The 209988-nt window shown below is 37.4% G+C and overlaps 12 protein-coding genes and 2 long non-coding RNA genes across 40 annotated transcripts; 8 read left to right on the forward strand and 6 right to left on the reverse strand.

Moving 5' to 3' along the window:
* The first annotated feature begins 920 nt into the window (after positions 1-920).
* On the forward strand, positions 921-1781 carry LOC108011846 (S-phase kinase-associated protein 1). The gene is made up of 2 exons (XM_036815977.3): positions 921-1569; positions 1623-1781. The coding sequence occupies exon 1, from the start codon at positions 1032-1034 to the stop codon at positions 1476-1478; it is 447 nt and encodes a 148-aa protein (XP_036671872.3). The 5' UTR covers positions 921-1031; the 3' UTR covers positions 1479-1569; positions 1623-1781.
* Positions 1782-3561: 1780 nt separating this feature from the next.
* LOC108011801 (protein nutcracker) lies at positions 3562-111831 on the reverse strand. Of its 17 annotated transcripts, none has more exons than XM_065865046.2 (12): positions 111205-111810; positions 107996-108139; positions 64578-64742; positions 64414-64512; positions 62029-62475; positions 12562-12792; positions 11552-11797; positions 10497-10863; positions 9614-9643; positions 6230-6582; positions 5348-5624; positions 3562-4417 (listed from the first exon to the last, which is right to left on the reverse strand). In XM_065865046.2, exons 1-12 carry the CDS (start codon positions 111323-111325, stop codon positions 4402-4404), a joined length of 2496 nt encoding a protein of 831 aa, XP_065721118.2. In that variant the 5' UTR covers positions 111326-111810; the 3' UTR covers positions 3562-4401. The 17 variants fall into 17 exon arrangements, with proteins under 17 accessions (XP_065721118.2, XP_036671864.3, XP_070852646.1 ...); XM_036815969.3 differs by having other exon boundaries at positions 107996-108142; XM_070996545.1 differs by lacking the exons at positions 107996-108139; positions 111205-111810 and adding exons at positions 78262-79257; positions 87812-88120 and having other exon boundaries at positions 6230-6579.
* ppk27 (pickpocket 27) lies at positions 45933-48076 on the reverse strand. Its single transcript, XM_017077032.4, has 3 exons — positions 46804-48076; positions 46553-46735; positions 45933-46487 (listed from the first exon to the last, which is right to left on the reverse strand). Exons 1-3 carry the CDS (start codon positions 47771-47773, stop codon positions 46369-46371), a joined length of 1272 nt encoding a protein of 423 aa, XP_016932521.4. The 5' UTR covers positions 47774-48076; the 3' UTR covers positions 45933-46368.
* LOC108011851 (uncharacterized) lies at positions 92193-93257 on the forward strand. Its single transcript, XM_017077090.4, has 2 exons — positions 92193-92338; positions 92950-93257. The coding sequence occupies exons 1-2, from the start codon at positions 92327-92329 to the stop codon at positions 93172-93174; spliced, it is 237 nt and encodes a 78-aa protein (XP_016932579.4). The 5' UTR covers positions 92193-92326; the 3' UTR covers positions 93175-93257.
* A 367-nt stretch (positions 111832-112198) lies between the features above and the next one.
* Positions 112199-114777, forward strand: IntS10 (integrator complex subunit 10). Its single transcript, XM_036815639.3, has 3 exons — positions 112199-112484; positions 112546-113590; positions 113650-114777. Exons 1-3 carry the CDS (start codon positions 112285-112287, stop codon positions 114298-114300), a joined length of 1896 nt encoding a protein of 631 aa, XP_036671534.2. The 5' UTR covers positions 112199-112284; the 3' UTR covers positions 114301-114777.
* On the reverse strand, positions 114603-115818 carry LOC108011837 (mpv17-like protein 2). The gene has a single exon (XM_017077075.4). The coding sequence runs from the start codon at positions 115718-115720 to the stop codon at positions 114869-114871; it is 852 nt and encodes a 283-aa protein (XP_016932564.4). The 5' UTR covers positions 115721-115818; the 3' UTR covers positions 114603-114868.
* A 337-nt stretch (positions 115819-116155) lies between these two features.
* LOC108011804 (mpv17-like protein 2) lies at positions 116156-117316 on the reverse strand. The gene is made up of 2 exons (XM_070996437.1): positions 117123-117316; positions 116156-117061 (listed from the first exon to the last, which is right to left on the reverse strand). The coding sequence occupies exon 2, from the start codon at positions 116773-116775 to the stop codon at positions 116158-116160; it is 618 nt and encodes a 205-aa protein (XP_070852538.1). The 5' UTR covers positions 116776-117061; positions 117123-117316; the 3' UTR covers positions 116156-116157.
* A 1201-nt stretch (positions 117317-118517) lies between these two features.
* On the forward strand, positions 118518-121457 carry PIG-B (phosphatidylinositol glycan anchor biosynthesis class B). 2 transcript variants are annotated; one of them, XM_017077071.4, is made up of 6 exons: positions 118519-118678; positions 118739-118939; positions 119429-119896; positions 119962-120543; positions 120602-120845; positions 120936-121457. In XM_017077071.4, exons 2-6 carry the CDS (start codon positions 118812-118814, stop codon positions 121101-121103), a joined length of 1590 nt encoding a protein of 529 aa, XP_016932560.4. In that variant the 5' UTR covers positions 118519-118678; positions 118739-118811; the 3' UTR covers positions 121104-121457. The 2 variants fall into 2 exon arrangements, with proteins under 2 accessions (XP_016932559.4, XP_016932560.4); XM_017077070.4 differs by having other exon boundaries at positions 118518-118678; positions 120602-121457.
* Positions 121458-121825: 368 nt separating this feature from the next.
* Scsalpha1 (Succinyl-coenzyme A synthetase alpha subunit 1) lies at positions 121826-126849 on the forward strand. Its single transcript, XM_017077067.4, has 4 exons — positions 121826-121994; positions 124660-125108; positions 125886-126170; positions 126234-126849. Exons 1-4 carry the CDS (start codon positions 121958-121960, stop codon positions 126447-126449), a joined length of 987 nt encoding a protein of 328 aa, XP_016932556.1. The 5' UTR covers positions 121826-121957; the 3' UTR covers positions 126450-126849.
* LOC139352924 (uncharacterized) lies at positions 122764-123383 on the reverse strand. The gene is made up of 2 exons (XR_011603970.1): positions 122917-123383; positions 122764-122861 (listed from the first exon to the last, which is right to left on the reverse strand). It is a non-coding gene; the product is annotated as an uncharacterized lncRNA (long non-coding RNA).
* Positions 126850-127416: 567 nt separating the features above from the next.
* On the forward strand, positions 127417-152936 carry enc (R3H domain containing protein encore). 7 transcript variants are annotated; one of them, XM_036816454.3, is made up of 14 exons: positions 127417-127667; positions 140316-140728; positions 143164-143806; positions 143864-143968; positions 144028-144184; positions 144331-144484; positions 144547-144870; positions 144928-145142; positions 145710-146063; positions 147631-148534; positions 148595-149204; positions 149271-150973; positions 151037-151136; positions 151328-152936. In XM_036816454.3, exons 2-14 carry the CDS (start codon positions 140339-140341, stop codon positions 151381-151383), a joined length of 5715 nt encoding a protein of 1904 aa, XP_036672349.3. In that variant the 5' UTR covers positions 127417-127667; positions 140316-140338; the 3' UTR covers positions 151384-152936. The 7 variants fall into 7 exon arrangements, with proteins under 7 accessions (XP_036672349.3, XP_065721182.2, XP_036672346.3 ...); XM_065865110.2 differs by having other exon boundaries at positions 144043-144184; XM_036816451.3 differs by having other exon boundaries at positions 143164-143968.
* Positions 135219-139251, forward strand: Rdh (Red herring). Its single transcript, XM_065865111.2, has 2 exons — positions 135219-135831; positions 139113-139251. Exon 1 carries the CDS (start codon positions 135593-135595, stop codon positions 135716-135718), a length of 126 nt encoding a protein of 41 aa, XP_065721183.2. The 5' UTR covers positions 135219-135592; the 3' UTR covers positions 135719-135831; positions 139113-139251.
* A 5894-nt stretch (positions 152937-158830) lies between the features above and the next one.
* Awh (LIM/homeobox protein arrowhead) lies at positions 158831-176999 on the forward strand. Of its 3 annotated transcripts, none has more exons than XM_036816111.3 (6): positions 158834-159441; positions 172167-172348; positions 174026-174243; positions 175215-175448; positions 175630-175755; positions 176176-176999. In XM_036816111.3, exons 1-6 carry the CDS (start codon positions 159436-159438, stop codon positions 176235-176237), a joined length of 828 nt encoding a protein of 275 aa, XP_036672006.1. In that variant the 5' UTR covers positions 158834-159435; the 3' UTR covers positions 176238-176999. The 3 variants fall into 3 exon arrangements, with proteins under 3 accessions (XP_036672008.1, XP_036672006.1, XP_016932567.1); XM_017077078.4 differs by having other exon boundaries at positions 175215-175436; XM_036816113.3 differs by lacking the exon at positions 176176-176999 and having other exon boundaries at positions 158831-159441; positions 175215-175436; positions 175695-175755.
* A 27077-nt stretch (positions 177000-204076) lies between these two features.
* On the reverse strand, positions 204077-205096 carry LOC136116973 (uncharacterized). Of its 2 annotated transcripts, none has more exons than XR_011604493.1 (3): positions 205006-205096; positions 204398-204952; positions 204077-204342 (listed from the first exon to the last, which is right to left on the reverse strand). It is a non-coding gene; the product is annotated as an uncharacterized lncRNA (long non-coding RNA). The 2 variants fall into 2 exon arrangements; XR_011604494.1 differs by having other exon boundaries at positions 204398-204947; positions 205006-205093.
* Between the last annotated feature and the right edge of the window lie 4892 nt (positions 205097-209988).

The raw sequence follows: 209988 nt of genomic DNA on the forward strand, positions 1-209988 counted from the left end.
AACCAACTATATTTTTTCTTTCGTACAAAAAACAAAGTAAAACTAAACATAACCCATTCTAAGCCTAGACTATTTCTCCCAGTGTAGCCATATTCCATCGCAGCAGTCGTCCGGGACCAGTTGACGGTGTCCAATTTGCTTTTTTGGCCATCTCAGTTATCAGAGTGCGCGTTTTAATGAGTTCGAGTACGTTTTATGAGCGAAAAACTCTTGAGAAATCGGAGGAACCACAAACGCACCAAAGTGGAATGCACACAAAAATGTTAGAATCTCGCCGCGGCGATAAAACTTTCGCGAGTAAAGAGGCCCAGTCGAAAAAGGCACAGGCACTCGACTCGACTCGAAAGATCTCCAGAGCTCATCATAATCAACTGGGATGGCGATGGTATGATGGTCTTATGATGATTGTGATTGGTGTCGCCTCACCTGGGGCCCTTCACCTCCTCGCTTTGTCTCTCACCTGGCTATTTCATGGGTTTTTTCTGGTCTGGCACGTACGCAGATGCCGCGAGATGCAAAGATACAAAAATACACAAAACCACCGGAGGTACGTGGCATGTGAAATATGTGCAGAATGGCTAAGGAAAACGCCGTGGAATTCATGAATGAATGTCGTGTGTTCTGGCTTAAACGGAATATGAATGAAAGGGGGAAAAATGCGCACAAAAGCTTAAGCGGATTTGCCGGAAAATCTGTGGGAAATGGAAAAAGCAACCGCTTCACAAAAGTAGACAAGAGGTTTTCGTACGGCTATGAAAACTTGGCAAAGCATATTTTTAGGCGGCCATTTGGCAAACAGTTCTTTTAATAACTTTTAGATTTGATCAATTCACTGAAAAAGAAGAACGTATTATTATTTATATTTAAAAGTTATTTTTTTGTAAAACTAAGTTGGCACTTGGTGGTTCAGTCAAAAAATGTATAGCTTGTACTTTTCAAAATCTCCACAGACGGCAAACATAGAACACCCAACATAAAATACAATTTATTTTGAATACGCAGAAAAATATACAAAATTCTCGAAACATAAGATGTCGACCACTTCTTCAGAATTAGAACACCCAAAATATGTTGAGCTGCAGACTAACGACGGCGTAATCTTTACAGTGGACACTCGTTTGGCTCTACAGATGGGACCCATTCGCAAGTTAATATTTCTTGAGATAGAGAATAATATTACCACGACCGAAGTTTTTCCTCTGGCTAGAGTAGATGCTAAGAACTTAAGATTTATAATCAAGTGGTCAGCATCGGTTGCAGATCTGAAAGATAATGAAATGGATGGACAATCGATTCTCAAGAAACTCCTTGATGAAGACGATGCCGACTACGAGTTCCTTTTGCAACTCATCCTGGCCGCAAACTATCTGCAGATGGAGAACTTACTGCAGGCCACAACCCAACTTTTGGCCAATGCCATAGAGGCGTGCGAAAGTGTCGAGGAGATTTGTGACTATTTCAACGTAAAAGCCGATTAAAAATCATTTGTTTCATCAGTTCCGAGAGATCGTAATTCTTCCGATCCTTCAAAATTATTATAGTGTGAAAATTCGTAATAACTATGCTCTCGTGAGTAATTCTGTTATTACTCATAATCATTTTTTATTTCCATTTTTTTTCAGGAGATTCTTATTTAACCGTAGAAGACCATTTTTCACCAGTTGAGAAACCACATTGATAAAAATTTTATTTTGTATTAATTTCGTTTTTTATAAAATCTTTAACATTTCTGAGATGAACAATTTTGCTGCTGTAATAAAGAAAAATGTATTTCAACCAACCGAAGTTGTGTACTGAAATAAAATACGAATGCTTTTTGTAAGTAATTAAATCTTTATTAAATCTCAATTTGTCGGTGATTATTATTCAATATTTTTCTGGTTTTTCTGTTGTTTGTGATCTCTGTTTTTATTTGCCAAAACTCTCGCTACACTTATTCCGCTACTTTACTTAACTTCTTTACTCGTACTTAACCCTTTTCGCATTTGCAAATTTTCACAACTTTTTCTGTGGTTTTCCTTTTTTTTCATACTTTGGCCTTGGCCCAAAAACTCTTTTCTCCAATCGCTTCAGATGGTGTTCTTAGTTATTGCTATAGATCTTTTATTTTTACTCGTTTTTATTTTGGTTTCTGCAACTGCAGAAATTGGCAAAGATGTGTCGAAAAATAGGGAGTAGGAAGAACCAATGGCAGAAGAACGAAAACTGGTGGGGATCGAGGAGGAAAGGCCCTGCTGTAATACGAAAGTCGGTTCTAGATAGCTCGCAATCGCATTTAACGCATGCATATTACTCGGGGGAGTTCGAAGGGGTCGAAACCGACGACGCCTCTGGCTCTTCTGCTCTAATTCTTGTGTATCGTACACTATAAATCGCTCCATAGAAAAAGTGTAAACTATGCTATCCCATATTGATAGAGTTGTATAGCTTCGGCTGCCTCATCTCATATAAATAGGTGTATACATAAATGAATATATACATATATATTCTGCCTTTGTATAGTCATTAAATATGTATAATTTATTTATTCCGTTTTTTATATATATTTGTTTATATGTATATATGCAATATATATTGCTTAACTTTGACAATGCAACGCTTTGAAGCAAGAGGCAGACATAGAGAGAGATTCAGATTCAGATTCGGATTCGGATTGAAACGAAGGACTGCTAAATGTAGTTTCGATTCCGTGGATTATCCAAAACCAAAACCGAAAACATTACCAGCCCCCTGTGTTCGGTCTAGAAGAATGAAACTTGCAAAGGAAGCGCCACTGTATCGTTAAACTAATGTCCTTGGGTTTTTCCCTTAATCGGGGGTTTTCGAAATAAGTTGCTTCGTTTAATTTATATGCTGTGTCTGTATCTGTATCTGTATCTTACTAAGTGTCCTTTGAAACGGAGTTCATTACGTTACGTTTTAGTTGTAGTTTAACTTTAGTTTTAGTTTTACATTTACTTTACGTCTTTTAAGTTTATATATTCACGAGCACGCGCGAGCATTTCAATTTGCATTTGCCTCAAAATGTACAATTTTGTGTTTTTGTTTTTTTTTGTTTTGGAATTTTCTCCATATTTTCTTCTTGGTTAAGTTTACTATGTGGAATGCTTGAGTAAAAGTTTCAGTTTCGCTTTTCCCTGCTTTTACAAAATAAATATTCATCATGATGTTGTTCCATCTGGTTCCGATCTCTGTACTCTGTCTCTAAAAAGTTTTAGGTTACGTGACTTACGTCTTAAGTTGTAATTTTTTTTCTTTTACTGGTTCTCCTCTCTAAAAAACATCATTCTGGGTCCAACTTGCTTCAGTTTATTTTTCCTGATATTTTGTTGCCATTTATTATTAGAGTTTTTATATACTTTTGGGGTTACTTTCTACCCGTACCTTTCTCCATCAGCTTGAGCATTGTTTTGTCTGCTTTTTGGGTTTCCTTCCTATCTCTCCACGATAAGTTTTAGATTTGCAAATTTTCTTTGGCGATATGTATGTACATGTTAGAAGACAATCGAGAATCAAAAATAACGAACTCAGGCTGGAAAAAATAAAACGAAAACAAGAAAATTATCTTTCGTAAACATGTCTTTCGAAAAATTAGAATTTATTTTTCCGTATTATCGTATATATGTGGTAGTTCTAAGTTTAATGTGTTGTTTTGTTTACTTTTAAGCTTTTTACAATAATGTAATTATAAATGTAAAACATAATTTTTCGTTTAGAATTGTAATTTGTTTGTATTTTTTTTTTTGTGTTTTAGCTGGCTTAATTCAAAATTAAAAATGTATGGAAAGCAACGGTAAGTTTAAATTAATGTCTAAGCTTTAATGAATTGTTCTCAGCCATTTTTTGCTTTAATATAATTATTTAATTGAATATCATTTAGTGTTTCTCCTTGTTGTTGTTTAATTGTTTAATTTTATATAATATAATACATAATTGCCTTGACTCAAAAAGCGACTTAACATTTCTACAAAAGACGAATTGATATTTTGATTTGCGTTGTGAAATTGGCTTGAATATCGAAAGAATTTTATTTACACACAATTAACAAATAAAGAAGGTGAAACAAAGAACTTAAAATTAGAAAACCGAGCGGCACTCTCGCTATGATCAACAGAAACCTAAAATTATTAATTATGTTCTTGAATGTGGCCTTTCTTTCTTAATTTTCCTCGCTCCTCACGCTTCCTTCCTCCTTTTTTTTTGTTTTTTTTTCGTTTTTATTTTATTTGCATTTTTTTATGCCTGGCTGTTTTTTGCGTTGAAATTTTTCTTCATTTTCCCCAGTTTGCTGGCTTAATTTTTTGCTTTTAAACATTTGTTGACAATTTGATGCTGCATAAAATACAATTGTTGCTTGGGTTGCTGTTGTATTTTGCTGGAAAGTTGCTGCCATTGCAATCGTCATGGCCTATGGAATCTGCAAGAGAAAGTTTTGATTAGTTTTTGTTTTAGCATCGTCCTGGAAAATAGAATTAAATGCGGCTGAAGTTTAAATGGCGTGTGGCAGGTCGCTTAGCTCTTTAAGGATAAAGTGCAACTGGCCATTGCCAGCACACAAAATCCAAAAGCCATTACACTCTCACAAAAAAAAAGAAATAAAAAAAAACCCTAGCAAAAACGGCAATGGAAATAGAAATGGAAAAACGTTGCCGCCACCGAATCCTTTGTGACTGCATATCGCCAAAATACATTTGTAAGGGACTCGGTGACTGGTGGCCAAAACTGCACGTGACACTTCACTGGCCATTGGCATTGGCAATTTTTTGCTTGGCTCACTTTTTGGCCATTCGATTTGGCCGCAAGGACACGCCCGCTACATAATTCAGGGGCCTGTACACTGGGATGTCTCAATTGCGAGATTGCTTTGGCCCCAGAACCCAGAGCCACCACTCACCAACCACCACCCATCGCCACCCACCCGTGGGAGCAATTTGCAAAACCAGTTACACACAGAGGTTGTCCTTGCCCATCGAAGCGCGAAATACCCTGGCTCGTCAATTACTCCAGTAGAATTTAATTATTCCAAAAGCCAAATGAGTAATTAACACCATGAGTCCCTATATTTTCTACAGGATAATCGAGTCAAATGCTCTCTTATAAATAAAAAACGGAAATTAAATTGTCAAATGGACTTAAGAACTTTGCAATGGAATTTCATTTAAACCTATTGAAAATATTTCAATGAAATCGAATTCCAGCTGCCATTCGATTCAATTTAGTTTTAGCCAAATAAATTTACATTTGACAGTTGGTAGAACTATTCCAAACTATTTTCCCTGACAGCCATTGATTCTCCCTATAGTTCTGCTTGAAAAGGGATAAATTAGAGGGTGAAATAGCCCCATACCTCGTCAAATGCCGACTGCCCTCGTGGACGGCCATTTCGGAGGACTTAAACTCGTTCAGCTCCTTCCGAATGGCGGCCTTGTCCTTTGGCGTCAGTCTTGTCCACGGCTTGTCCGCCCGTCGATCGTAGTCGTGGGCCTGCGTGACCTCGATGTAGTCGTTGAACCGGATGATCTTCTTCTCCTTGAGCTCCTCGACAGTGGGCCGAAAGCTGAGTTTGCGCAACAGATACGACTTCTTCTCCTCCTTCTGCTTCTTCTCCTCGGCGGGTGATTGAGCTGCACAAAAAAAGGAAAGTAAGGTTTAATAAAATCAAATTTTATAGTAATTGAAGCGGGAATGTTAACTAAAATCAAGAATTATCATAGACACCTGAGAAAAAACTCTAGGGAATATTTCAGATCAAAGATTATGTATATTTATGAATGTCTAACCTATAATTCTAATTTTATAAAATATTCGTTTTCAAAATAGTTTTATGAGAGTTTAGTAGAGAAACCTACATTTTTATAAGTAGGGGGGTTACTTAAGTTACATAGAGGATTTGGAAATACTAATAGTTAATGAATAAATTAAAAAGTACTTTATTATGTCAACCATCTTAAATTTCAAAACCTAAAAAACCTTTTCAGCTTTTTGAAAACAGGTATATTTAAAAAAAATGTTTGGGAGTTTAGAACAGAAACCTACTTTATGAAAGAAAAGGATGTTGATCATGTTCTAATAGTCCATTAATAAATGTAAAAAATACCGTATTTGTTTAACTAATAGCTTTAATATTAAAAAAATTAAACTAGCTATTTTAGCCATTATAATTCCTCTAAATTCCATGGAAAATTCTTGATTGAAGAAAGCCTTTACCCTCTATTTCATATCTACTTACTTTTTAAGATGTTGCGCTCGACTAGCTCCTCGGCCGTGGGTCGCATCGACAGCCGGCGGATGAGACGTGCCCCGATCGCCTCCTTGGACTCCTTGAGCTCGTTGTCGTTGACCTGGTGCAGGATGTTGCGGTTGATCAGGTCCTGCATGTCCGGCCGGAGTTTCAGCTTCAGGGAGAGCGACTCCTTGCGGGCCAGCTTGGCCAGCCGGGTGTTGTCGTTGTCCTCGTCCCTGTAGACGATATGGCCATCGCTCTCGTCACTATCGCTGCTGCTTTCGCGTATCACAAAGGGCCGGGCATTCTCCTTGTTCTCCACAGTGCACGGCAATTGGATGTTGAACATTTGCTGCCTGCTGTGGGTTAAGCATCAAAGGAGGCGTCACATTAAAGCATATTAGGCATTATGTCATTATGTCATTAGCAGTCGCATTAAACACTACAAACAGACATCGCACATTGCACAAAGCAAAACCACAAACAGTAACTACTGGCAACTACAGGCTACAGACTACATACTACAGACAGCCCATGCATTACAGTCCTTTCTCCTCTGAGTCCTCCTACTCCTCAAAGCCCTCCCCTTTCCTTTACTTTGCCTTCCGCAATCTTGGCCAGGCAATCTGCCAGATTTAGGCAGCTTCTGGCACTCACATGTGCATAAATATCCCTGCATGTGTTAAATTTATTCATCCACGTGCACACAATTCTAGGTCTTTCTGTATCTCTAAGTACAGTTGCAGGTGAAATGGTAGCGTGGAATATCCATAAATATTTTAAATACCTGCTTTGCATATTTAATCGTTTATAATTGCAACGGTTTTACAGGCTAATAACGAGCTTATAGCGCAACGAATTATTGTTTTGGTTGTAAAACCCAATTTTCATATTTTCTTTAGGACTACAAAAATGTTGCAAAGTACTTTGATCATATATCCTCATTAAATTTTTACGTTCACAGTTTGTTATAATTCATTTTTTCTAGTAAAATTAAAAATTAGATTGTCTTTAATTTCGGAAATAAAATTCAATTTAATTTTATCAATATCCCTAAAATTTAAACTCACTCAGGAAATAAAATCCCCTCGCCTATTATCATAAACACCACTGTATCTTGTCTATCTTTTTCCATTTTTGTTCTTAAAGTTTTGTCGCCAAGCCGAAAAAAGAAATGAGAATGCTTTTTCCACCTCTTTATTTTGCTCTGCTGCTGCGGCAGTTTGGTTTTTCCCCATTTCCACATTTTCCTCTATAGTCTTTCTACTTTTTTTTGTGAAAACGGCACGTGGAGTGCACAGCTGGCAGCTCACACCCGTGCAAATAATATGCAAAACACATGCATATATGGTACGTATGTAGGAGCGCTCATGTGTTTGACTTTGTACTTAAAGCTGTCCGGGGGTTTGGGCGAAGGTTTGAAAAGCCCGCCTCGAATGCCATATCCTGTTGGCTGCTTCCGCCGCACTTTTGGGGCGTTAATGCAAAACACGATTGGATAAAAACCGAACAAAGCTGGGTATACTTTTTTTTACAGTGAGTGTGGGTGTGTGTGACGCAGAACGCGTTTCCCTGGAGGGAAGAAGCACTACATAGTTTCCTCATTGCCAACTGTCTCCGAGGAAGTCGAGTGGAAATGCCATACAGGAAGTTGCTATCTCCCTAGAAGATTATAACTTGTAACCAGAATGTAAAAAAAAACGTATGCTTTTACATGGCAGATATTTTTTTAATTTCCTAATGCTTAGAAAATTTAAAAGTACTCTCCATCTTATAAGCTTTTTGTAATCATCCCATCAGTCTTTTGCTTTAAAAATATAATTTTTATTATTTTTTTTTTTCAAAACGGTTTAAAATGTTTAAAAGTTGCAAGCTTAATTAGTTTTTACTTTTGAAAATTCTATCAGCATGGCATATATTTTTTTTTAATTCCCTAATGCACAGAAAATTTAAAAACCTCTCTTCTTTTTAAGCTTTATGTAATTATTACATTTTTTAGTAATTTCAAAAAGGATTTAACAATTTTATTAGTATTATTAGTCTTGTTTCTCATCAGTTTTTTCTTCAAGAATGTATTTCTAACATTGTTCAATGTTATGTAAAATAATATACAATTATTTTAACATTGTAAACTTGATTCATATCCCTTTTTAAAAATTCCATCTCAAACATAACCTTTATGTTCTCCCACATTTCTTTCCTGACACATCTCCGTCACATTTCAAGCGATTTAGCCCCCATCAAAATGGATTCATAGTGCGACATATCCATAAATTCAGCCCACTCTCACATTTTTCCCGATAGAAAGATAGATGTACAGATGGTTAGATATTGGAGGGCGCACAACAAGAAATCGCTTTTTACCAGGCACGTTTTTCGTTCACGCTGCGCGGCGCTGCAGCTATTTTACATATTTTCCCCCTTTTATTTGATATCTGTGCTTTATAAAGTGCATAAATTGTTGGCCATATCGGTCATGTGAAACCAGAGGAGCGAAATACTCAGGCCTGCCTTTGTCCTCCACTCAATTTGAATTTCAATTTCAATTTCGATGCACTGGCGGCACACTTGAAGATTTCATTTGGCCTCTGGACAACTTAAAGGCAAACTTTGCCTAATGAAAAAACTTGACCGGGAAACTCATTTCCTTTTTAGCTTTCCCCCCTCTTCTCTTATTTTTATTTTTTGCATATTTCGAATGTGGGAAATATCAAATTAAAACTGGGAAGGCAAATTGTAATTTGAAACAAATTCCTACTTGAAATGAAACATGCAGGACTCAGAGGGAAATACAACACAGACAACAGTAGCAAAAGGAAGAGACAAAGAAAGTTTTTACGAAAAAAGAATTCTACACACACAGATACACACAGTCACACAGATACACACACACACATATACTGGGGTAATGGAAAGGACTCGAGTGTTGTTGTGTTGGAAAAATAAAAGAAAAACTCATAAGAGGCAAACAACGAAAATCGCAGCAAAAAAGTTTGTAATTTAATAAGTGTAAGAGTACGGCTGTGTGTGTGTGGGCTCGTGAGAGAACTACCAGTGTTGTAAAGTTTTGCGTTTTTATTTACCCAAAAATAAAACAAAAACTTGTACAATAATACAGAGAGCTGAGTGTTAGAGTGCAGCAAAGTGCAAGTATACAATGAGAGCAGTTTTTGTTTTTGTTTTGTTTGTGAGGGGATTATTTTTGAAAAGGACTGCGGGGAGTGTTATACAACAGAGTAGGAGTGTAGTGTTATATAACAACATTGAAAACATTTAGAAAGAGAGAAGTATAGAGTGAATGGGAGCCATATGAGAGGGTGCACTAAAAGCATTTATTGTTTGGGTTTCATGGTTTTCACATTACAAATAAATTAGCTAAAAATTGTTTACCATAGTCTAATCCGTGGTCGTAGTATTGGCCTGATATTTCGTTACATATTTTGTTGTTTTAGTTGAGATAGTAGTAGTAGTAGTAGATATAGAAGTGGATGGATTTGTTGTTCGACACGCACACACAAACGAATCGAATCGAAATTGTATATGAAATAGAACAAACACAGGTTTTCGGGGGCAGTCGGGGGGAGGAAAAGAGAACAAATTGTTTTTGTTATAGAAAAGATAGATTGAGTAACAATAAGAACATAACAAGTATAGAAAGGGTTCGGGGGAACTATTCTTTGGTGAGCTTTTTTCATCGGTTTAAAGTAGATAAAAAGTTGTGATTATACTAGAGAGAGACTAACGAAACTCTCTCTCTCTGGGCAAATTAACAAACTTTAGTTGGGTGTAATGAATAAAAAACTACCAAAAAACGTGGGGAAGTTGAAGGTAGTAAGGGACGTGTTTAAACGGGTCAACAGGGAATTTAGTAAAACGGTACAAAATGATGCTACTTAAAGGGATAATTGTTCGGATTATGCTTAATCAAGGGAATTTTAATGGTAATTGGTTTTCTTTCTCTCCATCCATTTTAAATAGGCACAATTTGGAACTCACATATGTGAAAAAAGAGTTTAGGCACAGTTTAAAAATATTTAAATGCTGATTTGATGTGTTATGATATATTATTTGTATATATACCATATAAAAATCTACTTAAATCGTTCAGAAATAACAAATTATCTTTCATCGCATTTTTATAGAAAACTTAGGCATTTTGCTAAGGTTTTTCAATGTAGGAGTCCTTTAACAATGGTTTTTTTATATTTCCTTGATTAAGCATAATCCTCTTCCATTATCCTATTTCGATCTGGTAATCCCATCTGGTACTCACTTGAGCGAATAGTTGTTGCCCGCTGCATCCTGGCGAACGACCAGCGGACGCTGGTTGGTGGATTGCTGGGCCGCTGCTGCCGCGGCTGCCGCCATCGAACCAATACCGCCATTGCTGTTTGCCAAGGCCGCCGCCGTTGCCGCGCTGCCCGCCCCATGCTCCTGGGTGGGCGTGACCGGCGTGGAGGCGGAGGCGGGCTGGATGCCGCCCTTCTTCTTCAGCGCCGACTTGAGAGGAACTGCATTTGGTTTGGGCTCTTTGGCTGGAATTTCCTCGACGCGCTGCGTGTCCATCATGCGCACATGGTTGCCACCGTATGGGGCGTACTCGTCGTCCGAGTCAAGCTCATCCTGATCGGGATCGTGATCTGTTTTGGGGGAAAATGTTTAAAATTAGTACAGATTCAATAGGCAATTTAATGTATTTCGGGAAAGGTTGGGGGAGAGGAGGGGACTAGCTATTGTGGGTGCTGACATCAAGTTGATAGTATTTTATTTTATTTTTCATTATTAAGAATTATAATTATTATTATGTTCTATACTTATAGTTTGTGTGACAAATTGGTATCTATATTATTGACATATTTTTAAAGTTTCAATATTTCTATATGTCATATTATCATATCACATCATATCATATCACATTATATCATATCATATCATATCATAGCATATCATATCATATCATATCATATCATATCATATCAAATGTATATAAATTCCTTACCTATAGTTTTTGTGACAAATTGGTACCATTTATGATTGAAATACGATGTTAAGTATATTAATATTGAAAATTTTTACCATTTTGGTAGAAAACGATATTTAAAAATTGAAAGATAACCTAAAATTCTAGTTCGAATTGAAATATAGTTATATAAACTTAATATCAACATTTCCCAACTAGCATACATTATGAAGTGCGCGTTTTTGTTAATGAGCTGAGGTTTGGCTAATCTAGAAGGGGGGTTTTCTTGGGTATGGGGTCTTCAGGAGAGGTTCGGATCGGTTCGGTTGGGTTGGGGTCAGGTGGGGTCGGGTGGGTTCGGGAATTACCATCGTAGTCGTAGTCCTGCTGGTAATCCTGATCGTTGACGGCCCCCGGCCCGTGCGGTCGTCCTGCGATGAGCGTGGGACTCGGAGTGGAGAACATCGGGGGCGGTGGGATCGGTCCGATCTCCGACAGCGGAATCGGCGGCTCCGGCAGTTCGCTGAGCATCACGCCCGGCGGCAATTTGCCACCCGGATAGGGGGGCGGAGTGCTGCCCGGCGGACCACCCACCATTTTTCCATCTTCGCCATCTGATTAAGATCAATTAGAAAATTGGTTCGCAATCGTTTTCGTTTTTTTCAGTTTTTTGTTTTTCAGTGGTAAGAGGAGAGGAAGTAGAAGATACAGATAGAGATAGATAGATTTTTATAGAGAGAAAAGAAAATGAGAAGAGAAAGTAAGTGAGCAGCTCTTCCTCGTTGTCTAGCCAATGTGTGTGTGAGAGTGTGCATGTGTGCGTGGGTGAGTGACTGTATAGGTGTGTGCGCGGTGGCTTAATGTGGGTGAAGTTTGGCGATAGAGAAAAGGAATCTTATAGATCGGTTCCAATTAGGTTCCAAAATCTAAAAAGTCCATTTTGGAAATAAATAAGATTAACACTTATTTTGAAAAAAAAAACAACTTTATACTATTACATTTACAAGGCGTTTGATAAAATAATTACATTTTATACTTTCAAAAAAAAAAATGTTAAATTCAAATAATCAAAAATTACTTTCAAAATTGTTTAATTTACTTTAATTAAAAAAAACCAAATAAAATAAATGTATAATTTATGTTTTAAATTTTAAATAATTATGTTTTTTAAGCTCGTAAAATATTTCTTATTATAGAAAAACTCAAATATTTATTTCGATTCTAAAAAATTAAATTTTCTGAATTAAAGTTTTAAATTGGGAATACTTCTGGGAAAAGTAAATTCGTGTACTCTTTAGTTTCCTTTGCTCTGCCACCCAGCGCCTTATTATCTAATGACTTTAAGATTGCCATTTGCAAGGACATTTCCCGCACTTACACATGTGCTCGTTGTGGTAGCAGATGTTGACCCCTCGCCGGGTCAGCTTGTTGGCGCCGGCGAGCGTGTTGGGCCGCTCCATCTTGCCACTCCCGTCCACCTGGTGATGGCCACCGCCTCCGGGGGGCGGCAGCATCGAGCCCTGGCAGGTGGGCTGCTCGATGTTGGGCGTGGATATTGTGCCATTGCCTCCATGTTGTTGTTGTGCATCAGTCTTGTCTTTTCTTGGTTCTGCAACAATAGAGAGTGGGGGCGAAATGAGTCAGGAGCAAACTAATTTATGTTTAAAAAAAATACAAAAGAGTAGCCAGCACAATCCACTTGGCAGCTGCAGCAGAATGTGCACTTGACAAGCTTTTACTTTAATTGTCGTGTGTGTGCTGGTCAGAGGCTTTTGGTCCTTGGGTCTCCTCCGCTTGGCGGTGAGTCCTTTGGGCAGTGGGAAAATTGCCTGGCGGGCAGCTGCTCATGCAACCACTTCACTGGCCACAAAAGCTCTCTTATACACCAGGAGAAAATTTAGTAATAAAAAAGATTCCTTACTATTCTAAATTTTAAAAAATATTCCCACCTATCTACCTTAAATTCTAGGTTAAAGGTATTTTTTAAAGAATTTTTTATGTAACCCTATAGCTTCCTTTCTCCAAGTGCACACATGTCCCTGCTTTCTTTCGCTTCTGTTCATTTTCTCCGTGCTCGAGAGTAATATTTTTTAATTGTTGTTAAAGGCTTAAGCGCTGCCAACTCGACTGGGTCAAATTGCGGCAAGGACTCTTGTCCTCCTACGGGCTGACATGGCGGATGCGCATTATTTCCTTGTTAAATTTAAGTGAAGGGTATAAAAGAACCAGCGATGTGGGCAAAACAAGCCGCAAAACGACCGGAAATTGCCCAAGTCCCCAGTTTCTAGTACCACTTTATTTTTAGACATTATCCCACAAAAAAACGAACTGAAGAAAAACATCTTATTTTCGTACTATTAGCGCAAAATATCACGCAATTAAAATTCCAACCTTAATAGACCAGACCAGACCAAACCCAAGGCGAAAGATCGCTTACACAAAGCAATTAAAGTGAAATTCCAAATACATTTTCCACTTGCCGATCGTTTGACAGACAGCCCCAAAAAGAAGAACCGTCGAAAATCCTGCGCAATTCCCACACGAAAAAATATTTATGGCCTAAACAGAAAATGAAAATATCGCTCACACGGCCATCAGACGATTAATTGGCGGTTCGGACTAGCAAATTAATTTCGATTTTTCAACAAGTTGCGAGGCATAAACAAACCGTAACAGTGAATAATTCATTCAATATTAAATGCAAATGTGCAAAGCAAAAATTCGGCTTGCATACCAGTTGGGTTAATCGCACGTGAATAAATATCAAAGCGGCTCTAAATACGCAGACCAAATTGCCACCGGGGGCGGCAATATTATATAGTATAAACATATATGTGCTGGAGGGCGTGGCCAATCGTCAGCACCTCGGCAAACTATTCGAAACAGATACGAATTCCGCTGGCACTTTGCCAGCCACCAAAAGACTTGACGTGTTTGCCTAAATATGTTTTTAAACAAAGCGTATTTTTCTCGTTTCGTTTTTTGTTTGACGCGCTGAAGTAATGAAATTATTTTTCACATCAAGTTCAAAAACAGCCAAAGAAAAATAAGACAAATAAAAAATATGATGGCTGTCAAAAGAGAAACCGCAGAGGAAAATACCTTGACTTTGACATAGGGTTGAAAATTGCTAAATATTTAATCATTTAATTAGAAATATTATTATTTGGTTAGGCATTCAAAAGCATTATATACCTTCCCTTTTTTTTTGCTTATTTATCTGATTTGACGCCTGTCAAAGGAAAACCGCTGAAGGAAAGGCCTTGATTTTGATATAGGTGAAAATATTGTTTATAGCATACTAAACACCTCGGTAATATATACAAATTAGAAACTAATGTAAGCAAAATGAAAGCCAATTAAAATTCTGTATCAGTTATGCAAATTGAGATAGACGGTTGTGGCTCTTGGCCATTTATCAATTAGAGCTGTCAGCCCTAACTTAAAACACAAAGAAGGGCCTTAAATTAGCTGGATATCTCTAGTCCTTAAATCTGAGGAAAATACACCCACACTTCTCATATCTCAAATCTATACACAGGAAAAAATATCAAAGTTTAAAGCCATTAAGAAAAGAGTTAGATTCCTTAGTATTTTTTCATCTCTAAAAATAGTATATAAAGAAGAGGCTAAAGAAATAATATTATTTCAATGCTTAATACATTTAGCACTACATAAATTTATTTTCCCAGTGCTGAGACCTTTGAATTCCCATCTGTCCTTTGTAATCATTCGGGGAAAGTCATCAAGTAAAGTTTTCCCGCCCGCCTTTCTCTCTTTCACTAGTTCCCATTTCCACCCGAATATTTTCCCTTATCAGAGAACATCTCTCATTCCCTCTGTCTCTGGAACAATGTGCACACTAATGACATTAATTAGGCAGAAAGTTTGGCCTCTAATTAGCAAACAAACACACGCACACACAGAGGAACACAATGTGGCCAAGTACAAACATGGCCAAAATCATTATCGCCAAAACCCCGCCTCCCGCTTCCGAACACTTAAAACAAAACTCTAATCAATTATCCCCAAGTCTGGCCTGCAATTACAAATGGGGGAATGGGAACAGAACATCCAGACAGTCTCCTTTTTAGGTAATTAATGCATAAAGTGTTGGCTTAATCTCAGACAAGCGAACATTTCGCTTGGCTTATTCACTTTCAGAATTAATTATTCAAAAATCATGTCCAATGTGATTCTTGAAAACATTTCAAAGAGCAACTTCAACCCAAGTTAATAAAAGTTTGCCTGCCACAATATGATTTTCTCGCACGCAACAACAAATTGTATTTAATTTTTGTGTGGGCAACACCACGGTGACGTCACACGGGATTTGGATTCATGTTAAACGTAATGCGGAGATTTATTTATAATTCAGCCCTCGGTCCGGGAAAATCGAACGGGGGGGAAAAACACAAACAATCCGTTATGCAGCCGCCAACTAATTGCGCGGCCACCCACACAATCGCATAAGAGCAGGTACACAGAGAGAAATTAATAACTATTTTTGAAATGCTTTTATTAACTAAATTGTTTCATTATATACAAAAATATATTTATAATATTATTAGATATATTGTTATTATATAATATTTTGTTTTTAATTTAATGGATATCTTATAACCTTTAAATATCTTTTCGTATATATTTTAAACATCAACTTTTCCTATAAACCACATTAAAAAAAATTTTAAAATATTACCCCAACGTTCTATTTTTATTTTAAGCTCAGAATCTAAAATAAATAAAATACTAAATATTATCTAACATCTCTTAAATAAAATGTACAAAATCTCTGTTATTACTTAAAGTAATTAATAATTTTGTAAAGGCGGGGGATTAAGCAAAGTATTATAATAAATCATTCAAATGAGCCAATATAATCTTATTTGTTTTTCAATTTATCCCTTTTGGTTTCGGTGCATGACCTCTGCAAAAAGAGCTTGTTTTATTGGCTGCCTCTCAACAAATCAGCGAGTAAAGGGCCCAAAAGTCGGGGAATGGGAGTCGAGGGCCCACTGTAACTGCAGGCAATGTGTGGATATTTGATAAATAAGCAATGAGCATTGTGTATTTGCGGTGCCAAAGGGCGAAAGGGGGAAAAAGTGTGGAAGTAGCCCTGGGAATGCTGCACAAAAAGGCCGCAGGCAACAAATTTTCATAGCTCATTTTCAGTTTTTGCATGGCAGCAGCAGCATCAGCAGTCGAGAGTCTGAGGACATTTGGGGAATAAACGAGAACATGTGTGGCAAAGATATGTGTGTGGGCTCCCATTAGAGATTGACAGGCCCAGGGAAGGCTTGACGTCACAACGAAATTACATTACTCATACGCCATGTGCCCATGAGCAGCAGCAGCAGCAGTTGAGGGGTTAAGAATGGGCGAATATCAGGCAACAACACGTGCATTCGACTTAACCCTGGCTGAAATTTATATGCCACACCCAGAGAAAAACTGCATCTTGGCCTCCAAAAAACTGCTAAAATTACAAAACTACATCACGTATACGCCATGCTGCACGGCAAACAACTTGGCAATTACAAAAATCTCACATATCTCGCACCCCCACCCAATTTGCAGCGGCTGTGCAGGCATTAAATCAACACTCTGTCACAATTCATTAAATTTAATTAATGCACCCACCTTGCTCTCATTGGTTCAATAAAAAAATAAAATAAAAGAAGTGATTAATATACATATGGGCACATTCATACTTTGTAGACTCTCTCTACACTAAAATAGCCATTTAAATATATATTTTTAAATGGATTATAGTCCTCAGTAATACACTTTGAAGTCTTCACTTTGAGTCATTTAATTTAATTTGAAATTTTTTTACAAACATCTGTCCAAACCTCTTCACCTTAAAGGCAACTGGTGAAGATGGTTATATATTCATCCTTAAAATCACTTGACACTTGCTGCACTACTTTGTCATACCAAATTATCTTTGAAATAACTTAAAGAACTTGTCTACTACAATTTTGTTTGATGGTGTTACAAAATCTAAACCAATTCGTGGGTGCAATTTTATAATTTAACACATTTTAAAACGTGTCCCATGCGAATTCCCCTATCCATTTGCGTTTTTGACATGTAAAGTTCTCTTGCAAGTACTCTTGTGTCTGTTAACTCGTCGCAAAAATTCACAATTTTCTATTTGCCATTCGTCTTTTCACAGTTTTTTGTGTTTATCGAAGTGAAAAACATTTTCCACTCGAACAAGTGCACTTGACAATGGCAAATTTTATTGAATGTAAAGCAGCAGATGGCAAAAAAGGGTTTGCTACGTATGTTCCTGTGACCAAAAAAAAATTGTCAAGTTGAGCAAATAAACTAAACGAAATTGGGGTTTCACACACGGTTTGATATCATATGATAACCTTTCACCTTTTGCTAAGCTGTTGCTTCGCCACAATTTTTACACAGAATTCCATTAGCAGCCGTATAAATCCAAAGGCACTTAGGCCGCATTTTATCTGTGAGCTTTGGCCTTTTCTCTGGGCTGTTTACTTTCAATATTCTACTCACGGCGCGAGTGGAGCGGAATAAAAAATAAAGAATTACCAAGGCATTTTAACACCCTGCGGCCAAAGACGACACATTGGCCCACAATTCGCTGGCCGAGATTGAAATGCGTTTGGCATTTAATAGGTTAATGCAAAAATAAACACATCAAACAGCGGGCTGCAAAATACCTGGGCGAACAATTAAAAGTTTTACGATCCAAAGTAAACAAAACAATGCAGGCAGGCAGCGCCAAATTAAAAGGCGATTAAAAATAAATTAGGTTTTTCCCCCGGCAATTGTTATAAGCCAAATGGCAAACGCAGCGGGACGAGATGTAACATTTAAGTTAAATAATGTTTGAGTTTTTCACTTCGCAACAAAATCACCCAACCGCCCACCCATCAGAAAAGCGAATTCCTCTCATTGAATTGTATACAAAGGTGAAGGTCGAATGCCGCAAAAACATAAGCATCACTCGAAATTTTTCGACCAAGCAATGTATTTTTTCTTCGTTTTTTTATTTGCTTCCCCATTAACGAAATTTCTTAGCCAAAGATTTGTCATCGCAATGAGAAATTTCTTTAGGTGGCGAGGGAAATAAATTTCGGAGGTGACGATTGATGGTCAATTCAAGTGGGTGGAATACGGCAAAATGCCTTCGGTTTTAGAGGATGCCTTAAAACAGCACAATCTGTTTGTTTTCATTAAATAAATTTTGTTTAGAAATACTATAGCTTTTAATTAAGTACCAGTTTTAGTATGTTTTTAACAACTAGTACTTTTAACTACTACTGATATTCAATAGTTATATTATGTATTTTATTTTAAACTAAGGCCAACTCTAATCTAATCAACTTTTGAGCATTTATTTTTGTATACAAGAATGAAATTACTGATATTTGATACTTATAATTCCTTCTTTTATTTTAAACTATTGCCAACTCTCAAATTTCCAATTAAAAGTCAAGTTTTGTGCAAATACAAACCAAAGTCAGTGGGTATATATCCCAATTAAATGGAATGTGCCCAGTCCAATCTCTAATTGGAATTCTGTGTTTTCTCACCCACAATTTCTCCGCTTTCTCCGCCGCTTTTTGCCATTTGGCGTTGCCTACTTTTCTGGGCGCATCTATAAAATTTACACCGCAGTGTGCGTGTGTGTGTGAGTGGGCTGGAAAAGTGGGCGTGGCCATACAGTGGGGTGAAAAAAAAGAGGAAAGGGGGCATTCGACGTCCATGTGTCGAGTGTGCGGCTCGTAAAGTTTCCGGTTTTTCCCCGCACTTGTTGTAGTCTTTGATTATGTTGGAAAACCGCAGTTCAAGTTGAACCGCCGACCTTTCCCCATTTGCAGTTTTGAACTTGGTTCACCAACTTTGGCATAACTTTTCCTTCGGCATTTTTTTTTTTGTTTAGCCGACTCTGACTCGCACGTTGTTGATTTTTATTTTTATGGCATTATTTCGTTCGTTCTCGACCAATTCTTTATGCGGGCCGTGCTGTCGAAACGGTTTTTCATCAACTTTTGGGTGGCTTTTCCTTGCTTTTCCTTGTTTTTCCCCCCGCCCCTCCCTCGGGGTCGTTTCCGAGTTCAAGAAAAATTAAATGTTATTTATGCTTTTCTCGTTTTGTTACCAGTCTCATTTTTTACGATATGCAACAATTCCTTGTGCGGCCCACCATAAATCAGTTAAATAAAGGAAAAAGAGAGATTTATACGCACCTACCAATGTCCGACCTTTTAAATGAATTTATTCTGATAATGTCTAGGCTCTATGGGCTCTTCAACGCTCATTTGTTCTCATTTTAATACCCGATATTTATATTTATTTTCTACCCCTGCATAACTGAGTGCTGATTTCATCTATCGAATTAAGAAAGTAGCAGCTAAATTTTCTTGCTGCCGCCTCATAAATCTGTTGCGTTATATAGCCCACATATATTCTTATATTTTGTATATTGAAAAATACAGAATTCGGGCCACAAAATATATAGCAATTTAAGAGAGACAATGTGACATTAATTTCGATGGGCCATAAAACAAAATACCAGAGAAAAGTTCTATGGGGCAAATCAAAAGAAAATAGGATATGGGATAGAGAAATGAACTGCAGCGAGTGTCAACTGTCATTAAGTCTTAATGTATAACGAACATCATCATTTGCGTCTTAGCCGAAGAACTTTTGACACTTGGTTGTCAGAAGTGGGGAAAACTCAATTAAGCGGTTTTATTTTTGATAAATAATACAGTTTTTTTAAGACCGCAAAATAGGAATTTTAATAGTTGTTACCAGGGGAAATAAAATTTATTTTGGTTTTATATTTAAATATATTTTGGCTATGTGTATATGATATATTTTTTGTGGATATTAATAAAATAAATCTCTTTTTGAGACCGTAACAAAATGGTTTGTTGACAAGTTAAAATAGAAACTTTATGTTAAATCACAGTGATTTATCAAATATCGGAAACGACATGTTTCTGAGCACACAAATAGTAAATCAACTTGTCGCTCGTCAAAGTGACACCATTTAAATTGAACTCATTAATCAGACGCAGCTGTTAACCAAAAGAACCCTAAGAGGTTTTCGCAGATTTATCTAGCAAATAACCGGGCTTACACACTCAACTCGACACAATCACCTGTGATAGGTCGACCACCTCCACTTCAGAATACTTCCATCAAAGAAAACTTCTAGACACGGTCGTCCCATCAAATCGTCTTAACAAGCCCGCAAAAGAAAGTGGATAGAAATGTGGCAGAGAGTCAGGTGGCAAGAAAAGGGAAACTCATCAAATTGGATTTGTTGTCTGGGGCAACCGATCCGCATCCACGGGTGGTGTCTGCCACTCGTTTTAGCCGATTTCTGGGACTCTCAGACTTAAGTTTAAATTTAATGAAAGCCCCGGTAAACGGCTGAGTCGACGGGGTAAGTCAAGACAACAGGAAAATCGGCTGAAGTAGAGTACAGTACACTAGGCACATTAACGAGCTGGCAAAGGGAAAATAGCCCAAGGGCCTAAAGTCTTTCACCATTTTTTGGCAAGAGGTTTGTCGGCTTTTTCCGAGGGGTTTTAAGGGTAAGAAGTTGAGTTACATTAAACGTCACTTTAACACTGCCAAACGAGTTTCCCTGGCCCAGGGCCATATTTGTGGGCTAAGACTCGGGCCCACATTGCTCGTAGGCAAACAGGGCCCAAAAGCTTTTCACACCCAATTGCTGGAACAACAAAATAACACACAGCCTCAGCTGCTGCAGGAAAAACGCTTAGCCCGGTTAGGAAAAGCCAGATCCCAACACAATGGCATCTCTCTCTGTTTTTCCCTTTTCAGGGGGGGGAAAGGAAACCTTGCCAATATGAGTTTTCCCAGTGTGTTTGTGTTACGTACGTGCTTTGAGCTATTTTTTGTTATGGTTAACGCATACTCCGAATTATGATTACATTCTACGCTCGGAAAGACAAACTCGTGTGTGCTAGAAACTGTCTTGTACAGTGGGGCTTCCTTTATTAAAATTAATGAAATTGTGAAAGGTATCTGTTAGACTTAGAAATATTAGTGCTTCATTTGGATATGCTATTATATTTAAGTGTTAATTTATTCACTGTCATTTACAGAGGTGATTCCCTAAATAAATGAAATGTATCTGTTAGATTAAGGAGTTTTAATACTTCATTTTGACACGCAGTTATATTTCACTGCTAATTTATTCAGTGTAGAGCATTTTAAAAGTTTATTTAGTAATTTATTTAGTTGTGAGATATAAATACCCCTTTTTAAATAAACTAAGATCTTTCTAAATAACGTTTTTTGACTGTACTTGTTGTAGCCTAATCTTGATCGACATTGAGCACACAATTTGCTTGGCTAAAAGTGTATTTTAGACAAGCTTTCCTACTCAACAAGCTTTGTTTCCACGAATTTCAGCGATTTCTGTACGTTTTATCATTAGATTTCGCAGTTTTCCGTTCCTCGGTAATAAGTTTTTCGAGGAATTCCTCTTATGGCAAGATTTCCTTCGTCCCGGGTTCATTCCCCATCCCAAAAACCTAAAAACATGGTTATGGGCGTTGGCTTCAATCAATAGCTGAAGGTCACACGGGAAGCTCTCGCTCACTGTTTCCATTTATTTATTCTATGTAGAATAAGGGCAGGAAAAAAATTATAAGCGTCCTGTTGGGCACATTAATCATACGCCATGTGTTGCTCCTGTCGCAGAGCAATTAGTTTCAGCATTTATGGCTTGAATTATGCATAGGATGCCCTGCCCTGCTGACGATATTCGTGGCATCTTGGGCAGTAAATTGCTTTAATTGACAGCGGAAGTGCCCCGAAATAAAACATTTTAGAGGCAGGCGTTAGAGGCTTGCAATAAATTAGCCATCACTTTTGGCCAAAAACAGCAGCGGATGCCTGCAAGGTCATCATTATAATGATGATTTCTTGTTTGTTTTGCTTTTCTTTTATTTTGCCTTTTGGACGTGGCGAAAAAACAGAAATCTGTTGACAAGAAGTTGAGCGGTATTTTTGGCCAAAACGACATAATTAAAAAGAAATAATTTACTGCCATTTCTTCTGGCGGCGCTTCTGAAAAGTGAAAGTAATAAACATAAATTAAAGCCCCGGGCAACCCAAGGATTTCCAATTCTCTAGGGCAAGCTGCTGACTGCCATGATTGATGGCAGAAAGTGGAACGCAAAGGCTTTGTCTTATGTAACTCAAGGAGTATTTGGCATCCGAATTGTCATCAGCTGATGCCATCGAGATATAAATGAAGCCTTACGAAATATGATTGATTGTTATGGGTTTAGGGGGACAATTGTTGATCATCGGAGCTCATTAGGAATATTATTTCTCCTGTACGACATAAGGAAGTAATTTAGAAGGATGGAAGTAAAGAATTGTATGTATTTGTTTTCCTTTAATCCGCAAGCTTATGTAACATACAAATCTTTTTAAAGATCTGACCTAAATAAACGCAACATTCCCGACCTGATTTATAATTTTTTTATAATATTTCACACCCGTTATCTTATTTATTTTTAAATTTTAGTTTTCCCACAAAGTTTTCACTGAATATGCTGGATTCTTTTTATTACTATATTATTTTTGGAAGACAGTAATGGCCGTTAAAAAAGTTCAACCTTCTCGCCTCTAAAAATACACGATTTTATATTTTTCCCACTTTGCTTATTTATTTAAAGTCGTTAAGCGTAGGAAAATGGCAAGAAAAACATTTATTCTAGCTGCCCGGAATTTAAGCCAGCGAAATAAAACATATGAATTATGTCCGCACATTAAAGAGACAACATCGAAAAATATAAAAAGAAAGAAAAATAAATCGGCCCCAAAGAGAGACGACATTTTTCAATGGCGTCAAAGAATTTTCAGGCGAGAGTTTTCACCGAAATGAATCACTTTGCATTGAAGAACCCGCAAAAACCAAAAGAGCGGCAAATAAATTCCCATTCAATGAGTCAATGTGTCACATGCACATCCCCGCAATTATAATATTCAACAAAATTAACATGTTTACCTATAAATAAATAAGAGAATGCTGCTCTGGGCCAAAAATAAAATCAAAATGTATATCTATATATATATATGTGCAGATAGAGAAAGAAAATCGTATACAGTTCATTAACATGTAAAGACTGCAACAAATTGCCAACACATTTCGCCTTGGCGAAGGTGAAGTTCATTAAAATTCCGCGTCACTCAAAAAAGTATAAAACCAAAATTGCCGAAAAAACTTAGAGGCAGCGATTGGGTGAAGGTCGCGACTGGGAAATAGTTTTTCTTTGTTTCCCCGCATTTTTCTTTTGTAAATTTCTGTGGTGAGGCAGCATACTCATCAGTATCTTTATCTTCATCAGAAGCGCCATCATCATCACCATCACCATTAGCATTAGCTTTAGCATGTGCGGACAACGGCTGGAAATTTGTTTGTCCCGCCCGGTTTGTTTGTTTTTCTTGGCCAACTGATGGAGGGGCGTCATCTCGCTTGATGACGTCCACATCCACATTTTCCCGCTTTTCCCACCCACAATTTCCCCTCCACCACAGACTTTGACCTAATCTGTATTTTGTTAGCCTGACGCTGCAAATGTTCGGAAATGCGTCCCACAGACATCATTGGGAATTTGAGATTTATCTGCGCCGGGGCCAAAGTAAATTTTGATTGGCAAATAAATGGAGGAAAATTAATTTGATTGGAATTTCGACAGATAAATAAATCTTGTAAGAGTGGCAATTGGGCAACTATGTATAGGAAATTGCGACCACAATTTAGATGGTTTTAAGAAATGTTCACTATAAAATTGTTTAAAAATAATATGCATCAGAAATTATTTAAGATTATATACTATAGTATATGCCTTAAAACCATACATCATATTTTTTCCGAATAATTACTCATCGCAAATTAATTTCCTGGGCAACCAAATGTACTTCTGTCTATTGAATAATCCCAGCTAAGTCCCACACACACATTTCCCCACTCATTCGGGAAATAAAGCAATTTTCCTGACCATATTCAATCACCTTGAATCACGCAATCACAACATAATCTGCCTGGCTAATGTGCTCTTATCGCCACTCGGAGTAAATTACAATGATGTGATGGAGAGCAAAGTGTAATCAAGACACAATCAATCAAATGGAAAAAGAAATAATACCTGAGTAACTCAACTCGGCACTCTTTCTCCTTCCGCCTCAAGTGTGTCTAATTGAATTCCGAGAGTTTGCCAAAAAAATTTTCCCATGGACCGACTTTGATAACAGCTTAATTACTTGATAACCTGGGGACACCGACATGCTGGCTCTGTGGATTTATGTAATTAGTTTGTTCGAGATACTTTCCACTGATGGCACATGCATACATAAATTACCATAAATCAAAAAGATATATAGGGAGGGGATAAGGGGGGTTTAGGGAAATTCCGACAAGGATGATGAGTGGTTAGTTAACCACTCCGATGAAGAGGAGCAACTTTCTGGCCAAAAGTCAGCGCTTGACAGTCATTAGTCATATAAAGGCGAACAAGTGGGACAGATATGTGGCATGCTGCCTGATGTGGGTCCGGATGATAATGATGACAGCCAACAGCGGAAGCTGAGCAACAGAAAAAAAATGTGAATAGCCAGATAGTCAGGGTCACCGCTTTCCCATTTTGACCCCCCATCAAGATCAAGGACAGCCCAAAATCAAAGCCGCAAAAAGCGAAAAACCGAGGCAACTGCATTTTACTGTGGCTAACTTTGACCTTGACAACAGACAGGACTCGTCCTTGACAAAAGAATAAAAAAAAACTATGAAGACTAATCTCCTAAATTCAATATTTCCAAAAATGTTGTAAGTAATAGGTTAAAATGAGATTTCTTTAAATGCGTATTACTGAAAGCAACCATAAAAACAATTTTAGGGTATTTTCCTAGTAAAAAATACTTTAATATTTTGTTTACATTTATATTAAACTGTTTATATCTTTTTTTTCAGTGTAAAAAACGCACAAAGAAAGTGAATATTATGCAACAAGAGAGCGAAGCCGCAGAACCACGTCTAAAAACCCTCTGTAGAACCGAAAAATAAACGAAATCTGTAAAAGGTTTTCCGGCGCTATGCTTTTTATTACAGTTTTTTCTATTTAAAAGCATATCCCGAGGCTTCCTTTTGTATCTCTAGATTTTCAGGGTATGACCATCGCAAAAGGGTTAATTAAAGTTGAGCTGCGCCCACGTCCCAAGGTAAGCAATAAATTTTATGGTCTCCCCTGTCTACTTTTCCTCGTATTTTTGCTTGCTGAGATTTTCCCAGGATTTTCATCCTTTGTGAAAGTCCGAAGCTGAAAAGTGGCTTCAACTAGTTTTCTCTTGAACTCTTGCTTCTGCGAAATAAGTATATTTACCAACATATTCCCTTTGTATTTACCAATATTTATTTCACTTGTTGTTCTTCTTTAAGCGGCTTACACACAAAACCCTTTTGACAACTTTGAAGTGGTTCTAAACAAGCTGAGGGGAAAAAAAAGGACAATACTGAAGTGGGTCCAACTTGGAAAACCAACTAGAAAAGGAGAACCTAGAGTAAGTTCACCGGAAGTCGGAATTGAGTGGCAGGAAATTACAATTTTAAGTAGAGGTGGGAAAATGAGGGAATTCTTCAAGGCACTTTAAAATATTACCCATTTTTCTGGGTTTTTTTTGTCAGAAAATTAAAATTATACTTTATAAGTTAAAGTTTTCTCAAAATATATTGATAGAAACATTTTTTAATACCGATTTAAAGAAAAATCTGACTGAGAGTTTAACATTTTTAATAGAAATGGGTATTATTATAGTTGTTCTTACTTTGATAAATATTTTCTGATGATCACAGTCTTATTTATAATATAGGGAAATATAAATCCATCTATCGTGACACGATCCCATCTCTAATGCTAACCCAAACAGAGTCCAGTAGGGGCGTTTGCATTAAAATAAATTACGAAAAGCTGGACGAGAAAGAGGAAATTCTGTGTAGTGCCAAGTCATCAGGAGTGGAGGAAATTCTTCTGCAAGGAAGTCCTTAATTTGTTTGCTTCCACCCACTTCAACGGGGTTTTCTTGCCTTTCCGCTTCGCTTCGCTTTTCCTTTATCCCCTCCGCAGCACAGCACATTTTCATTTGAATTTTTAATTCCGCCACGCCCACATTCTGTGTGACACTTCGGGCATTAGTTTGACACGGGGGATCCTGCACATTATTCGCAGCCAGGATATGATTCTCTGGCATCTATTTAAGTGAGTGCAAACTTTACCCAACATTACATAACACACACACATACATACAGGGCAAACATTTTGCAAATTTTCAACGCAATTTGTTGAAGGCATGCTGAAAAATCAAGGAAAAACCGTGGTGGTGATGGTGGTGGTGTTTGGAAAACAGGGAAATGGGCCCCAACCAACCAACCACGCCTCATGAATTTCCCTCCCGCATTTTGTTTTTCGGCGAGGGCTGGTGAAAATTTTATGCAAAAGCGAAAAACACAGACACCAACAAAATTGCAGTGGAGCGTGGAAAACCTTCGTTCAACGTTAGTAAATAAAATTTTCACTGGCATGTGCAACAAAAGGAACAACACACACCCAGCTAATAGAAGAATTTTATTTCATTTTATTTATATAGTAGGTATTTTTTCCCTCCTTTTTTTTGGGGGGGTGGCAAGTGCAAACACATTTCAGCTCGTCTGTTCGTAATGGTCGGGAGTTGATTTTAATTTAAAGATTAGCATTGAATTATTTAACAAGCCTGGCAGCAACAGCAGGAGCAAAAAATTTGAATTATGTGGCATAGAAAATTATACGGAGGGCAAAAGTCGAAGAGGTCAGGCTTTCCAGCATTGATAAATGGGAGTGAAATTAGTGCGGTTCGTTTGCTTGATTGTTTGCACACTTGTTGCAGCCTTGGGATCTTTTGTTTTCACTTTTTTATGAAGTAGAAAAAAATACGTAAAGTTAAATTTGGAAAATGTGTAGGAAGACAAGGATAAACAGCAAATTGGTAAATGGTGCAGAAGTTGTTTGAGTTGAGGAAGAATGGTTATTACATTTATGAAGAGTAGAAAAATAACTTAAAAAGCATCATCAATAAAATTTTTTTTAATGTTCTACAAGTGTCTCATAATATTTAGTTACAGTTTAAAATTGTTTACAAATTGAAATCGGTTATTGGGTTCCCAAAAACTGAAAAAAAAACAAGAATCTCCTGTCTTTTCCATTTCTCCTCCAATGAGTCTTTCAATTTTTATTCTACCTATCAAGTATTTAAAATAATATTAATCTGTTATAGTTTTGTTATTATTTATTAATTCAGAAAAAATCCAAAATTGATAAAATTTTTTTATTACTGAGTTCCTCACAACTTATAGCCCAAAGGTCCCTGAATTGGTCCTATAAAAAGGAGGATTTATCTCCCCCTAAAAAGTCCTTCAATATTTTTTTCATTTACCAAAAATTGTAAATAAAAATCTCCTTGGATTGGCCAACAGCAATTAAGCGCAAAGTGTGCGCTAAAAAACCGCAAAACGTTAAACGAAACGAAATGAAACGTCACAGCCAAGAGAATAGTAAACACAACCACACTGACACATGCCAAGTACACACACTTTCTCCACACCCACACACACACTTTCTCCACACATACACACACACTCTCAACAACACACATGGAAAGGCAAACAACAATACAAACAGCGAATACGGCAAATTCACGAAACCAGAACGCGACAATTGCGCTTTGTGTTTGCGGAAAAAGGGGTCGGAAAATGGGGGGAGGGGCTGGGAAAAAGGGGGGCCTGGGAAAATGAGAAGGAGGGGGTGCTGAAAGGGGGGCGTGGCCTGCTGCTGCTGCTGCTGATGGCAGGCGGCTGTCCTTCAACAAAGTTGACCTTGCACTTGCCACTTGCTGCTGCTGGCTCAGTTTTCCTGCGCCGGATGTTGATTCTCGCATCTCGTTTTCCCCGCTCCCATTTCCTCTTGCCCCTTTCAACACCCCCCACCCGTTTATCTCTGCCCCTTCTCGGTTTTCCCTTCCTTCCTTCTTTTTTCGTAGTGTGCAAGGACGCGGCAGGACCTGATAAACGCACACACACACACTCACGCTTCAGTGCGCCCACGTGCCGCATTGGAAAGTGCGTGAAAGTTGTCCGCTTTCACCGGACCTCTAAAATGCTTTTTAATTACATATTTTGCGGAATGCAGCAAACCAACCAATTTTACATGCAATTTTTTGTTTGGAATTGTTCTTTGTTTGTTTGGCGTAAAGCCAAAAACCCAGAAATTGTTATCTAATTTTTTGAGAGCCACAATCAAAAAAATGCATACGGAAATATGATGAAACTTACAAGTTATATTTTAAAAAATACTACTTAAAATATTTAAAGGCCGTAAAAATTTTTAAACGGTTAAAAACAACATACCAAGCCATTTTCATTATTAAATTTAGTAAAATTCTATATTTTTTTTAATAGGATGACATTGAATTTTATATAGTTTTGTATTTTCATTATTGGAAACCATCTAGTTATTATTGTGAAAATAAAAATATATTCAAATTATATTAAATTATATCTTTAATATATTTAATTCTTCATTTAAAATAATGAAAAACTGTTTAGTGTAGAGCGGGGCCAAAAAAAAATAAACCAAAAAATGTGCAATTTAAATGCTGGCCCAAATAAGTATGCTATATTTTGCGTTTGTTTATTTGTTTGTTTTTCCTTCATTTCTGCCCTGGCCAGAAAGTAATTTTCATTGAAATTGTTTAGCAAATAGTTGCAGTGTTTGCAGCAGATATTCCACATGAAATGGCTGCTCGTACTGCAAAATCCAGCAAATCATAAATAAGCTTACTTCGCTGCGAACCCCAAACAATTTTATTAGATTACTTTCGCTTGACATTTTCTGCATTTTCTTGTTTATCTCAGTGAGATGGAGAAAGCGGGAAAGACAGAGAGAAACAGCGAATTGCTGGCAGTTTTTCATTTTCTCGTTAAGGGGAAAACTTCTTTCGATAGTTGTCCTCACTTTGTCGTGACAGATAATTGATTACGTTGCCGCATTTCGAATTGATAGCAGCAAGTTTCCGACACTTTTTGATTGATTATAAGAAGTGCATATACAAAAAAAAAGAATTGGAAAGATTTTTCAAGTTACCCACAGATTTTCAATGGATTGTTTTCCTTTCGCCGAAACTCACCTGCAAATAAAAAGAGTAAATTCAACAGTTAGTAAAGTGAGTTTAATTTAATAAAGCCTTAAAATTACCCTGACTCATGATTATGCAATTAAATGTTAATCGACACAATTTAAGCAATTAATTTAATCGCCGCAAGCTCCACAATAGCTGATTATTTTCATTAAAAGCTCTCCGCCAACTTGGCCACAAAGCACATTTGATGCCTCATTTAATCGGTTTAAGTGGAGAAAGCCGGCGAAAGAGGCGACATTCTAGTCAAATCAGGCCAAAAACCGTCAACCAAGCAGCTTACCACCACCCACAAATCGCCACCTCATTTGGGGCCAAATCACAAAAAGTTTCAACAAGTCACGCATTCAATTAAAAGCTTGCAGACTTTTCCTTGAATTTTCCCTCACATTTTCACCCACCCATGATGACTGTGTGTTAATGTTTGCGGATTATAACGCACCAAGGCCTGAGAAATGGAAGTGAAAATCATAAAAAGCATCTCGCATTTATGCATTTAATTATTAACTTGCTCCCTTTTTTCACGTAATACTCTCGCAGGATAATGCAAAAGTTTTCCCCACTTGGGCTGAAAAGTTGCATGCCACATTAGCAATTGCCTCGAGGACTTTTGCAGGCTGCAATTTCTTCTTGGGGAAGAAAACCTTGAGATGTTCTGGTTGCACTTCCCCCCCAGCAGCTCAACTCAACTATAGTATTACATGTGGCCTAATATTTCGGTATTGCAAGTTCCCCCAAAGTTGGAAAACTTTCAATTAATTGCCAATTAATTTCGACTTGCAAACTTGGCTGGTCACTCAGTTCTAAAGAGAAAGTTTCGTGCCATTAATGGTGTGAAAATTCATTAAATAGAATGTTTCGAGGGTCGATACTTGTAGTAAATTAAATTGAAAATGGCTTTTTTGTAAGCATACAAAGGGCAACAAAAAGTTTGAATAAAGCTTTGGGCACTTGAAATGATAGCAGAATAAAATTTAACAGATTTTAATTTAATTGAAAAAGAAAAGTATTTATGAAATATATTGTTTTAATTATTTTACTACTTTACATCATCTTTTATAATTTGAATATCAAAAAAAGGGAATTTCTTTGAGTCCGGATTAATAAATATTTTAATGATATCTGATTTCTAGGAAAAATAATTTCTTTGAAAGAGCTTAAACTGAATAAAAATTTTTTTTCAACTGAATTTACCTTGAAGTCCTTAATTTTCCTTGAAGTCCTGAGTTTGCCCCGTAACCTACTCTCTTTAGTTTCCACCCACCTCTTCCACCTTCCTTTCATTTAAATCGTGCTCCATCTTTTATATACTGGAAAATTGCAAAAGTTTTCGCCCATGCAACCAACTTGCCTTCACAGAATTTTCTGACCTCCTGTCATTGGAAAAGCAACTAGGCTTTAACTGGCCCTGGCGCAAATAGTTTGTAAGCTGAATGCAAAATCGAAATATTTTAATAATGTAATGAATGCCTCAGATAAGGGGCTAACTGCATCGAATGACTGACTGAATGGGAACACTAAATGGGGAAGCAAAAGTAGAAACCTTGATTGCAAGTCGGATTTATGGCTTGAAAATTGTTTATTTTGATTGAATATTTCATAACATGCAGGTTGGTTGGCTGTTGAGGAGAGCTGCTTTCACTCGCTGCCGCCTGAGGCATAGATTTTCCGTTTACCATTTTCCATTTTCCACCCCATCCCTTATGAAAGGCCCGCTCTGCGGAATTAGATTTTGAGGCAGCATCTTACGAGCAGAAGCACACAAGAGCACGAAAATTTGGCAAACTCATGCCAGAGTCTGGTAATTGCCAACACACACGTGTTGGCACAGGACTGCGGTGCACAATTTCCAAATGGCCTTATGCAATTCATTGGGCAAACAGAAATGATCCAACTCATGGCTGGAATTTGTACAGGAGAGATATGAGAGCACTGGGGGAAAATGGGTAGTTAATTAGGGAGGCCCACTTCAAACGTCCAATTTTAGTTTTCAAGTTTGAATTTAACCCATTAAGAATAAAAAAAAAAATATTTCAGTACAATGAAAAATTAATAGTCGTCTCCGAATGAAATCATTCAGCTTCGGAGTCTAAAATATATTGTTGCATACTTTTCGACATCCAAAAATTATATTTATAGTAATTACAACTATAGCAATTTTTTAAAAAATATTTCTAATCACAAAAAGATATTTTCCAGTGCACAGAAAATAATTTTAAGGAATATACACGAAGCATACAATTTTTATTATGAGCAAATTGTGCACACAAATCGATCAAACTCGAAGCGACAATTCTTGGCAAAAGTAGAAGGATGGCATTTCGCAAAACCCTCCGGCGCACCTACACAATATACATTTCTCGATTTTCATCTTCCCCCGGGCCAACTTTTGCTCGGCTCAATATGCAATTCTTGGCTGCCAGCAAATGCAATCAAAGGCGAGGGAGGACTAAGGACGAAGGACGAAGGACCATCCTGCTCGCAGGCGGCAATTGCATTGAAACTTATTTTTATTGACACTTTCTTGCCAGCCGCCTTTACCGCGCCGAAGTTCAACATTTGCATATCGGCCTCAATGGCCTTATTGAGTAGCAGTCGAAAAAGGGAGCCACAGATCCACAAACACACTTGAATAAATCAGTCTGGCAATAATGGGGTTCGTTACACACACGCAGAATCAGGCAAATATATATATATAGTTATATAGGCGATGGGGACAAGTGGCTGTTAATATTTGCCACGCAAAAACGTTGATTGGTAATAAAGTTAAGAGCATGAGATTTCTGCGTGACTGGAATTAATGAGGTGATTGTGAAAGGACTTTAATTGTAATTAGCATGAATTAATGTGGCCTGTTTATTATAGATTTTACATTATTAAGCACTCTAACAATTTAACTTAATAAAGGAATGTTTAAGTTCTTTTTCAATGGAATTAATACAATATTTTTACCTCACTGTTCAAGTATTTAAACTCGTTTTAAAATATTCTTCATATCATTTTTTACCCAACGAAAGTTTTAATGCCAGTATTAAAAACCTCCCATAAACCATCAAAAGCAGCTCTCCTGATCGACACTTTAAGCTTTTTGTCTCTTCGTTAAAATTGATACAAAAAGCGTCGGGCTTCTGTTGGCCATAAAACTTTTCAATAAAGTTGCAGGCTTAAGCCTAATCGCTCCACCACCCAGTTTTCGGACCCAGGAATTTATTCCGCCGGATGGACGCAGCTGCAATTCGGTGGCTCCTCTTTATGGCTGACCACGCCCATCACTCTCAAACCCACTCACCCACAACCACCACCCACTTTCACATATAGCACACTTTATTACCGCCGCCATAAAACGCTGCAATGTCCAAGGCAATGCTTCATCGCAGACGTTGAGTGGGTTTGGGAACTCAAGACGATCCTTACATTTGACCACCGCAATCAGAGAGAGAAATTGAAGAAAAATATAAAGGACTATGAGCCATAAAACTCGGAAGTGAACTTGTAAAATCAAAGGTATTTTCAACTTTTAAGCGAGCTAGTTGTAAAATCAAAGGTATTTTCAGCTTTTAAGCGAGCTAGTATGCTGCACAGTGAACTTTTACTATGTTATACCAAAAATCACTGCGTTTAGGCTTACAAAAAAGATTCTTAAAAATACTAAATAAATATATTTTTTTGATAAGGCGTTTAAGCAACCCAAAAGTATGCACAATTAATTTGTAAACTTGTAAGGTTAAAACCTTTTATTACAATACAAGTTTTTGGTATGCCTTTTTTGTTGCCAGAAATCTTTTTGAAAAAATACCAAATAACATTTAGTAAATTTTAGGGATAGAGGTGCTTAGCAGAATATTAAGGAAATCTGGATGCTTTTTGTTTTATATAGACAAACTTGTTTCAAAAAATTATATAATATGATAGTTATAACTAAAATTCCTTTTAAACAGTAGTTTTGGTATATTTTTCCATTGAAAATAATGTTAGTTTTCGTATTTTCTCCCAGTGTTTTGAAGGCTCACCTAAACTTCTCTTGACCGTGGCACGTGGCTTGTTGGAGCCGCTGTTCAACGTGACCGCAATGGTGGCCGTCGTCCTGGGCTTCTGCGGACCCAGTGGCTTGGCCACGACGGGAAATGGCTTCTGATGGCGTATCATGTTCGGTTTCAGGCTCTGCATATGGGTGTGGCTCTGGTTCTGGTTGTGGGTCTGACTCTGGCTGTGGGTCTGGGTCTCCTGGCTACTGGTGGCACTGGGCAAAGCCGAGGTGGAGACCGAGGTGCTGGACCGTTTGTAGCCCTCCGTGAGGAAGGCAGGCGGTGGTGTGATGGGCGGTGCTGGGATGAACATGTGCTCATCCACCGGCGAACTGGCCGCCGTACTGGGTGCTGTAATGCATTCCCGTATCCTGAGGCCTCCGGGCTTCAACTGATTACTGCTGCTGCTGCTGTTGGTGTTGTTATTGCTGCCACCACTACTAGTGGGAACATTTGTGGGTGGAGTGGTGGTCTCATTGCAATACAGCTCCAAATGGTGTTTATCACACCGCCGCCGACGGCGGATATTCGGTGCTATGGTCTTCATTTTGGCGCCATTCGGTGATCCATTGGGATGGCCATTGACCTGCTGGTTGAGGGACGGTACACCGTCCTTGGAATTCAACCGGATGTAGTGGACGCGGAATATCCGCAGGGGTTGCTGCTTGTTCTGCTGTTGCTGCTGCAGCTGTTGCTGTTGCTTCTGCTGCTGATGTTGCTGCAAGTACTCCTTGTACGTTTGCCGTCGCTGCTGCGGCAGCTGTTGCTGCAGTAGTTGCTGATGTTGCTGCTGTTGCTGTTGCAGTTGCTGGTGTTGCTCCTGCTGCAGTAGCTGTTGCTGCTGCTGTTGTTGCTGTTGCTGTTGCGGTTGCTGATATTGCAGCATTTGTGTGACGAATGTGGGGTGATTTTGTTTAAACTTTCTATGTTCCTCTGTTGAATATTTTTTTTAAATATTGTTTAAGTTTATTATTACAGCATTTGTTTGAATATTGTATTTGTCTTCAAGATGTATTTTTGCAGTAGGTTGGTTATATTCTCTTTTACCTCTCAATTGTTTTGATTTATTATTTAAAATATTGTTTCTGTCTTCAACACTTACATATAATATATATGCTTTATATATTTATAGAAAATAGTAACTTTTTTATTTATATATTTTTTATAGGTTCATATATATTTTGCGTAAATTCATATACTTAAATATTTATTACGTGTTGCATTTATATATATTTCTCTGTTTTAAAATGGAAGCTTTCAATTGCGGCGTTTTGTAACTTTGTTTGCTTTTATTTGTATAGTGTTGCTGTCTTTGTTGGTTTTTGGCTTTTGTAATTAACAAATATTTACTTAGTTGACTTGGTTGAGCAGTTGGCTAATTGTTTATTCGTTTTTGTCACATCTGATTTAACTTGAAGCCTTTATGTTGTATGTAGAAGTAGCTTATTGTTTTATGGTTTTAAAATAAGTTCACATTAAATGTTAGTTCTGAAAGCCTCTTTAACGCTTGTCTTTTTAATGTCTGTATATAGATATTTATATATATATATATATTTGTGTATAGACGAATATAGTTTAGTTTATGGTTTATTCCTTTGTAAACGACAACCGACCCGCGTAGTTGACTTTTGTTAACCGTTTAATTATAGGGATTTTTAAAATCGTAGTATGTTTTATTGTAGTTTGAGTTTTATTCAGGAAACACAATATTTTATCGGTTTTAGTAACTGCCGTTTCAGTTTCTTTACTTCCGTTTCTGCTATTCTGTAAAATATATTTTAAATGTAAATTATGGGAAATCTTTGCTTTCCTAATGAGCTTTTCTTTTTCCGTTTCCTCGACTTCTGAGTGTTTCTGTCACGCCCATTGAAATTGCTAATCAAACAAATGACTTTGGGGGTTTATTCAATCCACCCCCTCATTCACTTTGTGATATTATGTAAATGTGTGTTTGTGAAAAAAAAGGAAAACCAAAAATTAATGGCATTGGCAGCTGAAATGTTGAGGCAGGCTGGTGGCAAAAAGTTGCCATTGATGGCGAATATTGAGGCATTGACGTGGCATATTGATAGCACTCGAACGTGACTGAAATATCGGAAATGTTTCGCAATTAAGAGCCTGGAAACAAAAAATAAAAAAAAAGTAATACTGCGAGAGCAAATAATGTAATTTTGATGTTATTTGCGGTTTGATGGGAATTCAATTATGAGAAGCTCCCCATATGTTTGTTTCCCTATCGAAAAATGCGGAAGACAGCGGATAAATGGGGCATGCAAGCCAAAAGAAATGTCCTGTCATCGCAGCACTTATCCAAAAGAAGCACAAAAAATCGTTGTTGTCTGCGAAACGACAGGAAATGAATGAAAGTGAAAGTGAAATTCCAATTTCTATTTCTACTCAAGTTGCCAGCGTAATAAGCCAATCAATTCAGTGTCGGATGAACTGCTTCATTAATTTCACTTGCACCCTGAGATCCAGAGAAAATGGAAGAATTATGGTTGGACCACTGGCACATGGCACAAAAGTCACGTAAGCCCGAAGGATGGGGTGGTAAAATCGTAGGGGCCAGCACAGCAAATAAGCCTGCTTAGCCTTAGCTTTTCCATCCCCCCCCACTGGTTTTTCTCCCTCAAGGATACTTCAGCAAATGGCATCCATATCGATGGCCATTTGCTTCAGTTAACCCAGCTGGTCCGCCTTCGCTAACCCAGGGTATTATTATTTATGTATCTCGCAGATACACGGGTCAAATTTCGCTCTCAGGTGCGTACTATCTTGTTAGGGAAAATATACAAAAGTGTACACTGTTAAACTGGTTCATTAAAAAGTATCAAGTGATTTTTAAAGATTTTAATGCTTTGAAAAACTAAAACTTTTGTAAGATCCTTAAATTTTAAAGATATTGAATATATAAATATAAAAAAGTTTTCTAAGATGTTAATACTATAAATATTTTCTGTGTACACGAAAAAAACCCCAAAAACATCAACAAGCAAAAAGTCTGAAAAGTTCAGCTTAAGGCCAGTAAATTATAATTTGAGTGGCCGTCCCCTGGATAATGATAAAGTTGGCCAAAGTGTATAACCATTTTCCACTTCAATTTCCTCTACGCCTCCCATCATCTTATCTTCCATATCAGCGTATCCACCAACTTTATCCTACCCACTCTAATTGCCAAACTTTTTCCATCTATGGAAATCCTCATGTGAATTGAATTGCTTTCTGCCACCGCCGCCTTGTGTTTTGTTTATTTTGGCATCAATCGAATTGAAATTTTCGGTAATTTACTTTCTTAGTTGCAAATGAAACTTATAATAGCTATTCGAATGGGCGTGGCTGGTAGATTGTGTGTTTGTGTGAAGCTGATTCTCAAATATTTGCACAAGATTCCCTTCTAGTTATTTTGCCTAAACATTGGTTTTATTTATAGCAATTTGTTTGCATAGAATTGTTTGAGGTAATTTTGCTGATGTGATTAGAATGGATAGTAGAGAATAGCAATAGAAACAGCAATTTGTAGTAATTTAACCAATTAATTTAGATAGTGAGCTGTGTGAGGAGCCTAATTGCCTTTTGCCCAGAGGATTAATTTATTTTCTCCTTAAAGGGCTTGGAGAAAGAAAAATATAATCGGATTTTAGCTAGTACCATTATTTTTGGTTTGTTTTATTTATTAAATGTTTATAAGTTAAGACATCAAACTGAAAATAACCTTAATTTCAATTTATAATGTAATTCACTTTTCCAACCCATTGCTTATTTATTGTTTATTTACTCGTTAAGAATCGTAATAAATGATGATGATAAAATGCCATTACCAATAATTTGTATTTCAATTTTAATTGCCCACTTTGTTTGCATTGAATTAAAACAAATGCATTTAATGTTTGGCAAATAATAGGAGAATCAGCTTTTTCAATCGTTTCTGTGTTTTCCCTCAATTTATTCTTACAATATTAATTTATTTACGCAAGCACACACAAAAATTGCAATATTTAAATATGTTTCTGTTGATTATTTCGTTGCTGCTAGCGCCTTGGTATTGCCAATAAATTCGTTAAATAAAATGCATTTCGCACACGCACATTTAAATGCACATAAACATTTAGTGCCAATAATAACAAGAGTTAACAATATAACACCTTGACTTTGTATTTTGTCTGCCGCCGTGCCAAAGTCAATGCACTTCTGGTTTAATTTCAAAAAATTAATGGATCCACTTAGTTCTGAAATCTCTACATATGTGTGTATTTTTGCGTACGTCGTGAGCAATTTTCAATTTCATTCACGGCCAAAAATATTTATTTATGATTTTGTTGTTGATTTCTCTGAGCACATAAAAAGCAGCGCGCATAAATGGCCAAAAGCATAAAAATTTTAAATGAACTTCGCGCACAAACACACAGAGGAAAACACTCGATAATAAATACGTTTAACAGCTCATAAAAATTTTTCGAAAACGGCTGAACATAAAAAGATTACCCAAAAATAACCGAAAAGGTATCAAGGAAAATAGGGAAAAACTCAAAAGACGCGTTAATTATTCGCCTCGTATCACATCACAATTTGTTTGGCTTTTGGATTGATAAACTTTGGTTGTTGAGTGTGTCTTTTGTTTTGGCTTTTTTGACTGGGATATTTTTGATTCTTTCTAATTTTGGAATATGGTATTTTTTTCCAAATCTAATTTTCTTGTGTTCCGACGGGCTCGAGAATTGCCAACAAACTGATGGCCCACGGAAGCCGTTCAAATGTTTTTCATGACATCGCAGCGCCGCGCGAAAAGCGACGAGCGACGAGCAGCGACCAAAACCACACAAGTCGTCGTCCAACCACCCAAGAATTTCGAGAATCGAGAATCGAGCATCCAGATTCGAGCCACCAGAGCAGCAGCATCGCCCACTGATAAGCGGCGCAGAGAGAGCTTTTCTGGTGGTTGAACCCACTGGGGAAAAGTGGTGCCCATCATCCCAAAGTTCTCTTAGTTGGCCAAGAAAGAGTTGCCCCGTCAATTAGCCACGTTATGGCCACATAAAGCAATTATTAATGACACCTCGCAATCCCCTTTCCTTTCCTTGCATAATTTAACCGATGCGACAAAGTTTCGTAATTAAACCTGTCGTTTTAGTTGGCCGTTTGCATAATCTCATTGTTGCAGGCCTGAATTCAAATAAAAAAGTTATGGAAGAAAGAAGTTCGGTTTTTATTATGGGAGGCATATATCACTTTGGGGGCCACCTAACAATTCTGAAGAATTTTTAAAGCTCTTCAAAAGTGGATAAGACAAAGTGTTTCTTCAGAAGATCATGGTAAGAAATGTTTATAATTAGTGGTAGAATTTTAAGGTACATTGAAGCCTTACTCCTCATCGGATCTTTACATTTAAAAAGTTTAAAAATAGTGACTTATAACTTTTGTTCATAATTAAATGACAATAGATCTTCAAAACATAAAAAAGGATTTTCTTTATGATACTTATTTTACAGATTTTAAAAGAAAGGTACATTTTGTAAAATGGTTTAAAAATAGTTTCACGTTCGATTTTTATTTTAGCATATTATGATTAATAAAATATTTTGAACACATCAACACATTTTCTTTAAGTATAATACATTTTGGAATAGCTTACCTAATTCTAATATTAAAGCTCTAAAAATGCATATATTTTAAAATGCCTTACACAATAATAAGTTTTTTTTCTTTAATACTATACAATTTATTACAACTTAAACCTTTTTTATTAGTTTGCTAAGCAAAAAATGAGCATCACTGAGCACATTATGGTTTGTTAAAAGAGCAGCAAAAGCTATCGCATTTTCTCTTGGCCAGGAAAAGCTTTTCCCAACTCTCGCTGCATTTTCTCTTTCCCGCTCTCATTGGCTATAATTTTGGGTGGGTGTGTGCGTGTGTGAGTGTTTTGTTTATGCCATGTTTGTTGGCCCGGCTCGAAGCCTGTTGTCCTGTCCACTCCCCATTTTCGCCACGCTTTCCCTTGAATTTCCTCGCCCCCCCATTTTCCCATTTCCCCTTCATTAATGCACGCCCACAGTCTGATTGGAATCATCAGGAGTTTTGCGGCTAGCCGTCGAGGGAAAAACGGAAAATGCAGAAAGGGGGCTTTGCGTGTGCGTCAATGCAATTGCCATGGTCAGGGCCATAAATTTATGCTCGTGTTTGCCTGTTGCACATGCACCCGAAGGAGAGACCATAAACCAAACCAAATAATAAACCACACTTTTGATATTAAGTCCCCAGGATCTGAACATCTCAAAAGCAGAGGGAAAACAAAGGCAACATGAATTTAATCAACTTGGAGGAGCATGGTTGGATTTCTATAGAGCGAAAACAAGTTGATGAATTATTGTAATTAAGTGAGCCCAAAAGCAGAAGAAAACACAAATGAGCGGGAAAGTGCGGGAAAATTGGAGGCTGAAGCAAATTAATGCCGAATGGCATGTGGCAGACAAGCAGCAAATTAAAAGAGCCCAACTTCAAGTCATTAACAGGCAACGCAATGAACTAAACTACGGGGTATTTTCATAAAGTAAAGTAACACAAACTATGCCACGCTTAGTATTAAATAAGATTTGGAAGGATGTATAAGGATATGCATAGTACTGACCTACTTAACATAAAACATCTCTATCTATAGATAAATAGAATACTATTTGAAGGACCCAAAATCCTTTTTATTTCATCGATATAAAATAGTGATCTTTTATAGGGGTGAACACATCACTAGGGCTTTCATATATTTAAATGTATTTTTTGGTGTCCAAAAGTATGCAACAAAATATTTAAAACCCAAAAAGACGAGTATTCTTTAATCACTGCATACTTTTAGACACCTAAAATTATATTTTAGTGTTTCTAAAACAAAACAATGCCCTTAAATCTAACTTTCTTTTAATTTGTAAAGTTCCAAATATACGCAATTATCTATTCTTCCAAATAAATGCCCCTAAAGGTGCATTTCATTCGTAAGACTTCCAAATGCCGGGGGATTCAAAAGCAAACGATTGAAGTTGGGCAAAAGTGTCGCAGAGATAACTTTCGCGTTGATGAGCAAACACTTCAAAGTCATAACTCGATGCCACTGAGTGTCGCCCTTCTCATTTCCTGGCGCGTCCTTGGCCGTGTCCTTCCTTCTGGCCCCTCTATCCCCTCTGTCTCCGTCCCTTTGGTCCATTGGTCCTTACACCATCAATGCCAGGCTCCATCATTGTCATCTGGCTACGGGCAAAAACCCACAATAGTGACACGCCGAAAAGGAAGTGTGCCTGTGCCCACAAGGTTAAACATTGGGGCTAAATATAAACGAGTGGTAGAGTGATTTGAATTGAAATTCCCAGCAATCTCCAGGGCGAAACCGAGAGCTAATCAAGGCCAGGAATATGTTGAAGGTCCCCAGGGGGAAAATCAGACTTCATCTCGAATGCGCAACAAGGGAAAGACTTTCCTTCTATCCCTCTTTCCCAAAAAAAATATATATTATATATATATGGGGGAAAAACAAACCAATGCCAACTAGTTGGTATAGGAAACACAAGTTTACACCAGTTTATGGATGCTACCACGAAGCAATAGATGCTATAGAAGCTAAGATATGTGAGGCAGCCACGCAATGGATGCCAAAAAACACGGAAAGAGACGGGTAGAGGTGGTTCGAAAGAGACAGCCAGCTGGAACGAAGAAAGAGACGGTGAAAACTATGGCGGCGGGCGTCCTTCCGCTTTGTTGTGCCCATTGACAAGGGAAATAAAAGGGGGAAATGGGGGAAAAAGCGGCCAAAAGAAGGCCAAAAGAGAAAAACACAACAAACAACAGATAGCTGGTGAGGAATCACAAAAAGGATGGCTGCCAGCATCGAGCAAAATGCCAAGGAAAATTAAAAATAAATACCAGAAAATGCAATTGAAATTTTTGGGGCGCAAACAAAAATAAAAAAAGAAAAACAGCAAAGATAAACAACTGTTGGCGAAAAACTAGCAAGTTGAACTGGCTTTTTAAAAGAGTTTATACTCCTTTTTTAAAGTTTCGAATGGTTGATTAAATATTTTATAAAAATATAGAACATTGAATAATTTTTGCTTCCTCAAAAAATCAAATCAAAATTAAATCCTGGTAATAGAATTTACTGCCAACTTTTAAAATATTGCAATATGCACATTATTTTATGACCCACTATTGAAATTTAAAAATACATTCCAGAATTCTTGCAAAAAATATCAATATATTTATTTTTTCATAATAGTCTGTTACCATTATTGTAGCAAAAGAAAAACAAAGGACATTTAGCTGGAACAAAACAGAAACTGCTTACATAATCACAAAAATACATAGTCAGCGGCAGAGAAAGAGAGAGCATGACACGGATAGAAAGAGAGAGGGCGAGGGAGCCTTGGAGCCTGTGAACTTGGCTTTCAATGTTGTGCGACTTGAACTTGAATTCGCTTTTCGCCGACAAAACGGCACGTGCTGGGAAAATCGGAAAGCTTTTTCCTCTCTTAAAACTTTCTCCGGCTCTCTTAGGAAAATGAAAATTCTCCCTTTTGCATTAAAAATGCCAGTGACGCAAGTTATCAAAAATTTATCACCCAAAAGAGAAGAGCAACAGGAATAACAATGATGTGCCATTCTCCTCTAAAAAAAGAAATGGAAACTATTTCGGGTCATATTTTAGATTTTTTTTTGCTTTAAAGGATGCAAACAGGTTGTTTGCTTGGTAGACAAAAGAATCGAGAGGCTGTCCTCAATTTTAGAGTAGTTTCCACCTTGATTTTGGGGTTGCAAGTAAAAAAAGAAAGGACGAAGCAAGCCGGAGAATTGGCCAAATTAAATTTTAATAATTAAATGCAGACAAAGATGAAGGCACGTGCAAAATTTGCATGCGAAATTCAGTAAAGAACTCGGCTCAGCGAGCACATGCCGTTGCATAAGTAAAATCGCTTTAAAACACCCACACTCAGGCTCACAAAATGAAAATGAAAATGACAATGACAGGGATGAACATATCGAGTCCTGGATGTTCCCGCCAGGCAATGTCAACTTTGATTGAACGGACAGGACGACAGGAATCCCTCCGCGATTGAGAGGACTCTCGTCCCTGAAAGCATTTGCATAAGACCACGGGACTTACACAATGGTCAAGGGGAGCGGGGGAAAAGCGGATGAAAAGCGGATTGGAAAGTCGGCAAAGGAAAATCATGTAAATCGCAAAGGAGGGATTGATGCAAATAGTCGTTAGGGGGCGAATAAAAACGGGAGAGCTCTTCACCAAAATCGATATAAATTATTTTGAATTATTTTTTGTAATTGGACGGAACGTTTCAAGTGGTTTGCCAAAGGAGAATTTGAAATTCGCAAACCACTTTGGCATATTTAATTTTTCCAATTCATTGAACAACTTTAATAAAAGATTTTCATTTTAGGAAGAGAAGATTAATCAGCAAGGCAGCAATACTTCAAGTTAAATATTTAAAATAATTCTTTTGATTTTTATACTTTAACTAATATTATATTATATATAACATATGTTAGTAATAACTCCCTTGCATAAATTGATGCGAAAAATATGGTAATACCTTTCTTACAACTCACATCCTGTATGGCTCTTAAATCATGCGTATATTTTCCAAATTTGCTCATACATAAATTTACCCCAGCAAATTCAATTTGCATTCCTTTAAACCACAACAAAATAGTCCCATGTCACAGGGGACCGTGAATATGCTCTTCTCCCTATACCCAAAAGCACCGCCACAAACTTATCCCCCGGAAATCTAGGAAAAGTCCTAGGAAAAGGCAGATGGAAAAGCTTAGATAAACTACAGACAGAATCCTTGGGACCGTCGCACGTAATTCATTTTTATGAGCTGCCACAACTTGTTGGCTCTGGACAGTTTGGTTTTAGCCAACTTAACGAAAACAAATGATAATCATTTTCATTCTCATTTTCCGCCCGCAAAATGCAAATAGTACCAAAAAAAAAAAAAACAAGTCGGCAACTTGGCTTGGGTAAATAGATAAATTGAAAGTCATTCTCATGGCCAAGGTTGTCTACCTTGTACGGTTTTTTTTCTACTTTTTTTTTGGGACTACAGCCAAATTGCTGCGACTTGGTTGCAGGAAAATATCCGCGAACAATGAGGAAAATCACAGAGGAAGTCCTGCAGACAGAACACAGCGACAATAAATATAGTCGACTGCAGACAAGTCCAAGGATAAGCTCATAATTAACTTGGCCGACACACACACAGCGGACATGTCGAAGCTGAGTGAGAGCAGCTTAAATTGAAATTGCCCTGCCAGAAAAAATAGGTATATAAATCAGGAGGGGGTAATCTGGGGGGTGACGGGTGTGGAAAGCGCCGGAAAATTGTTGCACAAAAATGCGTTGTAATTGCCGAAATCAAATAGCCGTAATTTACGTTGACAAGGACGACATGGAGGCACAACTACGCTTTTATTTATGCAAATCTCCTGGCCAGGATGTGAGTATATACGCGTGTGTGTGTGTAGGTGGACAGTTCAGGGAGCTGGTGGCCAAAAATGTTCCATATTAGAATTATGCAAATGAGACAGTCAACATCGATGCAGGATTCTGTTGAGAAAGGGGGTTGCTTTGGGTTGGATTGGTTTGCTTTTTGGGTTGGGAATTCTGCCTAAATGTCCTTGGAGCCCACATCCGATCGGAGTTTGTCGGACGGCGAACAATGGCAGGCAATTTGAGACACAAGTTTAAGCTGTTCGAAATGTTTAATTTGAACCAATTTCATTTCAAGTTTGCAATGAAAACTTTCCTTCTGCCACCCACACAGAAATACATTCGCACATGTTGCTAATGGCAACAATGTCCAGTTTTAAAGAAATTAAACTAGTTTTTCACACCTTCAATTTGCAAACTAACTAAAATTTTGTTTCGAGATACTTTATCTAGCTGAATAAGAAGTCATCTACTATTTATTTGCTAGCACTTAAGTAAATCATTTATAAAAGCTTAATTTTAAGTAAGACTTTGTTGAGCAATCTTTAAGAAACAGCAACTTTATGAATTATGAATTGTAAAATGCATTTTTAAATAGATCTGTTCTTATTAAAGATGTGAAAAACTAACAGCTCCTTACAAGGTTTGTTTAAAAATTTTGTGCATTTAAAATTGTTAACCGAATGTTTAAGAAAATCTTAAATCACTAAATCACCGAACTTTTCCATTAAACACGTAGAGCTATTTTCACAGCATCCAAACCCAACCTTTGGAACCTCTCAAATATCCAAAATTAGTTACCGCCAAATCGAACAACTCGAAATGAGTGTAATATGACATTAAGCTGCACCAATTGAATTTTCCCCGAAAACTGTTGCCCGGAAAAGTCAGCCTGGAATGCCTTTGATCAGAGGCTCATCATCAGGCGGCGGGCAAAAAATATAAAATGAGGGGAATAAAAAATAATAATGTCAGGACAAGCCGCCGCCGCATACGGAATACTTTAAAAGGAATGCCGAAGGTTTCTCCGCTTGGAGATATTTATGTATAAATTTTTTTCGCTTCTTTTTTTTTTGCTTTTTTTGGAGGCGATAGAGGGAAGGTGAAGGACATGGCATCGCATGTCCTGGCGTTTAGTGGCTCTATGTGTGTAATATAGAGCAGATATCCGCTGCTACTTTTCCCCCGTAAATCAACGAAGCTGGGGAAATCACTTAGGACCATGACGCCGCTGCCCTGATAAGTTGGCGGTTTTAAAATTAATGGAGACGTTCGCCTTGCTCAATGTTTTCTTGCCCCCCGAAGGCTATTAAATGGGTGTGTTTCTAGCTTCTAGATATTTTACTTCAATGCTTAGATTGCTGTTTTTATCACCAGATATTTGGTAATTCATAGCTTGAGTTTTTTGACTTAAGGTCCTCTGTCTTACATTTCAATTGATTGAACATGATTTGTGATAACCGATGGAGGTTCATAAAAATTATACTTTTTTAACACGGGTTAGGACCTATAAGGAAAAGCTTTTTCCCAAAGCTTTTTCAAGAAAATGGTTCTTAGCTAATTTTCTTACTCAAAACAGCTTTTTAAAGCTTTCACCTGTTACTCGGCTGTCCAGTAACATTCTCTGTTAACTAGGTTTTTGAAAATTTAAATTTTAAACGTTATAAAACTTACGCTATGGAAAGTCGATGCACCATTTTCTTGGGAAAACTCACCTGCAATGAAAGAAATAAAAATTTTATTATTCAAAAGTTGACAAGTCGGTTCAGAAAAAATCAATACAGCAAAACGCACGCTGAAGTGCACTTAAGAAAAGTATTCACATTCATACAAATTCACTGAGAAAAAAAATATTCAAGAAGATACTGTAAGGGGAATTTGTTCTACAACGTGTTTTAAACTTCTGGTTAAAGAAACTTAGCTACTTTTTTAACTAAAAAAAAACATTGGTATATTTTTACGGTTTTAAAATGGTATTTTTTCAATAAGCTTTATATTCTAGGTATTTGTTTTATGATTTATTTATTTTATATTTATGTTATTTATTTGTTTTATATTTTTTTCAGTTCATATACAAGGAGATACATTTTTGCTGTATCTTTTTGTTGCCGCTCAGTAGTCATCAAGTGGCCCCCCAGGCGACGAACTGCGAACAAGCCGAGACGATGAAAAGCGGGCTCAGCAGACCACTTAACCTTGATGATCGGCACACTCCAGCTAAGGCCCACCCACAACAGCCAGAGAACCCACCTCCCAAACATCCCCCACATTTCCTTTCCCCTTTTTTCACTCATTTATTTCGCCTCAGTTACAATTCAAGTCATCAAGATTAATGCGACCCTGTCGCTCGCACGTTGTCACCGAGATAAATCACAACGAATTTGCCCCCATGGCGTATGTGCAACATTTAACTTAATTAAATATCGGGCTGCCGAAGATAGTTTGACCAGAAACGAAAGACCATGAAGTAGATCAACTCGAAGCCACTGATGAAAGAGCAGCCAATGCAAACGCCCAGAACGCCTCCAATGTTGGCTTGTTATTAAATATAAATAAATAAATATTTATGGGTATTTTTTTAAAGAGTTAAATAAACTCACACAACATCTGGTACCAATGGTAGAGTATATTTGTTGTGTACAGCTGTCGACGTGGAGTTTTAAATTTAAAATTCAATTCGCTTCTCCAAGGATGCAAATATCCCAGGATTTGTTTGTTTAATCTATAGCACAATTGATTGCAGAGCGGCAGACATTGGGGACACTGAGCTGGTGACCAGTTTCCTGGGATTTCGTATAAGAATTAAAGTATTTAAAAGACTTATTTAAGCTGGAAAATATTCCCAACTCACCCTCTACCGACTGCAAACAAGTTATATTCTCCAAAGTGCAATGCTTAAAGTTTTCCTTACTTAACTCAAATGGATATGGCACACACTGGCAATTAATTAGCGTGGCTTTTATTCTACACTCATCGAGGCACTTTTCCCTACTTTCACCCTCTTGAGGAAAATAACAACCTCGTTCTTCTATGGCGTACTCTTTTAATTGAGCATTTCCCTGAAGCTCCATAACTTCTATTTGTATAGCTGCTTTTTCACCAGGGTTAATGCTAATTCTACCCAGCCAACTTGGAACATGTAAACTAAAGCCTGGCAAATTTTCCATTAAAGGATATGCATCTTCTTGTGAGGAATCCAGAAAAAGTGTGAGTTCTCCTGTGAGATTTTTCTTATTTAAAACACAACAATTGCCTTGACTATAAGCTTTTAGTGTAAATAACTGTGAACAATTAACAGCCTTACGATTAGTTTTACATTTAAGTATTAAAGATTCACAGGCAGGAGTTAAGCCTAATAAAAGTGAACTAATATTCTCTTTTTGCAATAAGGAATTTATGTGGAATACCTCATCTGGTTTCACAGATAAAGGATCAAAATATCCCGTGAGCAATGACAATTCCTTCAGCCAAAAATCCTGAGATTTGATAGTATGAGAATAAACTAAATCATGTGCATAGCTGAGCATTTTCCTGCGACTAAATCTGTAGCCACTACATAGTTGTAGCTCGGGATAGTTCATTTCCTCTTCTAAAACCTTTACTTCCGAGAGATCTGCTATAGATGAAAAGCTGAGAAATTCCACAATCATTAAAAACACTATATAGCTAGCAAAAAAAATGCCAACGCTAATAAACAAAAACCAGAAGACTCTCTGAATTCGGCGTTTTCTTATAAAGTAAAGCAGGCCGAAACCATTGAGACTTGTTTCTCGAAAATATTCCACCACTGTTTTATTGAAAGCTGCCACAATTCGAGACATTTTGACGGTACTAGAGTGTTCTTCGCAGTCTTCAGGATATTTTATAGTCCTTTGGATGGGTAATTATGGTCTTGAGATACCCGATTATTCAATGCAGATAGCTTGTCGAATTTCTCCAGTCAAATAAATAATGTCAAATTATATTTAATTCAACAAGTAGGGGGCGTGGCTGAGTAGCCATTAATGGAAATGGCAACTGTCGAGTATCGTAAGTCGAACATGCAACGACTGTCAACTGTAATTTACCAGAAAGTGCTGCAAGATACACAAAACACGGATACACACCCACACAAGGAAATGGAAAATATCACGCTAATGCGAGGGGTTGAATATTAATGGGATTCAGTAGGGGAATCCCAATTCCGAATGTAAACGTTGAATGCTAAATTCTGTGTAAAGTTCTTTTAATGTTTACTTGATGACTTAACTGCTTAGCAGGTAATTCAATTAATTTTAAAAACAAAAAATATGTTTAAAAAATTACTCATTGTAAGTGATGGCTTGTCGATTTGATTTTTAGAATCTTATTTTAATCAATCAGTACAGACATTTGTAGATAAAATATTAATAAAATATTTGTAAAATTTAAAAGTATTTATTGTTTTATGGCGACTTGATTTTATTAATCTGCTTGATTTCGATTAAAGCCAATCTTTGGTTTTATTAAAACTTTATAGAGATGTATAAATTCTTCCGTGAAAATTTTATATAAGAAAATATATTTAGTATGAACGTTAAGAAATATTAATCATTGCATAAAAAATAACTAGTTATCTTCACATAATTACTAAATTTAATTAATATATTTCACCCGAAGACTAAGACAAAATATGAGCAATAAAAAAAGATTACTTCAATGCGCAATAAAGCTGAAAGTTGACCCATATTACTCGAACATAAACTTTTAGATAAGCTTCAATTGTAAGACAACCCCTTAAAGTGATACAATAAATATTCCAAAAACTTTTCTACATAATCCCATTTCAGCTTAAATCTCTGGCACTTGTTACCAAAACCGAGAATAAAACTAATCAGGGAACATGTATATATTTTTGTTGCCCCAATGCGGGAAATCTTCTCTAGCCCCCCCTCCCCGTCTCTTTCACTCCCTAGATACACCCCTCTCTTTCTAACCATGATAAACCAACTGGGCAAACAAGTTGAAGAGCTAAAACGCAATGCGAACAAACAACAACATCTGTGGGATAAAACTAAATAAAAGTGAACAACAAATTCCAATAAGAAACACACTCACACCCACACCAATGCACTGAATGAAGAAGAAGCAGCAGCCGCACATACACAACCCACACACAATAATTTCCGGTTCAATTAAACGCTTGTTTATTTATTTATTTATACGTAGCTTCTACGGGTGTTCCACTTAGAGGTGAGAGGGGTTTGAGATATTAAGGGGGGAAAACACGTTGTGTTTTCGATTTAATTGTGGGGGCATAGACTTGAATGAAGAAGCAAAACGAGACCAAAGAAATTCCACTAATTTGTTTATGAATGAACTTGGCCCACAGAGAAGGCAAACCAAAAAATATGGAACAAATGTCAAAGATGAAAACGATTATTTATTCCATTTCGTTTGGGGAACATTTTTGTTTTTGGATTTAGGCAAGTCAATCATTAGAAATCAATGTATTATAATGGAATATATTGATTGTAACTCACAATTATTTAAAATGGCATTTAGAAGCCTTAAAACAAGTAGTCAATAAAATACTGCAAGGGAAGTGGTTAATCCTGTCAAAAACCTCGCGAACTTCGATTTTTTTTACATTTCGTTTAGAGATAATTTTTTTTTCGGATGTTGGCAAGTCAATCATTAGAAATCAATGATTATAATATAATATATTGAATGTAACTCACAATTATTTAAAAGGGAATTTAAAAACATTATAACAGGTAGTCAATAAAATACTGCAGTTTGTGATAAGTTGGATGTAGGCAAGCCAATCATTAGAAATCAATGTATTATAATGGAATAGATTGATAGATAGACTTAAAACATTTAAGCCGGTAGCCAATTAAATACTACAGCTGATAAAACACCTTGGAAATGATTAATCCTGTCAAGAAACTCGCGACCTTAGGACGGATTAGCAAAGTGGTTAAAGGCGAATGCCAGAGGCGAATTTATGCAGCAGTAAACGCGGGGAAATTGCTAACGGGGGGAAAAGGGTTAAGGAAACTGGAGAAGATATGCGGTGGCTAAGGGGTGATTCAAGAGGCAGGAAGACAAGGGCAAGTAACCGCAAAATGATTGCATACTTTAATGGGTGAAGCACTTAGGCAGCCTCCCCTGCACCCCTTCCTTACCCCCTTCGAAACCCATTTCTCACGTTCTCCCAAACCCTTCTCCTCTTCTCTCACTTTCTCTACGGTTGTCTCGATTTCCTCGCTTCCGCTGTAAAATTGCATCAGTAAAAATAGCGTAAAAATTGAATAAAACTAACTAGAAGAGAAAAAAGTGGGCGGTAAATGGGCGTGTGCAACGCATAAATGTGAAAGGTTAGACTTGCAATGCGTGTCAGGAATGCAAGAGAGCCGGAGAGAGCGAGTGGAGAAAGGGGTTACAGAGAAAGCAGCGGGCAAAGAAAAGGGTTAAGTGCTTACTCATACTTTGTGGCTTATGGAATGCAAAAGCAAAGAACAGCTTACGGGGAGAAAGCAGAGTGATAAAGGTGGAGAAATGGGGTATAGAACGAGCCAAAGGAGGCTGCTAAGTGCCCAAAGGCATTCCCCGCCTTGGCAGGTCACAGGAAATGCCTCAAACGAGCTGGTTAGAGAATGCTAACCTTTCACAAAGAATTTCGAATTCCAGGTGTTAAAAATAAAATACAAATACTCCAAATATTTCAGCACAAATAAGTGGGAGAGTAGGGGGCAGTACCTAAAAACTAATATCCAAAATAATTGGAAGTCCCTTTAATATAAAAATTTAAAGGAATTTATTTTAAAACACTTTATAAGGAAGTTAAATTGTACTCAGCAGTAGAAATAACACATTTAAGCATTAAAGTATAATATTTCACCAATTCCTTATTAATTTATGTGCTTTTTCCAGTAACTACTTCATACACTTTCTTCTAAGTAATTACTTATTTTTCCCAGTCTACAAAGGTTAACAATCAATTAGGATTAACCCCAAACTAACAGCCGATCAACCGATGAAATAAAGTGCAATCAAGGCTCAACTTGACTGACAATCAGGTTAAACTAGCGAACCGCAAGGTAAACAAAGAGTGCACTTCACCCCTAAACAAATCAAGCCACCGCCTCGTATACGTTATATACCTTTCATATCCCAATCTAAGCAGATAAACAAACTCAAGGACTGAGGCTTTATACCCCCGAAAAATCCACAAACATTCGGCTAGAAGGGAGAACAGCAAGGAAAGTGCAAAAGGCAACATAACAATCACATTGCACTCAAAAGGCTATCGAGTAATTTACACACACAGGGTCACAAAAGAAAAAAAGTAGTAAAATCCATGGAAAACCATGAAAAGCAGCGGAAAACAAAAAAACACACGAGAAAATCGCCATGCGAAATGCACAAAAAACAAAAATATCAAAGGTGCTATAAAAAGTGCTATAAATGACTGTTAAGTGAGTGTTAAGAAGAGTCGACTTAACAGTGAGAGAGAGGAAAATAAGGATAAGAGAGCGCAGGATGCAGAGCGCAGGCTCTCATTTCCGCTTTTGTGACGTCGTCGGTGACGTTGCATAGAAAAATGCGAAAATGCGTGTGCAGCAGGATGCGAGAAAAACCGAAAAGCGTGACAAGAAAGCCTCAAGCTACGAATCTTTTTTTGTGCCAGAGATTTTTCTTTGAGAGCCGCCTAATGAGCGGAAGGAAAAACCGAACGAGTGAGGTGGGAAAATTGTGGGTGTTGACAGGTTGGCGATTGACAGTTGGAATGCATTTAGTGGAAAGGGGATCGACTGGAGAATACTTTAGAATTGCCAGCCAACACAAAACAACTTCTATAAACTTTTCTTAAATTAGTCTGGAACTTTTGTAAACAAACTTTTAAACTTTATAAGAAACACACAATATTTTGTAAAAACTTTTGAAGATGAAAAGGCAAAACTTTTCATTGAGGTAAAAAAACGTTTACTATAAGTTATCGTAAAACTTTCAGTATTTCAATTAATAAAAACTCCATTCGGTTTTCAAATATATTAAAAAATTTAATTTAAGTTTAAATTTATGAAACTAACTGATATAAGCCATCAATTAATTTCTGAGTACCAACACACTCATTATTTATCTCTCGGAAATATTTCACATTTTACCACTTTGCCATGCAATTCACATACTCATTTGCATACACTTCACATTACAAATTACACTGGTAAACAAAAATAGCCTTTTAAAAGGTGAAACAAGACTTATACTGAATACTATATTTTTACTACTGTGAATAATGCTCTGAATATGCTCTGGTTTAAAATTTTTTTTTTAATTTGTAGGTTTCAGAAATATAAAGCTATGTTAAATTGTTGGTGGATTCAAATCATTTAAAAAGGTGTCTGAAAGTATGCAACAATATATTTGATGGTAAAACCTTTTCAAGAGCAGATGTTTTAAAAATATATGTACTATATTTATACTGCTATGAGCATTTTGCTTTGGGTTTAAAAATTTTTTTAATAGGTTTAAGAAACATAAAGCCAAGTAAAATTGTTGTTAAAAAAAAAAATCATTTCAAAGTGTGTTTGAAAGTATGCAACAATATATTTGATGGCAACAACTTTTCAAAACCGTGTGTTTTTAGTTGGAAGTAAATTCGAATCATTTGTAATATATATTTACACATCAGGTGATTTATAATTTATAATATAAAAGTGACTAAAAAGATAAAAAATATTTTTACTTTACTTAAATATATTATATCAGTTTAAGATATTTCGTTTTTTTCTATGTATTCACATACTCGTACTCAACACGTGATTGGTTCCTACCTTTGAAACAAGCACAACCCATGATGTAGCCCATCATCAGCGAGGCTTTGATGTCGCCCTTCAAGCTGATTCGCTTGTCTCCCAATTAACTTCCTATCCTTTCGAATTTATTTTCGATTCCTTGAGGTTGTTGTTATTGATGATTTTGTTGGGGTTGTTGTATTTGTAGTTGTGGATTTTCGAGTCTTGGAAAAGTGAACGACATTGGGAAAAGTGAGTTGAAAATGGCAGTTATGGGAATAAAGTTAATCTTTTGCTGTTTCGCAGCTCACTGTCTTTTCGGCCATGTATTATTTAGTACGCAATCTGGGTTTATGGGGCCTTAGCGTCGGACCTTATCACTCTTAACGGTTAACGGGAATTTATGCAATAAGCCCCAAGAAACTTTTATTTATTATTGCACACCGTACATCAAGCATGATACACGCACAAACTTTGATTTACACTTGACTTTATCACATTGTTCTAGTTGTTGATTTTGGTGTTTGGTAGTTGATTGGTGTTGTTCTCTATAGCTAATAAAGCCTTTCCAATTTGATATCGCCTTGCTTTTTGCTCTCTTTTTGGTTTATAAGTTGTATTGATTATCACTTAAAATTGGTTTGGGTTTCTTATGTTGCGTTGCTTTTGGTCTTGCCTCTCTGATTGCCTTTCCTTATTTGGCTCTCCCCTCTCGGAATTATCTTTGTGCGATGATTGTGGAAAATTTACTCATTCTCGATGATTTCACTCGTTGATGTTTCATATCTCCCCGCCTTTTTGTTGCGCTTTTGTCAATTGTGCGTTTGTTATATTTTATATTATTTATAAAATATTTATTTTACTTGATTGTGCAGTTGATGTCGTTTTGTGTTTGTTGGATTTTAATTTATAATATCACAAAAGAGTATCTCTGACACACCAGCAGGAACCAATTAAAATTGTTATTAATAATTATGTGAAATTAATCATAAACATTTAAGGAAGCTGTAAAAGCTTTTTGTGCTTGCATTTCGGTTTGGGAAATTATATATTGGGGTTGATAAATTGTATGACTTTATGATGAAAGAGACGAATAGCAGGAGCATTTACTCGGAAATCGTATTTATTTTTAGCAGGGGGATCAAAATGCGTCAGAGCCTACAGTTTAAATTGGTTAATAAACTCACAATAAATAAATGTCATTGATTTCAAATCATTAAAATATTTAAGCATATTGCAGATGTATTTCATCGCCTTTCCTTAAACGCGAATTCTTCAAGATCCCGTAGGAATTTCTTTTAAAACGCTCTTTTTAAGAAAAAAACCCGACTATTTGGTTGAGATAAATTGTTTAATTTGCTTATTCCATCACACATTCTAATCTATTTTATAAACACAAAGAAAAAACAGTTTACGCAATCAACTAGGGGCCCTCGAAAACACTCTTGACCACTTTACATATGGTTTAAATTTCCGTAGAAACTTTAAAATGGCAATGCCACCCACTTGAAAGCCACTGGCCTGAATTGTGGCCATATTTGCTTAAACAAGCAGCCCATTGTCCATAAATAAGCGGCAGACACAAACAAAAACACTAGCTGAGAAACTGTCAGTGGCCCAAATTGATAAAGATTATCCGAAAGCCAATGCGACAGGCACGGGCCGATGCCAGAAATGAAAAGCATATATACGTATGTATGTATAAAAAAGTAAATAGCCACAGGGCGGAAAAACTCTGACTGCATTGATCGAAAAATCCACCCACAAAGATTTCAATTCAAACTGCGGGTAATTGGTAATGGCAATTCATTCAATGGGGTTCTGAGAACAAATAAGCTTGAAAAATGAGAAATGAAATACCGGAAGTTGCAGTGAGACAAATTTCTCGCCAGCCAATTGTTCATAATTAAACACACAGACAACTCAGCCTGCAGCAACAACGAAACAAACATGGGAAATCAACGGACGAACGACCAACCGACCACAACAAGTATACGCCACCATAAAAGTGAATTTTTTGCGCGCGAGAATTATAATTGATGGCGCCCACATTCTGGTACCCATATCTCTTCCATATCTCGCCTCTCGTCGCAGTGTGGATTTTATGGCCCCGGCTGGAGGTCAGTAGCACATGCCCGATGCTTTCAGAGGTGAAAAATTTCAGGGGGAACGGGGGGCAAGACATTGACATTGTCATCATTCGACTTTTATGGCGCCTTTAAAAATGTATCTCGAAATTGTTGCCATCTCTGGAGCGAAGATGGCGAAATGCGAGATGAGTAGCAAGTGGAGGAAGTGAAATTGGAAGTGGGAAAACGAATTCAAAACACCCTTAAAATCTAAAAAAGAAAATGAAAGATTAAACTTTGCCAACCTTTTCAGAGCTTTTAGGGAAGTTCAGTTGATAAGGGCAGGTTCTTTAAATATATGAAATGATTCGAGAAATAAAATACCATATTTTGAAATAATGGCTATCGAACACCGATAAAGGCAAGTTCTTAAAATATATAAAAATATTTAAGAACTCAAATACCATATTTTGAAATAATTGATATCAAAACACCCTTTTAAATTTAGTTGAAAATGTTATTATTACTCAAAATATTTAGGTGTATTCTCCTTCATCAAAATAAATCTTATATCAAAAACATCCAACATTATTTATACCTTACCAGTTATCCAGCATTTTCCAAATAAACACCCTATCCCCAAAAAACAAAAGTGTATAAATGTGAAATGAAAAATGAAAAACAGAAAGATTTTTGTGTGTTGTTCAGTTTGTTTTTCGCCCATTTGCTCTTTGGCTCTGCCTTTGGCAAAATGTTTACACTGGGGGAATGCGAAAACAATAAATCGGAAAAACGGCGAAAAGAATTTCCTAATTAATGAGCTCGAGGGTCGAGCCGGCCCAAATACTTGTATATATATCCTGAGAAATATAAATTTGAACAACAAATTAGCTACGGCCACCCACTCGCTGGAAAAGTGGAAATACAACAGAGGAAAAGCTCTAAAGTAATGGCTAGAAAAATGCGAAAGCGAACCCTGTTTAGTCATTTGCATGTGTTGTCTGGTAGACAGGAACCGGATATCCAAATGTCGGAATTACGAGCGTCGGACATGCAACCAAAAAAAAATATATAGATGTATATATGAAAATGGGAGTGGTCGAAACACGTCTCTATTTGGTCACCCCGATTAGACTATATTGACTTGGCCCCCTAGTCCAGAATTTTTTTCTGGATTTTAATTAGCCAAATTAAATTCGCATACAAACAAAACACAGCTGTGAATGAAAATCGATTTAGCGCTGGCGACTTTGCACATTAATTTTCATTATAATAGAGAGATATTGTTCGTCCGCTGGGAGGGTAAACAAATTGAAACGAATTCATTCATCAGGTGACCTCAACTAATGAGCCGGTCAGCCAAAGCAAATAATAAATAAAATAAACCACATACAGGTGGAATGTCTGGAAAATTTGAGTCAAACCGTTGGGGAAACTCTATAGTAAATATGTATTTAGGGTTTTTCTGGTTCGCCGATTTCAATTATCATGAGGTGGAATAAAAAAGTATAACACATTTCGACCTACATAAATGCTGATACGATTGGGTAAGCTTAAATTTTTTAAAATACCTATTTTATATGAACTGAAAATTTTTATTAGCTTTTGTATTTGCTAAAAATATTTTTAAAATATTATAATGGGTAAGGGAAATTTCCCAGCGACTTTTACAATTTTTAACGATTATTTCAAAGCCAATCATTTCCCCTGGAATTTTTTAACACCTTTGATAAGTTATCTCTACAACTTAAAAAAAAAAGAAACGAGACTAATATTAAATAACCGGCATAGATTACGGGCATTGTCAATTTCACTTTAATACAAGACAGTAGAAATCTTCACACACACTCCACCTTCTTTGGCCCTCTATAATTGCATTATCAGGCTGACTCAATTAGGTATTGTGTACACTATATATAGAAGATATATATGTAGCTTATCTGCGACTATGCGGTTCTAATGAGATTTCACTTTAGGAAAGAGCCAAAACAAGAAGAGAGTCTTTATTAGATTAAAATGCGGAGATTGGTGGCAGAGCGGTATGGGAATGGCAAAAGTAAATATTGTATAATAAATTATACATTTCTCTCTAAGCAAATATTTTATCACACATTATAAGACCAAAGCAAACATTGTATCATAAATTGTATGTATGCCTCCTTTAGCCTATGTGATTTCTTACTTTTTGTTTGCAGTTGCGTTGTGCAAATATTTAACTTGATAATATATCAGTTCTATAGGGGTTTTTCCTACTACTTGTAAAACAAAATTGTGGACTTTTCCATTTGTTATGTATTAAAATAAACGTTCTTAAAGACCCTCTCAAATTTCACAATGAAAGCCTCATTTAAATACAAACTTTATATGGTTATAATTTGAAATTTGATAACGCCGTGGCAAGACAAATGCTCTATAATAAATTATTTACCTATATATAAGCACATATCTCCATTTGTTAAGCCGATATCTCTGCGCTGGTAGTTCAATATACCCTTATCTATTTAAGCAAACTTTCATTTTTCTTTCAGTGGTCATTAACTCTAAGCACTGGGCCATAAAAATGAAACTAATGGCCATAACTCACTTAGGTAAGTCCCCAGCGGGGAAAATACAAAAAATAAGAGAGCAACAGGAATTAGACGCCCCGTGGACGCAGGATGAGTGTTCACTGTACGGCGCACTCTCGTTACAAAGTGCGTGACCTAGCCCAACAATGACTGAAAATTGTTTTTCTCAGCGAGGATGACTATCAGTTTGATGACTGACACTATAACACAAAGTCGAACAACTTAAGCTTAAGATGATTCATCAGTGGATAAGTAAAAAAAGACATTATAGAAAATCAAGAAAAAAATGGTATATAAATGGCAATTTGTTAGTCAAATGATTTTGATATTAAAACACACATACACTCGCATACAGACTCTTCACACGGACACACACTGATGCACAGCAGGGATGCAATGGGAAAACAAACAGGAAAAGGTGGTCGACCTCGCCATGGGGGAAAAATGGTTGCAAATATTTAAAGAGCAGGAAATCCTCATGATACTGGTTTAAGAAAAAATTTTTAAAAATATTAAAGTATATAAAAGCCATCCCATTTAATATTTATTAGAAATTTCTATGGTTTGACATTCAAAAACCAAACTGATAAGCCTTTTAAAACCAAGAATTTTAAAAACAATGCAAAACAATGAACAAGGAGAGAAAAATAAGGATATATCCAGAGAGCGGTGAGAAAGGAAAACAAAGGGAGAGAAATAAGGAAGGAGAAAGAGAGAAATGCAGAGAAACTGAGAGAGAGAGAACCGCCCAATGGCAGGCAACACTTTTCCCAACCGTCAACGCTGCGTATGCGTAATGTGAGCGAACAGTCAACCGAAAGTGGAATGGCGGAAAATTAAAGTTTACCGCACGCCCCTGTCTGCCCCCCTTTACATTTTTTTTTGTAGAATTTCCCAACCCCCCTTTTCGCCCCCCTTTTTCGACAGCTCCAACGACTTCCTGACGTGCAGGCGAGCGCAATTTATGGCGTGGCAATGCGTATTGCTGGGAAAAGGGGGCTAAAATGGAACAGGGGTGCCGCCCAAGGGGATTCCAAAAGGCAACACCCTGTAAAGGGACACTAGGGTGTCCTTCCTTAAGCCAGACCATAAAAACATTTATATTCATCACCTTAAGTGGACATTTTTCATGTGGAAGCCCCAAGTTCCGAAAATCTACCTATCTAACTCAGAATTTCCTCAAAAAATCTTACAGTTCTCAAAAAGACTTATGTTGGTAATTAATAATAAAAAATAAAATAAAATAATGATTAAAAAATATTACCATAATGTTATTATTAACTTATTTTTTATTGGAATATTATCAAAAAAAATTTTTTAATTTTGTTCTTTTTATTCTGAAATAGTTTTCCTTAATTTCCTTAAAATTTATAATCCCTTTTTAGAGCTTATAAAAATCAAAGAAAAATGGGGACTACACTACGTATGAGTAATAACCGCCAGAAACCTGATTTTTAATCCCATTTTCCTTTTGTATACCTTTAATTAAAAACCAGAAATACAAAGACATCACCCTGTTTTCACAGACATACATAAATTAAACTGCATGTTTGGTCAGGGAAAAGTGGGCGGCAGAAGTTCAACCGTGTTTAATTTGCCTTCTTACACTTTTCCTCTCTTTTTGGCCCTAATGCACTCGCATGTTGCATTTACACAAAAATTTCCTTTTGCAGCGTTTTTCCTTTACGGAACAAAAATATTTTTGTTTCGCTTTTGTGGGCTTTGTTCGTCGGCGAAACGTAGGAAAATATAAGAGGCAAATGTTTTCCTTTTTTTGTGAGTTTTTTTTGTGCTGGTTCATTTGGTTTGTTGTTTGTTTTATGATTTTGTGGGTGGCGCTGACGAAGCGTTCTCTCTTTTTCCCCGGTTTTCCCTTTATTTTTGTTGTTTTGCTCAGTCAATTTAAATTGCATTTATTCAAATTTCGTTGACAAGGCTTGCGGTTTGAAAAGAATGCAATGACTTAGCAGGGAACTTTTAAGCAGAGGAAAATCGGCAAGTTTTGCAGGTGGGTTTTACAAAAACAATCTTAGCAAGGTCTGCAAATTCCTATAGTAACTAAGAGACTAACACAACTGACTAAGTGCAAAATTAAATTCAGAAATATATTTTTATCAGCTGAACCTCATGTATTTGTCATTACATTTTTTATATAAATCATGTTTTTAAGTAATAGATAAGAATAATGTTGCAAAGACTATTGAAATGTGACTGATAGGGGTGATTAATATTTCCAGCGATTAAAAAACATATTTTAAGCAAGTCAAATAAAGTCAAGGTATTTCTATGTTGGGGTTTCTTAACCAGATCTCCTTCAATTTAACTGTGAAAATATGGAAATTCTTCTATGAACCGGTTTTAGTCTATCAAAATATTTCTAATGCTTTAACATACTTTATATGTTTTTAGTTTGAAAGGTAACCTGCTTTGGATATACAAAATATCATTTTAAGGTAAAACCTTTAATATTGCAAATCATACTTTTCATTTTAAGTACTTTTATATTATGCTTTGAAAATACAAAAAAGCTTTAGTATTGCATAATATTTTTGTCATCTTTAAAATTGTATTATTATTTATTTCTATGTTTTTTTGTTTATATATAACGATTTACCCCAAGACAACTATAAACAATATTATACATTTTATAGGTCTACATTTATCATCAGTTCCACCTTAAAAACTTTGTTGCCAATGCATTAGTAGACAAATTCCTTCACCCAGCTTTCAATGGACACTTGATTTTCATTTCTAGACATTCCCATTCGCGGCTGATTGATAGCTGCAGTATTTTATGAGAGGTAGTTTACGATTACTTCCTCGTCGGCGTTTGTTTACCCTCGAGTGGGGAATTTTGGACCTGAGAGAACCGGCGTATCACCCATGTGACTCCGAAAATACAAGCACAAAAAGGGAAAGGTAAACAGGGGGGTCAAAATATTTAACTGCAATTACTTTTGCGTATTGTTATAAGCCACTACACTATTATTATTTAATGCATAATGCTATGTACACGGGTAAATTACGTATTATTTATAAAGCACTTTACTCGCATAGTTCTGCGGTAATATCTACTATTTCCTATAACGATATTGGTTGATTTTTCGGGTGTTTTTAGTGTTATTATTCTCTATATATATTATTTTTATTCGACGGACGCGACGAGAACGCGTTATAATGTTAACTGAACTGGATGAGAACTGAATCAAATGGAATCGGGTTTCCTATAAAAATGCCCCGAAAACGAAGAGAGAGAGGAAGAGAGCGACGAAGAGAGGGAATGGAGGAACTGGCGATAAAAGAGTAAGCTCCCCCGCTCTTTCAGAAAACAAAATATAAAATAAACAAAAGCGCAAAACGTGCGCAGACTGTGCGAGAGAGAGGGCGCGAGAGATGTAACCATATGCCGGTTGCAGCTTCTCTGCGGGAGCGAAAGAAAGGGGTAGAGACGGCCAGAAAGAGAGGGCAACACCCAAATGCAAACGACAATAAAAAGCTTCAAAGTTAAGTCAACAAGGCAGCGACATCAAAATTTAATAGTCATCAAAAAATAAAAACAAACTTGACGATAAATGTACGTAGCTGTGCTAATTATCAGAAAAATATAGAGATGGAGATGAAAATGGAGGGCTAAAACTCGGAAGATTCTTCAGTAGCAGAGCTTTATGGCCGCTTAAGTGTTATGGGAAGTCAGCCAGGCATCCCCACATTTTTCAGTTACAGTCTGACCCTCCTAAAACCACTCAAAATGAGTTTACAAAATGTTATAAAATTTGCCAATATTATGTTTTATGAAAATATATGTATACTTCAATAATATATTTTTCTATATTAATTTGACTATACTATAATAAACAATATAACAATCCCATTTAGAAATCTGAACAAGTCGAAAATGATATACTAAAAAAGGTTAATTTCGGTTTCTTAAGTTGTCGCATAATTTCAAATAAATTATAGTCTTAGGTATGTGACAGTTATAAATTGAATCTCCCCTGTATTTGTCTGAGACACCCATTTAGTTACTTTAACATGCGATAAACTTTTAGTAAATTGCCGCAAGTGTTAAGAAGAGATTTGAAAATTGAAAAAGCAAACACGGATCCGAAAGAACAGAGTATTTGCATATCTACATGTTTACACTAACTTGTATGCGTGGGTGACCCTTAACTAGGCGTTAACTGAGCTTAAATGGGCCTTAAGTGTCTCTAATTTATGGCTTATGTTGATGATGACAACAAGAGAAACAGACGAGAGCGATGGTCACTTAAAAGTTATGGTTAATATACCCCATTGTGCACCCAAATAAATCTTTTATTATTATTTTTTATGGGCATTTCTCCTCTTTGAAAAGTTTTTTATATTTTAATATTTTTTTTTTGTATTTTAGGAATTACTTATATTTTATATTTTTATTTTAAAGAAAACCTCGATCTTTCCATATTTCCTTATATGTACTAACTGCTTACTTTAATCAAAAAAAACTGCTTTGATAAAGTAAACTGCTTTAAGAAAGTTATATGTAATATTGTGTTGCATACTTTCAGGCTGACATTTGTAAAATATATTTAAAAGAAATTTAAGGACTTGTAGCAAAATCCCTATTTAACAAACTCTCCAATCATCTATAATTCCATAACATCCCTTAAATATCTAATATTTCTTATTGATAACTCACCGTTATTGTTGCTGATGGCGAATCGCTGCTGCAGCTGCTGTGCCAGCGCCTGGTGGTGCTGTGCCAGTGGGGTCAAAGGTGGTGGCGGCTGACCCACGCCCAATTGCTGTGGCGCCGACTGCGAATGCGGAACACCGCCGCTCTGTGAGGACGTGTCCGAGGAGCCGTCGCCACCGCCACCGCCGCCCACACCGCCACCCACAAGGCCATTGGCCATGGCATTCTGCGGATTCTGACCGTTGAACTGCTGCACGGAGATCGAGTTGGGAAGCCCCTGGTTCAGCTGCTGCTGGGCGGCGGAGATGAGCGGATTGCCGGCGGTGCCGTAGGTGGTGGCATTTATGGAATTGTTGGCCTGGCTCATGGAATTATTGTGGACGGCTGAGTTCAGCAGGGAGCCGTTGGCGGTGGCTCCGCTGTTGCTGCTGTTGTAATACGACTCCTCGCCTGTAAATCGAAGGGGGAAACGGGTATAATCAATGACCAGTCGTAATTGAATCTTTAGAAATCGCTCGTAGACTATTCTTTACTTATATTGTAAGAGAAAGTTACAGGGAATTAATAGAAAGAAATGGTTAAACGTTCAGAATTGACTTTTCTTATATTTTTTTTTATTTCCTAACAGTGTGTACGACTTTGGTGCCAAGAAATCATTCCATTTTTACTGATTACTTTTCATTTCCTTTTAAATTCTTTCAGAAAACAAGATAGAATATTAAACTAAGATTATAAAACAATAGAATATATCTCAATTTTTTAATATAATTTAATTAAACAAAACAAAACATATCCTCAAAATATCAAAACAATGTTTATTTATAGTAGAGATGATATATTAAGAAATTTTATTGTTTTAATACTCTATAAAAAATACCTTTAGTAATATACTACCAAAAAATAGTTATTAAAAAAAATACCTCAAACCAAGGTGAAAAACCTCTCGTAAAAAGCATACAAATTCTTACAAATCGCCAGATGAAAAATTCCAAGAAATACTTCGCAGAACACCGGTTAAAATAGCAAACCATTCATAAAAGCTCTATATTTAGCTACAACTGGAAGCAGCTTTCTCCTGGCGAAAGCCTTTCGCGTGGCTGGCGCCCTCTGTGGTCGAGTGGCGGCAAAAACTGCTTGCTTTGCCTGCCGCAAGCAGTTTAAAATTGAGGTAGGTTCGAATTTCTCGCTATAAAAATCGGCCCCCTTCTCCATTAATGCCCCCTTTCGCACAGCCTCATTTGAATGCATTTCGCGTTTTATTGTGGAAAGGCTTCTTCTTGTCTTGTTTCCCCTTGGATGCCTACAACTGCCCATAGCATGGACAATTAGCCGCCACTGATTAATTGACATTTAGCGGAAAAGTCGCGACTTGGCGACGGGACAGCAACTCGTAAAGTCTGCTGACAAGGCGCCTTCTTGAGGTGCCACGCCTCCATTATCGTATCATTTACCTCCTTCGCCTTCTACACTACAAAAAAATATTACTTTTATGTGAAATAACCCTAGCTCTCCAAGGACAGATAAAATAATGGAAAAAAAACGCGAATTCTTGAGCATCTTTTTTCAAGCAGTCTATATTAAGCTTTACAATACTATTTATTTCATCAAATATCTACATATAAAATGCTATATATACAAAAGATATCATGCCTGTGTAGCCCCCATTACTTTTTCTCTTTCACCACAACCTGGCCAATTGACGAGCTGCCTGTCACAGCTCAACTACGCAACTGAAGCGGAAGGAAGACGCTTCTTCTTTGGCTGGCAAACAATTTAACAGAGTGCTAACCTGTCTAGTTACGCACATGGGGGGGATGAGGGGTATATCACACTATAAGCCATGGCTATATCGTGCGTGGCTTATGGCCAATTTCCGTTATGCTTGCGCTTGCTTTTGTTGCTCTTCTGGTTAAGCCGTAAGCAAAACTTGCCAACAATTGGCAGCCAACAAAAACTTTTGTTGCACATGGCAAAAAAAATACAGCAGAAATAAAAGCAAAGCAAAAATATAACAAAGAAGGAAAAGAGCTGGAGGGGTCTCCAAAAACTTGTGGGAATAATCAGCAAGCTAATTTGTGCGCTTGGCACGCATTAAGAGATTCAACAAATGTAAATGTTGATGTTTTCTTTTGGGGATTTCTTTGGAATTTATGGTTTTACTTTGATATATATTTTGAACTTCAGAAAGATTTAATTTTTTTCAGATTTTAAATTAAAAAAATACTTAGATTAAATTGTGTGTGGACCTGAAGAATTCGCGTAGCGGACCTGAAGAATTCGCGTTTTTGTTAAAATTAACTTTTAATCAAAATAAAGAAAAGTTTGAAGGTCTTCGTTTCTTTCTTATCTTCTCATCAAACTTAAAAGTTTGCTAAACTAAAAACTCACCTGGTTCTGGAATATTGCCCAGGGGACTTTCTGGCAGTAGAATCCCCTTTTGCACTAGCTCATCACGATTGGCACGCACAGAAATCTTACGCTCCAGAGCTGTTAAAAAATACAAATAAATATATATTTGAATTTCTTAAGTGAAATATATTTCAAGAACTTACATTTGGAGGCCGCCTCGAACTTCTCACTCTTCTTTTTCCGCCGCCATTTCCAGGGCTTGAAGAATCTGCCCAGGGCACTGAGTTTGCTCTTCCTTTCCAAGGGCGGTGTCCTGGTGCCCGATCCCAAGCTATTTGTGCGTATGGCAGCTCCATTCTGTTTCTTAGCTGCAATCGAAATTGAAAACGAAGAGGGGCACAATTAGCAATTAGCATACATGGCGAACATTTCAATGGAAACGCTCTTGCGGAAACGGAAGAAGGCGTTCCCCCATTTTGGGCCACCGGTTATTAAATGGACGCATTCCACGCCCACTTTTACCGCTATTGTGGCGGAATGTTGTTTTTCATTTTTGATTTTTTTTTGTAAGCTGCCGCGGAAAATATGTGGCAAACTGCTAGGTAAACTATTATGGCTTTTGTTGCACTTTTATACGATTGTGCAATCATTAATTTGTTGCTTTGGAAACTAGGAATTTTGTAATGGTTTTTATTTACAACAACAAGAGACAAAAATGCTATTATAAAGCTCATTAAAAATGAGAATTTAAAGCGGATTATAATACTATAAAAACGGAAACTGAAAAATTAATATTGATAAAATATCAATTACTTTTCGAAAATAAAATAAATAAATAAATGTAGGTGTACAAAATAATCTATTTAAATTCCTTTTTTCTCTTTGAACAGACCCGAAGAATACATTTTTGATTGAACGAAAAAGGTTTATAGATTTATTCTTAGCCATTTTCGTCACTCAAGCGAAAGAAGTTTCCCAGGGGAAACCTCTTTATTTTTCCAACTGGACAAATATTTAAATTCCGTTTCTGCCATTTGAGACTCCATGTCAGTTTGCTTTGGGAAATCTCTTGGCCAAACAATTGATGTGGGGAAATGGAGAAATACACAGAGAAACCCAAGCAAAAGGATGGAGATAAGGTAAAGAAAAGTCAATAAAAACAGCACTAGATATGTCGACTCATTCCGAAGTTGAACCCAACCAATCCCGCCCACTTTTTCCCTGCTATTGATGCTGCCTTTCAGATAAGCTTTGGCATACAATATGAAGCATAAAAAAAAAATACACCCACATGCGGAAAAACTTTGAAGTGCTGCCTGCATTGAAGCGTTGAAATTAGGCTACCTGAGAATAGGAAAAAAGAGGGACTTTGAGGTAGAAAGAAAATGTATAAGAAAACCAGGGGGAAGGGGGTGTGGCAACTGTAAAACTACTGCAAATGGGCTAACAACTATTTGGCTTCATGATCTTCTTACCATAACTGGGCTTCCCCCACTGCGACTGCTCCAATTGTGGTCAATTGTTGGTCAACAGCAGCCAGTTGCCGCTTACATAATGAAAAGCGAGGGGTGGGAAGAGGCAAAGAAGAAGTCCTGCATCTTTAAGATACTTCTGGTCTCGGTTTTGTGTATCTCGCAAATGTGTGTCACTTTGAGGGAATTACTTTTGCCAACAACAGACGCCCCACAAAGAATAACAGCTAGAAAAATCTTTGAATCATTTCGATTGGCGCCAACCAAAGAAATTTGTGGAGAGTAAAGAGGGAAATTGCGGAAAATACCCGGAAAATGGGGTGACAAATTTTCGGGTTGAACATATTTGTTTACAAAGAAATAGTAGCAGTTCTATTCAGTTTCTTGAAAATACATATAATGGTTTTTCTTTATGATATTTTTTTATTAGTTTGAAATTATTGCATTTAATTCTGATAAATATCTTAAGATTTCTTTAAATATAGAAAAACAAAATTATAAAAATGAAACCATAAATATTTTTTATTTTTTGAGATAGTTAATATATGCTTGAATATCTTTATTATTTCTAATTCGGCTTTATGAATATCTATCTTTTAATTGCTTTTATTCACATCTACAGCAAACAACTTAATTAATTCCAGTGCATTTCAATTTGTTTGTTATTTGTTTGTAACTCAATTATTCATATGGCTGAGAAAAAAACAGCCGTGTGCATATTCCCACACAGCACTTAATTAATTTCAAACTAATATGTTTCCCATCCAAAAGGCCATAAAACCAGCATACCCACTGTCTGGGGCAAACAAATTACACGTCATCAGAATCTCAGCACGAGACCAGAAATTGTTAAGGCGAAATGGCAATTTTGGACGCGTCTTTCCCAATTTCCTCGGCTGTTTCCCCTTATTTTTATGGCCCAAAGGGAAAACCAAATACAAAATCAGGCAAATAAAGTAACGTATAAAAAAAATAACACAAAAATAAACAACAACGCAGTTGACGTTGTCGTCATTATAATATTTTTATTTCCATTTTTTCTTTTCACGTTTTTTCTGTGGGGAGAAACCGGTTTTGGGAGCTTCGTCGACGTTTGAATGAATGCAGCTTCCAAGATTTTGGCTTCTAAAAAAGCGTCAACAAATCCAACAACAAGTACAACAAAAGCGAGTGAAGGGCGCGGCAAAAACAACAATAATAATAAGGCAACAAAAAAATCAAAAAAAGTAATGCTATGCGAACGCGTGGAAAACGGGTTTTCGCGAAAGTTGTTGTCATTGTTCGCCCGTTGTTGCTATTATTGTTTTTGCTGCTATTCTCGCTTGAGCGGCATTTTTTCACTGTTACAGTAAAACATTGATAAATTGAATAATTATTAAAATTTTAAAAAAAATTCGAGTATTTAAAAAAAAATAAAAACAAATGATATTTGCATTTCTATTTCAAAAAGAGAGTAACACTATTTTTTTGGTATATAAATTTATTCTATTATCTTAAAAAAAAAAATTTGTTAAAAAAATTTAATTAATTGAAAGTTATTTTTAAGGTATGGGTTTTAGAATTTTGAAATTGTTATTAAATGTTTTTATTTCTTTTTACATTTTTTGCGCGCTTTTTTCCCTCTATCTAAATTTAATGTCAATAAAATTTGGTAAATCTATAACAAATTTTCTCTTAAATATTTGTATATATTTTTTGCACACCACACTAGTACTTTTTAAAGAAGTCCCACTGTATTTGGTTTCGAATTTTTCGGGGCGCCCGCCAGATTCGCTTGAGGCCAAAACCGAGACAGTTAAAGAGGCAGAGAGAAAACCCAAGAAATATGGCTGACTCTTGCTGGAAAAATGTTTTCTTCTCATTGTTGTAGGTATGTAACAAGATGCTTGGAACCTCAAAGGGGGGACCAGGGCAAAAAACACAGCACACAAAGGCAAAAACAAGCCATAAACTGGCAGCCGAAAGTCAAGGAGTAAAAGTATGAAAACATCCATTCGATATGCACGGATAAACTATTACGAACACAAGAATTATGAATGTTCAAGCCGGATTTATGTAAAAGGGTTCGAAAGCGATGGCTTTCCACTTGAATTTGCATTTACAAGCAAAAGAAAATGTTTTTGTTTTTATACCATTACAAAAAATGTTAATTTCATGTTATTTTTAACTTTTCATTTGAATCCCTCACAAGACTTTCGTAAATTCCTTTCGACATATTTATTTAAATTGCCTCTTTTGTATAAACACTTTGGGGCTTCGTCTATAAAATAAACCTCTCGTGTTATTTACAAGACTAGCACGATCTATAGTAGATATACATTTGAATGCCGTTCTATGTGAAATGTCAATTGGCGTGTTCCACTTTAAAGCGCACTACTCGCTTATAAATAAACAAAAATCGTCGCTGATAACTACACCGCAAACACGAAGAATAACTATATAACAACAAAACCGGACAGCTAACAATAACATGGGGGAATTTATTTGCGCAACGTGATGTGCTCAACAATTTGTTAAAATAACAAAAAAAGAAGAGCTGAGAAAAAACTTAAGCCGGGGGATTTTGAGCACCTAACATAGTCAGAGATATATAAATTATTTCTACGATTTATCGCATGCAACAAAATTTGTATTTCCATTGGCGAATAAATTACGCCAAACGCAAAAGTCGAGTGAAAAATAGAAGACAGAGGTTGTCACAACATGTCAAAGCTGAAATCCCACAAAAACAAACCAAAAGTTAATTACAACCAAAAAGAGTAATGTTTTTGGAGTTGGGTGCGTGAGAAAAATGTTTTAAACAAATAGTAATACATTGTTTGTTTACGCTTTAAATATTATATCAACAAATATTTTCACAAAACTTTATTGTATTAAAATTATCATTTTTTCCATGTAGTAAATCTCTAAAATAAAAATACAACTTCATATTAATCATTTGCTCATCTCTAAGATTAAGCCATGTAGAGTGAGAAAAAGCATGGCCAAAATGTCAAACAGGTGAAAAGTGAAACACTCGCGAAGAAAAGAAAAAGTGTAACAAATTGTCTGAAAAATAAATTGGAATTTTCTCTAATTTGCACCTCATGCTAATATAAAATAGATGTCTTATGGCATTTTACTTTATTTTTTGAAGGTTATCCGGCGCTAATTGAAGCCAGGCAATGGCAATTACAAATGAATTGAACGCTGGCAATTTGTGGGCCCGGTCTAATGTCGATTTGATTGCAATATGAAGCCTTAAATTAAATGTAATCGTTTGCAATCGAATGGGCAAGTGAAAGGGGTTGAATTTTGGGGGGTACAGGTCACGCCTCGTGGCACGTAGTTGAGCAAGGTATCGAAAGAGCATCGAAATGCACATGTACAAAATTTTAAAATCGCATTACGTATACGCAACGTTGCGCAGCAAAGGGTAAACATGGGCGGGGGGTGTATTTGAATTTGAATTTGTTTATTTTTGTGTGCTTTTCGTGAATGAACCGAAGCATTGAAGCATAACCTAGTCGTCGCCAATGACAAAATCCGATTCACTTTACATTGCCCATCGATAGTTGTTGACATTGAGACCAGTGACAGCTATGACTATGGAAATTATATAGAGTTACTTGATTAATAGATCCTCAGAATAACAGTAAGTTTGGTATACAACAAAAGATGATAATAACATTTCTTATAGATAAATTATGCATCAGACCATTTAGTTTCTTTATATGGTATTTGGCATATCCAAATGTATCCCCTAATATTTTTAAAGGAATATCTTATCACCACTATATTTAATTATGAGCACTCAATTAAAAATGTTTAAATATTTATAAATATCTTCAGCTGTCACTATAATACAACAACAATACCTTTCACCTGTCACGTGTCATTCGAGATTTATTGCCATCAAATTCCAATGGAATATCTCCATAGATACCTATCATTTGAAACCATCCGATTCACCTGCACCCAGGCAATCAAAGTTCTACCCATATATTCCTCAGTTGCAACTAATTGTATCCCATAGCAGGCGCAATTCCCATTATTTCCCGGCAAATTGCCGGCGTCTGTGTCACAGTCAATTATGAAACCAATTTCTGAAATGATTCCCGGCTTCTCTGTTTCTCTGTTTCTCTGCTTCTCCATTTCTCCATGATTCTCCATTTCTCCCTATACGAATATATGAGAGCACGTAATTGCTCGAAATTCGTGTGGCTAACAATTGTTCAAATTAAACGGAGAAAGAGACTTTATGAATAATGGAATGGCAATGAATCATGCGACGATCGAACGAATGAACAATAACAAATTGCATATTAAATGCCTAGCCATAAATCGTTAAAGACTTTGCAGCTGCTTCTTTTTCCCCGCATTTATTTTTTTTTTAGCTTTTATAATATCCCTCATACGACCAGTTGGACATTTATAAAATGCACACGGCTAATTGCATTGACATTTGACATCTTTCGAAGGGCTCTATAAATAGAAATGAACATCGTCATCGGCTTAATTGACTTGTGTGGCGGAAAAATATGAGGGGAACTCTCAAGGGCGGAGTTTCGAATTTCCACATATTAAAATTTATTGAATATATTTTGTTATTTCTATTCAAACAGGGTTCAATGGCCTTATGTCTACCAAATTAAATTAGATGTAAAGAAAATATTTACTTAGAACTTGGAAGTCAAATTTAAAAGTATATAAAGCCCCAAGCAAGACAAATAAAAGTGGCTTTTCTGTATTACCATAAAACGTTGTATGTAATGGACCAAATGAATTTCTGTCGTGGGCCTATGCGAAATAAAACTGAACTTCAATTTGAACAGACAGCTATGTTTGATAAAAATCCTTGAACAATTTTTCGCTGTTATTTTGGCATTTGTTTAATCAGCTCGCGAAATAATTTGCACAAATGTGTGTCAGGGCTATTCAACTTGGAATTATATTCAAATTGCTGTTTGGTTTTTTGCTGGCTAACAAGAGAGAATTTTTGCATACCTGGAATAGCTTTTCAATGGGTTCTTAAAATAATTAAGAGCTCTTCAAAGCGAATTATTATGAGTACTTAAAAGACTATTGAGTTTTTTTATCACTAAATTATTGCTTAATTAGTTTATATCTGGATTTATAAAGGTATTTATTATTTTTATTTTATGAGAAGCTTAAATTGAAATATAAAAAATGTTGGTATATTTTTTTGCGTCACTAAATTTATTGCTTAAAAGTTGTCAAGTAATTTGCATACAAATTGTACGACAAGTATGACAAAATAACAAGTTAGCAATCAGAATAAATTACTTTAAGTGGTAAAACTTAAACTATTCGCTCGTTGAAAAATCGCAAAAAAGTCAACTAAATGCAGCTTATCTTCAATTGGCTGTAAAACTTCGGGCCAACTAAGTGAATCCTTAATATCAATATCTGTTGAATGAATATTGCTGAATGTAAATTCCTATCACGAAAGACAAACTTTAACTACACTTAATTGATATTTTCTGCAATTGCTGCAAACAGTTTTTCGCATTCGGAAAACTTTGTACGCTTTTGAGTGGCAAACTTTCCAACTGTCAAATTGGCCAACAGCCAGACAGATAAGGGAAACTCTGGAGAAAGGCGGGGAAATTTGGAAAAGTGGAGGGGAGGAAAATGGCAACTCAAACAGAATCTGACACCTGGACAATGTCTGGTCGGATGTCTGCACAGGATGATAATAACGACGTTGACGACGATGACAGTCGACGGAAATGAGCAACAAACTTTGACACATTTTGCCCAGACTGTACTCAAGACAAGATATTTGTCCAGCCAGACGGAGATGGAGATGATAGTCAGTGTAAATATTAAAAAGAGCCGGCAAATTGATAGCAATTTTGAAATGGTCTGGGCTCCAAAAACGCTTGACCCGCAATGCAGCTTCCTCTGTCTGGCCATCATTTGCAGTTCTTACTCATTAATTAAGTGCAGCAGCCAGATGAAAACTGACAGATACAAATCTGAATACATAAATGCACTGAGAAATGCCTTTTGAGATTTTAAAGCCCTTGAAAAAATTGTAAACCCTTAAAAACAATAAGGAAGTAAATTTGAAAGTTTTTATTTTAAAATATTTTCCGTTATAATATTCCTTTTTATATAGTTATATTGTATATTCATTATATTTGACTTCTGAATATGCTTTACAATTAGTTTTGGTAACTAATAAAATGGTCTATAAATAAAATCTCTTTGATTTCATTGTGATCTCATATATAATTTCTGAAATAATACACAAATATTCTCTTAAAAATAATATTTCATAAACATTAAAGTTAAACATTATTTATTTATTCATGTTGCTTTTTTTCCTATGCAACCCATATATATTCACACATTTTTATTCACCAATAAAATGCACTTTACATTGCCTCATACATATTCAGCCATTAACAACAAGTAAATTGCAATCTTTGTTGAATGAAGTTGAGTTCTTTTGACTGCAGAACTTTTTGTGTTGAACTCTGTCGATTGACCGATTAACATAAACATTTTTCTGATTAATGGCCATCGTGTTGGCTTTATGTTTTATTTGGTCTGGGTGCGGTCCATCCATTCTGATCGATCATTGTTCGATGGCACTATGGGACAAATATACAGCCATAGTGTTCAGCATACTCTGGGCCAAGTAAGTGGCACTAAGTGAGGTCATTACAGACGTTAGTCCATTAATCATATTCCTCGAATCATCATTGGGTCATGGCTTCGATTTGTTGCCGGGTTTCTAGCTTTATTGTCGAAGTTTTTTGTTCAAAAAGCTGTCAGGTAAATGTGTTAAAACGCTTTCAAAACTTTTTAAATGAAGTTAAAGCTGGGGGCTAACTTGAACTTTGGTTGCCAAATGAATAGGTTTTTCAGATAATGTCAGGTTGTGACAGCGGAAATTAGTTTTAAGAAGAATTAATAATAAAAACTTGCTTTTTATTGTTTAAGGTTTTTATATTTATGCCGGCACTTTTAGAAACTCCACCTTCAAATTCTTGGCAACTGACAAAGTACATAAAAAACCCATTCAGCAATCTTTATATTTCCCAATCGGCCGGCAAATAAATACTTATCAATCATGGGTAAACCTCACGTTTTATGCAAACAATTCTTATCTGGCCAAAGCAAAAAACACATTTCCAAAACAAAAGACAAAGGCAAATCAAAGAACCATGCTGGATGACTAAGAATGTCAAATGAATTAAAGAATACGATACTTTATCACACCTAGAAACCAAAAACGACAAAAAAAAATCTATTTAAAAGTGAAAAATATTTCTCACTTTGCTGATGAAGATGATAATCATCTATAGTAATCATCAGTAATCATTTCTAGCCGAGACCAATTAGCACCTTCGATTAAAAAACACCTCCACAGACCGCAAAAATAATTGTAAACACGCAAAGAGAGGCTTACGTAAGAACTTCAGATTCGAGATTGTATAATTTACGCCCACTTCCCTCCGGCAGACAGGCCAAAAATAGAAGAATTTTAATCAGCCAAACATTTTGACGCCAAAATATTGATTAATACCGTTCGATTGGGGTCCCATAAATTCATAAAAAAAACAAAAAGAAAGAGACAACAGCATGACCAAAATTTTGCCGCAATGGCTGTCAATCGAAGCGTCATCGGGTAAAAGATGAGTGTGAGAACAATAAAAACTAATTTTGGAAGCCAAATATGACAGGGTAAAAGAGTAAAAGATACGCAGGATACGCAGATTTCAGCAGGTCCATTGTATACCTGTCCTTTATGAAGTATAAATAGCGGGACAGAGGACTCAACCCCACTGACAAAAGCTTGAGAGTTCTCTTTGTACCACTGTAAGCCCACTTCATGTGTCAAGTTTCAAGTTCCCCATTAACCCTATGTTTTAAGTCGCCGGAAAAAGAAGGTTTCACGGAATGAAATGTTTAGAATTTCCTGGTAGGATTTTTTTCAACACTTTAAAAACAGTTTTTATATACTAATTATATTAATTGTACAACTTTTATTCCGAAATAACTTGATTTAATATTATATAAAACCTTCAAAAGGTAAAAGTTGGAACAAAATGTTTAGTCTTTCCGAGTAGGATTTTTTTTTAACACTTTACAAACAGTTTACAATATACTTATTATAATAAATATATACTCAAAAATTGCTTGTATAAAAAAAACACTTCTTTCGGACTGAAATATTTTTCAAAACCTGAAAAAAGTTCAAAGGTTTTTGAAATGAAAAGTTAAGACTTGAAGAAGATATTTAAACACATTAAAAACCGTTTATATAATATAATTAGTAAACTTCAATGCATTTTTTTAAATTTTTTTTTAAGCAGAGTTCGCCATGTTTAAATCAAAAACATAATCCAAGACCTTAAAATATCTTTCTACTGTCACCCAATGGGTTAAAAATAATTATTCTTTGCATATGTCTAGCCTGACTTTGTTATTGCTATTTCTGCTACCGTTTTGACTACTTTGTATGATTTTTTCAGCACTCCGTCGACTCTCGACTCCAAACAACCCGACTTGCCTCCTCATTTCAGCACTCCACTTTTATAGCTACTGTATTTTTTACGGCTAATGGGCAGTAACTGTAGATCTGACAGCGAAATTGGCGTGCAAATTGAAATAGAAAAACGAAAAAAAAAAAAACCAGAATTGAATCGACTTCAATGAAATTTTAGGTGAAGCCTCGACATTGTATAGAGTTTATGGCCTGATTATGGTATAGGCGTATACGAAAAAATAGAAAAAAAAAACATCTACTAGAACAACAGCTTATTGATTTGCACAGCTGGGCAGAACAAAAAAAATTTTATTAAAAAGGGGAACACGGAGGTGTAGAAATTTTCCAGAAGACTTCTTTTACGCCAGGGGAAATGAAATGGACATTTTGAGGAATTGAAACGAAATTGAAAAACGCTTTCAGGTGGCTGAAGTGCAAGGGGATAGGCAGTTAGTTCGATTTATGCTTTATTGAAGCCAATTTGTTGTTTGCCTTTTTTTCGAGTCAGTAATTGAACATCGTAAATTGCCAACGCCAATTTTTTTCTCCCGGTTTTTTGTTTGTTATTGATTTTACAATTTTAGCAAATAGTCATGGGAAAGAATACACAAGTCATTGTTGGGGGAAAACTTTTAATTCGCAGATCAGTTGATGGACAGGCTACATATATATATATATAGATGTAGGCTGCTGTTATATAAATGTTTGACAATTTAACACATCACATTGCCAGCAATGAAAGTAACAAGTAACAAATGAAACCGATTTAATCGACAGTCATTTTATATAAAAAATTGCAAAAATATTCAAGGAATGCGGCTAAGCCAAAAGCAGTCAAACAACAATAATAAAAAAAACAGAAACAAAGACGTTGACTTCGACACATGCACAGAAAACAATTTGATACACCTTTGTGGTTAACCACAATGTGGCTATAAATATCATTTCATTATTATTTATACTGTGTTTTAAAGGAATTTATTACTAGCCCAACTTTTTGTAAATGAAAGCGGTATATTATAAAAATTATAAATTATATCTTGTAATCATTTTGGTTTAAAAAATATTTTAAAAAATTTATTTAATAACTAAACCTGTTGTTAGGGAAATGCAGATATAATATATAAAGTGACATAAAAATCCATAACAATTTTCTTGACACTCCATACGAAACTGTCAATTTAATATCATATCAATCAAGATCAAAAATCATAAATGAGTCACAAAATTATACTCGAAAAACCTCAGCCTGTCAATTTGGGATTTATATTTAAATTTCTTGCTGTGCAGCGACTGACGAACACCTGTTTATACGAACAACCTCCTCACATAACTAAAGTGAATCATCGACTCTGGTTTGACACACTGAATTGGCCCACACTCCATCTCCTATCTGGTTTTTATATTATTTTTACCAGACACGTGCCCCCAAAGGCAGACGCATTAAAAACCCATTTCAATTCTCCACTTGAACTTGAAATCTTCAGAAGAAACTGAGGCAGAGACAAAGGCAAATGCAAAGCATTTTAATTGCATCTTTAAACGCCAATAATGTGAGAAGCTCCCCGAAACTTAGCTAACTTTGCTAAAAATAGACAACGAGCTCACTCTGTGGCTCTTTTTTATATTTTTATTATTGCTTTCCTCAGCATTTCACTCGGCTTAAATTAAGTTTGCTTTGATTGATGATGCCCGATTATGAGTCACTCAACTCGAAATATATTATAGAGAAATAAAGAAAAACTAAGCTGCGGCGGTGAGATTTGCCCAGTGGGTAAGTGGGTTAAGTTGGCAATTGATGTCCACAGTGATTTGTATTGACATGTCACGGTAATCGGATATAGGGCAGAAATTATTGCGACTATGACTTGTTGAATGCCACAAAATGCGACTAATAAAATGTGGCAAATAAAAGGAATAATATAAATACGCACAATAAATAAAAGACCATAATTCAAACTGTTCCCATTGATAAATAAATCGAAATACATATTTATTTTAACTCATTTGAAAGAGTGATAAATAAAATATGCATGGCAATTAAAGCAAGTGTTTGGGGAAACAGATTATTATTATATATGCTGAATTTATAGATTATAAAAGAAACATAATATTGATTTATTTTGGGTTCGGATAAGGGAACTTCTCTTTAAATGTTATTTATTTGAACAACTGCTTAATAAGTTTTAGATAAATATTTTAAATCTCAGATCTTACATAATAATCATAAAAATGATTTATTTTGGTTTCAGATAAAAGGACTTGTGTTTGGGTATTATTTATTTGAACATGTGTTTATACAAATTTAGAATACTGAAAAATTCAGAACTTACAATATAAACCTAAAATAGATTTATGTTGGGTTCAGATAAATGGACTTATCTTTGAGTATTCATTATTTTAACATCTGGTTAAAAAGTTTTTGGTTAGTAAGAGCTTTTTAAGCTTCAACGCCAGTGCAGTAAAACTCCCCCTCGTCTTTTTTTTCAAAATTTGTTTTTTACACTTCAATGCAGAACGGAAATGTGATTTTTTTCCATCGTTTTTCGCTTCCCATTTTCCATTTCTGTTTGCCCGACGACGACGGGCCCCAAAAATGGTTCACTGCACTTGACTCTGCGATTGTGGGCGGATGGTCGGGAAATCGGGGAGGGGCTGCGTTTGGCTGGGGACCGGGGATTGGGTTTGTCAACGCTTTTATCTGATGCCCAAAGCGAAACAATATGCTCAACGCGAGGGGCGAGATATGGCAGAGGGTACAGCTTTAATTCTTCTTTTGTGGGGACCGCACACACACACATCAGGTGTGACATATAGTATGGCAGGGGATGGGGAATTTCGAGGGTGCGGTTATAAGGGTGTAGCTCCAATGGAATGTCGCTCAACTTTAAAATTGCACAACTTCAAAAAGCAAGTAAGAGTTTAATGGGGGGAGTTTGTACACATTTTTTAAGAATAAAACTCATAGTTACATTTTATATTTCCGCATTTAAATGTTTACTTAGTTTTTAAGGGAGAGAAATGAATTAGAGACTTTGTAAATACAATGTTTAGAAACTGCATGTTAAATTTGTAATTTACCATGCAAGCAAATATATTTACATAAATTGTTACGCTCAAACGGTAAGACTTTTAAAATAAGGAAACTACGTGTTAACAATTTGTCTGGTACAAATATATTCACATACTCTTTTTACAGGTTTTACACCAAAATTCTACAGATTATGGAAATTTATCATGTTTTGGAAGATATCTTTAAAATAAACTTGGATTATATCTTTTCGATTTTTTTAAAATAAAATATGGTACACAGAGGAAATTCGGACTTTCTCAACTGAGTTGAAAATGTTCTTAAAAATAGAAAAACAATTCTGAAGTTGAAAAAAATTTTATTTTGCTCGAACCAAGTTGAATTGGCCGTACTTACATTGTATATCTCAACAAATGTACTATTAGTCCAGTCAGTAGGAAATACTTATGAAAAAGTTTTTAAATAAACTCAATTTAACATTTCTCTTTCACCATATCTTTCTAATATTGAGAACATTGACACGAAAATGTACTTAGACGGTTTTTAAGAACGAATGTTCTCAGTTCAAGAATAATGTACTTCAATAATTCAAAATGTTTATTCTCATTGGCAGAACCAGTTTGTTAAATCTTTAGATATTTTAAGTACATTTATATAGGTTTATATCAAAGAATGTATACCCCATATTACTGCTAAATATTTACTAAATCAGTTCATTTGACAAGTGATTTTCAAAATAAAGACCAATGTTTTAACCCATTTTGAATATGTATACAAGAATTTTAAAGATGATCCCAACAATTCAGATGTGATAAAGTAAACCATATTATATTTTAATTTTCCCATGATATCCCCCCGAAAACCTTGGATGTGGAACTTACCGCACTGCCCCCCGTTGAGGGCCAGACCATCCTTGACAGCCTGCTGTTGCTGCTGGGCGTTGCCGCTGTGCAGTATATCCGATAAGGATAACGACGAGGCAATCAGTTGGCGCTTCTCCTCAAAGTTGAGGAAATCCATCGAATTGCTGCGTTGCGGCGTGACAGTTATAGTCACCGATTTCTGCATTTTGGCAACCACACAGAGCTGTTGCTCCAGTTCCGATGGGCCAGTTGACTGGGCGTTTGGCGAATCCGGGGGCGTGGCACCCTGGGCGGAGGGATGATCGATGCCATCGGTGAGATCAGGCGGTGGAAGTTGCTGCTGCTGTTGCAACTGCAATTGTTGCTGCTGCTGCTGCTGCTGCTGTTGTTGCTGTTGCTGCTGGTAATTGTGGTTTAATTGCAACTGATGTTGCTGATGCTGTCCGTAGTAACTAAAGGCGGACTGGGCTGTGGCCGCCGAGTATGAGGGTGGACCCAAGGGCGAATGAGGTGGGGCATGGGCCACCCTAGAGGCGGCGGCCGGTGACAATTGATAGCCACCACTGACGGGGGAATTCTGGCCATCGTGACCATTGATGGCTGCCACCAAAGTGGCCAGATTATTTCGACTGGTATTGCCTCGCTGCTGCGCCTGGAATTTGTGTTGCTGCTGCAACTGTTGCAACAATTGTTGCTGCTGTTGCTGATACGCCATCGGCGGATGTTGCTGCTGTGCGTTGGTGTTGCTGTTGCCGTTGCTGCTGCTGTTACTGCTGCCGTTGCTGTTGCTGCTGGCCGTCGACTGTTGGCTCTGCAACTTGTTGCTCCGCAGCGACATGGTGTTCGTCGAGTGTTGTAGACACTTACTCCTCCATTGTCACGTGACTTTGGCTGTTCGGCTAATTGGCGGTTAACACGCCCGTGTGCGTGGCTTTTCCTGGATTTTCACCCTCACTTCACTTTTCTTGTGTCACTTTTTCAAGGGTTTCACTTTTGTTTTTGGCGCCTTAATTGCTGCAATTAAAATGTGGTTGGTTGGTTGTTGTTGGCGGCGGATATGGCCATGTTGCATGTTGCCCGCGTGTTCTGGGGCAGCAGGCAACAGAAACCACAGTTTAACTAGACACTTGTCACATCATATTTACAGACATTCTTGATATGATATTTTTAATTAGCACTTTTGGCAACAGGCAACAAAAATTACAGCTTCATCTCCTCACACTTTTGATTTTATTGAAGGATTTTCCAGATATTATTGTATTTATTATGATTAACTTGTAATATTTTCTAATATTTTTGAATAGACTTTTTCATTTATCCCATAGTTTTCAGATCATTTAAATGATAGTTGCCTAAATTTATTTGGATTCTTTTTATGTTATACGATTATTTCTATATTTCAATCCTCACATCAACTGTTATTAACGAAAAACCCAAACTTATTTTTGATTCACTAGTCCACATTCAGCATCACTTGGCCACAATTTGGGCAGTGATAAAATAACACAATCAACAACAATATTTCCCACATGGTTTTCCCCTTTTCGAGAAAATTAACTGAAAATGCAGCCAGCAGCATCTTCCACAAATGCCATAAAAGCCGCAGTAAAAACACACAGAAACCAACCACTTGTCGTTGTCATCATCAAAAACGCTGCAATTGCCGACAGCTGGTGAAGATTTTCTATGCCAAAAGGATGGGGGAAAATCCGGGGTGGAGAATATAAAGTGAGTAGCACACTGATGGAGTAGAGATGGAAATCCATCCAAGGAAATGGAGCATCGTCATGTGCACTGCACCACTGCACCACTTGAACTGAAACAAAAGGAGCCAAATGCGAGCTGAAGGGAAAAGGGTTTTAAAGGATTTCTGGAGAATGGCCAAAGGCAACAAAGGATGCGGCCAAGGACGAGGGATCTGGGGGGGGGAGGTCTCTTCAAATTGAAGTGTCCATGGGGAAATCGAGTGTAACCAAGCCAAGAGGGTTAAGGAAAAGGGGTTAAACACACGAGGGGCGGCTACGTTCCGAGCCAATTTCCAGCTCTTTAAGATAAGCGAAAGGGGTTAAATTGTTGCGATAATGTACAATTTTCCAGGAAAGTATTTCAAAACTTGTAAAGGGTCTTCAAAATATTATGTAGAAAACCTTAGAAATTATTTTAAAAAAAACTTTATGAGTTTAATATGAGAAGCCAATGTGAAGAAAATAAATATTGCTTTGAATATTATATACTGAATTTATTTTAACATTTTCCATTTTTTTAATTTGTTCAAAAGACTTACTAACTAATAAAATATTTAAATAAATAAAAAAAATACATTTTCAACTCAAATGAATCTGGATAAGTAATATAAATTATTGCCCAATCAAAAAAGACTTAAATAAAAATATTACCCCATAATTACCAAAGAATTCAGGTATTAACTTGAGTTAAATAGAGATAATCCCCTATTATATTTGACTCCCTTAAGAAAGACTTTATTTATCTACATGCTTTGTGAAAAAGTAGCAAAATAAATCCTATTTACCACGCCGCAAAACAAAGTGTGAAAATGCATTTAAGTCCCAATGGTGAAACAAATCCTTTTTCCAGACCAGACAAACTGAAACCCAAACTCAAATGGAAAGCCAAAAAGTTTTACCCACAGAATTTAAAATCTCGTCTCCCCGCATTTCCCCCACCCCCTCGAAAAACTCATGGGAAGGTCAAAGGGCAACGAGTTGAGTCAGCTCGAGTTGGAGAAAATCTTATTAGAATGCGTATTGGGAACGCAGGTAGAAAACTTCGTTCAGCAGAAAGGTTCAGACAAAAGATATAGCAGGAAAAAAGGGAGAAAAGGGAAAACAGGAGACACGCAAAGTGCACAGGTAAGCGGAATTACGGCGGGATGATGATGATGACAGGATACACAAAAAAAGGGAACCGTCGAGAAATCGAAGAAAAAATAATAAACCAACCTTGCACGACAGCTGGAACTTGTAGATATAAAGGGATTCCAGAGGAATACGCGTACGTAGGGAATATAAAAGGCAGCCCAGAGCAGAAGATTATAACTGCGGCAAATTAAAATTCAAGGTGCGTTCTTCCCTTAATTCGACTCGTTCTGATTTTTGTTGAACTTGTTTTCGCTTTTTCTTGATTTTTGAATGCCCACATACCTCATAAAATATTTAAGGATATTTTAGGAAAATGTTTGACACATTATCTATAAAAAATTATTTTCCATTTGAATTTTGAACACGTTTAACCTAATAGATACTTTTTCTAATCTAATTTTCTATTTAAATATTAAATATATAATCTTTTAGATTTATAATTACCACCGAACTTGAGGGGTCTTCTTTAAATAAATTTTTTTAGTTCAAAATGCTTTTAAGCCTACTTTTTCCGACCGCCCATTAAAAAGGTTTTTTCATCTATATTTTTTTTTTAATTTCTTGCTTGGTTTGCTGGCCCACAAAAGTCGATAAAAAAAAGTAGAGAATTGTTAACCAGAACAGCGCTGGGCGAAATCTTGGCTAAGAGTAACAGTAACTAGGCTTTTGTGGTCTGCTGTCCGATGTTATGTGGTTGTTTGAGTTGTCTGTTCCAGTGCACTGACTTTTGGCTCGTTAGCTTCGATTCTGTTTTCAGTCGGCAGTTAGTTAACTTTTTATTTTTTTATTCAGTTTTGTGGATTTGGCGCGCGACTCACATTAAAAAGGCGGCCAGGCGAGAACTGAAGAGAGCTCAGGAAGTGCAGAGGAATACGGGGGTAAGGGTTTTTGAATGTGGAACATTTGTTGCTAAAGGCGATAAAAAAAAATTACACAAAAAACCTGAGGCATTAAAAACAACTAGCTTTAGATTTCAGAACAAAATTATATTTAAATATTTTGACCATTTGGTTAGAATTACTTAATAGTCAATAAAATCGTAAAATATAAACTAAAGATTTTACAACACTATACGCAAAAATAAATGAATGTTACGAAATCCATAAAATCCCTTAGAAGTGTATTTATTATATCGCCCCAGTAACAATTACTATATAAAACATTTTTTTTATGTCGACAACATTTGTTTTAATGAACGTCCATTGAAACAGGGTGTGAAAGAGACGGCGCCAAAAGAAAGAGAGGCGATTAAATTAGCAAATGCGTCGAGTGCAGGGGCGGCGAAAAAGGGGGACTCAAGGGGATGTTGGGTAGGGTGCCACATATTGCATATTGCACATTGCACATGTGGAACGAAGCGGGCAACTTGCAACGTCAGCAGGCGCATATTAAAAAAATATATGAGGAAAAAAAGCTGCAACAAAGAGTGGCTACCCCCCTCTCGTTCGCTCACAGTCGCCATCTCTGTCTCACTCGCCTTGTGGCAAGTTCATTGAACCTCATTTACAGTTCAGTAGTTTAGCGATTTTATTCTCATGGGAAAGAGACGGCAGCAGTGGGCGTTAGACAGAGACGGACAGACTGAGAGGGAGGCCCGACTTTTATTTTTTGGGGCAACTCTGGCTTTGCAAAAAAGTAAACCCAATACAGTCCAAAGTCTACAAGAAACAACCATTTGAAAAGCACATATTTTGTTAAACTATTCAAAACACAAGACCCATTTAAAAATCATTTAATATTTATATGTTTAAAAAGAAATTCCTTTATAATGTAGTATCTTAAACAGACCAACAATGATTAATTTTTCGTTTTGATAAATGTAAAAAAAGTTATTCTTTACAAAAAAAAAAAAATGATGGTAAAACCTACAATAGTTTCTAGTACTAAATGTAGTTCAAGTGATGGGAATATCCGGTTTAGGGCATTTCGCCTGTAAAAACCAAACAATGGACAGCAAAAAAAAATCCAAATAAATGTGAGACAAGAAAGGAAAGCGTTGGGAACAAGATAGTAACAAAAACTAATGCGATTTGCGGCAGCTACATCAGCAAAACGAAAAAAAAACCTCCGAGATTCATGGATTTTTCGTTTTTCATTTGAGAGGCGCCGCCAGCCAAAAGCAATCAAATCCAATTAAGAGCAGGCAAAAAAGCCAGAAAAAATTCAGATAAAAACGATGGAAGCAGAACTTCTTTTTTCGACTGAAAATATTGTTTCTGTAAAAGCACCAAAGTTAAAAAAAAACACAAAAGTAAACTAATAACAACTTCCAGCACACGCGACTTTATACAACAAATTTACCAAACTCCATAAGGAAAATTATAGGAAAAGAGGAAAAGGGGCAGAGGTAGAGGAAAAACGGAGGCAGCAACAAACAGAAAAGGCAACAAAAATCGAAACAGCAGCAATGGCAAAACCAACAACAATCAACTCTTTTGACCAGCTGTCGCACAGTGGGCTGCACAGTGGGCAATTAGGGGTGGATCGGCCATTAGGCTTGCAATAACATGTGCTGCAATTACTCTGAATAAAGAAAGTGACTTTTTAATGCTAAGAAACTAATCTTATTATTAAGTATTCTGAATTACAATCGAAAGATATTGGAAGTATTTCGGTCAAATAATTTGAACAGCTGATTTCAGAAGCAGTGTGACCATCTACTTGACGAATAACCATCGAAAAAACAAATTTATCTAAGCTATAGCTAACAAATGTATTTTAAACAAGGAAGAACGCTATAGTCGAGTACCTCGACTATCAGATACCCGTTACTCAGCTATATGCAGATATGCAAGCAGCAAAGCGAGATTAAAATGCGCCACCTACCGGCGGCATACAGATTTAAGCGTTATGGGCGTTAGAGTGGGCGTGGCAAATTTTTTTTTGGATCAATCGATAGGTATCGACGAGACCAATACATTTTAGTTAAAATTTTTTATCTAGCATGAAAATTGTGGGCGTCACAGGTTTTCGCGGTTTGTGGGCGTTAAAGTGGGCGTGGCAAACTTTTTTTTGGGTCAATCGATAGGTATTGATGAGAACAATACATTTCAGTTAAAATTTTTATTCTAGCATCAAAACTGTAGGAGCCACAGTTTTGGGCGGTTTGTGGGCGTTAGAGTGGGCGTGGCACTGTGCCGAAACAAACTTGCGCTGCGTAAGAAGCTCAGGAATCTGCACGCCAAATCTCAATAGCCTAGCTCCCATAGTTTCCGAGATCTCAGCGTTCATCCGGACGGACAGACAGACGGACAGACGGACAGACGGACATGGCTAGATCGACTCGGCTAGTGATCCTGATCAAGAATATATATACTTTGTGGGGTCGGAAACGCTTCCTTCTGCCTGTTACATACTTTCCGACGAATCTAGTATACCCTTTTACTCTACGAGTAACGGGTATAAAAATGTGTAAATATGAAAAATCCCATTATGCTATAAAGTCATTTTATAAATTCTCATATCTTATTAAAACATTTTAACCAACTTTTTTTTTACTGAATTTAAACCCATCCCACTGTGCCCATGCAGCACAGTCCATAAGTACAAGTGTTCGGGGTTGCTGCTAATGGAACACAATTCACAATTCACTGGGAACTCGCTACCTCTTTCTGCGCCCCTCTCTTTCCCCCCTCAGCCCATCTCCATCTCTTTCTGTCGTTGCAACAACGACAATGGCAACAACAAAAGCAAAACACCGGCAGACAGCAAAAACCAATGGACAAATACAAAAACAAAACGGTGGGCAAGAGTCGTCATCCTCAGTTGTTTTTGCTGTTTTGGTAAAACTTCTACTCCCCGGAGATGGGAAAGAGATGGGTATATAGGAGTGAGAAAGAGAGGGGGAGAAGTTGCCGTTGCCGGCAGTTAGTGCGTTCGCATAAATTTAAATTTGCGCGCAAACGGCGCCCACAAAGCCGAACAAAAAATGTAAAGCAACTACAGTGTATATCCCATCAAAGAAACTTTTCTATAACTAGTAAATTTAAAAAAATGCAGATAAAATATCGAGTTTCGAAGTTTTAGTTGGTAAGCATGGTCACACTGCTCGTTTTTAAAAGAACAGCTGAGGAACAGCTGATGCAAAGCTCAAAACGAAGCTACGGCAAAATACAAGGGTGGTCAAAAGTATTTTCACAAAAAAAAAGTTAAATATATTCATAATTTGAACTGACATCTTGTTAACTTTGGTATCAATGGAAAGGTAATTTAAATGCCGTTTGAATGATACAATACATTTCTTAACACATTCAGTACTTATTGAAAAGGACGAATTTGTGTGAAAATGTCCTTTTTGAACATTTTTCCTCGACTTGAAAACTTAAATTTTTTGATGCAAAAAGTTTCTTCAAACAAAAGTAATAGTAACTGCAAAAAGAATTTTTCAAAAATCATTTTGCTTATATTTTTTATGATTTTTTGAAAATGCTTAGAAACATGCATTTTAGGCATATTTTTGTCTTTTGCATACAAATTTTTTCCGACAGTGTCACCTTTAAAAAACCATAAAAAATATAAGCAAAATGATTTTTGAAAAATTCTTTTTGCAGTTACTATTACTTTTGTTTGAAGAAACTTTTTGCATCAAAAAATTTAAGTTTTCAAGTCGAGGAAAAAAGTTCAAAAAGGACATTTTCACACAAATTCGTCTTTTTCAATAAGTACTGAATGTGTTAAGAAATGTATTGAATCATTCAAACGGCATTTAAATTACCTTTCCATTGATGCCAAAGTTAACAAGATGTAAGTTCAAATTATGAATATATTTAACTTTTTTTTTGTGAAAATACTTTTGACCACCCTTGTAATCTGTTATTAACTAAGTATTACGATTAAGTAAAACAAAGTTTACAGGAAAATAAAGCTATTTATGATATCTGCTGCTAATCTAACCAAATCTTCGTTTAATTCTTCAATCATTTCATGGGATCGAGTTTCGTAAGTTAAGCTAATAATAGTTTTTTACCCCACACATTTAAATTCAATTAGAGAAGCTCCACTGTTTGAAACAACAGGGAAAGGCAATAAAAGGGAAGCAAGAGAATGCGTTTTTTGGGGGTTGCTGGATGCTGCAAAGGGGGTGATCCAGAAAAAGCGGGTGGGACTATATATATGAGTGGGGGGGGGGGGTCGAAAGTCGGAGCAAAGTGGAGTAAACTGAAGTCTGGAGCACAACAAAAAGTAGTAAAGGCGGCAGAAGAAGAAAAGCCTAGGAGAGGGTGCCAAAATCCCGCAGTATACACACCACTACCAGACTTTTCCTATACACATAAAATTGGGTGGGAAAAAAAGAAGAAAAGCAAAGGAATCTGTCTAGACAACATTGTAAGTAGATGAAAATACTTGGTTGGAAAAAATCACCCAAGGAAATAATGAAATATGTAATTTCCTACCCACCAACTACCCGTCTCTTTCTGCTCTTCTATTACTATCTCTTTCCGGGCAGGTAATACCAATTTTTGATAAGGAAGCAATTGTAGCACATTTCTCTGTTATTTTTTCAATTGCACCATCATTATAATCGTGTTACGGATAAGATAACACACGATAGTGCTATATTTTTTCACATTTTTCCAGTTTTCATGTGTAAATTCCATTTAGCGAACAAGCGTGCTGCGGAAATTTAATTTATTTATGCATTTTTAACATATTTATGCATATAAACAAAAAGCAGCTGCCAGAAATTATTGTGAAGCTCGTTTTTGTTTACTCAAATGGTTGAAAGAAAAAAGAGAGTGTGAGATGGGTAACTGTTTATTTTTTGCCCGGTTTATTGTTATTTTCTGTTTATGCTATTTTTATGGACCCTCATTCAGATTTTTTTTACATTCTTTTGTGTTATTGATTTCACTTTTTTACGAGGCATTTCTGGATGGTTTTCGAATAATTAGAGATACAGTGAACAAGTGTTTAATTAAAACTTTAATTAATAAATATTAAATCGCATTATGGGTCCAAAATAACATTTTAAATGATCTGAACATCTGGGGGTGTTTTTATGGGAAAAGTTATTTAGTTCTCCAAATAACATGTAAAATGTTGTGAAAAAGTTATCATTTTTTTTATAGTAGTTTCAACATTTTTTTTTTAGTTTTAAGCACTTTTAGTTTCGATTATTTTTGGTATAGAAACCATTTTTTGAAAAACTCCAGATACATTTTTTTTTATGGAGCCTTCACTGTGATCAAATTTATATAAAAATATTTTTTCTTTGCATTTTGTGTTTTTTGTTTTGTAACACCTGTCGCAGCTGATTTTTCATTCACAATATTTATTTATCTGGCTTTATTTTTTTAGCTGCATATCGCGTGGTGAAATTCCTATAGAAAATCCATTTAAATAACCAAAGGAATTTTAGTTTAAGTTTCTCAGAGAGAATTCGATTGCTTGGTGGTGTGCGTGTGTTTTGTGTGTGAAGAGAGAAGTTGTAAAACCGGATTTTCCTTTTGGGCGCTTTCGTAGTTTTTGTTGCCTTTTGCACTTTGTCTCGATCTTCGATTTTTAATGCCCATTTGTATTTAATTTTGGGATCTTAAAATGTTAGATCAATTTTCATTTTCTTTTTTGCTTTTTATTTTCTTTTCGTTTTGTTTACTTTGCTTTTTTCTTTTTCTTTAGTTTGCACTCACACTTGTTGATTATTTAATATATATTATATTTTTATTGCCTTTACTTGCGTTTTTCCTTACTTTTCTTTTATTTTTAGCTATTTACTAATAATTTATTCAAATCAAACTGACACACGCACACTGAGGCACGTACTCACACGTACAAGCACGCACACATACAGAAACGACAAGCGACGCGCCGAAAAAAACAACAAAAACAACGAAAAAGGCGGCGAAAAAAGAAAAATTATCTTTTGCTTTTCACCGTGAAATTAAACTAAAGTCGAATTTAGTTAATGAATTTTAACAAAGCGACCGACGACGGTTAGCCCTCGGCGTTGAATTTTCGAACAACTAAGTTACAATTTATCCGCGATTTCGTCTGCGTTCGAAAAAAAATTTTTTGTTTATGTTGTGTGCCCAGTTTTGATTGTGCCGATTATCCTAAATTTATGTTTCCGCTCTTGGCAGTATTTTTCCTGGGCCTTGCTGCGGTCACACAGATATTTTTCGGCAACGTAAAACGTAATCAAACGTAAGTGAAAGAATTCGCAGCCCTCTCTTTTTTTATGGCGGCGAATTCAACAACCAAGTCTTTCAACTTGGCGAATTCGTAATTCGACGTAAGAGTCACGTAAGTGCTTTCACTTACTTCATTTTTGTTTATATGGTGCGGATTCTTATAATCGCTTTTTGATGTATTTTTCGTGGTGCCCTTCTGCGGTCACACCGCGCCGCTCTCTTTGTTTCTCTCTTGAACTGTTGTTGCTCTTTTAAATTTTCATTTTTTGTAACGGAAATGTTAATACTTTTTGTTTTATAAAGGAGATAAACAAAAACTATATATTTTTAGAGAAATTTGGTATAAATGAGAGTGAAAATTGGATTTTGCATACATAATTTACTTAAGCCTTATATTTAGAATTACGATTTGTTTCAATTTTGAATATAGTTAATTTTTTAACAGCATAAATTGAAAAATATGAACAAACCATATACAGAGTAAAAAACATATTCGTAGTAAGAGCATGAGAAAAAAGTGTGGTTAAAAATTCAAAAAATTTGGCGCCAAAAATTTTGGTACTAAGTCTTTGGTTATTTTTAAAACACTTATTCTATTAATAGTGAATAGTCTTTGTGAATAGTCGTGTAATACAATGAAATAAATAAATATTTATTCAGTGTTCTCGGGGGATGAACGATGGAAAATGTTAATGATTATTTATAATATTTAAATAATTTTATATCTTGTCCTTGGCAACAAATTTAAAAAATTTCTACTGCTTTAATTTAACTAATTTATGAAAAATGTTTTTATATAATATTACAAATATTTTTGTTTAATTTGTAATTTTTAAATTATTAATGACTTTCCCAAGATTATATTAAAAACTAAATTCAGTGCACCATGTGTAAATTACTAGTTAATACACACAAATGTGCATATAGAAACCAAGTAAATATTTACAATGAAATTAACTTGGTCTGCGGCCATTTCACATTCACCGCAGTTAATTATGGGAACTCGAATTGAATTAGTTTTGCCTATTGATTTGCAATTCACACCCACAGAACCCACCACCCCATGATAATTGCCAATTTGAATGGAAAACAAGAACGGACGAACAAAGGAGTCTGGGAAATGTCGGGAAAACTATTGAAAACCAATTTGCATTCCACACCAGAAATATCCAAATATACTAATTCCCCTTTTGAAAAACTTAAATATCTCCAAGACCAATGAAGCAATCGGCAAATTAAATACTTTTCTGGGGATGTGGATATGCTAAAGAAAAACAAGAACCGCACTTCAAAAGCAATTTCACCTTGTTTTCCCAAAAAACACACAAAACAACAAAAATAGTGGATAAACAATGGCGCGAGGCAAATCTCTTTTTGGCCATATATAACTTTTCGGTAAGGAATTTCCCAAACTGCTCTTCAAGAATTTTCACGAGTGGTGGCGTCTCCTATTTTTAGGCCCACTACAAAAAACAACATACAGTGGGCATTCGAAAAGTAAACATTCAGGATTTTTAATTTTAAATAAAATTGTTTTGGAAAACTAGAAGTTTAAAACTATTTCTTATGATTTTGTCTTAATATATTATTTTATTTTTTCAGAATGTTTTTTGGTGATAAAGATAAATTGTAAAATATATTACAACATAAAAATATAAACCAGTTTAAGAAAAGTGTTTAAAATATTTTGGAATTCAGTATTTATAAATCACTCATTAAAATCACTAATATTAATTTGTAAAATAATTCTTGTTAGTTTTATTTATTTAACACTGTACACAGCATAAAAAAACAACCACTGAAAAGAACTAATTTATTTATGTTTCAACTTGAAACTACACAAGTAAATATACATATCCATGTGTACATATTTACAAACAGATTTTATATATAGAAAATACTATAGAGTATATAAAACAGGAAACGGAAGCATCGTTCGCTCTAGTTTTAATGTTTTATATGAGAGATAAGGGAGAATAAGAGGAAAAATTAAACGGAAAGGGGGGAAATGAGAAAAAAAACAGAAGAAAACTCAGCGCAGGAATTTTGTTGTTGCTCCAAAAATGCCGGCAAATGAAAAGCGCAGGTCCAAATGAAAAACAGAAAGGAAAAACCAAGGAGAGACAGTTTTCAGAGAGAGAGCAAAACAAAAACAGTTTGAGAAGAACTAGAGGTTTGCGAAGCACTGTTTGGGATGTTTTATCGCATGCGAGAAATTTCTCATGGGTTTTTGGTGACTTTAAAACTATAAAAAGAAAATGTCAATTTAAATACAATAAAGAAAAAACACACAAAAAAATATAATAAAATTGTTATAATCAAATTCCCCTAAATACGTTTTACATAAATTTAATTAATATGCAATTAGGGGTATTTCTATAAAACTTTAAACTTTATGAAAAAAAACGTTGAAAATTATAACCTAATATATTTAAAATATTATTTGTTTAGAGGATAATATCCGGAAAGTTATTTTAAATATTATTCCAATTTAATTACAAAATTTGCATAAATCCTTTGTTTTTAGGGATGAAAGAAAAAGTGGATGGGAACCAATAATATTTTCTTTTTCTATACCAATTTATTCTTATTTGTTGATTCTAAATAAAGCATTAGCCAATACAAATGGCTAATGTTTTTTCTGAAAACTGAAGTTTAAAACCAAAACATCTAAAGATAGCTAGAGCTTAGTTTCAACTTAGTTGCGCAAAAAATAGTGATGCACTGATTAAATCAGCGAACAGTTCAGCGTTTTATTCAAACGTCAAGGAAAGTTTCGCATCCCCAGAAGATTCCACTTCGTTCCGAGCGAACAATTCGTCTTCAATGTCAGTTTCCCCAACTTCTTCACCCCACTTTCCTATATTTTCCCCAGCCCCTTCCGCATTTTCACACAACCGTCTTATCCTTCAGCAAAATTAACTTGAGAAGCTTGATAAAAGGGCTGCCATTCATTCATTCAGCAGCTTTGCCGAAAACTGTTCTCAATGCCAAAAGCTGCCAACTTAATTTATATTGTATTTAAAATGCAAAATGCACAACATTCAACAATAGGCGAAAGCAAAGAAAAGTGGGCGAGTGTGGGAAAGTGGGAGGGGCGCAGCTGAAAAGCTACTTTAATTTTACAACTTGACAAATTGAATGTTTGCAGAGTGGGAAAAGCGTAACGATAAAGGAGACATTTAAACTGGGAAAAATATCAGGTGAGGTTTGTATCATAAAATATATTTTTAAAATATACTATACAAATCTTTGTAATAGATTTTAAATTAATATAAGATTTTGAATATTACAAATATACTATTTAAAAAAGATTATATACCATATTTAATTTTCCTAAAATCAACCTAATAAAATTAGAAAAACAGGTTGGCAGAGCTCAGAATTCATCTTCTTATGAGGTACTTAGTTTTTCCCGGTGCACAATCAGCTGCATTTAAACAATAGGAATGCAAGGGGGCCAAGAAAAATGGGGCTTACAAAGGGTAGCCAAGGCAACCCGTTTGAGGGGCCTTCGCTTTGGAATTCTCTTGGAATTATTTCTATTTCGGACATGGCTAGGAATCTCTGGCAGTCATAACGATAATTGACAATCTGGCCAAGTCAAATTAACATTGCCAGAGGTCAAATTGCATTTGCTCAGGGAATTTCTGATTGCTTCCGTTTTTTTTTTCCGCCAGTTCGACCTATTGTTATTGTATATCTGTGAAAAAACCCTGCCTGAAAATAAAACATACATAGGTAAACAAAGCTCTATTAGGAATGCAATGCACGCAACGCAAAGCGGCCATAAAGACGTTTGGGCCAAAAGCAGCAGCCAAATTAAAACGGGCCAGAAGCAGTAGCCAAAATAAAAAAAAAATACAACTACAGAAAATGAGCAGACGTGCCACGGTCAAGAGTGACCTCTAACCCACAGCCCACCGCCCCTTTTCGTGGGCCACCACCCACTCGGATAGTAAAGCCAAAAGTCAACTAAAGTTTTACTATAAAAGCCAGGGCTTTTGCGACTGTTTAATCATATCAGTTTCTGTTCAATCAGCGGATATACAACCAAAAAACAATCAATCCAAGATGTTCAAGTTTGTGAGTATCTAAGGGATCCTAACTCAATGCATATAAAGGATAATAAAATATATAGTGCCTGCCAAAAAAAAAAATCATAAGGAAATATTGTTTAAAAATTAAAATCATTTCGGATAAAAAAACAATATTCAATACAGAATAACAATTTTAATTTGATAATAAAAGTGTTTTCCTAAAAAGTTTTCAAGAGAGATTATACTTTTTCCCTTAAAATTGATTTTTTTATATTTTATGATATAATATGAAGGATACTTATAATACATATAAAGGATAATAAGTTATATATTAACTTAAAAAAAAAAACTATAAGCAAATATTTTGTTAGCAATTAAAATAATTTGAGATTAAACCAATAAAAGCTACAGAATAACAATTTTCCTTTAACATACAAAATATTTTCCTTATAAGATACTTGAAAAGATTATAATTTTATCATTTAGAACTAACATCAACCTATTTATTAAGTGATATAGAACAGTTTGAGCTTTTTCATTGATGTTCTATGTGATCTTTAAGTCTTTTGTTGTTAATCCTGGTCCATTATTACTCCTTAGGCTTCAATTAGTATCCTTGACTAATCAAATCCCCCTTTTCCCCAACTATCCAACCAGTTCGCTATGTGCCTGTTCGCCCTGTTGGCCGTTGCCTGTGGCAAGCCGCAATTCCTGACCGCCTACAGTGCGGCCTCCCCCTTGGTGGCTGCCTCGCCCTACGCCTACTCCAGTGGACTCTACGCCTCTCCGTACAGTGCGGCCTACACCAGCGGCGTCTATGCCACGCCCTACGCCTACGGAGCCTACAGCCCCTACAGCAGCGCCTACTACCTGAGACGTTGAAGCGAGTGAACACTGTACTACGATAATTCCCGATGACGACGACCTAATGAACAAATAAACCTGATAAAACAGATAAAGATTCACAGACCAAAGGCCAGCTATTTGCTGTCATTTGCTTTGAGCAACTGCAGATTAAAAGGGGGCTAAAAAATGGGAGTGGCCAGGCCCCACACTCGAAAAAAAATCAATTGTTAAATAAAATTGCACTTTTAAGCACACTGAAAAATACACACAAAAAAATTGAAAATAAACTTCAACCACAATAAATGACCAAAAAAATTTTAAAAAGTAATAAATCTGTATTCATATTTCATTCATTTTGAATTAATTGAACTTTAGAATAGAGCGGAAAATAAGATAGAATCATACAATTTTTAAACTAAACCCTTGATGAAAAATGTTTATGTACAATTCTCTTTCCAAAAAATTTTTTTTCTAATTTAAAAAGATAAATATTTTTCAATAATTGGGACTTTGTAGAATAATTGAAACAATTTTTTTTTGCTTTTAAAATAAGCCAAATTTATCCAACAATTCTATGAACATTGCAAATTCTTTAAAAAAATTGAAAAAAAATAGTTTTCTTTATTTAATCTATAGTGACATATGTTTAGTAATTTTTTTCGCAGTGTATGGTGTTTGTGAAAGCAAAAGAGGCGTATTTTAAAATATTTACGAATTTGTTGCTTTCGTTGTTGCCGGTTTTGCTTGGCAATTTCCGTTAGCTATCAAAAACATTCGCTTTGCCTCGTATATCATGTTTCATGTGGCAAAACGGGGGTTTTCGGGTAGCTTTGCGGGCTTTCCAAAAGGGGGTGGCAAAGGGGGCAGGGCCCGGGGGTCGGGGGTCAACTGTCGCTGGCATGCGTCGGCGTGCATTTGCATCGCTGCTAAAATGTGCAAATTATGGCAACTAAGTTGCCTTATGTTGTCCCAAGCACGGAATGGGTTAAGTGGAATGCACTCAAAGAAAAACACAAAAATAATATTTTTTAGTATTTGGAAATAAATTCTAAGCGAGAAAAACAAATGAATATTGAAAACTTAGAGTATTAACATCATAAATGTTTTAAATGACAACAAAAAAATGTCTGTGTTTATCAAGACTTCCTCAGAAATCACCAAATTAAAAAAAATATTTATTACGGTGCTCAAAAGTATGCAACAATATATTTTACATGCAGCTTTTAATCCCATTGAAGGCGATCTTTATTTTCACAGCATACTTTTGGGCACCTTAAGAAGTAATATTATTCCAAGTCATTGTAATTTTCAGATTTATCAAGTTAGATCGTATTTATAAATATAATAAATGCCTAGGGTAATGAAACAAATTCAAAATATTTATGATGGGTTGAAAAATATAATGAAAAATTTTAAAACCAGTTTAAAAATTATGAAAAATTCAAAAAAATACGTTGGAGTGTAGGGAGTGGCTGGGACTTTCTTTGAGCTTCCGATTCACTTTCCCCGCTGCCACCTTAGCACACATCCCTGCATTTCCTGCTCACACTTTCCCTGCCTTTCTCTTTCCCTTTCTAGTCCTATTTCTCATTTTCAGACGTCAGCTTCAGTGTCGCCATTTGCATAATGCATGTGTGCTAGTGCGCTACTGTGCAAGTGTTTGCAGCATCCTTTCAGGCGCAATTGTGCACCGTGGTCCTGCGAAAAAAGAGCATCAAAATGCTTATGGAAATTGGCCCGAAATGAAAAATATGTGCAACATCCTGAATAAATGCATTTAGATAAGGCGAATGTGGTTAAATGTTGAATAATGTTCATGCTAATGTTGTTTTCCACTTGATTGGCCTAAAGGAGAAGGCATTCCACAGTGGAATAATGCGGTGAATCATAAATAATGTAAATAAAATGAGTAGCAAATAAATCAACTAAAACAGGGATATGGGGGAAAGCTAATGGCGAAGAAAAAATGAGCTTACATTATTTATAAGCATAAAATGTATTTGATCCTGTTAAAAAAATACAGATAATAAAATGAAATTGGTAAAATAATATTATACCAATTAAGTATGCACTTCATAACTTTTAACCACATTAACCTCAACATTTTCTTATGCCCCCTAAAGTTAACCACATAATTCCACGCCTTTAATGTCCACAATGTAGAAACAAAAATGGCAATCAACTTTTCACTTAACTTGCCATTAATTTGCCATTGTTTTCTTAGGACTTTGTCGCCCAAAGAACAAACAGAAACTGTTTTTCCAGGCCGCTACACCACTGTATATTTGCGGAGGGGAAAAGCGGCGGAAAAGCGGGAAAAATCTGTCATCAGCAGGGTGCCTACCTCAAAACTTCTATTTTTATTTTCTCTTTGAGCTTAGAACAAACTTTAAGATGTGCGTATATAAAAAAAAGAGTAGGAGGAAAATTTGGCAAAATCCAAATCTAATTTGCATCGTGGGGCGGATAATGGTAAGCCACAGGAGGCGGCGACTTGGAAACGAAACAACCCACGCACCAGGCTTTTCCGAATTTTCCGCCCCCATGCATATCTTTTTCCCATACGCACACGCAGGGGAATGTCAAAAGTCATTGCATATTTTTCGGGAGAATTATTCCGAGGTACCTTATCCACCCACGAACATACGTACATCCTTCGATTTTCCAGACTGGGTAGTCCATCAATGTCAAACTTACCTATAAGAAAAGAAAAGAGCAGAAAAGGTGATGAGATAAAAGAGAATTCGTGGTCGGAGGAATGGCAGGAATAATTCAGGTTAAATAAAGTTAAGTGTTTGCATGGGCCCCTCAGGTAAATAACAATATCAAATGAGCCATCAGACAAGCTCGGAGAAGATGCGACTAACAGGTGCTCTTAACCGGAAAGGGGGTATTTAACTGAAGGTTATCTCGAATAAATAAGAAATTTACTTATTAGACGAAAATAAAGATTTAATTTAACTTCTGACTGTGTTAATTCCATCATTAAATATAATGCTTAGCGTTATGTTTGTTATCCCATGTTAAACTAAAAGTGAATTTAAACTACCATTTTTAACTCTAACTTAAGTTTAACCTGCAGACGAAAAAATGGCACTAAACATAAAAAACCTTCATTTTGCTCTAAAAAAACCGATGATTTCTAAAAATCATTGGGGTGCCACATATATTACTGGGCGTTTTAAATCCCTTTTAAATGTAATTGTAAGTGTCTAAAGGCATGCAACATAATATTCCTGAAGTTATATTAAAGTGATTTCAAAACCACAGTGATTTATGTGGCACCAGCCTATAATTGGTTTTTATAGTCTTTACTAAGACATCTAAGAATATATATTTTCTTAACCCCAGTGATTTTTCTCTCAGTGATTTCCCACAAATTTAAGAGAAAGCGACATTCCCACTTCATTGGCCTTTTGAGCTGCCCACGCAATGTTTGTTCTTGAAATGTTTTGTTTTGTGGCCAACGAACTAAGTGAATGGCACGTCAAATCAAATTAAAATGAGCGTCAGCGTTTTCTTTGAAGAATGTAGATAATTAAATTTATCAACAGAGACAAAGAAGGATGATTAAACGTGTTTACAAAGAAACTTAATTTTAATTTACAGTACTTTTCATATAACTCAAGAATTCTTGAATAATTTAAAAATGGGATATTAAGTATTTAAACTGAAAACAATTAGTATTTTATTTTCAACGTCCTAAAAACATCCCTGTTTGATGGATTCCTGTACTTTCCAAGCCATAAGACATCTTAAATTTCAAGTAAAACGTTTCCCTGGTTATAATTTATTATTAAATCATTGCGCCTATCAATTTTCGCCACTGATTAATGATGGCCACAGGCGGGGATTCCAGGCAGACACGCAATTAATTGCCGGACTATTAGCAGGACGAACAAAAGGAGCCAACAAAGAACTCAACAAGTGATTACACCAAGCTATCCTTTCTTCGAGGCTTCTTTTTTTTTTGTTTGTTTTGTTGAGCTGGCAACATATTTAACCCCTCGAAACGGTAAGGATAAAGGATTCCGGGCGCCTTTTGTTCTCCTTCACGGGAATATTAAAAATTCATTGCTCAAGTGTGAGTGTGGAAATGAACAACAGTTTTCAGCCAACCTCTGTTAAAAATGCAGGACAACAATTTCCGTTTCCTGTCGCCGGGACGATGTTTCAATCTCAATTGCTGTTGCTTTCGCTTGCGGAACATCCTGGCCCCAAAACAAAAAAAAAAAAAACAAAGTAATACCAAAAATAATAAAAAGAAAAACGAAGGATAATGTCGGCCTATTAGCCAAGGACCAAATCAAAGTCCTGATGAGCTGGAAATCGTTTGGCGCTGACAGGACATCTCAATTGGCACTTCACTCTATCCACCCTTATATCTCCTTCCCTTCGAATATCTCCCTCCTTCGCTCTATATATAGAGATATCCTTTTTTGCTCCTATATTTCGCCGTTTTCTCTGATTACACACACACGCAAGATAGAGTCAAGTCTGGCGTTAAATTGAATCCGCGGCACAATTTTTTTCTTTACATTTCAGCGCGTTCAACGTGGCGTATAATCGATTTTCATTCAGTTTATCCACGAACAGTGTACACACATATGTATATGAATTCTTTTATTTTTTCAGACTTGTAAATTTCCTCAGCCGTCGTTGGTAAAGGTTCGCGCTCAACTAAAACTAAAATCAATCGCAAACGCGGTCAAAATAAAGGAAAACTGTCACAATGACCATTGGTTGTTAAAAAGTACACTGGGAAAATTTATAACAAACTTAGTAAACTAAAAAAAAATTAGAGAATAGATATGAAATTAAAGTAAGATATGAACCTTATTAAAAATATTATTAAAAACTGATTTGGGATTTTGAAATTGTATTAATCAGTTTAGTAGCTGATAAACAAAGCATAAAGTACAGAATTTCCTTGGAGTGATTGGTTGGCTAGTCATTAAGTCAACGCGAAACGAAGCTTAGAAGGTCGTAAAAAAGAATAGAGCACCAAAACATAAAACCCACATAAATCAATAGTGGAAAAGGCATGAAAAAAATGGCATGAGATGAGCACAAAATGGAAATGGTAACGAGAGCTAAATAAATTAAAATAGTAGCTAACTTTAAAGAACTAAGCAACTACCATAGTTTACCCTACAAAACTGTATATTTATTTAAATATATATTATTTATGTTATTAGTTTGCTCAAAGCTGTATGGCAATAATACTATTAATATATTAGTACCAAGTTAATCAAATTAAACTTTTCCTGACAGTACCTTCATCACAAAGTTATCCTGTCTTCTTTCTTCTGCAGGGAAAACTTTAAATTTCCTCCAAAACTTTACCCACAACTCTGCAGCTGGTTCAACTTGTCATTGGCCAGATCCATGTCCGAGTGGCATGACCTAAAAGTTTGCATAAAGAATTCTCTTTTCCCTGACCACCCGCAACAACAAACTGGGCCGTAATTACATGAGCAACTTTCCGCCTGGCCAACATGGCGTATGAGTAACCGCTTTTATTGTCATTTGCCGCGCTACTCAATAAACTCAATAAGGTGGGTTGGATGGAAAATCATGGGGCCTTTGGTTTGGGGTTGGTTTCGCAGAGCTTTGAATGCAATTATGTGTCACAGAAGTTGACGGGGGATGGAAAATGTAGGTGGACAACCACCGGAAGGACAAGAGGAAGGATGTCGGAAGGATGCGTCGGTAAGGGGTTGATGTCAGGTAAGTGGGGCAAGCAAATAAAATATAAATAAATAACAGCGAACGGGCCAAACGAGAAAAACAGTAAACAGCGACACAGGAAAAAATATAAAATATTATCAAGGTTTTTTCATGAATTTTTAATCAATTTTTATAAATAAAACAATAATATAAAATAAAATATATTAAAATACATATGATGTGTAATATATACTTTATATATATTTATAAAAATGTAAGCCTATTAAAAGTTGTATTTTTTTTTATTGACCAAAATTTAAATTTTAAGTAATAGATTTGCACAGGTGCACATTGGGAAAAATAAATAAATTATTATAAACTTTTTTAAACAGAAGATTATAACTTTATTTATTCAACCAGTTTAAAGATTACTAAAAAATAATTGACCATGTAAAAAATTGTTTTTGAATATATTAAAAAATACATTTTCCCCGTGCAGTCGAAAAATCAACACCGAAATTGGAACTTTGATTGTTTTCAAATAAGCGAGGAGTATTAAATTTTAAGCCAGGCAATTGGCCAGCAAGGTGGTCACAGTTTTCCCACCCCGCCCCCTTCACTGCCACCCATTTTGGCCCATCTTTTCCAAGTTTTCCTTTTTGACCAAAACCCAAATTGAGGCTTAAGTTGGTCATTTGCGGTCGACGTTGTCTCCATTGTTGTTGGTTACCTTTTGACTTGTTTTCTTTTTTTTTGTATTGTGTTGTGCTTTTCTTTTTTGGTTTTCCCCAGACCTTTTGTTTAGTTTGATGTGACTACGGGGAAAACTGAATTGGTTGGGGCGGGAAAGGTTCAAGGACTCACATTTGATTTGTCCGTCTGCGTCTCGTTCTGCAAATAAAGATAATCTTTCCCAGAGCTGCGCATTTTTATGGTAATTTCCCTGGGTTTTGCTTTGCGCCAAAAAGTGAAACCAAACAAAAAAACAGAAAATTGGCGGGGGGAAGACCCTAATTCAATGTCAAATTGTTCGGGCAAGTGCCAAGCCCAAAGCAGCAGTGCATTCAAACTCAAATTGAGTTGTTTCTTGGCCAACTCGAAGCGCCTAGAAGAAGCCACAAAAAAATAAAGAAACAGTCCAAAACGGAAAAATTTGAAACTCAAGTTTTGAGAGGTAAAGTTTGGCGTCGAAATTGATTTTGTAAGGATTTCTGTAAGTGAAATTAAATTGGGCGTTAAATTTAAACTTAATTTGGAAATGTGTATAAACCAGTTTGAAAACAAGTTAAATGTTTTATGACGGGAGCTACGTTTCTGTGAACTTGTATTTGGTTCGCAGGACTATATGTAACTCAAGAATGAGGAAACTATAAGATTTAGAAAATTAGAATTCAATCCATTTAAATATATAATATACAAAAATGTTTATATACCCAGTCCTAATTCAATCAATTAATGTGTCTTAAGAGTCGTTAGCAATCGTTTAGCAAGCATAAAGTATCTATCAATCATTTTATCGGTTTCATTAGTTAACCCCACACCAAACAGCTAATGACGTCAATAGGCTGCATCGAAATATTTCATTTAATTTTTCTTTTCCTACACGTTTTTGGCACAAGTTGCAAATTAAATTTAGATTTCATGCACGTAACTTGGGGAGCCATTGAGGCAGCAACGCTACAAGAACCTTAATTACTTGGCCAACTTGCTGCGGATGCTGTCCCCCGGCCCCGCCCCTTTTCAGCCCACCCCCCTGCCTTCCTTCTGCTGTGGGAGAAATGCCAGAAAGCATCTGAGTGAAAGGGGAGAAAGGAGAGAGTTAAGGATGCAGGCGAAGGGAGAGAAATCAATACGCGAAACATTAACTCGAGCACTAAAGACACGCCATGGAGTCATTAAGTTTCCACCATGCAAAACACTGAGAACAAAATTGGGCTATAAATAATTCAGAATAAATATTTAGAAAAATAATTTTGTAATTACACCAAAACATAAAGTAGTGTCATTTCAAAAAATAATATTTTTAGCTTGCTTTAAAAATATATTACATTTTTTCGAGACCTATTTTAGCAATAAATTTCTAAAAAGTTAGTTTGACAAAAAATCATCAAAAAATTTTTAATGGAAAATACTTTTGAATACTTTGAAAAATAAGTACAGGAACTTGGGTTAAAGATTCTTAGGTTGAATATTTTTAAATATTGAGTAAAAATTGCCTAACATTTTTTCAGTGCCAGCACGTACACATACTAAAAGGCAAAGGTTTTCTGTATTTCTTTTTAATTTTTTTGGAACTTCTTGGAAAAATTCGTACAAAATTTATTTATAAATGTTTTTTTCAGTGTCAGCACCCACACATAGAGGGTTTCTGATTAAAGCAGAGGAAGCTGTCGACGCCATCATCGAACAGTTTGTCATAAACGGCGCCATATTGACAGAAAAAAAGGGCAACGAAACTGGAAAAATGGTTGACAGCGATAAAGGCCGAAAGAGAAAAAGACGTAACTATAGAAGATGGTAATGAAATATTATCAACATTTGTCAATATTTACTCAACCAGAATGTCCAGAGGAAAATTAAGAACCATAGAGCAAAAAAGCGGATTACACATGGTAAATAAATAATACTCTAGTGAAATTTCTGTAAATATCATAAATTCTTACTTGGGAAAACGTATACATTTAATGCCGGAAAAATAATACATTCATTTTGCATCGAACAGAATTCAATACAGTATAAGGCTACATTTTTCTTGGCTGGTTGATTTTGTGTCAAATAATTGAACTGAAAACCTTTAAAAACTGCACAATAGAATTATTTGGCTACAAGTCGTGTTTTTTAGAAATTTAAGCATGTCAAATCTAAGCCCAAAAATGCTGCCTGAATAATTAAGCAACCATTCGTTTCAGAGGTTACCCAAAAATCAAGACCCAAATAAATTTCAAATCAATAACTTTTTGAACAATAAAAAAAAAACGAAAATAAAACTTTTTAAAGATGTCAAAGAAACTCATAAATTTTATATGGACAACATCAGGTTTGAATAGAATGTTCATGGATTTCCACTTGAGATATCAATTTTTTGTGGCACAACCTTTTTTTGGGGAAACATTGCTGGCAACATTTTACGACAAAGAAAAGTTTGTCTACCCCCTCGATCCCGTTTCATCATCAGTCTGCTAATTTCATTTCGTACAAACACCCACAACATTTGTACACTGAAGAAAATCATGGAGCAAAACAAATAAAAAATATTATATTTATTTTTAGTTATAAATATAATTTATAGGTATACACATATTCACATATGTTATCAAATAAACATATAAATTGGAACTTCAAACTAATGTTTTAAGATAATTTCAATGTTTTCTTTGTTCTTAATTTTTTTATAATTTATTTTCTTGTGTAAACATTTATGGTAAAGATTTCGCAGCTGTCGCCTTTGAGACAAGCTCATCAAATGTTTCCAAATCGATTCCATCATTTAAAGCATATTAGACCAGTCAACACATGTGTGCTTGGGGGAAAGGGAGGGCGATAAAAATAGAAGGAGATGGCGGGAAATCCTTGGCAGGATGTGCGACACATTGCGCTTTGAACTTGTTAGGAAAAGCCTGAAAAAAGCGCTGGCAAAGTGTCGTAATTTAATTAAGTTTCGCACCAAATGACAGACAAAACAAAAGTTGGAAATGGGAGAGGGAAATCAAAGGAAAAGTGTAAAAATTACCAGGAAAATTGCATACAAAATGGGAAGGATAAAGAGCAGACAAAAGGACATTGATTACTGCAGAGCAAAGTCAACCTTCGCGGGAAATTTTGTGAAATTTCAATGAAATTTACCCAATTTAGCAAATTGGCGTCATAAATATCAATATTAACTGCGATATTGCAGAGCTTGTTAAGGTTACGGATTAGGAAATTATGGCTTGTTATATCGAATCGAGTGATACGGTAATTGAGTAATTTAGTGGGAATAGCTTTTCTTATATGATTCTACATAATATTAAACATTACTAATTGAGCAATAACTGGAATTGGCTTAAATATTTTAGGATCCAATTATCAAAAACGGGTATAATGAGCTTAAAGTGGCAGCATTAAAGATAGATAATTTTATATTTATTGAAATTAGCAGCTTAATTACTCTGTATATTCAAGCATTAAACATTCTGAAATACCAAACACTCTTAAAATAAAATATTATTGCTTCATTTTTGTTTTATTCAAGGGGGTAATTTAATAAATATAGACAAAAAGGGGTTACAAACATATTTAATTAAAAAGTTAATTGCAAAAATGAAAGCGAACCCGCATGACTGTAAACCAATTAATAAATCATTGCAAAGTAATCAATCAAAACGAGGTGCAGCCCTAAAGGACCGCACACAACAATCGACCAGTTAGCATTACAGGACACAATGGAGTCCCGGAAAATACCCAAACGCACCGCAATTTCCGAAAGCCCGCCCATCAATTTCCCCACATTCAGCCCACTTTCATCTCATTTTCCGATGCCGTCAACTGTTGCACACTGCACATGCGAATGACACACAATGACAGCGGCTAATTAAGCTATCAAAATGTACGTCGGGGACTCACCTCAGTACAGTGGTAAATCTCTTGTCAAAATGGTGATAAAAGTGGTAGAGCCCTTCATTCTACTTAAACATACTTCAATAAGTTAATTTTTAAAAATCCTTGCCAGTTAGGTCTTTAGAACTCCTCTTTAATGTGCATAAGATACATAATTATTCTAATAAAAAATTAACAACAAACAAATTTTAAAAAAAATTGCTTATGTTAAAACGATTATAAAACATACTTAATCCTATTTACACAAATATTATATTGAAGTACAATTTTCTATTAATTATGTAAAATATATGCTTTCAGTGTTTAAATAGTTGGGTGATAAAATATTGAAAGACCTGAGTTCAAATCCACCGGCGGGTAATTAAAATGTTCTTTTAAAAAACAACATAATTTTATTAAAAACATGATTAATATAGTTAAAAAACTACATTTCCATTTTAAAACGAAAAATGAATTTGCCAAATGGAATATTCCCATGGGTTCATCCAAGGACTCACCTCTGTACAGTGGAAACTCGCCGTCGCTGTGGCTGTGGCACAGCATTATGGGACTTCGGCAACGCGAGGCGGCGACCATGATGCCTGTTTTGTGGATACTCAGTTGATTATTGCTACTAGCCGATGATGTTGCTGGCGTGGCTGCTGCACTTGCTGCTGCTGCATTTGCTGCTGCTGTAGCTGCTGCATTTGCTGCCGATGTGCCCAGGGAATAGGAGCGCGATACATGACTCAAGGTGCGGCGCCTAATGGTTGCTGCATTCGCAGATGTTGCTGCTGCAGCAGTGGTTGCATTGCGATAATGATGTTGCGGTGTGGAGTACTGATTCCTGGTGGCCTGCATCTGCAGTTGCAGTTGCTGGTAGCCACCTAGCGACAGGTGGTGCTGCAGCGGTGGGTGGTGCGAGTGGTGCAAGTGTTGCTGCTGGTGCTGTTGGTGCTGCTGTTGCTGTAGCTGCTGTTGCTGCTGCAACGACTGGTGTTGCTGCTGTGCGGGTTGGTGTTGCTGGGGGGCTTGGAAGGGCGGATGCGAGTGCTGGTGCTGCAGCAACTGTCGCTGATGCTGCTGCTGCACCGCCGCCATCTGGAATTGCTGCTGCAACTGTTGCAGCAAATCGTGCTGCAGTTGCTCATTGGTCCTGCCATTGTTGTCCTTCTCCGAATTGGGGTTCTGCGGATTTGGGTTCTGCTGCTGCTTCTCCCAGGGTCCGTTGTTATCGCTGCTGTAATCCAGCTTGAGGCTGATTTTGTGTAGTCTTAGGTAATCCAAATTTAAACTAGACCATGGCGTTTAGGTCGCTGGATGTTATCTCCAGTATTTATTTATATTATTACACAAAGATTTCTACAAATCAATTTCAATATTATAAAAAATGCAGCATTGTAGAGCCCTTAATATCTTTTTTTAAGGATTATCCTATTTTAGAAAACCTATTAGAAAACCTATTAGAAAACCTATTTAGAAAACCTTTCGACAATAAAATGATACAATTACAATAAAGTTGATATAGCTATTATGTTTTAAATGAATACAAATTTTAAAACAGATTTTCAGAAGATTTAACATAACAATTAACATTATTTGTAAAAACATTTTAGGGTTCATCTGTAGAATTTTAAAACTCATCACTTATATGTCTTGTATTTATTTTTAAAGTCCTACATTTTGCCTTTATATCCTTCTCATTTATCCTATAAATCCTCTTCAAATGTCTTACAAATAATCCATCTGATTCCAGGATGATTTGTGCAAGTCAAAGATAATACGCAATGCTAACTAGACCATTGACCGCGATGTGTCAAGGTCGCTGGCAGCTTCTTAAACCCACTTTTTATATAAAAATCAGTAGAACTGCTTCGAAAAAAACAGCTGTTGTTTGGTATTATATTCTGGACCAGCCAGGAGTTATTTATTTATATTTATAAAAACACAGGGCACACTCGGACGCGGAGGATGCGAGGCATATGTATGTCACTGGAGGACCTAGTTCGAACAGGTTCTAACGGTATCTGGGCGAGAGCGAGGACTCGCGACACTCTCTCCCGGGTGAAAAGTCCCGCTTTTCCGCTTTTCCGACCAGAGACGCTGGGCCAAATTACGACGACTGATTGCGCCGAGCTTTGTTATCCTGCGGAAAAGCTGGCTGGCCATGGAGCGAAAGGCCAAAAAGCGCAATCAACCGAGAGAGTGGAAGAAAACTAGAGAGTGTTACGGAGAAAGTCTGGAGTCTGCGAGAGCCAAAAAGCACAGATAACATACAATGGATCTATCTGAACACCCATACCAAATTTTACCAGAATGAGGCACTACTTAAAGCAAATATATAGATAGTCTCCCTTTAAGATATAGAAAAATCTTAAAACTAAAGTAGGTTTAACAGAACTAGATGAAAGGTAAGCATTTTTTTGGTAATAATATTTTAAGTGTAATATTTTATCATTTAGATCTCCAATAACCTCTTATTTGGAAAATACCTATAGTACAATCTAACCTATTGTAAACATTTCAACATCAATTAAAACTTAAAAGTTTGTAAATTTCTTAGAATTGGATTTGATTTTTTTTCAGTGTAAATGAGAGTAAGAGAGAGAGGGATGCATTTGCTGCTGTTTAGAAAAGTGGCCTTTGCTTTCGCTTGCATCCCAAAAAGGAAGAAAGGAGAAAGGGGAGCATCGTATGTTTTGCCAACTCTTTTGATTCCTCTTTGCTGTTTACCGTTACTAGCCCACCCACAAGGGAGAAGAAAGGGCATGGTAAGAAGAAGCAACAACAGCCACTAAAATAAGAAGCAGAACGAAAAGTTTGGCACAGTTTTGCATCGCAGATGAGCGCACAGTGTGACCAAAGTCACATTTACATCAGCTTAGTTCAAGGTTGTACTAAAATATAACAATTCTCACTAAAAAAAATTTTTGAGGTGAATTATACAATGAATTATGAATGATACAATTTAATTATACAATTTAATAGCTTATTTAGCTTAATTTTAGCCATGAACAAATTTATTATTTTTAGAGTACTTATTCAAATGACTCATTGCTAAGAAATTTCCACCCTTTATGAAATTCCCAGTTCCCAGTTCTAGAAACTTAAACCTTTTCATTCGCGATAAGAAATTCTCTGATTACCAAGAGCATTGGCAAGAAGTTATCAAAATCATTTTAGTTGTTTATTGCAGAAAAAGGCTTTTTACAGTCTTATCAGCTTATAAGTGATAAAATTACAATGCATTAAGTAAATTATGAATTATTTTTTACTTATATCATTTTTTAGAAAAGCTTGACCAATGTACGAAACCCACATCTGTGGGTTCATTCACCCAACCATTCGACCAGATTGTGGGCGGCCAGAAGAGTGGGCGGGGCTGGGGAAAACAGCTGCTCCTGGGAAATGCAGAGTAACACTTCAAGAGCAGCCCAAACTAAAGCTTTTCTCATTTTTCCGGAGCTTTTCAGGAGACACGACTCGATTTTAAAAATAATTGCGAGAGCGTCAGCCCAGCTGAATATATGTTTTGCTTTGTTTGCCTTTGCCATAATTTATTTATACATTTGTCACTGTTTTTCGTTATTTTGATAAAGTTGTAGCCAGATAATTTCGACAGGACCCACGGGAGCCCGAAAACATAAGGATTCCAAAGGGGAATGTCGGGAAGCTGGACTCCCTTGTTTCATTTTATTTTTGTGATAAGGCTTGGATAGAGAAAGTCGATATCGTAATATAAACACGAAATAGGAGCCCAGCAAAAAGCAGCAAGCATCCCGTTGTCGAGGGAGAAAAACCAAAATGTGGATGCCATCCGCCAGGAAAACCAAAAGCCGAAGAGACCAAGGGGTATACACTGAGCGAACTAATATAAATGTTATGAAAAATGTATAACATAATTCGAACTTTTTACTCTTACGATTGAAATAATAATAATATAAGGAACACCTGGATCTGTGTTTAAGGAAAATATAATTTTATAAGGACTATACTTCTTTAAAATCTAAGAAATTGAAATCCTATTAAAGTGTTAAAATTTTTTATAAAAATCAATACAAAGTTAAAATTTCTTAACATTTTTTGGTTTTTAACGAAGGGTTATATTCTATACAACCTTTAAACATCCGAACAAAAAACTAACTGACTACATATTTTTATTATATTACATATTTTGTGAATGTATTTTACATTGGACCCAAGCACACAGGCTTATTTTAAGTAATTATTAAATTATTCATGGGTTTCTCTCAGTGCATGAAGATGTGGCATGCATAGGGGTTATAGGGGTGCCGTTTTGCTCGCGTGGGTTTTGTTGATTTTGCGTGCGCATAAAAAATCGAAGTGGGCATGGAAGCTTGGAGATTCGGAGCCGACGAGGTGAGGAATTGGGAAATGGGGTTTGGGTTTTTTTGGGGGGCAATGGGGATTGTGGATGCGACAATCTCGGCGCGTGTTTTTGGCTGCTGGAGCCGCTTGTTTCGCATTCTGCACTTCTGTGGTTGAGGGCCGACTCGTTTAGGGGCGTGTACCCCTCTTTTCGCCGAGGGGAGGGTAAAAAGGTGGCAAACAGGTTGCCAGGACTAAGGGACACTTGGTAACACGGACTCACCTGTAATATCACGATCGTAGAAATAACTGCTGGCACTGCTCTTGATGCTGATGGAATCCAGAGGAGTGGATGGCGGCTCGAAGATATCGAAGGAGTTACAGGATTCTGCCGAGGGCGTCGGAGGATCGACAATTATCCTAGCTGCTGCTGCAGACCATTTAAGTACAAAAAGAAAACCAAAAATGCAGATAATCGTAAAAAATCATATTTGGTACTTAAAAATGGTGTCAAATTTGTTACAAACTGAGAGGAAATGAGTGCAATAACGTTACTTAAAAAAATATTTCCAATTTATAAAATTATTAAATTAAATAAAAAGTTCCTTCCTAAAGTAATTTATTTTAATTAATCATTTTAATCAATATAGCTAATTTGTTTACCTTGATAAAACCACCCAATAAAACAAGTAGTATTCCAAAACTCATTCAGATAATTTATTAAAACCACCAATTTAAATATTACAAAACATTTTATAGAGATTTTTGCACCGTCTACATTTCAAAAATAGTTATATTTTTTAGCTGGAAATATTTTCAGCCTAACCAAATTAGTATTTTTTCAAAAAATATCTTCTTATTTGTAATTACTAAGTAATAATTGTATGCAGCTATTCATTTTTTGGCCAGACTTGACATTTTGTAAGACCTAAAACCAATACCTACTAAATTTCATGGAAATTAAATGGATTTCGATCTCTACAAACTTAACTCCTGCTGCCCAGCTGTCTTTTTCGTTCCGTTTCCTTGGTGTAGAGTTGCAGCTGTCGATTGACTTTGGCCACCACACTAAGTTGGCTCTTGTTGAGATATCTAAAGATCTCATCATATAGTTCATATGGGAGACCCAATAGTGATGGTTGTAGCTTCTGTTCCATCTGCATAAGTTGCTGCGATCGCATGGGCTGGAAGAGATGTTGCTTCAGTTGAAAGGAAAGTTCGTCTAGCTTCCGAAAGCGATGATATATGGGCTTGTTCTTGGCCTGGACATTCAGGACATAACGACCGATGGGCAGGCTGATGCTATAGCCAGGCTGTTTGGAGGGCGGTGCTGGCGATAGGGTGACCATTAGCTGATCCCCCAGGGTGATGGCCATAAGGCGGGATTGCAGGGCAGACACCACAGAAGCCTCCTCGGGAGCATGATGGTCCAGCAGGGTCCTCAATCGCATGGAGTAGGCTGTGTCATTGAAGCACACCACATAATTTGCAGGCTGTTCGCTCAGGAGTCGCACATTCAAAGCATGGAAACTGCTAAAAGATGGAACCGGTTCGATGAGGTGTCTTTTCTGGGCATATGTCTCCTCCTCCACGAATCCGCACTCCAAAGCCAGCAAATAAATCAGCAAATTGAGCCATTCAGCAGCTGGCATTTTCCGATTTTCCTGGTACTGCTTCAGTAGCTTTTCCATATGTTGCGGCACCGATTCCAGATTAGCATGCTCTAGGATCAAAGGATTCGGCTCCGGGCTGCTCTTCTCCGATATCAATCGCTGTTTTTTCGGCACTGTAATGAGGTTTTTTAATTTAAATTTGTACCAAATCTCCAACAAAAAAAACGGTATTAGTCAAAATATGTGTGCTTTTGGTTAAGAAAATTAAATTATTAAATTTCAGCAACTAACCTGCTTCGTGCGGATTTGGGAAGCAACAACTTAAACTGGTGGTTATATACAATACATTTTTACACTACAAAATATAGAACACAGAAATCAACTCAAAACTCGCGCTTTAATTTAAATAGATATAATTTTAAATCAAATCGAGTAAATAAACACTTGCAGCTACATAAATACGAGTCACGAAAAAGGCGGGAAAAGATAAATACAATTAAATCCAAAGTTGTATTATTGGTAATTTAATTTAAATTACGATTACGTGTTGTTTACAATCTTAACTAAAAGATTACTTTACAACATTTTCGCAACACTGTCTGTATAACAAAAAATATTGCTACAAATTTAACAAATTCTAATAGTAGAGTCTAACTAATTAAGTGTAAACTAGTTAATTTACTAAATTAATTGGTGGATACTTTTGAGGAGTATTTTTTTTTGTTTTTTAAAAATGTTTGCCAAAAAGAAAGATGTGTGATAATATTAATTGATGCCCTTTTAAATCGACTTGTGATCCACTTCCATTATTACAAGGTGCTTGTGTGAAAAATGAAATAACGATACCACCATAGAATTACAGATTAAATATTAATAGCCAAACTTATTTAAGAAAAAAGTTTAAAAAAAATGGTCAACTAAACACTAATTTTAAAAATGCATGTATGAAGATGGTATATCAAAATCTTTAATATTAAAATTTATTTTTAAATTAAAAAAAAAAGTGTGTTTTAGTGGTTTGCGGTAAATTATATGTTTAAAGCAATTTGCGACAAGGCACATAATTTAGTTCACAATAAAACAGGTTTTTCAAAATTTATTATCAAGGAAAGGGGCAAATATCTTGGTGATTCACCGATAAGTCTCGACGACTTTGCGATAAAAGTATAAGTGTTTTAATGGGAATTTTAGGTAGTAGAAATGAACAAACTTTATCAAATAAGAAAGATAATAAAAATTAATAGTGTCAGAAAAATTTTTGCTCTACATTTGCAATAATAAAATCCAAATAAATTTTTTTTGTGTTGAGCTGGATAGATTTTGATTTGCATACTGATTAAGCTAACACTTGTTTTCTGTCTGCTATGGTTTTTTATGATTTATGAATGTCTATTGTCATTTAAATATAGATTTATATTGAAATTCTATTCAAAACTGCAATTTTTGGAAAAACCAGTAACGTTTTAAGTTTGTATACAATTTAAAGAAAATGTTATATAGTTAAATTCATAAATAAACCGTAACATATTTTGTTAAAAAGTATTTCAAGCTATCCATGTTTGACAGTAGATATTACAACATTTTTAAGATACATAAAATAAGATGTTTTGTGATACTTATTAACCAAATTATGCAGGGTGAACAAGTGTTATTTGCATATTGTTTAATTTATCTAGTTGATATTTACTTTTCTGTTTTTTTGTATGATTTATTGGGCAGTGTCCGATTTGTGATAAGTGCCAAGTCATTAATAAATAGTGTAGATAATGATTAAACAGAGTGGGAAATGGGAACAGCAAGCCATTTATCAATACTTTTAAGGTGGCCTTAACTTGAGGTGTTGATGTCTAGATTAATCCTTTATTTTTCCATAACATACCTTGATCCGGAGCTTTGGTGTCCTTGGTGGTAACCACTTGTGGCTCACTTTGTTGTCGTTGTTCGCCGGATGTCGAGGGACCGGCTAGGTCCCCCCCAATTTCGGATTTCGCCTCTGACATTTTTATTATTTACTCATAAATTTTGTGCAAAGTGCTTGGATTTTAAATACTCTATCGACTGTCATTGTCTTTTTTCCAAATGACAATACGAAAATGGGGCATACTGCGTTTATGCACCGGAACTTATAGTTTTCGCAGCCCGGGAAACTTTTGTGGAAATCACACTTTTATCTTTCTTAATAGCAAATCTGCAACAGATGTGGCACTCAATCACATATATTATATATCTTATTTACGCAAATTGGCGAATTTCTAAATATCCATTGATGCATTCATCACGCAACAAAAACAACATACGACGCGTTGGCAGATAATTTCTAGAAAACTGGGTTAGTCACACACGTTATATAAGCAGTTGCAACAGGTAAAACCACATATGGTTTGTTTATTATACTTTTCGCTTTTGCAGGCGCAAAAATCACAGAATATTGTAAAATTATATTATTTTTTTGCGAACAATCAGCTGGGAAGCAGCCGCTTTGCAACACTGCCACCGCTATACAACACTTGTCGATTGCAAAACTATCGATGCCACCGGCTGTTTTTCAAGCTAGCTATTTTCAAGCTAATTGCTAAATATTTTTTTAAAATGCAAAGATAATAACAAAGATCAAACATTTTAAAAATAAAGCTTGGACAACATAAAATATTGTAGTTATTGAAATTAGTATGCATTGTTTTTTAGACTTGTACTGGAAAATAATTTATTGCTAATGTTCAAACAACAACTTGTAACTAAACTTTTATTAAATATACCTTGTACATATTAGAAATGTATTAAACTAATAGTTTAGCTAATAGTAGCTTCTTTTAGCTAGTTTCTGTTCCCGCTAGTTTCCCGCACTAAAGGTAGCCAAACAGTGCTGATTAACACCCCTTTAATTGCCGGCCAAACAAATGTTTTGTTTACATTAAATTTCAGAGAAATATATAAAAAGTCTACAAATCAATAAGGAATCATGTCCAGCAACGAGGAAAATGAGTTGTACATGGTCAAGGAGGCGCAAAGGCTTCGAAAATCAGATCCCTGTGCGGCTATGGCCTGGATAATCACGGCCAAAACTCTGTACCCCAATGCTTTCAATCTGCAGTACGAGGCTTACCTATTAGAACGCGATGGTAAAAATTACGAGGAGGCGGCCAAATGTTTCAGCGTTATGTGAGTGAAAACTATACCTTATAGTTCTTATTATTAAACTTAGCATATTTCACCCTTTTAGAGCCACCAACTTTCCGAATCAACACACAGAACTGTGGCAGGAGATCAATGCCCTAACAAATGCCCTCAGAAATGAGAGTGAGAATACGCCGGAGCACGAGTTCTATGTGAAAATGTACAAACATCTAACTCCCGAGGTCCAGCACAATATATTCATGCACACCATCAACCACAGCGCCGATAATCTGGAGCGCGTCTATATCTACATACTGATGTTTAACAAGTTCCCCAAATCGGCCCTAACTCAAGCTCCCAGATTACTGGAAATGCTGGCTGAGGGCATGAAAACCGATCCGGATCTTTATCAGAGAATTCTTGTGGAAGAGGTACTGCCTATGATCCAAAATAAGCCCCCAGAACTGTCGCCAAATCTCGCCTGTCGTCTGTATACCAGTTCCCTAGAGTATTATCTGCGTCAAATCATGGATGAATCGGATACGGCGGATGCCTGGAAGAACATCTTCAAAGTCCTGATGATCTGTGGACAAATGATGGGCTGGGAACCCTTCTTGCCCTTCAGTAAACACGTCAACCAGAATGTCTACTGGGAAAAACTGGTGGATATACTGTCTGGAAGTCCTGCGGGCAGTTCCCAGGTTTTATTCTACGCCACCACCTTGTTTATTTACTCCCTACATGGTTACATACGGAATTGCAAGTTGAGGATCGAGGATGCCGAAGTTAGCCATGTTTTGGTAGAGGGATTCATGGAATGGTCACCGGAGAGCGATGGCTCTGAAGTGCCCAGCATGGAGCCCCCCAAATTCTCCCTGACAACCGCTATAAGTCCGGAACTATCCAAGGCCTTTTTACACGCTGCCCAGTGCTGGCAGTTGCTAAATACGGATCAGTTTCAAAGGGATTTCAGTCAACTAATGCTAGCTCTGCCACTGGCCCCCTGGATCTCCAGGTTCCTCTTCGATTTGGCCATATATTTCGGCCACCGGGATGAGGCCAACAAGCTAATGGCAGACATGACCACTCAGAGCAGCCTGGTGCAAAGTCTGCAGATCCTAAGTCTTAATCTGATGCAGGGGAGCATGACTGTGAGTTATACACGCCTCATATATACACATGAACCATATTTAATAATTTTCTTTTACAGCTCCAGGGCTTTCAGTGCATTCTAAAGATCCTCTCCGAGTTGCCTGCGACCCAGGGTCAACTTTTGGAAAACATGTCGCTCAAGGGTCACCGCCACATGGTTTTCCTGCCCCTCACTAGATCCGCTTTGGTTCAGTATTGCGTGGGAGCCATCATCAGTAGACTGAGTCGAAAGGTTTATGAACCCAACTGCCCGGATCGATTGCTTGGGGATCTCTTGGTGCTCCAGCAACTAAATCTACTTAACGATGTACTGCTCACCCAACAAATCTTTAACTTGATTAAGCAGCGCAAGTCGTTCAATCTGCGCATCCTATCCACCTATATAATTGCCATTGATTTGATTGAGGAGCTCTCGCACATTTGGAACTCGCAGCAAGAGGATAACTTCGAGTTGACCAGCTCACCCATTTCCAGTGGCACACCCACAGCGACAAGTGGAGCTGGTAGCTCCCAAACCCGAAGAATTGGAACCCGCGGAGCGGACAAAGGAGCCAGGGATGAATTTAAGGCCATAACTCGCCAGCAGATTGCCCGTTGCAACGAGAATGTGATCACTTTGCTGGCGAATTTCATCAGCCAGGAAAATCTGATGCTGGCGCAACACATCTTTGGGATCAGCCAGCCCGTGGAGACTATTGTGATTAAGTGAGGAGTCAAAACGAGGTATACAAATAGTAGTTAGTAAGGGGTTTTTATATAACATACTTATCAGCTTTAAGATTATTTTCTTTGAAAGATTGAAAATGACTTTCCATAACGTTAAATAAATAGTAGAGTAAATACCGACGTTTATTTCTTCATATATACTTTTCCTTTATTCGATCAAGAGATAAGTTCACACGTCTATGTTGACTTTAAATCTTTGCTTATCAATTAACTAAATATTTGGATTCGCAATTGATAAGTTAGTCTGATGTTACATTTTGATATGTTTTTGGTTGGTTCGATGTCTGTTGTATGTTCTTTTGAAGCGTATATTTTATCAAAATGTGAATGCAACGCCTTAAACTTAAAAACTTTAAAAATACACCATTGTTATGATAAGACTAGTTTCTTGCCTTAGTAATTACAACATAGACAGCGTTTAGGTTCACTTTTGTACTAAATACAAACATATATATTGTTATTAGGAGCCTCTTCATTTTACATAACACTCGTGTGCACAATGACTTGGTAATTTGGATTCTTATCACATATCCCGAGGTGGTTGTCGTGTTTTAAACGGACTTCTGGGCTTCCGGGTTTGTCGTGGAACTCGGTGGTAGATTGGTCTTCTCAGAAGTCTCCACAAGTTCCCCATCCAGCGGCAAATGAATCCCAAAGTCGTGCTTCATGTAGGACATGAGTACATTATAAACGGCCGTGCACACATTGACGAACGTCACCCGGTATTTGGTGTCCAAATAGCGAAAGTTCAGGTACTGTGCCGCCGGCCAGGTCATCCAATCCATCAGGTAGACATATGGGAACTTGGTGATTAGCTCTTGATTTGTGGCCTCCAGGGTTTGACGCTCCAAATAGCAAATGGAATAGAAGAAAATGAGGATGCAGGCGGGCGACATAAACAACTGGTCTATCAAGATCTTCTTGAGGATATTCTGGAAAGTGCGGGCTGGCATTATCCTATCCATCCAGTTGTAGACGTAGTGATGTAGAGGTCCTTGCAGTGCACCCGCCACAAACATCCTGTACATGCGATCCGTATCGAAGCGATCCTGGTGCCGCAGTCCCCTTCTGTACTCATATTCCTGGGCAATCACATCGCCCACGACCATCAGAAGACCGGAACCCACCACGTTCGTTATGAGTAGATACTTCCCGAACATATTGCTCCACGCCGTTTTCGTCCATCGCAGAAGGATAAAACTCAGGGCTCCACCCTCCGCCTCACCCTTGCCATGGGTTAAACGAAAACCGAATTTTTGTGGACCTATTGGGTGGGTTTTCATCCGAGCCAGGGCCGTGAAATCTCTCCGGGAGTTGAGGGATCCATGGATCTTCTGGGCGAAGGGACCTGCCGGGTTCCGGAGACCGTAGCACTGGCGCAGGCAGCGAATGCTGAACATCATTCGCAGCCACTGCAATTTGGGACTACTGTAGTCCCGTGTGTTTTGATTTGACGTTACGAAAGACCCGATTGTTTTGACGTTAGACTAGCAGCTGATTGGGGGTGGCACCTTTTCGACTGACCACTTTTCTATAGAATATCTGCATTTGGGAAAATCGATAGCTGAATGTGGTTACTATTTGAAAATGTTTTTTTAAACTATATTCCTTATCTTTTTAAAAATGTGTTTTCCTAAATATGTTGCTTATCCATTCTTACATTCCACTTGTAAAAATAGTTGTTTCTTTAGTTTTTAAATTACATCTCAGAAAAAAATACCTATGATAAATAATTTTTGAATAAGAATAAAGATAAAAATTGTACAAATATTTTTAGTATCTGTATATATTTATAGAAACTTTCAGGAACAAAACCATTTGCTTGAGTAAAAACTATTTTTTATGTTTTGGAATAGCTATGCTTTATATATGAAAGTAGTACGATATACATGCAACTGGCCAGATTGATAAAGACCACGCGATAGAGGAACTTGAAATAGCGAAAGTTCAGGAACTGCAGACCCGGCCAAATGCAACAGTCCAACATCCATGTGAAAAGGAACTTTTCGGAGAGCTCAGCATTGCATTCCATGATGGTTTTTCCCTCCAGGAGACTGCTGAGGTAAAAGACCAAGAAGATGTAGGCGGGCGACATGATCAGCTGATCGGCGAGGATCTTATGAAGGATACCCCATCGATTGGTGCCTGGTAAAACCCTATCCAACAGCAGATAGAAACTGTGCTGGACAGGTCCTATCACCAAACCCGTAACCATCATGCTTCCTGAGCGGGAATAGTCAAAGGCCTTTTTTTCGCCCAAACTTTCGTATTGCTGAGCCCCCGCATCTCCGATGGCGAGAAGTATTCCCGATCCCACTGTATTTGTTACTATTAAGTATTTCCCGAACACTTTCGACCGGAATCTTGTGCTCGAGGGAATTTGGGAATTAGTAGAGTAAAAGCTCACGGCCTGATATCCCATCCTTAGCGGATTGGACAAGCGAGTCCGGTAAAACATCGTTGTCCCATCTGATCTGATTCGATCCCAAACATCAATGGAAACCGGACTGGTTCACTTTTAAATGTGCGATTCGAGTTCAAAACATATATTTCCTATCATTTTGACATAAGAGGACCAGGTATATCGATCGACTTTACGATTTTGGATAATAGGTTCATTTATAAAAGATATGAATTAAACATTTTATTTAGTGTTTTACAGATATCCTTAATGCAGTTTCATTTTCCAACGCAATTCGATGGCGGGTTGCAGTCTGGAGGCTTGTTTGCTACCATTGCGATTACTTAGAATTGGCCAAGAATTATTTTAATTTTGTTTGCGCTAACTTTACAAAATAAACTTACCTAAAATCAAGAAAAAGTTTCCAACGCCCATAATGCTAGCTTTCGAATGTAATTGTTCCTACTTAAAACAAAGCTTTTATAGAAAATGAAATACCGTAAAAAGTTGCATTAAAAATACGTAACAAATCGATTTTATAAATTAAATAATTACCAAATGGCAGTAACATGTCAGATGTCTGAATATCGGATAAATTTTCTAAGGCAGAATAACCTAATTTTCATAATTGTAATTGATGTTTTCTAGAATTGCTTAATTTAAATTAACAACAATATGTAACTATAAATTTTATATACATATGTACATACATACTTTTACAGCTTAGATAAAAGTCGTCTTTATTTGAAAACTTATTACTCAAAGAGAGAAAGCCGTTTGATAATTAAAAAATTTAATTTAATTTGTAATTCGGAAATTTAGTAAAAGAAAATATGTTGAAAAACAACGAAGCTATAAGTTTGTCTTTTTGTTTTCATAATCATTTTCAGATCGTTCCTATGGCGGCTATATGGTATATTCGTTTTATTTTTATAAAATGAAGTTCTGAAATCCTAACAGTTGGATAATTATTGGATAAGGCTTCTATAACATTTGTATGAATTTAATTGAATAATGGTTATAGAGTATTCATGAATGGTTTTGAGTGTCAGCCTGTCTGGTAAAGGCTTATGAACAAATATTTTGTAACTAAGTATGATATGCCAAAATTTATTCTGAAGTTCCCATAACAGTTTCATGTTCTTGTTTTAATTGGATGTTATAGGCGTACATTTTTCATGATGAAAACAGAAGTGCACATTACGGAACAAAAAACTCTTTATTTGTTTTTATAAAGACGGTGCTTCTTTGGGATAGGCAAGCAATCAGGTCCCCCATTCAAACGGCATGATGATGTCATCATGATCACTAAGAATTTAAAAACAAGTATTTAAATTTGCTTGCAGTAATTATTAGAAAAAACTTTTACCTAAAATGCAGAAGAAGCTAGGAATGACCATGTTTTCTAAGGGTTGATATGTTTGCTACTTAACACAAAGCCTTATATAGAAAATTCGAGACTGGTAAATGTTCCACTAAATATGCCTATCCAATCGATTTTATATCGAATTAAATAAATATTTCAAAATATTGAAATTTTAACAAGGCTATGTGTTAAGTAATTGAGCAACACTTTTTGTACTTCTTTGTTATATAAATTATGAATTTAATAAAATTTTATTGACGAAGAATAAAAGTTATTATAATTTAAAGAATTATGAAAATTTAACTCTTTCCCAAATAAGAAATATAAAAACGAAAGCTAAAAATATGACCTTTCAAAACTCGCACATTTTACAGCCCTGATTGATGTCAATCGATAACCTTGAGATTTTTGAAAAAGACAAGCTGCGGTCACTCTGCTCTGCCTATCGTTTTTTCGGTTTTGCTTTGCTCCGCCTTTCGCGTTATTTTTAGCCGCCTTTTTTCGCCGAAAATCTTTTTTTTCGTGGCTAAGAATTTCGGAATTTCTACAAAATTCGACCGGTTGGTAAATCACCAACACACGCAACTATTTAAGGTTAGGACCGGCGCAAAAAAATGACTGAAACCTTGTGTCAAAATAGTTTTTTTTTTCCAGGTGACATCAACGCCATCCGGTTTTCCGGGTGATTAATTTTTGGGAGTCTTGAGACCCACGCAGCGTTATTGAAATGAGGCTGCTCTACGCGTTTCTTCTGATTTTGGCCGTACGTTTGGCGTCCGTTTTCGTGGTCCAAACTTATTACGTTCCGGATGAGTATTGGCAGAGTCTGGAGGTGGCCCACAAACTGACCTTTGGGTGAGTTCCATTTCGAGGACTGCGGTCCAATTCCTGGTCTTTATCTTTCTGGATTTGGTTCAGTTTCGACGAAAAGTTTAAAATTCTTTACTTAGACACTTCTTAAATGGTTTGGTTATTCTTTTCATTCATGAACAGGCATTAATATTAATATCCATAGAACAGGGTCTTTAAAGATGTCTTTAATACAAATATCACAGAAGACAAAAAAAAAGGTTGTTACAATCTAAGCTATATTTATTTTGATGGCTCTACTAAAACTAATTAGTTTGAAGTAATTACTTCTAAAAAATATAGTCATAGATATATTTTTTCAAACAAACTTAGTAAATTCTAAAATATTCTTGCCCATTAGGACGAGAAAATGAGTATAAGCTCCTTAAAATTATACAATTCATGAATGAAAATCGAACCAATTCTTAGAAAAGAAACCAGAAACTTATATTTCTAGTATCTCCTTGACCTAACCCACATTTTTACTATTTTCAGCTATGGCTACCTGACTTGGGAGTGGGTTCAGGGCATTCGCAGCTATGTGTATCCCCTGCTGATTGCCGGACTGTACAAAATCCTGGCCCTCCTGCAACTGGATAGTGCTCAACTTCTTGTAGTGCTGCCCAGAGTTCTACAGGCCTTACTATCAGCCTACTCCGATTATCGCTTCTTTGTGTGGACTGGCAAGCGAAAGTGGGCTCTGTTTTTGATCCTGGTTCCCTGGTTCTGGTTCTACACAGGCTCCCGAACTCTGGCCAATACTTTGGAGGCCTCTCTGACCACAATTGCCTTGAGCTACTTCCCGTGGTATACTGAATCAACTGGCTATCTGTGGCCAGCTGCCATTTGCTGCTTCCTAAGACCCACTGCGGCGGTGATTTGGCTTCCATTGTCCCTGTACCATCTGCGCAAGAGTCGCCAGAATGTACTGGAGCTGATCCTCAAGCGATTTGTGCTTATTGGGTGAGATTGTTGCTTATATAGTGTATCAAAACATCGGTATTTTAACACCCCTCTTAATAATTCAGTTTACTTGTTGCTGGACTCGGAATTGCCATCGATACCTACTGGCATGGTCAGTTGATAGTGACCCCGTACGAGTTCCTCAAGTACAACATCTTTAACAACATCGGCAGCTTCTATGGATCACATCCTTGGCACTGGTACTTCACCGTGGGATTACCCACAGTTCTGGGAATCAACACCTTGCCCTTCATCTTTGGCGTAATCGAAACTGTGAGGAAGTCGAGCAAGTATCCAGTCAGCAAACAGCTCTTGATTACCATCTTTCTGACTCTGGTGGTTCTGAGTGCCGTGGAACACAAGGAGTTCCGCTTTGTGTCCTCGCTGTTGCCCCTCTGTTTGTATGTCATCACGGATGTCTTATCCCGCTGGAGTTATAGAGCCTCACGCACCATGTTGTGGACCACTGCCTTGGTGATCCTAGTGGGCAATGTCCTGCCTGCCTGGTATTTGAGCACAGTACACCAGAAGGGACCTATTGATCTGATGCCCAAGTTGAGGGAGATTGCCCAGGAATACCGGGATGAACGCGAACATCAAGCGAATATTCTCTTCCTGATGCCATGCCATTCTACTCCGTATTACAGGTGACAGGCTCTTGACTTAAATACTAATACAAATTGCTTACAATTGAATTGTCCTTAGCCACATCCACCAAAATGTCACCATGAGGTTCTTAACCTGTGAACCAAATCTGGAGAAGAAGGAGCAGTATAAGGACGAGGCCGATCGCTTTTTTGAGGACCCCGTGCACTGGATTAACTCCCATATACCTGTGCATCCACTCACCGCTTTGCCCACACATGTGGTTCTGTTCGATCCGCTGGCCGAGAACATCAGCGTCTTCCTCCGCAACTACCGGCTGCTCCATCGCATCGAGCACGCAGAGGTAATCCGGTTGGAGGGCTCGCAAGCTCTGGTGGACGAGTGGTCGCAAGCACTGGGCGCCCAGTCACCTAATCTCGCCTCTTTATTGCAGCACCGCCAATCGCGCACAGGTCGTTCCATTTTGGTTTACCAGCGCTTGAAAAAGGGCGAGGAGAATGCATTTAATCGTGGTCCGGATGAAGAACAGCAGGAGCCGGATGTCCACGATCATCCGCCGCTGGAAGATCTCCCTTTGGACAATGAGAACCTGTTCAATTAGATGCTAGAGCAAAAGAAACGAAGCCCACCACACCTCAGACCTCCGTTTAAAAGCAAGAAGCAATGACACTCTAATATTAACTTAAAAATACAAAAGGTATATTTTGTATAAATTTTTGGCCTTAGCAAGAGTTTTTAAAACGTTGTCGCCCGAGGAGAACAAAAAATCGAAAGAAATCCATTGATATTCGTAGGCGCATTTTATGTACTTTGTGCTAGTTGATAATGTGTAAGCCATCGGAGTATTTAGACTCTTACGGTCTAACGAGAGGCAATATATTTTACGTAGTCGATACACCACTTGACCTGTCCTTTCTTTAATTTCTCTAAATAAAGGTTCAGTTGAGTGAATAAATGATTATTTTAAATTTGAAATTCTGCCGTTGGTTAACGGTCGTTGTTAGGGATAAAAAGAAGAGGTAATTTTATCAAAAATACTACATGAGGAGTATACAATTTTAATTTATAGATATGTATATCAAGCGGCTGTTGAAAATGCAGCGTTACAATGCAAACTTTTTTTGTATAATATAAATAAATAAATTTTTTTGTCATTTTGGATAATTAGAGTTTCGGAACACATGGATTTCGAAAATAAAAATTTAGGTGTTTGCAATTTTTCTGGATAGACAAAAAAGCTAGATCTGTCCGTAAAAAGGCTGAACCGGCATCACTGCAAAATATAGCAATTTAAACCATCTGGCTCCCTTAAAACCGCCCCACCACTAAATCGTAGGCGGCCCAGCGTTGCCAGATCGCACGGCGTAACCTTCTGTTCGGCAGATTTCGCATTAATTAAACGCGTTTTAATTAAGTAAAGCTGTTTTTATCGCACAACCGCCACACAGAGATAACATGGCTGCTTCAATGAGGGCCCTGCTGAAAGTGCGAGGTTCGTATCCCCGAAATCGGTTGCCTAACACACGCGATATAGCATAATAGCATAATAAATTATATAACTTCGATGGATTTATGGCACAAAAAGTGGCGAAAAGGCAAACAAATAGAGGGCACCTGTCGTTCCGAAAGATCTGCTGATTAGTCAGCTTCAATTGGGATTAACAATCGGCTTAATTTGCAAACCCGCAGATACGTGGCTTCGAAAAAGAGGAAGAGATACCTCTCGGCAGGAGGGTGCGGGGGGTGTGTTCAAGGTTCGTTTGCATGTGACCCATCGTACAAACAACCGTTTTTTTGGCAACAAGTACAGTGGATCCTCGCCCTGAAGAAAAGTGTTTTACATTAACTGGCTAATATTTTCCAAAAAATTTTGATAATGTTCTTAAATTATAATATTATTTTTGAGTGACATTAAAATGTATTAGACCCTAGCAACTTATAGCTACATTTTGAAAAATGTTCTTAAGAAAATAGAAGGCATATTTAGTTAAATTTTTTTTTAAAAAGATTGAAATGCCTTTAAAAATTGTTTTGCTTAGGTATATTGATGAGGAACACCAAAAATTATTTTATTATTATTTTTGCTTTTTTATGATATTTATTTTCGGGGTATAATAACACCAATAGGTTTAGCAGAGTAATTACCGGAAAATTCCTCATTTATTATTAAGACTTATAACTATTACGTAAAGAATCCACTTATATTTCGTTCCCTTCTAAATAATTTTTTATTAAAAATAATCTATGAATTTTTTAAGGTATTTCTAAGGACATTGTCTTTATTAATATTACATTTATCTAGTTTTCCTGCATGCTGGTTTGTTAGACGGACATCTCCCGGCCTTGATTTTCAAAAATACTGAAAGTATAGATAAGCTTTACCGAATTTAATATGTCAATTGGAACACACCTACTAGGCAATCCTTTTTCCACTCGTTTACACTGCTCTTGTCCCAAATCCCAAATATTAAAGGCTTGATAGTTGCATTTTGCACTAATTGCACAAAAAGCATTTCCAACCGGCTTAATATATCCATCGCAATCACTTTTACTAGTGATTTCTAATAATTTAATAGCTGTATTTGGCAAAAAAGAATTTGTTTATTTCTTCTGTTTCTTAACAGAACAGAAACTCACATAAAGTAAAAATAAGACCCATAGCCCTCATAATGGTGTTTACGGTAAAGAATTTAAGATGAGATTAAACATTTTAGACATGCTACAAGATTTTTAAAGATCCTCAGAGTAAATACCGGAACATTTTCGTTTAATTGCATAACGTTATATGTAGATCATTGGAGAAACACATTTATTATTGTGAGATTTTAAGTGTACCTTGGACATTGAGTTTGGTTCAATTCGCAATTACTATTTTCAACTTTCAAAAATGCTGAAAAATTGGTAAACCATTTAGCATAATCAATCTATTTTTTAATTATTTAATACCTACGTGGCTTTCCTTGTTCTCTACGTCTACAAGATTCATTTGTGATGTCAACTTCATTGCCCCCATCGAAAACACACTCTCTAGCATTCCCACATAGAGTGTGAAGATATTCTGGGATAGGCAAATCGCATTTACCCTGGATTTGTAGTATTAGGAAAACTAAAATAGTAGTCGGTTAAATGTAGCCTATTGAAATAGCCATAACAAGTCACCCAGGATAAAAGCGATGCTAAAATTCTTCATGCTGCGTTGTAGAAAGTTTGAAAATGAATGAATGGGGTTTGAAAAAACCATTTCCATTTACTTTCAATCTATGCTGAATCACGTACTTTAAGAACACAAAACTGTCTGTATTGGATATTTTTAGGCACGGACTAAGAAATTTTACTTAATTTTGCTTTTTCATGGTTCAAGACTTTCAAGTATAATATATGCAATAGCCAAAGACAACGCGGCCTTTAAAAAGTATCAGAATATTTATTAAAAAATAGGTATAGGGTATGATAAGATAAAATATAGTATAGTTACAAACATGCTATATACCCAATACAAATTAATTCAATAATAAATAAGTATTGAGTAAGTGGTATATGATAGTCGACTACAGCGTTGTCTACTATTTTTGTTGAGGTTGTATTCGTTGCAAAACCAATTGATTGTACAGAAGGCTAAATTTATTTACAGAAATTAAACTTTTAATAGCTTAAACTATTTTCATAACTCATTGGAGCAAGGTGCCTTATTAGTAGGGCATTTTCCCTCCCTTATATAATAAAAGCCTAAAAGAATTTAATAAAATAAGCGCGTTTAAACATAATATTTATTACCCACCTGTCCTTTTTCACCACGTCTACAGGACTCATTTTCTAAGACTTGTTTCTTTCAGCCATTATAGTAACAAATTGGAAGTGTACCACAATGAGGATTGTTGAGAGGTTTAGCCGTGAAAACTATTAAGAGTTTCATTTTGCTAAGTGACTAAACTTCTGAAACAAAATCCCTGGCTTTTATAGATCAGCCGAAAATGTTCACAGATAATGCTGTGACATGAACCTTTGGAAATGTTAACTAAATATATTTTTTAAGTGCGACTTTAATGGGGAACATGTTTTTAGTTGTATTGCTATTGCCATTTGAGGATCTATTGGGCCCCATGATATGATAATTCCCCTGAAAAACACTAATAACTTTTTCATTTTGTATCTTTCAGATGGCTTCGTTGCCGGCGTGCGCTGCAATTCGCAGTACAACAAGACCCGCGGCAACCTGAAGCTGAACGGCGATTCGCGAGTGATCTGCCAGGGATTCACCGGCAAACAGGGAACGTTCCACAGCCAACAGGCTCTGGAGTACGGCACTAAGTTGGTCGGCGGCATTTCCCCCAAGAAGGGAGGCACCCAGCACTTGGGACTGCCCGTCTTCGCCTCGGTGGCGGAGGCCAAGAAGGCCACCGATCCACATGCCACCGTCATCTATGTGCCGCCACCGGGTGCTGCGGCCGCCATCATCGAGGCCCTGGAGGCGGAGATCCCCCTGATCGTGTGCATCACGGAGGGTGTGCCGCAGCACGACATGGTGAAGGTGAAGCACGCCCTCATCAGCCAGAGCAAGTCGCGATTGGTGGGGCCCAACTGCCCGGGAATCATTGCCCCCGAACAGGTTCGTACCTCTTCAGAGTCTTAAAGATAAGCTTTGCCGGGGTTCAAAGTCCATTATAATCTGGTGTTTTCTTATCTCTTAATATGACGTGCGAGGCGAAGAATATATAACTATGTCTATTTAGTATTCATTTTTGATTTCGATTGTTTTTAAAATGCGTAAATCTATTTATTGACACACCATAGTATTTCATAGTGGACCTTGATCCTTAAATCAAGTATGGTTTCTTGGTCTGTCGTCAAATATAACGAGTTTTATTAGTCTTTATGACGCTTATCTATCTATGCGTCACACAACTACAAGAAGTAGGCATAAAAGTCATTAGCCACTTCATTTTAAGTGTTTTCCAATTATACTTTAAGTTTTCTGGTATCATACATGTTGCTTGTTGCCTCCCTAACTCACTTTGAACTGTGAATCAAAACGTATTTGAGAGTCCATAGCAATAAAATGATAACATAATCAGTTAAGTATTCTTTTTATGCGTCCATAAAGGAATTAAAAATAAATCTATTATATTTGTTATTTTATTTTGAACTGCAGATCAATAGGCTATCTGTTTGAAAATGAATCAATTTGAAATGTTTTCAGTAAATAAACTGGTTTACCTTGAACTTGGTGTTTAAATTAACATTAAATCAAATCGTCTAATAAGTTAAACTGTTTGTTAATCAAATTAGCAATAGTATCACATATGAAGTTATGTTTTGACCGCACATAAAATTAGATTTAATTAAACTAAACTAATCTAATATCTTTATTTTTCCCGAATTACAGTGCAAGATCGGCATCATGCCGGGTCACATTCACAAGCGCGGCAAGATCGGAGTGGTCTCCCGCTCGGGAACCCTGACCTACGAAGCCGTCCACCAGACCACCGAGGTCGGCTTGGGCCAGACCCTCTGCGTGGGCATTGGCGGTGATCCGTTCAACGGAACCGACTTCATCGACTGCCTGGAGGTCTTCCTGAAGGATCCCGAGACCAAGGGCATCATTCTGATCGGCGAGATCGGAGGCGTGGCCGAGGAGAAGGCTGCCGACTACCTGACCGAGTACAATTCGGTAGGAGAGTCTAATATCACTTAGTTCTAGCAGATACTAAATTGGGTTTATATGTTATTCCAGGGCATCAAGGCCAAGCCTGTGGTCTCGTTCATCGCCGGAGTGTCGGCGCCACCCGGTCGTCGCATGGGTCATGCTGGAGCCATCATTTCCGGAGGAAAGGGAGGTGCCAACGACAAGATCGCCGCCCTGGAAAAGGCCGGCGTCATTGTGACCAGGAGTCCTGCCAAAATGGGCCACGAGCTCTTCAAGGAGATGAAGCGTCTGGAGTTAGTGTAAATAAATCAAGGCCATAACCAAAACGGAATCCGTACGCCGATCAAAGCGTATACGCAAACTCATGATGATGAACCTTAAAGTTAAGCTAAAAGTGTCGAAAATCGAGATTGAATTCGAAAGAACCCAAATAAATTATTGTCAACAAATTACTAAAGAGAAACGACAGGCGTTGAGATGTGACATGTATTCCAAGAAATAAGTTAACTACTGCCGTACCACCAAGTTGAACTAAAATAACTCGCACCAAAACCGAAAAATCGAAGTCGTTAATGCACTTGGCTCATTAAATTAGTTTTGCGAACAGATTTTGCCTTAATTTTAAATACCTGCTCGAAATATCAATGCGAATTGTATCTAAATGTGTAATAAATATGCATAAAAACGGGAGAGTTATGCTAAAGTATGAGGCTTTTCGAATTTTATAGGGTTTGTTCTTTATTGGTTTCTTTATTTATTCTCCTAATATTTTATGGATTTTTTCGAGTGGTATAAACTTTTTTTAGCAAAAAAAAAATCTAAGAAAATATCATTTTTTGTATACATTTTTAAAATATTTGTGTTAGGCTTTTAATTTTTCCCCATTTACACTAACTTGTACATCATACCTTCTAAATTTAGACTTTTAAGAGTTCCTAGTTATTTTTCATGTTATTTAACTTACAAAAATATTTCAAAAAAAAACTACCAAACCGACTATTTTGAATTGTTGGCTTAAATTTATTAATAAATATTTAAGATATTTTATAATTTTTTACTACACTATAAAAACGCAATGTTGGTCATAAATGGGATCTTGTCTCCGCTATGCCATCAAAGACACCCACATACGTTTCCTACGTTACGCATCGATAATGTTATCGGGCTTACGCAATTTTTCTGGGATTTTCGGTATTTATTTTATATACTGCAAGTTTCGGTGTAAAAATTTGAAAATACTGCCAAAAGCGAAAATATAAATGCAGCATAATTGGCCCATCCGAACTGGCCACACCACAAAAAACAAAACAACAAATTTCGAGTGAAAATGCGGAAAATGCGTGCCACAAAGGCCTAAACAACTTGGAAAACACCGCGAAAAACAGCCAGAACTGCAGTGCCGCCCCCGCAGACTGTTTGATCCCCGGAAAACTCGGAAAATCGGAGAAAAGTGAACCGAGAGCAGGGCAAGGGAGAAGCAAAAACAACAACGACTCGCCATGGGCAGCAGAACTGAAAATGGTGAGTTTAGAAGAAAAAGTCCAGGAAAATCGTTCAGAAAGTGCGATTCGCACTCTCAGCGGTGGAAAATGATGTGGATTTAAAAGAAACTATTGGTTGCATTTTAAAACTGCTAAATTTTCGCATTTCGCAGCCGCCGGCAGCGGTTGCATTTTGGAGTGCAGTACATACACACATATATGCACATCAGCACTCCATGCATATACATACATACCCTATATTAGTGCTACCGGGAAGGCCCCGTTATCTGATTCCGGGGTGTATGTCTAATTGGAGTTGCTAGTTGGGACCTTTGTTCGCCGAGGAACTTCATCGGGGGTCTAGAAAAGGCATAGCATAGCTAATACCAGGTTTTCATGGCCATTGTACTATGCTTTAAGCGTGATAAAAGCAAGGATATCACATTACCTTACAAGAAACGGGTTAAAAAGTAAAAGAAAAGGAAGTAATTTAGATTTTGTAGTGTTTTTTAGTCTATTATCAAAATACAAATCATTTGTTTTATGTGTTTTCAAAGCTCTTTCTTAAAACCGGGATAAGATCAATATTTCCCGATCCTAATCATTAAAATGTTCCTATCTTTATTAAAGGTCCGTAAGTTTTCGTTTTTGTAGAGAAGGGTTTTTGCTGTAGGGAAGTAAAGTAAGTTCTGAGTAAAATTGATATTTCTTAGATGTGTATCTTTAATATTTGGTAACTTAATTAGTGCAAGTCTAGAACGGTCTTTATAAAAAAGTTTATAAGAAATACGTTCAAATAAAGTAAATAAAAGCCTAAAACTTTGTAAACATCATAATATTATGTTTCAGATCATAAATAATAACCATAGAAATCGATTTATAGGCAAGGAATTCTATTTTTATGGGTACAAAACTTTATAAAATGTTTATAGTCTATAGACTACCAAACCTTTTAGAAATGATTCCAGTTTCAGATCATAAATAATAACCATAGAAATCGATTTATAGGCAAGGAATTCTATTTTTATGGGTACAAAACTTTATAAAATGTTTATAGTCTATAGACTACCAAACCTTTTAGAAATGATTCCAGTTCGGCTAGAACCCACAACTTCTGGGGACATATCGCATTCTTGCCAACAGTTTTTGTAAGTTTCTTCCTCTTCGCCATTGCTCGATTTATAGAGAATGCTTTTGTTTGTGTTTAAAATAGATTCGAAATGGCTCTTTGGCCTGCGTCCGCCATTGTCGGTGTTTTCGAGTGGGTTTTATTGAAAATCTATTTTGCGAATAATCCGACTAGGCTGGCTATATCTCCCCCTGCCACTTCTCTGGGTGTATTTCACATTTGTCTCCATATCTCTTACATCGGCGGCGTTGCGATCATGGCGTCAGGTTGTTTATTCGCTCTCCCAAAAACCCGGGCAAAAGAAATGACTCTTTACTTTAGTTATTTTTGGTATTTCCGCATAAATAATTAAAAAAGGGCCTATCTTAGGATTTTAGTAAAAATTTAAAAATATTTATTTGTGATCATAAATTAAATATAGGTAATAAAGCTTAACAGGTGAATTTTTTTTAAATTAAACAGGTGTCCTAATTTTTTGTAAATTATAGATATTTTTTTATAAATAATTTATACTTTTAGAAAGGATTTATATTAAAAGATTTAATTACTGTAGTACATACTCATATTTAATGTTTTGGATTATCTAAAATCGGACTTTCATTAGACAAAGCGTTGAAATATAGATCTTACACGTGCCTGTACTTAAAGGTTTTTTATTGCAAGTGTTTACTGTATATTTATTTGTTTCAATATACATTTGCACTATAACGTCGCTGTTTTGTGTTTTTCTCTGTTTATTATTTTATTCGGATATTCGCATTCAATGGTTCTTTCGATGATGATGCTTTCGGGTGATGATGTCGAGAAGATGATGATGTATTTTGGCCTGATGCTATAAACGAAATGTCGTCGTTGTCACACAATGTTGTAGTTGTTGTCTCAGTTGCTGCTGCTACTTAGTTAGTCGATTTTTGTTGCGCTCGGATTCGCTTCGCCCGTCCGTTTCGCAGTCATTACACAAACAAAAAAAATTGAACGCAAATCTTACTGCGAAAACTCGCGAAACCAAAGCATTTTTCATGCGAGAATGTAGGGAATTTGTGTAAATTAATTTATTGCCTCTGCTCATGCCACTTGCTATCGGATGCCATTTTATTTAAATTTTCAAAAACATTCTGGCAGCCGCAGATCTTTTGATTTGGCATTTCTCTTTTTTGACAGGCGAACTTTTGTTATACGGATATTTATTAAATCAACTTAAATTCAGTCAATTGAATCTATATTTGATCAACCTAATAAAAGATTTATTATTTTAAAACCCTCACAAATATTAAAACAAATTGTATTAAAAATTCCCAAAATTGTCTTTAATATATCATTTTTTATTATTAGTTTTTCTTAAAACGTATGTACACCTAATAATACCTATATTTTCCGAAAAAAAAACATTAAACATAGAGCCATTTCGAATACTTTATGTGTAAGTTAGTACACTTAAAAGAATACCCCCTGTAATTCTTATGGCTGCTGCTTATGAATAATCGCCTGTGATAAGAGCAGACACATCACATCACATTGGTTACGCCAGTTTTGTTTTTGATTTGGCTCAAAGAGCCCCACCTTTTCCACCCGCCACCTGCCCCTTGGCTTCCTCTTCAGATTCTGCAGACAAAGTTGCGATGCCAAGCGAATTCTATTCCCGCAAAGAGCGAAGGAGGTGGTTGGGTTGGATGGGTTGAATGGGGGTGGTGCCTCTAGGCCCGCGCAGATGCTTTTTGCATATTTCATAATTCCCGCAGGTGGCTCCGACTGGGGCTACGTGGACTGAGCCCGGTACTGAGCCCGAAGACAACAATCAAATGGCCCCAAATGTCGGCTCCCAGGTGCCCCTTTTTGTATGCAACGGGGCATGTTTCATATGCCAAATGAATGATTGAGGAGACTTGAAGTCTAGCTTTCCTATCCTCATCCCATTAATATTTTCCTGATGGAATACTAGTCGTCCGTTTACAGGACATCTGCTAGTCTGGATTCTTGGCTTGTCTGGTTGTGCTTAGCTTGGCTTTTTGCGCTGTGTGTCGCACAACTCAAAAGGTTGCTCAACGTGGCCTTAAAAGTTTTTAGCCGTGTGTCAGCTAAAATGAAAGCAGGGAATTGCTGGCAAAAGTTTCAATGATTTCGAGATTTCCCCTGAAAGATATTAGATTTTTAAATATTTGCTGGAGTACATTTAAAAGGCTGTAATTTTGCTAAGCCTATTGATAAAGTATTTAAAATATCTAATAGTAAAATATAACATTTTCGTATTACTTTCATATACAACTTCTTAAAATTGTCAAAAACAAAAAGTTTTATTAAAATATTTAGGTTATTTACTAAATAATTGTTCCTTATACCTTACTGCAAGGAGCTTTTGTTAAGGGTTTTTCCAGTTTGTATATTGTACCCCTAGAACCTTACTAAATAGGGTATGAAAATCAGTCCCCCAAGGACCAAGTAAATGGTGACTATATCCATCAAATCTGTCATAATCAGGGTTTTAGCAAGGATGTTTTAGGTTAGAGGAGCGCTTAAATGAAGACTTCTCTTGGGCGCCTCTTTCATCTGTCTGCCTGTCTGTTTTTCTTATTTTTTTGTCTGGGTCAAGTGAATGGAGGTGAGGGTGTCCTTGCCAGCCTGCTACCTCCTTTCTTGGCCAGGCGTTTGTTGTTAACACCTTTCATGGTCTTCAGGACACGAGACACGGCATGGCCCAGTCATTGTCACAGGCAAATTAATTAAAGGACCCCCCCTGGGCGATGTCGTAAAGCATTTAGCATTTTAATTGCGCCATAAAACGAAGCGGGGGCGTACAGTCGTCGAGGTGTTAAGCAGGTGACTAAAGGAGGCCGGCTGGGCACTGGGGGGTTAAGGGGGGACCAAAGTGGATGTATAGCCGGGTAAGAGTTGACTCTGCTTTGGCATTTGCCGGCTAATTAGATTAGATTTGCTTGCTTAATATCCCCCAGCAGGATAGTCACAAAAGGCTTTAATGTCAATCTCTCTCTGCTCTTCGTCCATTTTGTGTAGTGCGCAAATCTCTGACTAACTGAAGAGTAATCCAATAGCCATTATTGAATCCTTTGGTTGCTTTTAAAGTGCTTAGATTGAGTTTGCTTTCGGAATTCAGGTGAATTCTCGTTTACGTTTACTTTTAGACTGTGAATCATATTGCTAAAAACGTATTTGTTTCTCTGTATGACCCCTCTATAAAACATATTATAAAACTAATGTTCTATTAACAGCGTCTAATAAAAAAAAATAGTCTGACTTTATTATTTTAAAATGTCAGAGTATGCATTTTTTAATAAGTCATACAAAGCATCGTTGTATTCACCGACACTGTGCATTCATTACAATGCCCAGTACTTTAATTTCCTGTTACTATGATATTTCTTGTATCCTTTAGTTACCGGGGAATACAGGTATTACAGAATTTAAATTGAATTTCCAGCAGGAAATCAGTGCATTTGCATCTGCCCTGTGGGCCAACTAAACTGGGCCAACGCAGGCCACACCCACTGGACACCCCGCGTTGACCTCCTCCTCCCGGAAAACCAGCCAAGACCACCCAAAACCCCCCCGTTTTGGGTACTGCAGTTGCCTGCGGAAGTGACAGACGGATGCTGGTAGTATCCTCGAGTCCTCGAGTCCTCGAATCCTCGCATCCTCGTATTCTCGTATCCTCGTACTCGGCACTTGGCCTCGAAATGCGATGCGCTTTTAAGCTCACACGTGCGGCGGAGCTTAAGCTCGGCCCCTCTCTTTCTGAGGGGTATAAACCTCTCTTTTTCCATCTCCATGTACCCCTCTCTCTTTCTCCAGAGAGCTATCTCTCCGTGTTGACCCAAATAAGATGTCGTAATTGCAGGCGAAAGGCGCGACATTCACGAATATGCAATTACATTAACCGAAGGGTGAAGAGAGAGAGAGAGAGACAGAGAGAGGAAGGAGCAACAGTCTCGTCCTTTTTTCTCCCTTCCTCTCTCTCTTTCTGTTTCTTTGCCAATATTCCCTGTACCATTTCTAGATTTCCCAGCATTTTACATAAATTATTTATTACGACGCATTTGGGGAAACGCATTTTGGCATCCCCCCGATGCTAAAAAGACGACAAAAAGTCCTCTGAGAGCATAAAGAGAGAGAGAGAGATAAGGGAGCCAGGAATCCCCGGAACTCATTTGGCTAATCGATGCAAATTATTTTGCAATTTGCCCGAGCGAGAGGGAGCATAGAAAGGCTAGAAAGAGATAGATTACTGACGCAACTTTGATTAAATTCAAGGTCCCGCTAGACAGAAAGTCGAGCTTATTGCGTTGTTTGCACTAAAATTATGTTGCATACTTTGGGGTGGAATCTCTGTGTGTGTTTGTAGAGGTTTGTTTGTATTTGTAGTGGAATCTAGGACACGCTTCACCTGACTTTCATCCCAAAATTGCGGGATGCACGCCACAATGCACACGAAAGGATGTGACTAAACTATAAAAAATAGTAATCCCAATAAGGGGAACTGTAAATATATGAAAATAATATCAAAATAAGACTGTTAGTTACCTTTGGGATATAAAAAAAAGGATTGGATTTTTCAGATTGGTTTTAATACACTTTTACACGTAGCAAACATAAAAAATCTATGATTTTTGATTTCATTTTTTAAATTTAATAATCCTTTTTATAATAGTTAAAAACAAAATTTATTTTATAAATATCTTAAAAATATAAAAAAACGCAATATAGGGAGACCTGCTTTTTTCTTATATTTTTTATAACATTAAAAATCCTAGGAAGTTTCTGAAACTTTAAAGATTATTTTCTCCCTTGTCAGATGAATAATGAAACCAGCTTATGAGAGAAAAAATTGTGATTTCTTCTGGTTTAACATTATTGGCAGCCACAATGCAGAAATCTGTCCTGTCGCCTCCTTATCGCTTCTTTTCTCCCCTACACATTTCATTTTTCTCTTTTCCCCTTAAGCAACGAAATTCTAAAAGCTTTTTTATTGCCCACTCAAATGATGAATGCATTCATCATCAGGAAAAGAAGAGGGTCGGGGGCAAATAAAATAACTGGCGTATTCCGTCAGGAATCAAATGCAATTTCAGGCTATAAATTGACAGATATGCAGGCGAAAAAGAGATGGAAAAAGCCAATAAAAAAGAGAAGGATAAAGCTTCAATTGATGGACACTTTTTTGGTCAATTTGCCAGTGATTTGCGAGGGTAATTGAATTGGAAAAAGTTTTATGCTTGAATGTAGGGTATATCATGATTTATGGGATAAAGTTTTAAGTGGAAAATAATTTGTAATATTTGGAGCCAGAAATATGCAAAAAAATCAACTTCGTTTGGGGATACTTAACGAAAATAATTGTGGCCGATGTTTTGACTTAGTTTTCAATAATTTCATTATGTAACTTTAAAAGAATATCCCTAAGTCGTATGGTCCTCGTCTGATATGTTCCCTTTCTGTTTTAAACTATTTCCATTCGGTTATCTGCTGGCTTTCGCATAAACAATTTGATTAAAAGTGTTTGAAACCCAGATTTAGATTGCCTTGATGGAAAATCACTTTGGGTATTTACATTCAATTAAAATTGAATTCGATTCCCAGGTAGAGCATGAAAAACATCACCGACTTTTATGAAGTTTTTTGCTTTTTATTGTTTTTGTGCCGTAAACATTCCAGTTTGGTTCGTTACTCCCTCCCTTTCTTTTGCCAGGCAGGACTCTCGCCCCTTCTCTCTTACGCACTTATGCTCACATGTCCAAGGTCCTTTTGTGGCCTGCTAGGAAGTGAAGCCACAGAACCAAGCAGGGATATAGGGATATATAGGCAAAAAACACAGAAAAACATAAAGGATGAGATGCCCAGTTACCAGAAGAACTACAACAACTGCAGTCGGTACGCAGCACACGCATACCAACTCACCAGGAAGGACAATAAAAGCAACAACAATAGCTACCAGGAGCAGCAGCAACAAGAAGGAGTAGATGAGGACACTTGGAGAAATATTATTGCAAATCAAATTTGTAAAAAAAATATCATATCTTTAGAATTTTTCTTAAATTGATAATCCTTAAAAAAAGTTTAAAGATTAGTGAACTTATTCTCAAAAGATCATCCAAAATTAAATAAAGAGGCTTAGAAAACAGACACAAAAGTAGACTTTAAGAAATGGCATAATACCATTTTTACTATCCCCCTTCAAGCGATTTTAAACCTGATTTAGCATTATGGAACTTTATTCTTGTACATAGTATTTATTTTACTTATTGTAAATAGTCTACCGATTTTTAATGACAATCCAGAATATCAAATGTTATCAGTTTTATTGAAATATCATCATTCATATATTCATCTTAGTATCATAGCATTTTAGGATCTAACATTTTTTTTTGGTATATAATACCATCAACTTTATGAGGTATACTAATAACCCCCCATCATTTTAGTGGATAACCCATTCAAAAACAAATTTCTTCGAGTGAGTGCAGAGTGGAGAGACCCGAGCAAATGCCACCCCAATAAGCATTTTGCCTCTGGGCCATGGGACATCGGGCGAACTATGTGGTAGGGAGGATATATAGCGAGAAAGAGAGGGGGCTAGAGAGTGTGAAAGAGAGGGGGAGACCCATACGCTTTAACCTGTTTTCCGCGAAGCTTTTACGCACTCGCAGGGCTCTCTTTTAATTTTGGCCGAGAGAGAAGAGAGAGGCAATTTGTTTTTTTTGCCACCCTTCTGGGGAAAAGCACACACGAAGGAGATTCTTAGCCGAGAGATTTTAGAGAGAAATTCAGAGAAAAAGAGACCTTTCGCCAGCGAATTGGCCCAGTATCCATTCGGCCGTGTTCCCATAATGTCCGCCAGCGGTCGTCGCTTCTGTCGCAGCCGTTGCCAAAGTTGTCATTGTCATCCGTACCAGCAGCAGCAGCAGCAGCAGCAGCAATATCCACAGCAGCAACATCTACAGCAGCAACACTAGGCAGCAGCAACTAGCAGCAACATTCACAGCAGCAACATCTATAGAAGAAGCGGAGCAGAAGCAGAAGCAGCAGCTTAAAAATACATTTTTCACAATGAAGCAAACGAGCGGAGGCAAGAAAAATTAGTGCCCGAGAAAATTAGTTTTTCAAGAAAAAATACAAAAATAACAAAAAGAGTGAGAGAGAGAGCGAGATAGAGTGAAAGAGTGGGGGGAGAAAATTCGAGAGAGTGAACAATGGTCGATGGGGTTTATTGGGTTGGGGGTACGGTTTTCGGTTCTCAATACAAAATATAAGAATTCCTGGTGGAAAAAAAGGAAAAAAAATATACAAATGGCACGCGCGTGGAAAAAAATAAAAAAAAACTCTGTTTTAGAATCCACCAAACTGTGCGAGTGAAACTGCAGACTTCGAGTGGTAAACGGATATATGTAGAGCTAAAAAGGAAGCCCCTTTTGCCGGGCAGAGTGTTTAAAAATATATATACAAAAAAGTGCAAAGAAATGTGTGCGAAAAAGAAAATGTTTTCGAGTCGCGAGGAATTTTCATTTGGTTTAAAGACAGTTTTTTTTCTTGTGGCCTTTTTGGTGTATTATACATACACAGTCGCACACGTTTTTCCCCCACACAAACACACTTACAAACTCATACGAGAGTTCGGGTCTTTTCCTCGGGTTCGTTTTTCATTTCGTACTTTTCTTTTTCTGTTTTTTTTTTTATTTTCCGTAATTCGGTGACGTTTTCGCATACAAATTATAAAGAGTTTTTCCGTGTGAGAGCTTGGAAAATGCATGTTCGGAACATATCATCGACTTGTCAACAAATTATAATCATTATTTGGCTCTAGGTGGAAATGCACGCCCCATTTGGCCCTCTTCTTCTTTCCACTGTTGGGGTTTTTTCGCTGGCTCATTTTCCATTTCCCTTCCGCCGCCTTTTGCGAGTGCATCGCAGCCAACTTCCTGCTCGAGCTTCTAAAGTGCAGGCTCGCCATGCTCTCTATATAAGTACACTAAAAAAAATAGGGGGGTTCAGTGTAGGTAAACCTTATCCGCCGCTAAAATGCACATTTTTTATTAAATTTAAAAAAAATGTTGAGTACATTTAAAATTTTTATAGAATAACAAAAAATATAGGTCTTTCCAAGCAACTATAGTTTTATTTTGCATCGGAATAAATTTTGTATAATAAATATTCCTCTTTATCTTCCAAAGTCAATAATTTTAATCTACGCATTTAAAATTTTCATAGTATAACAAAATATATAGGTCTTTACAAGCAACTAAAAAGGTATTTTGCATCGCAATTAATTTTGTATAATAAATATTCCTCTTTATCTTCTAATGTCATTATTTTAAATCTATGCAAAATGGTATGTTCAAGCAAAGGTCCTAAAATAATAGTAATATACTAAGTTCATATTTTTTTTTTAAAGAAATATATAGCTTACATACATTCCAAATTTTAAGTATTATTTATTTCGTTTATAGGCTTGAAAGACTTTGGAAGTTAAGTTTAGAGTAACATTTAAATTTTGGAGTTTGTTAATTCTGGTGGAGCTAATTTTTTTTGCTAAGTGTACTAGCTGGTTCTCATTTTTTAGGATTCTCCCACGCAGGCGCCTTGGAGCTCATTCTCCGCAGACTAGACAACCGCAACACATTTCCTAGTACTCGGCACTATGAGGAAGCTTTTTTGTTTGTCGCTTTGAGCGGTTGGCCGGAAAAGAAGACGACCGATAGGCGAAGAAAGAGAGGGTGTGTGTGTGTGATGAGTGAGTGAGCAGCTGTAAACAGCTAAACAGCAGGAAGGCCAAGTCGTAATACCGTGCCACATGCAACCCATAATTCCACTCCACCACCCCCCTCTCGGAATTCTGATTCCCGTATTCCGATTCCTCTCCCGAATGCAATTTTCCGACTCTTGTCCCAAATTTCGTTGGCGAACTTTGCCGTCGCCTTTTGCCTTTGCCTTCGCCTCATTTCCACCAAAAGCGGTAATAACAGGGGCAGGGAAAAGCGGTGGAAAAACGAAGACGACGACGTCGTCACCTTCGTTTTGGTCGTGTGCCACACGTCGTATGCGTGTTTCTTTTTAAGGCGGCTACGTCATCTGTCACCTGCCCACTTTTCCGCTTTTCTCTTGCGCGATTCTCCAAATCTCGTTTCTCGCTTTCGCATTTTTCGCGGGTATTTCCCCAGAATAAAAGATTCGCTGCGACTGTCACGGCATTTTGCTTTTGGCCAGGTGTTTTTGGCCCAAAAAGGGGGAGGGTAGAACCTCTTGAAAACCTTCATTCATCTATTCCCTCGTCGGCTTTGTTTATATTTGCATTTCTTGGTCTTATGGGTCTTGAAAGTATTTGTGAGAAACAAACGAAAGGAAAATCATAATTTGTCATAATTGGTTAACCCAAAACGTTAATTAGAAAACAAATTAGGGGTTCTTTTAAAATTGTATCATACTTAAAGTTAAGAAGTCACTTCTTTTACGAAGATATATTTTATTAAACAGTTCTAATCTGTGATTCCTTAATACATAATTCCAAAATAAATAGTATAGTATTGACCTTATAAAGTGATGTACTTAAATAGCAATTCATTTCAAAAAGATTACTTTAAAAATTTTAAAAGTACTTTATCATAAAAAATATTTTTTTTATTTTTAATCCTTTATATAAAATCCTGAACTCCTAGTTTAACATGAGAAAAAGAAGTAAAAGATCCTTTGGCTCAATAAAGTATTTCCTGGGAATTTTCCGTTGCCCTTATGCTACACCGCAGATTTTAATTATATAAACCAAAAGGCTGGGCTCCCTTTCCCAAGATTCCTTTACTTGCCGCTGAAAGCACCGACTTGCCTCAGTTATTTATGCAAAGTCCATTCAACTCGGACAGATAAACATCAAATTTTGAAACATTTTTTGGGTGTTCAGAGCACAACCCTTTTAATACGCACAAAAAGTGGACAAAATTAGCTACCTACTCCTATAAATTGTGGCAATCAAAAACTCTAGATAATTACGCTGAATGGGAACCAGTCGGGTGTTATGATGTGTGTGTGTGTGTGCTGTCCTTATAAGGATATTCGCCAGGAGCTCTGAGGAGGCCTGAAGATAAAGAGAGCAGGCGAATATCCACCCTTCTAATCGTGCCGAGGGCAATATTCGCATCATGAAATTTTCTCGGCTTTCGGCTCGTGCAGTTTTGAATATCAAAATAAATCGTAAACAAGGTCATATTGTCTACGAGTGTGTGATACACGGATACACAGTTTTGCGGAGGGATTCTCTCGATTTCTCGATTTCTCACTCTCTCTCTGTCTCTCTCGCCTGCGCGTTTTTCTCTCGGGGAAATGAAAAGCCCTCGACTAAAACTTCCTCCAACTTTGCAGATAGTAAAATGTGTGCCACAGGAAACAACAGGAAATCAAAGAAATCCTCCAAGAACCTGAACTATATAGACAACCAGAAGGAAATATCTCAATAAAAATAACACAAAACCGAGGAAAAAAGGAAAAATCAGCGAGAGAAATAATCACAAAACAACAACCAGAAAGAAAGAAAGCTTTAACTAAAATATTTTTAACTATACAATATACATACATATATATAAATTAATTATAGAAATAGCGACTTAAGTGTTTAGTGCATAAATGAATTAATTTTTAAACAAAACAACTGGGAAAATCAAGCAAGTGTACAGACCAAAAAGATTGGGCAGCTTCTGATTTTCGGTGATATGGTGTAAATGTGATAAACAACGTTCTAAAAAAAAAACCAACAACAAACAAACAACCAAACGTTTTAAAAACTCAATTACCACAATAACAAAGAAAGAATAAATACCTTTAAATAGTGTTTTATTTTTCCTCCCTTCGCAAAGTTTTTTGCCACGAAAATCCAATACAATAACTATTTATCTACAAATACTAAGCCTTGCATCGTATAAACAAACTAAACTACAAGTAAACTAATCTAAGTCGCACAAAACCAAAGCAAATCGAGTGAAAACAACAGCGTCAGAAATTTTTGGTTAAACCTTTTTTATAAAAAAATATTCTCTCAACTGCACTGCCGCAACTTTTCGACAAATATGAGTTTTTTCTGAAAGAATAATAAGGAAATTATTAAATATTCGTACAAATACTATAAAGAAAACTATGCAAAAATTCTTATGAACCGCAGACAAAAAGTTTATAAAAGACAAAAACTAACCACAAACGAAAATTTGTTAACAAATTTTTGGAGCTACATAAAACCGTGTAAACAAAATGCAATAGTCTAACTCACTTATTGAGGTAATCATTATGGGTTTAAGAAATTATAAGTTAATTACTTTTTAAAAGTATTACTTAAAATATAAATATAACGTACCATTGAAAAGAAGACATTTATTATTTTTTTCTAAAACTTTATAATATAAATTGTCTGTTCAGAGTTCAACCTAACTATTCCAATTTACTCTTCAGTATATCAACTTTTGATTTCCCTAAGGGTCGTTGGTGTTACTTTTTTAACAAGCAAATTTAAATAAATAAACTGAAGTTTTTGATTGCCTTATCAACTTCGTTTTCCGATTTCTTGTTTCGTTTCAGTACACTTGACATAAACTGTGATTATGAGTTCCACAAAATCTCAAGTAGCCCTAGCTACGAATATTCCAACCAATTTATCCTCTGCCGCTTCTGCCTCAACAGCGGCCGCTGCGGCCGCCGTTGTTGTTGTTGCCAGTGCCAACGCCGTCGTTGCCTCAAACACCAACTCATCCGGACTGGGTTCAGGATCAGGATCGGGAGCAGTACTATCAGGATCAGTAGTCACTGGAGCAGCCACTGCCGGAGCAACAGGATCTACAGTCACAGCAGCCACATCCGCGGTGGCATCCTCCGTTGCCACCATCTCGAGCAACTGCAGCAGCAGCAACATCAACAACAACTGCGGCGAGGAGTGCCAGTCGGCGGCCGGATCCTCGAACTTGGGACGTCAGAACAGCTTTGGCAACAGACGAGTGAGTATTGCCCACAGCCCAAGGTATATTTAGACCATTAACTTAAGATTGTGATGTTCCTTTAATAGTTAGAACTAGGGACTAGATTTATTAAATGCTGCTTTCAAGATAAAATGTATTTTATACAACTAGAAGTTCTACACTTATAGAGCACGCAGTTCAGAAAAAAAGTATTTTGCATCTGCTAAAAAATTTAAAAGGTATTTAAAGTATGCAAAAAATTATATATGTCTCCAAAGAAACATCGAAAAACAAGTATAGGTATACAAATATTCTTTTTTAGTTAATTTCCATAAATATTTAGATGCTAATAAACTCAGAATAAACGTAGGTACCTTTAAGTAAGATATATAGTACCATAGTCAGATATATATTTTGTACCGCCCTTTATAAACATATTTCTTAATGATGGTATGATACAATGTATAATACATAAGCCATATCAAAAACTACGCATATCATGTAAAATAGGTTAGTATAAAATAGTTCAGACAGGCGAATGCAGGGATTATAGAACTGGGGTATATAGGTCAGGTCTTGTCAGGTGTCGTGTTGCAGTTGGGTTCTCATTTCTCCACTCCTTATCATCATCATCGTCATCATCATCATCTCGGCCCTGCTCTCGATTCTGGTGGCTCTCTCTTATCTCTGTTTCTCTCGCAGGATGCACACACATAAGTGCAGCCATGAACTGAACTCTCGAGCAAAGGATACACGCCCAAAAAACGTCTAATAAACTGGGTCAGGTCACTGGCAGTCCAAGGGGGGTTACGGGTTGCAGCGTACGGGGGACTTTATGGGGGTGGGGATTACGGTTCTGCGAATCGCATTTGCTGGAAATTCCCCAATCGACCCCGAATGGCAAAAGTGTTGCAATTGGTAAACGTGTTTCTGATTGCTCCTGCTGCAGTTCGTTACTGCCCCACAATCCCAGACAGTTCTAAACGCTTTTTGCCAACAGAGTTCAAGGTTTATGTGTGAGTTGGTGGGTGGTTGGTTGGTTGGTTGGTGGGTGGGTGGTTCGGTCGGTCGGTTGCCTTGGTTAACTGCTCATGCAGGATTTATCGTCAATCATTGTTTATGTGCTGGGCGATAGAGTGGTTTCCCTGGGCCCCCCTTTTCTACCCTCTCCCCTGAAATTTTTTGGAGCACTCGCTGGCAGCTGCTAGTGCTTTTTGGTGCTGCTGCGTGGCTCCAAGGTCGATTTATTGATTTTTCCCACAATGAAAGTTAAATGGGCGTACCAGATTCCTGGAAATCACTTTGAAAGCCACTTCGAAGAATTGGAAAATTAGCCTCGCCTGAGGTTCGACAGCAAAGTTGTTTTTCCTTCTATAAAATCTGCCAATTGCAATAAACAAGCCGGGCAATAAAGTTTTTCTTTGAGCGAAAAATCTGGAAATTGCTGAGAATTTTTTGGCTTGCCGAAGTTTAAGGTCAAAAATATAAGTATGTACCTATAAAATGTACGCTCAGGAGTTTTGGTATTCGAGTTACTTGTTCAGAAAATATCGGATCTACTCCGTTCTAAATGATTTAGCCATTCTTAGTACTCTAAGTTTTTTAGTTAACCTTTCTTTAGCCAGGGTATGGGTTTTTAAAAAATACCATTTAAATTCCTAAAGATTCATTACCATTTATAAATTAAGAGCTTAGACCAAAGCATCTTTATACAACGAAACCCTAATCCTTTCTTATTGAAGCTTCAAGTGTTAATTTAGCCTGTTGGCCACGTCAAGTGACTTCAACAGCTGATTAATGATGTCAGTTTCTGTTGGTCCTCGTATAGCAGAAAATCAATGCGGGCAAACAAATAAAGGAACGAAATTAATGTGCCTGATGACTAAACTTGAACGATTGGCCGACAGACTGAACGCCTCACTGCGTTTATCCTCCGGTTTCCGTCCTGTCCTTCAGCGCGCGAGAAATGTCAAAAGGCAATCCTGGGCGTACTATATAAGGTATATCATACACATTATAAGCCTAGCACGGCAACCAGGCGGAGTTTACTCTCCGGTAACCTTTTCGGGTTTTTCCTGTGTGAGCGGGTCGTTTGTTTTTTACATTTCAATGAGCCAACAATTGCATCATGGATTGACTTTGAACGCCTGCCTCTTTTTGCTAAAGTAAAACCTCTATAAAGCGAAGCTCAAATCAAAAAAAGGTGTATACATTATGAAAACTGAATTATATAAACAGAGTAAACTAAACGTCAGTATAGCAATTTAATTAAACTGAAAATCGAAAATGAAAGCAAGTTTTGATGCTCTAAAATACTTGTCTACCTATGAATATGGTGATTTCCCTTAAAAGCCTTTGGTATATAAGTTCTCGCTTCGAAGTTCGCCTGTGGACTCACCCCTGGTAAACTTTGACATTCGCTTGTTACTAATTCGAAACTAATTACTTCACCCCACGACTGCTTTTCCTTGCAGGGCAACATGAAGGGCAAACATCTGACGCGCAGCCATGCGATGCGTGAGTCCACTTCGCCACCTCGCACGCCAACGCCGCGGGCTGCCTCCGAGCAGCAGCAGCTCCAGGGGGAATCCCACGAGCACAATAATAACAATAACAATATCAACAGCAAAGCACAATCAACTGGGAGGGGTAACTCGCCGTTGATGGAGACGCCAGCCGTGATTGTCACTAGTCAGCAACCGCAACAGCAGCTGCAGCAACAGAATGTGCCCCAAAAGCCGCAGCAGAATGTGCCACTCAGCAACGAGGCCGAGTTCCCAAAGCTTTCGCCTCCAAAGAAGTCCGGCGGCCAACACAATCGCACCAACAGCAACGGCAGCGGCATGGAGTACAATAACAACAGCGGCACCAAGAAGTTCGTGGTTGACCTGAAGGCCAATGGATTGGACAACAAGCAGCATAACAACTCCTCCACGGGTGTGATCTACAACTCCGGGATGAACTACAAGGCGGCGGATCGCCATGATCGACACGAGCGTCACGAGATGTCCAGCCAGAACAGCAATCTGAGCAACAACCACGACGAGGAGCCGTACCATTATGAGCCCAGGGGTGGAGGCGGAGGCAAGAAGCATCGCGCCAACACCAATGCCAAAGGTAACAAACCACGGTTGAAGAATCTCGGTGGCAGCTCATCAGGAAGCATTGATTTAGGCGGCAACGGCGGAGGAGGCGGTGGAAACGGAAATGGTAACAACATGTCCAACAATGGCCTGTCCAACAACTCGAGCAACAACACCTCGGGCTTTATATCGCGCGGTAAGTGGCGGCTTTTCGTCTGTGGCCAAATACCCCGGCTCATCACTCACTGATTCTAGTCTTTCATCAATCAGAGAACTCGAGCGAGCAGTATACGGACTATGGCGGCACCGATCTGATGGTCTTCTTCCGGGACACCCTCAATAAGAACCCCAAGGACCGCAATATCCTCTTGAAGATCGAGAAGGATCTAATAGACTTCGTCCAGGAAAATAGGTGAGCGGGCGTGCTTTTCAAGGAAGAACCAGAACCAAGTTGGGATGTTAAAAATATTGTGTTAAGGAATTGGAATTTATACTATGCATTATTGCTTAGATCTTCTATTTTAAAATCTAATCAAGTTTACCCTTTTTCCTTTATAGTCGCGGTTGTGAGTATCGTTTTCCGCCAGCATCCTCGTACAATCGTATGCTGATCCATCGCACGGCCGCCTTCTTCGGCATGGAGCACAACGTGGACACGGAGACGCAGCAGTGTGTGATTGTGGCCGTGGCCAAGAACACGCGTATACCGGAGGTACTTAGTCGCATATGAACCGCATATAATATTAACTAATTACTTCATCAATACTCTTTCAGATCCGCTTTCAGTCGATGGTGCGCGACGATGCACGCAAGTCAATTTTGAAGCGAGACACGCACAGCTTCGACGAAGTGCGTCAGTCACCGTACTTGTGTCCCCTCTCCCTGGATCGCAAGGCCAAGAGCTTCGAGGAGCGGGAGGAGGACTACGATCGGGCGCGCAGCCGCATCTTCAGTCGAACGGGAGGCAATCATGACGGATACTCCGGCGGTGGCGAGGAGGAGTGCTACGGTGGTTGGGAGCAGCAGCAACAGCAGCAGAAGCAGTCTCAGCCGCCCAGACCGAAGAGGCCCAATGGGAAGATGCTGCAGATGCAGAATGTACGATTTCTGTAGATGTATACCATAAACCATATATTTAATATAAATTTTCTATAGTCCACGGAATCACGTGATGGCATGAGATCCGCTGGAGCCGTGCCCAAGTCGCACAACTTTGGAAACTACGGCGGACCGCCAAGTTCAGGCGGTCCTGGCAACAATTCCTTGCCGCGGGGCGACTCAACCAACTCGATCAAAAGTGGACGCGGTGGCTTCGTGAAGCAGGACTCGACTGGCAGCACTCCATGGCGACTGTCTCCTTCCAGCAGTGGGTGAGTAGCCTCAGAGTCTGTTTTTTTTTTGACATCGTTAGACGCAACCGGTTTCACTGAGAGAAGAAATTATATTTTAAGTAGCTAAACATTTGATAGTAACTAGTGTAATAGATTTACTGAGGCGGGTATAATACTTTAAGCATTTAAATTTCTTAACTAATTTTTAAAGTCATTCCCATATTTTGTCTAATCATTCTTCATAAAAACCTTAAATATTAACTACAAATGCTCCGAAAATAGTAGATAATGATTTCGTTGTAATGGTACAAAGTACGAGAGTATCTAAATTTAATTTCAAGCTAAAATCAAAAGATATCCAGCCAAGTGAAGCCGGTCAGAAGATAAACTTTATGTTAAAACCATGTCCATGTACCCAAACTCAAAATCGCTCTCGCTCCATTTCTTAAATTATGAATAATTTTAAATTGACAAACCTTAAAAAAAAATACCCGAAAAAAACCAAACCAAAAACATTTTTGTATGCAATCCCCCGACAACAACAACAATAACAACAACAAATGAACCAACCAACATATAAACCAACTCGAACCTCCCACCGTCCAGCTACAAGACGCGCACCCAATCCGTGCGCTCCGACTCCGTAACTCCATCGCCCACGGGCTACGGCAGCGACAGGCAGACGCCGGAGTTGAACCACCCAGCCATGGTGACACACAGCCGGGTGGCACCACCCATGTCATCGGGTGGTGGTGTTGTCGGCGGTGGAGGACCAGGAGCAGGCGCCACCTCGCCCGTGGATATGGGAACAGAAGCCACCGGGGCTGATCCAACGTCCTCGTCCAGTTGCTCGTCGGGAACGTCGGGACTCGTCTGGGCCGTCACAGACATTTCGAATGTGCCAATTGGCAGCCTCCTCATTGATCCGCAAACCCTCCAACCAATTGTCAATGCAGACGGGTAATTTACAAAAACTAAACCAAAAAAAATTAAACCACACAAACAACTAAAAAATATGATAATACTTAAATCGCTGCAAAATTATCGCATTTGTTTACTGCAATTGCTTTTATTTAATTTTTTCTTCGATTTACACATATTCTAACTCGAAAAAAACTTAGCGACCATTGCGGCTTTAGGACACAGTTTTATATATATTTATATATATTTCTAAATATATAGTTCGGCATTTGTTAAACCTTATACCTATAAAAGTTATCTTAAAGACTAACTTGTAGTAATGCATATCTTATTCCACATTCTGTACAAAAAATTATTTGCATTTGTGTGAACTTTCCTTAATATCTTAACGTAATTTAAATTATATAAAATATTAAAAAATAAATTTATTATTATGTTTTCTCACCAGAATCTTAAGGGTAACATCTAATTTTTCTAAGTCAAATTTTTGCGAGAAAGTTATATGCCTAGATTAAAGTATCGGAAGATTAGTTTTATTTCGAATACCTTATTAAAAAAATTACATAAATATCTGTGTTCAGTACGCAAAAGTTATTTGCTTGAAGCTTAACCAAATATTTAACCATATTTAAAATATCCTTATATAACTTTAGCCATGTTATTCAATATTATTTACCATAAATATTAATACGTTATTATATGTGAAATATGCAATATTATTAGCTTTTCATTTTATCGTGAAGACATATTGATGTTGTTTTTGTAAATTATCTGCCTAATCTCAAAGTAAATTAACCGACACCAAGCGCAACACCAACTGCTATCGAATATAACTATTCGCCTCTCACCTCTCTATATATCTCTCGATCTGTGCCTTTTACTTCCACGCTCATAGACACCGAAGAACACAGAACACATGGGCGTTATTCCACTATAAAAACAAATCACTCCACTTTCCATACTCTCAAAAACAGATTCACCAAGCTTGCCTCTCCAGCGTTGATCGAAATTTCAAGATTTTTAGCTATTGAATGAATGAGTTGAATGTATCGTGTGTTATCGTCTATCGTCTGCCAGTGTTGTCGTCATATCATAATTGTTGTTCGTTCAATTTGCATTTCGCATTGTATCAATCCAATCAGTCAAGCCATTTGTTGTTGTTGTTTTTTCAATTACTTTTATATAATACTAAATGTCTGTCGCTGCCGTCGCGTCGCTAACACACTGCAAACCCAAAACAAAGAAAAAATAAAAACCAGCAAAACTGTGGCAACTCTGTCAGCAGCCGCTTGTGTTGACTGTACTTTCCTTTTAAATACTTTATTAAACTGTGATTAAAATAAAAGTAGGAAACATATTAGACAACTTTTAAAACAACAAAATGGAATTCTTATTCTTACAATATAAAACGATATGTCATCTTTTTTGATATATTGGTTAGCCCTAATATTTTAATCGCAGTTCTATACTCTTTGTACCTTATTTCCTATTCGAACGTTGCATGCTGCCGAGCGAGAAAAAATACCTGAATAACACACTCAATCCTACCAGTAAAAAAGGGATGATTCAAATACACAAACCTAATAATTGAATTCGATTTTTGCAGTTCCATCTACCACTACGACCCGTCCAATCTGCCGCCCAACCAGGCGCTTCAGCACACGGGCAATCAGTACCAGTCGCAGAACCAGGGGAACACCTCCTCCGGTGGCTACAACAACTACCGCAAGTCGTCGCCACATCAGCAACAGCAGCAGCATCAGTCCCAGCAGCAACATCAGCCACAGCTGCAGCAGCCACAGCAGCAGCATCAGCAACCAACCCAGCAATATGCCACTACTGAGCTGTCCTGCAGCTCAACCGAGAGTTATGCGGAGGAGGACGCCCAGTCGCCGGGAATGGAGTGCTCCGAGGGATACGAGAGCTATGAGCAGCAATCGTTGCCTGTCCAGCAGCAACATTCGGGCAACGGGGACTCAGCAAGCATCAAGGGCGACGATTGTGATAGCCTGACCAGTGCCACTGCCTGCCTGAGTATCACGACCTCTACATCCACGAAGAACTATGATCGCATCGAGGTGCAGAAGTACAAGAACCAAGCCACCAGTCCGAATATACCTGCCTGCTGTGCCGTGGTTGAGAAGCTGGAACTGGAAGCTGCAGTGCAGCAGGAGCAGGAACAAGAACCCATGGCTGGACCCTCCTCTTCCGGTTCCGCCACCTCCTCGGTGGGCATTACTGAACTCCCATCCAGCCAGACTCCGCTGCCGATGGCAACGCAGGTTAATTGTGACCTACAATCGGTGTCGCCCAGCTCCACGCCCTACAGTCAGTGCGAGGTAAAGACTCCTAGCCAGAGCCACGCACCCAGTGCCGCCGTCGAGGAACCCAAGACAACCACCTGGACGTACACGCAGAGCTACCAGGCGCCAGACGGATCTACCGTCTTTCACACCACCACTACGCCCAATGGGGCAGCGCCCTACTGCGCCACCACATATCAGCAGGGGGTGAGTTCATCTAGAGATAAAAAGTGTTCCATACTAACAGTCTAACCCTTACCTTTTCAGCCCGATGGCAGCATCTATGCGGTCCCGCAGGGCATGGTCTATGCCGCCTATCCGCAACCCGGCGTGGGCAATGCCGGTGGGGCCTCACAGCCGCTCTTCCAGCTGACAACCAGCAGTCATCCGCCCGCTCAGACACTCTTTGCCTCCCCGGAGGCAGGCGGTGAGATACCCGGCGGCACCTACATGATACCTGTCTTCGATCCGGCTCAGCAGCCGCGTGAGGGACTCATCCCGGCGCAGGCCATCTACCAAGCGGGACCGGGCGGACCGGGAGCCACCACAGTGATGCCAATGGCGACGGCGGCTGCCTATCCAACGGCCCAGTTTGCCACGGCAGCAGCTCCCAATGGAGGGCCCATCTACCAGGCGCCGCTCATCTACTCCAGCGAACCGGGCGGTGGTGCCCAGCTGCAACAGCTTCCGATGGCCCCGTATCCGATTCAATACTCCTACCCGTACTACCACCCCATCTCGTACTATGTGCCGCAGCAGGCGGTGGCCGCCGCGCCCATGGTGACCTCTCAGCCGCCAGTAGGTCAAGCCCAAATGCAACAGCAGGCGCCGCACACGGGAGCTGGCACAGCTACTGGTCCACCCACTGTGGTTTCAGGTAGGGATCAAAAACAAAAGGTTATCATTTTCCTTTCATCATTATACAAATGCTTTTCCTTTTCAGTTTCAGGCCAACAGCACCATCAGCCGCATCAGCAACACCACCATCAGCAGCAGCAGCACTCGAGCAACGGGTCTGTGGTGACCTCCAGTGGCTATGGCACACGGGTGAAGCGCACACCAGGCGGTGGCTCCATCCACTACAATCCCAGCTACACACCCAGCTCGGTGACTCATGCCGGTGGCACCCATCATCCGTCAGCGGGCTCTGCCCAGATCATTGCTGCGCCGGCGGCCAGCACAACCACATATCATGCGCTGCCCACGCTGACGCTGGCCCACGGTGGTGCAGCGACCGGCACGGATCTCAGTGGTGCGGGCGGTGCCCATGTGTACGCTGTGCCCGCTCAACATGCCGCGCTGATCCCAACGAATATCTTCCCCTACGCAGCGGCGGCGGCAGCAGCAGCCGGAGGTCCAGGAGGTCCTCCAACGGCTCCTCAGGTGGTGCAGCAGGCCCCACCACCACCTCCACAGAGTGCTCCCCATCATGCGCTCATCACAGCTGCTCCGTTTTACCCAGCCAGTGGTGGTAACATGGATCAGAGTGCCTCACAGTCGGCTCCTAGTACTCCAGCGGCTCCTGGAAGGCAGGCTCCGCTGTTCAGCACACCGCCGGCTCCAAATAACGCAAGCAGTGGCAACAGCAGTGCGGGCGGCGGCGGCAACAGTGGTGGCTACCACAGCAACAGTTCCACGCCGCACTACTACCAGAGCCAGAACAGCAACGAGGGCTACACCTCGCCTTATGAGAAGAGGAACCATGGCGGTGGTGCCTCAGGAGCCCACACCGTGGGAGTACGCAAGCCATACCACCCAGGTGGCTACAATCCAAGGCATTCAGTTCCCCTGGGAGGCATGCCGTCTGGAGCAAAGACTCCGCTGCTGAACTCAAACAATGAGCCCACGCCGCGTGCCTCGCCAAGCAGCGTGAGCTTGGGCGGAGCCTCTTCGTCCGGTGGAGCTACTAGCTACCAACATCGTGGGCCACCACCCCACACGATGGGCGTAAAACGAGACAACAAGCCCAACCAGCTGCCGCTAATCAGTGGACCACCGCCCAGCTATGCAACAAACTCAAGTCCCGGCGTCACCAGCTACGAGGCCAAGCCACCTGTCCGTCTGAATGCCGGAGCCGCCAGTTTCCGGAGTCAGAAGTCCATGAACCAGGACTATCGGCGCAGTGTGTCCCAACGGAACTCGCCCAGCGCCAATGGAGGCGGAAATGGCAGCCACGAGAGCAGCAACAACTCGCCCAACAGTATTTTGGGCAGCCAGAGCAACAGTGCTGCCAACACGCCGAATGCTGCCGCACCACCACCTCAGCCACAGACCACATTGGTGAGCCACTCTGGAGGATTTGTGGTACTGGACCAGACCACCGGAGCCGCCATGAATGCCTCGCCGCCCTCGCTTTACGGCGGCGGCGGTCCAACTGCAGGACTAGGTGGAGGAGCAGGTGGCGCTGCTGGAGCGGCCGGCTCGAATGGTGGCCATCAGCCGGGTGGCGGCGGTGGCGCCCGCTCGCACATTCCCACTGCCCAGCTGCACCACAGTGCCGCCGCTGCCGCCGCCGCAGCTGCTGGCAGCCAACAGGCCACGGCGGCGGTGCTGAGCGGCGTGGCCGCTGCGGCCGCCCTCGGTGGCTACAATCCAAACGGGGCGTCCGGTGTGTACTTCAAGTATGGCCAGACGTACTTTGCCCATGTGAGTAACCACTAATGTTTTGTAACATTCAAGATTTATAATGTATTTATCCCTATATCCTAGCCTTCGGTGGCCTTGCCCAACAGTCGACGATCGCCGTCGAACGATATCCGGCCGCAAATGGCGCAGGTGGCCGGCATGTATCCCACAATGATGATACAAGGTGGGCACAATTCCTAAACTGACTGAAAATTGTTGGTCACGTAGTAAACAAACACAAACTTCATGTAGACACGTCTGTATCTAGTCTTCTTATTTGATATTATTGATATCATAACTTGATCTACTGATATCGGATTTTAATCGGATTTTTTAAATAACAAAGCTAACAACTTCCTTGCTTCCTTTTTCCAGCGCGTCATCCCAGTCGCCATCCGAACCCGAACTACAAAGGTTCGCGTCCGCGGTAAAGCCAGCCGGAAAACCCATATAGGAAACCCAAGCAAAACAAAAACTACATACACATAACGGCATACCTAAGATAAATATAAATAGCAACCTAATCTAGTGGAACATAAAGTAGTTGACAACCATAAAACCAGATGAAGTGGACCGGATAGACGGATGGAAACGCAAGAGCAGCGCATAAGGAGAATAGAACTCGTCGAGTGCTGGCCGCAGAGTTGTCGGGCATTATTGGTAGCAACTGGAAAGGAAGGGGGCGTGGCAGGGACTCAGTCGCCAGGTCACCAGAAAACCAAACTAAACTATCCATACACCATGAACACCACATGAGAGCCGGGGAGCGAAACAGAGCGAAGCCATCACTGTTATCTTCCGCAGCAAGCGAAGGGAAAGGGGGGAAAAACCGACAAAGCATAGCATATAGCCTCTATATAGTTAAGGAGTATTGTACGGATATCGCTACAATAACTGAACCGCTACAGAAGAAAACAATTGAATGCTGTATATTTTGTGCCATTATAAATAGTCTTTAATAAAACAAAAAATCGAGTACCCGAAGAAGCAATAATTGAACACACACACAACGACGGCCCCCCAAAAAACGGACTTTCGAACTGAACACTCGACCGATACGTAACTTCCACTCCCCTTCTCGAGCATATATAGGATATTCAGGTAGACTTTAGTTCCGAGAGAGCTCTCGAAAGGACCGCAAATAGACTGAGAGAAGTTTCAGAGATGGAATCGACAACCTCAGAGGCGCTTGCTATTTGCACGCTAAAGCAAGAGAATCTCCGGGAATTCTCGAATACTATTTTAACAGATTATTTTCAAAGCTGCTACCAAAAAAAAATGTATGTTCAAAATTTCAAATATTGCCTTGCTTTGGTGTGCTTAATTGAATGCGTTTTAATTATGTTAGAAATCTCAACCGAAAGCTAAAGCTAGAATAGAAACTCCATCAACTAATCGACCGACCGGACAACCTGGCCCTCTGGACCCGAGGATCCCCAAGATCTGCCGCCAGAATTGGGGCGAGTCTTATATCTAATTTTGTCCAGCAAAATTTCGTGTAAAGCTCTTCGAAACAAGTCTCGACACAAGCCACTTAATCTGTTTATTTAAGACCTATGAAATCTAAAAGTAAAATACATCTATCATTTAGAGAGTCAATTATTATTATTTTGTAATTTTAATTAATGAAAATTTGTTAAATATGATTTTTGATTTGAATTTTTCCTTATTACGTTTATGTTCTTTCGAAATAGAATTTCCTTATAATTTCCTGTTCCTTAATGCAAAGAAGCTGCAGCTAAAATTCGTTGTTACTCGTAAGCAAAATAAAAAACAGACAATGGAGTATGATGAGTAGAAGATGGAGGAGTTAAGCAGCTATACATTTATTGTTAAACAAAATAATTAGCTTAGCGTATAAACTACATATGTATATGTACCATCTAATAATATATAGGCAAGTGAAAAGAAAAGAAAAACAAACAAAATGCGAAAATCGAAAAGTATAATAAAAGAGAAACCACATGATTAGTTAAAGTTAAAACTTGTGTTGCCTTTTTCTGTTGCTTATTACTTTACTGACTTTCCACAGCAAATGGTTATGATTTTCCTGATTTCCTGATTTCCGCTTTTGTACAACGAACTTTACAAGCAATGGCAGGACTTCTCTCGCCCCGCTCGCTCGGAACTTCTAGAACTGCATGTCTAAATGTACATAACAATAATTTACACAAATCTGAAACGCGACTACGAGTATATATATATACATATAGCGTGTAAGTAGGTTAGTGCCGCCGGCCAGTCTAGAATTTTGGATCTGCCAAAAAAATACAACCAAGATATCACTCAAACGGCAACGCTAGCTCGCTCCAAAGCAATCGGTCATCTATCATTTTCGAATCCTGAACCATAACATTAACCGATAAGTATAAATAGCTTTCGACATAAGGTGCGCTAGGAACTCAGCTTGATACTTGATAACTCATATATATAGCATTATAGCCGATAACACAACAGTACCAAATAAGTTAGTGAACAAAACTGCTCAAGATTCGAATCTAAATACCGAATGATACTTATTATTATAAGCACCGAATCGTATTGTACCAGAAAACCACACAGAAAACGCTTTGTTGGCTAGTCCCGCGCCAGGAAATGAAAATAAAAAAACAGGATGGGAGGCAGGATCGATGGATTGCCGGGGGAAAGTATCACAGTATCCTGAAGTATCGAACATTTGCTCCTGTTGTGCATTTCTTTGTTTGTTGCTCTGTTTGTTAAAGAAACCACAAAAAAATCGTTGACGACTAAAGAATGTTGAGAGGGTAAGGGAAGGTGGGGATAGTTGGGAAAGTTGGGATAGTTGGGGAATGTGCAAGAGAAGGCAGGACAAACGCGGAATATGTTATACAATAAACTATTATTATTATTATCGCATCATGATAATTCGGTCTAATTGGTAAATGCAACACTGTAGCTCCAAACCGCGACAACCAAAAACCACAGCAACCAGCAACTCGAACAACCAAGCATGCAATGAGATAAAGACACAAAAAATGGGACGAGGGCGGCGTTTTTACCGACGAGGATAACTCTATTGGTAATGATGATGGTAATGATAATTATTATTAACAAAAAAAAAACAAACAAAAACCACAAACCAAAAAAATGTATTTATTTATTTTAATTTATATATACACTAGAGAGTTATTACAAATATATATATATACATAATGTATAAGGAGAAAGAACAAAAAACTAGTTTCAATGGGGGAAAGGATATATGATAAACCAAATATCTGTATCTTTTACAGGTTGAAAAGTATAGACAAGTATTACATTTCAGCTTTAAATTCTTATATTTCATCCAAATATATTTAAGTAAAAAGGTAAAAGGAAACGTTAGTTTTAACCTCCCCCCCCCCCGGGACATTAAACATAAATTTTCCCAGACCAAACAACTCAACTTGTCAAATGATTTATGGGCTATGAGAACGCAGTGGACAGTCGTTTACCACCACAAAGTGATGTCCTTTGGCACATGTTGCCACAAAACTGGCCATAAAACAAAACTTGAGCAAACAGGCGCCGACCAGGAATTATGCAAACAGCCGGGAACTGAATGTAGGTGCATGTACGGCCCATTAAATGTTGTTCATTCCATGGTTCCAGCCCCAGACAATTAAGACATATTTCAGGGGTTGACCAGGGGTCCTAACATCTTCATAACACGCGCGACTGCGACACAAAGTCGAAAAAGGTAGCCGCAGAATATCGAACATGCCACCAACAGTTTTTGGAAAGACCAGTCCTCAAAATCAACCGACCAACAGATATAACTGAAAACGGAGCCAACAAATTACCCTGAAATTTTCACCGATCATAGGAAACGGACACTGAAAGAAAAATCTTTTAAGGTCGGAAAATAGATCCAACCATGATCTCATTTTACTCCTACCTACCTATTTTCAAAGTGATATAACCTATTTTTTAAATATTACTCTTAAAGCATACATATATACATTTTCTTTTATTCATTAACGCTCTTAAAAAATATTGATCCCATAAAATTATTATTTAATTGAAAAAATTATGTATCAAGAATTTTCTTAGTGTATTTTCTTTTTTAAAGAGAGAGTTACACTTGGTCATCCCTTCGATCGTATCGCTTCGATCTGTATCTGCTTGGAGGCTAGAACATAAATCTGCCAACCAAATGGGAAGATCCAGAGGGAGAGCCCAAGAAACCAAACCCAAAACCCAAAAATCGACCAACTGCGACAGGTTGCAGCTCAATAAAGATCCAAATAAATATAATATCGCTGGTCTATGAGTCGAACAAAGGGAGAGATGAAAAGGATGAGTTCATTTGGGGTTCGCGGGTTCCGTTTACCTGCCCGGTTTTCAACCTGTTCGAGGGCCAAGACGAAGGCGGTCGAAATCAAATGGTCAAGGCTTTTGTAATCGGGTGACATTTAAGAATTATGGCATGTAAATGGAAGGCATTCCCGGGAACGCCGAAGCGTTGACAGCCTCTCTTTCACATCCCCCAACCACAATTTTTGTTGGTCGGGGGCTACTGTTAATCAATTTAGAGCCTCTGGGGTCGAGTTATTTTCAAAGGCAGATGAGGTCCAGGATAAGGAAAAGGCTGCGCTTCAATGTGCTGATTAATGGGCGATAGTCAAAGGTATTAGGGAAAAAATATACCCAAAATGGTCTTATATGTGATATAAGCCTTATATAGATCTTACTTAAATTACTTATATTTATAAAAATATCTTTATAATACTTCCAGTTTGCCATTAATTAAACCATTTATTCTTTTATGGAGATGCTTTAAAAATTAGAGTTCTTAATTAATTTACAATTAGTATCTTAGTCTCAGAATATTTTATTCAATGTTATAAGTCGATCTAAAATTTATCATAAAATATATTTTTTACAAAAAATGTTTTATTGTTTATAACATTTTAGTACACTTATAATGTTTTTTTTTATTATTCAGACGTTTAAATAAAATAATTATTAAAATGTTTTATTTTTGTTCACCAATTGGTGAACAATTTTCTCTCCCTTATGTTTACATAGGTTAATTAGGCAATCATTTTCGTTAGCTTCTGAATGAGATGTAAGTTGAACTTTAATGGGTGTCTTAAAGATGATATTGTAGTGTTCTGTTGGAAGCTCTATTTCCTGTAGTTTTTAGGAACACTTTTTGCGGCACCCCACGGGGCGTATGCGTGTTAAAGCTGCCAGCTGCTGTTGGACTTTCGGCTGCCGCTTGATAAATGCACCGCTATTAAAGTGCCGCCTTTGTAATGCGGAAACATCAAAGTGCACTCACACACACACGCACTGGAAGGCAAACATTTGCATTCACACACAGCAAAGCACACTCACACACACACACCCTGACTGAAAGCCATAAAAATCACTTTGTAGCCATGGAGGCGGCGCATCAGCGCAAACTATGCAACAACAACGAGAAAAAGTGCAATGCAATCAATTCAAAGGGGAGAAAGGAGAGCGGTACTCCCAGGGGGCGGGGGCACTGGTGGGGGGGATCCACACTGGAAAATAATAATGGAAACTTCGCTGTTAACCTTGGTTTAAAGGTGAACCGAGTCATATTGGGAAACATTTAATCTATTTGATTTTAGATTTTAATGTTCTCACAACAATGTCTATTTAATAAAAAAGGGTTTGTTTAAAAGTGTTATTACAATTTACCAACAACCTTTTAATATTTATTTTTTTTAAATACCAAAGTGAAACTATTAATTTCACTTTATTTATTTAAAAACTGTTATAATATTGTCTATTGTAGCATTCAATGTTAAAAACATTGTATATGTCACAAGTTTCCTTTTTTTAAGGTGTATAAAGATTTTTGGAATGCTTACTGTTTATTTTATGGTATTTTATATTTTTTTTAATGTTATTATATATTACTTAGTATATACTACTTAATTTTCCAAGTGCATTGACAGGAGAACGAGATCCAGCAGACAGCAGCATTTAATCCTGCAAAAAAGGCATTGCGAGGCAGCATAAAATGATGTTAATCCTTAAATAACGTGAGCAAAGCAAAAAGCGGAGAAAGAGTGGTAAAAATGGGAGGGGGAGGGGGTGGGCCAGGAGAGGGGGTGGCGACTGGATGATGGCGACAGCCAAATGCCAATTGAATGCCAAGCGGCTTTAAAAGACAGCCCACGACCAAAGAGACAGTGAATGAAAAATGGTCCAAAGTAATGGTTAAAGTGCCCGCAGCTCGGAAAGTCAAGGGAAATCGCGGAGGAGAGTGGTAAGCTGGGAATAAAGCTTAAACTCAGGCTTAAATCAAAGGATAAGAAGCACAATGCTTATAGGGAAAAGCCTGCTACATCATAACTTGAGGAGTAATTTAGGAAAAAGGTGTCATTCGTCAAATTTTATGTATACTTTTAAGTGTTATTTTATATTAAGGACGTTTTTAAAATGTAGTTTACATTTTTTATTCTAATAAATTATAATGAATATATTTGAATTTTTTCATTAAAATTTCACTTAATATTTTCGAGCACTATGCAATTATATAGAAAACGTTTTAGGAATATTTTATATTTTTATTTATACATTTATTGTATCCTATGCAGAATTTTAAATAAAATACATTTTATGTTACCTCAAGAAAAATGCTTTAATTTTAATTTTTTAGTTGAATTAAATTTTCCTAAATTAAAATGCCTCCTTTCTTTAGTCACGTCTGTTCCGCTATCATGTTTGGCATGCCATCACAAACAGTCAAATGGAATAAAAAATATTTAACCAAGAAGAGAGCAGCGGCAAGAGCAACAACATCAACTGGCAACTGAAAACTCACTTCCCCTCCATTAAGCGGTTTGACCCCAAAAAAGTCAAGTGCGGCGGAGTTCGAGTTCCGTGTTTCCGGTTCCTCTTTTCCCTCTATGGGTTTTTGGATTCTCCCTGGGCTTTTATCCACTCAGGCAGTAGCAACAACAGCCAAAAATGCTTTAGTGACAGCAGCAACATCGGTGGAAAAAGTAGAAGTTGTTGAATAAATTGTAGGAAATTTAGTATAAACAAATACTTTATTTAGAAAGGGAGAAATAGTAGTCGCAATATTAATATTAGACCCAATAAAGTAGAAAAATGAGTGAAAGGTACAAGAACAACAGCAGTATCAGTTGCACATGCGACAACTCCAGGAGAATCTTTAGTAGGTGAATGTAATAATTTTTAAAAACATCAGCAACATGATAAAAACACACAGCAACAGAAGCTAACTTTATTATAAAAATCTGCTAAATACAAAATCAATATTAAAATTTTTAACATTAAATTAACAGCAACAGAAGAATCTTCCGTAGGAACAGCAACTATCATATCAATATCTGTAGAAAGGTGAATAAATGCAGTAACAGCAGCAACATGAGATGAACCCACTGGAGCAATATCAGAAGAAAATGTAGTGCAACCCCAAAAACAGCAGCAACATGAGATAAATCCCCATAAGCAACAGCCCCAAAAGAACATAAACCCTCAGCAACATCATCGTCACCAGAGCAACAACACCCACCCATTTTAACTTTAACCAATTCCACTCCAAAATTCAACTCATTTCAAGTGGCCAAGTTGGCACGCGCCGGCGCACTCAATTGGTGCAAAGATAACCCGGGTCTCGAAAACCACTCAAAATGGGGGACACCACTTGGGAACTCGTTCTCCGGGCCGAAAGGGGCGTGGCCAGGCGGGCCAATCACCACCATTCCCGTTGCGCCGACGACAGATGTGCGCTCAAAAACCAGTTGAGCGGGTTCTCGAGTCGAGTTTCGGATGAGACTGGTGGTTGTGCTGCTACGGATGGTTGGGCTTATACCTGTGATGATAGTGGTGGTGGTGGTGGTAGTGCTGTGTGCCATAAGCAGCATATGGAAACCGGGCATGAATCGAGGCAGTTGAGCCGTTGTACCAGATCCCTGAGCTCGAACCCCGAGCGCCGGCAGTTAACGCAGTGGCCTCGAAGCTGTAACAACATCTCGCGTCCGCTCGATCCGCTCCGCCACAAAAGAAAAAAAAAAACACAAATAAATAACTCTCGTGAAACGTGTTATCGCGACCCGTTCCATGATAAGGTTCTACGAGTATTCTACGAGTATACTATACAAGGTGTATCGGTATCACGGTAGCAACATTCGCCGTCGGCCAAAAGTGAACTGTTATCGAATGTGCTAATCAAAACGAAAAATGTTGCAAACGCTTGCAAATTGATCTACATCTCGGATATGCGAATTTACACTGGTTATTAATAGTTATTAACAATAGCTGGCATAGAATATCATATTATATTAGCTTCGTATGCAGACGGCGGCTTTTGTGGGGCACTTGCCAAACTCTTGATCAAGTCGTCGTCGTCGTCATTATCTTCTATATCCTCAATACTGGCTGCGATTGGGCTCGATTCCCAGGCTAAAGCTGGCGACAGAATTTCGTGCAAAAGACTTGGATTAAAAACCGCCAAAATTGTGGAGGCAATTAAAATGAAGGTGAGTTGGGATTTGTTATACAAGAAAAGAGAAAAGGTGGTTGCTTAGGATTTGCTATAACAGACGAAAAAGAATCGAAATATAGGATTGGTTTTTTGAGATAATTACCGAAATAGTTAGGATATTTATGAGTATTCTAAATATATACATTTTTGTATATTTTGGTATAAATATAAAAGTACTATGAGACTATATAGGAGACTATATAAACACTTTTTATAATCTTGGGTAATTTTAAGTTATCTCTACTTCTATGTTAAGATCATATTTTCATTACATTTAGGTGGTTTATCAGATACATTTTGATACAGATCTTTTAATCCGATTTTAAAGAGACTTTGTTTTAGTAGCTCAATAAAAGCGCTAATCGAAGTTCACTGAAGTTACCCTTTAAGACAAGCAAAAATGTAAAGAACATTTAATCAACGATAGACATATAGCAAATTTTAAGTATATTTCGCCCGTATTCTATGGTGTTTGAGAGCCCAGTTTGCACACCCACTCGAAAAGACGTACTGGCTTTCCTTTTTAATTGCTGGACATGTAAGACCGGACCTCGAGTGACCCACAAAACACAGTTTTTTGTGTGGAGTTTCTTGGCCCGCTGCGAGCATTTTGGGCCAGAAAACGCAACAGGCGGCGTTTGATCAACCATTAGGTATTAAAAGTGAGCCGGAGTTGAGACAAAAACCAGAGCAAAACACTTCCAATTCAATTCGAAAAAAGCCAGCACACTAATAACCGCTGGAAAACGATGAGTTTTCAAAAAAGCGGAGACGACACAGAGCGGTGAATATGAAAAGCACACAAATCGCACAGTGGGGTTCCCTTTTGGAAACACTCGAAAAATAAACCTCACATCACAGCCCACACTTTTGGGGAATACTCGAATATATTGGCTGTGAAATGAAGGATGTATCTGCAACCAAACCTTAAAAAATCTTATTCAACTTGGGTTTTTTTTCTTCGTTTTTTTCTAAGATGTTGCATTGATCGTGTCGCCTAGATGATGTTGCTCAATTCGCTGTTCATTCAACACACACGTGTTTTTTTTGGTGGTTTTTGAATTTATTTTATCCCAACCCCCCGAAAACGTTTAATCGATTTTTGCACCCGCTGTGCGAGGGCTTTTTTTTATTGTGTGTGAACCACCCACAGGATTTTTAAAAAATATTTGCCATGAGTCTGCAGAGAATCGATCATGATTTATGCTCGCCGATGATCGATTTGCCATGGCTTTGTTCGCCGAGTATAATTTTCATTACCATAGCAAATTGGACAAGGTGCTGACGCTTATTGCTCTGCGTTATATTTTTAATCGCCCCGATTTCACCGGCTAGAATTCTTTATAGATACTTGTCAAAGGGGGGGAGAAAATCAGATCAGCGGGGGATCCGCTTACAACTCAAATCCCCGATGTGTCAACAGTTCTGAGTCGCTGTCTCTGGTCAACAAAAAAAAAGAGGCTGGGGATTCTCGGCTCGAGACCTTTTCTTGACATCATCGATCTTGACCCGCCCCAGATGTTGGTGGATCCCCCCTTCTATATCATCTCCTCCCCGCCGTTTATCATCCAAATCCAAATCCGAAAATGACGCCACTAGGCGCTGCCTTATGAATATTCAACAATGTATGGCTATGGAGTCTTTTTTTCCCTGCTCTTAGGTAGTCGGAGAAAGAGATATAAAAAAGGCATAAATATTTAAGCGTTTAAATGTCGAATGCCTGCAAAGCAGCTATAAAAAACGTATATACATATTTCAATAAATGATTTTTCATTAATAATTCACAAGAAAATTGAAAGATTGGAAAAAACTAAACCTCCCATTCCATATCATAAACCAAAGGTTTTTTTGTGTTTAGAAGTCGTTGACGCCTTCTTTTGTTGTTCAAAATGTTTTCTTTAATTGGCTAGTTGGGTATTTGGAGTTGAATTGAAGTGGGTTGGATTAGGGTTTAGAAAGGTATCAGTGGGATTAGCTTTTAAATTTGAACTTTTAAAGATATTATTCGGGTTTATATATTACCAATCTTGAAATGATATAAAAGTGTAGTTATTAAACTAAATTTTTAAATAATACCTTTGATTTCACATAGTTGTAATTATTTTTCTGCTCAGAATATCAAATAATAAACATATAGTTTTTATTTCATATTTTTTAACTACTTATGTATATGAAATATTTATTGTAAATTACTAATGTGATATTACCGCAGTACCTGCGTTTGATTTTGCATTATTTTAGTTGTAATCACGTTTTAAAGATAGGGCCTCTGACTTTCCATATCTCCATCTACTTATTAGCTTTGAGTGGTTAACAAAACACCTTTTGCGGATTACACGCCTAACTCTATTGTCCCAAAATCCCGCATAAGAAAACCAAAAAAGAAAGAAAAAGGAGCGCGTGCCTATTGCCAAGATTTTTCCAATGGATATTAGAGAACCAGCTGCTTGACCAGCGGTCAGCAGATTTTTCAGCAAGCCCCCTCATAATTGGATTCCCAAACAAAGGACATTTTCGAGAGTGTCCTGTGACCACTGGGCGAATATGCCTAATTGTCAACGATGACAAGAAGTCTGCGCCTCGGGTCTCCTTAGAAAAACAATGGGCAAACATAGAAAACACAGCAAACACGGCAAACGCATCTTGACTTGAGCCAATTGCCCCGATCAGAGACAAAAGAGAAACAAATATCACACCTTTGTTTGGGACCTCTCGTATATGTAGACATATAGACAATAGATCCCAGATTTCCTGGTCAGTTTTCGGGTTGCGCATGCGAACTGCAGGAAGAGATCGTCGGGAAAACGTGTCAAAATCCCAGCAGCATTTTTAGCAGGTAAATGCGAAAAGTCCCCCTTCGAATGGCAATGAAAATCGAATGCAGACACAGGCGGCACAAGAGGTCCTCACCAAAACCGCACAAAAGAAGGCGAGTCGAGTGTCTTCCCATTGTTCGTTCGAGTGCATCCACAAAATAGTCCTTAAAGGACGCTTAGTTGGCCTACAAATGATGCATGGCCCTTGGGCCTGTTAAATTGTAAAATGCCACAAATCATTGCAACTCCTGTCTGCCGGCAGCCCAAAAAAAAAAAAAAAAAACATAGCCGGTAGAGACCCAAACCCGCCCCTGGAATTTACAAGTCAACCCCTAACGACAAACCATTCGATTTGATTTCTGGCAAAAAATTCCAATAAATAAAATAAATGTTCTCTTGCCAGTTTGTCGCCCGAAAATATTCACATTTAATTGCTTGACAATTGCAAATTGGCTTAAGGGAATAGTTTTCCTATATCGAGCAGGAGTTTTCTACATTTTCTTTGTCACTTTAAAAATTACAGAGGTTTTAAAAAGAAATTTCATTGGAGAATAACATACAATTATTATAAATTTTTAGATAAAAATCATGTTATAAATTCATGATATTCTCAAAGAAAAATATATTTTAAACAAGCTTCTATTCGAATGAAGACTTTTTTATTTTATTCCCATCAGTTTGTCACTTAAAAATATTGGTTTTCAATTCTCTGACAATTGCAAATTGACCCAATGGAGGTTTTCTGTCCCACCTTATCGATGGCATCTACGAACAGTAGCCAAAGTGATTAGTTTTAGGGAAGCGAAACTAGTTTCGAATGTCTCCGCCGTTTGAAACTCACCGCTAAAATCATTCAAAGTCACCTAAATAAATTATCGGCCAGAACTTTGGCGGTGGCCCACAAAAAAACAACTTTGGACTTGATTTATTGGCCCACAAAAAAAAAAGAGGAGACAAAAACACAATAGCCGAAAAGCTGGAAACTGAAATATGAAAATATTATATTTGTAATTTATGCAAAATGCAGATTTAGCTAATTAATTGTGGCCAATGCTCAATAAAAAATAAGAAATCAAACACGAAATCCCCCTAAAAACTCCGCACAAAGATGAGCTGTAAAAAAAGGCAGGCAGACAACGCGAAATCAATAAAAGCCCGAACTTATTGATGTTTAGTGGCTGTGACATGTTGACGAAAAGACAAAAGCATTTGGGATTTTCGGTTTCGGATTCACTCGATGCTCGCTCGAGACCCAAAACTTTATGATGAATGCCTTAAAAATGCGAATAAAAAAAGATACATACTCGAAAAAGATACGAAATAAAATAAAAACAGAAACAAGGGAACAAGAAAAACGCGTGTCGAAATCGTTTGAGATACTTGCGGGCGATTTATTAGCGATTTATTAAGAGAACTTTGGCATGGGGATTTTCTCTCTCCAGACTTTGAGTTTTGAGTTCTGTTTGCACAACTGCCGCCTGCTAAATTTATGCAAAAGAAAAAAAATACAAACAATATTATGGCAATATAAAAAACAAAATAACGTTAAATGATAAAAAATGGCAACGAAATGTTTGCCGTACTTCCAATTGCGAGGGTGGCAATAACCATTGAGACTGAATTTCCAGTTGGATGCAAATATTTTTATTGAAATTTATTGCCCAACAAATTGCATAGCCACAGGGTGCTCCATTATGTTCGGTAACGCCATAAGTCGCGACTATATGCATATTCGAAATAAATTCGATAGAGATTATCTCTAATTAAGAGTTTATAAATGTTCACGATCAAGATGAAAACATGCGAGTAGCATAATTTAATTTGACATTGTTACAAGCTATTGTATTGCCATGAATATATATTTAAATAGATAACAAATCTGCGGGTACTAAATGGGTTAAATATGACCAGAGGAAGCCTAACCGAAGTTTGGATATAAAATACATTGTTGCTATTTAAAGAGGGAAAATATGAAAATGTTTGATGAATGTTTAGCAATATTATTATCTTCATTATTAATGTTTAATTGAATTTTAAAACACATTCATACAATATGCATTATAATTAAATCATAAATTAAAGTGCTGATTAGTCTATGGAAATTGGAAAAGTTATATTCTATCTTCTCGCCTCATTACCATATAATTTGAGCTTATCAATTCGGAGGACAAAAGCCCGAAACTGTCGCGACATATATAATTTACAAGTTCGTTTCGATTCGAAGACAGCTGCCGAAAGCCGCAAATGTTTAAGGCACGAAACAAGTTCAGAAACTCATTGGTTTGGTGACCAAAAAAGTATACCAGATATAATACCTACTCATAGATAGTGGGTTCGTGGGGACCAGAAGCAAATCGAAGAGCCATTTTCAGATTGCCACTGTCATCTGAATATTTAGTTTATTTTTTATTCAACCCCTGGTTTATTTTTTGTTTCTGATGGTTTTTTTTTTGGTTTAGCCGTTGACGCTGGTCGTTCGCTTTGAAATTTAATATCGAAACGTTGTCTATGCAAATGAACATTGCCACCTGTTTATGTTTATGGCCAGTGGAAGTGGCAGCCATAGAAGCTGGAAGCCGGGCTCCTAAAACGGTATTAGCTGCATAAGTCGAGCGATCTATCAACCTCGATCCAAAGATCCAAAAGAACTGGGGATTCTCGTTCGCGTTCTCGACTGGATGATCTTTAGTTGTGGGTACGGCGTGAGAACGATGCCCCGTATGCAAATCACTTTCCGACCTCAAAAGCCCCGATCTGAACTGCCCCCTGCCCGATGAAAATAAAATATACGAAAACTAAAACGAAGAAAGTATTAAAATGAAATTTATCTCGTATGCGAGCAGTCAACAGTTATAATAAAACGCGGCTGGGAGCGCACACAAAAAGGCCGGTGTTTGCCAACAGCAACATCTCCACTGAAATGGCTGTAAAAACTCAACCAGACCAGTCCCAAAGAACCCAGAACTCAGAACTCAGAACCCAGAACTCACAGCCCAAAACGATCCGATCCGATCCGAAACCCGGAGAGATCATCTCGCGTTGAGTTCAGTTTTGTGTTTTGTAGTGTAATAAAGTGCGACATTTTAAGTCGTAGCCGCTGTTCGGGCCATAACTTGTCAACACTGGAATTGTGGGATACTGGGGTACCCTACACTGAGAAAAAAGTCATAAAAACAGAGTGAAAGAAGCTCTTAAATAGTATCATTAAATTAATTTAAGTATCCAGCTAAATTGACTCATACAAGTTTTAGGCAATCTTGTCTATTTCATATAATACCATCACTTAGGTTTTGTATAAAAGAAGTATTACCATTCTTCATTAAATGGGTTTTAACAAAATCATTATCAATTTATGAAAATAATTTATAAGGAGTTCATATTGATAACACTTTTTTTCCTCTGTGCATCTTACACACCTAATATATCCCCCCGAACCCACCATCATCCGCTCAACATATCAACCAAGTCTTTGTCATCACCAGAATCCCAGAAAACAGACACAAAAAAAGAAAAGATATAAAGTGAAATAAAACTTTTTATATATGCATATATTTATTTTTTAACACAGCTTTTTTCGTTTCGCCTCTTGGCGTTTTAATGATCGGCTGTATATTATCTTTAATAGATATTTCATTTGCATTTTAGTTACTTTTTGGCAATTGTCAATTAGCCACTTAGCGGCTCAAATTGAAAACTGACAGCTGCATATCGAAGGGCTTTTCTTTTCGGTTTCGAATGTTCTTGTCGAGAATATTGGTTCTTTGTTTTGGGCCCATAAAAACGTTGGCGACTTTGGCTCGCAACCATTTGGCCGTAAAATATTTTACGATGTTACGCCAATGTTAGGCCCACAACTCGATTCTCGGACTCCCCCGGAAAGTCCCCACCACACCTCTCCCATTCACAGATTCCCAGATGGAACCACCGACGAGTTGTCTGCCATCATAATATTTGCCTAGTCCTCGTAGGTTGAAAATCCCCACTCTGGATGTGCAAAAGAAGGGAGCTGTGTGTGCGTGTGATGTGCGAATATGTTGTGAAAATTGAATGGCATATGCACATTTTGTCGCCAGTGATAAAATTTAATAACGCTGATAAATTTAGCAAAAACACGCTGGACCATTGACATAAAGCGGTAATTAAGTTTGCCGGAGAGATGCACAAACCAACAGTAACGCACAGTAACAGTGGGACAGGTTTGCCAAGTGTGGATAAATGGGAGAGGTACAGTAAACAGTCGATACATGGGAAAAATAGAAAAGCAAGGAAGAAGTGTGGCTGTGAAAAACCCATATAAAAGTGTATAGGTATAACATTTACATCACTAGGAGAGTTTTTAATACTAGTCCTTAATTTCAACAGATTCTATTATTTTTATAATATCAAGAGCTTGAACAAAACCGTTTTCTAAAATTTTAGAAAATTTTCTCGTTTTTGTAGATCTAAAAATTTTCTGAACACGATAATGTAAAGATTTTAAACAAGATTTAAACCCGTTTATAAAAATATACGAAACCTTTACATATGTTTGGGTAATAATGTTCTATTACACAATATATATTATTTTGAATACCACATCGATGTGGAATTACCATAGGACCACACCACAACATGGCTAGAATAGCTATATGACTGCTCCTTAAACCTTCAGTTTATATAGTTAATCTTCTCTGTACTCCCATAGAAATGCATTCCCTTTTCATTTCTGTTGCCGTTTTTGTTGGCTGCCCAGTTATAGCAGCCCATTAATTTGATTGGATCAATGGGTGCGACAACAGCAACAGCTATAGACTATATATACGCATATTTATATGGAGGAGTATATATGGACTAAAGGAGTGAAAGAGTTGGCCGGCGACATTACCATTAACCGCTTCCCGATGAAATATTTGTAAACATTTAGCCAATTTATGGAGCGTGCTCGTATTATGGATATGGATGCTTTTTATTCCACTTTTGTTTTTTTGTTGTATTTTTTCTCGTAGCCCAGATCGTGGGCGTTTGTTGGCCGCTTCCATTCATAAAGAGCAGTTCGTGTGGCCATTAAATAACAATCAGATACGATACGATGATCCCAACTTAATGCCAAACAAACGCCGACGTGTAAACTTTTTGGTAGTCATATTTTAGCATAATTCAATATATTAAGCACAAATTTAAAGGCCCACGCAGCGCTGGAACACAAAAAAAGTAGCTCTAATTAAAAAGCGATACACCTTTTTCGAAAGTCACCGGACAAAAATATATATTTATTTGACAGACGCCCGTTGAAAATTTTCATGCCGCATAAATCAGCTAAAAAAAAGAGTTTATACAACAAAAAATATTGGAAGTATACCAGGCAGCCTTCGCTGCAATTCGTGGTTGAAAAGCAGCTTAAGTCGAAAGATCGAAAGGCCTTAGGAAAACATTTGCCAAAATCCGTTCAAGTGACAAGTGGCCAAGTTGTTGTTATAACTGCTTCGATATCGACCGAAAGATATGTCCATTGTGGTTGTCAGCTATCAAGCGGCTTTTGTTTGGATTTTTCTATTTTTTTTTTTTTTTGGGAGCACAACATTCTCACGGTGGATAGAAAAGGCAAGGAGATGACAAGTCACAACCGGAGAAACCAATTGAGTGCCAAGGGCTTTTGTCATCAAACCAACGATCCATCCATTGATATAGCAATCGATATTGGTTCGGTAGTCCCTCCGATGATCGCTCAATTTGCGCAATGACGTGAAAGATTGGTGGCTTTTTTTTTCGTCGAGGGGTAATCGATCTTCTAGGCGTGTCCATCCGCTTTTTTTCGGGTCCAAAGATGATACAGTTCTTAACTTCTGGCTACCGGTTGCAGTCTCATCGCGTTTCTTCTTTGAACACCTTGCCCCAGCAGATATGTATATACATATACTGATATCCCTTTTGGGAATGGGTAGGATTATAAACTTTATTGCATACTCTTCATGTGTCTTTTATAGTTCTGTCTTGGCCTTTTGTTTTTCCCACTTTTATACGACTGCCAGTCGGGGTTATTTACGACATTTCGAGCCAAAAGTTGCAAGGTGCAAGTTTTAAATTGTGGAATTTTTATGAGGGCCTCGGTTGGCACTCATAGGCATAGGAAGGGAGTGCTTATATAACACTGAGTATTCATAGCAAATAATAACAATAAAAGGCACTGAACTAGCCTCGGTCCCACAGATAGCCGGGGAGATTTTTTATCGCCCATTGCGACCCGCAGAGATCCGGCGAATTCATCATCTTCTATCAGTTCTGAAAATCTTTGCCAGTTTAGATTGGCCAGATGGGGGTTTTGACTCGGGTCTTATATCTAGTTTAGCGGATAGAAGTTAATGATGCTTATAAGGTTTATATAAGGATTCTTAAAGGCATTTTTGTTTTAATCAATGTTTATGAAATCTTATTTTTCATTATATAATATATCTCTAAAATCTAATATATAATCTAATATATCTCTTCATTCATCATGTTTCTTTTTAAAATGTTCCTAGTTCAGTGGGACTTCAAATGATAATATTAAACTCATTCTACACCATAACCTATTTGATAAATGTATCTCTCCATCAGTTTTATGAGTTCACCATTTTTGGCCTACTAAAGGCATTTTCCGCACTTTATTCTGTCACCCAGTCGGCAAAGTTTCCACGATTTCTAAGCCCACAAGGAACCCATTTTAAATTCATGGGCAGATTTATGCATCTCGCATTGAAACGCACACACAACCGCAAAAGGCTCACGACACTCACGAGTAAATTACAGTCAAATGACATGCTCGCCAAAAATGCCACTTCAAATGTGTCCTTCTGCCCGATCCCCTGTCCCCTGTGCCCTCCCCTCATATCCTCCCCTTAGAGCGGTCCTTCTGACAACTGACATATTTTCAAAAGTGGGCATAGACATGACAACAACAACAATTGCATGTGTATAACCAACAAGCTGCAGGGAATTGGAAGTGCGATTTCGGGACCGAAACACTGCGAAACAAAAATGTTTTGAATAGTTTTGATGTTCTGAAAATATTCGAATAAATACTTAAAAATCTTTAAAATGTATAAAATAAAATTGTGTAATTTTAAATGTACGACTTCATTATGTTTTTCGTTAGAATTTCGCTTTAAAACAAATAAATAAAGTCATTATAATCAATGCCATTATAATTTTAAGATTATCTAATAATTTACAAATTTTAGTCAAATTTTGTACTGTTTTAAAAAAGATTTCCTAGTTTTATGAGGAATCGCTTCAATATTTTTACATCTTCCTGGTAGCATCTTACTTTGAGTGTTCTAAAATAATATTTCTTGAGAAAAAGTTCTATCCACTTTTAAAAAGTAGTTTAATGATTAAAAATGGAATCCTAAATTAATTTTTAAAGCATATTTTTCCGAGTGCATTGAAGTCACTGTCTCAGCCTCCGTTTTTGTGTGTTAAAACGGGCGTTGGGAAAACAAATTGCTGAAAACACCCCTCGTACCGGCACCCCCCTTCCGCTGCCTCTGGCCAACCCCCTCCCCCTTTCCCCGCAATATTCGGCCTTGTTGTTGGTTGTTTTTCGGGCGCGCAATGTGAAAAGTTAAACGAAAGTGACAGGCGTCGCAAAAGGGGAGGGATGTGGGTTTGGGATTGGTACTGGGAATATGGTAGTTATGGTAGATATGACAGAGCGCAGGCTCGTCCAGGGAAAATCGGGTGGTTGAGGGGTATTTGCGGGTATGGTATAGTAAGGTACGGTGTGGTATGGCATGGCATGGTATCTATGGGTCGGGGGGCTTGACTGCCGACTGCCGACTACCGACTACCGCTATTAAACGTGTCACATACACGGCGGAGTTGAAAAGTTAAATGGCAGCGGCTGCGCGTTCAGACGGCCATGTTAGGATGTAGTTATTTTATGTCCACGGAACACGCACAGATACAAACTCACATGTTGCTCATTTTAATGGTGGCCATATTGCATATTTCAGCCTCAACCTCAACCCAAGCTCAACCCCCCGAAAAAAGATATTAGATACATTTGTATCTGATAGTTTGCGGCCTGTCATAAATTATTCTCATAGATATCTATTACCCACGGGCTGCTTTTGCTTTTGCCTTTGCCTATTTTATTTTTTCCTCTGCTCTACGGTATTGTCTTATTAATTGCCTTAGTCGCAAATGGCGGGCCCTTTGATCGGTTTTAAGTCACGGCCAAAACGGTTATATCTCGTATTTATTTGTATTTATTTTCCGGCGGCAACAGAAGAAACAAATTCGTCAGCTAAGTTAACAACAAGTTGCCATAAGTTAAACGACAATTATTTGTACCTACAATTGTTTTGTCAACGGCAGTTATCTAAAAAAAAAAAAATTGACGTATTTTCCCTGCCATTTTTGATTAATGGAAAAACTTCGTTTCGCATTTCTTTGCCTGTTAATGAATGAAAAGTACATAAGCGAAAGGCTGGTCATTAATTAAATGTTTCAAGTACCGCATTCAATTCTTTTTATGTGCATATTTCAGCCCGAAATTGCACATCATAATCAACAACAACCAGATCGGGCAATTGAAGTGTTTTTCAATCAAGAGGAGGATAATGAGAAGCCATTAACATGAAATGTTCTGGGATGTGGGATAAATAAATTACTGGAATTTAAAATATTTAAAATGAAATGAGTATTACTTTAAAAGGCTGTTAATATCTTAAGGTATACAAATTTATTTGCGGCAAAAGTGTTTACGAAAATAACATTTAAAAGACTTGAATGACAACCAGATTTATATCCATGCTTAATCTTATATTCAGTTGATTAATTAATATTTTGGCAAGGCATATCCAGTTACATTAATTCATTAAGGTGTTAAAAACACTTTGTTGCCTTACAGAAATAATTTTCAAGTATTTTTTGAGATGCGTGAATTTATTGGCCATATTTCTCTTAGCTTAAAATAATTTATTATATCATTTTGTACAACTTCTTTATTATTTTTGCACCTCCAGCCTTTCCAGTGACATTAATGTAGTCAAAACAAAATAAAGGTTTCATATTTAACTTTAAATTATTACAAGCAGCTTGTATAAATTCGTAATTTAATTATACAGATTTTATAAAATACTAATATAATTGAAATTGAAATTTTTAATGAAATGCAATACGATGCAGACATTGCAGCTGTTAAGATATTTGTTAAAAGCAACACTTGGCGCCCAGCATTAAAAAATCAATTAAGAAAGCCAAAATCTAAATAATACTTTGCGCATTATTTTTCGTTTCGGTGTCTTTTTTGTACTTTATGAAACGCAATAAAATTTGTTTGAAACACTCATTTAAAACGGCGTAACATGCAGGCGAGACATTGAATATTCATAAGATCGATCTTCGGATGGGCCGATAAATTTCACATTTTGGGGACTTCGGAGTGAAGCAGTTGCCGTCGCAGCAGCAATATCAATGATATTGCTATCGCCAACAACAATTAGCATAACATTTTTAAATTTATGGTTCAATTTTCAAAAAGAGCGAATCGGAGAAAAAAAATCGATTCGAAAACAAAAAACAAAACAAAGCCCCGGCGAATGAAACTCGTCTTTTGTGTGGCTATTGAAATTTGTTTAATATACATAAGTTAAATGCTGCAGCTAAGAAATAAAACAGAAGCCGCCGGGACATTTGCCAGATTTATTGAACGATTTCATTTGAAGGCACAACAAAAGAAGAAACAAATCCGACGGGCGCTACGATTTCAGATCAGATCGCTTTCGTATATATATATATAGAGAGAGGAAACCGATCCGGTTCTCAGGTGTGTGATTAAAAAAAAAAAGAGTCACCAGAATTTGCATAGACAACTTGTATTTACAAAAAAAAAAAAATAATCGGGTCCACAATTTTCACCATGTATTTCTTTTTCGTTTTTAAGACTGAGCTGCGTTCCTGCGCAGCGTGTGGGGAACCAATCTCGGATCGGTTCTTCCTGGAGGTCGGCGGCTGCTCCTGGCACGCCCACTGCCTCCGCTGCTGCATGTGCATGTGCCCCCTGGACCGCCAGCAGTCCTGCTTCATCCGCGAGCGGCAGGTGTACTGCAAAGCCGACTACAGCAAGTGAGTATTGAAAAAACACTATAGAAAAATATTTAAAATATTGGAAAACAATCATTATATAGGAAGCTGAAAGATTCCAAAGTCAGTTGATAGTGGTCAATCCAAAATATAATCGGAAACCATGGATTAGAACTCTTTCCCAAATAAATTTCAACCTCTCTTGGTTATTCGAAATTCATATATCACCAAAGATACTCACTTGGCTAAAACTCAAGTCAGCTGAGTGGCCCTATAATGATCTATAAAAATTCAAGCCTTGAAGCAGGATTATAAACCTTTAACATTTTAAAACTATACAAAGTTACATCTAATGTTAGGCTTGGTTGACAATATTCGGTTGCTAATTAACTTAAAATTATGTATATATTCCAAAAAATGAAGAAGGAAAAATATGTTTTAACGTAAAAAATATTTTAAATAATATAAAAAGGGAAATGATTTTATTCCTAAATATTTTTTAGTTGTCCCACTGTGAATAAACACAAAAACTATATATTTATCTTCAAAAAACTGCCCCATTGAACTTTCGAAAATTCCAATTGATTTTCCAACTCAATTGTGTATGTGCACAAGTGTTTTCCGAATAGTTTCCCACACATCTTCTGTCCCCCTGGTTAATTGTAATTGTAACAATTCGACAGCGTTTGCGACTTAATCCATAAAGTCAACAGTAACAGCGACAAAGATGCGGCCAAAACGTAACGAAATGAAAACTTTACGGGGAGAATGCAAGTTGCAAGCTAAAAAGTATCTGGCAGATACAAAAAGCCAGGGGGAAACGTAGGAAAACGGTGTCGACGTCGAACGAAATGAAAATAAACAAACAGACGCGCCGTGAGATGCTGTAAAAATATTTATTTTTCAAGTTAAGAATTTTAAGTGTGCATTGCCCGATGGAGACATCATCCAGCATTCAGCATCCAGCATCCCATCGCATCGCATCGCATCGCATCTGAACCCATACCCATACCCATCCCAAGAAAACCCATCCACATCCGAGTCATGCTCTGGCCATACATTGTTGTGGCTGTTGTAAAAATAAGCTTAAAAGCTAACAATAAGCCACCGAAAGTTGTCGACTCATTTGGAAAAACGTTTGGCCGGGCAAGCACTTCCGCTTGGAAAGCGTCCCAGCATACAGGAAAATACTTAACCATATCGGATTGATAAAGATGCCAGGGCATACCATTTTGATTTTCCCTATTATCATAATAGTCACACAACTGAATTGTGTACCTATTTTATTTTAATTTTTTTTTGTTCTTACGTTTTTACTTTAATCTGATTAGTGATTAATCATATTATGATTAAGTCTAGTGTTCTTATATACCTGTTTGTCCTTAAAATTACACTACTGAATTGTTACATAAATAACATTTAAACACAATACACAATTATTTTCCAGAATTAATTTCGAATCCAATAAATATAATTAAACTATTTACATTATTTTAAAATGTCGACAGCTTCCACAAGACAAACTATTTAAATATACTGTTTTTACAAGACCATCCATAAGTTTATACATAAATAAACTTAGTATTTAGACAGAAAACCATCGGAACCACGCAGTGTAGCTCTTTAATTCCTTATAACTAATCAGAAAATATTACTTTTTACCCATTTGATACATTTTAATAACCCAACTGATTGCGGTTTCCTCTCGTTTAATTGCAGAAACTTCGGCGCCAAGTGCTCGAAGTGCTGTCGCGGCATCTCCGCCTCGGATTGGGTGCGTCGGGCGAGGGAGCTGGTCTTCCACCTGGCCTGCTTCGCCTGCGATCAGTGTGGACGCCAGTTGTCCACCGGCGAGCAGTTCGCCCTCATGGAGGACCGGGTGCTCTGCAAGGCTCATTATCTGGAGACGGTCGAGGGTGGCACCACATCGAGCGACGGTTAGTATTGGCAAAGATTTTGCATTCGACAGAGAAAAACAAAACTGGGGGCATAAAAACAAGCTGAAAACATGCTGCACGCTTCGGTGGCAGAAAGGTTGCCAATTCGGGACGCTTCACTGTGAACGGTACAGTGAAGCTGCGGCCAAGTTAAGCGCCAGCCAGTCGCCACTGACGAAATCGTGTCACACTCGTAAAAAACAACTCTCCAGTTTCTTTTTTTTTGAGGCGACGTGATCGGCTTGTGAATGTCGTAGCCAAAACCCCCATCCCAAAAAACCCCATCTCCTCCCGGGAGGAGACCACCGTGTCCGGTCACAGTGGCCACATAAAGCATGGCAGCACAGCAGCTCTATAAACCATAAACACTTTTTGACGTTTTCAATTTGGCCGACTGTCAAAATGCTTTTAGACCAGGTCCACAGTCGACGAGAAAGACCTTTAAGGCTTACACGCACTTGGGACTAAACCGAATTCCCTTTTAACGTTGTAAAGATTCTTAAAACAAATATATATTGGTTTTATATAAACTAAATAATATTTTCATAGGTAACCTAGATTTTGGAGTTCAGTAAAAGTCATGAAACTCTCTATTACTTAAAAATCCATAATATTATTTTTTGAAGTCTTGCAAATTCAAAAAATATTATTAATATAACTATAAGATTGGGTTCAAATAAATCAACTAAAAAGATAATTTGGTTTGTACGAGGATGAAACAATTAACTTGTAACTCATATTCAAAATATATATTGTATTTTAAAAAATGGCTACTTATTAAAATTTGTAATATTATAAACATATTTAAAAAAGTTCAGAAATTTTTAAAATTCAATATAATGTTTTAGGATACCCTTTTTTTTGCTCCGCAGCTACGTTAAGGACTTTAAGTGCAGTGGCTGTCCTACGATTCATATTTATTTTCCGATTAAGTTTCTGATCACACTGCTTTTTCTTTCCCACATTTTCAGAGGGCTGTGATGGCGATGGTTATCACAAGAGCAAGACGAAACGGGTGCGCACCACCTTCACCGAGGAGCAGTTGCAAGTGCTGCAGGCCAACTTCCAGATTGACAGTAATCCGGATGGCCAGGATCTGGAGCGGATCGCCTCGGTGACCGGTCTCAGCAAGCGTGTGACGCAAGTGTGGTTCCAGAATTCGCGGGCGCGTCAGAAAAAACACATACATGCTGGTAAGAATAAAAGTAAGTAGTGGATTAGTGCCGCATGCCTCCTCCTCGCCTTGAAAATCCCCCAAAGTAGAACTCGACCATCCAGTACACTTATTTTTCGCATCCGCCCAACGAAATCCTTACAAGCTGCTAACACAGTACTTACAATTTCTTCTGTTTTTTTCTACTTTCAACAAACGATTTTTGATTGCAGTACGCGAACCGGAAGGAAGCTCATTTGCGCGTCATATTAACCTGCAGTTAACGTATTCATTTCAGAATAACGCTCAAAATCCAATGCATATGAACGGCTCTAAAGCGGGTCTATACCCGACTCATGGTAAGAAAGTATTTCATTTTTGGGGATAAGAAAGTAGAGGGAAACATTAGGAAAATGTTAGTTATAGGTTCGAGGTTAGGGCTTGAACGGAAAAAAATGTGGGATTCATTCAAAACATTCTAACTTTAATGCTATAGGAAAGTTGTCTAAAATAAAATGTGAATTTTATATTAATTTTAAAAGCACTAGCAATATTTTTACTATTTTAAAGGAAACAATAATTAAATTTGGGCTCTGAAAAATCTAGTAATACTTATAGAATTTGTAGAAATATGGGTCAAGGTGGTACATTTAAAACAATACTTGAGACTCCATATAAGTCTTAAAAACGTTTATAATGAATGAGTATAATATGATTAAATGGATAATGGATAACTTATTATATTTTTAAAGTAACACCCCTATCTTCTCTTTTTCCAGAATCCTCCATGGATGAACTGTCGCAGGACTCTAGTGTGCATTGTATGCCCAGCGAGGTGTGACTGGAGCAATCCTCGCCAGCTCGCGCCCACCGCTAGCTGGCTGGGTACCCACAAAACGTCCTTTCCTAGTCAAAATTTAATGCAAAATGCGTCCACGAAGCAGAAAATCACAAAAGCAGCCTCTCAAGAGGAAAATCGATCCAGAGAAACATACATAAATGAAATGAAAACCCCATCATATAAGGCAGTCCCAGTTTTTAGGCTTTGAGCAACCCAAGCGAACCAACCATCGCCATCATCACAGTGAAATCTCATCAAAAATGACACAGCAAACAAACAAACAAACAAACATTCCTGCATTGTAGTCTAAGAAACTGCGGTTTAGTTAATTTAATTTAAATGAAATTTAAATTTAATTTAGTTTAATGTTCAGTAATCGATAAGTGTTTCCCCATCATTCAACTTGAAGATTGATAACTGCTTGCCAAGGCTCCTGTAATATATTTATGCGTATGCCTAACCAATCATTGTCGTATACCTACCATGAGAAACGTTGTTATTGTTTATTTTCTTGTTTTCTAAATGTATAAAAATCGATATAAATATAAATATATTTAGATCTATAGACCGTATCCTAAACATAGCTGGCCAGGCAATTTGTATATAGTAATGATAGCCGAAATTGATAAGCAACGCAGAAAACAGTAAATGAGATGAAACTACACAGCTAAAAACTAACATTTAGTTAACAAAAATTATAAAAATACAATTAAAGATGAACCGAAATCAATTAAAAGAAAGAAAAACGAATTAAAGAGAAAAAACTTTTTCAAAAACAAATATGAATGGTGTTGTTGATTAACTTGGATTGGAATTACTTTTTGGGTTAAAGATAATGTAAAGATAAAGATATGTGAGAAATATTAAAGTAATATATTTTTGATTAAATTATTCTTCTGAATATTTTACAACTGTTATATTAGAATTCTAACCAACATATTTATTAGTAGAACAATTTATAGGAAAGTTTAGATGGGAGCCTTTCGAAATCTCCTGCTAATATCTCACTTTCTATCGATTGAAACGTTTGCTAATGCCAAACGATCTCTTTGGGCAACACTCGAAATCGATTTCCGGTGCAACTCGATCATCAACCTGTGCCCAACCAGCGATCATTTAAAGCATCTGCCGCAGACAGTGTGACGACGACTTTCCAGCGCGATCGTCATCATCGAGATCCCCGGTCATATCCACATGGTTTATGGCCACTCCAGCTGCCAGTCATGTGGCTGGATTCTAGTGTTGCACTTCAGGTTCCGAGCTAAGTGCATCGAAAGAGAACCGAAGGCATTAATTGAATTATAAGCCCAGATTATGCAGAGGTTTCCTGCCTGCCAGCTGTTCGGATAAAGCAATTTGTGTGGAAGATCATCGCGATGATCATGCTTATTGGGGATCGAGAGTGGTTAAAGGTATGGGTAGAGGGATTCGGGACTTGGGATTTGGGATTGGGAATGGGAATGGGCATGACTGGGCAGGCTCTGGGTATTGCACTTGTTTGTAATTCCTGTTGTTGGTTTATAATTGTGCGATCGCATTGCAGACGAAAAGGGCTTTCCATAGCACGTTACAAAAATATCAACAAATCGTCATCATTAATAATGATCACTCCGGGCTATGGTTGCTACTACACTTAGAAAAATCATATATCTGTGGAGAATTCAACTTATTATCATGTTGATAGGATGACTTATTTAATCCTTGTTCATTTTTGATAAGGTTGGTTTTTCATTTGCAATAGAATTTAACAATTTATCCAAGGAACATTTTCATTTATTAATAATTGTCCTTGTAAAATTTTATTATGATATCTAGTTTAGCTTTCCAAAAAACTTATAATCAGTAATATTACAAATATTTAAAAACCGACATTATATTTTAATGTTTGTGATCTTAACACTATAAATTCATTTTTCTCTACTTCCTATACATTTTTTTTGAGTGCATTTATTTTGTGTTTCTTACAGTGTTTGTATGTGTTTATTTTTCGGGCTGCCCGGTTCATTTGTCAAATTTCACCGCGCCCCCAAGAGATCCCCGGGAGATATATCTCGAGATCTGTTGGTCGGATCGGATCTCGTGTTGTTGCCGTTGTTATTTGAGCAAACATTCAACACTTGAGCCGAGAGATTTTCGTGGCCAGGTCCAACAACTCAATTCCCAGAGGCCCCTGCCTCCTATTCCCCCTCCTCCCCCCCACCTCCTCCTCTGCGGCAATGAAATTATGAATGATGTGATACTTTTGCCATTGAGATGTTTTCACAGTCGCGGGGCCCATGACATGCCCCGGCCATATCTTATTTGCTATATCTACATCGCCTGCGAGATTGGAAACTGGCAACTCGAGTTGTTGGTTGCTGGTGGCTGGTTTCTGGTTGCCAGTAAAAAATATCCCCCAACCCCAGGCCCAGGTTCCCCAGCCAAAGTTGCTGCCGTGTTTGTGTTATTTCTGCTGGAAATGAGCGATCGCGTGCAATAATTTGTAGACGACTTTGCCGGCGAGGAGAGTTTCAGGCATTCAGACATTGAGGTCCACAATCCAGAATCGAGTATCCACCATCCAGTATCCCCCGTATTCAGAATTGTTCCTGTTGCTGCACATGCTGCACATCATTTTTCAAAATCATTCAAACACTTGTTAAATATTTTCTTAACCGATTGATGATGATTGTGACTCGCCGAGGTAGAATCATCATCCTGCTACAAAATTATTTGTGTTTATCAATAGACTTGCGCTGAAAAAAGGTCCGAACTCTCGGAACTTCGATCTCTGTTTTGGTGTCAAAGCAGATAGAAAAAAGTTCCTGTATATATTTATATTACAAATTTAAAGAGTTATGCTTGAAAAGCTCTAGTTGTATTAATATTTAAATAATGAAGGGATTTAAAATGATTGAAGAACTGCCTTTAGAGGTTTAATTTTTCCTAGTAAATATTTTTACAAGCTTTATGTTTGGTGTATAAAATTCTTATTTTTAAGGTATTCCATTATATTTTTGTACAGATTTGTTTCCCGTGTAACCGTCAAAGGCATTGACTTATTACGATTTTGTTGGCCTTTTCACATCCACGCTGGCCCGCTGAAATTAATTGATATCTGTGGTATGCGCTTTGTTGGACTTTGATGAGAGGCGGCCCTCAGTCTTCGGAGCTCCGTTTCCAGTCTTCATTCTTCAGTCTGCAGTCTCCAGTCCAGTCTTCTGGGCACTGGCCACTTTGGGGCACTGATGATCGATTACAGAACGTGCCGGAGTCGTGTCGAGTGGCCATTGAAAACGGGGTCAAGAGTGGGGATGCCATTCGGTGATTGGGTATGCAAATTTCCAGCAGATGCAATAAGCATTGTAATTCCTGGCCATTGGCCCATCATCACATCTCAACTCCTCCATCTGCATGTGCATCTGCAGCTTCATCACCTCATCGCCGGATCATCCATCCATCCATCCGTCGAGGAGGTCCCCACAAAGTCCGACAAAGGGAGCCCGCTCCTTTCAACACTTTTGAACAGTTTCGACACCAAAGCGGAGACCAACCTCATCGAATCCGAGTCCGAATCCAACTCCATGTGCGTGTGACTCACGCCGCTTGGCATTTTAATTGATTTTGGGGGGCGCAAAAATCTTGTGCCAAAATCCTCACCGTCACCACACGACCCGCTGGCACACGTTCTACGGAATCGCCGAGAAAGAGGCGTCTGGTTGCCGAATCCCAAGGGATAAGCCCCACTTATAAGCAAAAATACAAAGAATTTTAATCGGTGTGAGTAAAGAAAGCCGTTTCAAAAGCAGAAAAGCGATTTTATTATAATAGAAATGACAATATTATTGATGGTCGATTTAATATTTTTATCCATATAAACTTTATAAAAAAAAAAAAAAAAATACAACTGATAAGTTGATAAAAAAAATGTTTTTATATAAGGTTATTCGATTTTACTAACTATTGATTCGGATTAAATATATCTTTTCCTTGTGCTTTAAGATCAAAACTAAGCTTGTCACATATTAGTATTGTTTGTTTTAATAAATATTATGACCCCCTTTAATGATTTCTAAAAATCATATTTCAAAAAATGTATACATTTATTATAATTATGTTTTTATCTTGTAATTTAAAGTACTTTCTAAAACATTTTAAATATGAAATCTATTTTATAATTTGTACCTATATTACTATATCTTGTAAACTTGTTTACCCAAGATAAACCCCCTTTTCCAAGCCTCTGCTTTTTGAGTCAGGCACGTACGAAAAACGCTGCTCGCCTAGGAGCTGGAATGGGACATTCATCATGCTGCGTTGCCAACTCCCCGACTCTTTGAATCCGATTCCGAATCCGAATCTGACTGCCTGCGTAGGCGTTACTGGTGGTCAACATCTCCTCCTCCTCGTGTTGCCTCCCTCCGCCGTGTTTACCTTCATTGGGCGTTGGAGCACGTAAAAATGTAACACCAACTGGATGGATGAATCGAGGAGCAGCGGCCAGGAGGAATGGGACATCGACAACTTACGCACATCTGAGTTGGCTCTTTGGTTAATTACTAGCCAAGGATAAAGAGGATTATTAAAGGGAAGTATATCTTAAAAAAATTGAGTTTATAAAGAACATTCTTGAGTATCTTAAAAAAAAGGCCAATGAGTTACTATCTAGAACATCATCTTAATCTGTGAATCCAAGCTTTCAGTTTTTCGAAGGCAAACTCAACAGCATCAATAATACATTTTTAATATTTTTTATAAACCCTTTTATATATTCATGTTATGGAAAAATCACTTTTTCAAAATTTGAAAATCAAAATAAGATCAAGATAAAAATTCATTTTCTGGCCAAGAAAATAAATGAGAAATTTATAAATTGAAAAATTTTCTTATTTAATAATTATTGTGTCATAAAAACACTTATAAATTTAGAAGTATTACATATAATAATCATTTTTATTTTAAAGGTCACTACAGCCTCGTTTTCACCACTCAGCACTGGCTGTCCTGGTGCTCCTGTTCAATCGACTGGGCCATTCGGAGGCCAAGTCCAATTTCCATTGGCTTGGGGAGTGGATGCGACGTGGATGTGGATCCCTTGCCCTTTGCCTTTGCTTTTGGCTCTGCTGGCCACCGAGTTTGCTTAACTTAACTTAACTGTGCGCGCACAGGACACCCAGCTGTGGTCGCCGGGCCAACAAGCCGTCGGTGGTTGCTGTTGCTGCTGCTGCTGCTGCTGCTGCTCCTGAAGCTGCAACACAAACAGCAACGGCAGCAACACCGTGGACAAGCAGCAACATGGGCAGCGACTTGCCTCCCGACAACGCCGACAACTTTGGCAGTACACCTCAATGTTTGTGCAAGCAACATTCGCATGCAAGTCAGCAAAGTTTGCATTGACACGCAGCAGCAGCAGCAGCAGCAGCAAAAGCAGAACTGAATTTGCATAAAGGTGAGGGATGGCCAGGTGAAAAGGGGCTTCCAACTGCTCTCCTGGTGTCATGGTGCCCAAAAAACCAGACAAACGCCAAGTGCACAGCATGGCAAACGAGGAAGGAGGCCCAGTTGCTGCCCATGATGAAGATGGACGTGTTGCTGGTGGCTTCCCATCAGCAACTGCAGCAGCAGCAGCAGCAACAGCAGCAACATCAGCAGCAGCAGCAACAACAACTGCCCCATTAGGCCGCACATAAACTGCATGCAATGAAATTCACTCCTGCGGCGTGGCCATGTTGCTACTGCACTGAAGTTGCTGCTGTGTCTGACTTATGGCAATTGCCAATGCAACATTTGTTGCTGGCGGGAAGGCCGCCGTTAAGGATGGGGGCGTGACCGGGCCACTCGCAACTCCCTTCTCTCCAATAAAGGGAAATATTTAAAAGCCAATTACTACGCCCGCTCAACAATGTCCGTTAAATAAAATGCTAATGGCAAATAGCTAACTGACTAGCTGCTTAAATATTTGAAGGCAAACAAAGACGCGGTAAGTTGGTCGGTAAGGATTGCTGGTAAATGAGTGAGTCAATTAGTAAGCACAGATTTGCCGATTGTGTAATTTTTACATAGAGATAAACATTCCTTAAATATACCTCTCTAATTATTGTGCAGGTTGTATTTTCATTAAAGACAATAGTATCTAGAAACCCCCAACAGTATTGTTAGGCAAAGCAAAAAATTACCCAAGGGATAAAATACCTATTTTTTTGGAACCAAGTTAGAATATCATAAGCCATCATAATATAATATTATACATACACAATTATATATCAACAATTTATTATCATATGTTCAATGTATTTCAATTATATAATACAAATATATACTTTTTCTTGTTAAATGAATCCTAAAAAATATAATAAATCAATAAAAATAATTGTAAGCTGTTATAAAAGTTAAAAATAAATATATATATAACATTATATATCGTTCAATAGTTCTTACAAATAAAAATAAAACCCAAAACTATATTTCGTCCAAAAAAACCGGTTCTTTAAATATTCCCTTGATTGACTGCTCTTCCGATTGACCCTCGTGATGGCTCACGCCTTTGAATCTCAATCACGCGACAATCTCGAATTGGTGCTGCAGTTCCTGTTGTTTTTAGTCCCTGGAAGGCAATTTTTTTATTTCACTTACCCCCCGCAAACATTTGTTTCAACACGTACGCGCAAATGAGTTTACAAGGTGCGATATTCATGTTGCTCCTGCGTCTTTGGACCGAGATGTTGCTGTTGTGTTGCTGCTGTTGCTGCTGCTGCCGCTTGTCAATATTTACTATGCAACAGTTTGCCGCCAAGTACAGAACTTGGCTAATCGTATTTTAGCCATTTTATGTATATTAATAGCTGAGCGACAGTAAAAAGTTTGTGCCCCTCAATGTGCTGCCTCATTTCTCATTCTCATTCCCTTAGTTTTGTGCTTTTGCCCTTGCCTTTTGGTATAATTTTAATTAACGCATTCGATGATGTTGCTGCTGTTGTTGTTGTCGCCTCCTGCTGTTGCTGCTGTCGTTGTCTTTTTGGCCAACATGCTAAAAGGTGTTAATTGGCGAAATTTCCATGTAGAGCTTAACCAAAAACAGAACACAGGGGAGCGAAGTGGCTGCAAGTTGTCCCCAGTCAACAAGATTTGCTTTATTAGCCACTTTCGGGTGGTGGCCACATTTCCACATCCACATCCACACTCACATTCACATCACATTTGGCCTTTTGTCTTGTCGCCCTCGGCTTTTTGGCCACACTTGCAATTTTAATGAGCCAAGCCAACTCAGTCGACGACAACGACTCGTGCTGCACATGGGTAAATATTTTCATGGTTTAATTTCATAAATTATGACAATTTCTTGTATTGAAATCCCCAAGTTATGGGCCATTCATCCCTATCCTCTGCGATCCATGTGAATTATGCTCGCCACAGCAAATCAACTTAAAGTGCGGCGACTGGACAACGAAAAGCTCCTAAATTTTACTTAAGAACATCAATGGGCAGCTGACATCCAAGAGATACTCGTTCTTTTTTCCTTTTGTGAGTTACCATGATGATGATGACCGCAATGATGATCATCATTAACACCTTTCTGCCCGCGATCTCACTCTCAATTCTGCCGAGCACAATACGTCTCAACAACAAGCTGGCAAAACGAGTAAAAAATCGCAGCTATAAGTGAGTAAAGAAAATATAAGAAAATAATTCAAAATGAAATTTGCTTTATGATGCGCAACCGCTCGACGTTCCTACGCACAGTGGGTTGGGATGTGGAAAACAAGACTACACAGTAGGAGATTTGGAATTTTTTAAATGTCAAAGCAAACAATATCAACTTTACCCTGATATTATTTCTTCAACAACAAACATTTTTAATTTTAAATTTTGGAAAACAAAAAATATTGTATTTTTGTGTTTATGTTTACATCTCTTAGAATGCCTTTTTTAAGTAACATTTATGTAAAGTATCTGATAGTATGATATTGAAGTAACCCCCCATGTTATACCCAACCCATTTTACTTCCAATTTATAAATTTTATTTGAAATTTAAAATCAAACAAAGACACCTTTGCAAGATACATATCTAATCATAAACGCACCTTCAATATACAAAAGTTTTCAACTTTCGAAACGAAGACTTTTTAAACACTTTTTTTAATACTATGTAAACCTTGATCAGAGTTTTGGAGAACACAACTTATTTTTTATACATTTTCTTAAGGCTGATCAATATTTAAGATCTGCTTGACTTTCTTTTTGTTATTTAAGTATGTAACATCACTTGGTATTTGTGGACATTTAAGCCAAGTACTTCGTCCCACTGTTCACAGGACTATCTGCGTTGATATGAAATATGTGTCGGGGCGGCAGGCAGTGGAGATTTATCGAGCGCGAAATGTAATACGCGAGCAACGTCCACCGCTGGGGATGCCACTTGGAGGAGCTGGTCGCCGGGGACTGGAACTGGCAACTGGGAGCTGGAATCGGGCAGCAGGAATCGGAGCTGGACAAGAGAGCCGGGGGATCGGATCAGCGGCCACCGTTTTGAATTGGCTTAAGCGACGCCGCCGCCTTCGACGACAACAACAACAACAGCGGCAGCAGCAACATTCAGAGCAACACCAAATATCATGCACCAAAAAAAAAGTAGCAATACATTAACCATTAAAAAAAATTTAATAAAAAATATTTTAACTTACATTGAGTTATCAGAAAGAATATAAAGTACCAAAACTATTTTATTGAATTTATTTGAAATAGATTTTCTGTTAAAATGTACTAAAAAGATATTTAGTTGCCTTAAATTATATAAAAAAAAATTCTTTAAAATGGTATTTTTAATTTTTGTTTGGTGTTTTGTATCTAAAATATTCGTACAAATTCCTTGTCGCTTTTTCTCCCAGTGCAGACATCAAGTGAGGCGATGGCCTGGGCAACTGGATGCTCGATTCGGTCCGCTTATAAACTGCATCCTGCTGCGATCCGCTGCCCCCGTGTGTGAGGGTTCTGGAAAAGGTAAGGGAACTACGACAACGACTGGACATTAACTAATGCATGCATTTATTTTTGTTATTTGCTGGGGCGGTTCAGACTGTGGAGCGAACGGGGGCCAAGGGTTTGGGATCCCCTTTCCTTATAGAGTGAGCGGGCGGCACGGACGAGATATGGAGGATCTGCTCCAATAACTCATGGTGACACTATTAAAGCGACGATTTGTAGCCGAGCATAAAATAAATGCGGATTAGACTTTATAAAGGACAAAATGCTCGTGTCTGCGATTTATGGGTTATAGGGCGTGGTTGCAGGAGAAAGGAAAAAAAATAATAAATACTTCATTTAGAAAAAATCTAATATGATTAAAATTATGAATATTAAACTACGAACTTGAAGAAAGGTTAGACACTTTTAAGTACTACATTTTGATGTAGAAATACCATTTAATGGAAAATCACTTTGGGTGCTGTTTTTCTTAGCCAACTAAATTCCCGATAAAATGCTGGCCATGTTACACGAATGTTATCAAAATCAGTTGAGTAAATACGACCGAAACTCTCTCGTCTCGCAAAAATAACAAACGTGACAAATTTCGGTGAATTCAACTGTGAAAAAATGGTAAAAGACTGCAGAAACAACAAGAAATCTAACAACGATGACGTTGCCAGCGAGTAGAAGGCATAACAAAAACTTTTATGCAACACAAAACTTTACACAAACTGAAATTTTGGGGGGTAAGCAACCAAAAACAGTCGCTTAGATTTTGGCAGCAGTCACGATAAAACTTTGTCCCTAGCCATTTATATATAGTGGGTGGCTGCAAGTCTTCTCTATTTGCCAAGTAAACAAAAGTTTTTTGGCGCAAAAAAACAATTCAAAGATGAAACTCAGCAGCAGGAACCCGCATCTAAACCAGAAATTGTAACGAAAACAGCCGAGGAAAATATCCAGGCAAGGGGAATGCGGGATGCGACTGGAGGGCAGCTGGTAAAATCCTAAAATCTTGTCTAGGACCGGAAAAGAAGGGCTTCCTTTAGGCAGTTCCCCAATGTTTGAGCGCGCAGAACGCGCGAAATTTCACAAGTGCTACGAAAACTTCGCACCAAAAATAAAAGTCTAGAAGAGGGAAGGCTTTAGTTTTACTAGAGAAGTGTTTTTCTGTGGTTTGTTGGAAAGGGGTAGACTAAAGATGTACCTTTAAAAAACTTTGGTAACATTTTTAAAATAGAAAAGATTTTTAAAATTTAAGATTTTGTAGGGAAAGCTAAGTAAAAGCTTATCAAATTAAAAAATTTGTAATAATTTTTATAAAATGTAAATAGTTTATTAAACTATCTAAAACAACTTAAAAATATTTCTAAACTTTGTCATCAATCTATCGAATTCTGGATTTAATATAATTCATAGCATACTTTTAAACAGTTTTATGAGTGATTTTAAATCGCTATTTCCCAAAAAATGAAGAAGATAGCCCCTACTTGTACAATACACACCTAGGTCCCTTTTTCTAATACACAATTTAATCTAAAAGTAGGTTTTAACTTATAAATTGTACTTCGTTTGCTTAAAAAATATATTTCGTTTAGTTTGAGGACGAGAAAATGGCCCTCAGTCTAAGCCATATTTTCTACGATATCTGGCTTAACCTTTCTCCTTTCGATTTATTAAACAATATCGTGGATAATAAAGTTATTCTACAACCGAGACGCCCCCACCCACACCTGCAGCCAAGGATTCGCCGTCGAAAAAAGGACTTGCCCCTGGGGCTATTAGGCAACGCATTAATGAGGGTCAAAGTGCGTGTAAATGCAATGCAAATGTATGTTAAAGTGATTAGCAGCCTTCAAAGGACGGTGTTAAATCTGAGGGATTCAAATACACCAGAGGCTTAATTTACGTCATGCCCAAGGACGAAGCCACCCACACCCACCCCCTGGGTAGCCGGCAATAAAAACAGTAAGAGAAACAAATAAAAAAGAAATATAGGAGGAAATCATCACGGGCAACTATTTCTATTTCTGGTGAGGATGATGATGAACTTCCCATTTTGACACTTCATCGAAGTTGACAGATGTGGGTTTGCCTGGGTTCTCAATGCTTAGTTCTCTACTCTCGATTCCCCGATTCTCGATTCTCAGTTCTCTGACAGCCAGAGAATTCGCACCCTCACATAGAATAAAACCCATTTTTCGGAGCGGGGCACGTGTGCCAAAAGGCATTGTGTATTTGCGCCAGGATAAAAATGGTTCGAAGGAAACATTTACAAATGAAGTTGTAATCGGAAGTTGTTCGTTTGCCCACACCTCCTCCCCCTCCTCAACATCCTCCACCTCCACCTCCGCCCCTTTGTACATATAAATTGAGCGACAATTGTACAAATTGTCAAGGCGGAAACGCTGGCAGGGATAAAATAGTTCGAGCTCGGATTCCATTCCATGTCCACTGTGCGGGCCAAGCCAAAATCCGGAGAGTCCTGCCAGAAAAAGGGAGGGGGGGAGAGGCAGGGGTGTCCGGGCCAGGGGATTAGGCAGCCAAAAGGGGTGTCCTTGCCACTGTCTAATACATATGTTCACTTTGTGTTCGCGCCTTGATCCTTTTTGCTATCCAGCAGAGAGCTAGGGATATATTGGGCTGGAAAAGTGTTTATAATAAAAATTGTTAAATAAAAATAAAATTATAAATAAAACTATCAAAAATAAAATAAAATATTACATATATTTTTGTCAAAATAGTTGGTTTTAAAAACTATTTACTATAAAAAATCTTAGTTATATAAGTCAATTTCCTATTTAAATATTGTTTTATTTAGTATCCATTGATAAAGCCAACTATTTTAAATTAAAAAAATAATACAAATTTTAAGAATAATAAATTTTAGCTGTGCTACCAATAAAATTAAGTTTTCTCTCTTTTTGTATCATATTTTTTTTACGAAATAGGATTAGCACACAACATTAATGGGTAATACCTTTTCGATCCGCTAAACTGCCAGCCCACTATCACTTTTTTTTGCTTTTGTTGTGGTGCCCACAAATATTTGTTTTTAATAGTCCCTGGATTGCAATGTTTGAAATGCAAATAGGATTTCCGTTTACCCCCTTTTTTCCTTTTTGTGTGCATGTCTGTCTGTCTGTCTATGTTGGCCAATTCCATTTGACAGTTGAATTGTTTTGATCCCCAGCATTTAGAGAAATAATAACACTTGTTTTTCAACGGCTGCTGTTTGCTTTCGAGATTAGTCAGTTAGTTGCCCAATTTGACACATGTTGAGATTGGAACTGGGAACTGAAAACTAAATCGAGGTACACTTAATATAGTTGCTTGACAACTGGACTCCCGAGATCCCCAAAGCAGATGGAACTGGAGACCCCGGGCCCCTGTCTTATCGAGCGAATTGATCGTTTTGAAAACGCTCAAAATGTGATGTGGTGGCATTTTCAACTTGTCTGCGTCTCAATATTTTTACTTTCTTTATGATCTCGCCTGGTCGAAGAACTGGTTCACCGGGGGAGCCTCGTCTTTATAGTGCCCCTGCCCACCTGAACTCCCCGATCACCGTGATCTCCCCGTGTAATCGTGTCGTGTCCATTTCGATTATCACCAAAGTGAGTAATTTAATACCAATTTGGCGGTCCATGCGGCATAGACTTGAGAGAAATATGCTCGCCCCTAAATGTCAAATGTGAGCACCAGATGGGAATCGAAATGGAAATGGAAATGGGTCCCGGAATGGTTCGGCGATTGAGATTGGGAGCTGGGAGCTGCCGCTGGGATCTGGAATAAGGTATCTGGTAATACGGTTCTGTGGTCATGGGAAGGCAAAGGCATCATCTTGTAAGGCGGAAAAATCTTATCGGACTCGCGCGTATTTAGCTGGAATTTTAAGGAATCGAGAATGAGAGGTAAGGGAAACTGGCAGCTTAGCCCGGCGATTACATTGAGCTAGTGCCTGTTGGCCGGTGACAATTTACAAGAGGAGCTGGCCAGATAAGACTCTGAATCTTGACCAGGCTTAGGACTTAATTCCCCCATCCAGAGTGTATTGGGTTTTCATTGAGAGCTCATAAGTAGATCACAATTCGACATGGGGAATTGAACATTACCATACTGTCAAATCAATAAAGTCCTAAGGCATCACGTGACTTTTTAGTTGAATATCTTAAGATTCATTTAAATGTTGATGGCAATCGCATTTTATGAGGGTTTATTTGAAAGTCATATATTACTTTTTTAAATTGTTCTAGGGATAATCAACCTATTTAACAATTTGAGTGGTTTTATTTATGGAACCATCTTAATAAGACTAAAAACGTTATGGTCCATTGACTCTAGTTATAGTTGTATTATTTTCATTTTTATTAATATATTTTAAAAATTAATGAAAACCTTAGAGATATAATACCCCCTAAATACGACACAACTCAGTCTGTTTTTATCTTATCTCAGCCACTTCTTTCGCATGTTTTGCACTCTTTTTTTGCGATGCCCCAAGAGTTATTTTCAGCGAGTGACATAATATCCTAATTAGATCAGTCGGTCATGCTCAACTGACAAACTCGATGAGGGTAGACAGTTCTGCCCTGCCTTGCACTCCTTTTTACCGATTTGTCGGGCACCCAGATATTATGACATCATTGACATTACATTGGTCAGGCTTTTTGGCTCTATTGCACTTTAAAGAGATCATTAAATTAAAATAACAAAAACGTTGATGCCCCAATGTTGTGAAACACAGAGCTAGAGAAGTATAGAAGATCCAAATGCATCTTGGCCCCTCGGTGATGAACACATTTCCCACGTTTCAGGCGGCGAAAAAAAAAACAAACGATTTTTATTTTAATTTTAATTTATTCAGAAGAAATCGGGACTGCGGCTATCGAACGGGAGACCCAAAAACCGACAAACCGAAAAACCTGCCCAGCGGATAGCTCTCAGGCCTCGGGTTAAATTCTTTTGTTGAAAATTTATGACGGGAGACGGAGCCACCGTCGGAAAAGGTGGAAAAGGTGGAAACAGTGGAAAATGCTAGCGTGTTTAGCAGCGTTTAATGGCTCATTTCGAATTGATTTCTTTTGCCGAGGTCACTCGGAAAAAATATCACACAAAAAAATATATGATGATATAAAAACAAAAATAATAATTTATAAAATACTGTAGTTTTTAAATTTAAACAACATTTTCAGGCTTATTTTAGAACTACTTGTATGATTATGATTATTTTTACACCAAAAGGGTATCTTAAAATCCTTCTTTAAAATTAACATTTTTCCATAATTAATATGTGTTAATACTTTCAACATTAAAGTATATATAAGCAATATTAGCTAGCATTTCTTTTAATATTATTTTAACCCATATCACTTTCTAAACTCTTTTTTATCATTTAAGATCATAGAAATATTTTTCTGAGTGCCTAAGCTGAGACATATAGAGATCCAACTGCCAAGAGGGGGAGTTCTTTTTGGATTTTCATTCGGAGCGCCATGGAGATTTGTGTGCCGACCACTTTTCGGGGGCTGGCTTTTAGTGGAAAAGCTGTAAAACTTGTTGAAATGCTTGTAAGCATCGTAAAAATGCGCACTGTGAAGAGTCTATTACAATGATGCCATCGTGCTGATAACCCAGCAACCGCAACCGAGCCTATTTAATGGCATTGGAAAGGTGCACCCGGCTCCAACTTACTAGCCGGAATCTTCAAGCTCCAAGTCCGAGTTGGAAACTGAAACCGAATGCAAGTCCGATTTTGGCCACCTCCTCCTCCGCCGAGAATCGCCGGTTCAAGTCATCAGCCGTCGAATGATGCGCGCATTTCCGCACTCGACTGGAAAATTGTGTGTCGAGATGGGCCATAAAATTGGCAAATGGCCGAGGCGCCGCCACATTGTTGCCACTAAACCAGCGGATTTGATTTTGACCAGCTTTCCGGAGACGTGGGTGGGTGGTACACGCCATAAATCCGATGATTGTTAGGCAAAACCAAGAAGTTATGGGGTTTATTAGCCAGCCAATTTACCAGTGTACGAATGGAAAACTTGAGGAAAATATGTTCAGTTTAAGTGGTTATCCCCATTGGCTATTGTTTTGCTCAATTTTCATAATTACTTTTTTAGTCAGCCAGTATTTTTCTTTCTTTTTTATTTGGGTTGAACGCTGAATAACTTGTAAAGTTGTAATTATGGACAGCCATTGTTTCGAAGTTTTTAAATGTCTTTGGAATCTTTAGTTTTTTTTTTAACTCACTTACCTCAATTGAAAAACCTTAGTTGATTTTAACTAAATATTAAAATATAATTGTAAAAACATAAAATTTAAGTTTTAAGATCGAAGTATTCCTAAAATTAATAGTCAGAACTTAATTCCTTCTACATATTTTTAACAGCAAAAACTACATAAACCTTAAAAGGCTTTTCTCCCAATCAATATACATCAACTCCAAGTCATTTGTTTAAAATCCCCTTCACATTAATCACAGTTTCAAACATGGAACGTGCTATATAAGACCTTAAATGGAACCCGCTTGACACTTTGCTCGCTTTTTATGACCCAACTTTCGGACACCAAAAAATTATATATTTATGTTTTTTTTTGCCGCATAAATAAATCCCAAGCATATCATAGATCGTGGTTCACAATAAAAACCAAAAACTATACCTGGAGAACATTAAAGAGCCATCAAATTTGGGGAAGCTTTTATTTTAATGGATCCGAGGCGAACACAAATATTTTAGTAATGCCCTCAAACTAGATTCTTGTTTATAGAAAATCAATTAAAAAACTATTCCGATTCACTGGCTAATTAAAAAATGAAATTCCAAAGAATAGTCAAATCTCTATCAGACAAATTATAAGGTTTATTGGTTTTAAAGTTTTATCTATTTTCAAGCATTTTTAACTGTAGTTTAAAAGGGGAAAATTCGAAGGTGTCATAAAATTAGAGCAATACGAATCGATGAAGGTTCTCAGAAAAATGCGTGAAGTATTATTTGATTTTTTTTTACCGGGGGAAGGATATTGAATACTGTGTTTGTAACAATCGCAAGTCCCACGCGAAATGCTAAAAGAATCAAACAAATGAGTCGAGAGCCCTCGAGCAATAACAATCCACCCCATCTCTTCACTCTCCTTGTTGACTTTTCATGTCACAGGGATGGACACATAATTGCACAATGATTGAGTCCAGATATGCACAGAAAACAAAAATATAGAGGGTATAATTTGAAAATATAAAATATTTTCTTGATTTATTTCAATTAATATTAAAAAAACTGCACCTGTATTAGATTATATTGTCGCTATACAAAAAAATCTTCTCTAGAATCGTAATATTTAGCACAATTTTTATGTTCAAATTAAAAACTCTATTGTTTATATTTACATATGATATGATAGGATATTTTTTAAATAATCTTTTCTTACAATAATGTTTACCAAGTCAAAACCATAGCATAGTAATCTTATATAGTTTTCTATTTATCAGAGAGATACCTCACTTTTATCTCAGTGTAAATTTAGACTGGACTCTGTAGCCCCCGGGCGTTTCCCACATTATTGCGTATTTGCCATTGTTAACTTGTTAATTTCGTTTGATTGATTTTTAATGCAGTCACACAAATGTGTCGTTCGAGATAGAGGATATTTACACAACTATAGTTATGATTAAATCAAGTGAGACTCGCACGCGGCTTAGGAGGAGATCAAACAAAGGACGTAGCGCCAAGTGCAGCGAGTTCAGTGAGTCAAAAGGAAGCTGCAGGCACGTGTCCTTTATCCGGTAATTACAGCGAACGTCCTTTCCACCGATTGTGGTTTGAATGCCAAAGATACTGGAGGGATATAATCGCACGGCGAGATGCAATCCAAAGATACATTTGTGATGTGGCGAGGGGAAGATTCTTCTTTCCCAGGCTGGGGCGTAACAAGTTAATTTATGCCCGATCCCGGGGCCCAGATAAATGGTAAACCTACCGATTCGATTTCCCTTTTTCGGGCTCAAAGTATCGGGTTTCGGGGCAAGGGTAACCTGTTGACAAGTTGCCACATTCAAACGAAAAAGGGGCAAATGGAAAATGTTAAATGTTAAATGCTTGTAAATCCATATCTAGTCGCTACTAAGATGGGGCCACAATAATAGAGTTATCACGGGGTTGCCGCATAAACCGAACCAATCGCCATCTATCCCATATGCGTAGACCCAGAATTTTTGATTAATTGTCTCTGTTTGGGCTTGCGCTTTTAATTTTACCCGCCGTTGTCGTTGTCATCCCCTCAGATATTAATTCACTGTCTCTGTGGCTTTTGCGTTGAAAAATTTCCTTTGTGTGTTTTATTGTTTAACCATAATCCACCTTAGACCTACGCTTAGCATCCACACATATTTATTCAATATTAATTCAGTCGACGGCGGCACGGCGCAACAAAGTCAAATCGATTTTTTATGAAAATCTCTCTGTCTATTATGGGCTTTTAAATGTTTAATCGCTTATGAATTTCGATAACGCAGCGCTACTAAAACCGAGGTTTTTCGTATCTCAAGATGATGAGTGCGTCATTGATCCACAAAAGAATATTCGGGTATTAATAGAAGCGGTTTTCAAAAATGCGAAGATTAGCTTTGGATTGTGTGCTAAAATGAAATGATGGCTTAATGTGCAAAATTTGCATAGGTCATAGTGCTGAAAATGGGCTTTTAAGTAGATGGTGTTATATCCTTGTTAATTCGGCGGTTTTAGCCAAGAATTATTTAATCATTGGATTATTTAAGCTTTATAAAACACTACAGGAAAGTACTTAGTTTTAAAAAGATAAGGATTAAAAATAAGCCGAATGTCTACTTAATTCTTTGTTAAAATATAGTAATTTATTTATTATACTATATTTCTAGTTGTAAGATATTTTGATTTGTTTTAAACTAAAACCATTAGTATAAACTTCCAATAATATAAGTCACATAATTATCTTAGCTGATACTTCATTTGAACCGTTAATTATTTAAATTAGTAAAGGAGATGCAAATATCTTAAATTTACCCAGCAACATCAATTTATATTTGTTAGGAGCCAAAAGCAATCATCTAAAACTTATTCACATCTTTAATTTGTCTTTTTGGAGCACTTTTAAATGGATTAAATTGCTGTTCCTCGCTTCGGTTGCTGGTGGCAGTGGAAGGTTGCTGCTGGGCTTGATGTTGCTGTTGCAGCTGCAATTTCTGTTGCTGTTGCTGTCGTTGACTTTGGTTTGCTGTGTGTGAGTGTGTGTGTGTGTGCTGCACTTTGTGTTACGCCAAAAATGCGCCACAAAGCCAAACGAGAGCAACATCAAATGCGGAAAGCACAGCAGCAGCAGCAACGGCAGCAACATTGCTGTTGCAAGTGCAATATTGCACTTTGCAGCCATTGCACTTTGCATAACGGTCCCTCGCTCGACTGTTTGCATGTGTGCGTTGCGGTGTTCGGCCATTTTGTGAATGCATTTATCTCACACAGACACACGCACATGCCTCTCTATATCGCCGTATCTGTGTTTGTATATCATTACTTATCAGATACTTATTATGAGCACACGATATCGTATATTTTGGCATGCTCCTCCGATTGTCTGTATGGGTGAGTGTGTGTGTGTTTGGTAAATATGCAAATGAGCCTGTTTGTTGCCACTACTGTTTGCCATTGTTGTTGTTGCTGCTGCTGCTGATGTTGCTGCTGCTGCTGCCTGTGTCGCACGTTGATTATTGTTGTTGCTGTCGGTGTCGGTGTTTTTGTAGTTGTTATATTGGACATGGGGATGCCGCCAAACGACAAGCAGCAAACATTTGATTATGATACGAAATCGATATAATTTAAACGATGACCAAAACCCAAAGCACCTCAGGCTAAATGGAGTTCAAAGGGACAGTCGTTCATTACTTTATTACCAGAAAAGTGCTGCAGAACCTATAAGATATTTTATGGATCCAGCAAATACATAGTTCCCTATCTAAAACAATCATATGATTTAACGGGGTATGCATATATATGTAGATCCATAATTTAATAATAAAAACTATCTTTTCCTCAACATTTTTTTCAGATACGTATAACTAATATAGATTGTAGTTTCTTATTTGGTCCGTTTATAAACTGCGTTGAAGAACTTTTAGATTTTTTTTACGTAAATACATAATATGAATGTATCTTTCTGTGGTTATTAGCCATCTTCATCCTGAAAACCCCTTCCTGACCTCATGTTTATGTTGAATCTTAAACCTTTTTTGCCCCCATTCAGAGTCGAGGGCAAACAGCGGCAATTGGCTTTCATGACAGGTTGCTGCCTCCTTTTTTTCTCGTTCTTAGATGGTGCTGTTGCATCTTGGCTGCCATTCATCAAGCTTGGAACCACATAACGCCCCCAAGTTTTGGGTCTTGACTTGGGTCTTGAGAACATCGCGTGTCCAAAGCGTCGGCGCTCGTTTTAACGCCTTTTTAAGTTTAGCCGCCAAACAAGTGCAGTTCTCACCCTCTCTAAACAACAATTGCAGATACACGAAAACTAATTACAGATTCTAATCGCGTCATACTCTTGTTGTATTTCGTGTGCAGAAGCCATCAATATTTGGGGGGTACGGGGAAAATGGGGGGTTCCTCTACCTGGAAACTTTTGCATGCGACACCTCAACATGAATTTTTCACCTTTTTCCTGTCGCTGTTTTGTGTACTTTTCACTGTTTTCAAGCTTTTGTTATTATTTATTTGCTTTCTTCTCTTTTGTGGTCTCGTATTTTTTCGCATTTCTAGGTTCATTCCTTTGTTTTGTTGAGTAGTGCAACGGAAATGGTTGTAGACGCGGAAGTGAATTGTTAGGCGCCTTTACCGCCCCTTTGAAGTGCGAATGATAAAAGGGCCTTCGGCACAAAGCTAACGGGAATGGGTCTATGAACTGGATATAACAGTGGAATCAGGTGGAGGATACAGCTTGAGGAGGACTTAAGAACATGATATATTTATAATAGTTATTTCGGGGCTTATAAAAATACATAATAATAATAGTATAACATAATAAAATAATTATCTTAACTCGAAATAGATTTCCCAAAGTCAAAATTCCATATTAATTATCTACACAAATATATAATAATCAACGCACAGCGAAATCAATTTAAATGAGGCTAGTATTTTATATTTAGTAAGAAAGATTATTTCTAATAATTGTTTGTTTACTATTGTGCTACTTTTTATTTCTTATATTATAATTAGGTCGACATAGATAATTTATTATTAATTATAACTAATACAGAACTGATTTATTCAAAATCGTATTTTAATTAACTAAATGATAATTAATATTCCTATTAATTTAGAAGCAAGTTCTAATCTATTATCATTTCTATAAATTGATATATCAACTATATCTTCAACATTCCCCATCAACCGCATAACCATTATATTGGTAGAACCCACAATGGATTTGCCGGCGCTAGATCTCGCCAACATAGAAAGTGGAAAAGTGCGGTGAAAACGCCTCCTGGCAGGCGGATTTCCCCGAATTCGACTAACGGAGCGCCAGGAGCAGGGAAAGGACATAACTCACCGTTCAGGACTCTCTGTGGCCAACAGCTGTTTTTCGACCAGCAGCAGCTGAAAGTGGGAATTAATCCGAAACACCCTGTCTCAAAAGTCACCCACTCACTCGATGATAGCACTCGGAATTTTGGGTAACGCCCCCTTGAGTGGATTTCTCAGTGGTTGGGCCCACACTTTGAGTGAGTTTCTGGCGAGTGAGTTCCACACTGCGCCGAAGCAAACTCACCAAAAAAAATATTGAAAAACAAACAAACACCGGGGGAAAAAAAATAAACTGAAACAAGTTAAAAATAAAACAAAGGGGGAAACTTTTTCGACGGCTCTCGAAACAAAATGGCAACCATGAAAAGCGGAAAATGCTCAGCAATGCGAGATGGAAAACTGAAAACTGTAAAAAGGCAGCGGAGGCGCGGACGTTTGTTTGACTTTTCGCATTTTGGAAAGTTTTTCAAGTGCTCACCACACATGCTCCATGACTCCACCCCCTCACCACCCCACATCCTCCGCTTCACATTTTCCGCCCGCTTTTCCACCCCATTTTCCGGCAGCCTTGCAAAATATTTATGCAAGTCAAGCGTCGGGCATTTATGAACTGTCAAACATTCTCAACGCAATTCCAATGAATTTGATACTTTAACATTTTCGTAAAATGACTGACAAGTGGGCATCGACATTGGGGAAAGGATAGGGGGGAAAGCCGGGGGAAAAGTGGGGAAAGCTGGGGAAAATGTGGAAAAGGGGGTAAGCACACACACACACACACACTTGGCGTCAAATTGGCGGTGTTAGTGCCATATGTGGGTGTTATCTGTGTGGCAAAAGGGTGTTTTCTGTGTGCCAGGGGATGACTTGGGGTTTCGGGGATGGAATCGAGCAGTTTCCACTTGCTGCAATATGTCATACGGAGACAAACTCTTGAATTGACATACTAAATGGCAAATGAAGGCCTTTAAAATGGGCCTCGGAAATTTAAGGTTTTAAGGAGTTTAAAGAATTTAAAATATATTTATTTATGCTTTATACAACTCTCTGGATAATAATAAGTTGAACAGATGTATATCCCTATTACTTCTGAATAATATTTTAATTATGGGATACTTATGTTTAATATATCGATGTTACTTTTAAAGATAATATTCTAATTTATTGAATTTTTTCTCTTTTGGATTATAAAGGTTATATAATTTTCTCGAGATATACAATATATGATTAAAATATTATCTTACTTAAATAAAGAACGAATTCATTAAGATAATGAGTTTGTCTTTCTGGTTTAATATCTCTTAGTAAAAGTAAAAATGTTTTTTCCTAAATTTATATGGAATAAATTTATGAAGAATATATTATCTATATTATTTTAAACCTTATCTTCTTTTTGATGCTAGTCCTTCAAAATCATTTGCTCTATGAATGCTAACAATAATCGAAGTGCATAACCCTGATTAATTATCACCCTTAAGAAATGAGCCCAACTTACTCGAAACCCAATAAAACCATACCCAACTCGTTTCCCATCAGATTCCGAACCCAGATCCTGAGAATCCTTACCATTCCCATCATTCCGGTCGCCAATAGAAGGCGCTCGGCCATAAAAACCAGCCGAAACGTTCGACTTCATTAGAAGTAAACCGAGTTCGGAGGTGAGAACAGCCAAGTAAATAGAGTGCAATCATAACAAAGCGCCAAGTCCAAAGATAGCGCCGTCTCCAGATATTCGAGTGCTAAGTGCGAGGTGTGAAATCAGGTGAAAACTCTGTGGAAATTCCACCGAAGTTGTAAACGGAAAACTCGCCCATTTTAATTGTATTTGTGTAATTTTTTTACACAGGCTTTTTTTGGGGGGAACCATTTGGCGTCAACTTTTAAATCAAATATGGCGCCCGACTGTAGGCAAAGGAAGCAAAAGAAAAGCAGCATATTTTCGAATGGAGTTGGGTGTTTTACATAGGTTGGAAGGCTGAAACAAAAGGCAGCCGTTGTTCATTTGCATAAATGGGATAGTGGTGGGTGGGGGGTTTTTTTTTCTCCTGTGGAGTGGGCCAGGTTCGTTGAGCGGCGCTAACAGGATATGCCAGTGAAGCACCAATAATCCTTTTAATAAATATGATATCGCAAAGGACCACAAAAAGCCACAGCGGTAACCGAGGTAGCTCATCCTTCCTCCACGTTTTCCCCACCGATTTCCATACCCCATCCCGTTTTCCCTTTGGCTGCCGGCATCATTTGCATTTTATGCAAATTTTTCGGCACCAGGCGAAATGTGGCAAACGTTTCGAAGGATTCACAGGACACCAGTCAGCCATCGCCCCCTCCCCCCTCCATCCTGCCCGCCTGTGTCTCTTTACAAAGCGAATATGTAAATGAAAAGTTCTGATGTTTTTTAAAAAGCTACCAAAAATAAACAACATAAAAATGCGCAAAATGGTTGGCCAAATGGAAATGGAAAATTCAACAAAATGCATATTTACTGCTTGCTTTATAGAAGGGCTCCAATGGGAGAGTATGGGGTATCGGAAATATGTTAGGGCATTTTAAGAAACAGAAGACTTAAGAAAATTGCTTGGGATTTTTAAACACCCTCTTATGACAAAATTATTTTTTATATACCACAATTTATTTAAGTTATTATTCCTCAGTGTTTTGCAATTTTCCTTTAAAGGAGTCATTAAAAAGGCCTTCAATTGTCCAATTCTTTTTTTATTAGCTATAAGAATATGATCCTTTAAATCCCTATAGACCATTAACCCCATTTGAGAAAAATCCAGAGCACTTCACATTCGTTTCCTTGGCATCCTTTGATGTTTGCTTTGGTTGTTGGAAAATATGTCGAATATTTTCACAGGCGGAGGCATCACAAATACAAACACACCCATATGGCAAACAGACAAGAAGAACTTTTTTCGCATGTGTGAGTATTTGCATGCAAATTGTTTGCCTTTTAAAATATGCACAAATATCAAATTTTCCCCTTTGCGAAAAAATCTCTGAGCTAAAGAAAAGAAAAGCCATGTGCATTGCTTTAAAGCCGGGAAATGCGATTAAGGGTCTGTCCAAAAATACCCTTTTTTAAACCACCAAAAAAAAACCACCTGCAATTCCAAACTATAACCGCAATCAAAGGCCATTGATCTCTGCAATTTTTGCACGGCCTAATCATTAACAACAACTGCCGCAATTTGCCACATGATGACACAGAGCGATTATCATCGCGATTATATCATCGAATAACAAACATGGAAATTTTCATAATTTTCGAGATGAGCCAGGAAAAAAACAGGCAGCCCAACCAGCAAATGCAAATAGGCGTAAACTCCGGCCAAAATAAAACTAAAAACCCCCTCGGGAGGGCGAAACAAGTTGCCCTGGGTTTTCAGGATTTCCAGGATTCTGATTCTGCTGCCCAGTCGCGCATTTAATTCAATTTGTTAATTTACAAATCCGCAAAACTATTTGCCAGCGAGGGAGTCTGTCTGCTCTGCGGTTTTGCGGGGTGGAGCGGTGTGATTTGGAGGCGATAACGGCAACTTGTTATTACTATATGTGCACTGAAAGAAATATTTGTAACCAATATATACACATGTTAAAAATTTATGAAAAAAACCTTATGTTATACCTTAGAAAGCTTACGTTATTTTTAAAACATTCGGATACTAACTAGATTATTGTTAAGATTTAAAATTCGCAAGTTAGTCAAAATCAGAACTTTAGTTTGATATATTATTTTGTAACTCTGACATTAAATCCACAATTTTTCTGTACTTTAAAATTATTTTTTAGAGTCTGTTTTAAAATATTAAAAAAACATCAAATACCAACAAATTTTATGAGAAGTTGCTTTTCAAATAATTTAAGCTCCAATTGGGCAAATACAACTACTGTTTCTGTTTTCTTAGTGCACATCCATTATGTTGGTTGTCGAAAAGTTCTCATATTTCAATAATTGTGATACTTTTCGTCTGATTTCAGTTTATTTTATTTTTATAGAGAGCGAGACTGTCGGCAACAATAAAATCAATTGAAATGTGTTGGCAAACATGTCAAAATAAATTATAGAGAGCATGTCCATGTGGTTGAGAGTGGTTTGGTGTGGATTTGGTGTGGTGTGGATTTGGTGTGGGTTGTTTGCCCGTCGGTGGTGTTTGCACGGGGTGTTATGCAAGTGTGGAAACCGCAGAAACCGAATTTTAATTTGCACGCTTGCGAGCATTTTGAAACATTTGAGACTGGTTGAGGGACCGGGACCGGAACCCTTCGGGATCTAAGCGGCTTACAAAGGATCTTTTTCGACCAGGAGCAGGAAATCAGCGGAACCCACCCCCCAGAAAATTTACAAAAGGCCAAAAGGGATTGCGCAACGCGAACGCCTATTTACAGGGTATAATTAAGTTAAGTCTTGGCTGAACAGGAAAAAAAGAACAAAAGTCGAGAGTCGACGTCACTCGAGAGTCGAGGGAGGGGTTTGTGGGTGGAGTCAAAGGTTTCGGGAAGTGGGAGGATGTGTTGAAGGGGGCGGAGCCAGCTTCAAAGGACACACTTCAATTCAGAGGCTGCCTAATCCATGAAAGCCTTTTTTATGTCCCTCACAAGTGTGTTAAACTTTAAAAATCTTTAAGGGTAAACAAATTGAGAGTGTCATTATAACATAGTAATCATAAAGGAGTTAATTTAATTTCAATATTTTTGAAACTTTAAAAAAAATTTTTATTGGTTTACTAAATTCTTATTTACCTTATAAATAATAATAACAAATATCTATAATGTTAAGGCGTATTTTAAATACTCATTATTATTAAAATGCTTTTATCTAGAAGACCCAAGGTTTTTAAATTCCATAACTAGAGACCCCCAAAGATGAAATACCTACTAGGCCTGGGAACCGATGATCTTCAATTTATTCTTATTTTCACACACATTTTCACGCTGATTCACGCCCACAAGAAGTCCCCTCTATTAGAGTGGACCCCGTTAGATTGACTTGAACTGCTCACCTATTTTTCCCAGGCCCAAAGCTACACCTTCCCATTCCAAAATCAAGTTGCAGTTTCGACACCTTGCGGCTAAAGTTGAGTTCGAGATGGTTTTTGGGTTTGGCTTTGGCTTGCGGTTGGTATATGGGATCTTTGGGATCCATAAATCAAGACGGCAAAAGATCATTAAAAGGGAATCTCTGCTATCATAATAAAGAAATCACACGAGAAAACAAACGCAGAAGACAGAGAGAGATCTCTTTTGATTTGATCGCTCAATCAAAATGATAAATGAAAATTAATATTTCTTAATATTGTTTACAAAAGTGAGAATTTTGGGATATATTTTCTCCAAGAGCTTTTTTTGTTTTTTTTTTTTGCCTTTTTATGGGTAAAGGGCGGTGCTGACCAGAGTAATATAACCGTCTATTTTTCACTGCTTCTCGCTCATTGTTTGATAAGAATTATTGCAACATATCAATCACGAGGTTAAGTGGGATCCGTGAAATGTGAGGGAACATGCATCAAGCAGCACGCAACTGCGGAGCCATCCAATCCGCAGTCCACAAAATGAAAACATTAACCGGGAACAACAGAAAATGGTCAGAAATGTACACACCGGGCCTAAAAACAACAGCGGAAAGTTGCGGCCACCGACATTCATCAACATCAACATCAAAAACAAACAGCAAAAGGCGCGAGGCCCAAAACAAGAGTGGTTACCCCAGGCCCCCTTTTATAGAGAGGGTTCCAGAGACCCTCGACCATCCATTCCCATTCCCCATTTCGGGTCGATTTATAGTTGAGACGTCTCGAGGAGCTCGCCGCTTTTTGGCGGTTGTCGCGGTTTCTCTGAGCCCGGAATTATTATCCCGCACTTTAGGCGATTAATTGACTTTATGACTCTATGAGGGGAGGGGTGCTTTATAGAACGACCATATTACAGAGCCTGTGAGCCAATGGGGTTCCAATTAGACAGCACTTCGTTTGCCGTCAAGGCAGCTGGGAAAGACTTTCCCAGGCCTTAAATAAATGTACAAACATATATTTCGGTAAGTCAACTTAGAAAATTATAAACCTAAAATAATTTTCGAATAGCTGGATATTTTTAGCTTATAAAGAGCTCTTTAATAGCAAGCTTTCTCACATTCGGCCAGTGAGCTAAATACGTTCTCATTATTTTGAATGCAGCCGGAATATTCGAATTGCCAGCATACTTGCTTGTAATATGTCCATGCTATGCGAACTTTACCTCCACACTTTCCATCAATGGGGCCTGGAGCATTACATTTCTCTAAATAAAACAAGTGATACACAAAATGGTATAAAAAATGACTATTATGATTTAATACTTGTATTGATGCCATAAACCGAATGATTTAGTATAGCTAGCAGAACCACTATCAAAATCCATTTTAGTTTCATTGTAATCCTCTTCAAACTTAAGACAACTATTAAAATACAACGTTTTTTGACTCTGCTTATAAAGCATTAAATGTAATAATGTTATACCTCATTAATGCGAAGCAAATCCTTTTTAACGCCTTAAAAATTTCAATAATAATAGTAAAAGTACCAGAACAATGATAAAATATATTAGTTTCTTGGTGATATCTTTCCAGCTTGTATTGCTTACAGCCCAGATGAACTCATTGATTGGCAGCAAATCGAGTGACTAACCCTATAATGCCCCCATTATTTCCGTTAACATCTCTCTCTCAAAGACCAAAAAAAAACGATGCCACTTCAAGTAATCCCATTTCAGAGGGACCGCCGAAAAAACACCATTGAATTCCGGTCCGTTTCTCCAGTCGAGCGAAAGAAAGGCTGACTTTAAGCAAATTAGCAATTCAACAAAAGTGTCGCCCGTCCCTTAACCCTTGTGTATGTGCCTTAACCCCCGACTGGCCTAATCGTGGCACGTGCTTCGACATATTTAATCACAGGGCTCTGTCTCTCCCGAACAAAAACCGAACGAAACTGGAAAAAGGGGCCAAAGTTCTGTAGCACCACACACATAAAGATAATCCAATCTTATGCTGCTAATTTTACAGCATCCCGAAAATGAAATAAAATCAAATCTCGTGTGTGGACGAGCGTGTGCAAATGTGGTTAGGGGTTGAGGTTTTTTCCAGGGAGAAAGTGTGGGGAAGGGACAAAACCCAGATGAACTCAAAACTGAAAACCGCTGCCAGCTTTGCGAAAAACTTTTGCCCAAAAGAAAACCCTCAGACAAATAAATTCGATTATGCCACACTTGGGAAAAAAAACTCCAACCTAAACACTTCCACATTTGTGAAAACGTATTGCCTTAATATTTCACTTAAAAATAAATTTGTTATCAAATAATAAAAGTGAGCCTTAAAAAAATGTATTTGATATACATTTGTGATTAATTTTCTCTACACCGTAATAAAATTCTATATATATTTTGTGACTAAATCCTTATGAATGAGATCGCCTGCTGCAAGTCTTCTCGCATTGGGCTAGTGAGCTATACATGTTTCTTTTGTTTATTAAACATCCAAGGTAAAAAAATTGCCAGCAAACTCCATAGTTATAGGTCCAAGCTACACGAATTCTTCGCCCACACTTGCCATCAATGGGGATTGGAGCACTACACTTTTCTAGATAAAACAAAAAAATAACATCTGATACAAATTACCATTAAATGTTGAATACTTCTATTATAGCCATTAATCGAATGATTTAGTGTAGCTAGCGCAACCAGTGATACAAACACTTTTAGTTTCATTGTAATCCCCTTCAGAATTTAGACAGATTTTAAAATACTTCATTTGCTTCTGCTTAAAAGTTTTTAGGAATTCGTTTTATATGTACCTGTTTCAAGCGGAACTAACCCTATTAAATGGAACATATCGATACTTTGGATTAACACAAAAACAGTCCAAAAATATAGCTGAAAACATAAACGTAAGCTAAAACTTAAATTACTGTTACTGTTGTTTTGTTTAAATTCTGAAACTATTTTCTACGAAACAAATTTTTTTTAAAATAAAGTAAAAGTTTTAAAATATATGAGGTATTTAATATTTATTTAAGGAACTCTATAATAGCAAGTGTTTTCGCATTCGGCAAGTGAGCTAAATACGTTTTCTGTATTATTAATACAACCCGTATATGGGAAATCCCAGCAAACTTTCAATAAGTAGGCGTACGCCATACTACTTTCTCCTTCGCATTTTCCATGAATAGTCCATGGACCATCGCACTTTTCTAAATAAAACCAATAATAATATCGATTAAAAATATTATAAAATATTAAATACTTGTATTCGCCATTAGCCGAATGATTTAGTATAGCTAGCAAGACCACTATTAAAATCACTATTAGTTTCATTGTAATACTCTTCAAAGTTCAGACACATTTTAAAACATTTGTCTGGCTTTTTCTGTTTATATGGGAATTTATGTATTTATTTTGTACCTCATTGATGCAAAGCCTTACCTTTAAACATGTTCTTGCATTAAGGTTATTGTTATCGATCATAATATTTAGTTTCTTGGTGAAAACTTTCAAGCTTTTCAAACTTAAAATCATTCGTTTATCGTGTCTCTCTTGAAGTCGTTATTATATTAAAGCTTAAAATCTCTTTGTGGCTAATACAAAACCTTACTTAAAAATTTTTTTTAACTTTACAGTATAAGTGTGACTTAGCTAAAAAAAAATATTACAAAAATCCTTAATTTTTGAAAACCTTTTATATTTTTTTTTTTGGGGAACGTTCCCTTATTTTTGCGCCTCACCCCCCGCTGAGACGAAGGCGGTTGGCACTCGTGGGGGGCGTGGCACTTGTATTTTTTCAGCTTTATTTTCTGGCCCTGCTGCTGAGTTGTTTGTTTGGCCAAAGTTTCGAGCCAGCGAGATGCCTAATTCGTTTACCAAATTCACTTTACATAGTTGAGCGAGTCGCAGGCACAAAATATGAAAATTCAATAAACTAGGCGAGTCCTGAAGGACTCCCCACTGGTCCTGCCACTTGAGGCTTAATTGTGCGTCGCTCCACCTGCCCTGGAAAATGGAAAATGGCACGTGCAACACGCGGGGGAAAAGCCGGGAAAATGGAGGGGGAAAACACGGGGCCACACGCACGAACTGCATTCGCAAGTGGGCGTGCATAATTTATGCTAATTCGCCTGAGAAACGCAACCAAAAATAATAAAAATATTTATGTATAAATAAAACAGCAGCAGTAGCAAAGGCAACACATAAACTTTAAGATCAACATGATTTATCTTAACTTATTTTAATGAACATTATCATTGCAGTAAGTCTAATTCCCAAGGTGAAATTTTTAGGATTCTGCTCAGAGTGGCAAACAAAGGCAGTGAACCTAATAACTTATGACTTAGTGGTGCTAAATTCCTTAATTAATTGCTTAAGCTAGCTTGGGTAATTGTGCTTCAAATCAATCAATGTCAGCATACAAATTCTTTAATGTATGTAGTCTTCTTTTTTTTGTTTCTCATAAAAAAATCTTTAGTTAATACAAATACATTGTACCATACCATACCATACCAGTTCTAATTCGTAAGATTTTGCCTTAAAATATTACACATTTGGGACAGTGTATCCTTACATTTCCTTATATAAGATAGTATTCAAATAATTAGCTAGAAAATATTTAAAAATTTTAAAATTATTTTTGTTTAGATGCTTTTGATTAGAAAATTTCTCAAATCAAAAAAACCAATTTATCTACTTTGCGGCAACCTTTGATTCAAAAATTGTACCGACATTACTTCAAATATTTACTATTCCGGTTTCTGGATTCTTTAGATAATTCATTTTAAGATAATTAAATAGTTACACATACCTACTTTAGATTTAAAATTAAAATTGTGGTCCTACCATAGGGCTCACCACTTCCGAATTTTCAGCCCCTCTTAATGCCCTGTTTTAACCCCTTGAAGACCCTCAAAAAAATGTCACTCTCTAATGACCCGCCACACATGGAAAGACTTTCCGCTTCACGCTCTGTCAATTGGCTAGGCGACATAATTATCAGCAGTCCTCGGAAAAAATAAGAAAATGATGATTGAAGCTAATTTCAGTTAGGTGCTAGACCCTACTATTAAAAGATCATTTCTGAGTGCGGGCTGTCGATTCGTTGACCTTCATTGACGCCTATAATAACTTCATTAAAACTGGAAAATAGCCTGACATCATTTGCCTTTTTATTTTTTGTTCAGTTTATATTAATTGTACGCAACTAAAATGTTTGAAATTTTGTAACCAACCCGCATGGCAGACCCCATCAAACTCTTTTTTTGGGTGACATTTTTCTTAAAAAGAATTTCTTGCTACATTTTTTATGAATATTTCCTGACGCAGCTTCTCTGCTTTTAGTCATTATTCACACTGCAGTGATTCCACAGCAAGATAGACATTTTTCTACTAGGAAAAAAATAAGAAAAAAATGAAAATGAAATACCCAAAGGACATTGAAGCTGGGAAAAAACTTGGCCGCTTTGTAGAAAATTCATAAAACTTCCGCTTGGAAAATCTGGGGGGAGGGGGGTTTCGTAGGCCCGGGTCAGCAAACAAGAAAATGGCGCATTTTAAAGTGAACGGAAGCAAAAGGAAAAGACAAGGAAAAGCGAGCAAAAACAAAGTCCAAGGAAATTTTCCGTGTCAAGAAATTTTCCTTCTACTTGAAGCTGCTTTGCCGCCATTTTCTCTTTCTGGGGGTTGCGATTTCCCGAGCTTTTCCTTCCCCCATTTTTTTTTTTTCTTTGTGGGGGTGGCTTGCAAACGAAAATAAACAAAAATCAAAGTTGCAAATAAGAAGAAACTACAAAGTAAGTTAGCATAAAAAAAGTTTAGCGGCGCCTTGTTTTTCGGAAGTTTCAACATCTCCGGGGGAAAAATAGGAAAGGGGGTGGCGTACTTGTACCCCCACAAAGCGCACACACAGATATACAGTTACAGATACTGGGACAAAAGATTCCGTCGAGCACTTTTCGTGCAACAAAAGCCGGAAACAGCCGGCAAAAAGAAGCAAAGGAAAAACTCAGTCAACATCCTCTCAAGTGCTTCCTTCGCTCCTTCGACTGCTGTCTTCCTCTCGGGGATTTCGGTGCTCTAAGTTTTTGCACTGCAAAAAAAATCCATAACGTTTAAAGTATACAGAACTAAAGATATTATTGTTAAAGCTTAAAGATTTTTTAGGAGGAACTGCTTTTATTAAATGCAATTGGCTGCAAAATATACATAACTTCCTAATATCATTAGAACATAATTGAAATTATATTTTAAATAATATACTTTTTTTTCTGATAACGCTTTAAAGAAATTTTAATCCTTACAGACTAAAAAAGAAATCAATCGAAAAATATATTTTAAATTAAATAAAATGTATACATTTATAATAACAATTTTATATATACAATTATATATCATTTTCCATTTATCAATTGCTCTGAACGTTTGACTTAAAATAAAGTCTTTTAAATCTGTTTTCAGGATTCAGGAAACATTTCTATGTGTCATAAGATATTAGAAAACGAGATTTATAAATGTTTTAGTGTCTAAAGTTTCCATTTCAGTATAAAATATTTTGTATACCAATATTCAAAAAAATGTTGCTTAATGTTGTTATTTTATTATTAATGCTAAATGTAGGATAGATACACCTTAAAAACTGATTAAATATTATTTTCCAGGACTTAATAAAAAATTCCGCATGTGTGTTTTATATACTTTTATTTAAGGAAAGATCTAGTTGATTTAAAAAGGTATTTTTCGCGGAGTGTGCTCCTTTTCAGCATGCAGCCAGCGATGTGGCCGCTCAGCCAAGCGCAAGGACAGCTCCCGAGGAAAAGGACGAGAGTGGGATGACAAGGACGAGGACATGGACGAGGACGAGGATGGGAAGGACGACAGCGATGCTCCCTCACCTTGCTCATGCTGATCACGTCTATTTATTGTGCACATAATATGGGAGCAGCTCAGCTCAGCTCCAAGCTGCCAGCTCGTGGTCCTCCTGCTGGTAATCCTCCTGCTCCTTGGACGACTCCTCCTTTTTCTGCTCCTCCGGCTACGTGCGACGCATGCATCGCTGGACACGCTTTGGGGTCCTTCGTGGCCCACCCACCCAATTCCCCCACTTTTCTTCCTTTGGACACTTTTTTCCTTGCTATTCCTATATTCTCCGCTGGGGAAAATTCAATTATCGAATGCGAATTTTTCTCCTCGCTTTTATATTTTTTTCTTCCTGTTTTATTTTACTTTTTTTTTTTGTTTTTTGTTCTTCTCGTTTCCGCTTCGAATGTTTTTTTGTTTCAGCCGAAAGCATCCCAAGACGAACTTTCAGCGTATCAGCATTTATTTGCTGTTGATTTATGCAGCATGCCACCCCCATATTTTCAGCCCCCTTTGGGATGCTCGCTCAGTCAAACAATCGACATCCACATCCACATCCACATCCACGTCCACATCCAGAGCGCTGTTGAATATTTGCCAAGTATGCTGATTGAATTTTTTCCAGTTGACTAAATGATATCAAGGATATTTGCCAGGCAAGCGCGACGACTGCTTTTGCTCCTGCCAGCACGTTGCGCATCTTAAAGCCTATGAATTTTATGATTTTCCCGACTTACAGGACTCTGATTACATTTGGCCAGAGGGCAGCTAGGTATTTGTTTAAGTATTGCCTAATTTAAGGCAAGGGTTACACTAAATAAAAGGGATTAAATAAATACACACCCAAGGGAACTAGATGAAACCTTTCTTCTGTGGTTATATTTATATATTCATAACAATGTAGGTACAATTCGCAATGCTAATTAGATTTAGCCCGAAGGCTTTTTGGGTGGCACGTAAATTTTGCTTAATTTTGGTGAAGGAAAAATTATATATAGGGATGTATAGACCAGGGATATATAAACCAGTGTTTATTTAACAAAACATGAATATGGATTTTAATACTTGTAAATTTTACAAAATATTTGAAATATTGAAATATACTGGAAATAGGACTTACAAAGTAGCATACAAAAATTTATAATAGCCTTATACCAATATTCCATAACTCATAATTCCAAAATTATTAAAGAAACTTTTTGTTAAATTAAATTTACATCAAAAAATGATTACCAAATCTTATAAGCTCTTCAATCTTTTAATTCCTTTTAATGGTGATATCTTGATTGTATCTTCTTGTAAACGCTTTGTGCAACTACCAATTTAATTACAATTCCTGTTGGCAAAACACCGCCCACATTTGCCATGGAGAAGCTTACTTCTTCCT

Source organism: Drosophila suzukii, chromosome 3 (assembly GCF_043229965.1).
Source record: "Drosophila suzukii chromosome 3, CBGP_Dsuzu_IsoJpt1.0, whole genome shotgun sequence".
In the NCBI taxonomy this organism is placed as follows: domain Eukaryota; kingdom Metazoa; phylum Arthropoda; class Insecta; order Diptera; family Drosophilidae; genus Drosophila; species Drosophila suzukii.

What these genes read in the sequence shown, in the direction of transcription:
- LOC108011846 (XM_036815977.3), top strand. Translation starts at nt 1,032, where the DNA reads ATGTCGACCACTTCTTCAGAATTAGAACACCCAAAATATGTTGAGCTG.
- ppk27 (XM_017077032.4), bottom strand. Translation starts at nt 47,773, where the DNA reads ATGTCTCGAATTGTGGCAGCTTTCAATAAAACAGTGGTGGAATATTTT. An exon ending in TTGTTTGCAGTCGGTAGAGG is followed by an intron (nt 46,736 to 46,803) that starts GTGAGTTGGGAA and finishes ACGAAATCCCAG; the next exon opens with GAAACTGGTCACCAGCTCAG. An exon ending in CCATTGGTACCAGATGTTGT is followed by an intron (nt 46,488 to 46,552) that starts GTGAGTTTATTT and finishes TTTAATAACAAG; the next exon opens with CCAACATTGGAGGCGTTCTG.
- LOC108011801 (XM_036815961.3), bottom strand. Translation starts at nt 79,081, where the DNA reads ATGTCGCTGCGGAGCAACAAGTTGCAGAGCCAACAGTCGACGGCCAGC. An exon ending in CCTCAACGGGGGGCAGTGCG is followed by an intron (nt 64,743 to 78,261) that starts GTAAGTTCCACA and finishes TTTCGATTGCAG; the next exon opens with CTAAGAAACAGAATGGAGCT. An exon ending in GGGCAATATTCCAGAACCAG is followed by an intron (nt 62,476 to 64,413) that starts GTGAGTTTTTAG and finishes TTCGATTTACAG; the next exon opens with GCGAGGAGTCGTATTACAAC.
- IntS10 (XM_036815639.3), top strand. Translation starts at nt 112,285, where the DNA reads ATGTCCAGCAACGAGGAAAATGAGTTGTACATGGTCAAGGAGGCGCAA. An exon ending in GCCAAATGTTTCAGCGTTAT is followed by an intron (nt 112,485 to 112,545) that starts GTGAGTGAAAAC and finishes TCACCCTTTTAG; the next exon opens with AGCCACCAACTTTCCGAATC. An exon ending in TGATGCAGGGGAGCATGACT is followed by an intron (nt 113,591 to 113,649) that starts GTGAGTTATACA and finishes TTTCTTTTACAG; the next exon opens with CTCCAGGGCTTTCAGTGCAT.
- LOC108011837 (XM_017077075.4), bottom strand. Translation starts at nt 115,720, where the DNA reads ATGATGTTCAGCATTCGCTGCCTGCGCCAGTGCTACGGTCTCCGGAAC.
- LOC108011804 (XM_070996437.1), bottom strand. Translation starts at nt 116,775, where the DNA reads ATGTTTTACCGGACTCGCTTGTCCAATCCGCTAAGGATGGGATATCAG.
- PIG-B (XM_017077070.4), top strand. Translation starts at nt 118,812, where the DNA reads ATGAGGCTGCTCTACGCGTTTCTTCTGATTTTGGCCGTACGTTTGGCG. An exon ending in GCCCACAAACTGACCTTTGG is followed by an intron (nt 118,940 to 119,428) that starts GTGAGTTCCATT and finishes TACTATTTTCAG; the next exon opens with CTATGGCTACCTGACTTGGG. An exon ending in AAGCGATTTGTGCTTATTGG is followed by an intron (nt 119,897 to 119,961) that starts GTGAGATTGTTG and finishes TTAATAATTCAG; the next exon opens with TTTACTTGTTGCTGGACTCG.
- Scsalpha1 (XM_017077067.4), top strand. Translation starts at nt 121,958, where the DNA reads ATGGCTGCTTCAATGAGGGCCCTGCTGAAAGTGCGAG. An exon ending in GGCCCTGCTGAAAGTGCGAG is followed by an intron (nt 121,995 to 124,659) that starts GTTCGTATCCCC and finishes TGTATCTTTCAG; the next exon opens with ATGGCTTCGTTGCCGGCGTG. An exon ending in ACCTGACCGAGTACAATTCG is followed by an intron (nt 126,171 to 126,233) that starts GTAGGAGAGTCT and finishes ATGTTATTCCAG; the next exon opens with GGCATCAAGGCCAAGCCTGT.
- Rdh (XM_065865111.2), top strand. Translation starts at nt 135,593, where the DNA reads ATGTCCGCCAGCGGTCGTCGCTTCTGTCGCAGCCGTTGCCAAAGTTGT.
- enc (XM_036816451.3), top strand. Translation starts at nt 140,339, where the DNA reads ATGAGTTCCACAAAATCTCAAGTAGCCCTAGCTACGAATATTCCAACC. An exon ending in GCCAGACGTACTTTGCCCAT is followed by an intron (nt 150,974 to 151,036) that starts GTGAGTAACCAC and finishes CCTATATCCTAG; the next exon opens with CCTTCGGTGGCCTTGCCCAA. An exon ending in TCCCACAATGATGATACAAG is followed by an intron (nt 151,137 to 151,327) that starts GTGGGCACAATT and finishes TCCTTTTTCCAG; the next exon opens with CGCGTCATCCCAGTCGCCAT.
- Awh (XM_036816111.3), top strand. An exon ending in TGCAAAGCCGACTACAGCAA is followed by an intron (nt 172,349 to 174,025) that starts GTGAGTATTGAA and finishes GTTTAATTGCAG; the next exon opens with AAACTTCGGCGCCAAGTGCT. An exon ending in GGGTCTATACCCGACTCATG is followed by an intron (nt 175,756 to 176,175) that starts GTAAGAAAGTAT and finishes CTCTTTTTCCAG; the next exon opens with AATCCTCCATGGATGAACTG.